The sequence below is a fragment of the Plecotus auritus genome, assembly GCF_963455305.1.
Source record: "Plecotus auritus genome assembly, chromosome: 9".
NCBI classification, from domain to species: domain Eukaryota; kingdom Metazoa; phylum Chordata; class Mammalia; order Chiroptera; family Vespertilionidae; genus Plecotus; species Plecotus auritus.
In genome coordinates this window covers 106,584,220-106,855,300 of record NC_137783.1, presented here as the reverse complement: position 1 = coordinate 106,855,300, position 271,081 = coordinate 106,584,220, and the positions used below count along the sequence as shown (strand labels likewise).

The 271,081-nt window shown below is 45.6% G+C and overlaps 3 protein-coding genes across 3 annotated transcripts; 1 reads left to right on the top strand and 2 right to left on the bottom strand.

Annotated features, from left to right (window-relative positions):
• Window positions 1–33,321: 33,321 nt before the first annotated feature.
• On the bottom strand, window positions 33,322–56,084 carry KCTD21 (potassium channel tetramerization domain containing 21). The gene is made up of 2 exons (XM_080642814.1): window positions 56,040–56,084; window positions 33,322–36,516 (listed from the first exon to the last, which is right to left on the bottom strand). The coding sequence occupies exon 2, from the start codon at window positions 36,484–36,486 to the stop codon at window positions 35,704–35,706; it is 783 nt and encodes a 260-aa protein (XP_080498940.1). The 5' UTR covers window positions 36,487–36,516; window positions 56,040–56,084; the 3' UTR covers window positions 33,322–35,703.
• Window positions 56,085–56,436: 352 nt separating this feature from the next.
• On the top strand, window positions 56,437–88,165 carry USP35 (ubiquitin specific peptidase 35). Its single transcript, XM_080642813.1, has 11 exons — window positions 56,437–56,671; window positions 62,999–63,681; window positions 64,743–64,875; window positions 66,386–66,515; window positions 66,929–67,030; window positions 68,566–68,724; window positions 72,623–72,816; window positions 83,387–83,480; window positions 84,311–84,417; window positions 84,864–86,112; window positions 87,050–88,165. Exons 2-11 carry the CDS (start codon window positions 63,009–63,011, stop codon window positions 87,215–87,217), a joined length of 3,009 nt encoding a protein of 1,002 aa, XP_080498939.1. The 5' UTR covers window positions 56,437–56,671; window positions 62,999–63,008; the 3' UTR covers window positions 87,218–88,165.
• A 1,062-nt stretch (window positions 88,166–89,227) lies between these two features.
• Window positions 89,228–256,861, bottom strand: GAB2 (GRB2 associated binding protein 2). Its single transcript, XM_080643223.1, has 10 exons — window positions 256,649–256,861; window positions 135,941–136,241; window positions 112,983–113,226; window positions 99,831–100,420; window positions 98,550–98,644; window positions 96,672–96,936; window positions 95,322–95,412; window positions 94,913–95,015; window positions 93,652–93,777; window positions 89,228–92,916 (listed from the first exon to the last, which is right to left on the bottom strand). The coding sequence occupies exons 1-10, from the start codon at window positions 256,721–256,723 to the stop codon at window positions 92,773–92,775; spliced, it is 2,034 nt and encodes a 677-aa protein (XP_080499349.1). The 5' UTR covers window positions 256,724–256,861; the 3' UTR covers window positions 89,228–92,772.
• Window positions 256,862–271,081: the final 14,220 nt, after the last annotated feature.

The following is a 271,081-nucleotide window of genomic DNA, read 5'->3' as shown; positions in this document are numbered from 1 at the left end:
AAGTTAATCACACCTGCAAAGTTCCTTTTGTCAAATAAGGTGAAATTCACAGGTTCCAGGTATTAGGACATAGGTATTTTTGAAGGTCATTGTTTAGTTTACCACACACCTCAAACTCAGTTTATCCCAAACTGAACTTGTGATCTCTCAATATTATCCACTAAGAGATTGACACCAATTTCTCAGTTGTTCACCTCTCCTGCCCCACATCTACAAGCTCACTGTGAACTTACTAACTCCGCACCCACTCCCAATCCTCTTCTCCCTTTTCCATTTTTCTGAAGACTCTAGAAATGTTAAACAGTTGGTCTTCCAGCTTCCCTGGCAGCTAGGCGTAGCTTGATGACATAGTTCTATCTAGTAAGACTTAAAGCAGAAGTCTGCTGGGAGGTTTCTGGGAGAGGTTTTCTTGAAGACTGTTGCCATGAATTTTGCCCATTTTCATACTTCCTGCGTTTAACTTTATCATGAGACATGGAGCTGGACTCAGCTATGAGGGAAAAGTGCTTTATGCTGTCCCTGACATCACTGAGCTGCTAAACAAATCCCTCCTACCTCCAGAATTCTTATTTTCTGATTATCTAAGGAAACTTCTTCTTATCTGAGGAAACACACACACACACACACACGCACACACACACCACCCTTATGTGTTTAAGCCACTGTTGGTCACGTCTGTTCTTCCCAGATAAAATATTTCTAACTGCTGTTGCTAAGTCCTGTCTATTTGACCTTGATACCTCTCACATTCATCTACTCTGCTCCACCCATTATTCTCTTCATTCTAGCTTAACTGACCTGCTTTCAGCTTCTGGTAGATGCCATGTTCCCTCCTGTCACTGTACCTTTACACATTTTGTTCCTTCTATTTGGAATGCTCTTTCTCCCTGTTAAAAAACAAAGTTCAACTGAGTAAAATTTAAAGATCTTACGGGCTTTATTCAATGATTTATGTATCGAGCAGCATCCAATGTAGCATCTAATCTCTCAAGAGCTGTACAATATGAAAGACTTTTATGGCAAAGGGGAGCAGGAACAAAGAAGTTATAAAATTATAGGCAAAAAATTGGATTGTTAGCCGAAGCCGGTTTGGCTCAGTGGATAGAGCGTCGGCCTGTGGACTGAGGGGTCCCGGGTTCGATTCCGGTCAAGGGCATGTGCCTTGGTTGCGGGCACATCCCCGGTGGGAGGTGTGCAGGAGGCGGCTGATCGATGTTTCTCTCTCATCGATGTTTCTGGCTCTCTATCCCTCTCCCTTCCTCTCTCTGTAAAATATCAATAAAATATATTTAAATAAATAAATAAATAAATAAATAAATAAATAAATAAAATAAAAATTGGATTGTTATAGCAAGGTTACTTTCCTGTAGGGGATGGCAGGGGTTTATCAGGCAGATTACCTAACTAATGATGATCAGCATCATATAGACCCTGGATATCACCAAAGAGAAAGATGAAAGTAAACTATTCTAAGAGCAAAAGTACTTCTGATTATCACCAGGTATCCTATTTCATTGGAAGAAAATGTAGATGGCATTTTTATGAGCAATAGCATTATTTAATCTTGGAACACAAAGGAAGAAAACCCCCAGCCACCAAAGGCGGAAGTCCAGAATAGTCTCCCAATTCTGATTAAAGCCTTAAAACATTTGTTTTAGCCCAGACTCTCCTGAAAACACAGCCTGAGATATAGGCTTATATGCTACTAGTTTAATTTGATATGACAATTCCAGGAAGTAGGAGTGAAGGAAAAACACAAGGATAGAATATTGAGTTGGTTATCATTAAGGGAAACTGGTTGCTCTAATGCAGTGGTTCTCAACCTTTCTAATGCCGCAACCCTTTAATACAGTTCCTCATGTTGTGGTGACCCCCAGCCATAAAATTATTTTCGTTGCTACTTCATAACTGTAATTTTGCTACTGTTAATGAATCGTAAAGGAAATATCTGTGTTTTCCGATGGTCTTAGGCGACCCACAGGTTGAGAACCGCTGCTGTAGAGCCTAAGACCATCGGAAAACACAGATATTTACATTACAACTCATTAACAGTAGCAAAATTACAGTTATGAAGTAGCAACGAAAATAATTTTATGGCTGGGGGTCACCACAACATGAGGAACTGTATTAAAGGGTCGCGGCATTAGAAAGGTTGAGAACCACTGCTCTAATGTATGAGATCTTCTGAGGAGCTGTATGAAATGAATTTAAGGACTATCTTGCTCAGGGGAAGAAAAGGAGAAATGTTTATTCATCAGCTTCTATCTCCCATTGGTCATGAGTGGACCTAGGGAAGATTTAGGTTTCATGTAAATGAGTGTTAAGTGGACTCCCACAGTCATCCCATGTGGCAGCTCAGAGGCATGTGGCAGGCCTGAGGTCAGACACTGTGAGGTTATGACTGCATGAAGTAGACATTGTGCACAATGGCTGGAATAAGAAATGAGACTAACAGGACTTGAAGTGGGGTACAGAAAGTGTTTGATATAGTTCCCCTTTCCAACCATGGGGCAAAGGTGTAATGGCCACTATAATAGGAAGGTATCTTAAGATCGACAAGCAAAGCAGGCAACTCCATAGAATATAACAGATTTTATTATAGGGAAATTTATTTACAGGGAGATTGGGTTGGAGTAGAATAGACAACCCAGTAATTCTGTGCAGATTATTCTCCACTTCAGATTCCTGACTTCTTTTTTTGTACTATAACTCAGGTACTAATGACAAGACAAAGGGACAAAGAATGAAGTAGCAACCAGAGGCCATTCCTCCTACTGGTCTTATGATACATGATCCTATCTAATAAAAGAGTAATATGCAAATTGACCACCACTCCAACACACAAGATGGCTGCCCCCATGTGGTCAAAGATGGCTGCCCCCATGTGGACACAAGATGGCCACCACAAGATGGCCTGCAGGGGAGGGCAGTTGTGGGAGATCAGGCCAGCAGAGGAGGGCAGTTGGGAGGGACCAGGCCAGCAAAGGAGGGCAGTTGGGGGAGACCAGGCCTGCAGGGGAGGGCAGCTGGGAGGGACCAGGCCTGCAGGGGAGGGCAGCTGGGAAGGACCAGGCCTGTAGGGGAGGGCAGTTGGGGTGACCAGGCCAGTAAAGGAGAGCAGTTGGAAGGGACCAGGCCAACAGGGGAGGGCAGTTGAGGGGAACCAGGCCTGCAGGGGAGAGCAATTAGGGGTGATTGGGCCAGCAGAGGAGGGCAGTTGGGGGGCGGGGACCGGGCCTGCAGGGGAGGGCAGTTGGGGGGGACCAGGCTTGCAGGGGAGGACAGCTGGGGGACCAGGCCTGCAGGGGAGGACAGTTGGGGGCAACCAGGCCTGCAGAGGAGGGCAGTTGGGGGGAACCAAGCCAGCAGGGGAGGACAGTTGGGTGGAACCAGGTCAGCAGGGGAGGGCAGTGGGCTGGCAGAGGAGGGTAGTTGGGGCAGACCAGGCCTGCAAGGTAGGGCATTGTGGGGGACTAGGCCTGCAGGGGAGGGCAGTTAGGGGCAACCAGGCCTGCAGGGGAGAGCAGTTAGTGGCGACCAGGCCGACAGGGGAGGGCAGTTAGGGGTGACTGGGCCAGCAGGGGACGGCATTTGGGGGGGACCAGGCCTGCAGGGTAGAGCAGTTATGGGCAACCAGGCCGACAGGGGAGGGCCGTTAGGGGTGACTGGGCCAGCAGGGGAGGGCAGTTGGGGGCTACCAGGCCTGCAGGTGAGGACAGTTAGTGGCGACCAGGCTGGCAGGGGAGGCAGTTAGGGGTGACCAGGCCAGCAGGGGAGGGCAGTTAGGGGCAATCGGGCGGGCAGGGGAGCAGTTAGGCATCGATCAGGCTGGCAGGTGAGTGGTTAGGGGGTGATCAGGCTGGCAGGCAAAAACGGTTAGAGGCAATCAGGCAGGCAGGCAGGTGAGAGGTTGGGAGCCAGCAGTCCTGGATTGTGAGAGGGATGTCCGACTGCCCGGTGGGATTGGGCCTAAATGGGTGGGATCGGGCCTAAAGGGGCAATCAGAAATCCCTCAAGGGGTCCCAGATTGGAGACAGTGCAGGCTGGGCTGAGGGACACTGCCCCCCCATGCACGAATTTTGTGCACCCGGCCTCTAGTTATTTATAATCAACTAGAGGCCCAGTGCACAAAATTCATACATGGGTGGGGGAGTCCCCTCAGCCTAGCCTGCAACCTCTTCAATCTGGGACCCCTCGGGGGATAACCGGCAGTCGGACATCCCTCTCACAATTCTGGACTGCTGGCTCCTAATTGCTCACCTGCCTGCCTGCCTGGTCGCCCCTAACTGCCCCTGCCACCCCTCCCCCCCCCCCGCCGGCCTGATCACCCCTTACTGCCTCTACGTGCCAGCCTGATCGCCCCTAACTGCTGCCCCTGCTGGCCTGGTCACCCCATGCAGCCTGCTTGTTCAGTTGTTTGGTCATCCCTCACTAACCACCCCCCTGCCGGCCTGGTCAGCCCACGCAGCCTGCTTATTCAGTCATTTGGACATCCTCATTAACCCCCCTACCGGCCTGGTCGTAGGCAGCCATCTTGTGAGGGCATGATGGTCAATTTGCATATTACCTCTTTATTATATAGGATACTATCACCAATTTGATATTTATCTCAGTTGTCATGCCTTTTTTAAAAAAAATGTTTTTATTGACTTTAGAGAGAGAAGAAGGGAAAAGGAGAGAGTGATGGAAACACAGATGAGAGAGAAACACTGATTAGCTTCCTCCTGCACACCCCATACTGGGGATCGAGCCTGCAACCTGTGCATGTGCCCTGACTGGGAATTGAAACTGTGACCTTTTGGTGCATGGGTTGATGCTCAACCACGGAGCCACAATGGCCAGGCAATCATGCCTTTTGTTTTGTTACTAACAAAAATATTTATGGTTACATTTTAAGCAACACAGATAGTTATCAACTAGAAGGCTTTGATGTGCTTGCTAAGGACAGTGTGAGATTGGTCAAAGGTCAGCATGAAACTTAGAAATGAATTGAAATCTGGGACACAGAGATGGGTTGGTTTTGTTCCCATCCACATCTGTACATCACCCTTGCACTCTTCAGGCCCACTTATGCCCTCTAAGTCCCAATTGGTCATAGAGTCCCCCTCAGTGTGGCTGCTGGCTGCAATCTCTGCAAAATTCAATAATTGAAGAAAATTAGTAGAATGTTATGAATCTTGCTGTTGCAGGTGGTTCTAAAGCTGTGATTAATATTCATTATCACTTTCCTTTACAATCTAATTTAGATTTTCCTTACTCTCAGTCAGCACTTTGGATGGTCTGGGTTTCTTTCTTGGTGGGGGTGGGGGAATTATGACCTTTATCCCTGAAACCATTATAGTTGCCTTATCCTTGATAGACCATAGTTACTATGATTGCCTGTTCATCATTACCACTGGGTTTGTTCCTGAGCTGGCACTCAACTGAGTTTTACTAAAACATTTTACCATTTTGGTATGATGGGTATACTAAAACATTTCACCATTCTGGTATTCTGTGTGATGAGGTATATGGTATGATCGATGGGTCCTATAATCAGCACCTCCTATGCTGAAAGTAGGTCTCTTGTTCTAAATGTTGTGTGGGCTCGGGCACCTGGGAAATTCTCAGATTGTGGTTCTGGTTTAGGCACTGAGGACAGAGAAGGTAACGTCATATTCAAGGTAGGCATCATTTCACTGCTCCCTCTAGAATTGAAGGGGTCCTATATAATCAATCTGCCATCAGGAGGCTGACTGGTTTCCTTGAGGATTGGTGTCATGTTGAGAGCTCAGCATCGGAACTCTGCTACTAGCTTCTTAGGCATATAGCCACGGCAATAACTAGGTCAGTTTTGATAAGAAAGCCCATCCTATTGAGCGCATGCATAGCCTCTATCTTTGCCACTATCGCCACTCAACTCATGGACCCATTGGTGCCAGCACTGGGGTAGCAGAGGAGAGAAGCTGACTGACATTCACAGGATGAATCATCCTGTCTCTTGGTGGTTGAACACCTTCTCTGTGGTGGATGCTCTCTTGTAGGCATTACCTTGGAATACAAAAACCTACAAAACCTGCAAAGGTTTATCCACATACCTCTTGCCCAGATTGCCCTAAGTCCAATCTCCCAATATTGTTTCTTTCAACCCTCTGACCGCTCACTTAAAGCTGTTCATTATTACTTGGGACACCATATAGAACTGTATCTCAGGCCACTTTTCTCTCCTCACAAGGTGATCACATCAGGAGTAGCTCTTTCCATTGGGAGGATTTTCCTTAACCACTGTCCTTTACAGCCATCTATTAATCATGAAGTAGCTGTCCATTTTTGGTTTGTATCAACAAATTGGACCAACCCATTTCTGAAGTCGATTTTAGTTTTTTCTTTCTACCAGTTGGTTATAGGGGCTAATCCCCTCTCTCCCTGAAGGCCATAGGCATGAGTTGAGAAAGAGGTGCCAGTGTAACAGAAATAGGTGAGAATCTGACCCTATTGTAATTGTGCTTTCTGGATCTGCTTGGGCCCAATACAAAATGTACCATTTCCATCCTGTGGTGGATTGCTGTTGTGATCCTATGGCTTGGTAGATCTGCTAATACTCAATCATGATGGGTAGTTGTATAGTAACATGGTATATTGGGTTCCTGTAGCTGCTGTAACAAATGACCACAAACTTAAAACAATGGAAATGTGTTGCCTCACAGTTCTGGGGGCCAAAATTTCAAAATCAGTATCACTGGGCTAAAATTAAGGTGTCAGCCCATGGCTACACTCCCTCTGGAGGCTCAAGGAAAAGTCTGTTCTTTGCCTCTTGCAGCTTTTAGTGCCTGCCAGCATTCCTTGGCTTGTGGATACATTACTTGACTTCAATCTTTGCCACCATGATCACCTTACCTTCTCCCCTTCTGTGTGTGTCAAACCTCCCTTTGCTTCCTTCTCATAAGGATTCATGTGATTGCATTTAAGGCCCACTTGAACAACCCAGGATAATCTCCCCATCTCAAGATTCATAACTTAATCACCTCTGCAAAGTCCTTTTAGCCATGTAAAGTAGTTCCAGGGATCAGGACATGGATATCTTTAACATTTTTTAAAAATTGATTTTCAGAGAGAGAGGAAGGGAGAGGGAGATAGAGAAATATCAATGTGAGAGCGCAACATCACATCAATCAGGATCGGCTGCATCCTGCATGCCCCGTACCGAGGATTGAACCCACAACCCGGGCATGTGCCCTGACCGTAAAGTGAACTGGCAAACTTTCGGTGCACGGGACAACACCCAGCCAATGAGCCACACCGGCCAGGGCAGGATATGAATATCTTTTGAGGGCCTACTGTTCATCCTACTACTCGTGCTTAAGGTCAAGCAATTAATTACTCTCTATTGGGACCCTGTAGTATGCCAGGATCTGTTTTTTCAAATGAATTGTTCTCTGCCACATAAGGCATGGTCTTGCTCCAGAACTCTAAGGCTGCAACTCTCCTTGTAGTTTTCTAGGGATGCCACCCAGCATCTTCAGGCCCCTTAGATCTTCTGGGTCTTGTGCTCTAGTGTTAAGGTAACTTGTGAAGATTGAACCTGCTGCAGAACCCCCCTTGCACTGTGCCTCAAATAAAACTGGTAGCCTTCCAAGTCATCAGATAAATGGACCAGAGCAGCATTTGTGGTCTAGCATATGCCGCCTCCAAATTCCACCAAGCATGGTGGCTCTTTCTCAATGATAGGAATGCTAGTGCAAAACTTGTCCTTTACCTTAGATGGGATGTTCTGCATACCCTAGAGCAGCGGTCGCCAACCAGTGATCCGCGGGCCACTGGTGGTCCATGAGTTCCAAAATATTGGTGACCACTGTCCTAGACTGTTGAGCCACTAAAAACTTATCCATCATGGCAAGCCCTGAATCTTCATGGAGTTTATTTCCTACCCAGTAGAACACTTAATGTCTTATTGGGGCATCTAAGGTACTTTCCTTTTCATGCTCACGAGGACCACTAGCGTGATGCCATCTTTCTAGTGGACCAGTGTTAATGTTCTCTGGAATGAGCAGATGATCAAGGGGGTCTATAGACTACTCTGTGACAGACCAAGAGACTTGACATAGACTTGGACCATGATAGTGAATGTGGACTATTATTCTTTCCAGATAAAGAGGAACTTGTTTTAATTATTTACTAATGGGGATTGAGAAGAACATGTTTGTCAGATCAATAGTCACATTTTAAGTGCCAGAGGCTGTGTTACGGGAAAGATACCACATTCAGCATGGCAGCTACAATTAAGGTTACAATTTGGTTAAGTTTATAATTGTCCACCGTCATCTGCTAGGGTCTATCTGTTTTTTGTTTGTTTGTTTTTATGCAGAGGACAGAGAAGTGACTTGAATAGGGGTATAATGGGGATGAACACTGTATCCTTTAAGTCTTTAATGATGGTACTAATCTTTGCAATTCCTTCTTGATGTATTATTGCTTCTAATTTACTCTCTTGGCCTGAAGGGGGCAGTGGGCTCACTGGGTATATCAAAGGCTTCCACTTGGCCCTTTCTACTATAAAGGTTCTTACTTCTCAAGTTAGAAAAACAGAACAAAGATTCTAATATCTGCTGAATATATTTCTACCAATTTCTACCCTCAGAAACTGGATTAACCACAGGGTGGGTCTGTGAATGCATTTCACCATTGTGAAATGCATTTTACCTCATAGAAGCCTTTTTACCATTTAGCGTCCATAATTTCCCACTCTAATCAGAGGATCATAATGGTGTTTTGGGTCCTCTGGTATAATCAATGTCAAATCATATTTTATATCCAACAAACCTAAAAATTCTTCTTTCCCCTGTCCAACTTAGTATTTCATCCCCTAAGTCTAATAACATCAATATCTATTCTTACACATGTTCCCCTTGTTCTTTCCAGTACATCAGCCAGGGCCTTCAGTACCTTCGCTATGTAAGACATCTCTTCCCAGAGCAGGGACTTTTTTTTTTCCCCCAATCCAGGCTGATGCCTGACCCTACCAACAGATGGGTGAAAGGGTTAGATATTGAGGAGGACAAGTGTCATATTATCAAGGACCTGTCTCAGGGCTTTTGTGGCATCCCCAGGCAAGGAGAGACTGCTTTCTCCCAGCAAGAAGAGCTACTTCTGCTGGCACAGAAAATTTAGGAGAATCTGGGACTTCAAGATTCTAAGGTTTCTCTGCCAAAATGTCCCCATCTTAGATATTAGGATTTCATTCTTTTTCTATTAGGACTCTGATATTGGCATAGGAGACTGTTAAGGTTGTGCATTCAGTCTCTTTTGCAGCTCTACCACCATTTCCTTACTGAGAAGGACTCTCAATAAATAAAACAAAGAGCCTCATTAAAATTTTTCTTTATTATTTTCTGATTATATAAATATTACATGCTCATTGTAGAAAATGTGTAAAGTACAGAAAAATATAAAGACGTGGACAAATTATCATCTATAATTTAACTACCCAGAAGTACATGGAGTATTTCCTTCCAATCTCTTTTTTCTTTTTTAAATATATTTTTATTGATTTCAGAGAGGGAGAGGTAGAGAGAGATAAAAATATCACTGATGAGAGAGAATCATTGATTGGTTGCCTTCTGCATGCCTCACACTGAGGATTGAGTCCACAACCTGGGCATGTGTCCTGACCAGGAATCAAACCGTGACCTCTTGGTTCATAGGTCAACAAGCCAACAGGGCAGTAATTGTTATTATTAATTGGCAATCCTATCACTTAGAATTTCTCACTGGCTGACTTTTTCCCTCAGAATCCTCATCTGTTGCTCTGTTACTTAACTTCCTTCTCCTTCTTCACTCTTCTCCCCATCTAAAACCAATTTCTTATTTTATGCTATATCTTTTTAGCTTTCTCCTTCTTTTTTTTTTTTTAAATATATTTTATTGATTTTTTTACAGAGAGGAAGGGAGAGGGATAGAGAGTTAGAAGCATCGATGAGAGAGAAACATCGATCAGCTGCCTCCTGCACACCCCCTACTGGGGACGTGCCCGCAACCAAGGTACATGCCCTTGACCGGAATCGAACCTGGGACCTTTCAGTCTGCAGGCTGACACTCTATCCATTGAGCCAAACCGGTTTCGGCTCCTTCTTTTTTTAAAAAAAAAAAATATTTTTTATTGATTTTTTACAGAGAGGAAAGGAGAGGGAGAGAGAGTTAGAAACATCGATGAGAGAGAAACATCGATTCAGCTGCCTCCTGCACACTCCCTACTGGGGATGTGCCCGCAACGAAGGTACATGCCCTTGACCAGAATCGAACCCTGGACCCTTCAGTCCGCAGCCAATGCTCTATCCACTGAGCCAAACCGGTTAGGGCTAGCTTTCTCCTTCTAAACCATACCTGAGAAGAACAACTTTTCTGGAAAACATGATAATAGAAACATTTACCAAACAGTTACTCTGTGCCAGGCACTGTGCTAAATGTTTTACATGGATTAACTCATTTAATTCTCATAACAATCTTTTGAGATAGTTAGAAATATTATGTCCACTTTATAGATGGGAAACATTGAAGGTATAGAGAGATATAACAAATTACTTAAGATCACACTCTAGGAATTGGCATAGTCAAGATTTGAACACAAGTTTGTGGGATTCCATATCCTATGCTCTAACCATTGGATGATGATATTGCACAGTGGTTACACTTGTACACTGCGGTTTCAGACTGTTTGTGTTCAATTTCTGGATTCATTGCTGTCACATCCTACTGTGAGGCTTACCTAAGTGGCTCCTGAAGGGATTTTGCTGTTCCATTCAAGACAAAAGCAAATGTGGTCCAGTCGTGTTTTTCTTTATTTCTTTTTTTTAATTTAAATTCTTTATTGTTTAAAGTATTACATATGTTTCCTTCCCCCTACCCCTCATTGGCCTCTCCTAAGCCACTCCCACCCCCCAGCACATGTCCTTACCCCCTACTGTCTGTGTCCATTGGTTATGCTTATGTGCATGCATACACATCCTTTGGTTGATCTCTAAACGACGTCTCTCCCTCTCCCTCTCTCCCTCTCCCCCCACTCCGCCTTCTCTCTGAGGTTGGATGGCCTGTTCAATGCTTCTGTGTCTCTGGATCTATTTTTGTTCGTCAGTTTATGTTGTTCATTATATTTCACAAATGAGTGAGATCATGTGATATTTATCTTTCTCCAACTGGCTTATTTCGCTTAGCATAATGCTTTCCAGTTCCATCCATGCTGTTGCAAATGGTAAGAGTTCCTTCTTTTTATAGCAGCATAATATTCCATTGTGTAGATGTACCACAGTTTTTAAATCCACTCATCTGTTGATGGGCACTTAGGCTGTTTCCAAATCTTAGCTATTGTAAATTGTGCTGCTATGAACATAGGGGTGCACATATCCTTTGAGATTGGTGTTTCTGGTTTCTTGGGATATATTCCTAGAAGTGGGATTACTAGGTCAAATGGGAGTTCCATTTTTAATTTTTTGAGGAAACTCCATACTGTTTTCCACATTGGCTGCACCAGTTTGCATTCCCACCAGCAGTGGGTTCCTTTTTTTCAACATCCTTGTCAGCAATTGTTGTTTGTTGATTTGTTGATGATAGCCATTCTGACAGGTGTGAGATGGTACCTCATTGTTGTTTTGATTTGCATCTCTCGGATGATTAGTGACCTTGAGCATGTTTTCATATGTCTCTTGGCCTTCTGTATGTCCTCTTTAGAAAAGTGTCTATTTAGGTCCTTTGTCCATTTTTTGATTGGATTGTTTATCTTCCTTTTGTTAAGTTGTATGAGTTCCCTATAAATTGTAGAGATTAAACCCTTACTGGATATAACATTGGCAAATATGTTCTCCCATGCAGCAGGCTCTCTTGTTTTGTTGATGGTTTCTTTTGCTGTGCAGAAACTTTTTATTTTTATGTAGTCCCATTTGTTTATTTTCTCCTTAGTTTTCATTGTCCTAGGAGCTGAATCAGTAGAGATGTTGCCACAATATATGTCTGATACTTTGCTGCCTATGGATTCTTCTAAGATTTTTATGGTTTCCCATCTTACGTTTAAGTCCTTTATCCATTTTGAGTTTATTTTTGTGTATGGTGAAGGTGGTGGTCTAGTTTCATTTTTTTGCATGTATCTGTCCAATTTTCCCAACACCATTTATTGAAGAGACTATCTTGACTCCATTGTATGTTCTTGCTTCCTTTGTCAAGTATTAATTGAGCATAAAGGTTTGGGTTGATTTCTTGGTTCTCCGTTCTGTTCCATTGGTTTATATGTCTGTTCTTATGCCAGTACCAGGCAGTTTTGAGAACAGTAGCTTGATATCCGGTATTGTGATCCCTCCAACTTTGTTTGTCTTTCTCAGGATTGCTGTGGCTATTCGGGGTCTTTTTTTATTTCATATGAATTTTTGGAGAGTTTGTTCTAGGTCTGTGAAATATGCCATTGGTATTTTAATGGGGATTGCATTGAATCTATAGATTGCTTTGGCTAGTATTGACATTTTAAAGATGTTGATTCTACCAATCCATGAACATCTCATATTCGTCCATTTGTTTTTGTCTTCCTCTATCGCTTTTCTCAATATCCTGTAGTTTTCTGAGTACAGGTCTTTTACCTCCTTAGTTAAGTTTATTCCTTGGTATCTTAATTTTTTTGTTGCAATGGTAAATGAGATTTTTTTTTAGTTTCTCTTTCTGTGAGTTCATTTTTTATCTTTAAATTAATCTTTATTGTTGAGATTATTACAGAAGTCTCTCTTCCCCCCCCCCTCATAGCTCCCCTCCAACCGGTTCCCACCCCACCCCAGGCTCTTGGCACCCTATTGTCTGTGTCCATAGGTAATGCATACATGCATATAAGATCTTTGTCTAATCTCTTCCCGCACCCCCCACACCCTCTTCCCTCTGAGAATCATCATTCTGTTCCATTTCCATGCCCCTCATTCTATTCCATTCACCAGTTTATTCTGTTCATTAGATTTTTTATTCATTTGATTTTTAGATTTAATTGTTGGTAGATACATATTTGTTGCCACTTTGTTGTTCATAATTTTTTTTTTAGAGTTTTGATTCAGTTTTTTTCATTTTTTAAAAAATATATTTTATTGATATTTCACAGAGAGGAAGGGAGAGGGATAGAGAGCTAGAAACATCGATGAGAGAGAAACATCGATCAGCTGCCTCCTGCACACCTCCCACTGGGGATGTGCCCGCAACCAAGGTACATGCCCTTGACCAGAATCGAACCCGGGACCCTTCAGTCCACAGGCCGATGCTCTATCCACTGAGCCAAACCGGTTTCGGCTGTTGTTCATAATTTTTATCTTTACTTTTTTCTTCTTCTTCCTCTTCTTAAAGAATACCCTTTAGCATTTCACATAATACTGGTTTTGTGGTGATGAATTCCTTTAGCTTTTTCTTATCTTTGAAGCTCTTTATCTGACCTTCAATTCTAAATGATAGCTTTTCTGGGTAGAGTAATCTTGGTTGTAGGTTCTTGCTATTCATCACTTTGAATATTTCTTGCTATTTCCTTCTGGCCTGTATAGTTTCTGTTGAGAAATCAGCTGACAGTTGTATGGGCACTCCCTTGTAGGTAACTAACTGCTTTTCTCTTGCTGCTTTTAATATTCTCTCTTTGTCTTTTGCTCTTAGCATTTTAATTATGATGTGTCTTGGAGTGGTCCTCTTTGGATTCCTTTTGTTTGGGGTTCTCTGCGCTTCCTGGACTTGTAAGTCTATTTCTTTCACCAGGTGGGGGAAGTTTTCGGTCATTATTTCTTCAAATAGGTTTTCAATATCTTGCTCTCTCTCTTCTTCTGGCACCCCCATAATTTGGATGTTGGTACGCTTGAAGTTGTCCCAGAGGCTCCTTACACTATCTTCAAATTTTTGGGTTCTTTTTTCTTTTTGCTTTTCCAGTTGAGTGTTTTTTGCTTCTTTGTATTTCATATCTTTGACTGGATTCTTGTGTTCCTCTAGTCTGCTGTTAGGTCTCTGTATAATATTTTTTATTTCAGTCAGTGTATGTTTAATTTCTAGTTGGTCCTTTTTCATATCCTCGAGGGTCTCACTAAATTTATCGGCCTTTTCTAGGAAATTCTTGAAAAACCTTATAACAGTGGTTTTGAACTCTATATCCAGCAATTTGCTTTCCTCCATTTCTTTCATTTGTGATCTGTTTCTTTGTCTCCGCATTTTCGCTGCTTCCCTGAGTTGGTAGAGTAGCTTTGTGTGCTAGGTGTCCTATAGGGCCCAGTGGCTCAGCCTCCCCAGTTACCTGAGATGGACACTCTTGGTGCACCCCTTTGTGGACTGTGTGCACAGCCTTGTTGTAGTTAAGTCTTGATTGTTGTTGGTATCACTGGGAGGAATTGACCTCCAGGCCAATTGGCTGTGAGGATCAGCTGTGTCTATGCTGGGAGAACTTCTGTGCTGGAGACACCCTTATGAGACAAGACTTGCAAAATTGCAAAAGCCTCTGTGCTCAGCTTGGATGGGGCGGAGTCTCAGGGTGGAGCAGACAGCCTTGGCTTCCCGTCAGCCCTGCCCTATGAGGCCCCTGGGTCTCAGTGTCCCTCGGTAATCGCTGCAAGCACCTCTGAGAGAAAGCTGCCCTCGAGTTTTGCCCGCTGCCAGACAGTCCAGTTTCTCCCCGAATGAGTCTGGGTTCCCAGAGTCTTGTCTGAAACTGGAGTTCAGCGCAGTCGGGAGCTTCCGTCTCCCTTCCGCTTGAGAAAGCCAGCCACGCACTCAGCAGTCAGTCCTCTCTGCTCACGCGCGCATCTCCATACCTCAGCCTTTTGCAGCTCCTCTGAGTCTCAACGTGCTTTTCTCTTTCCTTCTACTTGTAGAATTTCCACTCAGCCAGCTTTCCTGTGGTTCTGGATGGTGTCCGTTTTGTCTTTTAGTTGTAGTTTTGAAATTGTTGTGCAAGGCAGCAGTTTAGGTGTTTACCTATGCCACCATCTTGTTTCTCTGATTTGGTGTTTAGTTAAATAACTGGGTACTATAGTCTTAGCCAAGTTAGCCCATAAAACTAACCATCATAGGAATTTACTTAATTTTCTTAAGTCTTTGTTTCCTTAGCAATAAAACTGAGATACTGGTCCTTACTTACCTCATACATGAAAATACATGTAAAGCAGAACTGTGCATAAAGCAAAGCATAGTGCTTGACACAGTAGCAGTTCAGTTTATGGGCATCAGTGAAGAGGTCTTTGCAGCAGTTTTGAAGAGCAGGGTTTGGGTTGGATAAGAGTATTTTTTCCAAGCTGGATACTTTTAAAATCCTATATAATAAAAGGCTAATATGCAAATTGTCCCCTTGACCGGGAGTTCGACCGCGGCCCCTCCCCCTGGCTGGACCCCACCCGTGCACGAATTCGTGCACTGGGCCTCTAGTGAAAGTAATATAAGTACATGTGGGCTGGGGGGAGTCAAACCAGTTCAAACTGGTAGTCAAGTTTGAAAAGCTAGTCTCCCTTCTAGTCCAGAATCTCAGGACTTTTACTCAGAAGTAATTGTCATTGATACTTTCCTACTATCTTTCCAGAATTTTGTTCTATATGTATGTGTACACACACACACACACACACACACACCTTTTTTCTCATATAGCTCACCCCTCCCCTGAATCTTGGTGTTTTAATTTAACAGTACATATTGGAGAATGTTCTATTTCAGCATATACAAATCTACTTCTTTTTATTTTTATTTTTTTTTTATTTTTATTTTTTATTTTTTTTTTTTTAGAACTTCAAAATATATTTTATTTTTTTATTTTTTTTTATTTTTTTTTATTTTATTTATTTATTTATTTTTTAAATAAATCTTTATTCAGATTATTACAATTATTTCTCCTTTTTCCCCCCATAGCTCCCCTCCACCCCTTTCCCACCCCACCTTCTGCCCTTACCTCCCCCCCACTGTCCTCATCCATAGGTGTATGATTTTTGTCCAGTCACTTCCTGAACCCCCCTACCCCTTTCCCCCTGAGAATTATCAGTGCACTCCCTTTCTATGCCCCTGATTCTATTATATTCGCCAGATTATTCTGCTCCTCAGGTTTTTAATTCACTTGATTTTTAGGTTGGCTTGTTGATAGATATGTATTTGTTGTTCATAATTTTTTCTCTTTACTTTTTTCTTCTTCCTCTTCTTTAAGAATACCTTTCAGCATTTCATATAGTACTGGTTTGGTGGTGATGAACTCCTTCAGCTTTTTCTTATCTATGAAGCTCTTTATCTGCCCTTCAATTCTGAATGATAGCTTTGCTGGGTAGAGTAATCTTGGTTGTAGGTTCTTGCTATTCATCACATTGAAAATTTCTTGCCACTCCCGTCTGGCCTGCATAGTTTCTGTTGAGAAGTCAGCTGACAGTCGTATGGGTGCTCCCTTGTAGGTAATTAACTGTTTTTCTCTTGCTGCTTTTAATATCCTCTCTTTGTCTTTTGCTCTTGGCATTTTAATTATGATGTGTCTTGGTGTGGTCCTCTTTGGATTCCTTTTGTTTGGGGTTCTGTGGGCTTCCTGGACTTGTAAGTCTATTTCTTTCACCAGGTGGGGGAAGTTTTCGGTGATTATTTCTTCAAATAGGTTTTCAGTATCTTGCTCTCTCTCTTCTTCTGGCACCCCCATAATTCTGATGTTGGTATGCTTGAAGTTGTCCCAGAGTCTTCTTACATTATCTTCAACTTTTTGGATTTTTTTTTTTGCTTTTTGCTTTTTCGGTTGAGTGATTTTTGCTTCTTTGTATTTCAATTCTTTGACTTGATTCTTGTGTTCCTCTATTCTGTTTCTGGGTCTCTGTATAATATTTTTTATTTCAGTCAGTGTATGTTTAATTTCTAGTTGGTCCTTTTTCATATCTTCGAGGGTCTCGTTATATTTATCGGCCTTTTCTAGGATATTCTTAAAAAGTCTTATAACGGTGGTTTTGAATTCTATATCCAGTCGTTTGTTTTCCTCCATTTCTTTCGTTTGTGATCTGATTCTTTGACCCCGCATTTTCACTGAATCCCCGAGTTGGTAAGGTAGATATTTGTGCTAGGTTTCCAATATGGCCCAGTGGGTCTGCTTCCCCAGTTAACCTGAGGTGGACACTCTTGGTGCACCCCTTTGTGGACTGTGTGTACAGCCTTGTTGTAATTAAGTCTTTATTGTTGTTGGTATCACTGGGAAGAATTGACCTCCGGGCCAGTTGGCTGTAAGGATCAGCTGTGTCTATGCTGGGAGAAGCCCGGTGCTGGAGACAGCCTTATAGGATTAGACTTGCCAAATTGCAATAGCCTCTGTGCTCAGCTTGGATGGGGTGGAGTCTCAGTCTTGGCTTCCTGTCAGCCCCGCCCCTGCGCGCATGTGCGCTTTCAGTCCTCCGCCTTCCCCGGCTCCTGAGTCTCCGCCCGAGAGTCCAGACTCCCCCTACAAGAGCGTGGGTCCCCAGGGGCTCGCCTGGAACCGGGTTTCACTGCAGTCAGAACTGGGGCTCAGTCAGGATCCTCTGACTCCCTTTCACTAGGGAAAGCCTATGGCTACCTCCGCAGCCTTTGTGCGCACTGGCCCGTGTGCGCCTTCAGACTTCTGCCTTTCCCAGCTCGCGGTCCGAGGCTTCCTTCCCCCTTCCGCCAGAGGAAGTCAGCCAAGCTCTCAGCCGCCCTTCCTCTCTGCGCGCACAAAGCCCCTTTGCCGTACCTCCAATTCTCTGTGAGCTTTTCTCCTTCCTTCTAGTTGTAGAATTTTCACTCAGCCTGCTTTCCTGTGGTTCTGGATGGTGTCCGTTCTGTCTTTTAGTTGTAGTTTTGAAATTGTTGTGCGAGGCAGCAGTTTAGGTGTTTGCCTATGCCGCCATCTTGGTTTTTCTCCTCTACTTCTTTTTAAAAATGGCAGCAAAATGTTCCATTGTGTAGTTAAGCAACTATTTATTTATTAAATAAGTCCTCAACTGATGGTCATTTAGATTACTCACAATTTTTGCTATCCTATCTAATAAAGAGGGAATATGCTAATTAACCATCACTCCATCACAAAGATGGCTGCACCCACAGCTGACGCCAAGTTCCCATAAGGAGCCTTAATAAGCAATCAGCAGGGACCTGAGGCTATGCCCTCTCCCACCCGGCAGGGCTTGACAGGGGACCTCAGGCTGCGCCTCCCGCCCGGCAGGGCTTGACAGGGGACCTCAAGGTGCGCTTCCCGTCCTGGTGCTGGGCTAGGGGACTTCAGGCTGCTCCCCTTGCCCTAGCGCCAGGCCAGGGGACCTCAGGCCGCATCCCCCAGCAGGTGGGGCTTGACAGGGGACTTCAGGCCGCGCCCCCCCCCCCCCCCTGGCACCAGGCCGGGGGACCTCAGACCACACCCCCCGCCTGGCAGGGCTTGATGGGAGACCTCAGGCTGCGCCCCCCGCCCCAGCACCGGGCCAGGGGACCTAAGGCTGTGCCCCCCTGCCTGGCTGGGCTTGACAGGGGAACTCAGGCTGCACCCCACACCAGGTGGGGCTTGACAGGGGACGTTAGGCCGCGCCCCCCACTCCAGCACCAGGCCGGGGGACCTCAGACCACACCCCCCGCCCAGCGGGGCTTGATGGGGGACCTCAAGGTGCTGGTGCTGGGCTAGGGGACCTCAGGCTGCTCCCCCCGCCCCAGCACCAGGCCGGAGGACCTCAGGCCGCACCCCCCACTTGATGGGGCTTGACAGGGGACTTCAGGCCGCACCCCCACCCCAGCACCAGGCCAGGGGACCTGAGGCTGTGCCCCCCTCCCGGTGCTGGGCCTGAGGCTGCGCCCCCATGCTTGGTGGGGCTTTACGGGGGAACCTCAGGCCATGCCCCCCACCCAGCGGGTCTTGACAGGGGATCTCAGGCCGTGTCCCCCACCTGGCGGAGCTTGACAGAGGACCTCAAGGCATGCCCCCTGCCCTGGTCTGGGCTGGGGGACCTCAGGCCACCCCCCTCCCATCCTGGCGCCGGGCCAGGGGACCTGAGGCTACACCCCCTGCCCGGCAGGGCTTGACAAGGGTGGGACTGGCCGGGTCTGGATCTAGCCCAATGAGGGGAGGGGAGTGGCCGGGTCTGGGTCTCACGCGATTTTGAGGTGCATGTGGGTGGGCGGGGACTTGACTCTGGGTCCCATGGTGAGCCCCAGACTCTGACAGGAGGAAGGTTTTCATATATATTTTACTAATTTTCTTTCATCTCTGACACTTCTATTATAGAGAAAGGGCAAATAGCAATATTAAATTATTTCCTCTAATTAATCCCCTTTTAATGTGCACGAATTTCATGCACTGGGTCACTAGTTATAAATAATATAAGAGTAGACATTTTTTGCATATATAGCTTTGCGTAAAGTATAAGTATATCCGTGAGATAAATTTTTAGAACTGGGAGTGCTGCATTAAAGGGTTTGCATGTTTGAAATGTCGATAAATAGTACCAACTTGTCCTTGTTTCCCTGCCCCTTATCAACACTGCCACTGGGTTTACACCTGCTTGTTTTCCTTTAAAGTACTAAAATGCACTTTAAAGGAAACAGACATTATAACAATCCCTTCTCTGAGCAAGAGCTTTAGTGTTATTTGGGTTTTATCTTTCTGAAAGCAGAGCTGGGCCTTCTTCTCTCTCTTGGGTTCTCCATTCTAAAGGGCTGGACAGTTGACCTGACCACAGAATACCCCTGGATCACCAGGCAGAAGGTTAGGCCAGACTCTGGGCCTGTGCCCTGCCTGATGATGGAAATGCAAAAAAGCCCAGTTCTATAATAGAACAGAGAGCCATTGTCAGGAAACCACAAATTGTTGACTTGCTCCTGCAAACAATCGATATTCAGAAGCCGAGTCCAGGAATTCTAAAACTGCCCCCTGCATAAAGAGCTGAGTCAGGGGAGGACAGTCTTTTAGAAAATAACTCAGCACCAGAGGCCCTGGCAGTGCTTCCTAGAGTGCCACCAAGAAGGCCCTGTGTGCCCTTCACTACTCCCTTTGATGATCCCAGGCAGACCCTAGGCTGCCAGGGCTGGCGTGGGTCAGGAATTATACCACCCTAGGAGACTCCAGGTAAAGAGCCAGCTATTACAGCTGCCTTTCAGTGGGACAGTGCAGAGCTGTGGTTACTAGTAACAGCTGGGCTCAAATCCTAACTCACTTACCAGTTCTCTCTGACTTTGGGCAAGACACTTCACCTCTCTCAGCCGCAGTTTCCTCATTTATAGGATGGAGATAATAACACTGAATTTCAGAAGGTCATTGTGAAGATTAAATGGAATGAGCATGGTGCCTGGCTCTTTGTAAGGACATAATGAATTACTGTTGTTGTTGTTGTTGTTATTAATAATAACAATAAGAACTGGTGGGAGAAACTAAGGAAAGCTTCCTGGAGTTGGGGCCAATTGAACTAGATCTTAAAGAACTAGGAAGATTTACTACATTGGATTGACTAGAGAGAAACGAGTGACGTACATGTGTAAAGCTCTCTTACAGTTTCCTGGGCCTAATCAGGAGACATGCAGAGAAAGGTGGGGGACAGACAGGGGATAGTTCTTTGGAACATACGTAGTAATCCTGGTTTGAATGGGACCTACAGTGGTATTGGCATCTGGGATCCAAATTGGAGCATGCAGCTGGTCACAGTCGCAGGAGTCTCTGCAGTGGAAATGTTTTTCCTCATTAAAAGCCCCTTTTGAGGAGACTTGACCCCTTGGGGATCTTGAGGATAATATGAAGAAGTAATATATTATACTGGACTCATGATGTTTAATAATATAATAGGAGCAAGCTCTGGTCATCACCCACTGAGCTCAGTGTGGTATATTTTGATCAAACTGTCTATGTCACAAATATCCCATCTTCCATTGCAACATGGCACAACTTTCTCCCAATGCCCAATTCCTGCCACTTCATTGCCACGAAAACCCACATCTCACGAGGAGCATGGAGGCCAGAGTTTGCTAATGCTACCTGTCCACCAGCCCCTTTGTTACTGTGCCTTCTCTCAATCCCTTGGCATCTTATGCCCCTTCCCATGAAGTTCATGAACACTGAAAGTTTCCCCATGAATCCAGGCTGCACCTGACATCATAGGAAGAGTGGAGGTCTTCCTCTGTCAGATGAACATAATGATTACATAAATCCTGATGTAAGCTAGCGAACAGATAAGGACCAATTTGAGCTTTCCAGTTATCCACCTATTTAATACATGGGAAAATGCAGTAACAGGCTATTATTGCCTAATGCCAGATTTGCCTGAGAGCTTGGTTTCCTTAGGCACCACTTCAGTGACATATATCAAAGGGCTTACCCAATTCCTATTGAAAATGCCTCACTTGCAGGACCTGTACCCTAGAGGGGGCAGGAAGCATTCCCCCCCCGCTCAGGGAAGTTGTGCTTATGAAGCAGAGCCTCATCCTACAACTGGGGAAATGGGTCTAGGCCATTTAGACTCTAGGGGCTAGTGTGTACAGAGGAGCTAACACAGCTGGACAGTTTTCTGGACTCAGATAAGGAAGCTGGGGTTCAGGACAAAGTTTTGGCCTCTGGCAGGGACACTGAGCTGACCCAGGGGTAAGGAGAATGCTGGGTCATCAGAGCTCCTTCTAGGCTCACTGGACCCCAGGCTCAGGGCAGCAAGCCAGTTTTAGAAAGGGGCTCTTGTCATAAACCGAATTTTTCCAGGTATAAGATGCCCCCATGTAGAAGACCCCCCCCCACTTTTCCAACCCAAAATTAAGAAATCAATATTTTATTTATTTTTTTTTTTTTATTGTTTAAAGTATTACAAATAGTAGTACATATGTCTCCTTTTTTTTTCTCCCCATTGACTTCCCCCCGGCCTCCCCTACCCCCCAGTATATGCCTTTACCTGCCCCCCCCCAGTGTCTTGTATCCATTGGTTATGCTTATATGCATGCGTACAAGTCCTTCGGTTGATCTCTTACAGCACCCCCCAACCTCCCCTGCCTTCCCGCTGTAGTTTGACAGTCTGTTCAATGCTTCTTTGCCTCTGTATCTATTTTTTCCCCATTTTTTTCCTTTAAAAAATCTTGCCTCTGCAGACTAGAAATAAACATATAATAACAAAAAATGTTTGAGTCCCAATTTCAATGTCCAACAGTTCTGAGTCCCCGTTTCAATGTCAAACAGTTCCTTATGTGTACATGTCAGCAATGATATCTGGATGGTGGGCACATGGTGGCAATGCAGGTCCGATCCTCTCTGGTTTGGTCCTAGGCAACTTGCTGCAATGCACAGCTGCTGACTGCTAGCGTGGCAAGGCATCGTCAGCGTCTTCCATCTCTGGACTGTTTCTCCTCTTGTCTTCGTGGTTGGAGCAGACCTGTCAATTCCTCTCTGTTGCAGGAATCCACATGGTCTTGGAGTTGTTTTCTGAAAATATACAAACATATTCTCGACCAAAAGTTAATAAAGGAATCTTTTCTATATAATTGATTTGGGATCCTTTTGATTTTTGCCCAAACGATTTTCCTTTGTCTTATTTAGACACCTTGTGTGTCTTGCTGTTAGCATTACAAATGAAAATTAATTTTGTAAAGTAAAAATTTTCTAGATGTAATTTACTTATAGGATATTTTTCCTTACATGATATTACCCTACTATCCCCCCCTTTTTTTTATTAATGGAGGCTTTTGTAAATTTTATAATGCAGTCTTGATAAATTTAAATTTTAATTTTTTGCACAAAAATATGACTGCTTTAGGTTCTTTGCATGTTCAAGAATTTTATCATGAGATGAACTACCAATAGAAATTTTAGTTACTACTTTAGGAACAGCTTTTTGTCCAGTACAATTAAATTTTCTTGAATATTCACTTATTTCAATTAGTCTATTTAAATTAATCTGAAAACTTGATTATTTTACTGTCAAATTTAATACTCTACCAACAATCTTAGTTTACCCTGTAAATATTAGTGGAAAGGATTATTTGCATTCTTGAGTAGGCCCTGAGCATTCCTGGTGCTAGGCTGGATTTAGATATAGGGCAGCTGCTGTCGGCCAAGTCTCTGTCTGTTACCTGGGTCCCAATCTGAGCTGGGGCAAGTCACTGTCTGTCACCTGTGTCCCAATCTGAGCTGGGCGTAGGAAGCAAAGCAGCCATGGGGGCAGGAGACCTCCCTCAGACAGGGTGAGGGTTCAGGCCCCTGCAAGGTTGGGGGGGTGAGGATCTGTGCCCCACCTCTGTTGACCCCCAAGTTCTCTCCTGATGGCCCCTCTGGGACTGTGCCTGTCTTAGGTTGTTCCTTCCCTGAGGAATCAATATTTTAAACATAAAAGAGAACACATTTTTATTTAGTAATTACCACAGGTAATGTTTACATACCAGTACTATGATATTATGCAGCATATCACTTGATTCAGCCTCTGCTGCATCTCTGCTCTCTTCTTCATCACTATGAGTTCCAGACATATGAATTTCTTTAACTTCTATTATATCACTGCTGTCTTCTGAGTCACTGTCTCTATATGTGAGATCATCCTCATAAACTGGTGGCATTTTCTGAGCTAACTTTGTCTGTGTTCTTATGGCCAACCCTTCTCTCCTCATGGAATTTAAGCACCATTTTGCCTTTCCTGAAAAATCAACAATGTTCATTTTGCTTACAAACATTCTTGCCTGAGATTGAATAAGCTTGGTTGACACACATAAGTCACTCTGGTACTGTTCCATAATCCAAGTCTTAAGCCTCTGCTCCAAGTTTACCCATTTTACTGGTTTTCCTTTTAAGGCCTTCTTCTTTTTTGGCATCTTAAAGAGTTGTTCTTCCTGTTTTCTTCACTGTCTGATCATACACTCAGTGGGAGGAAGTCCAAATATCTTTCTGCAGCTCTATTTCCATGCTCTTTTGCACAGCTGATTACATTCAGTTAGAATTTTGCAGAGTAAGACAATTGCTTACTGTTATTTATCTTTTTATTTTTTGACATCTTTATGGGCTCAGAACGCTCCAGTCTCTGTTGCATCTGCGCACTTTCCACCTCCACCTCCAATTATAGCATCAGCTGATGTCAGTAACAATAAGGCTAGTGATTGGAGGAAGCCTGTGTGACAAGGTATGGGCAGCTATGCACCTGCATGGCTCCCTCCTTGTCTGACTTTGTGTATAAGATGCCCCTCAGATTTTCAGTCTAACGATTTTAGAAAACAATAGCATCTTATACACAGAAAAATACGGTAACTTTACGTGCTGTAATGAAACAATCCCCCTGCTCTTATATGAATTTCCCTTGCATAGATAAGGTGGAAGTATTTGTTTTGATGAGTTTTGTCTATAAGTGAAAATAAACAGTGGCTTCAATAAGGGAGACATTTACTTTCTCTCTCATAGATGTGTAGAGGTAATCAGTCCAGGGCTGGTACAGCACTCCATGATGTCAGTGACCCAGGTTCCCTCTCTATTGTGGCTCTACCATCCTCAGCATGTGGCCTTTATGTCATGGTCCATGATGGCTGCTCCTGCTACATGTCTGCCATTCCAGCCACCAGAAAGCTGGAAGGGACAAAGAGGGGCACACTCCCTGACTTTAGGGATGTGTCCAGAAGTTATCCATAACACTTCTCACATCTAGTTGGTTAGATTTTAGTGATATGGCTGCACTTAGCTACAAGGGAAGCTGGGAATATGGTCTTTCTTCTGTGTCCAAGTGCCCGGCTAAAATTCATGAGTTTTGTTACAGAAGGAAGTAGGGAAAAATGGATACTGAGGGACAACCAGCAGCTTCTGCTGTAACTAGTTTATCACTTATTTTTCCTAAGGGACTGTAAATTTGAGACCAGAGGGTAAGAGCATGTCCTGTGGGAGGACAAGTTGGTTCTTTGTGGCAATTATGAGAGAATAGTTAAGTACAAGAGAGTAAACCAATGTAAAAGATAAGCCTGAGACAGGCAGGTGAAAGATCAGCTGTCTCTCTGGGTCTTTTTCTGGGGGTTGGGACTGGGAACAGTTTATCAGCGGTCGCCAACCGGTGGTCTGCGGACCACTGGTGGTCCATGAGGTCTGAAAGGTTGGCAACCGCTGGTTTAAGTAAACCTTTGGAGCAGCGGTCGCCAACCGGTGGTCCGTGAGGTCCGAAAGGTTGTTGACTGCTGGTCTACATAGTCTGATTAGGACCTTTCAGTCAGATTGGAAAATGACCCCTGATCCACAATGTGAGGCCTCCTAGGGGGTGTTCCAAGAAGAGGAGTAGACCTGACCTTCTGAAGATGATCTAGCTCATGTTGTTCTCAATGTTTATTTTTATTTGCTATCCCCGAACCCTAGGAAAAGTCTTGTAAACTTCCCGAGTCTGGTCACAGCTGTGCCACGTAGAATTATGAGAAATGTCCACATTTGAGCCCAGGCTCTATCAGGGCAGGCCCTTTTTTTTGTTATGTAGTTGCTGCATGATTATGAAAGGCACATAACTGCATGAATTGCTTTCACTACATTCAAATTCGACTGCTTCTCTCTCTCAATACCACCAGACAGCCCTTCTCTGTGGTGATGCCTTAGCAGGGGTCCTCAAACTACGGCCTGAGGGCCACATGCGGCCCGCCGAGGACATTTATCCGGCCCGCTGGGTGCTGCTGCCTGTCCTGCTTAGCAGCCGACTCGTCCTGGTCCCTCAGTGCGCATAGGAATTTGTTCATAGTTTTTTTTTTTAAACTATAGTCCGGCCCTCCAATGGTCTGAGGGACAGTGAACTGGCCCCCTGTTTAAAAAGTTTGAGGACCCCTGCCTTAGAGGCAGGGTGTGTCTCTGATATAGCATTGTTTCCCCAGTGCCAGATAAACAGGAAATACTTTGTGATTGCATTGAATGAACTTACCACACAAAACCTTTCATAGTTTGGTTCCAGGGTACATTTTAGCCTATTGCCTTAAGCCTAGACTCTAGAGCAGCGGTGGGCAAACTACGGCCCGCAGGCCAGATCCGGCTGTTCTATCCGGTTCTCTTGCTCTCCCTTCCACTCCTTTACTTTGAATTTATATTAGTTCACACAAACACTCCATCCATGCTTTTGTTCCGGCCCTCCGGTCCAGTTTAAGAACCCATTGTGGCCCTCGAGTCAAAAAGTTTGCCCACCCCTGCTCTAGAGTCTAGCTCATCTCTAGCCTTGACTATCTAGGATAATAGCAATATTGATAATTATCATTCTTTGAGTATGTAATAGGTGCCAGGCATTGGTCTAAGTGTTTTATATGCATTAACTCATCTAATCCTTACAGAATCTTATCAGGTGAGTATAATTATCCCCATTTGTCTGATGAGGTAGTTAGGCTGAGAGGAGTAATGTTCCTTGCTGAAGGTCACATAGCTTGCAAGTGGTAGAGCCAGGATTTGAAGCCAGACCATCTTCCCAGACCCTCAACCATTCCCAGCCACCCCCCAGTGCCTGTTTCAGAGGTGGCTTTGCTCTTTCCAGTCCCCTGGGTTCTGGAATCCATTCCCTAATTTCTGGCTCTAGCAAATTCTTCTTGCCCTTTCAAGTACAGCCCGGATGTCATGTCCTTGACCAAACCCGCCTTTCCATCCAGGGAAGGAGGCTGCCCTTTTCTTCTCTTTGATCCTGGTATTAGTTGCTCCCAACCCAGGACTGAGAGCTCTCCTGAAACGGAGCTCTTGGTATTCCCAGACCTCAGCACAGTGCCTATAGGTGGAAGGTCCTTCATTCATGTTTGTTGAATGAGTGATTGGCCCCACTGTTTGACATACATGGAAATGAGTTCAGAGAGTCGAAAGGACCTATCAACAGCACAAAGCCAGTGAGAGAGCCAAGGCCAGACCCAGGAATCCTGACTCTCAGCTCTGCTCTCTTAAACACCAACCACCCTGTCTGTGCATGGCAAGTTTGGAAAAGCCTTCATGCATCTTCAAATCCTTCTTAATTCTGTCTTATGTCTCACCCCAAAGAGGAACTTATTTGAGAGCACTGGTGGGAGAGTGAGTTTTGGCAAGTCTTATGTGGGAGTCATGAGGCAAAGGGAAAAAATAGACAAACAATTCTGGGTTGTATTTTGCTGACGCAGTCCTCAAAAAAAGCAGAACAAAACACTCTAAACTCAGCTGGGCCCTCTGGCCAGCAGGGTACCAAGTCAACTTGGACTGAATTCACTATGGATCCTCCTTCCTTTCGAGAGGAGATGCTTTCCAGTTTGTCTGGATTTTCTTAAAGGCAAAGCAAAAAATACTGAAAACTTTACAGGCCCTAGAAGCTTCCAACTATAAACAAGCTCTAGGCACATCTTCTCTTGCCCTAACTCACTGCCAAACAAGTCCACGGTATCCTAGGACATGATACTGCACTCACCCTCTGGTCAGAAAAGGGTGAAGAGTTGATTACCATTAATCACTGTTGGAAAAAATCAGAGAAATTATTAAGAAAACATTGAAGTTCTTTAATTGACTCTCAACTTCGAGGCTTCTGAACAACAAAGGTAATATCGTAGTGGTGAGACCACAGGCTTTTGAGACAATAGATCAGGGTTGGAATCTTGGTTCTACCACTTAACAGCTGTGTATTTTTTGAGTGAGTTACTAACCTTTTCTGAGCCTCAGTTTTGTCATCTGTAAAATAGGTTATAGTATCTACCACATAGGGTTGTTGTGAGAGAGGACTGAATGAGATAATACAAGTACAGAACTAAGAATAATGTCTGATACATGAGTGCTTAATTGATCTCAGCTGTTATTATTATTTGTCCTGATGTCCTATATGGCTGGAACCCCCCTCCCTCCTTGCCTTGCATGCCTTGGAAGCTTTTAGTTATCCTTTAATACCCATCATAAGGGTTTTCCTTCTTGGTGAGGATATCTTTGTCCCATTTCCTCTCTAAGTGGTCCATGGTTCTCTCAGCATTCCCTCATCTCTCTTACCTTTGCCTTTCTAACAGAGAAGTGATCTTAGTGTGTAAGAAATCATTTATTCACTTGCTTGTCTTTCCCAATGGTAATACCAGCCAAGAGGACAGGCTCAGATCTATGTCCCCACACCTAACAGTGCCTGCCCCACAAGAGGCTTAGAAAATGGCATCTAAATCCTTAGATTCGAAACACTAGTAGCTTAGGAAAAGGGGGGCCTTATAAGATTGGGGGCTGCACAACTCCAAGGAGTAGCAGTCAGGTTGTATTCAATTTTTTATAAGAATAGAGTCCCCTGGAGTTGTTCAACTTGGTGGTTCTGGGCTTCTGTCCAGACAGACTTGGTCTCAAACCTTAGTTCTGACACTTTCTGGCTTCATTCCCTCAGGCCAGTTAATCTATGTGGCCTCAGTGTCTTTACTTGAAAGTGAAGTGTTAAGATAGTGACTTCTCAGATTATTAAGATTAAATGAATGCTTATAGGTAACATTCCTGATGGTGCCTGGCCATTGGTAATTGTTACTTGGCACTGGTTTTTAATGACAGGATTCACACATTCTTTTTATAAGGTTAGGGGATATAGGGACGTGAGATATATGGAGAGCAAGGAGTACAGAGAGCAAAAAGGAGGGAGCCAGGCACTTTCTATGCATTTTCTCACTTACTCCTTAAATCACCATATGAAGTAGGTGATTCAGGTATTTTTATCCCCACTTCATAGAGGAAGTCATTGAGAAAGGCAGAGGTGCTTGCCAAGGTCATGTGGCAGAGCCAGGATTTGGACCTGGTCTACTTGACTCAAAGCCAGTTCTCTTTCCTCTTCACCTTCAATAGTCAGTGACAAGTTCCCTTTTAGCACAACATTCTCCGATTTTATGCCAAAAAATAGCCAATGAATGTCACATTCTGACAGTCCTCTGTCTTAGCAGGGAGTCCCTCTCTCTGCTCAGGAATGATGATTGGAGCTTGTCTAACCTGCCTCCTCTTCCAAGGAGGTGGGAGGCACCATGTTTCTGTGGAAGGAGCCTCATCCTTATGAAAGCTTTCTGATTTCACTGGCGAGTGTCAGTAATGTGACGCGATCTGAGTGACTCCACTCTGCCTGGTTGTTTTAGCCCCAGCAGCACTTAATAGAGCCCAGTGTTTCACAGTGGAAAATACAAAAATCCCAGGACCGTGCCATCCCTGAGTATTATGTTCACAGGGTGAAAGGCCAGGAGAAGACCCCTGAGCCAGTCCTGTGCCTGAAGCCCCCATGACAGCCCCATTAGGGGTTTTTCTGGGCTCTGCTTGTACATCTCCAGGACTAAGAAGCTCATTCTTCCTTCCAGCTCTGGCTAGAAGAGACATCTAGTAAGTAGAGTTGAGCTCTACTTTGCTGCATTTTGCCAAGGAAGCTTTCAGGCCCCGGACAGTGAAGTGATTTGCCTGAGGTCACCTGGAACATCACTGGAAAAGCCTAGATCAGAGGCCGGGCACTTGGAAACCTGCTTCTGTCCTTGGCTTCACAGTGGAATGGAAATAATCCAGAAGAAGGATTCAGACTGAGTTCTCACCTCTTGGCCACTTTTAAATTAAATGACATTTAATTCAATTTCATAAATATTAGCCAAAGGCCTACCCTGTTCCTAACATGCAGTGTGGTCACAGTCAAATAATTTCTTTTCTCTGAACCTCAGTGTCCTTATCTATTAAAAAAAGAAGAAAAGCCCCCCATGTGCTGCGTGTGGTATGGATTAAATGAGGAAAAAGGAAGCAAAAAGTGGTATATACATTGAGAGGTTACTGCTAAAGCTGGCTATCCCATCTTTGTGGTCCACTTCACCTGGAGCAGACTCCCACCTTAGCACTGCCCACCATTTGGAATTTGTTTACCCACCACACTCTCCGAAGGAGGAATGTACAAGGTTCATCTTTGATTACCAAGAGCCCAGCCCTGGGGTTGGTATATGGCAGGTGCTAAACAGAGTATGTGAATAAACAGAACATGTGATAAAATCTGATTCTGAGACGCATGGAGATGACAACCTGATGAGCACTGGAAGACAGAGGAGGGGAGGTCTTAGTGAGAGGGTGCAAAGTGTGAGAAGGGTGTCCACTATGGATGGACATGGTTTGGATCACTGGAAAGGAGAGGGTGGGACACTCCAAGCAGTGTGAATGGCTTGGGCAAAAGGCCAGGAAATGAAAATCCATATGGAGCCCTGGCCAGTGTTTCTCAGTTAGAGCATCGGCTCTCTAGAGGGTCACAGGTTCGATTCCCAGTCAAGGGCACATACCTGGGTTGCAGATTCGATTCCCAGTCAAGGGCACATACCTGGGTTGTAGGTTGCATGTGGGAGAAAACCAATCCATGTGTCTCTCTCACACTAATGTTTCTCTCCCTAGGATGAGGATTTAAAAAAAAAGAGAAAGAAAATCCATACGGATTATGTAGGGACACTATGGAAGTGGGCAAGTAAGAGCAATGAAAGATAACAGAAAATAATGTGTAACACTTTACTATATTCCAGGCACTATTCAAAAAGCTATAGACATATCACTTCATTAAGCCCTTACAACAACCATACAAGGTGGATACTATTATCTCCCCTTTCAAGACAAGGAAACAAAGAGGTTAAATGACTTGCCCAAGGTCACATAGCCATGAAGTGACAAGACTGGGATTTGATTCCCCTGAAGATGTGCTTTTAAAGTAGACTGAAGCCTGTCTTTAAAGAGCTTGAAAGTTTGGACTTTATCTTGTACTACAGGAGAACTTTTGAGCAGGAAATAATTTGAGAAGGGAAGACGTCATGGAGGGTAAAAATGTCTTCACAGGTCCCTCAAACTTATTGAGCGACTTCTGTGTGTACAAAGAGTAAGACAGAGCCTTTGCCCTTGCAAGCATGCAGTTCAGTGGGAGGCGTGGAGGTGGCTGGGGCTGGTTCACTCTGGCTCTCTGGAGCCCATTGTTTGCCTCTTCCCAGATGATCAGTGACATCACATTGGTAGCTTGGAATTGACCATGGAGGGAGTATTCATACCATGGAAATTGACCAATGCTGCAAATTAGGGCTTTCCCCCCACAGAATCGGTTGTTAAATATTTAGCAGCACCACACTGGTAATGAACAACTGCATTATGATACATGACCTTCTCAGGTACAGGGTGGCACAAAGCGGGTTGGGGCTAACTCTGCTTGGTGAGCTAAGGAGGCAAGGCTCATGCAGTGTTGAAAGATGAGTAGATACTTGCTTTGAAGACAAAGTAGTAAAGGGCAGCTCACCAGAGGTGTGGAATGGCCTGGCATATTCTGTAGTTCCATGAAAGGAAAGTGGATGTGAAGGAGCTTGGCAACCTATGAGGTGCTGAATGAAAGGGTGCTATTTAGCAAATCCAATATTGGATTTATAAAGTGAAATAATTGGGGTTGAGGAGGACGTACCCACGTCACAACATATTAACCTTTGTCTTTAGCTGGCAGGATCTTTACCCAACCTCTCAGTAAAAGGAAACCTAGGCTTTGAGGCGAGACCTGGCTTAAAAATAGATTAGAACACTCTAAGGCTCCCAGCTAACTGGGAAATATTGACAAAGGCTTTGCAATGCCCTGTATTTTGGGGTGAGAGGGCCAGGGAAGTTGGCAGGAACTAGGACCAGGAGACAGGGCATTAAGGCTCAGGTGCACCTGGCTAGGCATAAACTTCCTGCCTAGAAGTTAAAGCCAGCCAGTAGCGCTCAGAGTTTGTTTTGTTATCCTTTGTGTCTAGTGGGGTCCTGGGTGCTATGAGCTGCTCAGGGATCCTCTGGCTTCCATAGACCAACTTTCTCCTCAGGGCCTCCTTGGTTCTTGTGGGCAGACTGGGGTGAGCATGTCACCAGCTTTGCTTGGTGCCACACTGTCCTGAAGGTTCTGAAGGAGACTGAGGTCACTGGGCCATCTGGGCAGATAGAGCTGCCAGAGCTAGGATACCACGGGGCCTGGAAACAAGCCTGGGCCCCTCCCTTGGGTGGGCCTGTTATCAAGGTTGTTTTGCTCTGCAGATGGTCACGGGGCCTCATTTCCAGGCCAGCTGTCCCCATCAGCCCTGAGCCCTTTGGGACACAGGCAGACACAGGAGGTCAGCATGAAGAGAACGCAGGTTAGGAAAGGGATGGGCTGGTTCTCTGGCCAGGTGAGCCAAGAAATTGGTCTAAGGCAGACCTTGGCCAAGCCCACTCACAGTAGCCTGCTTTAGGAGTAATTTGTAAAAGCTGAAAGTTTGAGGTGAACAAAGGGGCAGTTACACAAGTGCTATGTTTTAGGCCATGTAGGCATTTACAAATCAGAGTGACCACATCCTGGCCCTTAGGGCTGTGTTGGGCATTGATGTGTGGGCAAGGGTGGGACCATAGCCACCTCTGCATAGGGAGCTCTTACTCAACGATAGAACAGAGGGTCCAAAGGCTTGCCCTTCATAAAAGGGCAAGGGCTTTAGATGATCCTGAGGGTGTGAGGTTACAGGGAGCAGTGCCTGAAATGATGGCCAATGCTCATCTTTGGTGGCAGCCCTCACAAAGTGGTCACAGCAAGGTGCCTTAGGGTTCCCTTGAGCACCCTTTCTGGCTATCTTTGCATGCCTGGGACCACACCTATGGCAGGAACAGAGAGCTGACAAACTCAAGTGTGCCCGGAATTGCCCTTCACTTGGGACAAAGCTCTTAGCTGTGCAAAAGCGTAAATAAACTGAGTCTGGTTGAGATACTGATCACCACTGGGTCTCGCTCAGGGCAGTGAGGGGCTAACAAGCAGCAGCACATCCCTGACTCCCAGTCTACACTCACTCTGCCTCACCAGTCCTCTGAGATGGTGCTGCCTGCACTGCTCAGTGTTCTTTCTCACAGTTTTGCTAAGCAGATGGCCACACTCACCTAAGTGAGGTGCGTGCATAGTGGCTATGCTGTAGCTCTGCATGAAGGCTCAGCCTTCCTCTGTCACCTGTCCTGCCAGCTCCCAGGGCCTCTGCCCATGCTATTTCCGGTGCCCACGTGCCCTCTTTAGCTTATTCTGTCACAATCCAACCCACCCTCAAAGGCCCAGCTGCGCACTCCATTAAAATTAAGCTCTTTCCCCAAGTTCGTGCAGCACATTGTGGGAACTTCTAGGCTTTTTATTTGTGGTCATTTCCATCCTCAGGGCCCATACACCAAATATTCCCGATAAGCTTATTAAAGTGGTGTCCCCTGTACAACAGTCCATCATCATTACCTCCTGAAAGAGCAAATATAGATTGAGTTTCTGTGTGCCTGGCGTAGTTAGGAATTTTCACATGCATCTCATTTAAGTGTAACCCTGGGAGGTGGGTTTGTTATCCAATGAGGAACAAATCAGAGAAGCCAAGTGACTTGTCCAAAGTTATACAGCTAGTGAAGATGTCAGGATTCAAACTCAGGTTAGTCTGACTCTAAAGCCAGGGTTTCTTCCCTTATAAACCGATACAAAATAACAACCATTTATCATTTATATGGTATTCTTACATAATTTCATTTGATCCTCACAACAGCCCTGTGAGGTAGGTAGGGTTATGTATTACTATTATGTGCATTTCACAAATGAAGAAACAGGTGGCTCAGTGAGGTGAGTGACCTGCATAAAGTCACATAGAACACAAGTGGCCTCATAGGTCCTGTACTTTCTCTAAAGTCAAGCTGCTTGAATTAAGAAGCACCGAAAAGATGGAGAAAATTTTTATGGAGAGGAAAAAAGGGCAGTGGTCATTTATGAGATTTCTTCCTTAAACTATTTTGTTGTGGTCATAGCTTCCATTTGAGTACCATTGGCCTGGGGGCCTGGAGCAGCTGTCAGAGACTCTTGGGTCCCACTGTGGAGGGAAAAAGACTGTATTACCTAAGGCAGTGGTCGGCAAACTCTTTAGTCAACAGAGCGGCAAACTGCGGCTCGCGAGCTGCATGTGGCTTGCAAGCCGCAGTTTGCCAACCACTGACCTAAGGGATGTGGCCTTGCCCACGGCCATGTGTACAAGCTCCCTACTCAGAGTGCATATTATGGGAAGACCTTTCTTTGACCCACCTCTCGTGGGCGCCTGTGCCAGCAGGCTTTCCTGGCTTTGTCTGGGGACCCTTACCCAGTGGGGAAGATTCTGGGACCCCCAAGGCCGTACTCACTCTAGAGATGAATCATAATGTGCAGTTTTGAAGCCTGCACTGCTCATCACCCTCTGGGAAGTAGTGGCTTGAGGTGTTTGCCTTGGATCTCACCCCAAGAAATTCCATAACCAGACACAGTACTTCGCTGAAGGGGAAGGCCACCTCCTTCAGAGCAGTGTCTCAGGGATGGGCACTTAGTCCAAGGGCAGTGTTATGGTTCAGACCACTCTTGGGCTCCTCGCTGCACACTGCTTTCCAAAACCCTGGTCTCCTTCCTCTAGCGCACTTTCTCAGGGGCGGCAAATCTTCATCCTCTAATAGAAGATGGCCAGAGGGTATCTGGAGTTGTGGCTATTGAGGAAGGTGGGTGAAATGGGGGTCACAAAGGAGGCAAAGCCATAACAAAATGTGGTAGATTTACAGGGGATGGAAGAGGTCTAACCTTGGTTCCGAAGACAGATCCCAAAGGGGAATCCTAATAATTTCATGAGTGTCTGGTCTCTCAAGGTGACTATTTTGAAAGAGAAAATATATATTTGGATGAGAAGAACCAGAAAGTAGAACCAATACGTGGGAGTGGAAGGGCAGATTTTGGCTCAATATAAGAACATTCTAATAGCCAGTACTAGCCAACCACATCAGGGCCTGCCTTAGGGATGATGAGCTTCCTGTCACTGGAGGTATAGGTGATTACTTGGAGGTACTGGGGAGAGGAACTGATCCCCAAATGTCCTGGGGTATGCTTGGGTGAGGGAGGACTAAGTGACTGTTGAATTATTTTCCAACCCTGAGAGTCCATAATATATTTGTTTAAAATAACTTGTTCCAATGATACCTTAAATTCTTGGGGAAAGGATTACAAAAGTCAGGTGACAGGCCATAGTATGAGGTGCCTTTCATTGCACTGGCTCCAGATTTTCAAGCCTTCACAGGGACAGAAGCCCACTTCTGAAGCCAAAAATTTCCCAGTGCTTAGAGTTGATCCAGTCAAAAGGGATATCCCCATCTTCTGACCCTGCATGGATGCTCACTCCTTTAGGCCAGCGGTCACCAACCTTTTGGACCTCATGGACCACCGGTTGGTGACTGCTGCTCTAGGCCAGTGGTCGGCAAATTGCAGCTCGCGAGCTGAGCCGTGGTTTGCTGCTCTGTTGACTAATGAGTTTGCCGACCACTGCTCTAGACCATGCCACAGCTCAAATCTCTCCCCCAGTGGGCTAATACAGCTTTGAGAACATACTACTTTCCCAACCAGTTAAACATGGTCACACTTGGGCAAATAAGTCCAAGTCCTGGCTGCATTGTCGGGATGGAGGAGCAGGGGTGATGGGGATCTCTGGGTAGTTTATCCTGGGAAACTGAAGGGAGCATCTTATTCTCACCTCATTCCCTTATTCAGATGGGTAAGTGAGGCACTGCTTAGTTGTATAGAGAGAGATGGAGTCCATGTCAGAAATGCTGCTCCTCTTCTAGCCAGAAAGTCCTCCTGTGCCCTCCTTTAGGACACATCAGCAGACTCTTCACTTGTCATAACAGACTGCCCATCTCCAGCTCAAAATGGCAAGAAAACAGGTGGCTCTGTTGAGAGGACACATGGATTCCTACAAGTAGACTGCATCATCGGGGGAATCAAGTCCTGCTATGTGATTAATACAGATTAGTAGAGTGCCCTGGCTCACACCATTGGTGAGACGCTCTGACATGGATCTTCTTGGGAATCCCCCTCCAGTGAGGCTGGTGTCCTTTTACCTGTACCGAATTAACCGAATAATCTTATTGCTCATAAAATCTAGAGCGTGCGGGTGAGAGGAATCGATGCAGAAGCCGTCACTTAGAGCGATTTTCAACACCTCCTCCACAAAGACCTGGAAGCTATTGATCTGCTTGTTGGCTGGCACCACCCAGAGCCTCTTGAGGTTCTGCTTGGTGTACTCCTCCTCTGGTAGGCCCTCCACATTGGCCACCCAGTCCAGAGTCAGATGGTTGGGGTCCTGCAAGTGACTGGTGATGGAGGAGAGATTGCCATTAGAGCAGTAAAAGAGCTTGGAGCCCAGGAGTTTGAGGAAGAGGCAGGAGGTGCTGAAGATGTTGGCATTGAAGACCTCCATGCTGGAGGAGGAGAGGCTGTAGATCTGGGGTGCCTCGCGCACAGTGAAATGTACCGTCTGCACTCGCTGGTTCAGTGTAATGTTGAGCATAGCATTCTTCTCCGCCTTGGAGAGCTCCACCTCCTTCTCCTGCAGTGCCTCAATCAGGGGCTGCACCTGGTAGAAGTCAGCCTCCCTGCGGAGCAGGCCCATCTCCTGGAAGTCCTCAGGCAGGTCCAGGTGGGAGGTCCGCAGGAAGTTGAGGATGTAGCGGAACACTTTGCCATCACGGTCAATGAAGCAGTTGCCCTGGCTGTCCCTCTTGGTGGGCATCTTCCCGCTGAACATGGCACCTAGCATGGAGTCGGGGAAGCTGGTCAAGGTTGCCAGTGAGGTTGTGTAGAGCTTCCCGCCGACATTCAGTGTGATGGGGTCGGACATGGCAGAAGACCAGGGTGCTGGGAAGTAGTCCTAGAGAGGGAGAAAAGTGAGAAATGACCATCAACCAACCATAGCTGGTGTCTTAGTTTGTTGGAGCTGGTACAGCAGAATACCACGGACTGGATGACAGTTCTGGAGGCTGGAAGTCCAAGATCAAGGTGTGGGCAGATTTGGTGTCTTCCTGCTGTGTCCTCATGTTACAGAAGGGGCAAGAGAGCTCTCTGGCATCTCTTTTATATGGCTACTAATCTTGTTCTGTACCCTCATGACCTAATCGCCTCCCAAAGGTCTAACCTCCTTATGCCATCACATTGGAGGTTAGGATTTCAGCATGAATCTTTGGGAACACAAACATTCAGCCCATAACGTCTGGGTAGTCACAGTTCTCAACTCCTTATTATAAATCAAGTCCTTGAGGTCGAAATGAATGAATACTTAATGAACAAATGATTGGGTGATAATTGCCACACTGTCTAGAGCATATTTTTAAAAAGTGAGTTACAAAAAAAGAAAAGGAAAAAATGAAGCCTGGGTCCCACCTTTCAGAGATTGTTTTAATTGTTCAGGAAAGTGCCCTCAGTAATTGTAAATGTTCAGTTAGGACAGAGAACCACTGGTCTAAGGAAAGAGAGGAAATGTCCCTGAAATGAATGCTGTGTTGCCTCTCTTACATTTGCTTACATAATGGTCATATATATTTTGACACAGACAATACCACCATCCATCTTGTGCAGATGAGGAAAACTGTGCCTGGATTCATTCCTCATGCTCAGACAGGTGCAGGGCCATGCCAGGATTTAAACCCAGGTCCCTTTATATGAGAGAGGTGTCAAGGCTTACTAGTCAGAAGACTGGTATACTCTAATTCTAATACTTAACAAATGCTCTGAGACTTATACTCCTAGTACTCCTTCTGCTGTACCAATGTTGCCTTCTTGTTTAATTTTTTTTCCTGTCTCAAAAAATTTACAACAAATGGCTGTGATCAGTGCCATTGCCATCTATCTACCAGGCCCAAATGGTTCACTCGGCCCTTTGGATTCTAAATGACATCCTTTTCTGGACTCCCCTCCTCCTGTAACAAACTGCCTTGCCATGAAGATGCGGTGGCTCCCGGTACCTGCCCTTTCCTCTCATGACGGCACCCCAGCCTCCTCTGAAACTTCCTTGGAGGTCAGTGCAGATGTGGAGTCTGCCACCGAGCACCCTTCCCAAAGGCTCCTTACCTACTTTTTAACAGAGCCTCCTTACCCTACTGATCTCACAGCCTCCAGCATCTCCTTCAACCTGAAGTCTCACATTCTAAACCTTCTCTTTAAGGTTTTAGAAAGCAGGGGTGTGTACCGTCTCTGCTTCCAACATATTTTCCCAAGAGCCAGTCTATGGGACAGATTCAGCAGTCTTTCCCTGATGTGAGCGGCATAGAGGAATTGACTCCAGTACTGACCTTGAGAAGAGCCCAGGCTGGTGGGGGAGACTGAGACAAGAGGCAGTGAGGGTGCAGTGCCAGGGGAGATGTACCAGGCTCTATGGGAGTAGATTGTGAATGAGTCCTTGGCACACTTACTATCCAGATGGGAAAACAGAACTCTGAGGAGGGACTTCTCCAGCATCACTCAGCAGGGGTGGTGGGTAGGCCAGAGTACTTCTCATCACATGTCTGCCTTCTGAGGAGGCTGCACTGAGACCCCCTTATTCCAGGGGCTAGAGCCCACCACTCTGAGGATGGACAAGATGCTTGGCTGCCCCACCCTATTGTCTTGGGGCGGGGGGTGCCCTCGTGATTGCATCCCTGTCTAGTGGGGCACTTTGATACAGCAGAAAGGCATTAACCATCTGGAGTGTCTGAAGAGGAACAAGCTGATGATGAAGTTATAAAATCGTCAGTAGCAGCCTGAAGTAGATGGGCTGTGAGACAGTGGAGAGTCCCAACAGAGATGGGTGGGGTGAGGAAGGGATAGCTGCTATGTGGAGACCTGCAGTGGGGAAGGTACTTGGTCTTGGGGCTGAGTCTGGCCAATTCTCTCCAGAGGGCTCAGGCAGGAGCCCTGGAATAGGCTACCCACTTCCTCATTCCAGAACCGCCTTTTCTTTCTAGGTAGTAATTTGCATATTACTGAAAACTTTCTAGTTTTCAGTCTCTCTTTGATTTAAGGCTCTGTGAAGTGGCTCAGCTGAGAGGCTAGGCTGTCTTTCCTGACAGTTCTGTGGGTCACAGACCACATACCTCTGTGCATTAGTGCTGGGGGTGGAGGAGACAGATAACAGCCACAGACATACCTGGGGACCCTTGGGGGGGGGCACTCAAGCTACTATTTTTCTTGCAAAAGCAATAGTGCTTGTCTTCCCGTCCCCCGCTCTCCCCGGGCCTCCCCAGCTGTGTGGCTCCTAGTGATGTGTCTAGCTGCACAGTCAGTAGGGGCAGAGGCTGGTTGGAAGGGAGGTCTCCTAGGGTGCTCTCTGTGGTATTCTCTCCATACCCATGAGTCACAGAACCCAGTCCTTCAAGCCCCTATTTTCTAGTGGCAGCGCCATGGTGTCCACCATCATAAAAGCTCAGGCCCCATTGTGAAAGGCACAGTGACACAAGGAGCAGGAACTGGCACCTCTGGGGGGCGGGGGGTGAGGAGCTTCATGAGTGTGGCAGAGCGTTTGTGGTCCATGGGGATGAACTAATGTCACTGGGCTACAGCCCAGTGTTTACCCAGCTGCCTGCTGGACATCTCCACTTGAAAATACTACAGGCACCAGAAGCCTAACAGAATCCCTCTTTCCCCAAATCTGCTGTGAACTTTTCTCAGCTACCCAGCTGTCTGAACCTGGGAGGCAGTCCTGACTTCTCATTCCTAAAGTTTTCTTGACTGTCTCCTTGAACCCATCCCTATAGCTACTTCTAGAGCTCAGGCCTTATCCCCTCTCCCCGTATATCCTCACTTGGATCTTTCTGCCCACCTTCCATTTTAGTCTGCAGATTGATCTTCCTGAAACACTACTGCCAGCCCAAATGACTTCACTTTTTCACTCTCACCTCTAACCCTGTCCCTCCCCCTACTCTATGCTCTGTCCGCTAGGCACCACAGCACACACCCTCACACTGTCACCTGCCTTGCTTTTTGCTCTCCTTACAGTCCTTTTCTCCACTTTCTCTGCTGTCAACCTTTAAGGCCCTGCCTATAAGTCACTGCCTCTCTGTAAGGCTGTCCCGAATCTCCAGTAGGTTAATAGCTCTTTCCTTGTGGCTTCAAGTTTCCTTGAACAGCCCGCTCCAGCAATGCCCACCATTCCATCATGTTATGCTCTGCTTTGCACATGGCCCTCCTTCCTGGCTTTTTTAAGATGCAGACCACTGGACACATCCATATGTGACAAAAGGACCTTAACCCATACTTGCACCTTACACAAACAACTCAAAATAGGTAAGGAACCTAGGTGTAAGATCATCTTAAAACTATGAAACTTCTAGGAGAAAAATCTTTGTGACTTTTGGGTTAGGCAAAGATTTCTTGGATAGGACCCAACAGTATAAACCATAAAAAAACTGGCAAATTGGACTTCATCCAAATGAAAATCTCTTCAAGAGACACTGTTAAGAAAGTGAAAATAAGACAAAGACTGGGAAAAAATATTTGCAAAATACTTATCTGATAAAGGATTGTTAGCCAGAATATAAAAAGAACTCTCAAAACTCAATAAGAAGAAAACAGACAACCCAATTTAAAAAATGGGTAAAAAAGCTGAACAAACACTTCAACAAAAAAGGTACATAGATGATAAATACATGAAAAGATGCTCAACATCATTGGTCATTAGGGACATGAAGATTAAAACCACAATTAGATACTACTACATAACTATTAAAATGGCTCAAATAAAAAAATCTGACAATGCCTAATGCTGATGAGTACACAGAGCAACAGAAGCCCTAAGACCGTGGTTGGCAAACTGCGGCTCGCGAGCCACATGCGGCTCTTTGGCCCCTTGAGTGTGGCTCTTCCACAAAATACCATGCCTGGGCGAGTCTATTTTGAAGAAGTGGCGTTAGAAGAAGTTTAAGTTTAAAAAATTTGGCTCTCAAAAGAAATTTCAATCGTTGTACTGTTGATTTTTGGCTCTGTTGACTAATGAGTTTGCCAACCACTGCCCTAAGACATTACTGGTGAGAATGCAAAATGGTATAACTGCTGTGGGAAATAGTTTGGCATAGAGCTCTCATAATCCTACTCCTAGTTATTTATCCCAAAGAAATGAAAACATATGTCCATGTAAAAACCTGTATATGAATGATTATAGCAACTTTATTCATATTTGCCCAACCTGGGGACAACTAAGATGTAAATGGGTAAACAAGTTGTGAGACATCCATACAATGGAGTATGACTCAGCAATATAAAGGAACTAGCTACAACACTTACCACAACATAGAAAAATCTCAAAAGCATTATGCCAAGTGAAAAAAGCCAGCCTCAAAAGGTTACACGGTGTGTGACTCTATTTATATAATATCCTGGAAAAGGCAAAACTATAGAGACAGAAGTCAGATGAGTGATTTCTAGGGGGTGGGTTGGGGAGAAGAGTGGCTACGTAAAGGCAGTTACCAAATTCAAGCAAAGGCGATGGGATTCACATCCAAAGCTCTGTCTCCCCAAAAGTAAGCTTAGTTATTGCTTATGTACACTATTTGGTTAATTACATGTTGATTTCTTCTTTGCAGTTAGCTAAACTTATCCTGTTGGGTTAGGGTCAAGCTCCTCTGGTTACAACTGCATCTGCAAACTACTGTGCTACATTTTGACATTGAGCAAGAATAGCATTTAGTAAGAACTGCCCAGACCTTCATACCCTTGTCCTATTTAACAGCATGAGGGAATATTTTGGAGTGATGGAAACAATCTATTGTCTTGATGTGTGGCCAAATAACTATATAAAGATTTTAAAAATCAATATAACTGTATACCTAAAAAGGGTAAATTTTACTGAATATAAATTATGCCTTAATAAACTTGAAAAAAAATCAAGATTGTGATTGTGTCATGAAATCCATACAGTGGGTTATGTATATGTATATTGTGAAACTTTTGTTTTAGTTGTGTGTGTGTGAACTGGATTGTGACATAAAGTACATCTGCATACTTTGGGTTGTAATAAAAATTGTTTTGAAAACCACTGTCTAGTTCAGCGATTGCCAACTGGTGGTCTGTGGACCACTGGTGGTCCATGAGGTCCGAAAGGTTGGCGACCACTGGTCTACTTTGTGATCTCCTTGAGAGCAATGCCACGTGTTATATTCCCTGTCTAGCACACAGTAGGTGCTGTGTAGCATTATGGTGGGGAGGAGGATGCAGCAGGGAGGTCCTGAGGGGAGAAATGAAAATTTACTGAGGGTTTTACTACATCCAAGGCCTTTACACTTATCTGCCCTTTTAAATATATTTTTATTGATTTCAGAGAGGGAGAGGGAGATAGAAACATCAATGAGAATCACTGATCAGCTGCCTCCTACACACCCCCTACTAGGGATTGAGCCCACAACCTGGGCATGTGCGTGACCTCCTGGATCATATGTTGACGCTCAACCACTGAGCAACACCAGCTGGGCTTATAAGCCCTTTTAATTCTTACAGCAGTCCTACAATGTAAGCATCATTCTCCTTGTTGGCAGGTAAGAAACTGAGACTTAGAAAGACTGGTGACTTGCTCAGGAATACAATTATCTTCCCCCTGTACAGGCCACTAAGAGTGGTAATAGCAACAAAAAGCTATCATAGCTTTAACCAGTTTGAGAGTCCCTGAAGCAGCCTTTTAAAATATTGCTCTACAGCCCTGGCTGGTGTGGCTCAGTTGGTGGGAGTGTTGTCCCATATACCGAAGGGTCATGGGTTCAATTTCCAGTCGGGGCACATGCCTAGGTTGCAGGTTCAATCCCTGGCTCTGGTCGGGGTGCGTGTGAGAGGCAACAGATCAATGTTTCCTCTCTCACATCTCTCTCTCTCTCTCCCGTCCCCTCTCTAAAACTCATTAAAAATGTCCTTGGGTGAGGATTAAAAATAAATAAACAAAAATAAATGCTGCTCTGCAGCTTGCTTGGCAAGACAATAGTCACTTGCTGAATACACACCTCCTGTTTTTACAATGTGAGGGGCCTCACATAACACTTGGTAGCACTTTATTTTTAATAAAAATTATATATAAATGTACAGAGAATGATACTACTGTGCTTAATGCTTTACATGCTTTCCCTCACTTGGTGTCTTCACAAGCATCCTGTGAGACAGATACTATCACTTCCATTTTACAGATGAGGAAACTGAGACTCAGAAAGGTTCAGTCAATGGAGGAACTGGCATCTGAATCCAGGTCAGTGTGAGTCCAACACCTCTGGTCAGTTCTGCATCCTACCACGGGGTCCCATTGTGAGTGAGAATGCACACTCCCTTATTCTGTCTAGGCCAGACTGGGGTAGGGTCCTTTGACAGCTAGTCCACTGCCAACCTGGGGCTCTGCCCACTTACATCTTGAGGACATGGGGACAGGATTCCAGGATGGCCCAGAGCCCCTCCATAGCTGACATAGGGCAAGTCCACTGAGAGTCTAACCCAGGGGTGGGCAAACTTTTTGACTCGAGGGCCACATGGGTTCTTAAACTGGACCGGAGGGCTGGAACAAAAGCATGGATGGAGTGTTTGTGTGAACTAATATAAATTCAAAGTAAAGGAGTGGAGGGGAGAGCAAGAGAACCCTCCGCTCTTTCGGCTCTGCGGGCCGGATAGAACAGCCGAACGGGCCGGATCCGGCCCGCGGGCTGTAGTTTGCCCACGGCTGGAACCCTTCTATTGCAAAGGCATTTCATGATGTGTAATGACAAAGTAGCAAAACACAAAAAGCCAGGTGTTTAAAAGCCAGATTAGAAAAGATGTCTGGAAATGCAAACTGAACCAGGTAAAGAAATCCCACCACTGTGTCTGAATGAATAGTTTTCTTAAGCAGGAGACTTTTCAAATCTGCCTCTCAACTTGAAAAGAACCAAGAAAAAGATCAGCCCCACCCCCTCTCTGAGAAGACCACTGGTATTAAATCAGGAAACCATACTGTGCTGATCATCAGACCATCTGACCTAGCAGGAAAGGCCAGGGGGCCTGGGAACTTGGAGTTGAGGCTGGAATTCTCACCTTCTTGAGAGGTTCTGTGGCCCAAACGAGAGAGGGTTTAAGGCCCAGCCTGGTACCACGTGAGTGCAATTCCAGTCTAGGGCCTAAAAATCACCTGTTTGCAATCTCTAATTGTGACATAGAAAGAGGAGATGTCCGATAAGGAAGGGCAGCCAAGACATTGCTCTAGGGAGGCCTATCATCAAAGAGAATCAGCATTTTCTGAGCACCTAGGTCCCAGGCTATGTGAGACATTTCTCTTATTTCATTAAAACTATGTCCCAGGCCCGGGCCGGGTGGTCAGTGGTTAGAGCGTTGACCTGCCGACAGAAGGGTCTTGGGTCTGTTTCCGGTCAAGGGCACATAACTCGGTTGCAGGCTCCATCTTCTGGTCGGGGTGCATGTGGGAACCAATCAGTCAATGTGTCACTCTCACATCGATGTTTCTGTCTTTCCCCCTTCTTTCCACTCTCTCTAAAAATCAATGAAAAAAATATCCTCAGGTGAGGACTAACGAAAAAAATAAAAATAATAAATAAATAAACAAATAAATAAATATCCACGGTCTCCACAGGCCTCATGAGGGACACAGCTTATGCATAGGGGTACTTATCGTATACCACACCTGTATTAGATGCACTGTACATACGAACTCAAACCCCAAATGAGGAGAGTTTTACCTCTGTTTTACAAATGGGAGCCTGAAGCTCAGAGAAGTAACTTGCCCAGAGGAACAGAGCCTGGATTCAAGCCCAGGTCTGATTGCAAAGTCTGTGCTCTGAATGACAATACACTCCTCTTTGGGCATTCAGTAGCCAAGGCCCTTGAAGTCTGTCACTTGTCCCCTTCCTACCTCTTACCTGGTGGTCTCATTTTGATTCTGACCTACATAAAGACCAGGGCAAAGAGAACATTAAAATACCACTATGATGCTGTGAGGCAGGTACTGTTGTCATCCCATTTTTTCAGATTATAAGACTGAAGCAGAGTAGTGAAGACAACTGCTTAAGATCACACAGCTAGAGGCAGCAGAGCTAGAATTCTAAGTAAAGTCTTTAAGCCTGTGCTCCCTCAAGTAACACAGGCTATGACATTTTATTAAGAAGCCTATTTGAACAGAGATCTGTAATTCTTCTGAGAGTTGTTCTTCTAAAATTACTTATAGCTGCTATGCTATCCTAATCCAAATACCATTAGTATTTTTTTAAAAAAGGTTTAAAAAGGATTAAAATATCAGTTTGGAAAAGTTGATGAGTGATAACCTAAAAGAATATTTGAAAAAGAGTAGTTATCTATACTAATAAAAGGGTAATATGCTAATTAGACCAGACATCTTCCAGACATCTTCTGGATGTCCTTCTGGACAAAGCCACAGTGGCAGGGGCTGAGACAGAGGCAGTTAGGGGCAATCAGGCCAGCAGGGGGAGCACTTAGGGGGCGATTAGGCCAGCAGGGGAGCAGTTAGGGGGTGATCAGGTTGGCAGGGGAGGGCAGTTAGGGGCGATCAGGCCGGCAGGGAGGGCAGTTAGGGGGCGATCAGGTTGGCAGGCAGAGGTGGTTAGGGGCGATCAGGCAGGCAGGCAGGTGAGCGGTTAGGAGCCAGCGGTCCCTGCGGGATCAGGCCTAAACCTGGACATCCCCCAAGGGGTCCTGGATTGGAGAGGGTGCAGGCTGGGCTGAGGGACCCTTCCCCGCCCCTGTGCACAAATTTCATGCACTGGGCCTCTAGTGTTAGTATAATATATTAAATTGGATTATAAACCAATGCAAAAGAGAAGGAATTTTGTAGTACGTGTTGAAAAGACTAGTTAGCAATTAAAAAAAAATCCTTACAACAACTCTGGGACCCTGGCAGGACAGGTCACATTATCTTTATTTCACAAACTCAGACAGGATGAATTCCTGGCTCGGTGTTATGTGCATTCTTGACCTCTGAGTCATGGCCTCAGGAAGGATCTGGGTTTGGACATTGCTCAGAGAACCAGTCCTTTGGCAGCAGCCTGGGGTGTCTTCTCTAATTTGGGTTTTGAGCTAGGGACTGAACCCAGCCACAGAGTTCCTAGCCAATGGCTTATACACTCATGGAGTCCTGAAAATGGCATGAACTCTTTTTGTGCAATTTCCTACAATACTGCTCACTGAGCTTCCATAATGAAATTATTTTCCATGCAATCTACTTTAAAAAAATATTTTTAAAATTTATTTCAGAGAGGAAGGAAGAGGGAGAGAGAGAGGAACATCAATGATGAGGGAGAATCATTGATCGGCTACCTCCTGCATGCCCCCTACTGGGGATCGAGCCTGCAACCTGGGCATGTGCCCTTGACCGGAATCGAACCTGAGACCCTTCAGTCTGCAGGCCGATGCTCTATCCACTGAGCCAAATCGGGTAGGGCTGCAATCTACTCGTTTTACATAGTGAGAACCAGTAGTTGTGACTACTATGAATCTATTAGGGAATGATTTTCCATCCACCGGTCCATCCATCATTTTTTAGCTGTGCTCAAAGAGCCTAGAAATGATACCCCCAGTAATAACGAGTACAAGTGACCCTAGATCTTGGTTTCTAAATGTTATCTCCTACAAAAAAACAATAATTTCAGGACTTTGACAGGAAAAGTTCAAGGTAAGCCTGGAACATCTCTTGCCAGATAGCAAAGAAGCAATCAAAGATTAATGTGGTCATGTCAAAAGAACACAGGAGGAAAACCAAGATGGTGGCATAAGGTAAACACCTGTACGTGCTGCCTCTCACAACCACACCAAAACTACAACTAAAAGACAAAACGACTATCACCCAGAACCACGGGAAAGCTGGCTGAGTAGAAGTTCTACAACTAGAAGGAAAGAAAAAAGCACATTGAGACCGGGTAGGACGTGTAGAGGCACGGAAAAGCAGAGGTACGGATGCGCGTGGATCGGGCTGGCGACTGGGTGCGCTGTTTTTTTCAATTGGGAAGGAGATACAAGCTCCGAATGCTGTGAACTCCAGTTTCCAGCGAGACTCTGGGGACCCAGACTCCTACGGGGAGAAGCTGGACTGTCTGGCATCAGGTCGGAAAGTGAGCATGGCTTTCTTGCAGAGGTGCTCACAGGAATCATTGTTTACTGCGCTGGGGTGCGGGACGCAAAGACACGGAGACACAGAGATGGCTGACTGGCAGCCATCGCTGTTTGCTACACCCTGGTAATTCCCTGAGACCCTGTCCCACCCAATTTACAAACCCACCCAAACTGTGCGCAGCGGCTTTTGCATATGAATGGCCTGCCCTTTCGCAACTTAACCTAACAAACTGCAGCTGGGTCAGACAGTGCCAAAACTTCCAAACCCCAAACAAAGAGGAGAAATCTGCAGATCTCCCTGTAGCTCCTGCTGGGTGGCCTCGGGCAGTAGCTGACTTGCACTTCCTTGGAGATCCAGGAGCCAGCGTACCCAGTGGTCAGTGTCAGACCATACCAGATTTCAACTGCTCACATCCATAAGTGACACACTCAAGAGGCAGACTCAGTGAGCACCAAAGCCCCACTGAAGCAAATCCTGCCCCATAAGGGTGTCTCCAGCACAGCAGTTCTTCCATTATAAACACAGCGGGTCCTCACAGCCAACTGGCCTGGAGGTCAATTCCTCCCAGTCTACCAACAGCAATCAAGGCTTAACTACAACAAGATTGTGCACCTAGCCCACAAAGGGGTGCACCAAGAGTGTTCACCTCAGGTGATTGGGGAGGCTGAGCCACTGGGCCCTATAGGTCACCTACCACACAAAGCCACTCCATCAACACAGGGAAGCAGCCAAAATGCGGAGACAAAGAAACATGTCACGAATGAAAGAAATGGAGAAAAGCAAACTACTGGATATAGAGTTCAAAACCACAGTTACAAGGTTACTCAAGAATCTTCTAGAAACCTCCAAGAAACTTAGTGAGACCTTCAAGGATCTTAATGAGAATGCCAAAAAAATGGAAAAGGACCAGTCAGAAATTAAGCATACACTGTCTGAAATAAAGAATAATATACAGAAATTCAACAGTCAAAGACTAGAGGACCCCAAGAATCAAGTCAAAGATTTGAAATACGAGGAAGCAAAAAACACTCAACCAGAAAAACAAAAAGAAAAAAGTATCCAAAAATATGAAGATAGTGTAAGGAGCCTCTGGGACAATTCAAGCATACCAACATCTGAATTATGGGGGTGCCAGAAGAAGAGAGAGAGCAAGATATTGAAAACCTATTAGAAGAAATAATGACAGAAAACTTTCCCTACCTGGTGAAAGAAATAGACTTACAAGTCCAGGAAGTGCAGAGAACCCCAAACAAGAGGAATCCAAAGAGGACCACAGCAAGACACATCATAATTAAAATTCCAAGGGCAAATGACAAAGAGAGAATATTAAAAGCAGCAAGAGAAAAACAGTTAGTTACCTACAAGGGAGTACCCATACGACTGTCAGCTGATTTCTCAACAGAAACTATGCAGGATAGAAGGGAGTGGAAAGAAATATTCAAAGTGATGAACAGCAAGAACCTACAACCAAGATTATTCTACCCAGCAAAGCTACCATTTAGAATTGAAGGTCAGACAAAGAGCTTCACAGATAAGAAAAAGCTAAAGGAGTTCATCACCACCAAACCAGGATTATATGAAATGCTGAAGGGTATTCTTTAAGAAGAGGAAGAAGAAGAAAAAAGTAAAGATAAAAATTATGAACAACAAAGTGACAACAAATACATATCTATCAACAAGTGAATCTAAAAATCAAGTGAATAAAAAATCTGATGAACAGAATAAACTGGTGAATATAATAGAATCAGGGGCATAGAAAGGGAGTGGACTCACAATTCTCGGGGGGAACAGGGTGTGAGGGGTGAGAGAAGAGACTGGACAAAACTCTTACACCTATGCATGAGGACAGTGGCGGGGGGTAAGGGCATGGGGCAGGGGGGGGGGGAATTGGGTGGAGGGGAGCTATGTGGGGAAAAAAGAGGAACATCTGTAATAATCTGAACAATAAAGATTTTTTTTTAAAAAAAAAAGAACACAGGAGAGGCAGTGACTGCATCTCCCAGGTGGTCCCAGAACTAGTGCACACAGTAGGCAGCTTCAAACCACTTCAAAACACCACTACCCAACCACCTCCACAAGTGACACACTCAAAAGGCAGTCTCAGTGAGCACCAGAGCTCCACTGAAGTAAGGCCTGTTCTATGGGGTGGGCCCCCGCACAGCTGATCGATCCTCCTGGTGGTTGGTGGTCACAGCCAGCCCTTGCAGCTGATTGGCCCGGGGGTAAATCCCTTCCACTGACATGCCAACAGAAATCAAGGCTCAACTATAAGAGGAGGGTGTACACAGATCACATGGGGAGAAGGGGCGCACCTCAAGTTCCCAGTTGGGCGATTGGGAAGGTTGTGCCAATAGACCCTACAGAACACCTGCTCCATCAGGCCATTGTACCAAGCCTGGGAGATGTAGCAGTTGTACCTAATACATAGAAACACACACATGGGCTGCCAAAATGAGGAGACAAAGAAACATGTCCCAAATGAAAGAATGGAACAAAATTCCAAAAAAAGAGAACTAAATGAAATGGAGACAAGCAATCTACTAGTTGCAGAGTTCAAAACACTGATTATGAGAATGCTTAATGAACTAAGGAGAAGAGTAGATGAACTTAGTGAGAACTTCAACAAAGAGAAAGGAAACATAAAAATGGAACTATCTATATATATAAAAGCTTAAGCAACCGAACGACTGGTCAACCAGTTGCTATGATGTACACTGACCACCAGGGGGAAGATGCTCAACGCAGGAGCTGCCCCCTGGTGGTCAGTGCACTCCCACAGCAGGAGCACCGCTCAGCTGACCGACCCGTCCCGGTGGCCCACCAGCCAGGCGGCAGCCACTCACTCCCTCAGTAGTCCTGTAGGTCCAATCTCTGGAGAATGAGCCAGGCACCGATGGACCGGCACCGCTGGCACGATCCTGACAGTGCCACCGGCCTCCTGGAAGTCGGCCTCAGGCACCACAGCCACTTCCCCTCCCTAGATGCTCCACTAGGAAGAAACAACATAAAAGCGTCTGCCAGGTGGCTCCCGACAACTGGCACAAGCGTCAGCGGGATGGATCCAGATCCTGGGCCAACAAGGGTGTCCCATCGCCCACCTGTAAGGCCTATTGTGTCCTACCCCACCCTCAACCCCCCTCAGGCGGGCGCCAGACGCAGGGCTCACAGCTGGCAAGCACTGCTGTGGCGGCGTGAGCCTCTCCCCATCAGGACTGACTGGGCGTGAGCCCGTGGCAGGCACAGTGGGGCCAGGATGAGTGGGAGCAGCAGGCAAGAGCAGTAGGCAGCTTTGGACTGCGGGTTTCGGCCTGATTCCCTCAGGCCACCCTGAGGGACCCCACCCCTGCATGAATTTGTGCACTGGGCCTCTAGTAAAACATAAAAACAGCCGAAACCAGTTTGGCTCAGTGGATAGAGCGTTGGCCTGCGGACTGAGGGGTCCCGGGTTTGATTCCGGTCAGGGGCATGTGCCTTGGTTGCGGGCACATCCCCAGTAGGAGGTGTGCAGGAGGCAGCTGATCGATGTTTTTCTCTCATCGATGTTTCTAGCTCTCTATCCCTCTCCCTTCCTCTCTGTAAAATATCAATAAAATATATTTAAAAACAAACAACCATAAAAACAGAACCAGTTAGAAATGAAGAATACATTAACTGGAATGAAGAATAAATACAGGGATTCAACAGTGGAGTAGATGAAGCAGAGAATCAAATCAGAGATTGGGAAGATAAGGAAGCAGAAAATGCCCAATCAGAACAGCAAAAAGAGAAAAGAATCCACCCAGCTAGTGTTGCTCAGTGGTTGAGTGTTGAGCTATGAACCAGAAGGTTACAATTTGATTCCTGGTCAGGAATGCCCAGGTTGCAGGTTCAATCCCCAGTAGGAGTTGTGCAGGAGGTAGCTAATCAATGATTTTCTTTCATTATTGATGTTTCTATCTCTCTGTCCCTCTACCGTTCTCTCTGAAATCAATAAAAATATATTTCAAAAAAAATAAAGAAAGAAAAAAAATATTGAGCATAGCCTGGCCGGCATGGCTTAGTGGCTGAGCATGGACCTATGAACCAGGAGGTCAGGGTTCAATTCCCAATCAGGGCACATGCCTGGGTTGTGCACTTGATCCCTAGTGGATGTGTGCAGGAGGCAGCCAATCAATGTTTCTCTCTCATCATTGATGTTTCTATCTCTCCCTCTTCCTTCCTCTCTGAAATCAATAAAATATTTTTTAAAAATGAGGATAATGTAAGGAGTCTCTGGGACAACTTCAAGAGTACCAACATTCATGGGGGTGCCAGAAGAAGAAGAGAGAGCAAAGAATTCCAATTCTCGGTGAAAAAAATAATGGAAAACTTCCCTAACTCGGTGAAGGAAATAGACATACAAGTCCAAGAAGTGCAGAGAGTCACAAACAAGATGAACCTAAAGCAGCCCACACCAAGAGACATCATAATTAAAATGCAAAATGGTGCTCTGGCAAGTGTTGTGAAGTGGTTAGAGCGTTGGCATACACATTGGAGGGTCGCAGGTTCGATTCCAGGGCAAGGGCCTGTGCCTGGGTTGTGGGTTCACTCCTTGCCCCTGGTCAGGGTGCATGTGGGAGGCAGCTAGTTAATGTGTTTCTCTCACATTAATGTTTCCCTCTCTCTCTCTCCCCCTCCCTCTCTCCTTACTTCCCTCCCACTCTCTCTAAAAAGCAATTGGAAAAATATCCTCAAGTGAGGATAAAAGGAAAGAAAGAAAGAAAAGGAAGGAAGGAAGGAAGGAAGGAAGGAAGGAAGGAAGGAGAAAGAAAAATGAAAAATAGTTAAAGACAAAGAGTGAACCTTAAAAGCAGCGAGAGAAAAGCAATTAGTTAGCTACATGGGAGCTCCCATAGATCTGTCAGCAGATTTTTCAACAGAAACTTTGAAGGCCAGAAGGGATTGGTAAGAAATAGTCAAAATGATGTAGAGCAAGGACCTACAACCAACATTACTCTACCTAGCAAAGCTATCATTTAGAAATGAAGAGCTTCCCTGACAAGAAAAAGCTAAAGGAGTTCATTACTACCAAGCCAGTATTATATGAAACTAGAGGCCCGATGCACGAAATTCGTGCAAGGGGCTCGGCCCTTGTGGCCCTGGCTGCCTCACAGCCCCGCCCCCCTGCCCACGGGTCCTCCCAGAAGGTCATTCTGGAAGGTCATTCTGCTGTCTGGTCTAATTAGCATATTAGCTCTTTATTATATAGGATGTTAAAGGTTATTTTTTAAGAAAAAAGGATAAAAATATGCACAATAAAATGGTGATAAAAACATATCTACCAACAATTGAACCTAACAAAACAAACAAGCAGAACAGAAACAGACTCCTAGGTAGAGAACATTTTGACAGTTGCCAGATGAGAGAAGGGTTAGGGCAGTGGTTGGCAAACTGCAGCTCGCGAGCCACATGCGGCTCACGAGCCGTGGTTTGCCACTCTGTTGACTAATGAGTTTGCCGACCACTGATCTAGACTCTCGGTTCCAATAATTACAGGCTGTTGTTGTTCCTTGTGATTAAGCCCCTATCCCAGTGGTCGGCAAACTCATTAGTCAACAGAGCGGCAAACCCAGGCTTCCGAGCTGCATGTGGCTCGCAAGCTGCAGTTTGCCCACCACTGGGTTAGGGGATGAGTGAAAAAGGTGAAGGGATTAAGAAGTACAAATTAGTTAATACAGAATAATCATGGGGATGTAAAGTACAGCATAGGGAATATAGTCAATAATAGTCTAATAAGTATGTATGGTGTCAGATGGATGTGAAGTGTATCAGGATGAACACTTAGTAAGTCTAATTATTGGAGTGTGCACCTGAAACTAATATAATAATGTATGTCAACTGTAATTGAAAAAATTTTAAATGATTTTTTAAAAAGAGCACAGGAGATCTTAAAAGTTCTTATCGAAAGAAAAAAAATGTAACTATATGTGTTGATGGATGTTAACGAAATGTATTGTGGTAATATTTCTCAAAATATACATTTATCATCATTATGTTGTACACTTAAAATGAATACAATGTTATGTCAATTATATCTCAAGGAGAAAATTTACACTTATATGGAGAGATCAGGCTGTCATGATGTTAACCAATAATCAAATTTAGCATTCATGGATAGTAGGACCTTGATATAATATACCTCCTGATGTGATGCAATAAGAGTATTGTATACAATATTACCAGAAAAATACAATCATTGATAAAATAATCAAACAAATATAATTAGGTGGAAGAGTTCTATCTAGATCAAATGATATAACTAAATGCAATGCATGAATCTTGACTGCATCAGATTTTTAAAAAGCTATCTAAGATTTTTTGGCAGTTAGAGAAATCTGAATATCAACTGTTTATTAGATAATATTGATTTCTTGCTAATTTTCTTAGGTATGATCATGGTATTGTAGCTATTGTAGAATATTATAATTAGGAGATACATGCTGAATAATTTAGGGTCAAGTGTCAAGATGTCTGTAACTTATAAATAGTTTAGCAAAAAGTGTGTGTGAAAGCAAAATCAGCAGAGTTAGTTGGTACATCTAGATGAAAAGCTATTCTTTAAACTTTACTGTAGGCTTAAGCATTCTAAAAATACCTTTATTTTGAAAGAAGGGGGAGAAAAGAACACTTGCTCACAGGACTATAGATGCAAAGTTTAAGTCGGAGTGCTGGACCTCAATGAATAGATTTGTTATTACTAAGAAGTACTGAAAATCTCCATGTGTTGCTGTGCTTTGGAGGATGAGGAAGCCAACCAGGGCTAAGATAAAATAGCACACAATAGGGACAGGTCACCCTACAGAGACCAACGAACTTCCTGTAGAAACCACAGCACTAGGCCTGTCTGCCTGCCTCTGTTGGGATCCAGGCTGTTCAGGCCTTGTGTCCCCTGCCTCCTGAACCCAGTCTCTGCTACGACAGAAGGAAAGAAACTCCTGTCATGGCTCATGGACAGTGATCACAAATGGGGGCCACTTCTGGGCCTCATGAATGTTGTGGATAGGCAGAAAGAACTGGAGGGGCTTTGGGGTGAGGGGAAAGGAAAGTGCATGGACTTTGACATCACCTGGGCCTGCCCTGGAATCAGGCTCTGCCACTTAATTAGCTGTCTAGGCCAATTCCTGGGTAGATGCATCACCATCATCATAAAAATAGCAGCAGTAATAGTGATGGCTGACATTTATTGAGCAGTTACTACTGTGCTAAGCACTGTATGCATGCTGATCGCAGATGAAGTAGATACAGGTGCACCTCATTTTATTGCACTTCACAGGTGTTTGGGTGTTTTACAAATGGAAGGCAAGACCCTCCAGGTGCAAAAAGATTATAGCTTGCTTTATTGCAATACTCGCTTTATTGCGGTGGTCTGGAACTGAACCTGCAACATCTCCAAGGTATGCCTGCATTATTATTATCCCTGCTTTCATGCCAGGCCCTCTGCTACCTCTGCAATTTGGCAGCTGCTATCCTCTCTGCTGGCTGTGAAGGCAAATCCCATTCATCTGCCAGGCTCCTCAGGAGGAAGTCATTCCTTCCTCCTCTGCATTTCCAGAGAGTATCATTCTCACCCCTTGCCAATGCCCACTTTACTTAAGTAGATGGGTGCTTGCTACCCTGCTGGATCCCCTCTCTCTGTACAGGGAGGGGAAGAAATTTCTTCCAGTTTAGTCAGATCCATTTTCCTCACCCCAGATTGACTGTCATCTACCAATAGCGAGGTTTATCACCCTCTCTGGAGTTTTAAAAACTTTTTATTTTGGAAACACTCTCTTGAATTTTCAATTTGGAATCTAAAGCGTAGATGACCACTAGAAGTAAATGCAAGAACTCCCACTGTGTAGGAGCTGGAGAGAACAGGGTTGGGTAAATTTCATGGATGAAAATGCTCAGAGTGAGTCATGTGTCTCCCGGACACCAGATGAGACTCCCCCACCTTACTCAGCCCACCAGGATAAAGACTGGCTCACAGCCCTGGGGGCTGCCATTCACTTTCTTCCGGGCCTCCCTACACCCAACAGCTGTAGTTTTAGCTCTCTTTGCCCAGCTCTTATCTCCAAGAAGCCCATAGGCTGCTCCATTATCCCCACAATCCACACTGCAGGAGGAAAAGTTATTACCTAAATTCAGGTGACACACATGGACCCAAGGGAGTGAGCTGCCCAGTAGCCCAGAGGATAGGGAAAGGTGGGCTACAGGAGGAGGGCAACCTGACTTACTCATTTGTACAGCAAAATATTCTCTCACTGGTTACAAGCTCCCAACAACAACCACCATCCCCCATCCTGTCCTAGAATTTTCCTTCACCCTCTCAGCACACTCTCAGGCTTCATTTTGTAAGTTTCTTCAGACACAAGCATTCCATTTCAACCACTCTCTTCCTTGTGATAGGTTTTCCTGCTCTTAACAATTATAACTTATAAACAAGGGCTTTTAAGCTCATATTCTCATTTCATCCTCACAATAGCATAGGAGGAGGGGTGCCTTACAGGTTGGCATTCAGAAGGGTTGAGGAAGCTGGTCCTGTCACACAACCTGCAAAAGGCAGGTCGTGAAACTTTTTTTTTCTTCTTCCCTACCACCCACTCCAGACTAAACCTCTGCCGCCCTAGAGGGCAGGAAAAAAAAGCAGGGTCTTTGGATAAGGTGGTTTTGGGCAAGTCACTTCATTTCTCTGAGCCTCATATTCCTCCTGTAAATGGATATGGTGACGCCTTTACAGGGAGTTCAATAAGACCATGTATGTGACGCACCGAGTTCAAGGGTTGGGCTCTTTATTTCTAGTCACAAGGAAAGGAAGGTGTTCCGCATCCACATGTATTTGCTCACTTGGGCACTCACCCCCTTGCCCAAACTATAGCCGACACTGGGCTTTCCAAGGCTGGGAGGCGTCCTTTTCATCTTTGTCTCCGCCCCTTCTTCCCCAATGCTTTTCGGCTCATTTCACCCAATCTAGCACAGGTTTGCTTCATAGGCATTCTCCAGCCCTGGATTCCCCCTTTTCGACTTCACGCGTGTTCACGTCTCACCTAGAGACTCCGCCCCTCCTCGCTCCACCTACCAAAGACTCCGCCCAACAGTCTGGAGCCTCATTACCCCGGCTTTTCCTGCAATCGCCATCCACTCAGGCTCCTTCCATCAGCTCCGCCCACTCTCCTCGATTAGCGCCCCTTCCCCTGCAGCCACGGGAGTTACCATCCCTAGCGCATGAGAATGGCGAGGCTATGGTAGGCTAGATGATTTCTGATGGTAGGACAGGTGCTCGGGTGGACCCGCGCCCCCTCACCGGCTATCCCTGAGCCCCGCGTCCCCAGTCGCGCCGCACCCACCTCCTGCCCTCGCTCTGCAGCCTCCCCTCCGCGGGCGGCCAGCGCAGCTTTGCGAGAGGGGCGGAGGCCTGGAGCCCAGCCCAGGGGCGTGGCAGCCAGGGACCGCGCGCGGCAATCCCGGACTTGTAGTTCTCTTTGGGCTCTTTGTGGTTGGGTGCGCCGAGCGCAAACTATATCTCCCAGGAGGCATTGCAGTGAGCTGTCCACCGCCCCACCCCGCCCCTGCTTGCGCTCAAGCCGGCTGGCCTTAAAGGGGACGCGGCCTGAGTGGCAGTTCGCGGGGTGGCCCACGTTCGGGCTCCGCCCTGTCACCCGCACCTCGCCCCTCCCCCCGCATCGCCTCGCAGCCCCGCAGCCCCGCAGCCCCGCAGCCCCGCAGCCCCGCAGCCCCGCAGCCCCGCAGCCCCGCAGCCCCGCGGCTGCGCATCTGAGTCAGGCTTCCTGGATAGAGGCTTGTGCCGAGGGGTGGGGAGGTGGAAGCAGCATCCCGCTATCTGAGACCTGGCGGAGGGCGTCGTCACTTCGGGGGAAGCAGAGGACCCGCCCTGACCTAGCCTGGCCCAGCCGCGTGCTGCCCCGCCTGAGCGCCGCCCAGGAACCTGACCTGAGGCAGGTCCACTGAGGTCACTGAGGTAAGGGGGCTGGGGCCAGGTGTGCGGGTTGGGGGGAGAGAGTGTCAGCACCCTGACAGTTCGAGAGAGTAGGGCTCCGAGGGGCCGATGTTGGCAGGCAGGAGGTCTGGGTGCATCCTGGCCTCGCTGTGTGACCTTGGGTGAATACCTACCCCTCTCTGGGCCTCAACCTCCTTCATCAATTGTGTGAAAGTGATGCAGCCCCTGCCCCACTCAGGGCTGAGGGCACCAGCGCCCAGTACCATGAAGCTTGCCGGCCTTTCGTGGGTCCACAGCTCCAGCCTGGATTGGGAGCAGGTGCATTGGTATAATTAAAGGGAGGGGTTGGGCCGAGCCGGGACAAACAGGGGGAACGGAGGAGGTGTCAAGAGTCCGCCTCCGGGCTTCTGCTATTCTCAGCATCCCGCCCCGGGGTACCCCTCTATTAGAGCCCAGCGAACAGGAGACCCTGACGTGTCAGCCTGGTTCACTCCCTTCCAGAAAACCTGGGGATGGGGACAGGCCATCAGAGTATGTGAGGGATGGCCCCCAGTGGAGGTGGGTGAGTGTGGTGGGTTCCTGAAAAGGGGATACATGCTCCCCCCCTCTCCCCTCCCCCCACAGACCTCTTCAGTGAAAGAGCATTTGTTTTTTTTTTTTACCAGCAAAACCTCTTTTCACCCTTTTTCCCCAGGAGATAGTTTGGTGGCTCAGACGAGGGTCTCCTGCCTTGGATAGAAGTTGTTTAAAAATACAGAGAGAGATTCTGCTGCTCAGGGAGGAAGGGGATAGGCAGGGTTGAAGGGATTTTTGTGTGTTTTTTTTTGGAGGTGGGGCAGGGAGACATCCAGGTGCCCACCAGGGAGTTAAAGGATGTAAAATGGGTATGAGGGTCATAGAGAAAGGAAATGGGCTACTCAACTCTTAGGTGCTGAGCTGGGGTTTGGAGGGGCTACTGTGCTCTTGGGGTAGGGAGAGGGTGAGACCTTCTTGAAGCTCCCTCCCCTTTCTCATGAGATTCTGTGAGCTTTTGACCTGAGGGTAAACCAGGAATAGATATTTTTTATTTTTCTTTAGCTTTGGTTGTTTGAATCATTTCTAGAATGGTTAGAGCCCCACTTAGACCCATCCAGTGCCTTCTGTAGGGGTGTTCTTGGCTGGTATTTAAGATTTCAGAGTTATAGAAATACAAGACCAGACCTGGACAGATGTGGGGGCAGTGACTGGACCAAGGGTTAGGCCAGTCCCTAGAAGGTGCTTTTCTGGTTATATCTTTAGTTTTAGCTCATCTTGCTGTCACATGTCTCTCATTGGTCACTTGGCACTCTTTCCTCTGTGCCTGGTCCTGTGCTGGGCACTGGGTACAGACAAGGGGGATTGGACCTATTTCCTACCAAAGGAAATTCCAGCCTGGGTGGGGGAGAGAGACACAGAACCCAGTGACACTGCTGAGGGATGAGAGAAGTGAAGAGGGCCTTGGGAAACCAGAGCTCAAAGACTGGAAAGGCAGGGGGGAGTAGGAAAGGCTTCCCAGAGGACGGGGCATGTGACCTGGGCATGGGAGGATAAGTCAGAATTTGCCAGGAGGGAAGAGGGGAAACCCTTTTTCAACAGAGAGGGTATCACCCAAAGGCAGCCAGCAGGAAAAACCCACTGCCCAAATTCCTGTAGACTCACTACTGAACAGCCTTTGCCAAGTTAATTTCCACCCCTGCCCCACATCAGCTGAGTGTCACAGAAAGGGCTTGAATGTCAGGCTCAGGAGTTTGGGCCTTGAAGGCACTGGGAGCCTTGAGAGTTCTGAGCAGGGGCATGACAGCTTACCATCTAATGAGATTAATCCGACCATGTCGGTAGGGTGGATGGAACAGATCAGGAAGGGATGAGGAAGCCTGAGTTGGGGCCCAGGGCATGGGGGCGGGGCAGGATATTATAGACACACAACACACACACACACACACACACACACACACACACACACACAGTGCTTTGGGGATGATGGAGATGAGTCAGGCCCCACCATGTAGGAATAGAGACCCATCAATACTCAAAAGAAATGCATTGGGTCATGGAGAGGGACAGATAAAGGGATCTGGGCTTCTAGGGGAGGGGTTGTGATTTTCCTGTGTGCTTACTGTGTGGCCTGGAGAGGGTTGGCTATTGCTGGGACTCTCAGGCTGTCCTGCCTGCCAGCAGTGAGATGTATAAGCCAAGGGCTTGGGTAGGAGCAGCAGCATTGGCTGGGAAAGGCTAAGGGGCAGGAAGGTGGTCATCTCCCATTTTGGGATTCAGAGGCTGAGAGAGGTGAAAGAGCACCAACCACAGGGGCCACCATGGAGGGTAGTGGCTGGGCTAGATTAGAAGCCTCAACTCTTCTCCTGCAGGACACATACCTTTATTGGAGGACAGATGGAGGGAGGGAATGAGGAGGTTGGTTGGGAGTGTATTGCACTAGTCCAGGCAAGAAGTAGAGAGGAGCTCATCTTGAGTTTGACTGGAGCTCGGGGAGAGACTAGAAACAAAAATTGGCAGTGAGGACTAGTGGATGAAATTCCTTGTAGAATCGGTGATATCTGGAGTGTCTCCTTGTCTCCTTCCCTGACAGTGTGGCCCAGGAGTAGACTCATGACTCATGCCAAGTAATTCAGGTACAGGCATACCTGTTTTATTACACTTTGCTTTATTGCACTTCATAGATGTTGTGTATTTTACAAATTGAAGGCAAGACCCTCCACCAGCAAAAATATTGCAACTTGCTTTATTGCGATACTGGCTTTACTGCAGTGGTCTGGAACAGATGGCCCAGGAGGAGACTCATGACTGCCCCAGCCTTCATCTTTTATACCTTGTCCCAGCCCTGCAGTGGTAGGTGGAATGTTCTCCATTTTCCAGGTGAGAAGGCTGAGGGGCCTGGCCAGGACTCACCCAAGGTCACCTGGTGATTCTGAAGCAGAGAACTTGGGTCTCATGATTTTAATGCAGGCTCTTCTGAGGGAGGTCACGGCTGCCGTTTGCCGCTGTTTGGCGTGGGGCAGCTGTCTCTTGGGTCAGAGCCAGAGTCCACAGGCCATCTCCCGGTCCAGCGCCTAGAGGAGAAATCCAACTTTCCCGAGGCCGTCTGCTTCTTCCTCCCCCAGGGAAGCCGAGTACAGGTTCTCACCTCACCTGCTGAGGCTGTGTTCCTTTCCCTGGGTGATCCTCGTCTTCCCCGTTCATGCCACAGGGATAGCAAGCCTTGTCCTGCCTCCTTTCTGTGGCCTGTGATGGGGTCAGATGAGGTTCATGCCCCCTAGAACCTTTTGCATGAATACATTGAAGACATTAGTGAGTGGGTTTGTTGGTGACCATAGTGGTAGCTAACCTCAGACGGCTTGCATGGCAGTAGGGGAAGGTAGGAAGTCTTGCCTGGAGTGGCTAGGCCATGGACTATACAGAGGCTACAGGGCTGGCCTTGGAGATCAGAGCCCTCACAGAATGGCTCCACTAACTGAACTCTCAGCTGCCAGGCACAAACCACCTTATGCGGTAGGTATCAGAACAATGTGAAATTGCCAACATCTGATCCTTCACTTGCATGTGGTTCAACCTGATATCATTTACCCCCATTTTACAGAAGAGAAAAGAGGCTCATGATGGGATTTGCTCAAGGTCACACAATGAGTTGCAGGACTAGAATAAGATTTGCTCAAGGTCACACTGAAATGCAGAACTCATCATTCCTAGTCTGACTTTCCACTTTTAGAGCCTTCCCTCGCCCCAGAACTCCATTTCTGCCTGCCCCAGCTCCTCTTCCTCCACACGTGATGTCAATATCTGATCGATTGGGGTTTCTCCTTGGCTGCCTGAGTACAGACATACCTTGGAGGTATTGCAGGTTCTGTTCTAGACCACTGCAATAAAGTCAGTATCGCAATAAAGCGAGTTGTAATATTTTTTCTGGTGGAGGGTCTTGCCTTCAATTTGTAAAATACACAACATCTGTGAAGTGCAATGAAGCAAAGTGCAATAAAATGCGTATGCCTGTACCTGAATTACCTGGGTCCTGGGTTGAAAGTATATTACATACTAAATTCACTAGCCTGGAGGGCAGGGGTAGGGGCTTAGGGGGATGGTCTTTAAAGGAGGTTGGTCACAGCCACTGCCTAGGAAATAGAGGCCCAGGGTTGAAGGGAGATCAGTTTTTAAAGATGCCTTCAAAGGCCTTTTGAGATTGTGCCTTGCCTTGGCACTCTTTGCCAACACCTCTGCCTCTACCATCAGACCGGACGCTCCTAAGGGCAATGACTTTGCTTCTGAAGTGAAGGGGACTGACCTTTTCTGAGCACTTCCTTGTGCCTAGCAGCATTGTAAGGCCTTTATATTTGTCTTCACGATAACCCTGCAGGTGTAAACAGGCTCAGAGAGCATAAGTAACCCGAACGGTAAGCAGAATGCATCCCAGAAGACTCTGAGGCAGCCAGGCCAATGTTGGGGAACCACTGATCTGTACCTAGGCTATACCCACAATAATCTCTTCAGAGGCACTCAGACTGCAGTGACTGGCATGGGAGATGCCAGCCACTGAGAATTAAGCCCTAGTCGCTTCCCTGTGGAGTTCATAGTCTGTTGAGAGAGACAGAGATCTAAATACATGGGCCCACTGCATTGTAATACACACAGCAATGGAGGTTTGGTCTTGGCCAAGAGCTAGGACAGAGAAGGGAGTGTCTCCACAGGGCCTGGCACATAGTCAGAATTCCACAATATCTGTGGCTCTGAATGAAAGTTTCTGCACCTCCTCTAGGAAATTTCTGTCTTCCCACCATCTCTCCGTCTGAAGGATAGAATGGTTTTTACTGAGCCCATAAGTTTAGTGAAACACCTACTGTGTGCTGAGCCTTATATCAGCTCCTGCCTAGAGTGGGATTATATAAAGAAGCACAGAAATGGCCCTGCCTTCTCGGAGCTGAAAGTTGGATGTTATGAGAGCAAACTGTACCCATGTGAACCAGTTCGAAAATCAGGAGTGAAAGTGGGGCAGTGGGATGAAGGCGTCCAGGAAATAGCCCATGAGGAGGGGAAAGGCAGAGGGAAGGCTATTATGGCTCAGAAATAAGGTAGCAGTAACTCATGCTGTATTCCACATTTGCTCACTCAACAAATGCCCCCTGTGTGCCAGGCACTGGGCTAGGTGCTGGGGATACCATGGTGAACAAACCCTGCCATGCTTCCTGCCCTCCGGAATCTACAGGCATACCTTCAAGATGTTATGGGTTTGTTTTCAGACCATTGCAATAAAGCAAGGCATAATCTTTTTGCTAGTGGAGAGTCTTGCCTTCAATTTATAAAAAACGTAAGTGCAATAAAGTGAAGCAGCCTCCATCTGTGAAGTGCAGTGAAGCGAAGCATACTCCTCCACTATAGCACATAGTATAGCGGAGGAGGCGGACTCCATTCAAGTAAGCAACATAAGTGCTATAGAGGAGGATGGTGTGCTCTGAAATGAGCAGTGGGAAGGCCAGGTCAGGCCTCCTCAAGGAAGTGAGTTTGAGCTGAGGCCTGCAGGGTGAGTCAAGCAAGGAGGGGAGGGTAGAGCACAGTGACCCAAGGGAGGAGCTAGTGTGGACTGAGGCTAGGGAGGCAGGCAGGATCCTGAGTGTGCAGTCCTGGAGTACAGAGATTAGACTTTGTTTCACTGGAGGGATTTGGACCCATACACCCCAGCACTATAGTATGTGATCCCAGCTATAATGGAGGAAGAGGCCACAGGTGGAATGGAGGGTGAGCGATGAATTCATGCCTGGAGGTCCAGGGCTATTCTCATTGAGGACAGGGTATTTGCGGTGGGCTGTGAAGGAAAACAGAAATTTGCTTGGTTGTGTGAGTGTGTGGTGGTAGTGGAGATCTTGGGAAATAGGATGTTTGAGGCAAAATGCACAGCAAACACAGAAGTGGAATCTTTCAAAGGTGCAGATCATTTGAGAAAAAGCAAGAAGTTGATTGGGGACCGAGTAAAGTGTGCAGGGGATCTCGGGAAGCCTTGTTGGCTCTCCTCCCCGGAGGTATAATGTGTGCTCCCGCGCACCATCTCATCTCTTCCCACAGGACATGACTGGCCAAGAAACGGCGGCCTCTAGATCTAGCTCCTACTTGTCCCAAATAGTGGATGAGGTCGCCAGGGAGGCATGGGAGAGAAGGGCAAAGGGGTGGGAAGAAGGGGAGGGCTCAGGTGTTACCTTTGTTAGATAAAAGATGGTTATCAGCAATAACTACAACTCACTGGGGCTTATTATATGCCAGGATTGTGCTTTACTTCATCAAGACACCTTCCAGTCCGACAGAGTGTGACCTGCTCCCTGTCTCCCGCAGCGCGGCAGCCATGGACAAGATCCTTGAGGCCGTGGTGATGTCCTCGTACCCGGCCAGCGTGAAACAAGGGCTTGTGCGGCGCGTGTTGGAAGCGGCTCGGCAGCCCCTGGACCGAGAGCAGTGCCTGGCGCTGTTGGCACTGGGCGCGCGCCTCTACGTGGATGGCGCCGACGAGCTGCCGCGCCGCGTGGGCTGCCAGCTGCTGCACGTCGCCGGCCGCCACCACCCCGAGGTGTTCGCAGAGTTCTTCAGCGCACGCCGTGTGCTGCGCCTGCTGCAGGGTGGCGCCGGCCCCCCGGGCCCCCGCGCGCTCGCTTGCGTGCAGCTCGGCCTGCAGCTGCTGCCCAAGGGGCCCGCGGCCGAAGAGGTGTTCGCGCTGCTCCGGCGCGAGGTGTTGCGCACGGTGTGCGAGCGCCCGGGGCCCGCGGCCTGCGCTCAGGTGGCCCGGCTGCTGGCGCGGCACCCGCACTGCCTGCCCGAAGGCCCGCACCGCCTGCTCTTCTGCCAGCAGCTGGTACGCTGCCTCGGCCGCTTCCGCTGCCCGGCCGAGGGCGAGGAGGGCGCCGTGGAGTTCCTGGAGCAGGCTCAGCAGGTGAGCGGGCTCCTGGCGCAGCTGTGGCGCGCGCAGCCCGCAGCCATCCTGCCTTGCCTCAAGGAGCTATTCGCAGTCATCTCTGGCACAGGTGGGTGTGCGCTTAGGCTGGGGTTGGGGCAGGAGGGAGCTCGTGTGTGCCAAGGTCCCGAGTGTGTGCCCATTCGTGCACATTCTTCTGCTTGGGGTGTTCATGTGCGGTGCGGTATGTGTGTGCCATGGGCGGATGCACAGGTGGGAGAGCGATGTTCCCGTATTTAGTTAGCAGGCCTATGCGGAGCACCTGCTGGGAGGCCTGTCCTGTGGTGGGTGCTGGCGCGCGGGGAGCAGACTGCCTGGTGTGGGAAAAGATCGAACCCAGGTTAATCTGGCCAGAAGGAGGACCTAGGGGCCGAGCGAGACAATAGGAAGAAGGACATGATGACCTTTGGGCTAGGTGGGTTTCCTGGAAGGGGTGACTTTTGAGCCAGATCTGGGAGAGGTGGGCAGCACCCGGCAGCAGGGGCAAGGTACTCTGACAGGCAGAGGGACGGTCTGGAGATGCAATAGAACCTGTAGGTGTCAACTCTGAAATGTAAAATCTTGGCCATCCATTGAGAACTGGAACATGGATTATAGTGTAAATGACTGAAATAAGATCTGTGCCTTCCCTAATTATAGGGCTGTTTAGGGAAAAGGAAGGTAATCGACGTGGCAGAAGGAAGAACCAAGGCTGGGTGTGTAAGAATCTGGGTCCTTGTACAGTTGGACAGCAAACTTTGATAACTAAATGTTCTTCCGACCTCTTGGCCTGGTCTGTGTGGTTCCAGATGGAATGTCCTCCCTCTCCCCACGTCCATTTATGCCTCCTACTTGCTCTTGCCAACTCCAGTGTGACCCCTTCTTAAAGACCTGGCATGTACGCTTGCAGGTGAGGCCAGTGCTTTTCTGTGTTCCCAGCAAGGGCTGGTCCGAAGCAGTGCCAGGGACGGTTTGAGGAGTGAATGAGTTAAGATTGAATCAGAGGCTGTGATGCTGAGGAGGTGAGGAGGTGGCTTGGATGTCCTCTTTGCAGAGGCCCAGCCTAGTTCCTTGGCAGCATGAGAGCAAGGGGTGATGGGGAGGTGAGTGGCACGCCCGCCTTGCTAAGCCCAGCCCTGCCCCCTGTTCCAGAGGAGGAGCCACCGTCCTGTGCCCTGGCCAGTGTGGTCCAGCACCTCCCATTGGAGCTCATGGATGGTGTCATCCGGAACCTCAGCAATGATGACAGTGTGACGGACTCTCAGATGCTGACTGCCGTCAGCAGGTGGGCTGAGGGCCCAGGGTTGGTCAGGTCTCCCTCCCAGAAACCCCTTCTTCTGGGTGGGGTTGCTGGGCTAGATTTAGTGTTTAAGGGCCCACACCCTCATGGCTTATTCATTCATCCATCTTTTCTTGAGCTCTGCTTTGTGTCTGGCCCAGGGCTGGATGTGGGAGACACAGAGGGCCCTGCCTTAGTGATGCTCCCAGGCTGTGGACTAGCTGTGAGGCCCTGGACAGGTCAGTGAACTTTCTGAGCCTCAGTTTCCCCTTCTGTGATAGCAGATGTGGGTGATGGTATAAGAAATTGTCAGGCTTCCATGGGGTCATATTAGAAGGTGAAAGGACTTTTATAAAATGTTTTATGAGTTTGGCAAGTATGATAAAGGGAGTTGGGTGCTTTTCAGCTCACAGAGCTCTTGCACATCCCTCACCTCATTTGAACATCTTCACACCTTGATCTAGCCACACCTGCTCGTCCAGTGGGCCCAGAAAATGCCGCCTATCCTCCTGCCTGCAGGCCTTTGGCTCTGCAGATCCCATTCACCTGGCATGTGTCCCTCTGCCATTCTTTCCATACTCGTGTACAGGTCCACTGTCTCCGCTGGGTCTCCCTGGACTCCTTGTCTTTAGTGGGTAAAAAGTGTGAGTGGTAGAGGTAGGCTGCCCAAGTTCAAATCCTGGCTCTACCACTTCTTGCCTGTGTGACTGGGCAAGTTACTCAGTTTCTCTGTGCTCTGGATTCCTCATCTATAAAACATAGAATAACTGAACCCATCCTATAGGATTGTTTGAGGATTAAATTAGGTAAAATCAGGTAATGCATATAAAGTGCCTAGAAACTGTTATTACCGTAGTTACTGTTACTTTGTCTTCACGTTGTTCTACCTCTCTGTAGTACATGCTACTGATTATAAAGATAGTAATAGTGACATTTTCCTGGGAACCTACGAGGTTGCAGCTTTATGCTCAGTGTGCACAGATACTGTGTTATGGGAGTCAGATGGGTTGACACATGTAAGGCAGATAGAGCAGTGCCTGATGCAGAGTGAATACTACATAAGTGTTTGCTGTTATCTCTTTTAATCCATACAACCCTGTTGTTGGTAGGCATTGTCCCCATTTTACAGAGGATGAAACTGAGGCTGAGAGAGTAAGTGACTTGCTCCAGTTCACAAGCCATGGTTTGCTGGAGCTAGAGCTTCTGGCCCTGGGGCCAATGCCCTTCCTGCCATTGGGCTCCAGGGTCCAGGCAGAGGCAGCCCATCGTGTATGGGGGTGAGGTTTGGGGTGCTGAGAGGGCCAGGCTCCCCTCCAGCTGGGCTGAGAGCCCCAGTCTCTGCCAGCTGCCTGTCCTGGGCTCGTTTGCTTGTTCATCCCACATAGCCCAGGGCTGCCCTGTGTAGGGTGAGCGAGTCATTGTGGGGCCTCAAGACATTATGGCAAGTTCCCCGGCGGCCACCACCCAGGCACTTGGGCCTCCCTGGTCCCTGTGTCACTGTCATTCCCCTCACCAGGATGATCGACTGGGTGTCCTGGCCCTTGGGGAAGAACATTGACAAGTGGATCATTGCACTGCTGAAGGGCCTGGCTGCTGTTAAGAAGTTCAGCATCTTGATTGAGGTTTCACTCACCAAAATTGAGAAGGTTGGTGGGCCCCTGTCCTGGCCCCTGCTCATGTCCCTTCCTGCTAGTGTCTTGGCAAGGGCCTTGCCGGTCTGAGAGGCAGAGCACTGGGGCTCCCACCCAAGCCCTCTGTGACCTGGGACAATTCATTGCCCCTCTCTGAGCCTCAGGTTCCCCATCCTTTCCTCTGACGGCTCACTCAAGCATGCATATGTTACTTTTGGTGTGTCTGTCCATCCATCCACCAGATAGCTAGCTACCTTGCTGTCTAGTTCACCATCTGTCTGTCCACCCAGTGAGTGCCTCCCTCTTCTTGCTCTGGCATGGGTCTGCTGCTTCAACTTTGGGGTCTCTGATCCCCCTCAGGCCTGTGGCTGCACTTGGTCTGGGGCGGCCCAGGCCTGGGGGACTCCTGACAAGGGACTCTCTTCCAGGTTTTCTCCAAGCTTCTGTACCCCATTGTCCGGGGAGCCGCCTTGTCCATCCTCAAGTACATGCTCCTGACCTTCCAGCACTCCCACGAGGCCTTCCACCTGGTAAGGGCCATGCCGCTGCATCCTGCATTGGTCTGGCCAGAGGCCAGACAACTGTCTCTCCTGGGGGTCAAGGGGTCAGCGCTTGAAGGCCCAGCCTTTGAAGCCCTGGGTATTAGTACTGGAGGGGACTTGAGACCCCAATTTACAGATAGGGAACTGAGACCAGAGGATTTTTATGGCCTCCCCATGAGCCCCTAGGAGAGGGACAAGCCTAGAATGGTCACAGCTGATGTTCCCTGGGTAACAGCTGTGTGCCAGTCACAGTGCTAAAGGCAGTACATATGGGTGCTCACTTAACTCCTGGAACAGCCCCAAGAAAGAGGTTCTGTCATTTTCTCCATTCTTCAGCTGAGGAAACGGAAGGTTACGGAGGTTAAGTCCCTTCCCAGACACAGCTAGTGAGCAGTGCAGGGCAGATCCTAGCCCAGTTGGTCTGACTCCTGACCCAGTGCCCTTTCTGTACCCTGTTGCCTGTCAGCACCCAGGTGGCCTGGCCTCCAGCTCAGGACCCTTTCTGCTGGCTTCCGGGCCCTTCCTTGGGAAGGACAGCCTGTGGCCCGGAGGCGGCCTTCCCCTGCCTCCTCCTGTGGATCTGCAGCTGGGGCTGTAGATTCCGATGGTCCCCATTTGCTGCAATGGGAGAAGCAGAACCAGGGTTGGGTGCATGGGGTTGAGTCCCAGCTCTGCTCTTTGCCAGATGTGGCCTCAGGTCAGGCACTTACCTCTCACAGCCTGAACCGAGGTGACCCCCAGGATGGTGGGAGAGGGTTAGATGAGGTGACATTTGACAAGAGCCTGCCACATTCTAGGGACTTGACAGATGTTGCTTTCTTTCCATCCCTTTCCTGGGCTCCCCTGCTCCCAGTTCGCGGCCTGACTCTGTCCATCTCTAGGACATTCTGGTGTAGCACCTCCATGGGCTTGAAAGTTAACACTGTAGCACAGAAGGGAGACATGGGCTTGGGATTCAGACAGACCTGATCCAGACATCAGCTTCTTCCGTAACCCCCGGTGAAGTCCCCGGCAATTGTATAACCTCTCTGACTTCAACTTATTCATCTAGAAAGTGGGGACAGTAATCACTGTCACATAAAATCACTGTGAGGACGAAGTGCTTGACAAGTGTGTTTGGTGAAAGAATGATGGTGTTTGTCCCGAGGTGGCTGCTTAGGCTCTGTCAGGCTGCCCACACGCTGTCCACATGGCAGCCCCAGCACCACTCCCGGGTGGGCAGAGAAGCCATGGTCACTCAGGCCTTCAGGGAGGTCAGTTGGCTGAGGCTTAACAGCCAGGTCTTGGGCTCAGGCTTCCTCTCAACTATGATGAGGGGATTATTGATCCCATTTTATGGCTGAAGAGACTGAGGCAGGGTATCCACCGATCTTGGAAGGGGGCGGGGGTCACCTGTGTGCAGAGCTCTGAGCCCCATGTGTGGTAAGGGGGATAGTGGCCAGGTGGGTGTGATCAGCAGTGAGCAGCATCCTGTCTCAGGTGGGTAAATTGGTGCTGAGCCTGACCCCCCTCTGCTCTCACAGCTTCTCCCTCACATCCCCCCCATGGTGACCTCTCTGCTCAAGGAGGACTCCAACTCGGGGACCAGCTGCCTGGAGCAGCTGGCAGAGCTGGTCCACTGCATGGTGTTCCGGTTCCCGGGCTTCCCGGACCTATATGAGCCCGTCATGGAGGCCATCAAGGTGAGTCACAATCCCCCACTGCTCCCGCACTCCACTTTGACAAGAGTGTCACTTTGTGCCTTGCTCAGGGCCATACTGCAGGTTGGTGACAGCCCCCATCAATTGGTTCCTGGCTGTCTCCCATCACCTCCCCCGGCCCATTTGTGCTTCAGGCACATTGAGCCCCCAGATGGGTCATTTTCTCTCAGGATTGCTCTGAGCCTATTCATATGCCCTTCTCTCTAACTGTAAACCCTTACTTGTTCTTCCTGAATAGCTCCTACATATCCTTTAAGGCTTTGCTTAAGTATTCACCTCTCAGGAAGCCCTCCCTGATAACTCTCAATACCTCAATACCTTCCTGAGGTTGGCCCCACCGGGTCGGGTGAGGGTCTCTCTGGGCCCCCACAGCCCTGGACATCGCTCGGTCACACATTGTCACTGTCTGTCTCTCGCACCAGACCATGAGCACTCCAGAGCACGTATTGTTTACAATTGTTCACATGATTTTATTGATACCCTACTCTGTACCCCACACAAACTGGGAACGGGGGACACAGCCATGAGTCAGTGCCATTGAGAAACTTTTAGCCTGGGGGGTCGTGTGACAAACTTCTATAAAAGTAGCTCTGATCTAAGCAGCTTATGAAAACCTCTGAGGGTCAGCCAGGAGCAGGGAGAAGCCAGAGGGTGGAAAGGCCTCCAGTCAGAGGAAGAGCTGGGCTGACGTCAGAGGCGGGGACTCACTCCAGGCAGCCCAACACAAGCTCAGAGTCTCTCTAAAATCTATTTTACTTTAAAGATTCAAGTATGTATTTTATAATTACACTAGAGGCCCAGTGCACAAAATTCGTGCATGGAGGGGGGAGGTTCCCTCAGCCCAGCCTGCACCGTCTCCAATTGGAGACCCTTCGGGGGATTTACAACTGGCAGTCAGACATCCCTCTCGCAATATGGGATCGCTGGCTCCTAACTGCTCACCTGCCTGCCTGCCTGATCACCCCTAACTGCCTCTGCCTGCCAGCCTGATCACCCCTAACTGCCCTCCCCTGCTGGCCTGGTTGCCTCCAACTGCCCTTCCCTGCTGGCCTGATCTCGCCCCCAACGGTCCTCCCCTGCCAGCCTGATCTGCCCCCAGCTGCCCTCCTCTGCTAGCCAATTTGGTTCTGATTGGTCGGTTTCTATGCTAGTCAGTGTCAAAAGCTCCACCTCTTAGGCAGCCATTGGCTCCCCACAGCACCCACATTTGGTTCTGATTGGTCAGTTTCAATGCCAGTCACTGTCAGAAGCTCCGCCTCCTAGGCAGCCATTGGCTCCCCACAGCACCCACATTTGGTTGTGATTGGTCAGTGTCTATGCCAGTCAGCATCAGAAGCTCCGCCTCCTAGGCAGCCATTGGTTCTTCACAGCACCCACATTTGGTTCTGATTGGTTGGTTCCTATGCCAGTCAGCATCTCTGGGCCTATCAACAGGGCCTGATTAGAAAGGTGGGGCTGATCAGCAGCCCGGGTGGAGGCCTGGAAAGAAATGGAGACACGGCTGCTTGCCAGACTGGGAGAGAAAGAGAGAGCCAGACTGGGAGAGAAAGAGAGAGGCAAGTGCTGATCAAAAGCTGCCACAGAGGCATCGGATCAGTCCCTCCTTCTCTCTTCAGGCCTCTCTCTGCCCCCAACTGCCCTCCCCTGCTGGCCTGATCTTGCCCCAACGGCCCTCCCCTGCCAGTCTGATCTAAGCAGCTTATGAAAACCTCTGAGGGTCAGCCAGGAGCAGGGAGAAGCCAGAGGGTGTTCCCTGGGTAACAGCTGTGTGCCAGTCACAGTGCTAAAGGCAGTACATATGTGCACTCACTTATGTGGCAACCCAGCGCTGACTGCAGGACTGACTTCCGGTTGGTCGAGCCTTGGTTGTTACTGGTTGTTAGGACCCAGGGTTTTTATATATTAGGGTTTGTTTTGACACAAACACGGGTTTTCCTTGAATATTAGAGAATGTAGCTCCAGGAAGATGTGCTACTTTTATATGATGATGATGGCTTTGAATAGCCCCTGGTACAAGCCAGTTGGTACCAACCAAATCTGCAGGATATTATTGTTTATAAGATTCTTTCACATGTGTTCTATGAGTACACCCTTCTTTCTATCTAGGCTCCTTTATAAATAAATTCTGGAAAGTTCTCTGACACAGACAGTTGTATCAGGTCATGGCAGTTTCTCCGGGAGATGTGGTCCTTGCTAAGGGAGCTGTCATATGTAAATTTCTGGGAACATTAGGAGCTTGAGAGTTACCAGTATTTGGAAGTTCTTGTTTTATTTTCCTCGAGGACAAAGTTACCATCTTTGGGGAAATGGCATTGGATGTTTTGTTTTCTTGTGTGACTGTTTTTGCATCTTCTGTGTGCACGTGTGAGCATGCATGGGGTTCTGACTACCTGCTTTTTTGTTCCTATTTATTTGTGTTGTGTGTGGAGTGGGGATTGGAAAGGGAATAACAGGAAGAAAAAAGAATGGACTAAAAAGAGACCAAACTGGGCCCATATCTTCTTATTTCACCTCTAGCAGCTCCTGCCTTTTAAAAATCATCTGTGAGGTGACTGACTAATCTGATAAATGACCCGATAAGTGATCCTGACAAATGACTGAGCAGGAGTGTTGAACCAGTGCTTGAGCCCGACCTGCTGCAGTGGCCACAGGATGCACGCTCCAGAGCCACGTGCTTTCGGTGCTAAGCTGGTTTGGAGCTCTGGGGCCTTGTATCTAGGGACTGTGCTCAGGGTCTGGAAATAAGAGCAGGCCTAGAGGAACTATAATGAATGCTGCTTATATCTCCTAAGTAACTCTACATTTTGCTTAGGTGTTTTTCTTTAAAATATATCATTATTAGAACCAGTGCTTGGTAGCATTCTTTTAGATGCAGCTGTTTAATATGAAAAAGGGTAATGAGTGGGAATGCTTGCTAATATCTTGCCTGTGACCAAGGACCCATCTCAGACCCCCGGGATCCTCCCGCCGTCCTGACTGTAGGATCAAGATCCAGGGGGGTGACTTAATCTAGAAAAGAGGACTCTGCAAACCTAAAAGTGGATGGTGAGGCAGGAGCATCACTGTGTGTGAGCACTGTGTGAGTCTAGAGTGCCAGACGCACACCAGGTAGGAGTAACCTCACTTGACAGGTGAGGAAACTGACTGAGAGAGGCTCACTGCCACGGCCAGACAGCTAGTGAGGACCAGAGGCAGGACAAGGATTGAGATTTTGACACGGTGGGATCTGGCCTGTGGGCCCGTGTTGTCATTGCTCAGAGTCTGTCATACCCTGGGCTCTTCTAAGAACGTACAGATTTTTCACTTCTTGTATATCCCTGGAAAATTCTTTTTTTGTTTTGTTTTTTTTGTTAATCCTCACTTGAGGATCTTTTTTTCATAGATTTTTAGAGAGAGTGGAAGGGAGGGGGAGAGACAGAGAGAAACATCAATGTGAGAGAGATACATTGATTGGTTGACTCCTGCATGTGCCCTGACTGGTGCCGGGATCAAGCCTGCAACCGAGGTACATGCCCTTGACTGAAATCGAACCCAAGACCCTTCAGTCTGCAGGTCGACACCGTAACCACTGAGCCAAACCACTTAGGGCTTCCTGAAAAATTCTTTATCTGAGTCGTTTTCTCATCTATTAAATGGGGATTTTACCACCTTCTTAAGGCAGCTGTGACATGAAAGATCATGTAGAAAGCCCCCATGTCAAGGTGAGACCCTAGAATAAGTTTGAAAGCAGGAGGCTGTTCATACATATCTCTAGAACATATATGGGCCGGTGTGCTTGGGTGGGTGTGGGGTAGGCTGTAGTCCAAGGCTTCCCAGGGAAGGTGATATTTTTAGAGCTGACCCTGGTGCCCACTCTCCTGCCGCCTTATTCTCTCCTCAGGACCTCCATGTTCCCAACGAGGACCGCATCAAGCAGCTGCTGGGGCAGGATGCCTGGACCTCGCAGAAGAGCGAGCTGGCTGGCTTCTACCCTCGGCTCATGGCCAAGTCAGACACCGGCAAGATTGGTTTAATCAATCTGGGCAACACGTGCTACGTGAACAGCATCCTTCAGGCCTTGTTCATGGCTTCTGAGTAGGTGCTGCTTTTGAATTCCCTCTCTGTTCCTGCTTCTCTCATTTGTTCTCCTGGGCGTGTGAGGATGAGGATGAGGATAAGGATGGGGGTTGGAGGAGGTGAGTCCTGTTTTGTATTTTTGTCATAATTGGCTGAGGACTGTGGATACATGGAGGACAGGTGAGGGGCCCAGAGGTCTCCAGGCCACTGCCAAAGCCTTAGGTCGAGACTGGGTGGGAACTGGCGGTGGGGCTCCAGGGATGGGGCTGCAGTGGGAAGAGGTTCTGCTCTGGGTTGGTGGGCACCCCTGACTTTTCTCCTAGATTCCACGGGTAGATTGTGTCTTCCAGAATAGAACTCCCCCTACCCTGGTATTAGACGCCCTCTCCACCGCTCTTTACTCAAACAAAACCTTTATTACCAGTGGCTACCTATCCAACTTATGGCTTACTTAAAATTACTCAGAGTTTCAGCCACAGAAATAGATCTCTTTGTCCCCCCTCCAATTTCCTTTTTTTGTTGTGTGTGTTAAAATGCACATAACATTAAATTTACCATCGTAGACTTTTTTAAATTCAGTGGTATAGAGGCATTCACATTGTTGTGCAACCATCACCACCATTCATCCCCATAACTGTTCATTTTGTAAATCTGAAACTCCATACCTATTAAACAATTACTTTCCATATTTCCATTTTCCCCTCCCCCAGCCACCATTATATTTTCTGTCACTGATTTTGTCTCTATTCTAAGTATCTCATATAAGTGGAATCATACAGTATTTGTCTTTTTGTGATTGGGTTATTTCGCTTAGCAGATGTCTTCAAGGTACTTCCATATTGCAGCATATTGTAGAATTTCTTTCCTTTTAAAGGATGAATAATATTCTGTTGTATGTATAAGCCACATTTCGGTAATCTGATCATTGGTCAATGCACACTAGAGTTGCTTCCATGGCTTAGCTGTTGTGAATATGATGCTATGAACCTGGGTGTACAAATATTTCTTTGAGACCCTGATTTTAATTCTTTTGATTATATACCCAGAAGTGGAATTGCTGGGTCATAAAGTAAGCATATTTTTAAGTTTTTGAGGAACCTCTATACTGTTTTCCACTGTGGCCACACCATTTTACCTTCCCACCAGCAGTGCACAGGGTTCCAGTTTCTCCACATCCTTGCCATCACTTGTTTTCTGTTTGTTTGTTTATTTTTGATAATAGCCATCATATGGTGAGGTGGTATCGTCATAGTTTTGATTTGCATTTCCCTAATGATTAATTCTGTTGAACATCTTTTCATTTATTTACAGGCCATTTGTATATTTTCTTTAGAGAAATGTCTATTTAAGTCCATTGCCCATTTTTGAGTTGGGTTGTTTATTTTTTTTGTTGAGATTTGGAGTTCTTTGTATATTGTGGATATTAATCCCTTACCAGTTACATGATTTGAAAAGTTGCCTTTTTACTCTGTGGAGAGTGGTTTATTTTTGCTATTGAAAGAAGTTGCTTTTATTTATTATTGTTTATTAAGATACTAGAGGCCTGGTGCATGACATTCATGTACTGGGGCGGGGGGGGGGGGCGGTGGGTGTCCCTCAGCTTGGCCTGCGCCCTCTTGCAGTCCGGGACCCCTTTCAGGATATCTGCCTGCTGCTTAGTCAGACATTCCTCTTGCAGTCCAGGGCTCTCACAGTCCGGGACCCCTTGCTCCTTACTGCCCGCCTGCAACAGAGGCGGGAGAGGCTCCTGCCACTGCCGCTGTGCTCACTAGCCATGAGCCCAGCTTCTGGCTGAGCTGCACTCCCCCTGTGGGAGCAAACTGACCACCAGGGGGCAGCTCCTGCATTGAGCGTCTGCCCCCTGGTGGTCAGTGCGCGTCATAGCAACCTGTCATTTCGCCATTCGGTCAATTTGCATATTAGCCTTTTATTATATAGGATAATTGATATTAATATATTAATTTCAGATGTACAACATGATTGGATATATGAATATTTTACTAAATGATCACAATAAGCCTAGTTAACATCCATCACCACACGTAGTTACAAATTTTTTTCTTGTGATGAAAACTTTTAAGATTTACTCTTAGCAGCTTTCAAATATACAATGCAGTATCATTAACTGTAGTCACCATGCTCTGTGTTACATCCCCAGGACTTATTTATTTTATAATTGGAAGTTTGTACCTTTGGGCCCCCTTCACCTAATCTTCCCACTCACCACTATTCACCTCTGCAACCAACAATTTGTTCTCTGAATCTATGAGTGTGTGTGTGTGTGTGTGTTTGTTTTGAGATTCCACATATAAATTTGATCATACAGTATTTGTCTTTTTCTGTCTGATTTATTTCACTTAACATAATGCCCTCCAGGTTCATTCAGTTGTCACAAATGACAGAATTTTCTTTTTTTTCATGGCTGAATAATATTCCATTACATAGGTTGTCCCCCCCAAAAAAATGTATACACACATTTTGAATAATTATAAAGGCAGTGTTTATTAAAATACATTTCATTTTCAAAATTAAGCTATCAGCTGTTAAAGTGTGCATACATTTTTTGGGACACCCTGTGTGTGTTTGTGTATATATCTCACGTTTTTCTTTATCCATTCATCTCTCAGTGGACACTTAGGTTGTTTCTATATCTTGGCTATTATAAATACTGCTACAATGAACTTGGAGTGTATCTATTTTTTCAAGTTAGTGTTTTTGTTTTCTTTGGATAAAAACTTTGAAGTGGAATTGCTGGAACATATAGTAGTTCTGTTTTTAATTTCTTGAGGAACATACATACTGTTTTCCATAGTGGCTGCACTAGTTACATTCCCACCAACAGTGCACAGAGGTTCCCTTTTATCCACATCCTCACCAATATATTTCTTGTCTTTTTGATAATAGCCATTCTAGTAAGTATGAGGTGATATCTCATTGTGGTTTTGATTTGCATTTCCATGATGATATGGAGCACCTGTACATGTCCCTGTTGGCCATATATATGTCTTTGGAAAAATGTCTGTTCAGATCCCCTGCCTATTTTTTTAATCAATTACTTTTTTGCTCTGGAGTTGTATGGGATCTCTATATATTTTGGCTATTAACTAACCCCTTATCAGATATATTATTTTGCAAATGTTTTCTCTCATTCATAGGTTGCATTTTTCATTTCATTGATGTGCAGAAACATTTTAGTTTAATGTAGCTCCAATTGTTTGTTTTGCTTTCGTTGCCTTTGCTTTTGGTGTCAGATCCAAAAACACCATCGCCAGCACCCTCCCGGGCAGCCAGAGGGATGTCTGACTGCCAGCTTAGGCCCAATCCCCCAGGGAGCTGGCCTAAGCCAGCAGGTGGACATCCCCGGACTGGGAGAGGGCACAGGCCAGGCTGAGGGACTCCCCCCGCCCTCCGCCCCTGAGTGCACAAATTTGGTGCTCTGGGCCTCTAGTCTGCTAATAATGACACTTTTACTTCTTCCTTTCCAATTTAGATGCATTTATTTCTCTTCCTTGTCTGATTGGTGTGACAAGGACTTAAAAGTGGTGAAAGTGGACATCCTTTTCTTGTTCCTGATTTTAAAATGCTTTTAGTTTTTCCCTGTTGAGTTTTTCCCCTGTTGATGTTAGCTGTGAGTTTGTCGTATATGGCTGTTATTATGTTGAGGTATGCTTCCTCTATTCCCACTTTGCCATGAGTTTTTATCATAAACGTGTGCTAGATTTTGTGAAATGCTTTTTCTGTACCTATTAATAGGATCATATGGTTTTTATCCTTCATTTTGTTTGTGGTATATCACATTAATTGATTTGTGGATATTGAACCAACCTTTCATTCCAGGAATAAATCCCACTTGATCATGGTGTATAATCTTTTTAATGTATTGCTTTATATATTTATGTGCTTCTACACTGGGTTCTTAAATGTTTACAAGGGTTATATCTTCTGGTTGGATTGATCCGTTTATGATTTTGAAATGTTCTTTATTTTTCATTATAGCCTTTATTTTAAAGTCTATTTTGTCTGATATTAGTATGGCTACCCATTTTTTTTTTCTTTCCATTTGCATGAATTATTTTTCTGTCCCTTTACTTTCAGGATGTGTGTGTCTTTTGATCTGAAGTGGGTCTCTTATAGGCAGCATATTGTATTTTTATCCATTCAGCCATCCTATGTCTTTTGATTGGCACGTTTAGTTCATTACATTTAAAGTAATATTGGTAGGTATGTAGTTATTGCCATTTTATTATTTATACTTCTGATCTATTTTTTTTCTTTAAAAAAAGTCCCTTTAATATTTCTTGTAATATTTGTTTGGTGGTGATGAACTCCTTTAATTTTTTTCTTGTCTGGGAAGCTCTTTATTTATCCTTCAGTTTTAAATGATAGCCTTGTTGGATAGAGGAATCTTGTTTGTGGATCCTTGCTTTTCATCACTCTGAATATTTTGTGCCATTCCCTTTTGGCCTGCAAAGTTTCTGTTGAGAAATCAGCTAATAATCTTATGGGAGCTTCCTTGTAGATAACTAACTGCTTTTCTCTCACTATTTTTAAGATTCTCTCTTTGTCTTTAACCCTTGGCATTTTAATTATTATGTGTCTTGGTGGGGCCTCTTTGGGTTCATCCTGTTTGGGACACTATACTTCCTGGACTTGTGTTCAGGTTTTCTTTGTTCTCTCTTTTGCTGGTGCCCCTATTTTGTGAATGTTGTTACATTTGATAAGTTCCGTTAAACCATTCTCATTTATTAAAAAACTAGTGGCCCAGTGCATGAAATTCATGCACATTAAAAGGGGATTAATTAGAGGAAATATTTTAATATTGCTATTTGCCCTTTCTCTATAATAGAAGTGTCAGAGATGAAAGAAAATTAGTAAAATGTATATGAAAATCTTCCTCCTGTCAGAGTCTGGGGTGCGCCATGGGTCCGAGTTAAGTCCTCGCCCACCCATGTGCACCTCAAAATCGTGCGAGACCCAGACCCAGCCAGCCCCCTCCCATTGGGCTAGATCCAGACCCGGCCAGTCCCACCCTTGTCAAGCCCTGCTGTGTGGGGGCCGCAGGCTCAGGTCCCCCAGCCTGGTGCCAGGAAGGGGGCACAGCCTCAGGTACCCCATCAAGCCCCACTGGGTGGGGGGCGTGGCCTGAGGTCCCCTGGCCTGGTGCCGGGGCGGGGGTGCGGCCTGAGGTTCCCCGTCAAGCCCCGCTGGGTGGGGGGTATGGCCTGAAGTCCCCGTCAAGCCCTGCTGGTTGGCCTGGTGCCAGGGTGGGGGGCATGGCCTGAGGTCCCCTGTCAAGCCCCACAGGGGCATGGGGGGGGGCGCAGCCTCAGGTCCCTGCTGATTGCTCGTTAAGGCTTGTTATGGGAACTCGGCCTCCGCTGTGGGCACCGCCATTTTGTGGTGGTATGATGGTCAATTTGCATATTCCCTCTTTATTATATAGGATTATTTTTTCTTTTTGTTGTTCTGATTGGGTGTTTTCTACTCCCTTGTCTTTCAAATTGCTGATTCTATTCTCTGCTTCAACTTATCTGTTGATTCCCCCTAATGTATTTTTCATTTCAGTTATTGTATTCTTCCTGATTCTTTTTAACGTCTTCTATCTTCATTTTTGTTTCCTATCTCTTTGTTAAGGTTCTCAAAGAGTTCATCTACTCTTCCTGTAAGTTCATTGAGCATCTTATAACCAGTGTTTGAATTATGCATTTGGTAGATTGCTTGTCTCCATTTTGTTCAGCTCTTTTTCTGGAGTTTTATCCTATTCTTTTTTGGGGACATGTTTCTTTGTCTCCTCCTTTTGTCTCACTCCCTGTGCTTGTCTATGTATTAGGTAGATCTGCTATATCTTCTGGTCTTAGCAGAGTGGCCTTATGTAGTTGGTGTCCTGTGGGACCCTGTGGCTCAGTCTCCCTGGTCACCTGTGCCAGGAGCTCCAGGGGTGCCCTTGTATGGGCTGTGTCCTTCTGTTGTAGTTGAGTCTTGATTGCTGTTGGGCAGTCAGTGGGAGGGATTTACCCTTAGGATGATTGGCTGTGAGGACTACAGAGGCTAAGCTGTTGTGCAGGGGCTTACCGCATCAAGTGGGATTCACTTTAGTAGGGCTCTGGTGTCTGCTGAGTCCGCCCTTTGGGGATGTGCTGTCTGTGGAGCTTGTTGGGTGGGGCTCTGCTGTGGTCTGCAGCTGGCCACCAGGTGTGTTGGTTTTGGGGCTTCTTGGGAGGGGCTCTGGTACAGGCCAAATTCAGCCACTGCTTGTGCCTGGTCCGGAGATACCTGGTGGGAGATACCTGGTGGGAGCTACGGAGGGATTTGCAGATGGTTGCTGCCTGTGCTGGGCTTGCAGGTGCCTCAGAGCAGCCAAGTTGTGAACTTAGGCCAGCTGCCACTACTGCTGGCTTTGGGGCCACTTAGCAAGAGGTATGTTAGGGGTCTGTGGACCTTTGAGATATTTTAGGAAAGTCTGCAGCACAAGTGGAGACAGGCTATTTGTGTGGAGAAGCGGTTGGAAGAGGTTTGGATGGAGTGTTCTAGTTGGGTGAGGCAGGGACTCAGGGAATCACCAGGGCAGGGCAAATGGCATTAGCTCAGTTAATGGAGATCTCAGATTTGATGCCCGCTTGTGCCTGCCAGCAGTGCATGGGGGCTCAACAAAGGAACAGTGGAATCTGCTGACACTTTTTAAATCTATACTAATAAAAGCCTAGGTGGTGTCTCACCCTCGCATCATCACAAGATGGCTGTCCCCATGTCATCACAAGATGGCTGCCCCCATGTCATCACAAGATGGCCACCACAAGATGGCCAACAGGGGAAGGCAGTTGTGGGCAATCAGGCCAGCAGGGGAGGGCAGTTGGGGGTGACCAGGTCGGCAGGGGAGGGCAGTTGGGGGCGATCGGGCCAGCAGGGGAGCAGTTAGGCGTCAATCAGGCTGGCAGGGGAGCAGTTAGGGGCAATCAGCAGGCAGGCAGGTGAGCGGTTGGGAGCCAGCAGTCCCAGATTGTGAGAGGGATGTCTGACTGCTGGTGTAGGCCCGATCCCTGTGGGACATCCCCTGAGGGGTCCCAGATTGGAGAAGGTGCAGGGCTGAGGAACACCCCTCCAATGCATGAATTTCATGTACTGGGCCTCTAGTATCCTATATAATAAAGAGAGAATATGCAAATTGACCATCACACCATAACAAAGATGGATGCGCCCACAGTGGAGGCAGGGATTCCATAACACAAGATAGCTGCGCCCACAGCAGAGGTGGGGATCCCATAACACAAGATGACTGCGCCCACAGCGGAGGCGGAGTTCCCATAACGAGCCTTAATGAGCAATCAGCAGGGACCTGAGGCTGTGTGATGCTGGGCCAGGACAGGGGACCTGAGGCTGCACTGCACCCCTGCCTGGTGGGGCTTGACAGGGGACCTCAGGCTGTGCCCCCCGCCCTGGTGCCAGGCTGGGGGAACTCAGGCCATGCCCCCTGCCTGGCAGGGCTTGATGGGGGACCTCAGGCCGCACCCTCCACCCCAGCGCCAGGCCAGGGGACCTCAGGCCATGCCCCCAGCCCCGGCACCAGGCCAAGGGACCTGAGGCTGCGCCCCCCACCCAGCAGGGCTTGACAGGGGACCTCAGGCTGTGCCCCCCACCCAGCGGGGCTTGACGGGGGACCTCAGGGTGCACCCACCCACTCGGTGGGGCCTAATGGGGGACCTCAAGGTGCACCCCCCGCCCTGGCACCAGGCCAGGTGACCTGAGGCTGCACCTCCCCACCTGGCAGGGCTTGATGGGGGTGAGTCTGGCCAGGTCTAGATCTAGCCCAATGGGGGTGGAGCTGGCCAGGTCTGGGTCTCGCGCGATATCAAGGCACATGTGGGTGGGCAGGGACTTGACTCTGGTTCCCATGGCGCGCCCCAGACTCTGACAGGAGGAAGATTTTCATATGCATTTTACTAATTTTCTTTCATCTCTGACACTTCTATTATAGAGAAAGGGCAAATAGCAATATTAAAATATTTCCTCTAATTAATTCCCTTTTAATGTGCATGAATTTTGTGCACCGGGCCACTAGTATATATATACATATATTTATTGATTTCAGAAAGGAAAGGAGAGTGAGAGTGAAATAGAAACATCCATGATGAGAGAGAATCATCAATTGGCTGCCTTCCGCATGCCCCACACTGGGGATTGAGCCCACAACCAGGGCATGTGCCCTTGACTGGAATTGAACCCAGGACCCTTCAGTCCACAGGCCGACTGACACTCCATCCACTGAGCCAAACCAGTCAGGGCTCTGCTGGCATTTCTGGCTCCAGTGAGCTGCCTGCCCCGTGCCTCTCCAGCCCTTGCCCTGAAGCTAGTCAGTTCAGCTCCTCCCCATATGTTCCTGGTGCTTTTCTAGCTGTTGCCCCAGCACTGGAGCTCAGAGCGAGTGAATCTGTAAGTTTGTGAGCAGGCCTTTTAAAAAGTTGCCTGGGACTCCAGTCACCCTATCCCTGCTGGTTTTCACAGCCAGAAGTTATGGGGACTTCTCTTCCTGGCACGGGAACCCTGGGCTGGAATCCTGGTGTTGTTCTAGAACCCCTTGCTCCTCAGGGGGGCCCTACACAGCTGAGAGATCTCTCCTGTTTCTTAAACCCCCACATGTGGGTGAGGGACCAGCCCATTCTGCATCTCCACCCCTTCCATCTGTCTCAACGTGGCTGCTGCTTTCTGTCCTTAGCTGTAGGAGTTCTGTTCAGCTAGTCTTTGGGCGGTTCTCAATAGAATGTTTAATTTTTGAGAAACTGCTGAACTGACATTCAAAGGGGCTGCACCATCTTGCATTCCAGGGGCAGTAAATGGGTTCCTGTTGCCCCGCCTCCTTCCCAGGGTTGGTTGTCAGTGTTCTGGGTTTTGGGCACTCTAATAGGTGTGTCTTGTTGTTTTTGTTTGCATTTCCCTGATGACATATGATGGTGGAGTAACATGTATTTACTTGCCATCTGTATATCTACTTTGGTCAGATGTCTGTGAAGATGTTTAGCCCATTTTTTTAATCAGTATTTTTTTTCTTACTGTTGAATGTTAGGAGTTCTTTGTGCATTTTGGATAACAGTCCTTTATCAGATGTGTCTTTTGCAAGTGTATTCTCCCAGTCTCTGGCCTGTCTTCTGATTCTCTTGATACTGCCTTTTACAGAGCAGAAGTTTTAAATTTGAATGAAATCCAGCTTAGCAATTATTTCTGTTATGTATCATATCTATTGTATCTAAAAAGGCATTGGCATACCCAAGGTCATCTAGGTTTTCACCGAGGATTTTGGTAATTTTGTTTCATATTTAGCTCTGTGATCCACTTAGAGTTTATTTTTGTGATGGGTGTAAGGTGTTTGTGTCTAGATTCATGCTTTTGCATGTGGATGTCCAGGTGTTCCAGTACCATTTGTTGACGAGACTGACTTTGCTCCATTCTATTGCCTTTGCTCCTTTGTCAGTGGTCGGTGAGTCAATTTCTGGGCTCTCCATTCTGTTCCGTTGACTTACTAAAATATTCTTTTGCCAACACCACACTTGGACCTCGTTAATAAAACTCACAGTGTACCGGTAAGTCAGCTTTGCTTCGGGCTCTATGGTATGACCTCAAGTCGGTTTGTTCTGAATGTTTGGGTCCAGTAGGAGGAGGTTGGATCTCTAGGACTTGCTAACGGGCTGCTGCTGTGCTCTCGAACTGCCTGCCCAACTAGTTTTATTATTCTTTTTTAAATTCCCAGCCTCTGCAGACCATTACTTTTGCAAAATATAAAAAAATGGCTTATCAGAAAAATGGTCCTTATGGTCACAGCAAAGTAAATCACACATTTCTGAGTGCTCAGCTTCCGAACTGACCTTGTGGCAGGTGCTAAGTGGAGCCCACTTTGGGTTGCTCTGCTCTGCACAGTGGGCTCAAATGGGAGAGATGCCTGGTCTGTCTGCCCAGAGCTGCTTGTGAGGACAGGAGCAAGGCTGGGCCGGGGCCTCCCACTGGTCTAGGGAATAGAGTTGTTAGGCGGCTCTCCTCCCTGGCCCTCATAGGATCAGACCCGTCACCTGGAGCAGTGTGCCCTTGCAGAGTCCTCTTCTCTCAGCATGCTGACCCTGCCCCCATCACTTAACGGCAGGAGTGGTCTGAGGGGCAGTAGTAGGGGCCCTAGGAAGGGGCTTTGAGAGCAGACTTGGAGGGCTGAGGCTGGAGCAAGGTCTGCTGCTCTCGGTGTGAACACCATTTCCCAGGCAAGCAGGACAAGGGTGTGAGTGGCTGGTGAGGATACTGGCATGGACCCTGGAGCGTGCTGCAGAGCCTGGGACCACAGGATGGAGGACATTCGAATCTCCGAATCTTGGCGTCATGGGCTTTCAGAAGGGACATCAGGGGTCACCTCATTGTCCAACCCGAGTTGTTCACCTGCTCCTCCTCCCCTGCCCCTGGCCCAGACTTGGGTTGCAAGTGTCTCTTCTGCCTTTAAGCTGGGGGCGGGGGGGGGGGGGGAGGGGAGCAGGGGGCGGGGCAGGATCTGGGTGGCCTGCGGGATGGGGAGGAGAAGCCCCTCGGCTTACCCGGGTGCTCTTGCTTTGTTCGGAAGCTTCAGACACTGTGTGCTCCGTTTGACTGAGAACAACTCACAGCCCTTGATGACCAAGCTGCAGTGGCTCTTCGCCTTCCTGGAGCACAGCCAGGTGAGGGCAGGGGAGCTGGGGCGTGGTGGAGAGGAGGCTGCGTCTGACACCCCTCCCTTCCCCAAGACCTGCCTGCATCTGGCTATGAGCCCCCACTTCCTGGTGTAGGAGCCCCGGTCCAGGCTGGCCTCTGATGCTGATCAGCACCCTCACCTGGCAGGAGCGGAGGTGCCTCCTTCAGGCCTGCTCTGTGCTGGGTGCCCAGCAGCGCATTCTCCCGTCCGCGCTTCCGCCCAATGCTCAGGGGTTGTTTGTTCATCTGCTGCCCTGTTTGAGCACTCACATTGCCAGGGACCCTGAGGACCATATTTATCTTGTCCACTGTCTCTTGCCGTCATGGACCAGGCGTTATGCAAGGCCTGTGTGGGGGTAGGGAGATGAGCAAGCAACAGTCCCTCCCTCTGGGAGCTCATGGTAGGGGTGGGGGTGGGGCTGGGGGTGGGAGTGGGCTGGGGAGATGAACCTGCAGACAGCAGGGGCAGTACTTGGACAGAGGGCTCATGGAGCAGGTGCATCTTAGACTGGGACTCCAGCTAAGCTTTTGACAGGTGTGTTGGGCAGGGGAAATGGCAGTGAAAAAGGGCCTGGAGAGTAAGTCTGAGGAGTCCCAGGGAAGAGCAGATGCCTCGAGGATTGCTCATATCTGTGAAGCTGACGCCCTGCTCCAGGCTGTGTGGACTTAGTGGGAGGGAAAGGGTTGGGGATGGACTAGGAGGGGAGGCCTTCAGTAAGGAGCCCGGGAAGTGGGGGGAACAGAGTCCCCAGCATGCTGTGGAGCAGGTTGGTGAGCCTGCTGCTCCTGACCCTGCCTTTCCTTACCTTGGTCCTAGCGGCCTGCCATTTCCCCAGAGAACTTCCTCTCTGCATCCTGGACACCCTGGTTCAGCCCTGGCGCCCAGCAGGACTGCTCAGAGTATTTGAAGTACCTGCTGGATCGGTAAGGGGGGCTGGGCCTGGGGGAGCCCGCCCCTCCATGCTGCATTGCACTTCGGAAGGGTCTGAGAAGTGTGCTTGGGGACTGGGGCTGTGTGAGGGGAGCTTGGGAGATGCTGACCTGAACCGTGACCTGGGAGTGTTGTGCATGTATGCCACTGTGCTGTGCTCACCTGGGTGTGCACGTGTGTGTTCATCACAGGTCTTGGGGGTGTGTGCACATACACATGTAGCAGGTTTGTGTGCCTGTATGCAGTAAATATATAGCGTGCGTGCCTGGCTTGTGAGTGCACGGATGCCATTTGGCACATGTATATATATTCCCTGTGCAGACTCCTGCCTGTGCATATGTCTGAATGTGTGGCCAGCTGAGTAGGGTAGACGGCATAAATCGGGCCAGGGCAGTGGAAATGGACCGTGTGTGTATGGTGACTCTGCTCCCTGCTCCAGGCTGCATGAAGAAGAGAAGACGGGGACCAGGATCTGCCAGAAGCTCAAGCAGTCCAGCTCGCTGTCCCCACCGGAGGAGCCCCCTGGCCTAAGCTCCACCTCGGTGGAGAAGATGTTCGGGGGCAAGATCGTGACTCGGATATGCTGTCTCCGCTGCCTCAATGTCTCCTCCAGGGAGGAGGCCTTCACGGACCTCTCTCTGGCTTTTCCCCCACCCGAGCGCGGTCACCGACACCACCTGGGCTCAGTGGTGCTGCCTGCGGAGGGCGTGGGAGCCCCCGAGTCTCCCCCACCATCCCCAGCTCAGGTCCAAGGCAGGGCGGGTCCTCAGAGGCAGAGGAAACACTGCATCACAGGGGCTGTCCCCCCAACCGTCCTGGACATGGGAGGCCTGGGATCCCAGGGACCTGGGGAGCAGAGCCAGGAGGAGAAGGTGGAGAAAGAGGAGGAAGCAGAGCAGGAGAAAGGAACGAAGGAGGAGGTGCAAAAGGAGGAGGAGGGAGGAAGGACTAAAGAGAAGGAGGAGGAGGAGGAGAAAGAGGTAGGAGAGGAGAAGAAGGTGGAGAAGCTGGAGAACGACAGCGCCAGCCCGGGCCCAGGGACCCACAGGGCCGCCCCCTCCGGGGAGGGCTCCCGCTCTGTCGTGGACCTGGTCAACTACTTCCTGTCCCCGGAGAGGCTGAAGGAGGAGAACCGCTACTACTGTGAGTCGTGCGCCTCGCTGCAGGAGGCTGAGAAGGTGGTGGAGCTGAGCCAGGGCCCGCGCTACCTCATCCTGACTCTGCTGCGCTTCTCCTTCGACCTGCGCACCATGCGGCGCCGTAAGATCCTGGAAGATGTGGCCGTGCCCCTGCTGCTCCGCCTGCCGCTGGCCGGGGGCCGGGCCCAGGCCTACGACCTGTGCAGCGTCGTGGTGCACTCCGGAGTGTCCTCGGAGAGTGGTCACTACTACTGCTACGCCCGCGAGGGCGCCGCCCAGCCGGCCCCTTCCCTGGGAGCAGCCGACAGGCCCGAGCCTGAGCACCAGTGGTATTTGTTCAACGACACCCGGGTGTCCTTCTCCTCCTTCGAGTCTGTCAGCAACGTCACCTCCTTCTTCCCCAAGGACACGGCCTATGTGCTCTTTTACCAGCAGCGGCCTGGGGAGGGCCCCGAGGCGGAACCAGGCTCCCCCAGAGTCCGGACAGAACCCGCCCTCCACAAGGACCTGATGGAAGCCATTTCCAGGGACAACATCCTGTTCCTGCAGGTGAGCAGGGCCCGACCCGAGCTCTGAGCTCCTGGTGGAGGGCTTCCCACCACCACCCGGCCCAGGGTTACCGCTCATCTGAGCCTCTCCCTTCCTCCATTTGTCCTCCATCCACCACTTAGTTCTGGGACAGACAGGGGACCAGACAGATACAACCCCTCACTTCAGGGGGACAGACACTGAATATCACCAGGCATTTATTCAGGTTTGTAAGTGCTGATGGAGCAGTGTGGGCTCTGTGAGCGGACAGAGTGCCTCTGGGCACCCAGGGGCCTCCCTACCCAGCGAGCCGCCTCTGTCTACTCTTTGATGTCAAGGCTGGTGTCAAATACTTGGCAACGGAACACCAGGGCTCTGACAATGAGAGGGGGGTGGCCACTAACAACTGCAGTGGCCACCTGGGGCCTCCGGACAGTAGCACCTGGAGTCTGAGTGTCTGTGGGGAAGGTGGCACCCGGGGTGGGACACCGGGCCGCTTGTACATTTCCACCATGCTGCCCAGTGAGGCCGGCCTCCGTTCGGCAGGAGGCGGAGCTCAGACACAGGAGAGTCCGTGCCCAGTGCCTGAGGCAGTGAGCTGGACAATGGTGCCAGGAAGCCCGCGGAGGGGTCCCTGTGTGTGTGACGTGACCCCTGAAGTCCCTGGGCCTCCTGCCTCCTGGTGCCGCATCAGGCCCTTAGCGGCTGTCAGTCTAGTTAGTCTGAATGAGTTCCTTCCCCCCAAGGGCTGGGTTTTGTTGGGAGCAGGAAGAATGAGTTGGAAGCCTAGGTATAGACGGAAGGGTGGGTCCCTCCTCCTGTCTGCCCACAGAGCTGACGGCCTCTAGGGCAGAAGCGTGGCTCCTCTGTGCCTGGGGGGACATGGGCAGGGAGTGAAGGAGGACTTGCTTCTGAGCCTGAATTTTAAGCTTCCTTCCCCCTTTCCTCTGTGTTCCAGGAGCAGGAGAAGGAGGCACGAAGCAGGGCGGCCTACATCTCTGCACTCCCCGGGTCCCCGTGCTGGGGGAGGGGCTTTGACGAAGACAAGGATGAGGATGAAGGCTCTCCTGGGGGCTGCAGCCCTGCAGGTGGCAGTGGTGGTGACTTCCACAGACTGGTCTTCTAATGGGAGCCTCCCCTGTTCCTGCCTGTGGGGACGCCAGCCTCAGGGGAGGCCTTGGCCCCTTTCTTCTGGGAGGCCCAGGGCCGAGGGCCTCTGTCAGGGGGACCTGTGGAGGCAGGTCCAGTCCTAAAGGCAGGCCTTCTGAGGGCTGGAAAGGTGGAGAGTGAGCTGCTGGGACATGGGTCCTCAGCCCGAGGGACACAGGGAATGAGATGGAGAGGAGACCCAAGCCCCTTAAACTTGGCCTCGGGCCCCGACACTGGGCTCGACCCCATTCGGATTTTACCGAGTGTCCTGGCCAACTTAAGCACCTTAGATGGACACTCTGGCCTTGTCCCCTGCAGACCCCCGACAGGGCTGAACCTCACAGCGCCAGTGTTTGCCTTCAAGTAGCCTTGACCTTCTGGCTCTTTGTAGACGGGCCTGTTCACCAGTATAGAGGGCAGAGCAGGCCCTGGCACCGAGCGGGGCTGTGTCCCACCGCAGCCTGCCCGGCTCTCTGAGAGGCTCACCGGTAACGTGTGGGTGCCTGTGCGGTCTGCGCTTTCCCGAGCGAGGGGAGGTGGGAAGCAGCCTGGCTAAGGATCAGAAACTGTCTGCCCCTGACCACGCAGCCATGTCGCGTGAGGACAGCCCCCACAGTGGGAAGCCCTCCCCCTCCCTAGCCTGCCTCAGTGCCTGAGATGCCACTGTGGGCATCCCCTCTGGGTGAGACGGAGAATCCTCATGTACTACAATCTTGTCTGTTTCTCACGGAGCCACTGCCTGTGCAGGAAAGCTGGCTGGCTCAGCTCCTGCTCAGCGGCGGATAGAGAGAGCCCCGGCCTGGGGGCTGGCGGGAGGGATTGGCGGGGAGGAGATACTGACCTCATGTGCCCTGACACGGCTGTACCCCTTCTCCATGGAGAGCAGAGACGCAGGGTCTCAAACAGGAATAAAGTAGGTTCTCTGAAGCCTTTGAAGATGTTGTCCTTCCCACCCAGTGGCTGTGGTGTGCGCGTGTCTAGGCAGTAAGGAGGGTACCCCTGCTCGCTGGCTTGTCGAGCATCCCACGTGGAGTGGAAGCACCTGCAGGGAAGTGCTCTGTGAATAGGTGAGGACGGAGGCAGAGGCGGGCGCTGCAGAGGGAAGGAAGAATGCCCCGTATCCTGAGGAGCGGGGAGCCCTTTGCCTTTGGAGGGGTGGTGGGTGCACAGGCCAGGCGCTGCCTGATGCGGTGTTGACAGGGGCCTCTCGGGTGGGCTGCAGCCCAGTATCTGGGGATTTTCCGACCCCAGGACCTCTGGCCTGTCCATCAGTAGCTCGTGCTGATACCACATTCCTTCTCCCTTCCCTCTGAGAACTGAGGGGCGGTAGTCTCCCCTGGCTGGATGAAGGCCCAGGCCAGGAAGAAAGCTGGGAGGCAGGCCTTCCCCAGGTGCCATCCCACCCGTGGGGCTGGGGAGGCACACAGAGCCCTCACGTGGAGGCCCCTTTCCCACAACCCTACCTGTCCCCTTCGGGAGAACAAACAGCGTGGGAAGGTGGTGGCCAGTGGTGTGGCCAGGGCTTGGTTTCAAGGGCCCCCTGCTTGTGCTGTAGGTGGAGGAGTTGAGTTTGGGCCCAAGTGTCATAGACCCTCAAATGTCAGCTGCAGGGCCCAGCAAAAATGGGCCGAGAGTCTGTTGGCGCCAAGTCACACACATTCGTTTTTCAGTCCCAGGGCAGGGTGCCTTCTAAGAAAGATGAATTGGCAGAGGTTACTGCAGTTCCCATTTTTCACACCAGGAGGACGGATTCTGAGGTAAGGAGGGTTCATTCTTGTTTCTCGCCAAGAAAAGTGCCCGAGTTTCTCGCTAAGTAGCAGTTACTTTCTGTTAAAATGAAAGTGGAGCCGACTGGCCCAGAGCCTTTCTAGGACCCCGAGAAACCATTTTCTCATTGAGCATGTGTTCATGCTGACACACGACACACAGTCTGGCCTGGTCTGCCCCCAGCCCCTCCGACAGGCAGACACGGCAGCCCACGCTGGTTGCTTCTATCGGACTTTATTGTTGTCCTGCTCCAACACCACAGTAAAAAGCGACCTGCACGCGTCAGGCCTGTACCATGTGTCACCACAGCAAAAACGACCCACACAAACCTGTGCCCGCCCACCCCACACCTACTCACAGGATAAATATGTTACAATTTTTTTTTGTTTAAAAAAAAAAACAGAATAAATTAATAACTTAAGTGATTAGGCACCAACAGTGATTTGAAAAATTAAATGTCAATTTTAAATGGTAACAGGGAAAGAACCCAAGACTGAGCTTCTCCTAGCCTATCTCTGTTCCTGACAAACAATAACAATTCTCTGTGAAGGATTCTAAATTTCAAGACATGTAACCAACACACACACACCACCAAATAGCACATGACGGCCTGACTCTCCAGTGGGACCCCCCTCACAGGCGGCCAACCTGGCCCCAAAGAGCTTGGGGTCCCAGAATGATGGCCTGTAGGCGGGGCTTTAAGCTCCTGTGGTCAGCTCACTCCCCCACACTCTGCAGAGGAAGGCCCAGAGAGAGGAAGGACACGCTGCACTCTGCTTCCAGAGCTCGTCAAAGGGTGCGGGAGGGTGGGGGTGAGGGGCCTGGCCACGTGGGGGCCGAGGCCTTAACCCCGTGGCAGGTAAGGGGGCAAAGGACAAACTGGGGTTGAGCCTGTGCTCCAATCACTGCAGAATGGCTGTGCTTCTGTCCTACGAACGGGGCATGTTTGTGTGGTTTCAGATGTAGAGGTTACCAAACGCAATCCAGGGAGGAGACGGGGTTAACTGGCTAATGTTTGAGTGTTGCCCATCCCTAGTGATCCAGACCCTCGAGAGAGGTCACAGGGAAGGGAGTTCTCCCTTAAAACAGCTGAGCATCAGCCGTGTCAGGGGCCTGAGACTTAATCTAACCACCCATTTCATAGACAGGCAAACTCAGGTCCAAAGGAGCGACATCTCCCTATAGCACTCTCTCCCTCCTTTCTCAGTGGTCCTGCTTTGCTTTCTGTAACCTGGCAGAGGTGGAGCTGGAGGTGGGTGAGGGCACTCCAGGCAGGAGTCCTGTGGTAAAGGTGCTGAGACAGCAATCCCAGTCCTGCCAGGCCACCAGGAGAGGGGAGCTTTGACCCAAGAGGCCAAAGGACCAGTTTTTAAACTGAGCTGACGGGTATGTGCTAAACACCTGGTAGGGTGGGGCTTGTGAGCCAGTGTCCTCTTCTCTTGCACTTCCTCCCATCTCTACCCTAAGAGTTTGGGAGCTACAGGAACCAAGAACTGAAGGGAGGGCTCCTTACAGATTAGATTTGAACACAGTCTCTGAAGATGCCAGCCAGTCCACATCATGGCACATGCAGGAATACGGACATTAGGGCACCCACACCTGGGCCTACCTGTAGCCTGCTGGGCACAGGGGTGGTACCATTAAAAGCTCCCTTCCTAGGGATGCAGTCAGGGATGGATAGAGGGAATGGCACACCTGCTCATGGTAGGCCATTGCCACCATTGCCCTTTCCCCTGTGGGAACACGGAGCCAGGGACCCAGAACAAGGTCTTCTGTTCCCAAAGCACAAGGCTCGCCAAGCCTCTTCTCCACTTAAAAATCTGACCCATCTTCTTCTGAGCCCATCTCAGGCACCTCCTTTCCCTAGAAGCCACCTCGTCTGATCTCAGCCCCTTCCCACGCCTGCCCTGGCACCCACCTCCCGGAGCAGCCTCACCTTGCTCATGCTCCGGCCACTTCCGGAGGGTTGTGCTTCATCCTAGGAAGGGGGCAGCAGCATGTCCAGTCTCTCGTGGCCATTACCAATGCCTTGTGTCCTTCTCAAGTGCAGGGACAGTCTGATTAGTTCCTGTGTCCTCAGTGCCTGTCCCAGAGCCTGGGCGCAGCCGCCATTAATACATGTGCTGGGTGATAATACTGGGAGGAGGGGCGACTGTGGAGAAAATAATCTCTCCAGGATGGGACTTCTTAGGGAGTGGTCAGGCCCTAGGGCTGGTGAGGGGTGTGTACACACACTCACAGAAACTAAAAGGTGAGCGGTCGCCGCCTGCATTCAATATAGTGGGAAGTCATTTTTGTTAGGATGGTCTACTTCCCAGGGGAGGATCAACATCTCATCTTCCCAGTTACCTCTGACACTAGAAAATTTGGCCAAGAACTTTCAACATAAGATTCAGATCCCCCTGGCCCCGGCTCAGGAGAAAGTGGCTGAGGTGAAACCCCCCCTCCTGTCCCTGCAGCCAGGTTTGAGTCCAACGTGGCACCTGGGCTGTGAGGGTTCAACATAGTGTGAGATGAGCTGAGAAACACTCAGCGGGCACCAGGCCCTGGTCCAAATCCACGTCATCCTCCAGGCTCTGCCCTGCCCTCTCCTTTGCACTGCTTTCCCCATCGTCCATCACTGCTGGCAACTGATACCACGCACACCACTCCCCTCACACAACATCTCTCCTTCACTTTCTGCTCCATCCTGCATCCCCACAGCACGGCCTCAGGCATTCCACTGCGCCCTTTGGGCGTATTTGCTATGCTGTCCCCACAAAGGCCTTCACTCCTGCCTCTCATCCATCCGTCACCTGCGCCCCCTGCACTGCTCATCTTGCAGAAACTTGCTGCCTGTCCCCCCTATTGTGTCCATGCACTGCCTTCTTCCCAGCCCACTGCTGTCCCAGGGTCGCCCCTCAGCCCCTGCATCACCTCCAGTGCCCCCCAGGCTCCCTCCCTCACCCCATACCACCCAGCCCCGTACAAGCCTTCTCTCACATGGGACCCTCAGGTGGCAGGAACTTGGGGAGGTCCTGGGGAAGCTCCCAGGGCCGGCCCGAGGACCAACCTGTGTCCTTGTCTTGCCATCTCCTGGGCTATGAGCCCTTTCCTTGTTGCCCATCATCCTCAGATTTCCCTTCCTTTTGTCCTCATCCTTCTGCCCTCCCACCTGCAACAGGTGCACTGCCACTTGGCTGAAAGTCGGGGGATCTAAGTCCTTTGTGCCCAGAGACCACCTCTAACCTTCCTTCTCAACTCCTCCACCTTTTGGTGGCCTTGCCTCTCCCCTGCTGAGACAAAGGGATAAAGTCCATGTCCACTTTGGTCTGCTGGTCCTTGTCGTCCTGGTCAGTGAGATGATGGGCTTTTCCGGGACTGAAGGAGGTAGCCCAGGGGTGGCGGCAAGGGGCCTGGGAGTGAGCGTGAGGTGTGGAGTCCAGCTCAGAGCCCCGGCTCTTCCCTCCATACACCTGATAGGTGCTCGGGTCTAAAGGGCAGGAAGCGGCTGAAGGATGCTTTTTGGCAAGCGCCCTAGCTAAGGTGAATAGAGGCATGGCCATCACCGGTAAAAACCAGAGGTGGGCCCGGGGGCCAAGGCAGTGCCTCTGTCAGGCCCTAGCCTCCCAGGAAAGGCTCAGGGTCCCTGACGTCAGTGCTTTGCAGTCAAGGGTGGCCAAGTAGAGGGGAGGGTGGGTGGGGAGGGCAACAGGAGAGGAGAGAGGGGAGATGGGGAGGAGCCAGCTTCAGTGCCCGGGCCCCTCTCCAGGCCTGGCAACCCGGTCACAGCTTGGCACCCTTGGAAGGCTCTGAGGACTGCCGCACGTCTGTCCACTCCTGCATGGTGCTCTGCAGGGCCTGGGTCTTCTCCTTGTCCACTTGGACGTAGTCCACCTTCTCGTCGGAGGTGACAGACGATGTGGACGGCTGAGGGCAGATGGGGGAGTAGACGTGCTGTGAGTGCCAATGAGGGGGGCTGGCGGGGAGCCCCCACGACGCTGTCCCTGGAGAGGAGGTGGGCCTTGCCGGCCGCTCTGACTGGCCGTAGGAGTCTTGTCTTTTTCTGAAAGAGGCCTTTAGAGCCTCCACTCCACACGGCATCATCCCTCCAGCCCCATGGGGGACCCAGGCCCACAGTTCTGTCCCCACCCACCTTGTGACCACTCCTCCGGGGGGGGGGGGCACGTGCTAGGTGCCAACCAGCACCAGCCACAGGCCTCTGTGTATCCCTGCGGGGGACCTGCGCTGAGGCCAGTGCCCGCCCTGCCTCTAGACTGGGCAGCTCCGTGTACTTCCTGCGGAGGTGGCCTGCGCCCAGAGTCCCCTCCGGTCACAGCGTCAAGAGCCGGGCCCTGGGAGCCACCAGGCAGTGAGCTCTCCTCAGAGAGCTTGGGACCAGGACACAGGAGTCCTGGGCCTGTCGCTCATCCACTCTGTGACCTCCAGCGGAGTGTCTCAGGGTGCTTTCGTGTGCCCATCCGCACAGGGGATGGCCTGGCTGACCAGGTGCCTGGACCCAGGTACCTGTGTGCTGAGGGTGGGGCTGTGAGCCCTGTAAGGCCCGGCTGAAAGCACAGTGAAGCAGCAAGAGGGGAGTGCTGCGGTTCGGGGCGTAGGCACCCCCACCAAAGCCCCGGCCCCACCCCGGCCCACCCCAGGCACCTTGCGGTGGGGGCTTGGGGAGCTTGGCTGGAAGTCCAGGGCCAGGTAATCGACACTGCCGGTGCTCTTCTTAGGGGCTGGGCTGTTGGTGCCGCTGAGAATGGGCGAGGCAGACACTGGGTTTTGCTGTCACAAGGAGGAAAGCCCTGTTAGTAAGTTTGGGAACTGGACTAACCCACCACTGGAAAGCTCGCCTCTGGGAGTAGGAGCTGCTGAGCAGGGGCGGGAACCAAGTCTGTGCTGGCTCCCAAACCCGTACGCCTCCCGCTGTGCCGTCCTTCCCTTCAGGCCACCCCCCTACCCCCCCCCCCCCACCCCCGCAGGCTCCCCCGCAGCCCCAGCCCTCGCCTGCTGACCCCGAGACGGGAGCCTGTTCCCTTTGTGCACTGGACGCTGCAAAGTCTTCTTTTGCAGCAAATCTGCTTCTCCGAAACCCCCACCCATGGCCTATAGCGGGGTGGCCACAGGGACACTGCGCTCCCCCAGCTCCTCAGAGATCTGGACAAGTGGCCCCGCCCCCTCAGCAGCCCCTCAGTGACATGCACGAGGGTCCTGTCTCTGTCCAGGCCCCAGGTGAACCTGCCCAGGATTTTCGCAAAGCCCCATTCTAGTGAGAAGGGCGATAGTCCTCTGCCTCTTCTGGCTGCCCTCTGGTTGGCTGGTTCATGTGCAGCAACCACCCTGTGCCGGGCAGCCATCCGCTCTTCCACGCCACCTCAGGAAGGCCCCGTGCCGCGCTGCCTGTGTCTATGCCTCCAGAGTCCTTGCACGTGCGCCTCCCCTCGGCACACACTGCTCATGGCCCTGAGCACTCAGCGTAAGGAGTGAAGGGCAGATCTTTTACTTCTAAAAGGTTTTTAACAGGACAGAAGAAGGAGCTAACTTGGAAGGGTGCTCCTGCCACCAGTGCTTATTCTGAAACACCTGTCTAATCACTTGGCCTGCTAACCCTTTTGGGCTCCCTCCTGCCCACAGGAAAAGTCCAGTCCCCCCAAGATGGCATTCGGGGCCCTCCATCTCGGTGCCTTTCCCAGCCTGTCATGCAGGTGCACTCTCCACACCACCTGTGTCGTCACAACAGAGGCAGGCCTTCTCTGCCCCATGACTGCGGTCTCTTTGAGGGTAGAGACCCCGTCTTCATCGCCTCATGTGGCTCAAGAAAGATTTGCAGAAGCAAACAAAATATCAAGTGATGTGGGATCCCTGGGGGGAGTGAGTGGAGTGGGGAGTGGGGTCTGAGCGTTGGGCCCAGGGGACTCACCATAGAGACGTAGTTCTCCTCACTGTCTCCTGAGTCCGTGCTGGTGATGCTCTGGGTGGAGGTGGGGCGGCAGTACTGGGAGGAGCTGGAGTTGAAGGTGTGGCTGTGGTGGGGGAAGGCAAAGGGTAAACCGGGAAGTTTCCAGCCTCCACAGGGCCCCCAACCCTCACACACCCCAACCTCTCCCTCAGAGCTCCACATGTCACTCTCAGGTGAGGAGCTGATTCAGGGTGGATACAACTGTTCCCCCTTCAGATAAGGAACCGAGCCCCCAGAGACATCGGCAGGGCTGAGCTACTGACAGCATTATCATCAGGCTGCAGCCTTCCTGACTCCCAGCCTGGCCACTGGTCCCCTCACCAACCCGGATGGCTCTGGGCCACGCTCCCACTTCCAAAAAGACACTCACATGGCCCTCGACCAAGACTTGGTGACAGGGGATTTGAAGGGGAGCTCATCGATGACCGTGTTGCTCCGCAGGTCGAGTGGCGTTGGCTTTACTGGAGCAGGAGGGAAAGTCGTGTTATCAGCCGTGAATAATAATGTCACACTTCCATGTGGCACAGTATGAGTATGAGAGCCCTCAGATTCATCCTGGTCTCACAGAGGGACAAGGCTGAGCGGTGATGTGCTCTTTGCCCATGTTGATAGGCCTCGAAGTCTGTCTTCAGATGCCAAAGTACAGATTCTTTGCATTGTGTCTACAGGAATCATATTTTCTGAATCTAAATGAGGACAGAGGGTCTGACAACAGGCTGCTCTTCCCAGATCTGTGACCATATAGGGAAATGAGGGAGGACATTTATATGGGAGAATGCCACCAGGACCACCTCTGAACCTAAAGCGGAGGGAGATGAAGGCCCCAGCCTTGCAGGCTTCCATTCAAATGCTAAGACCTGAATTCCCTGGTGACCAGACCCACTGGGCTCATCTCCACCAGAGGTGACTCCTTTCTCTCTAGTCCCTGCCACGGACCAAGGCCAGCACCTGAGGTGGGAGCAGCCTGGAGCCGGAACTCCAGCACATCCTCCTGGTCCAGAGGCCGGAAACAGAGAGCCAACTTCACTGAGCACCTGCTGTGGACCAGAGTCAACCTCCCGGATGCTTCCTTCTGAACAAACCCGGAGGCAGGAATTACTGTTCCCATTTCACAGATAAGAAAACTGAAGCTCAGAGAACTTAAAGGATTTGCCCAAAGACACACTCAGGAAGTCTTAGATGAGGATTCCAACTCCCATTTACCAGGTTTGAATGCTCACACCTTTCTATTACGTCAGAGTGGACCCTTTAATAGACTGCTTTGCTTGTTCCACTCTACCCAGATCTAAACTGACCCAAGTTACCCTTGCACAGCGTTTTATGCATTAGGAGGCACTTTTAGATATAGTAGCTTTGCCCCTCAATTCCTTCGTGAGGTATTATTATATTCTTTTCACAAATAAAGAAACAAGGCTCAGACACAGAATGATTTATCTCTACTCACACGTCAGCAAGTGGCGGAGCAGAAACCTGAATGTGGCCTGTCCTGGGTCCTCACCCACTCTGGACACCAGGCTTCTCCCTCAACCAGTCGCTAAGGGGCCAGACCACTGGGATGCATTTGCAGGGTTAGTGTATGTGTGTGAGACTTTGGGGTGGTATAGGCTCCAGGGGTGACCCCTTCCTTGCAAATAAAGTGCAAGACCCACTTCATTGCTAAATGAATGCAAACAGCCCCTGGCCATTGTCCAGAGATGGGACCAGGAGAGAGCAGACTTACCTTTGCGGTCAGGTTTGAGGTTGCGGTTGACAGGGGGTGGCTGGATCTCACTCCCCCGGCTGGGGCCTCGATGCATAGGAAGGGCTGTCGCAGGGTAGCCGAGCGGGTCAAAGAGATGGGGTCCTGGGCTCATGGGGATGTAGACACTCGGGGAGTTGTCACCTGCTCGCTCCAAGGCCAGCAGGGTAGAGGAGCCGGGATTCATGGGCACGTAGTTGTCTTCAGAATTGGTGCTGTCTGACCGGCCTATGAGTGTTTTCCCCGGCTAGGAAGGAGAGCAAAAGAAACACAGCATCACTGGCAAGAAGAAACCAGCGGGGAGAGGACCTGTGCACCAGGGAGAAAAGGCATGACTAGTGAGGTGTGTGGTGGAGCTATAAGGCAGACCCTGGGAAACCAAAGAAGAAAGAGTGGGCAATAGGACGTTCCTCTGTGGGGGCCTTCTAGCTTCCAGGCTCCCTTGTAATTTTTGATAAATGTTTAGCATGAAATCTCCTTGGTGGCTGGGCCCATGAGGCTTTCTGTCTGCCCCAGGCAGCGGGCAGCACAGGCCATGGCTGCATAGTTAGTTCAGGACCTGCCTCCACCTCAGTGTGCACTCAGCATTGGGAAGTCATTGTGTCAGGCCCTGCGCTGGGCCAGGTGCATATTAGAGGCCTGGGCCCTGGCAGGTGAGGGCTGGGCCAGCTGCGCTACCCAGGCCAGCTCTCAGGGTGACCACGGTGCAGGCAGAGCTGCCAGAGTGTGCAATGCAGCAACCCTGACCACAGCCTTCCTTCCAAAAGGGTTAAAGAGAAAAAGTCGGGGCAGGGGCAACTCATTGTGCTTAGGAGACATCTTGCAGAAAGAACGCAGCCTGGAGCTCCGCATAGCCTAGATAACCACTGGACATCAGGCACTGGGAGCCACCAAGGACGGGACCCGCCAGTCAAGCTCTGTGCGCCCACAGAAACTGCTTGTGGACAGCAGAAGCTAAAAAATGCCTGCCTCCCCCTCAGTCTGCGCCAACTCCTTTTTTCGCACTCAGCCCGCCTGCACCCAGGTGCTTGGAATAAAAGTTCTTTATGATACATTATGGCCTCATGTCATAGGTGTGCACCCCCAGCCCTCTCAGAACCGTTCACCTTCAAGTCTTGTCCTGTGCGTCCAGACGTATAACTAAGCTGCCTCTGCTTTGGTTACCTCATTTCTAGTCTTTTCCATGAACCTGAAGCCAGGCCCAGTCTGCTCAGCTGGGGCCTGACACCTTGTAGAACTGTGGTCAGCTGCTGCAGAGGCCGGCCTGGGATCCTGCCGCTGAGCCTGACTGGGCCACTCCTGCCCGCAGTCTCTCCCATAGCCCCTCCTCCCGGGAGACCTGGTGGGTGAGGATACAGCCTGAGATCCGCCATCCCAGAGCCTGGGCCCTCTGCATGTAGACCCTCCTGCTTACCCACAGGGTTGGCGAGCCTTGTCCAGTGTACCTAAATACACACATTTCCTCCCCAGCAGCATACCTGTATCTTACTGTCTGAATATCAATCCAGGGTGCCCTGATTGGGTGGCTCAGTTGGTTGGAGCATCGTCTCATACACCCGAAGGTTGTGGGTTCAATACCCGGTCAGGGCACATACCTAGGTTGTGGGTTCCATCCCCGATCAGGGCACGTACGGGAGGCAACCGATCGATGTTTCTCTCATGTGGATGTTTCTCTTCCTCTCCCTCGCCCTTCCTTTCTCTAAAATGAATAAACATATCCTCAGGTGAGGACAAAAACAAACAAATAAACTCAAAACTCAACCCAGGGCTCTGAACTGAGACAAGAACTAGGCAGGGTCTTAAGAGGGAGATGCTGTCACTCTTCGGGTGACCTTACCCCATCTGGCTGGGGCCACTCACCAGGAAAGAACTGACTCCATCACTCATGGACTCTGCAGACCGGCCTGCACTCTCTCCGCCTCGCTGAGGGGGGTCATAGGACTCGCAGGAAGAAGCTGCGGCAGAGGAAGGAAGACCAGATGCACACAGTTTCCTGACACTCCCCCAGACCCTCCCCTAGACCCTCACCTGTTGCTGAGACTCCAGAAGCCACTCCTCCCTGCCCTGTGATCAGGCATTACCCTGTCACATCTCCCTGCAGCTCAGAAGTTCCTCCCAGGCTCCCAGCTCCAGTGCCGGCATCTACGTGGAGCCCCCCTGCCCCCGCCCCCCACTTCACCCTCATTTATGCACCTTTTCTCTAACCACAGCCCTTACCGCCCAGGCCGCTTACCGGCCACCACTGACTCCTGACTGATGAACACACGTTGATTTTACTTCCCCAACTGTGTGTGAGCTCTCTGAAGGGCAGGAGCATGTTCTCTATGTTTCTGCCATCTCTGTCCCAAAGCGGGGGTGTGTGTGTGTGTGTGTGTGTGTGACTGATCAAACAGGTGATGCACTGCAAGACTGCAGAGTGCTGAGCAGGAATCAGGGCCCAGGTCCAAGGCCCATCTCTGCCCCTGAACAAGTGTCTCAACTACCTCAGGCTTCACGTGGAATGGAGATGAGGCTTTGTCTCACCAAATTCTCAGGGCACTACTGGCTTCAACAATAGAGCAGATATAAAACAGGCTTTGCAAGTTACAAAGCAAATGCAAAGGAAAGGCACAAAAATGTTAGACTTTTTCACTGAACAGAGGAGATTATGTGCAGGGCTGGAATACTCTATGTGGAAAACGAGTGACAGTCGAAGATAGAAGTTCAGACTTTACACAGAGATTCAAGGGGGGCTTAGAAACTGTTCTGAAGATCTAAATTTTGTCTTAATAGTCTGCTAGCCCACATAGTTTAGCTCCAGTTTGGACTGGACCTCTAAGTTGATTTTTGCAATCTTTGGCTTGGTTTATAAATGAATAAAATACTATGGGGTTTAGATTTCTAAAACCCATAATACGCTGTAATGTGGTTAAACAAGAATGTTCTATCTCCCTTGGTAGAAGATCAGTGTGTTTGAGGCAGGGTCTGCTACACTCTCGCCAGTGTGGGTGTCCGCTAACAGCCTCCAGTGCTGGATGGATGATGTCAGTGACCGGGCTGGTCCTCACGTCTCCTGGGCATGCATGGCCACAGACCAGCAAACTGCTGAGAAGCCCCGTGCTATCTCCCCTCCCCCTGGGCCTCAGCTGGGCTTGCACTGACCTCGGTGAAGCCGGCTGTTGTCCATGGCGGGGAGGGTGTTGCGCCTGGGGATGGTGGCGGCAGAGATGGATCGGCTGTTCTCACCGATGGGGGGTCTCTGCTGAGCGCTGCCCCAGCGGGGTGTTTCTGCCTGGCTTGGCTTGGGGGGTCTGGGTGGGGGAGCTATGGCCGAGTCTCCAGGAGCACCCACTGCCATAGCATTGTGGTTCTTGTCCAGGGTGAAGGTCCTAGGAATCTGGTAAGCTGAGTGGGGGGTGGCCGGCACCTCCATATTGTCCACCAGAAGGTCCCCGAACTCCCGGCACAGGGTGTTGCTGGGCGTCTTGAAGACGTACACATCCTCATTATCCGTCTCGGAGCCTGTGAGGCTGCCCTTGGTGTGGCCATGGGCGGCCAGGCTCCGGGGCAGGTCATAGGCACTGTCTCTGAATTCTGTGTTGTGCCGGCTCGGCTTGGGGAGGCTATAGAAGCCGTGGACTTGACTGCTGACCCCGTTGACACAGTGTCCGTTGCCCTGGGCAAGTTTCTGTACAGCTGTGTCACTCCTCATGAGGAACGAGGCCCTGGTGCCCTGAGAGAAGCTGGCACTCCTAAGAGAGAAAGAAGGGACAGGGCAGGCGGTTAGAGGAGGCCAGGGCTGCCCACCCAGGGAGGTCAAACCCTGTGCAGCTCCTTGGTGTGGGAGAAACATAGGCTGTGGAGGCCGGCCGGCCTGAGGCTTGCCTAAATTTACTAGCTGTGTGACCTTGGGCAAGGCACTTTCTCTCTCAGAGCTTCAATTTATGCATCTGCAAAAATGGTGATTAAAAACCTACTTTGAAGGTTATTCAGAAAGTAGGCTAGTATAGAGATGTTCCATCAATGTCAGCCTTTATTCCTCCCGCTACCCCCAAATGGCTGTGAGTAGCAGGGGTTGGTCTTACCAAGACCCCCACATCAACAAGCCAGTTATACTGCTAACTTGATCACTGTTTTAAGGCAGAATATACACATTTGAATACAAAGACTGAGAGACAGTAAAAAGAACCCAAAAGTTGTCAGAAAACAGCTAACGAAGTCATTTTCTCCAAGTTTCAGTCTTTCCATTGTAAAAGAAGTTATCCTACAGGTGCTGGTGTAAGTTATAAGGAATCATTCAGATGTTAGCTATAGATTTATTTTCCGCTGTGTATTATGGTTTATTGACAGGCATTTGTAAGGAAGCCAAAATATCTATTGGAAAATAGTTTCCTATTTGGGAACTATATTCAGGATAGGAAGAGTTGTGTTTGTTCCTTTTTTTTTTAAATTTAGGATTTTGGGCAATAAGGTGAAACCAAGCAGTTGAAAGACCTAGTAGAGGGATTTGTGTTAGGCCCCAGAGAGGCCCCTGATACAGTCTGTGAGCTTCACTAAGGTCCTCCCCATGGTGTGACTCCCCAAGGAGTGACTCCCCAAGGTGTGACTCCCCAAGGTGTGACTCCCCAAGATGTGACTCCCCAAGGAGTGACTCCCCATGGTGTGACTCCCCAAGGAGTGACTCCACAAGGTGTGACCTCCACAAGGTGTGACCTCCACAAGGTGTGACCTCCACCAGGTGTGACCTCCACCAGGTGTGACTCCCCAAGGAGTGACTCCCCATGGTGTGACTCCCCAAGGAGTGACTCCCCATGGTGTGACTCCCCAAGGAGTGACTCCACAAGGTGTGACTCCCCAAGGAGTGACTCCCCAAGGTGTGACCTCCCCAAGGTGTGACCTCCACCAGGTGTGACCTCCACAAGGTGTGACCTCCACCAGGTGTGACCTCCACAAGGTGTGACCTCCACAAGGTATGACCTTGAGGGTCTCAAAGGGCCCATTAGGCCCTGAAGCAGCATAAGCCTTTGGTTTATAAGCGTGGTTTTCAAGCTGGACTTTGTGTTCTGTGTAGGTACCTTGGAAAAGTGGAGGGTGAGGTTCTAAGAACATAGGGATCCAGGTCTGGTTTTCTCTCTCTCTTATATTATGATTTTTCATTGAATTTCAGTTGGGGAAAAAAAAAGTAATCACTATTCTAGAACAATCCTTTGTAGTAGTGAATCTGTCTGTTGGACTTGACCACTGTTGGGGGTTATAAGCTGCTAAGAATCGGATAAAAAGCTCTTGGAATTTCTCACTGGAGTAAGGCAGATATTGTATAGATACAATTTGCAGGCTAAATCTGGGGGGCGAGGGTGTCATAACCCTCTGAGGCCCATCCACAGAGCTCTTGCCATATACAAGCTCTTCCAGCTCATGAGGAGCTTGTTACTTACAAATGTGGCCACCAGATGGCGGTAGAGAACAGGGCCCAGAGGCCTAGAACGAGGAAGGGAAACAGGTGTCTAGGCCAGGCTCTCTCATGTAAACTTGCATCCATTTCAGTCACCCAACCTTCAGCAGCCCCCCTCTGCTGGCCTCTGTTCTTTTTCCCTTTCTACTCCAACCAGACACATAACCAAGCTGCCAGCCCTGGCCTAGTTCACTGGCCACTTAGCCTTGAGGTGATGCAGTGCTAGGGGCGGCCCAGTGGCAGGCAGAAGGGGTTCACATGATTCGCGTTTGTCTGTGGTGACTTTCATTTTGATGTTTGGAATGTCCAACTCCCTGTTGGATGCTACTATCTGTATTACTTCATGTAACAAACATGCACTGATGTCCTACTTTCCATCTGGGCTGGCCAGGCATAATGGATACAGGGATGCCTCCTGCCCTGGGTGAGGAGGTCAGGGGTGGAGGAGGGGACACACAGGCAAATCATCATGATCACGTGGGTCAGTAAATGCTGTGGACAGATGTATACTAACTCTCCCTGGGGGGCAGGTGGTACCCAATGCCAGGGGACGCTGCTCCAAAGATGTTCCCTTTGAGCGAGTCTGGCAATTGGCCAGGCAAAAGGCAAGAGAAGGGAAAAGGTGTTCCAGTCAGAGGCACAGAAGTAGAACACAACCTGGCAAGTTCAAGGGACTGCAGGCTGCTCTGGCTGGAGCCAGTGTGCCAGGAGGCGTGATGGGAATTGGCCCCCATCACCCCTGGGAGGATTTTAAGGTGGAGGTGGGACTGTGGAGGGGACAGCATGACAGGTGTCCTGCAGTAGCCTTACACATACTCAAGAACGAATTCATCGTTTTTCTCCTGACCCTCCTGTCTTGGAAATGGAACCAGTCATTCAAGCCTGTTACCCACATTATGAGTTTTCACTCAATAACTCCACAGGTCCTACTGAATCCACCCAATTCAGGCCACTTGATTTTTCTAGCAAAAGGGCTAGAAAAAGCCTCCCTACCATCTGCCCAGGGCTTCTCATTCCACTGACATTTACTTTCCTCACTGCCCAGTGTAATCATTTTCAAAACTGTCTCACATTCTGACTACAAAGCATTTCTCCAATCTCTTCCCACAGGTCCCCCCTTCCCACTCCAAGCTCCACTCGAGCCAGACTGTCCAGCGTTCCCAGGCTGCCCCATGCAGCCGTGCCTCTGGGCTGTTGTGCTGCTGGCTGTCTGAAGGGTTCTTACTTCCAGCTGACCAGCTCCTACCCCTTTCTTCCTCAAACTCAGCCCAAAAGGCTCCTCACCAGCCTCTACCTTGGAGCACAGTCAGTCACCTGCTTAGCTCTGTTCTTGAGCAGGTAGCCATTGTTATCTGTGTTACCCACCACTGTCACTTGTCTCCTCCACCAGACTATGATTTCCTCGAGGAAAGAAATTCTCTTATTCATTTCCCCCCCTCAGCAACTGATTAGTGCTTGTCACATGGTAAATAAGGAATAAATGTTTATTGAATGAACAGCAATGAATGGAGACCAATGAATAAAGAAGTGTTGGTGCTGCCATCCCCTTCCCTGAGCTCAGCCTAAAGCCTCTGCATCCGCAGATCCAACCCCACCTCCCCTTCCAGCATCACTGGAGGTGTCCCAGTGCCCAAGCCCAGCATCCTCCTCTCTAACTCAGAACTATGACTCCTCTGTAAACATGTCCCGGTCTAAGCTCCAACCCTGGGCTTGCGTTGTTCACCTTTCAATGGAATGCTTCCTGGATGCACAAGAAGCCCTTCTGGTCCACAGAGGTTACAGACCCTCCATTCCTCCTGTGCACGCCACCACCATTCCACAGCTCCCACAGCACTCCACGCTTCCGTCAGCCCATGCATGCTGCCTTGTGCTAGAGCTGCTGGGTCTGCATCCCTCCACTTCCTCAGACCCTGTGCCCTGGAAGGCAGAGGACCAGCCCTGTGCTCGGGCACAGTGCCTGGCATGTGGTCGATAATACCGGTACATGCTGAGGGGCACCCATTGTTCCCTCAGGAATCAGGTGCAGGAGCTGAACAAGGGAACAAACTTGCCCAAAGTTCCATAAACAGGTGGGAGTAGAACTGGTCCTATTCAAAGCCCCCCTGATTTGGGCAAGAATCGAGAGGGGAATTCTGAGCACTCAGCAATTCGGGTCTTTACTACATCCTCGTAAACCTTTATGGAGGCCCATGTCACCGTGATGTGCCGAGTTGCTTTCCTGGGAAGAACACCTGGAAGCAGGGCATGTGGAGACAGGCTTCTCTCCCAGGGCTGTGGCTGAGAGCCCTCAGAAACTGGGCCAGACACATCACACGGCACGTAGCTTTTAAACCTAACAGTTCTGAGAGACGGGAACCAGCCTTACATACCAGATGGGGGAATGGTAATTGGTGGAGTTGGTGCGGGAAGATATTGGGACACAAGTGTACCGGGGAGCTCCATGGGGGCAGAGAGGAGTTGGAGGGAAGACACTCCTGAAAGCCTGCCTCCCAGTCCTGCTGCTGGGGGCTCCTGAGGCTGTGGGTGGGTGGGGCGAGCACACCAATTCTACATGTGCTTTGGTCTTGTATCAACCCCAAACCTCTTCCTTGGCTTTTAGGAACAGTTTCCCAGCCGCTTCATTTTGCACTTGGCCTTTTGCACTTTCACTATAATTGTATGTACCACACTACACCACGATTTCACTCTTTTCCACCTTATTAGACTACATGTACTTTAGCGATGAAGGTCCTGGTTTGATTTTTAATGGGTATGTTCCAATTTAAGAAAACCTAATATATGAATGCTTGTAGGTAGATTAACCACAATCTAGAGCTCTGTAGTTGTCATTGACAATATATTTTTTTAATTAATTTTTTTTCAGTTACAGTTGACATTCAATATTATATTAGTTTCAGGTGTATAGCATAGTAGACATTTATGTAACTTATGAAATGATCCCCCGATAAATCTAGTACCCACCATACATAGTTATTATTGTACTAGAGGCCTGGTGCTCGAAATTCGTGCACGGGGGACGGGGGATGTGTCCCTCAGCCCAGCCTGCATCCTCTCCAATGTGGGACCCCTTGGGGGATGTCCGACTGCTGGACATCCCTCTCACAATCCGGGACCACTGGCTCCTAACAGCTCACCTGCCTGATCGCCCCCAATTGCCCTCCCCTGCTGGCCTGATCGCCCCCAACTGCCCTCCCCTGCCACGACCCGCCTTCTCCACCAGGCCTTGTCTCCGCTGTGCGCACAGCCATCTAGTGATGGCTATCTTGTGATGACGTTAGGATGTGATGCGTGAGAGCGTGATGCCACCTAGGCTATTATTAGTATAGATTCCTGACTATATTCCCTATGCTACACTTTACACCACCGTGACTATTTTGAAACTACCAACTTGTACCTCTTAATCCCTTCACCTTTTCACTCAGCCATCCAACCCCCTCCCTCCTGGCAATCATCAGGTTTTTCTCTGTGTCTCTGGGTCTGTTTAGATTTTCTGTGTGTGTTTATTTGTTTTGTAGGTTGCACATGTAAGTGAAATCATATAGTATTTGTCTTTATCTGTCTGACTTATTTCACTTAGCATAATACCCTCTAGGAGGTTCATCCATGTTGTCACAAATGGTAAGATTTCATTCTTTTTTATGGCTGAGTAATATTCCATTGTATATATGTACCACCACATCTTGTTTATTCAGCTGTCTATCAACGGACACTTAGGTTGCTTCCATATGTTGGCTATTGTAAGTAATGCTGCAGTGAACATAGGAGTGCATATATCTTTTTGAATTAGTGCTTTAGATCAGCGGTCGCGCCAACGGGTGGTCCGTGGACCACTGGTGGTCCATGAGGTCTGAAAGGTTGGCGACCACTGCTTTAGATTTCTTTGGATAAAAACCCAGGAGTGGGGTTGCTGAGTCATATAGAGTTCCATTTTTAATTCTTTTAGGAACCTCCATACTGTTTTCCACAGTGTCTACACCAGTCTGCACTGCCACCAACAGTGCACAAGGGTTCCCTTTTCTCCACATCCTGGCCAACACTTGTTGTTTGTTGATTTTTCAATGGTAGCCATTCTGACAGGTGTGAGATGATATCTCACTGTGGTTTTAACCTGCATTTCTCTGATGACTGATGTCACTAGCAATCTTAAGAAGTCATTTGGACCATCCTCCTGCATCTGACCCATCCCAAATGGATCCCTCCTGTGAGGTTTAACAGCATCCTTGAAATAAGAAGACAGAGACTGGCTCAAATCTGGAATGAGGCCCGAAGGCTGACAAACAAAAATAAATCCAATGGAACTCATGTATCTTCACAGACAAAAAGGGCTCTGCTGGTCTTGACAGTTCAGTTCAAAGTTCCTTCCACTGGCAATGGTTACTATGCTGAGGAGTTACTTATCTTAGCTCAGTAGAAGAGCTGGGTTTTGAAAACTAAATCATTTTAACCAGAATACATATTACTCAGTACTTGAAGGAAGAATCGGGGCTGGTAGTGTAGTAAAAGTAATGATGAGTAAGTCGTGGCTTTATCTCTAATGTGCTTCATCTATTGTAACTGTATAGCAGGTTCCCCCTTAAATGTAGAAAGGAATAGACAGAAGACTGGTATCATTAGCCTCGTAAGTACAAATTGACCGTAGTAATCCAACCAGGCATTTATATCTATGCTTGACAGCAATGAATGAGCTGGTTCTGTCTTCCAAGTCCCTACTCAAAAGGAACCCTGTAAGGTTATTTTGGAGATCAAACGAGGTAACAAATGTGAAAGTGCTTTGTCAACTGTAAAGTATTATTCCTTTTTTGCATACCACCTAGTGTGCAGTGTGAATGTCAGAGGCAGTGCAGGATGAAAGCCCACCCACATTCTTGCCAGCACTTGGCATTGCTTGTCTTTTTTATTTTAGCCATTCCACTGGAGATGCAGCAAACCTTATTGAGGTTTTAATTTGCATTTTCTTGGTGATTCAGCATTTTTTCATGTATTTATTGCCCATTCCGGTATCTTTTTTTGTGACAGGCCTGTTCGAATCTTTTGCCCACTTAAAAAAATTGGGTTGTCTTCTATTGAGTTGTAATCGTTTTTTAAAATATATTCTAGAAATAAATCCTTTGTCAGACATATGTGCTTTGAATATTTTCTCACATTTTATTAGTTGCTATTTTGTTTTCTTATGGGGTTCTTTTGAAGAGCAAATATTTGGATTTTGATTAAAACTACTTTATCATACAAGGAACAGACTGACAGACGTCAGAGAGGAGGGGGGCAGAAGGGACTGGATGAAAGAAGGTGAAGGGATTAGCCAGAGAACATATATGCATAAGCCATATACATAGACAACAGTGAGGTGATAGCCAGAAGGAAGGGGGAATAAGGGCTGAGTGGAGGTGGGCCAAGGAGGAAAAATGGGGACATGTAATAGTGCAACAATAAAAAATAAAGTAAAAAACTTTATCTCCCGAATAAAAAAAGACCCTGAATAGCTACAGCAATCCTGAGAAAGAAGAACAAAGTAGGTGGGATCTCAATACCAGACATCAAGCTGTATTACAAAGCCACTGTTCTCAAAACTGCCTGGTATTGGCACAAGAACAGACATATAGATCAATGGAATAGAATAGACCCAAATCGACCCAAATCACTATGCTCAATTAATATTTGACAAAGGAGGCATGAACATACAATGGAGTCAAGACAGTTTCTTCAATAAATGATGTTGGGAAAATTGGACAGATACATGCAAAAAAAATGAAACTAGACCACCAACTTACACCATACACAAAAATAAACTCAAAATGGATCAAGAACTTAAACATACGATGGGAAACCATAAAAATACTAGAGGAATCCATAGGCAGAAAAATCTCTGACATGTGCCAAAGCAATTTCTTCACTGATACTGCTCCTAGGGCAATGGAAGCTAAAGAGAAAATAAAGAAATGGGACTACATCAAAATAAAAAGCTTTTGCACAGCAAAGGAAACCATCAACAAAACAACAAGAAAGACCACTGCATGGGAGAACATATTTGCCAATGATATCAACGATAAAGGTTTAATCTCCAACATTTACAGGGAACGCATGCAGCTTAACTAAAAGAAGATAAACAACCCAATCAAAAAAATGGGCAACTGATCTAAATAGACACTTTTCGAAAGAAGACAGAAGGAAGGCCAAGAGACATATGAAAACCTGCTCAAAGTCACTAATCATCAGAGAGATGCAAATCAAAACAACAATGCGGTACCATCTCACACCTGTCAGAATGGCTATTATCAACAAGTCAACAAATGACAAGTGCTGGCGAGGATGTGGAGAAAAAGGAACCCTCGTGCACTGCTGGTGGGAATGCAGACTGGTGCAGCCACTGTGGAGAACAGTATGGAGTTTCCTCAAAAAACTAAAAATGGAACTCCCATTTGACCCAGTGATCCCACTTCTAGGAATATATCCCAAGAAACCAGAAACACGAATCAGAAAGGATATATGCACCCCTATGTTCATAGCAGCACAATTCACCATAGCTAAGATTTGGAAACAGCCTAAGTGCCCATCAGCAGATGAGTGGATTAAAAAACTGTGGTACATCTACACAATGGAATACTACGCTGTGGTAAAGAAGAAGGAGTTCTTACCATTTGCAACAACATGGATGGAGATGGAGAGCATTATGCTAAGTGAAATAAGCCAGGCAGAGAAAGATAATTATCACATGATCTCACTCATTTGTGGAATATAATGAACAACATAAACTGATGAACAAAAATAGATCCAGAGACAGAGAAACATCAATCAGAACGTCAAACCTCAGGGAAGGTAGGGGACAGTGGGGGTAAGGGGGAGAGATCAACCAAAGGACTTATATGCATGCATATAAGCCTAATCAATGGACACAGACAACAGGGGGTGGGGTGGGGGCATGAATGGGAGGTGGGGGGTAATGGGGGAATAAGGACACATACGTAATACCTTAATCAATAAAGAAATTAAAAAAAACCACTTTATCTCCCTGACCGGTGTGGCTCAGTGGTAGAGCACTGGCCTGCACACCATGGGGTCTCGGGTTCAATTCCTCATCAAGGGTACATACCTGGGTTGCAGGTTTGTTTCTGGCCCTGGTTCCCTGGCCCAGGTCAGGGTGTGTGCAGGAGGTGGCCAATACATGTCTGTCTGTCTGTCTGTCTCTCTCTCACACACACATCCTCCCTCCCTTCCACTCTCTAAAAATCATTGGAGGAAAACTATCCTCGGGTGAGGATTAACAACAATAACAATCTCCCCCCAAATACAACTTTATCAAATTTCTCTATTATGATTCCTGCTTTTTGTATCCTATATAAAATTCTTTGATTACCCCAAAATCATAGAGATGTTTCTTCTACAAGGTTCACAGTATTAGACTTCACTTTTAGGTCTCTGATAGATTTGAGTTAACTTTTGAGTAGTGTGATATGAAGTAAGGGTTATTTTAATTTTTTTGGTAAAAATATTTTTTTATTGATTTCAGAGAAAATGGGAAAGGGAGAGAGAGATAGACACATCAATGATGAAAGAGAATCATTGATTGGTTGCCTCCTACACGCCTCCTACTGGGGATCGAGCCTGCAACCCCAGCATGTGCCCTGACGGGGAATCGAACTGTGTTCTCCTGGTTCATAGGTTGACACAACCACTGAGCCACGCTGGCTGGGTGAGACATGTTACCTTTTGGTGATTCTCTGTATGCTGAGAAATTTTGGACTAAATCCTGAACGTTGCGATCTTAGGTTGCATAGGCTCTGGGTTCTGGTATAATCCTCTGGAGAATGTTGATGATTTTGTTTTTGCAGGCAATCAACTTGGTTAGGTTCAGACTACAAATTTTGACTCTTCTGTGTGGTAGTGCAAATCTCAGATTTGTTTACTAAGCCTCTGCTATGCTGGTTTGGGAATGTCCCACACTTAGAACTGGAACTAAGTTCTTTTTCAGAGTTTCTATCTCTCTCCTAAATTTAACAATCTCTTCACTCATTATCAGTCCCCCTCCATATATTAAAGCAATAAATATCATCATTGAAAGTCTTTGTATTCTAGCTCCAAAATTTGGGTTTACTTTGGTTTGTTTCTATAAACTGAGTTCTCTCAACTATGGGTCAACTTTTACCATTTTTTCATGTGTCTAACAATTTCTCATTGTATACTAAATATTTTGGGTGATAGGAATTTCCTTCATAGAAAAAGCCATGAAAGTTGGACCCACTCAGTGTGAGTCCCTTCTTTCAAGAGTCAAATCTTTCCCAGTCTCTGCCTGCTTTTTGATTGCTCTTAAGTGCCTTCAAACAGTTTTTGTGTGTTTTGTCCAGAGTTTATAATTGTTACAGTATGTTTAGTATCATGCAAGCTATTCCACTACTACCAGAAACTATATAGTCTTTCTGGACTGAAGAACGCTTCCTTTCCACCCCCCATTGGAATTCTGCAAAAAAAATGTTTAAACTAATTTTTTCCAAAAATCTCCCTGGGTTTCTGCTCATCACGCTCTTGCTCTAACACCCACACATGTGAAAACAAAGACACAGAGAACAGCACAGTGGTCAGGGCCCCACAGTAAAGGCGCTTCCCCAGCTGCAGATATGTTCTATCACCTTTACTGTGTTTGCTCTACAATACAGATTTGCCCAAATACTTCCTATGTGCCCACTGGTGCCCTGGATCTTCAAACAACAGTAACATATTAATATCCATAATATGAGGCAGAGAGTTCCAAGCGCTGTGAGGGATATCATTAAAACCTGCTACGGTAATTCAGAGGAGAGATGAATTTCCAGAGGTTTTGCAGGGAGTGGGCCCCAAGTGCTAATTCAAGCAGAGACATTTATGTATTTGTTCTCTTGCTGTAGCAGTATCATGGGACTGGAGGTCGTGGTAGCTGCTAATATTGTATAAGGTCAAAGCAGGGGTGAGGAACCATTTTTTTCTGCCAAGGACCATTTGGATAATTATAATATCATTTGAGGGCCATACAAAATTATCAACTTAAAAATAAGCTTGCTATATTTGGTCAAACATTTAATTAACTTACCCCTAATGCCTTGGCAAGACCAGACCAAACGATTTCTTAGGACTCTTACGGCCCACGGGATGGGTGTTCCCACCCATGACTTAAAGTGTGAACATCAGAAAATCTAAATAGCATCATATGAAGTTTAACAGAAAGGCAGGATTTCAGGACCCACTGCAGGCCTCCTCAGTCAGAACCAGCATTTCTACAAGATCCTTGGGTATTTCATATGCGCATTAAGTCTGAGAGGCATTAAAATAAAGCACTTTGTCCTTCACTGGAACTATGATTGTAAGACCTCTTGCACATTGTTTACTCCCGGGCAATCATCCGTGTAGTAGGAAGGGATGAGGCACAGGAGAACAACAGGTGACATGGACTGAGCATCCACTACTGTTTTGTCATTTTATGCTCATTAGAAAGCCTTTGCACTGGTTATTTCCATTCAGCAGACAAGGAAATGGAAGGTCAAGAAGGTTAACCAAATGGCTCAAGATCACAAGGACAGTGGCAGAGCTGAAATTTGAAGCCATATCTGTAAATTTGCTTTTCATCGCAGCCACTGCCTGCATCTGAGCTGCGGTTCAGGAGGAAACAACAGCCGTCATGGTTCTGCCACGAACGAATTCAGTGATCTTGGTTAATTCATTCTACCTTTTTAGAACACAGCTCTTCAGGGCTAAGTTGATGGAGGCTCAACTCATGAAAGTTCACAGACAAATGAATCAAATGGGTACTTGAGGCTTTGCTAAGTCTGAGTTTTGGGAGCTTCTGCCGAGTGATGACAAATGACTCAGAAAACCAGAACCAAGGTAGAACAGTGTGGAGAAAGTATTACAGGGCCAGACATGAGAAGACCTGGGTTCTAGTCCCACCTCTGTCATTTACTAGTTGTAAGCTTCCGGGTCTTCATTTATGAAAGGAAGATAAATGATCATAATGGCTCTCTCAGTGTGTTTGACTGGTTCGAGTGAGGTTATGCATGAAAATATTCTGTAAAGTGAAATATTAAAACAGCCAGTCCTCTAATTGCCTTAATTTTCATAACACAAATTAAATAGCTATAAATAAATTAATTAAGGAACATGATTTATAATCTGCTGGCCGTGGTAGTGATTGGGAAATAGCCCTGACTAAGCTCTGTGCTTTTGTTTGTCCTAACAGTAGAAATAAAAGGTAACAAACATATGTATGCACAGGCTCTGCACCTGTGAGAGAGCTGGTGGTGGTAGAAAAACAAGACCATTATTCTAGAGCAAGGAGTCCCTGCTGTAGAATTGGCTGTGATGATGAAGTTTCATATCCCTATTACCTAGTATGGTAGCCACTAGCCACATGGGGTGACTGAGCACTTGTAATGTTGCTAGTGCAAAAGAGGAACTGAATTTAAAATTTTATTGTTTTCATTAATTCAAATTTAATTAGCCACAGGTGGACAGTGGCGACCATATAGAACAGTGCAGCTCTACAGAAAAAGTGAGATGTGCATTTGTTTAATAATGTGAAGGCTTTGTGGCTATCTTCTTAAGGCCAACAAGTAAACTAACTTGTCTTTTTCATTTCTGAAACTCTAGCCCTAAAATACTTTTTCGCCCAAATTAAATAAAAAGTTTTTATAGCATAATTTTTAACAATGGGATCCAATTATCACTGTACAGCAACAGAGACGATACCAATGAAATGTGACCGTGGCCTAAGCGAAAAAATGTTTTGTCCTATAAGTAGGTATTTTATCATCTGAAAAGATATAACACTGTAGTCCCTTGTCTTTAAAACGAAAGCACGGAGATGGAAAAGTGCTGGGCCCAGTGGCCACATCTCCTACCTGGCGTTCTCCACTCTCCGGCTTATGCACTGGTGCAGGTAGAGATACTCTTGGGGTGCGCTGGTGGACAAGGTGGGCTGCATGTGGTTGGGCACGGGGGGCTCGAAGGTGAACAAGGTCGGCTGGCTGGAGTGGGATGGGGCTGAGGATTTTCGTTCTCGGAGAAGGTGCTGATTGGAGCTGCTGAGCTCGCCTGGAGAGGAGCGGGCGCCGTGACTGGCTGAGGAAATGTTTCTCAGGGAATCTGTGACAAGGAGAAAGGACTCTGTGAATGAAAAAGGAAAGGTGTCCTTATTCCAGAGTGGGCTGTCAGAGCAAGAACTATCCAGCGCGGAGGGATGGTCCAGCGGCCGCGCTCTCTCCCTCCCAGAGAGGAGGCTGGGCGCTGGCCACATGGTGGAGAAGGAGATGCCCTGATCTGTCCCACTTCCAGGAGGCGTGGCCCCCGTGGCCCAGGGGCGCGACTCTGGAGCAAGGCCAGCCCCTGGGCAGGGGGTACCACTGCCTTCCTTCTCTTTGGTGGCTCTGCTGTCATCACCCCCTCAGAGCTAAGGTTGCTTTGTGAAATGACGCTTTGCTTCTTGAAGACTCATCCACTGAGACCCTGGGCTGTGCCTTACTGTGTTAATGATAAAGGCACACATGTATTTGGAGCTGTCCCTGGAGACGGGCCCCGGTGCCTCCTGCCTGCCTTCCAAGTCCTCTGAGGAGGGCAGTGTCTCCCGTTCCCACCTCTTGCACCTACCACTCTGTCCATTGGTCTTTTTTCTCTTACCTCTTAAGCTCTCGCCTGCGGTGCTAGAAAGGAAGCAAGGTATTAAAGACAGTTACTAGCTTAGAGCTACACCTCAAGCCAAGGGCATGATTTATCTGACTGGCTCTGTAAGCCTAGTTCAGATTCTTAGCATAACATATAAGGCCGTTCACAGTCTGACCTATTTCCTGCTTTTCTCCTCCCTTATGCAAGACAGGTGGAAGCTTCATCGGTCCCTGAACACCCCGTCCCCTTTCATGCTTCTCTGTTTCTGCTGATGCGTCCCTTCCACCAGGATTTCACTCCCACTCTCTGGCACTCACATGCCGACGCCAGACCCGGCATGGATATCACATTCTCTCTGAAACCTTCCTGGACTTGGCCATTGTACTGGGAGCCAAGAGCACTTGGCCCACGCCTCGTTATGTCCACTGTCACTGTGCTTCCGTGCCTCGCCCACGGGTTTCTAAGAACAGTGATTGATGTCTTTACAGTCTCTGCATTTACCTAATAAAGGCAGGCACGTAGAAAGTTCTGTCTGTGTTTGCAGAAGAGGCAAACATATTCACTCAGCATATAATAGTTCCCTAACAGTGAAACGTCTTGTGCAAAAGAAATAAAGGTTTAAAGATCTAATTTCTGGTGACGTGACAGCTAATAGGGGATAGTAGTGTAGGGGTGGTGATAGTGGCTTTCTAGGGTCCATTCAAATCATTTCAGAGGGGGCATAGTTCTGCTTCCACTCCCTGTTATCGGACCTACCTCAGTCTGCACCCTCTGCAAGGCCCTAGGCAGGCTCACGAACTCCTACAGCTCTACAGGTAAAACCCTCCAGTGGTCCCTGACGCTGGGCAGGACAGCCTCTGCCCGTGCACAGCAGAAAAAGCCATGGGCCCTGGGGAGAAACCTTCAAAGTGAAATCCCATACAGGCCTCGTAGTGAACTGGACATGTGTTCACAGACTCAATGGCTTCAGTACACCATTCAATTTGCAGGATGAACTCTCTAATGGCCAAGGGGAGAGGGCTCGGGCCAGGGCACGAGGAGCAATGGCGCCAGGATGAACACAAGCAGCTGCCTGCCGGGACACAGGGAAGGTGCAGAGACCTCTGGTGCAATCCTACAGTCGCCGTGGTCTTTTTGGGCTCCTCTTCCTCCTGTCCCCCTCTTCAATGAACCTCCTCTTCTTCAGGATTCTTCCAGACCCTGCCATAGCTTCACTCACATTCAGGAGAACCCTTGGGGTATCCTGTCCCCTCTCACAGCTTCAGTTATCTCCTCTGTGAGGACAATCCTGATCTCTAGCCCAGATCTCTCTCCTGGGCTCCCTGTCACATATTCCTCCCTCTGCAGGGCACCTCCACTCAGATGTCCCACAAGCAGGTCAAGCTCAACAATCTAAACTGAACTCCAAACCTTGCCCCGTGTCCGCCCTCTCAATGAAGTACATCAACGTCGCCACCCAATCAGTTCTCCCAGCCAGAACCCTAGCCCTGACCTGTGAGTCCTCCCTGTTCCTCAACATGGCATCATCTCAGTCTCTGTCCTTAAACCCTTCAGGGGACTCAGGGAATCTGTGTGACTTCCAAAGCTGACTCTCTCAAATCAAGATGACTTCCAAAGCTCGCTCTCTTTTCAAAACCACTTTCCTGTTTACCTCTTCAACCTTGTTTCTCACCTGTGCTTCCTTGTATTTCAAAGAGAATTTCAGGAAAACAGCAACCCTCTGTCATCACTCTGTATATTAGGCTGTAAGCCCAGGAAGGGCCGAGAGTCTGTGCCTTTACCACACCTCATCTCCAGTACCCACTACGCCATAATGTGTGTGGATGAACTAAACAAAGTACATGGGATAGGAAGTCATACTCCCTCAGTCACATTCATGGACTCCTCACTGTCCAGGTTCCCCAGCAGGACAAGCAAGGCCATTTTGTCACAACCTACTTATCCTGCCTTGTCATCCCATACATCCTTCATTGAATGCATGGCTGTTCATCTGTGTAAGGAAGGAGCAACTTGTCCTCCCCTCCAGGGCCCTCTGCCTCCAGCTCAGGCTGCAGAAGTAAATCTGTGACCCAGTCTGTTTACCTGCAGACCCAGAGAAGTCCCTTCAGCTCTCTGAGTCTTGATTTCCTTATTTACATGGACATAGGGTGTTTATAAGGATGGAATGCATTCAGGGTCTAGAGTCGACTATTCTGCATGTTGTAAGTACTCAAAACATGTTCTAGTCACTTCTTTATCCCTGGTGCCTAGGAGATATATATATATCAACAGATATATATATATATATATATATATATATATATATATATATATATATATATATATATATATCTGTTGATTAAATAAAAGAATTTTCCTTGGAACAAAAATCCAAATATGCTTGTTTCTTGTGGTCAAGATCAGAGATTTTTAAGTCTGTTAATAAGTTGAAGCGGGAGTTAGGATGAGCTGGGCCCACAGACACCTGGAATTCCATCCCACCTGTGTGAAGCCGTGTTTCTGAAACTATCAGCTCTGTAATGGTTTGAAGCCCCAGCAAGGATCCTTCAAAGCTGTTTTGGGACTATCTTTGCCAAAATTCCACTTCTGGTTGCAACTTTAAAATATCTCTACCTGAATTCATGTAATTATTGCTTGGTGCCTGTACTGGGTTGAATAATGTCCACCCCAAACTCTGGTCTAGCTGGAATCTTAGAAAGTGACCTCATTTGAAAATAGGGTCTTTAAGATGTAACTAGTTAAGATGAGGTCATACTGGATTAGGGTGGGCCCTGACCCAATGTTTGATGTCTTTGCAGGTAGAGAAAACAGAGATACAGAGACACACAGAGTGGACGCCATGTAATGACGGAGGCAGAGACTGGACAAACAAATGCAATATGTCCACACAACGAAATATGGTTCAGCTGCAGGAATGAATGGAATACTGATACCTGCTGCAACATGGACGTATCTTCAAAACATGATGCTAAGTCAAAGAAACCAGTGATGAGACTATGGTTGTGGGGTTCCATTTACGTGAAATGTCTCGAATTGGCAAATCCATAAAGATAGAAAGTAGGCTAGTGGTTGCCTGCGGGGTGGGAATGGATAGTGATTGCTATGAGTATATGTTTCTTCTTGGGGTGATGAACATTTTCTAAAATTAGATGTGGTGATGGTTGCACAACCTTGTGAATATATTACACCACTGAACTGTGTACTTTAAGTGGGAATTTTGTGGGAAACAGATCTCAGTAAATTTATAAACACAGACACACGGTTTGACAGCTCCTCAAAAGGTTAAACACAACCCTAACCGGTTTGGCTCAGTGGGTAGAGCGTCGGCCTGCGGACTGAAGGGTCCCAGGTTCGATTCCGGTCAAGGGCATGTACCTGGGTTGCGGGCACATCCCCAGTAGGGGGCGTGCAAGAGGCAGCTGATCGATGTCTCTCTCTCATCGATGTTTCTAACTCTCTATCCCTCTCTCTTCCTCTCTGTAAAAAAATCAATAAAATATATATTAAAAAAAAAAGGTTAAACACAGAGTTACCATATGACCCAGCAATTCCACTCATAGGGATATACCCAGGAGAATGAACACATATGTCCACACAAAAACTTGTACACGAAAGTTCCCAACAGTGTTATTCGTAACTAGAAGCCTGGTGCACGAAAATTCGTGCACTTGGCGGGGGGAAGGGGGTGTCCCTCATCCCGGCCTGAGCCCTCTCACAGTCCAGGACCCCTCGGGGGATATCCACCTGCTGGCTTCGGCCCGATCCCCTGGGGAGCAGTTCGACATCTCTCTGGCAGCCCGGGAGCCCTCGGGGGATGTCCCACTGTTGGCTCCTAAGCCTCAGTCAGACATCCTTAGCGCTGCCAAGGAGGCAGGAGAGGCTCCCGCCACTGCCCCTGTACTCGCAGCCATCAGCCTGGCTTGTGGCTGAGCAGAGCTCCCCCTGTGGAGCACACTGACCATCAGGGGGCAGCTCCTGCATTGAGCATATGCCTCCTGGTGGTCAGTGCACGTCATAGAGACCAGTCGTTCCAGGTTGTTCCACTGTTAGGGTCAATTTGCATATTACCCTTTTATGATATAGGACTAGAGGCCCGATGCACGAAGATTCGTGCAAAAATAGGCCTTCCTTCCCCTGGCTGCCGACACCGCCTTTGCTCTGGCCGGAGCCACCTTTCCACCTTCCCATGCTGCCCAGAGGCCTGGAGCAGCTGGGGTGGTGCGGAATGCCTGCGTCGTCGCCATGGTGATGACGCAAGCATCCTGCCCCGCCCCCGGCCGCTTGGCACCTGAGTATGCAAATTAACCCATCTTTGTTGGGTTAATTTGCATACTCACTCCTGATTGGCTGGTGGGCGTCGTGAAGGTATGGTCAATTAGCATGTTACTCTTTTATTAGTATAGATAACAGCCAGAAGTAGAAACAACCCAAATGCCTACAGACTGATCAATAAATAAACAAAATGTGGCATATTTGTAAAATGGAATGTTATTTACCAGTAAAAAGAACAAAGTCTGAATACATGTTATAACATGTATAAACCTTGCAAACATTATGCTAAGTAAAAAGAAGCTAGATTTCATTTATATAAAATGTCCAGAATTGATAAATATAGAGTCAGAAAACCAGATGAATGATTGCCTAGGGCTGGGGTAAGGATGGGGAGTGGGAAGTGATTGCTAATGAGTGTGAGATTTCTTTTTGGGGTGGTAATAATGTTCCAAAATTAGATGGTGGTCGTGGCTGCACAACCCTGTGAATATACTAAAACACACTGACTTGTATACTTTAAGTGGGTGACACATGGTATGTGAATTTAGAAAACACACACATACAAAGACATGAGCCCTTTGCCAAGTATGAAGTGTTAAGTATATGCAAGAGCTCAACAATAGTCTAATTAAAGACATCCAACCCTTAGTGCTTATTTCCTTTTTGAAGAGGAAACTGAACACTCATTAAACACCAAGTCCTTACTAAAGTGTGGACGAAAGGGGCCACATGCTAACCTGACAAGCTCAGGGGTGGCCTGCATGGCAGTCTTGCAAACTCAGAGATCTAAAGTAACCAGGAAGGATGATCTGCAATTAAATTTTAACTAAAAGCAGTTACGGTGGGCAGTTACATCCTAGGCCGAGACTTCACTGACAAGGTCCACCTTTACCTTAACTGAGCCTATCTGTCTTTTTGCATCTATAACAACATACCCTTTGAAATGTCTGGGTAACTTGTAACTTCCCTTTTTGCTGGACCCCTTGGGGCACAATCTAATGTGCTGGGCGCCAGGACAGATACCACAAATTCCTTCATTATCATGTTAATTGTTCTTGCACCCACCTAAGTATGTGTCTATCATTTTACTTTTTATCTAATCCCAGGGGCTTCACCCCCCTTACCCCCCCCCCCCCCAATTTGCTTTCTGCCGCCTCTCTAGTCTATCACCAATGGATTTCATGTAACCCACCTACATCCCTTTCCTTTGATTGCAATGTATAAATACAGATGTAACCCACCATTCTCTGGAGCATTATCTCAATTCATTGAGGTTCTCCTTCCTGGCATATGTCGACAGTTTGGCTCAAATAAACTCACAAAAATTATTTATAGCTTTCAATGGTTTTTTACGTTAACAAAAGTATACTAAGAGCATTCTTCCTTTCCTACCTTCAGTTCCCTATTCCTGCTCAGGGCTTCCCCACATAATCATAGCAAGTCAATGGGAATTTCAGCAAAACAGAATAGCAAGTTCGCAAGGTTTGGGATGAAAAGACCCAAGCAGTCTGAAATCCCACCTCTCAGTGACTGGACCTCCTGCAAGTAGCAGGAGTCAGGAGACCCAGGATCCGGTCCAGCTCTGCCACCCGGCAGCTGGGAGACTGGACGGCCTCTCCCAGCGTTGGTTCCACACTATCAAGTGGGGAGGATACACCCTGACCTGCCTGCCTGTCTCCCTAGGCTGCAAAAGATGAATGAGATAAGGGTGTGCAAACAAATCCGTCCATTTGCATAAACCGCTCAGAGGATTTGTGGGTACCTCCTTCCAGAGGGAAGGAAGGAATGGTAAAGATAGAGGAAAACATTAAACGCAGCAGTGAGTGGCTGGTTTTGTTACCTGGCTGGAATGACTGAGGTCATTAGGAAGGTCAGTTATAGAGCAAGAAGCAAATGGACGTTTCCAGACTTCTGGCCTGGGCTTCTATCTCCAAGTCTAGACTAAAGATAATGCCAGAAAATGCCTGAGTCAATTTGTTTTCTTTTAAACGGGGTTTTGTTTTTCCTCTTCTTCCTGGCTTCTTTTTAGGGCCCTACCAAATCACTCCCCTTCCTTTCCACAATCACCCCTGGGAAGCCTGCCCAGCATACAAACACTCCTCCCACCTTCTTGCAAAACTCTAGAACAGGAAAGCTCTGAAGGATTTCAGCAGAGGAGCCCAGCCTGGCCGGCCAGCCACGGGCTAGTGATAACAGGAGCAGGAAAGGGGCGGGTGTCGGGACTTTCTGGAAAAGATGACTGGCCAAATAATGACTGTTCCCTTATCTCAATGCCCTTTTTATCTTTCTCCTCTCCCTCAAAATCCCCACCCCAAGCCTCAGTGGGTCTCAGAACCCATAGCGTGGTGGATAAAAACACAGGCTGGAGCCAGGATGGATTGAAAGCCTGGCTCTGCTGACTCCTGGCTCTGTGGCCTTGGACAGGTTACAGAAACCTCCATGACTCTCGCTTGTTCAATGGAGAGAATACGTATTTTGCAGGGCTGCTGCAAGGACTGGAGACCATTTATGGAAAGCATCAAGCACAGGACCCTACCCTTCTTACTGCGCCTGTTTCTGGAGTACCCATGGAACTGGTTGAGACCTTGAAATCGGCCAAGAGGAATGGGGTTTCTTTCTAAGCTAGAGTGGACGCTTGGGAAGCAACTGGTGTCACTGTTTTAGTCGCAGCTATACTCTGTAGATGTTATACAAAGAACAAGTAAGACCAAAAAGGACAACACTGACCATAATAATCACAGCTGCCATTTACTAAGCACCCACTATGTACCTGTAGTCTACCCCATGAGCTAGATATTACTTCTATTTATTTATTTTTGGGAAAAAGAAAATAAAAAAGGGCTACTGAAGCTCAGAATAGTTATAATGAGCTCTGGGACCACACTGCTAGGAAATGGCAGAGCCTGGATCTGACGCAGATCTCACTATCTTCAAAGCCAGTTCTTTTCACGCGTGCGGAGAAAGAGCTCCCACAAGATCCCTGTGAGGGATGGTACTGGCCTTCTGGGAGGCAGAGTCAGTGAACAGAATGAGGTCTAGGCACAGCTCTGTTGCCAGGGGCTGAGTGACCCTGGGTATGCCACGTCACCTTCACGGGCTTCTCCTTTCTCTGTTTATACAAGGAAGAACTTGCATTAGATCATGGATACACCTCCAAGTCCTCTTTGGGAAACTTCAGAGAGGTGCTCCACGTAAGACCTAGTGAGTCATGTTTACACAGAGATTTAGATTAAGATCCACTGACTTGGAGTTTAGCAATCTCTGGTTAAGTTCAAAGCAGAGGTAGAAAGGTTAGGGTCAACTGAAATATCAAGGGCAAAGCGAGCTCTGAAAGCCAAACCAAAGAACAAATTCCTCCAAAAATCTTTCTCTGTATCATCAAAAATTTAAATTGGAAACCATCCAAGTTCTCGCTGGCCCTTCATATCCTCCGACCACGGCCGACTGCAAAGGAACGAAGTGTAACAGAAAGAGCCCTGATGTGGATTCAGAAACCTGGAGGCCCAGGATCTGAAACTCTTACCACAGGGCCTTGGGAAAGCCTGGCCATCTCTGTGCATCTCCTTTCCATACCGTCACACGACAAAGAGAAGGCCCATCTCACAGGGGTCTTTCGAGGAGCCGATGAGATGAAATAAAAGCGAACAGTCACTATGAGATGCTTAATAAATGGTTGTTGGCTTGACCTGGTTTATTTTGAGAAGTGGAATGGTTTAAAATTCTAAGGGTTCTTAATGGGGAGATGATTGATGAAATGATATTTAAAACAGTAGAGGTAGAGGATTCTGTGGGGTGAGTGGTCCCTGTAGAAAGCTTCATTGAAAAATAAAGATCAGATGGGTGGAGAATTCTCAAAACAAAGCCTGCTGACAGGTGCTGAGGGGAAGACTGGATCAACAGCTCCAGGACATTTTAACTCACAGTCACAAGCCTGAAATTATGTAAGAAGGAAAAATGGCCCTGAATCCCCTGGCACACATCAGCATGACAGGAGTTATTCATACATTTAAGGCCAAACACAAAATGGCTTCACTTTACACAATAAGTCACAAAACATGGCAACTGAAAGAGACCCCAGAGTTCAACTGCTCATTCATCATTGCTGCCCTCCCCAGTACCCAAACCTCTCATTTACAGTTGGAGAAACTGGCCCCAACATGTGAGGCTACTTATCCAAGGCCACAGTGCAGTGGGTCAGACATGAACCCTGGAATTCGAATGCAGATCTCCTCATCTGGGAATCCTTCTACTTTACCGAGAGAAACATGCATCGATGTCAATGCAGATGTATTCTCCATAACGCATGGGGTGGGGGTGTGGGGACCTGGTGGTGTGCAATCCAGTCAGGAGATCTGAACACCAGGACACTGGCTGGCAGGACTGTCATTTCGTGACGAGTTTACAATATTACTCACATTTGCATGGTAAATAAACATTTGCTGGATCAAATTACTAAAGACTAGTATAAATAATTCCCCAAGTTCAAAAATATTGTAAGTCTCTTAGCGTTTATAAAAAACTATAAAGCAGAAGAGGAAAGGGGAGGCGGAGACAGGCAGTAACAGGAGACCCCAGGAGATCTTGCGGGGACTGGGATACCCCACCCCCTTCCGAGGAAGGATCTGAGAAAGAACACCATCTCAGGGCTTCCAGTCAGGTCAGAGCATCCTGACCTTGACGCAGACCATCTCTCAGTATACTTGAGCAGAAATCGATTCTGTGAAGGGCACAGGGGAGAGAGAGTGAGCAGCTGTAGCTTAGAGGCACATCACAGTCCCTGGTCACACATCCTTGCATAACCTCTTTTGCGCTGGGGCATCTCATTTTAGAGCTGGGAAACTAAGGCCCCTGAGCCAATGCCACGAGTTTCATAGGGTCTCTAGGTAGAACAGAGTGTGTCTTCCTCTAAACCAGTGGTCGGGTAAAACAGAGCCAAATATCAACAGTACAACGATGGAAATTTCTTTTGAGAGCCAAATTTTTTAAACTTAAACTTCTAATGCCACTTCTTCAAAATAGACTCGCCCAGGCCGTGGTATTTTGTGGAAGAGCCACACTCAAGGGGCCAAAGAGCCGCATGTGGCTCTCGAGCCGCAGTTTGCTGACCACTGCTCTAAACCTTTCCTAGTACTTTGCTTTGCTGTTTATTTTATGCTGGGAATTCACATGTAAAACTAGACTGTGAGCTGTTAGAAGCCAGGATCTCGACCATCTCTGTTCTCTGATGGGGTTTACTCAATGCTCTGTGTCCAAGTAAACTTCCAGACTCAAATAAGAAGGTGTTGAATGAACATACCCTGGCAGTAAAGTGTGTCAGAATCTTCTCTCTTCAGGATGGAAGAGTGAACGAATAGCTCCAGGATCCAAATGTAAAGGAACCGTTGTCACTTGTGAAGTTTCCTGGGCTATGTGTGTTTCTGGTGTTGGACAGCCTGTTATATTTGGCCACGCAGGGTCCTGCTCATTTCAGAGAGGGTTACAAGCTTTGTTCCCACCTTCCCTGCCACACCTACGGCACATCTCACCTGCTCACTCTCGTCATTTACTTAGGGTCATGAGCACTGATTGTGGGACCTATGAACCAGGAGGTCATGGTTCGATTCCCGGTCAAGGCACATGCCCAGGTTGTGGGCTCAATCCCCAGTGTGGGGCATGCAGGAGGCAGCTGATCAATGACTCTCTCTCATCATTGATGATTCTATCTCTCTCTCCCAATCCCTTCCGCTCTGAAACCAATAAAAATATATATTTAAAATAAAGGGTGGGTCTTGTCCTTGCTCGATGAGCTTATGTTGCAGTTGGAAAGAGCACATTTACATTCAGGGCAGCACTGCTCCCTTCCCCCAAGGAGCCTGGGGACCCATTAGTCTTCCCCTAGGAATCAGTCCATCCAGTCGGCACCATGAGCTCACATGTAAATGATGCATTTGACCCTTGTGACCTTTCCATAAAAATACCACTGTATCTTTAAGCTAGCCAACTTTAATAAGAGGTAAGTGTCTCCCTCCTTTTACAGTGCCTTTCACTAAGAGGTAACTGACAATCGGTGTGAAACACTAGTGTCAGATATGACAGGGGCAGGAGCTAAGAAGGAATCCTTAGCAGCGGCAGTGGCTGCTCTGGGGGGCTGGCGAGGCTGGGATTCGGAGCTCCAGCCGCATTCCCTGAAGCAGAGCGTTGGCTGCCGGAGAGGCAGTGTGGTGCGGAAAGGAACATCAATTTAGAAATCTGAATCTCTGCTTATTAGCTGTGGAACCTAGGCGTGGCATCTGAATCTAAGAGTCCTGATTTGTAAACTCTGTAGAACAGCGACCTGTAGGGTTGTGCTAGGGAGTAAAGAAGTGCGTGGGCCCTGCAGGCCAGTGCTCCACGCGCGCATGGTCTCCCTCAGCACCCACTGGGGGAGGTTGCTGGTTTAAGAGAACATCTTAAAGTCTGTGTTCACAACCCTTCCAGGTTTGACCAGGGCCAGGACAGGTCCCAGAAGGTGCACGTGGACTCAACAGGCCTTTGTGTCGTGATAGGGGACTGGAAGGGCCAGGAGCCTGGCAGGACCCAACTTTCTAATTTTCTTTGGTGTCAATTAATACGAAAATGTCTGCTGGATTCTGACAGAGAGTGGACTGAATCTGCAGATCAATCTGGGGAGAACTCACATGTTGACGATACTGAATGTTCCACTTCCGACAGGATATCTCTCTCCACTTGCTGGGTCTTCTTTAATTTCTCCCAGCAATGTTTGTTATTTATGTAGAGCAACTGTGCATGCTTGTCTTTTTGTTGTTAAATTGATTCCAAAGTATTTCATTTTTTGATGCCATTGTAAAAGAAAATTTAAAAAATTGTTCTCCAATTATAGGTTGCTCTCAACAACTTTGACATTTAGAATAGCCTGGAAGTTGTCAAGGCAGTGATCTTTGCAAATTTGAAATAAATGAACTTACTCAGCATTGCAGAGGTCTTAGGAAATGCCCAAACCAGGATTCAAACTCAAGCTTCTTATGCACAAAGTCGAGGGCTCATTCTATTATGCAGTTCTGTTAGGTAGATGAGAAGCATATACCTCTAAGTTACAAGAGCTAAACACATATCCAGTGGGATTAGAAAAGAAAACCACTTAAGTATGACTAATACAGAAACCAAGACCCAGATCGGTCTTTCCTGATCACCCCACCTACGCGGTTTTCTAGTCACTCCTTATCCCATTACCTCCTCTTATTTTCATCAAAGCACTATTGCTAGCATGTAAACATTTTGTTTTTGATCCATCCCTTCCCACTAAATTATAAGCTCCTTTAAGAGTGTGGACCTTACATGCCCCATTCATCACTGATATCTCAGTGTAGTGGCCATAAAAATATGCCTGTCAGGTTTCCTGATGTGGACAGCATGATGGACCGACAGCCCCGGCTGCTGGCCCTCTGCATCCCCTTGACTCCCCACGGCTGTTCTCACGCAGTGACAATGATGGAAGACTAACATAGGCCTGTTCCCGTGGGACACGGGACTCCTTTACTGGGAGCCCTGGGGCTTGAGAACTTCCCCTGACCTGGCTGAAACGGTCTTACCAGGCACTGCAGTCTAACCCTGCTCCCTTCCTTCTCTCCTCCACAGGTGTCAGACCTGTGTCCCATGAAGGCTTTCCCCCTCCCATTATCTCTCCAGATGTTTCACCCAATACATCTCTAGCACGTCTCAACTCATCTTGACAGCTGCTTCTCAGACAGCCGAACTAATATAGTCCTAAAACAGTACTTGATGAACAAATGGTTGGCCCAGGTTCATACTGCAGGCAAACCACAGACCCAGAATCAGAACCCAGGTCCCTGCTCCCTCAGTCCAAAGCCTTTTCATCACCAATCATGTGAGAAACACGTTCTTGGCACCTTTGGCCAGAGGGCCACTGCTCTGATGAATCTGAGGGGAAAATGCCTCCCCCAGTGGCCAAGCCCCACAGCTGCCCTCCCAGCTCTGTGCTAAGTATGCGGATTCTAGTGGGTGTGAAAACATCTATCCTAGGTTCAGAGAGAACTGAAGCTAGGTCAACAGAGAACTCTGGCTTAGGCTGAAGTGAAAGGCAGCAAGACCTCGGTGTGATGCCCTCCTAAAGGAACGTAGGGAGAGCAGCCACACTGGCAAAGCCTGAGAAGGTAATCAGAGCAGAGCAGAGCAGAGCGGGCAGTGAGGCTTCCCCAGGTCTTGGCCACGAACTGAAGCTCCCGTGGAGGTACTGTGACAGCTTGAGGCAAGGAACCACGTCTAGAATTTCAGGGTGAGGCTTCATAGTTAAAAGCATGGATTCTGGAGCCAGACTGTCTGTGTTTGAATCCCAGCTCTTTTACTTAGTAGTTGTATGAACTAAGGAAAGCTATTGAACCTCTTTGCGCTTTAGTTTTCTCATCTGTAAAATGGGAATAATAATAGGTATCTACTGTGCCCTGGCTGGCTAGCTCAGTTGGTTAGAACATCCTTCCAATACCCCAAGGTTGTGGGTTTGATCCCTGGTGAAGGCACATACAAGAATTAACCAATGAATGCATCAATAAATGGAACAATAAATCTAAATTTCTCTATCTCCCCCTTCCCCTCTCTCTCTAAAATCAATCATTTTTTTTTAAAAGATGTAACCAATGAATGATTAAATAAGTGGAACAAATCAATATCTCTCTCTCTCTAAAAATCAATTAATAAAAAAAATTGGTATCTACCTCACAGGATTATTTGAGATCTGAGAAATACTTAGAACATTGCCTCATACATAGTTAGCTCTATGTATGTATTAATTTTTATGATCCGTAACACATTTAAAAAGACATCTTTGTCTTTGAGCACCTCAACAAATTATGAGTAATGCATCTCAAATCAGGAAAGTCAGTCATGTTTATTTGATAAAATATTAATCACACACAGTAAAAACGTTTTTGAGTTTGGGCAAAATAGAGATAAGAGTTATTTAAGATGTTTAGTTTGGGGGAGACAAGATTAGCACAGTACACACTTCACAAGACTGCTGTGAAGGTCATAGAGGATGCAGTGACAACTTATCAGCCACACATTCAAAGATACTTAATGTGTTCTTATCACATACCAAACACTACATTATATACTTCAAGTGAATTCTCATGTAATCTTCACAACAATGTTGTGAGGAATGTCTTGTTCCTATTTTACTGATGCAGAAATTGAAGATCAGAAAAGTAAACTAACTTACCCAAGACCCTGTTTAGATTGAACTCATCAATGTTGTGCATTCATGTATTTATGGATTTCCAAGACCCGTGCTCTTTGTACTAAATTAACTGTTTAAACCAGTATATATATAAAAGCACTTCATAAATCGTAAGGCCTTTTTATACAAGTGCAAGATGATATCACCAAGCAACATCACCTGGAACGTTAGCCAAAAGTAAAAAAAAAAACAGGTTTCAAGTCTACCCTTGCCACTCAGCTGTACGATCTTGAGCAAATTAGCTCTCCTTTCTTGCCTTCCAAGGAGCTTGGAACTAAACCTTCTCCAAGGGTCCTTCAAGATCTAACATTCTAGAATTTTCTCATGCTATGAAAGCTACTCCCTTCTCTGTCTGGACTATTTGGCTAATAGGTTTTGTCAGCCACTAAGAGTTTTGTTCACTGATTCATCCACAAAGGGGTGAGAAGGTGGGGAACAGCGAACATTAGATGACAGATTTGTAAAGTAAAGCTTAGGCTACTGTTATACCCTGTCTCTCCTGCCTAGTTAGTACATCATCTGTTTTGAGTTTGTTTGTTTTTTTTCCTTTTTTTGGTTTGTTTTGCATTGTACTTTATACCATTATTTCAATATACAGAATTTTAGACCCTATGTCCTGTGAATAATGTTAGAGTATTTTTGAAGTTTCTTTTTCCCACTGCCTCAACAGTGACTATCTGAAACCAACAATATTGGCGGGGGGGGGGGGGGGGGGGCGCGGGGGGATGATTGTGAAATTTTTAAACTGTATTTTGAATAACTATTTCCAAAGTTACAACCAAATACAGCAGCTACATCATTCATTTGAATATTCACTGGGCAGCTACTATGTGTCTGCATGAATGTGGGGGTGACAGAATGGTGAGAGAGTCCTGTTCTTGCCCTGAGTCTCTCACACATGCCCCACTCCTCAATCACGTGCTGCATCCAGTTCCCCAAGCCTCTGGGAAATTGAAGAGCAGCCCATGGAGAAAGCAAGAGAAACCTGAATTTTGAGATGTTGGATGTATTAGTAATCTGCTTGTGGTAATCATTTCACAATGTATAAATCTATCAAACCAGCATGATGTGCACTTTAAATTTGTCAAGTATACCTTGATAAAGCTGGAGGAAAAAATCTATATCGATATATATATATATATATATATATATATATATATATATATATATTCCCATTTATGTTAAAAAAAAAAAAAGACAGAGAGAAACCTGAATTAACTAAGAAAATCCTGTATTGATCAGTTTTATCCCAAGTTGATCAAAACTTCAATGTCCATCACTAGCCAGATGGGGCTTGATATTAAATTCAGAAATTAAAAAAAATACATTTTTTCTTTTTCATATGACAGATCCATCTTGGCCCAGACCAGGCGTGGTCAGTGAAAGGCAGGTGAACCTCGGTGAGAGCGCAGAGCCTGGGCTGAGACACAGGCGGCTGGTGGCCCTGAGAAGAGCGCCGTGGCAGCCTGGTGGGGAGAGGCCGGGGGTGGGGGGCATGGCCTGAGAACGTGGCGAGATTGGAGTTCGTGGAGAGCGGTCCATGCCTCACGCTCTCCTGGGGCGCTTGTCCCTAGAACTGGACCTGGCAGACACAGGCACTGGTGTGCTGAAGGAGGGAGCCCAGAAACAGGCTGGGCATCACCAGACCTGTGAGCAGGAGAGTCTGTGAGGAGGGGGCATGCTGAGGGAAAGCAGAAGCAGATGTTCTCCAGAAATTCAGGCCGACAGGAGTCTGTCCCTGGGCAGTGGGCTCCAGCCACTGGCTCGAGGGGTTGTGTAAGACTGTGGTCTCTGAGAAACAGGATCGGGTCCAGTCCGACGTGGGATCTGAGACCACAGGTAGGTTAACAGGGACATAACTCAAGAACAGGCAAACCCGGGGCTGACGCTAGCTCACAATCAAGGTGAGGGGCAGACTGAGCAAAAGGGACACAGTCTCTAAGAGCCCTGACTTTACCTGGGACGCAGGGTGGGCCTCGACCTGAAGGGGGAGGTGGAGGGCCTCTGGCTGTGAGCACAGAAGCAGCGGCTTGGGACCCGGTGCTCCTGACTCCAACATAACCAGCAGGTCATGGGTCCCCAGACTTCCCAATTTTAGGGATGTGTTAGAACACTGCCTCTTTGTTTATTTGTTTGTGCACTTTAAAAAGATGACACGGGGCTAACAATTTTCATTATGCCCGAAATGGAGAGCCTGTTACTTACTGTGACTCATTTCACACCCAGGAACACTTCGACATGCGCAGTTATACAAAGGGAAACTGAATAAAGGGAAGTTTTACAATCTGACTACATTTAGCTTTATGGAAACTGACTACTTCTTCCTCGTGTTTTTCCTTTTTGTGGTGGACTGAGGGAGACTTTCGTAGCTGAGCGCTTGTCTGCGGGGCCCTGTTTTGAAATAGCTGCCGCAGAATAATATTTTCACACTGTGTTCCAGCCTTCCCAGACTACCGTGGGAGAGGGGGTGGTGGTGGTGGGTGGCAGGTTCTGGGGGTCCAGCTTGCTCCCCTGCAATGTTCACAGCAGCTCCCTCTCACCTGCTGCACACATTGTGTTCCGTGTGAGATTGGGTTAATGAGCAATGCCAAAAAAAAAATTCTGAAAATCACTGTTTTGGTCCCCAAGCCCCTCATTTACTACTGAAGAAATGGGATCAGTAACAAAGCTGAAATTGAAAATCAGAACTTTGACTCAAGATTCAAATCCTAGAGAGAGAGAGGACCATGCCTACTGATTTTTGTAGTGTTCAGAGTCTTACGCAGGGCCCTACGTGACTGGGTTTGTAATGACAGTCAAGATCATCAGAGGTTGCCCAGCCAGCGTGACTCTGTGATTGAATGTCAACCTATAACCCAGAGGTCATAGTTCAATTCCCAGTCAGGGCATATGCCCGGGTTGTAGGCTCGATCCCCAGTGAGGATCGTGCAGGAGGCAGCCGATCAATGATTCTCTCTCATCACTGATGTTTCTCTCTCTCTCTCCCTCTCCTTTCCTCTCTGAAATCAGTAAAAACATATTAAAAAAAAAAAAAAAAAAGATTGTCAGAGGTCCAAAGTGACCTTACCACTGAATTCAAAGTCCTCATTTTATTTCTAGCCAAAAATAAGCATCTGGGCTTTGGAATCTGGTCTGGGACCAACTCGACAATGATTTCTACTGTCGTTCACTAGAGCTCATCTGAATCAGTCAGAAAACAAAAGGGTGGGGGCATCTCAGAGATGCTGGGAGCTCTCCAAGCTGCTGGTGTTGAGAAGCTGGGAGGAAATGCTTGCCTCGCCAGCAGTCTGTGGGTTTGGCAGGTGACACCAGACTCATCTATGCTGGCCGGCTGGGTGGTGAGGGGGCGTGTTTGGTAGCGAAGGGAGAGCAGAAAGAAGGATCCAGGCTTAGGACAGAGAGAAGAGGGCCAGGCTCCTCCCTGCTCCTTGTCCTCCTCCAGAGGGCCTGGGCCTTCTGCAGGTCAGGGCTGTGCCTGGCCCAGGACAAGGCAGGAGTGTCCAGGGGACTATATGGAGTTCATGTTCCATGAGGAAGGCCTGATATTTCAGGGTTATTTAGGATAACATTTGTTTTTTTTCTAAAAAGCCATGAGGAGTTCAGATCTGGCTGGAAACTGGTCTGCATGTTTATTTTCCTCATTGTCTCAGTGGAAAAAAGGGTGGGTGATTCAGACAGCAGCCTCCGCCTCTGGGCTGGGGCCCGGGTCTGTCTCCACTCTGTTCTTTGCTCCTCCAGGGACCTGTGTCAGCCTGGGGAGAAGCTGCATATTACCTCCCACATTTCGCTCTGAACTTCCAACAAGGGTCCCCTGAGGAGGTGAGAGAGCTAAGATCAGTTTTAAAGAAGCACATGGTAAGGGAGGAAACAAGAAAGGGAAAGGCCCCCCAGGGATGAGAAAAGAGAAAGGGCAATGTCTTCAAGGAAGGCCTCCTCCCCCACCCCCACCCCCCGCCCTCCTCACGTCCAGTCTCTCCCCTGGCTCTCCCACTCACTGCACCAGGGGCCAGGCCAAGGTCACCAGAAGGCATATGAGGGCACGGCCTGGCTCCATCCCAGCCCTCCCTGCAGTCAAAAGTCCAGCTGGAATAAGGGGTCCTGACCTTTAAGCACCAAGCACCCTTTCTGGAGGGGAAGGAGCTGTGTGAAGACCTCCGATAACATTCTTCCACGGAGGTTCAAGATTTCCCCCAAAGCATTCCTATGGATATTGCCTGATCCCAGATGGGGCGCAGGAGCTAAAAGAACTCTGTTGTGAGTTACTCAGGAGACTCGGGGAATTCTAGAAGTTTAAATATTTACAAAATATTTAAGGGAGGGGAGGGAGGACAGCCTCACCAAGAACTTTAGGAGAGAAAAGGTGGGGAAGACATAAAAACAGCCTGTTGAACTCTGAAAATTCTTTGTGCCATAGAGTTTGACACGTGACTGCTGTGAAACTCCTGCCAGGGAGCTGGAGAAGAAGGGGAAAAAGGCAAATAAGAGACTGGACATGGAGGGGCTCTGGCCTTCTTTCAAAACCTGCAAGAGCTCCAGCCGGGGCTCTGGTGCCTAACGTCCCCGTGCTCTGGTTCCCGGTTTGAGGCTGCTCTAAGCTGGGTCCTGCTCTCCTGCTCATGTGGCCTTCAGAGATTAATGCTACTTTACAGACAGCACTCGACTGCCCTCACGGTCAGTTCTCAGTGATTTAGAAACGTCCTGCTCCTCCTTGCTGGCTATTCTGTGACGGACAAGCAGCCATGGTAAACAGGTGTGGGCAAAGGGGGTTAGGGCACATGGGGAAGTCAGAGCACAGCCCCAGGACGGAGCGAAAGGGCCTGGGCTCTAGGCCTGGTGACAATGCGTTGTGGTACCGTCACTTCGGGCCTTTAAACCTTGGCTTCATCACTTGTGCAACAGGAATAATGCTAGCAGCTCCGACTATCTTAACATGTTACGCGCCATGTCAGTCACTGGTGACTGAGACTATACTTTCCATTTGGACCTCGTCAGTCTCCAGCCGCCAGCATATCGGTGAAATCGGATACCGTGGGCTAAACAGATAGGAAGACAAAAGAGGTGTGGCGCTTAACATGTTAATTTGTTTCTTTATCCTCAAAGGAGACTGCCTAAGTGTTCTGTAGACTGTCACAACAAATACCAGATACTTCAATCACGTCCCATTCCTCTTGACCTCCCGAAGCAAAATATCATCATCATCAACACAACCACTACATGGGGAGCAGTGCCACCAGCTGCCACGGCTCCCCTGTGCGCCTGTACACCTTCCCATCTTCCCCCAACGACGCTGGGAGGGAACATCATCCCCGCTGCGCAGGTGACAAAGCCCCAGACACATAGAGGTACTTATTTAACACAAGAGGCCGGCACACGAAATTTGTATGCGGGTACGGTCCCTAGGCCTGGTCTGCAATCAGGGCCATCTTCCCCAGCTGCCAGCAGCTGGCCCCGCCCCCCACCGCCACCCACCCCCGGTTCCCCATTCGTCATTGGGTGATCGGTGCCTGATGGCCAGGGGAAGGGACCAAGAGTTCGGCTGTTCCTGCCTGCTCGCCGGCCCCACCCCTGCAGCAGTGGCCATCAGGCGATCTGAGCCTGCCGGCCGGGGAAAGGAACCAAGAGGTGGTCAGTGTACCTCATAGCGACTGGTCCAGCGTTTGCTCTGGTTGTTCTGCTGTTAGGGTCAATTTGCATATTACCCTTTTATTATATAGGATTGTGGAGCAAATAAATGGCAGGGCTGGGACGCCAGGGCAGCCGGCCTGCCTTTCAGGGTCCATGTGAAAGAGGCTGTGCAGGCCCTGGAAGAGGGAGGGGCTGAGAGGGAAGAAGTCCTCAGCAGGGAGGATTCAAAGGGGTGCCGGCTTTCCCAGCAGCAGATAACTCCTGAGCCCATGAATAATTCATCAGAGCGCTGTGCTGAGAGCTGGTTCTTTTTGTGTGTGGTACATCTGGTCAGGGACAGCTGCCCATGGCTGGGCCACAAATGTGCGGACTGGACCCGCCTGCTCAGAAGCACAGCTCAGAGCAGCTTTCTGCTCTGTTCTTGGGGGCTGAGGGCTATTCTGATTCCCAGAGAAAGGCAGGTTCTTATATGTGCTTATGCATGTGCACGCACACATGACAAAGCAACAAACAAATCTCCACACGTGTGATATGAAATCGAGACGTTTATCCTTGGACTTGCTTTCCCTCTGTGAGCCTCATCCCTGGTTCCCTTCTGGGAAGGGCTCTCTCTTATCAGGAGGTTGTGTTCTCCATCCTTATGTCGACAGTCAGACTCAGTGTTACTCCTGGTCTGGTCTTGTTCCTAGACAGGTTTCATTCCAGGCATTTCTGGCTGGAATATGTGAGGAACTGGAGGGTGGCAGCAGACAGCAGAAGCTGAGAGTGGCAAGAAAGATTATAAAAAAGACTCCATCTGCCACAAAACCTCTTCCAGCTGAAAGTGAAAAACAGAAGTTGTTTTCTTTTCTTTTTTTTTTTTTTTTTTTTTTATGGGTCCTATTGCAACTCTTAAACAAAGAAAAAGAAAAGGGAATATTAGCTTGAAGGAGGAGCTTGAAGGAGGGTCCCTACAGGAAGAAGTCTGTACAGGCCCAAGCAGCAGGCAGGGCTATTGCATGGCACAGCTGCTGGGGGGTATCTCTGCACAGAACCCCATGGGGTATCTCTGTGGATAGCCCTGTGGGAGATGTGAAACTTGAGGTGCACAGGCAGTAGGGCTATGGTCTGTCCTGAACCCATGGAGAAGCAGAAGCACTGGACAGATGATTTATCTCTGTTCTGCAAAAGGAATCCGAGGCTTCAAGTGACTCACATAATCAAAGAGCTGTGATTTAAACTCAGACACCCTCGCCCCAGCCCACACACTCACCAATAGAGCCTGGTGACTGCATGGAAGCCTAGAATGACAGAATTCTTGGAATATCCCAGCCCTGCAATGTGAGCAATACGGGCTGGTGAGGAAGGAACCTAAGCCAGCTACACTACTGGTGGAAGGGGTCAGGGAGTGCTTCCATCAAAGTGTCCAAAGAGGCAAAAATACCTGGGCTTTGTTCTGCCAGATGGTCATATTTCAGGAGGTTGGGGAGAAAGAGACAACATCTATAATAAAAGCATAATATGCTAATTAGACCGGATGTCATTCCGGAGTCCTTCTGGATGACCTTCCGGGTGAAGCTGGGGCTGTGAGGGAAGCCTGGATCCCGGGTGCCAGAGGGAAGCCAGTGCTGGCAGCGGGGGAAGGAAGGCATACTCTTGCACGATTTCGTGCATCGGACCTCTAGTATTATAATGGAAAGTCAGATCTGGGTTAGGTTAGAATCTTGGCTCAGTCATTTCTAGCTGTGTGGCCTTAGGTCAAAATCATTGCTACTTGGAATGAAGTTTTTAAAAGACAGAGATTCTTAGTTAGCTGATTTGCCATGGGTTCTCAGCATCAATGACTTTTATATGCTTCTCTATAAATATATATTTTTTTGATTTCAGAGAAGAAGGGAGAGGGAGAAAGAGATAGAAACATTAATGATGAGAGAGAATCATTGATTGGCTGCCTCTTGCACGCCCTCCCCCCGCCCCATCCCCCCGGGGATCGAGCCCTCAACCAGGGCATGTGCCCTGACTGGGAATGGAACCATGACCTTCTGGTTCATAGATCATTGCTCAACCACTGAACCATACCAGTTGGGCAATATGCTTCTCTTTAATTGATGTGCAACCAGGTTAAGAACTACTGATTTAGGCACTCCACCTGGCTCAGAAAAAACAAAACAAAAACCCTGCTCAATCATCCTATAGTTGGGGATGAGTCCAAACGAATGTCAAAGAGAATGTCTGCAATTTAAAACTCATTTCGAAAAGCTGAGCTATTCCTTGTGAAGGTTAACAAAACACGAATGTAAATAAACATTCCCCTTCTCTCCTGTCCCCTCCCAAGTGCATAGAAATAAACACTGGATTATACATCAATAATAATCCCCCCAATCTCCCTTCTCTCCCCCCTCTCCCCCCCAAAAAATTGGGAAGCGTAACTATGCAGGATGGTGTCAAATAGATGGGCTAGACCCGTGGTCGGCAAACTGCGGCTCGCGAGCCACATGCGGCTCTTTGGCCCCTTGAGTATGGCTCTTCCACAAAATACCACGGCCTGCGCGAGTCTATTTTGAAGTGGCGTTAGAAGAGGTTTAAAAAATTTGGCTCTCAAAAGAAATTCCAATCATTGTACTGTTGATATTTGGCTCTGGTGACTAATGAGTTTGCCGACCACTGGGCTAGACAGACAGAGGTGGAACAGGAAAAGGATCAAGGCGAGAGCTGCCCTATGGGATGGCAGTTAGGTAACAGGGCACTGAGTGCTAGAGAGCGAGGGAAGGGGAGAAAGGCGCAGGGCTGAGAAATGGGGTGGCGCTGAAGTACCTGAAGACATTACCTTTAGCACAAAGTGTCTTTAGCTTCATCACAACCCCAACAGATCTCAGTTTCCCATTTGAGTGTCATCAGGGCCAGGGGTCCCTCTAATATTTGGCAACTCCTTCACAATCTTACCCTTTGCCTATTACTCCTCTGTTGAAGAGGAGCTTTAAGCTCCAGCCTGCTCTCCTTATTCAAGGAATCTGAAGGCCCTGTCACAGCCCCAACCACCAAGCCTCCGTCGGGGCGCACCTTGCCCTTTGGAGCAGGTCTGTGCTTTCCTACCTGCGCTCTCCTCAGCCTGACTGAAGCCGCAGATCTGACAGATGCTCTGGACCCATTTATTCATGTCCTCCTCGGTCTCAGCCACCAGGTAAAAGGTGCGCTCGCTGGTCTTGATGTCAAACACAAAGCTATCCTGCAGCTCCTTCTTATTGAAGGTCAGGCCTGCATCCACCTGCTCACAGAAGTTGAGGTTGATGATCCGCAGGGGCTTCTTGGAGTGGTCATTCTTGTAGTATTCCAGGACGTCGGGGTCACCGCTCATCCGGCCACTCCGCAGGATAAACCAGCGTTTCTTCCAGGCCTGAAGGGGAAGGAGTAAGACGAGGGGGGAAAGGTCATCAGTTGTTTCAAAGCTTTTCACAGGTCCCCATATTATTGTGAGGTTAAGAGTGGGCACTGGTGCACCTGCAGGCTGAACATGGGCTCTCTCTCTCTCCCTTTCTGCCCCAGAAATGGGGGATGGTTTTGGAATGCATTTCACTATGGAAACAGTTTTATCACCATGAAGTGAATTGTGGCATTCCCACTTTTTAGATCAGGAAGTTAGATGTGGACTAAAACACTTTAGAGCAATTATTCCATTAGGCTCGAATACAGACTCAAACTCACAGTACTTTAACTCACGGGGTGGAGCTTGGGAAACCATAACATCTCAGTTTATGGATGGGGACCCCCACTAAGACATGGTGAGCCGAAGCAACAACACCACACCCAGCAAAGAGCAGAAAGCAAGTTTCCTAACTTTCCGTACATTGTACATTGTGTTTTTCACCAAATCACGATGCCTTGAAAAAAATCACAGAGAAACCCTTCTAAAACTTCTCTGAAGCACATAATTTTAGGATTTTTCTGCTGTTTCCTTCACTGCTATATCCCCAGTACTTACAAATCAGAACATCTCATTTTGTGTGTAGAACCTCCAATGCCTTTTCATCTCACTCAGAGTAAGAGCCACCTCACTGTAGCCAAGGGGGTCCCTCATCCCACATCTCTCACCTCATCTCCTGCCATTTTCTGCCCATTCGGCTCTGGCCAGTCTGGCCTTAAACAGGGGCCACATACTCCAACCTCAGGTTCTTTGTTCTGCTTGCTCCCATTGCCTGTAATAATCCTCCCTCAGATATTCCCATTGCTTATTCTTTCTTTCAAGTCTCTATTCAAATGTCACGTTATCGAAGAGGCCATTTCTGACCACCCAACCCTCACACTCTCTTTACTCTGCTGTACTGGTCTCCTAGCACTTACACCGCCTCAAATACCATATTTATGTTGAGTGTCTGCACCCACCTCCCAGAATGTAAACTCCATGAGGGCAAGTGTTGGTTCTATTTTATCCCATGCCACATCCTCAGTGTTTAGAATAGTGCCTGGCACATAACTGGTTATCGATAAATATGAATGAATGAATCATTTTCTTACATGAATTCCTCACTGCACTAGTAGGTCATGGGGACAGAACTGATGCCTAACAAGCCTTAGACAGAAATGAGGGTTAGGGTCTAGCCCAGGGGTGGGCAAACTTTTTGACTCGAGGGCCACAATGGGTTCTTAAACTGGACCGGAGGGCCGGAACAAAAGCATGGATGGAGTGTTTGTGTGAACTAATATAAATTCAAAGTAAACATCATTACATAAAAGGGTATGGTCTTTTTTTTTTATTTCAATAGTTTTATTCATTTCAAACATTTTAACAAGAAGAATGTAAACACTAATTATTATAATTTGAAACTTCAAAAAATGGAGGAATCATAGCACAATAACATACCGTATATTGAAGATGGCAAAGGCAAAATAAAATTGCCTAACAAAGGAAAGGTACAAAAGCCTTTCAAATTAAACTTAAATATAATAAAATAATTTAAAACTAAAACAAATAGAAAAGAACAAAATGTGTAAACAGTAAATTAAACATTTTCTTTAGTGCAACTTCCAAATTATGCCCGGGACGTAGATGTAGATGGCAATGTAGACTGGGTTGAAAGGTTTTTGGTCTTTAAAACATCAACTTCAGTGGGAACAGTGTTGTTGGTCTCCTTTTTAGCTAATGCTCTGATACTGTGCTCTCCAGGGGCGTGTCTCCCTACATCACCACGATAACGTGTTTACGCATTCCCAGGGTGATGTCGGGGGACGCGTCCCCGGGCATTACAAGGAGCCTCCTTCTACTGAATGGGCGGATATAAATCCGCCCACTCAGAAGAAGGAGCTGCGGCCCTGTTTCCCAACGTTGCCATGTTAACACTGCTGCTGGTGAAGGAGCGGAGGGGAGAGCAAGAGAACCCTCCGCTCTTTGGGCTCCGCGGGCCGGATAGAACAGCCGAACGGGCCGGATCCAGCCCGTGGGCTGTAGTTTGCCCACAGCTGGTCTAGCCAGACAGGGCAGAGGTAAGAAAATAAACATAAATACTATTTATTTACAATCATGTGAAGTCTTGCCCAGGCCACTGCTTACAGAACTCCATGTGTGCTGTGTGTACACATGCCGCAGGGCACACATACACATGTACATGTGTGGGTCAGGTGCATTTAAAAAGATATAGTTAATAGTTTAGCTTGTGTTTGGTTGATGTGTGCCCTTCAGGGCTAGTCTCTGCAGAAAGAGCTGTCTCCGAATCTCTGGAGTGCAGGTGTCAGCATAACCACACACAGACGCCCCCGTCAACAAGAAAAAGGTGTTTGCTCCAGATAGCATCGAAGCCTGTCAGGTTCAGCTTCCTAGGAAGCAGTGTAGGCTGACAAATGGCTGCCTATGAAATACTGATAAATGTATGACAGAGCAGGCAAGGCTGTCTGGTCCAGTCCCAAATCCCCATCGCTCTTCTGCCACAATACCTCTTCAAGTCCATGCTGTTTTTTTTTAAACCAAACAATTCAGAACAAAGCAACTTCAAAGCGTCTAGCTCCACTGACAACTTCCCTGATCCCCTCAGGTGAAATGAAGCTTTACTTCCTCTGAACCTTAATAACACTTAAAAAAAAAAATCCTCACCCAAAGCTATATTTTCATTGATTTTTTTAGAGAGAGGAAGGGGGGTGGGGAGAGAGGAGAAACACTGATGTGAGAAACATCAATCAGCTGCCTCCTGTACACACCCAACCAGCAAATCTAATCCACAACCTAGGTATGTTCCCTGACCGGGAATTGAACCCACAACCTTTTGGTGTATGGGATGATGCTCCAACCAATTGAGCCACATGGCCAGGGCAATAACACTTTTCATGTACTTCTCATGGCATGTCATTTTTTACAACCTATTACAGGTATTTTTGTATTTGTTGTTTCTTTGCAAGTAGACCATGAACAACATCTCCTATTCCTGAACCTTTCTAATCTCTCTGGCCTCATTTATGTCTGTTTCCTTCCTTCCTTCCTTCCTTCCTTCCTTCCTTCCTTCCTTCCTTCCTTCCTTCCTTCCTTCCAGCTAGCCATCCAACAAATATTTACTTAGTGCTTACCATGCAATAGGCATTATTCCAGATGCTGAGGATATAGCATGAATTCCAGGTCTTACAGGAATTCTTATTATATATTATTCTCCAAATGTGCCACATAGAATTAAATATGATATAAAAATAACTATATACCATGACCAAATGGGGTTTATTCCAAGGATGTAAAACTGATTCAATATTCAAAAATCAATCAGTATAATCCATCATATTAATAAGGTTAAAGGAGAAAAACCATATGGTTGTATCAATCAATGAAGAAAAGCATTTGACAGAATTCAACACCCATTCATGATAAAAACTCTCAAAAAAAAAAAAAAATACGGACACAGGCAAAATCCTGACTGAATCTCCAGAGAATTATGCTGAGTGAACAAAGTCAATCCTGAAGGGTTACACAATTCCATTTATATAACATCCTTGACAAAATTTAGGGATGGACAGCAGATTAATGGTTGTCAGTGGTTAAAAAGGGGGCTCGATTCCAGACAGGGCACATACTCAGGTTTTGGGGCTGTGATCTCTGCAAATGGTTTAACCTCCAGGATATGTTTTTATTGATTTTAGAGGAGAATGAAGAAAACATATCTTCATGACTTTGGGGTAGGTAAAGATTTCCTGAATACATAAAAGGCACTAATACAAGAGAACAAGGAACCAAACATACTAGATTAAACGTAACCTCTGGTTATCAAAAGGCACCATTAAGAGCAGGAAAAACCAAGCCAAGACAGTGAGAAGAGATACTTGCAATGCACATAACTGATGAAGGACTTGAAGGACTCATGTTCATAACATATTAAAAAACGCCTACAAATTGGTAAGGAAAAGGCAGACCACTCAACAGAAAAAGCAGCAAAAGATTTCGTTAGGCACCACACAAAAGAAGACATGCAAATGGCAATAAGCATATAAAAGATCTTATCTCCATTAGCCATCAGGGAAGTACAAATTAACACCACCACACAACCACAGAATGGTTACAATGAAAAAGACTGACAATAATAAGTACTGGGAAAGATGTGGAGACACTGAAAAACTCATACTCTGTTAGTAGATGTGTAAGTTGGTATAATCATTTTGAAAAACTAAGGCAGTATCTACTAAAGCTGAACATTCATGCCAGCCCCCCACAATTCTACTCCTGGGTACATACCCCAAATAACTGTGTACAAACATTCACCAAAATACACGTCCAAGTACATTCGTCACCACACTGGTCATAATAGCCCATATCATGCCTGCCTGTCTACACTCTCTATTTCAAGTGCTTGCTACTTATAGTCTGGACTACTGTCATGGCTTCCTAACCAGTTTCCCTAATTTAATACATGTAAATGCTTCCAGTTTAATCAAAGCAAGAAAGCTCTGATCCTGTTACTCCTCCCAACTATTAAAAAATGTAATGGCTCCCCATCATCCACACAGCAAACTCCAAATTCTATGGTTTAGGTGTTTTTTTTAATTAAAAATTATTTCCAATGGGGTAAAACAGAGATAACATAAAATTTACCCATTAAGTGTGTAGTTCTGTGGTATTAAGTATATTCACATTCATATTGTTGTACAACCATCAACACCATTCTTTTCCAACTGAAATTCTGTATCCATTAAACACTAACTCCCCCCCACCCCTTCACTCCCATGCCAGCCCCTGAAATCCACCATTCTACTTCCTTTTTTTTTTTTTTAAATATATTTTATTGATTTTTTACAGAGAGGAAGGGAGAAGGATAGAGAGTTAGAAACATCAATGAGAAACATCGATCAGCTGCCTCTTGCACACCCCCTACTGGGGTTGTGCCCGCAACCAAGGTACATGCCTTTGACCGGAATTCAACCCGTCAGGGACCCTTAAATCCGCAGGCCGACGCTCTATCCACTGAGCCAAACCGGTCAGGGCCACCATTCTACTTTCTGTCTGTATGATCTTGTCCACTCATATAGGTGAAATAATACAATATTTGTTCTTTTGTGACTGGCTTATTTCATTAGCATGATGTCTACAACGTTACTCCATGTGGTAGTATGTGTCAAATTTCATCCCATTTTGATTATCCCTCATTACCTGCTGATGGACTCTTGGGTTCTTTGGCTCAGTTTTAAGGCTTTCACAATCCAGTTCAAACCCACCTTTCCATCTCATCTCTACTCACACATATACAGTATATATTCAAACCAAGTTGCTGCTATTTAAACCAAGTAGAATTTTCACTATTTCTAAAACATGCCTGGGCTTTTCCACCTCCACACACTCAATTTCCCTCCCAATCTTCCTTCCTTTCTAAATTCTCTAAAGTTTTGCTTATACTTGAATGCTATCCTGCCATGTTGAGACAGGCCAGTGAGATAGGACAAGTAGAATAGGGAAACTGAGGCAGCTGAACAAACTGGCAGAGCAGTTTACAGTAGATACAGAAGTTCACCTCCCTAGAGACAATGTCTAGGCCTCAGCTGTATTTCGGCTCTAGAGGCAGAAAAGCAGCAAAAGGTGGGTGATACCAGGACCAGCTGCAATGACTAATGACCCCCTGCCCTGGCGCTGACCAATCAGTGGAGACCACCACCCTGAAGGAGCACACCTAGAAAACTGATTAATATTCTGCGGAAACCCTCTCTTGAGACCTCCCCTAAGATTCCTGCCTGCAAGAGGAGAGATACAAGCCTCAAGACAAAGGACCCAGTGCTCTGTCCCCCTCTGGGGAGCAGCCCCGGGCCATTAAGTACATTCATATTGTTATACAACCATCTGTGTCTTCTTTCCCTACTTCTTCCCCCACAGGCGTGCATCTCCTAAACTCTAAAGGGCCCCACAAGAGACTTGCATCCAGGGGAGCAATGGGCAGTGGCAGCTCATCACAGGCTAACCCTGTTCCCAAGGCCCTTTTCTCTGACTTCCCAGAGAGCTGAAGCAGCCCAGCCTAATTCCTGGTACAACCCATCCAAGCAGAAGAAACACTATTAATTCAGATCAACAAAAATTCAGACCTGGGTGAACAAGTGCAGAGAAATAAGGAGAGCAGAATGACGTAGATGATGTAGAGTGTGGTGAGAAAAGTTTAAGACAAGAGTGGTAAGACTGAATTTCTATAAACTTGGACAAATTTCTTAACTTCTCTAATATATAAAATATCTACAAAAGGGGGGCAATGCAAAACTAATAATATTGCTTTGAGAATTAAGTGAAACTAATAAACGTTGAAGCGTCCAGGACCAAACTTTGCGTGACAGATGCCAAGGACATAGCTATTGAATCTAAAGCTGCCTGAGGACATTCTGAGGTCATGTAACTGGCAGAAGAGTCACTGTTATAAAAGATGCTCAGATTTCCAATTCAGTGTTCTTTCTACTGTATCATCACTGCGGAGGGTTTAGTGTGTCCTTTTTCTTGCCCCGAACCACATATCAGCATGCCTCCGAGTTCTGCCTCATTGGTCAAAGGCATCACTATTCTTTCAGGCTCTCAGATCAACATCATCTACTCCCCTTCAGCTCTTCCTGCTACTTCCCTGCCGGTGCCCAATCAATGAGCTCCTTCTATAGTACTCAGTAAAACAAGCACAAATTCTGCTAAATGCTTATAAAGAAAAGAGGCAAGACCCAAACATTCCTTTCAAGTAATTTATTGATGATGTTGCTCATATCCCTAAAACAAAAGGCAGCCTTTCAGAAATACCATAAAAAGAGACACAATATGCTATCAGACCAATGACAGGGAATCAGTGGGTAGTGGTGAGGGGAGAGGGAGAGAGAGAAAGAGAAATACGAATGAATATGAATAATGAAGAAGGTAGGGTTTGCTATATGGTTTTGGGAAAGAAGGAGAAAAGAACCTTTTGTTTATAGCATACAGTATGACCAAGGCCTAGGTATGGAAAAACATAAGACCCATTCAAAAACCTCATAGACATAGACAACAGTATGGCGGTTAACAGAGGGGAAGGGGGCGGGGAGGGAGGCAGAAGAGGTAAAAGGGGTCAAGTATATGGTAACAGAAGGAGACTTGACTTTGGGTGGTGAACACACAATGCAATACACAGATGATATATTATAGGGCTGTACACTTGAAACCTATATAATTTTGTTAATCTATGTCACTCCAATAAAATTAATTTAAAAAATGAGTTCAGAGAATGTGGAAAAGAAGAGTCTGGTGTTCCTGGGAAGCCTTGGATGCCATCCTAAGAACTTTTATCTTTCCGTTATTGGCAGTGGGGAGCCACTGAAGAGTACAGATCAGCAGAGAAATGGTAACGATAGCTGTGCTCTGAACTGACAGAATGAGGAAGACCAACCAGGGAAAGGAAAAATCAGAGGCAGGAAAACTATGTAAGAAACTGTTGCAATAGTCTATAACAGTGAGAGAAGATGGCAAGGAGATAGGGAAAGACAGTGCAAGTCGCTTTACTCAACAATGGGGCTTAAAGAAGTAAGTATATGATGGCATGGGGGTCCTACTCTCAAAGTGAAGAGAGAATGCCTCCACCTTCTCTGATGAAATAGAAGTGACTATTTTCCTTTTGTACCCAAACCTAGTAAAAAAAACAAACCATTTCACAAGCACCCAGACCACAGACATGCACCCTGGGTACATAAGGCCCGGAAGTTGCATCATTTCTAGCTGTTGAACAGAGAGTGATGTCCCCCATAAACCTGTCTCTGTTATTTGGATTAGATTACAAGGTCTCCAAGGTGATGTAGAATGAGGCCATGGCTTCTTCCTATAGCTCTTGGCACCTAGAAAATGCAGGTGTGCCCCAATTTGACTTTACACTGGAGTGTCGATCACACGGGGTGTGGTGTTCAGTCCTGGGCGTGATGAAGCACTTGGGACCAGGACTGAGTGAGCTTCTGCCTGGAGTCATGTTGTAGTGTTCTGAGGTTTAAGGGGTCGACACAAGGAAGAGCAATGGTCTTTCTCTTGAGTGATTCCACATACTAACGCGGAACTAGTACCCGCAGGGGCATGCTACAGGCAAGCAGGTTTTGACTCAGTATAAGAAAATGTTTCCAAAAGAGCGGTCTAAAGTTGGTGCCTTGGAAACGGAAGAACTACTCATCACTGGAGATACTGAAGAGGAGGTAGCCTAGGCTAGGGGTCAGCAAAGTTTCTTGGTAAAGGTCAAAGAGGAAATATTTTAGGCTTTGTAGGCCAGATGCCACAACTGGCCTACTATATGGTGGCATGGAGAAGCCACAGACAATTTGAAAGCAAACAATAGTGGCTGTGTTCCAATGAAACTATTCAGAGAAAGAGGTGGCCCCTGGTCTAGGCTAGGAGTTGGCGGGGAGGGAAGACTGAAGAGGGCACTCAAACAGTGGATCAGTAGACAGACAAGGGGCTACGGTCTCTCCCAATCCTAACAGACTTATATATTTTTAATAAAGAAAATCGGATACGATAATACTTCATCTAATCTGTTATCTCAGATTATTGGAACAGGGGATGCGTTTTACTGAATAACCAAGTAATAACTAGAAATTCTTCTAGTTTCAGCCTTGACCGTTGAAAACAATTCTAAAACTCCAGAATCTTCTGCCCTGCCTTAAGTATTAGACCAACGATAACAGAACTTTGATGACTAAGGGCTTCTCAGAGCCACAAATAATCTTTTCAGATACCAAATCTCACATGCCTTGTGGCTAAAGTTGTAGAAGGGTCAAGACATTTCTTGGAAGAGGGTTTTGTGTAACTCCTAGAAATGGGCGTGTCCTTTTAACTTCCTTCTTTCTGATGAGGGTAAAGTTAAAAACTGCCAACAAACCCAGGAGGATTCTGTCAAGTGAGGATTATTGTTAGTTAATCAGACTCTAAGTGAGCTCCCTCAATGATATCAATAAACTGAACTGATTAGTCAGGGATATTAAAAACATAACACTTGCATCTTCAAAAGCTGTTTGCTTTATATAAAAAGAATTCACCAATAAAACACGCATACTCAATTATACATCTTTTGCTTAGTGAAACTCCCCGGTGGTGACGAGGTTTGAGTTCCAGCTCAAGCAATACAAAGACACAGAATTTGATCTGACTTGTGAGTGCACGATGTACACAACTACACCCCAATGCACTGCAGCATGAAGTACTCTAGGCCAGTCTTCTGTCCCATAACAGTTAAGAGGAACCAATAAGAGAGTCCAGTGGGTCAGGTAACAGGCACACATTTCTGGAGGAACATTTCCCGAGTGAGTGATTTACTGGCTGACCTCTGGCCTAGGCTAGGGGTGGGGAGCAGATGGAAGAGGGGGCTCAAGCAGTGCATCTGTAGACAGACAAGGGGCTACAGTCTCTCCCAACCCTGACAGCCTTATGTGTTTTTAACTAAGAAAATAGGATACCGTAATACTTCATTTAATCAGATTACTGGAACAGAAGTAGGGTTTTACTGAATAACCAAATATTAATTAGAATCTCCCTTGCTGCCCTTCCTCTGGGAATCCTTCAGCTAATCTGGACCCCACAGACTTTATACTCCGAGGCAGGCAAGAGAATGGCACTTGCTGAGCTCCCGCCACTAACACATTTAATCCTCAAACCAATGCTGCAAGGCAAACACGATCCCTTTACAGATGAGGAAAATCAAGTTCATCGCGGTTACACAATTTGCAGAGATCACGGCCCCAGAACTTCCGGTCCAGTGGGTCAGGGCTAGGGTTCAGAGAGAACCTGAGGGGAAGCTAATGCAGATTAACTACTGACTACACTTTGAGAAACACTGCCCACAGAGTTTATAAAAGGTCAAGTTCACCATTAGTTGGTGATGGCAATAGAGGGATTAGAATCTAGGCCTCAGTTCCTAGTCCAAAATTATTTTCACTTCTCAAATCGAAATCCCCCTAGGAGAGAGGGCAGCATAACTATATGCTCATCTGAGTAATAAAGTTTCTCTGTGATTCTGGAGAACCATATTTGTGCCTAGGGCACAGAATGAACTTTATTTTGCCACAAAGATTGCTAACATTCTGGTCAGGGGCTTTTTTATTTCCAGAATTTAGCACAGTGCTCGACACCACGTTATCTACTATGTAAGTCAATGAAAGGTATACCAAAGGAACAAGAGGAAAGAATATCTAGTTGCTCTTCTTTTGGTAAAAACAAACAAAACCTCTCAGTCAGATGACCTGCTAACGTAACATTTCCAGGATTCGGCCCCATCTCCATCCTGAGTGAGATGGTACACAGACACCTTTTATGCGACACTGAATCAACTCTAGGCTTTGGGGAAGTGGGGGGTGCGGTTATAGGAGCCTAGATTAAGCAATTAATGCATTTCATCCAGTGACTGGTTGCCGGCGCGGTCATTAAGATTCAACTCAAAGTGGACCCTTTCTCTCACTGGACAGGAGACGGTGGTGATGGGAGCCAGAACTTGCAGAGCCCACCCTTTGGAGTCTGGAACAGCCAACCCAGAGAGAGCAGAGTTAAAAAAGATAAAATGTGAGTCCTAAAACAAGCTGACCCGGAAGCCAGGTTTTCCCCTTGTTGACTTAGGTACCGTGGTCGGCAAACTGCAGCTCGAGAGCCACATGCGGCTCTTTGGTCCCTTGAGTGTGGCTCTTCCACAAAATATCATGGCCTGGGCGAGTCTATTTTGAAGAAGTGGCGTTAGAAGAAGTTTAAGTTTAAAAAAATGTGGCTCTCAAAAGAAATTTCAATCGTTGACCTGTTGATATTTGGCTCTGTTGACTAATGAGTCTGTCAACCACTGGCCTGGGAGACTCACACTCTTTTCCCACTTAAGGCAATTTAGGCCACTATCTAATCAACAGAGGTTTTAGTGTGTGTCCTGTACTGAGACCCAGAACCAGTTCATGACCTACCCCAGGAATAACACAAGGGTCCTTTCCATGTGCTCCTGTCACATCCGTTATTCAATCCACATTCTGTTTCCTTCACTTTCGATTTCTTTTCCATTAGTATGTACAACCCTCCTTTGAATTATTCATTCAACACTTATCAAAACTATGCAAGGCAGGCCCCTTAGGGCCTCACGTCCTGGGGAAAGGAGTCAGGTAGTGTACACAGATAGCTCGGTGCACAGAGGTCACTGCTCCAACAGTGGCCTGAACAGAGACCACCTGCCTGCGAGGAGCCAGGAAAAGTTGCGTGGCACAGGTGACACCTGGACTGGGTTTTAAAGGATGAGAGGAGCTTTGCTGGTGGAAGAAAAAACGCCGGAAGGGAAAATTTTCGGGAAAAGAGAATAATATGAGCACAGCTGACTCTCACTGTCTACAAAAGTTATGGTTATAATGTCCCCACAAACAATGCATTGGGGAACATGGGAGTCACTTTTCCTAGGAGAACCAGAGGGTTAGGGTCCTGCAAGCCTCTGGCCACAATATTTATTGTCAACCAATCAACACATAATCGTGTTTTATGCTTGTTTCTGTGTGAAGACACCTTATACTATTGATTCATTAACACTGAAATCGGGGCCAGCAGCACATAACTCAAGTTCGAATGAGGCTTCTCTAACTAACACCTGTGTCTTCTCACATTTAGAACACCAGACAGAACTGCAATGTTTTAAACAGCAAAACCACCATGGAAAGTACAACAGTGTGAAGAGTATGACATTAAACAGACAGGTGAAGGACACTAGTTTACAGTGCGAGAGCTGAAAGGAGAAGGCAGAGCGTGCTTTGTTCTGCACCAGCTGGGAACGTGTGTGCGGGGGCTGCTCCAGTCTTCACTGCTCTGCACGTATGTTGGCTGGTCTGGGACTGACCAGAAAAGCACTGTGAATACCGAGTTGGGGGTTATAAAATAAATTTTAGCAAGTAGGTGAATTTTCAAAAAATGGAATCTGTGAATAGGAGTATCAACTCTATAAGATAAAGCTTGGTGTGTTCAAATAATAAAGGTGAGTTTGGTGAAGCTGAAGAGAGGATGAAAACTGTGGAAAGGAGCCATTTTAAGAAGGGCTTCACAACCTGGGTTTTATGCATTTTATCTAGATCAATGGTTCTTAATATTCAAAAATATTATTGATTTTTAGAGAGAGAGGAAGGGAAAGGGAGAAAGAGAAACACAGAAGTGAGAGGAGAACATCCATCGGCTGCCTCCTGCACGCTCCCTACCAGGAATTGAGTTCCCTACCAGGAATTGAGTTTGCAACCCGGGCATGTGCCCTGACGGGGAATTGAATCAGCAACCTTTTGGTACATGGGTTGATGCCCAACCAACTGAGCCATACTGGCCAGGGCTTAATATCAATTATTAATGCAAAATTTAAAATTATAGAATTCTCCCATACAACAAGAATGTATATTTTAGTATTAACTAATAAATAAAAGTTACTATAAATTAACTGGATTATTGTATTATTCACAATATTTACATTTTTTAAAGTATGATTATATACAAACCAGTATATATGTGTGTGTGTGTTTCAAGGACACAGCCTACCATGTGGGAATCACTGTCATGCAGCCCAGGCAGAGGGAACAGCATGTGCAAAGGCCCCGAGAAAGAAAGAAACCTTGGTTCATGGGAAGATGTGACAGGAAGGCAACGGGTGGAACATAGTGAGGAATGTGGAAAGTAGCATGAGGGAAAGGCAGGGACAGATTATAATGGAACCTAGAAGGCCATTTTATGAAGTTTAGATTCTATCTGAAATAGTACAAGATCCCTCAATAACAGCATAATTAAATTAATTGATATGTCAGCAATTGAAGAAACAAACTTGAGAACAACACAGTATGATCCTATTTATATTAAAAACCCTGTATATTTATGGACGCATTTATAGTTGACCCTTGAACAACACAGGTTTGAACTGTGCAGGTCCACTTATATGCAGATTTTTTTCAATAAATATACAGCTGGCCTTCCATATCCCTGGATTTCACATCCATGGATTTAACCAACCAAAAGAGTATTTTCAATTCATGATTGGGAATCTACAGATGTGGAGGGTCGACTATAGGCACTGTCTATGCCATCTGATATCAGAAACTTGAGCATCCTTGGATTCTGGTATCCATGGGAGTCCTGGAATCCCTTACAAATACCAAGGGATGACTGAAATTTTGGGGAAGTCAAAAGTTATACGCAGATGTTCCACTGTATGAGGAGGGGGTGGGGTAGGGAAATCGGTGGCCCTAACCCCAAGTTGTTCAAAGTCAACTGTATATGCATACCACCACATATATACATATATATAGTATACATGTATGTACTGGTATACACACCTGTGTGCATGTGCACACACTCACACACACGTTTTACAAATGCTTAGAAAAGCATTCCAAACTACTGCCGATGGCTCCCTGTGAAGGGGAATGGGTATACAGAGAAATGAAATATGGAGACTTTTTTTTCACACTTTAATCTATTAGTTCTGTATTTTTAAATAAATAGAGCATGAGACCACTGAATGGTTTTACATTTTTTCATGTTAACAGATCATTGTTAAAAATCATTCTGGCTTGTGGCAAATGAAGAGCATGAATAGGGAGCCCAGACAGACAGCTGCTCACAAGGTAATGGCGATTAGGACCAGGAGAGTGGCAAAGGACATATATATGCAAGATGCATCTCAAAGACTGTGATCACGGACCTTGGTGATGGACTGAATAGGGGGAATATGGGCGAAGGAAGAAGAAAGACTCCCAAGGTTTCCCGCTCGAGCAAGCGGGTGGGCTGTGTTATGACTTACGGTGGGAAGAGAACCACAGCCACATCTCTCTGACAAGCTTATCACGGTGCCCTCTACCCATTCTTTGCCTTGACTGCGTCGAAAACTAAGAGGTAAAATAAATGCAACGTGTGAGAAGGAGAGGGTCACATCTGGGAGACCCTCTGATGACACTGACTGTATTCTGTGAGATTGATTCCCAAAGAGCAGGTCAGTCTTTCTGCAGAGGACTCAGGGAATCAATTAGTGGAATTACGTCTCCCATTGACAAAAATAAAACAAAAATGAGCTGTTGCCAACCCTTTGCATGAAACAAAGGTCATTCCATTGAGCGACCTCTCTTTCATGTCCTGGAATGATCTGACCTCAGTTGTATTTAAAACACTGAATTAAGCAAAGGTTACCAGAGAAAAACCAGGGCAAAGTTGGGGGAAGGGTACAGAAATAATGCCCATGAATATAGTGAAACTGTTTCCTCTAACACAGTGATGGTCAACCTTTCTCATTTCATGGCACACATAAACTAATTGCTAACATTATGCAGCACACCAATAAATATAGTTTTAGCCAATCTGACTAAAAAAATAGGTATAATTGATTCATTCACATCATATGGCTACCGTTGTGTTGGCTATGGTCATTTTTTTATTTGACAATCTCAGGGAAACAAGGTCAGTGCCACTAAGTGGTCAGGTATTGCATGTTTTAAAAATTCTGTGGCACACTGGTTGAAGATCGCTGCTCCAGGACAAAGGAGGCCTCTCTCATCAGCTGCCCAGCCCCCAAGTAATGGGAGAAGAGAAGACTCACGGGCTTTGGCTTCCCTAAAAGACCTGATTTCAGACTTTCTTAAACACACTCCTGATTGTGTGACTTTGTTGCTTCGACAGAGGTAACTAAAACTCTAGTGTGCATCAGAACCACAGAGACACCTGTTCTAACGCAGCTATTCCCAGGCCTCAGGGAACCTCAAAAGAGATTCAGACTCAGTAGGTCTAGAGTGGGGTTCAGCAATACAAACCCCAAGTGACTCTACTACAGACCATCCAAGAAAAGCATGTTGGGCAACACTGCACTCCCCTATTGAGGATAGTTGATAAAGTGTGATTACAATTTAGTGAGCTGCACTGGAGGAATACGTGGATCATAAAGATCTGGGCTGTGCATCCAGCTCTATCCTAGTCAGTTAGCTGGGCATGTGAACCCGGAAGGGGGTGAGAGGGAGAACACTTTTCTGCTCTGGGCTACGGTTTCCTCACTGATCAAGCACAAGTACTGAATTCATGAATTTCCAAATTCCCTTCAAATTCTGACATTTTAAGACACAGGAAAAGACAAAGGGCTGGAAATGCCAGGTATAGCGTATACTGTATACCTGCTCCTCTGTATAAGACTGACTCTCCCCAAAGCACTCAGATTGTGAATATACATGAACAAGAGCACAAAATCTAGTGCTTTCTAGAATTTGCTGGTCATGAGCTTCATCTGTAAAAAAGCTACATCTAAGGCATGGGGCCCTTTCGGAACCTGGCTTCTCTTCCCTAATCACACCACTGAATAAAAATGTAGGGAAGTGATTCAAAGGATGGAAGGAGAAACAGAACCTAATTGTGGAGATTAACTAAGATGCTCAAATAATGACCTCCCTGCATCCTGGGAGCCCAAATTTACATCAATCCAGCTGCCTGAACTATGTACATCTGAAAGGCATTCCCATATAGAGACAATTCCATCACCTGTATATGACCCATTTAAAAGGGTTTTGTTTAACTTCTAAGAAGTCAGTACACAGCATTAGAAGAATTATTTTTGCACTAATGCCTCCACTTCCCCCCTTGTTTTTTTGAGTCAACATTATGGAGGTATAATTTATATACAATTAAATCCACCCATTTAAGATTTTTAGGTTGATGGATTTTGACAAATATATATACCACATAACACCACCACAATCAAGATAGAACACTTCCAACAACCCAAAATGTTGTACCCTTTCCAGGTTGATCTTCACTCCCCACCGCCCCCATCCCGCTTCCCCAGGCAACCACTGGTCTGCTTTCTATCACTATAAATTAGATCTGTCTGTTCTGTCACAGAAATGGAGTCATACAGTACATTATATGTTCGTTTCTGGCTGGCTTCTTTGGCATAACAAAGTTTTACGATTCATCCATATTATTGCAAGGATCAGCGGTTTTTTAAAATTGCTGATAGGATACCATTTTATGGATGTAACATAATTTGGTTACCTAGTCACTTAGAGATGGACAATTAGGGTGTTTCCAGTTTGGAGCTATTATGAAAAAAGCAGCCATGAATATTCTGTACATGTCTTTTTGTGAAAATGTTTTCATTTGTCCTAGGTATATACCTTAGAAGTGGAATGGTCACATGGTAAATGTATGCTTAATTTTATAAAACACTGTCAAACCGTTTTCCAAAGCGGTTGTCCATTTTTGCATCCACTGCAGCAATGCACGAGAATCCAGTGTCCAAAAACATTTAGCCATCATAGTCAATCTAATGGGTGTGTAGTGGTATTGTTAGCAAACACAAAGGCTTCGTGCTTGAGATGTTCCATTCAAGAACAAGCTGTGTCCTGGCTGCTATGGCTCAGTTGGTTGGAGCCCTGTCCTGTGCACTGAAGGGTCATGGATTTGGTTCCCGGTCAGGGCACATACCCAGGTTGCGGGTTCCATCCCCGGCTGGGGCGCATATGGGAGGAAACTGATGGATGTTTCTCACATCGATTTTTCTCTCCCTTTTTCTCCATCTCCCTTCCTCTCTCTGGAATCAATGGAAAAAAAAACACACACAAAACACCCCAAAACAAGATGTGTTTGTCATTAGGTAGTTTTGTTTACCTGCATCAAGATCAAGTAAAGGAAACAGGATTCACCTCCAAAGCTGTTTCCTGGCAGGGAGGCTTACCCATTACTTACATAGGGTGTCCCTATAAATGTATCCACACACAGAATAATTATGAAGGCAGTGTTTATTAAAATACATTGCACTTTCAAAATTGAACTATCAGCTTTTAAAGTGCTTATACATTTTTTGGGGGACACCCTGTATAGGTTATTTGGCTAATTACATATTAATTTCTTCTTTGCAGTTGACTCCACTTATCCAGTTTTTTACATCTTGCCTGGGAAAAATACTGTGCTACATTTAAACATTCAGCAAGAATAGCATTTAGTCAGAACGGCCCAGACCTTGAGACAGTATCTAACAGTATTTCACTGTATTTTAAAATTGCATTTCCCTGATGACTAACAATGTTGAGCAACTTTCCATGTGCTTATTGGTCATTTATTTTCTTTTGTGATGTGTCTATTAAAATCTTTTGACCATTTTTAACTGAGGGTGTTTTGTTTTGTTTTTGTCTCTTTCATTATTGAGTAGTAAGAGTTCTTTACATATATTCTGGGTACAGCCCTTTGTCAGATTTAAGTATCGAGAATGTTTTCTCCTAGTCTGTGGCATGATCTTTCATTTTTACAATGATGTCTTTTAAAGACCAAATGTCTTTAAATTTGATGAAGTCCAATTTATAATTTTTTAAATAGTTCAGGCTTTTTGTGTGTCTTATATTTCTTTTCTAAGAAATTCCTGTCTATTCTAACATCAAAACAATTTTCTGTTTTGTTTTCTTCTACAAGTTTTACAAGTGGAGTTTTTATGTTTAGGTCTATGATCCATTTTGGTGCAGAATGTGAGGTAAGGATCATGGTCCATGTTTTCCATATCTGGCTGTTCCAGCAATGTTTGTTGAAAATATTCTTCCCTTTTCAAATTACCTTGGGTGTTTATTGAAAAATCAATGACCAAATATATGTAGCTCTATTTCTGGACTTTCTGTTATGTTCAATTGATCTCTTAATATATACTTAGGCCAATATCATATTGTCTTCATTCCCACAGTTTTACAATAAGTCTTGAAATCAGATACTGTGAGTCCTTCAACTTTGTTTTTCTTTTTTCAAAACTGTTTTAGCTATTCTAGTTCCTTTGCATTTTCATAAAAATTTTAGAATCAGCTTGTCAATTTCTACCAAAAAGGAAGTGCTGGGATTTTGACTGGGATTGCATTAAATCTATAAATCAATTTGGAGACAAATGACATGGTATAATTTCTTCTTTAAATGTTTGCTAGTGTTCACCAGAGAAGCCTTCAGGCCTGGAGTTTTCTTTGTGGGGGGTTTTGAATGAGAATTTAGTTTATATACTAAATATAGGACTATTTGAGTTTTTACTTCCTTCTGTGTCAGCTTTCATAATATGTCTTTCACAGGATTTGTCCAGTGTATATAAGTTATCAAATTTATTCAGGTAATGCTGTTGTCCTATTACCCTTTTAATAAAATTGAGATATAAATTACATCATAATATCCATCTTTTAGACTGTACAATTCAATAGTTTTTAGTATATTCACAAGGTTGTGGAACCATCACTATTATCTAATTCCTGAATGTTTTTATCACCCAAAAAGAAATCCTGTACCCATTACCAATCATTATCCACTCCTCCTTCTTTCCAGACCCTGGCAACTACTAATCTTTAATTATCTTTCAATGTCTGTAGGATCTGTAGTGATGGGCTGATCTATTTTTGGTGAGCTCTTTTTCCACAGGGATCCAGTTCTAATGCAGGAACCAGAGTTGCAGTCACATTATAATCTGGGACTCTGGAGAGATGGAAGAAGAGAGAATTTTCCTGAAGTCTGGAAAATCATCATTGCCTAGTAGCACCTTTCAAACAGTGGACATGTGCCTACTTACTGAAAGTTTTTGATTACTTCAGCCTGAAGGAAAGTTGAAGTTCTTGGGCCAGTCATCTGGGGTCATAAGCTACTTATAGCCTGATATTTAGAAAACTTAAAAAAAAAGTGATATGGTATGACAACGTTTGGGAAGCACTGGCCTAGATTACCAAGTCCAAACTAATCAGGATTGCATTCAAGGACTTTCCCTCATTTTGCCCCAAACTGTTTCCTGTAATTGTCTTCTACACCCTTCCTTCTCTCCAGTCTTATTCTTATTTCCATAAATATGCTAGACTTTAGGCAGCATAAAGTGCTTTCACTCAAGAATCCCTGGAATTGTCTACCTTTGAGATGCCCCCTGTCAAATACCACTAACCCTTCTAGATTCTACTAAAATGCACTTGGGGAACACTCTGGAAAGGCAGGGACCAGGCCAATCCTCCCCTTCACTAAGCAATAGCTGAACTGAATGCTGGCTAAGGACCCAGTACTGACAGGCTCACAGAATACAAATCTCTTTTTTATATTTTTGAAATTGTTTTATGAGGAGGGCAAGAAAGGGATTATCATCATTTTGTAGATCAAGGAACATTCAATGACCTACTAAATTCATACATGGAAGTTGCATACAGAGCTGGAACAAGACCCCAAGTCTTTTTAGCATGCCATGTGTTAGTTATCCTAGTGTTTTAAAAGAAGATAGGACCCAAAGCTTTTACTCTAAACTAAGCCTATATATATATTTTTAATTTTGGAAAACATTTTTTTTCAGCCCTATTGAGGTACACATGTCATATAAAAGTGTAAAATATTTAAAGTGTATATCGTGGTGATTTGATATACATATATATCCTATCTCTTAAACTGCAAAAATTTCCTAGCAGTGGTCTATACCAACTTGCATTAACTTTAGGATGTAAGACTGATACCAGGCTGGAGATCAGGGGCGAAGATATGAGTGAATCCTGAAAGTCTAGATTGGGAAATGCATTCCACAGAGAAGGGGAGGTGGCCCACTAGGGCTCTGGATGCCTGGAAGCCTTCTCTGTAGCTTTATAATCTAGTGTTAGCTCCTCCTTAGCTGAGTCAGCATTGTCTCTGTGTGTGGAGGTAGGTGCTGACACTTCAGGGAACCAAAGCACCAGGACCTTTTCATCTTAGAAGTAAAAGCCACCTAATCCTTTTATTTCTAGGCACCCTGCCTACCTGTGTCTGCATGAACAGAGCAGCTGAATAAATAGAGGTTGAAACTCAGTATTTAGATGATTTTTCTATTTTGAGGCACCCTGACTCTCTGACCCTAGATACTTCCCCAAGGTCTCTGTTTCTTCCAAGACTTCAGAGCAAAAGTTTGTAGATCATAGTTGAGGAGCTATGCCTTCCTTGAGGAAAAGTCAAATATCTCCCAGGTTCAACACAGGCGACTTTCTAAATAAAGCTCCATGACTGAAGCAACCATTTCTGACCTTAACTCTTCTCTGAGCAAAAAATATTACATTGCATCACTGAAAAATACAATCAAATTCAACAGTTTAACATCTAGAATGCATGGCCTTCTATGAAAGCCCTTGTAACCATCTACTATACTTAGAAATGTGGCATTTTATTTTGTTAGAATCTTCCACTTCACTATATTTCAAACTGAAATGAGCTTTTCATACACAAGAATGTAACATGATCTTTTAATCTAAATAAATCAATTTCAACCAAATCCAAGCCTATCTGCTTTCTAAAACTATCAATGTAGAGTCAAATTAGAACAGAAACTTTCTCTGAAAGGAGTATAAGTAGAGATTTCATTCGTAAGTAGTCTTGGTTTATTGCTCCAAGTTTCATCATGAATGTTATCTATGTTACTTCAGATGCACCCATGTGTTGTAAGCTTCCTGAAGGCAGAGACAGAAAAGATGCACAGTACGGTGGAAAATAAGCAGGATTTCAAATCTGAAGACGTGGGTTCAAACTCCAGGAATCACTTAAGCTGCGTGACCCTAATGAGTCACCTAACTTCTGTGAGTCTGAATTTCTTCATCTGTAAAATGGAACAAATTCCACCTACCTCACATGATTATAAACAGGAACAAAGAAGGCCATATATATATATATATATATATATATATATATATATATGTGTGTGTGTGTGTGTGTGTAGTGTGTGTATATATATGTGTGTGTGTGTGTGTGTGTGTGTATATATACATACATATATATATATATAAAATTTCCCCCAAAAAATGTATACACAAACTTTGAAATTATAAAGGCAGTGTTTATTAAAATACATTTCATTTTCAAAATTGAGCTATCAGCTGTTACAGTGTGTATACATTTTTGGGGACAACCCTTCCACATCCCTCTTCCTCTCCACATCCCCCTCCCACTCCTCCACAGGCCAGCCCGGCTCAGAGCATGCAGTGTACACTAGGGGGCATTCGTTTGGGTCAGGGCATTTTATATAATGATGTGTCTTGTGACACAGACATGGAAAAAAGAATTGGTTCCAAGCCTAGAATTCAGAGGGAGGTTGGTATTCTTAGTCATTTGCAGCAGGGCATGAAGCTGATTTCTGTCAATAGATCTAGTACTGAACAGCATTATTTATTAGGTAAAACTGTGTCAATAGAACTCTCCTGTGTCTCTTTTCTTGTGTCTTCCACCCCATTTTCAGGGTCTTAGGTGTCTGACTTCCACATGACCTGGGCCAGCTGAGCTGCCAGTAGGTACCTCTCTCAGGACCCCCATCCCCTGTCTGACTGCCACCTCTGCTCAGTCCATGCCTCAGGCTTTCTAGGTGTCTAGCTACTATGGTAAATTGCTTTGAAGACGTTGGTAGAAAGGATTAGTGAGTAAACAAATGTACTGAGGTAATAAAAAGACAATATAATAAGGAGTACCGAGTCATTAACACCCAGGGCATGGCACAAAGCAGTAGTTCAATGAAGATTTGTTGAATAAATTATTACATGCTTGGTGTAACACATTTACTATCCTAGCCATGTGCTCGGAGCCTAGTTCAAATGCTTCCTTCTTTGTTAAACTGTCCTCATATCAAATATAAACTCTCCCACTTCTATACTCCAATAGAATTTATAGGAAAGCATATTTTTTTTTTATTTAGGGAAAGAAAAAAACCAACATTTCACTTCTGAGTCTCATAACAGCCATGTCAGGATTATCACCTTCACTTTATAGTTGAAGAAACTGAAGTTTAGATGATAGGAAAGATCCCATATTCATGCAGTTCATAAGTAGCAAAGCTGACCCCAGTACTTGCTTTCAGCTATTAAATTATTTCTGCCATGATACCTAATACAGGTGATGCGTATTTTATTTAGCTGTGATCATGTTTTAACTTCACTACTAGAATAGAAGCTCTTTTAATCTAAGGACTGGCTCATATTGCTGCTTATGCCTCCTAGAGATGTTCGAAAGTAAAACACCTACTTTTTTATAGGGTTTTTAAAATATATTTTTTATTGATTTCAGAGAGGAAGGGAGGGAGAGATAGAAACATCAATGAGAGAATCATTGATTGACTGCCTCCTGCATGCCCCCTACTGGGGATTGAGCCTGCAACCAGGGCATGTGCCCTTGACTAGAATCGAACCCAGGACCCTTCAGTCCTCAGGCCGACACTCTATCCACTGAGCCAAACCAGCTAGGGCTATAGGGTTTTTTGATGCTGCAATCCGAGGGGTGACCAATGGCAGAATTTCATACAAAGTCAGTGAAGAGATAAAAAGGTTTAGGGGAAGACAAACCAAAGGTGTGCCCCTGGGTAGAGTCCCTATCAGCATTGACTGGAGAACAGTGATGGTCGGACAAGTTCTGGGCCGAGGTCCTCCTCAGATAATGGAGACTCATCACTATTAATATCTGGATTTCTATTAATACTCTCTTTTCACTGTGCGCCAATTTAAATCTTCTCTCTTTACTTGCAGAAATAATAGGAATGTTGCCCCTGTTAATTCTAGGGGAGAGAGGGCTGTGTTGGGAGTTTCAGGTGGGGCAATTCTTTGTTATGCAGGATTGTCCCGTGCATTGTTTGAGATTAATATGTCTATCCCCTGCCCTCTGATGCCTGTAGTGCTCCCAAATCATTGTGACAACTTAACGCCCCCCCCCCCCCCAACACACACACATACACACACACACACATTTCCAAACCCAGGAGGGCGGCAGTATTGCCACTGGTTGAAAGCCAATGTAACCTGTCGCTCTGCCACCTTGTTTCCATATCTATGTCACAAGGCACATCCTATCTGATAAAAGAGTAATATGCAAATTGACCACACCTCCACTACACCCATAAGCCACGCCCACAAGCCCATCAGGAGCAAATATGCAAATAAACCCAACCAAGATGGCTACCGCCACAGAGAGAGCAGGAGGGAGGCTTGGGTTTCCCTGGCAATAGAGGAAGCCAAGCTTTCCGCCTGCCCTTGCTGGCCCAGGCCTCCACTCAATGCTACAAAGTTTCAATGATAGAAGATAAATAAATCCCAACAAAAATGGTGGCAGCCACGGAGCTGGAGAGAGCAGGAGGCTAGGGTTGCCCCTGGCGATGGAGGAAGCCAAGCTTCTGCAGCCCTGGCCTGCCTTGGCCTCTGCTTAAAGCTACAAAGTTTCAATTATAGAAGATATATAAATCCCAAGAGAAATGGCTGCTGCCTCAGAGCAAGCAGAAGGCTTGGCTCTGCTCCAGGCTACAAAGTTTTAATTGTAGAAGATAAAATAAATCCCAGATACCAGGGCCTCCACTTGGGTCTCCGGGGGGCGTGGCCGGCCTGCAAACCACCACAGGCTCCTGGTCCAGGCCACCCCATGCCCCAAGGGAACCCCCACCCTGATCCGGGACACCTTTCAGGGCAAACCAGCTGGCCCCCACCCATGCACCAGGCCTCTATCCTATCTAATAAAAGAATAATATGCAAATTGACCATCACTCCAACACACAAGATGGCTGCCCCCCTGTGGTCAAAAATGACTATCCCATGTGGATACAAGATGGCCACCAGAAGATGGCCAGCAGGGGAGGGCAGTTGGGAGGGACCAGGCCTGCAAGGGAGGGCAGTTGTGGGCGATCAGGCCAGCAGGGGAGGGCAGTTGGGAGGGACCAGGCCTGCAAGGGGGGCAGTTGGGGGCGATCAAGCCTGCAGGGAAGGGCAGTTGGGGGGGACCCAGGCCTGCAGGGGAGGGCAGTTAGGGGTGACCAGGCCTGCAGGGGAGGGCAGTTAGGGTCAAAGAGGCTGGCAGGGGAGCAGTTAGGCATCAATCAGGCTGGCAGGGGAGTGGTTAGGGGGTGATCAGGCTGGCAGGCATAAGTGGTTAGGGGCAATCAGGAAGGCAAGCAGGTGAGCAGTTGGGAGCCAGCAGTCCTGGATTGTGAGAGGGATGTCCGACTGCCCGTTTAGGCCCGATCCTACTGGAATCGGGCTTAAACAGGCAATCGGATATCTCTCAAGGGGTCCCAGATTGGAGAGGGTGCAGGCTGGGTTGAGGGACACCCCCCGCCCCCCGTGCACGAATTTCGTGCACTGGGCCTCTAGTCATTATATAAGACTAGTGGCCCGGTGCACAAATTCATGCACATTGAAAGGAAATTAATTAGAAGAAATAATTTAGTATCTCTATTCGCCCATTTTCTATAATACAAGTGTCAATCAAATTCATGAGCAACAATGACAGATCAAAACACACGCGTGCAATAGGTGCCAGCAAGAGCTTTATATGTATCGTGCATGCGCGAGTCAACTTAGCCTTTTATATTCATAGTATAAACTTGCTTAATTAGACCTGCTTTCGGATGTAGCTAAACTTTTTCCAGCCCAGTGAAGCACCCCAACTTCTCTTTCAGGTAATTGTCAGAAACAGAGCAGTAAATATCAACATGAAGCACATTATTATTGTAGATCATGTAGGGAGAACAAAGGGTAAAATATTTAACTGCAGCAGTATTTGACTATATTCTACGCAGTGAGAAAACCTGAAGTCATTTTCAAGGTCCACTATTTCTTACTTCTTTTTGGTTGGGTCAAGTTTCTAAGCTTTCTAAATCTCCATTTTCCAGCTAATGAAAAGAAAATAGGATTCCACCGAGTCTCCTATCTACCTACTCCAGGACTTCTGTGAGGATCAAATGAGATGAGGCACGGGAAAACACTTCACAGACATTTGGTTAAAGTGTAAAATGTTTGCACCTGGCTATAAAGCAAGTCATGTTCCTGGGCTGAAGAAACTGCAAGGAGGCCAGTTGCTAGGGAGAGGAAGCTGGGTGTTGCTACATGATGTCATTACCTGGTGTCCACAGCCACTGTTTCTGGGCTGGGCTGGGCTGTGGGATGCATTTTGTGCCATGCGGTCTTGGCAGCGTCGGCTGCAGTTTGGTGGAGTGTAGCTCTGGGTTGGTTGTGGGGCCTGTGTCCCACTTGGGGGAAGCTGAGTGTTGCTTTGTCGGCACAAGGTCCGCGGTGCCATTTTTCTGCAAATGGCCAGTGCGCGTCACAGCAGCTACTGCGTTGAGCGTCTGCCCCCTGGTGGTCAGTGCGCATCATAGCGAGTTGGATGGTTGGATACTTAGCATATTAGCCTTTCATATATACACTAAGTGGCCAGATTATTATGCATTCAGAGATTATAATAATCTGGCCACTCAGTGTATATATATAGAGGCCCAGTGCATGACATTTGTGCACTGGGGTGAGGGGGTCCCTCAGCCCGGCCTGTGCCCTCCGCCTGCCCGCTTAGGCCTGCTCCCCTAAGCCGGCAGGTGTACATCCCCTGAGGGGTCCTTAGCACTGCTGCGGAGGCCAGAGAGGCTCCCCGCTCCACTGCTGCACTCGCCAGCCGTGAGCCCAGCTTCTGGCTGAGTAGCGCTCCCCCAGTGGGAGCGCATTGCCACCAGGGGGCAGCTCCTGCATTCAGCGTTTGCCCCCTGGTGGTCAGTGCGCGTCATAGCAACCGGTTGTTCCGCCGTTCAGTAGATTTGCATATTACCCTTTTATTATATCGGATGCCCTGAACCAAATGAATGCCCCCTAGTGTTCACTGCATGCTCTGAGCCAGGCTGGTCTGTGGAGAGGAAGAGGCATGTGGAAAGGAAGAAGGATGTAGAAGGGGAGGGAGATGGAGAGGAGGAGGAAGAGAAGAAGGAGGAGGAGGAAACACCATAGATTATTTCCCTGTAAGTTTTCAAAAAGAAAGTATGAGGAAAGCAAGAGGGAGATAATTTTGAAGTTTCTCCATGCTGCATGGTGTTTACTATAAGAATAACTAAATACATTTACTCCCTGCCAGGCATTGAACTAATAAGCATTTGGCATATATTAACTCTTCCCACCCTATGAGTAGTCACTATTATTATCCCATTTTAAAGATGAAGAAACTGGGGCACGAAGCAGCTAAGTAACTTCATGTAGGTATAAAGCTATGAAGTGGCAAAGCAAGGACTTCTGACTCTGTCTCCTGGGTGCTTCTGGATAACCAAGGCTTCCTCTCTTAAACCCCAGCCTGCCTTACACCTCTCAGCTAGGAGCTTCTGCAACGTTCCCAGTCTGAAGTATTAAGACGCTCAATGAGGGTGGTAAAAGCAGGAATTGAAAATAAGTCATTGTGTAATAAATTATTTTTTGTGGAATCTTAGAATTAGAGAATCTCTGAGTGGTGATCTGTCAGGAAACCTAGGCTCAGGGCTCAGCCTGCTATTGATTATGTGATCCCAGGAGAGTTCCACGACCTCGCTAAGACTCATGACACGAGTACCACCTGCTCTATCTCATAAAGTTGGCGTGTGAGACTCAGAGGAGTACAAGCTTTAGTGTATTGGCTTCGGGACCAGCCTGAAGATTTTCTTTTTTAGTTTGGATCAACGCAGCTGCAAATGAAGTGTTACAATAAAGCAGATAGTCGAGGACTCTGGATCAGAGTCCTAGATGGCTGGGAATATTAATAGCTCTACACTCCTGCTTTACATGTGAGTCCTATTAGAGTGCCTCATGTGATTCCTGTCTGACTCAGGCTCAGTGAATGCTTCCTGTACTTCCCTTCCCTGGCTTTGTGATTCTGCGGGTGAGTTATGGCACCTGAGACTCACTGGCTAAGGGGTAATCCCCTTAGGAACAGAACAAGAACTCTCTGGTATTCCCTGATCCCGAGATCATTGTGGATCCTGAGCGAGGCTCACAGCCTCCCAATGATTCAGGCTCCCCACCACCCAAAGAGGCTGATTCATTTGTTCAGGGTACACCATGGAGTCCTGCCAAATGCAAATAGATGGTCTGTGGGGCACCGTGCCAATGATGCTGGGAGCAGGCTCATTACTGCCACAGCCACTGCGACAAATAACAACAAAAGCCCCGAGGTGCAAATTACCACACATAATAAACTTAATTCAAGAAAAACCGAAGAGACCCTTAGTTGCATTTTAATTTACACAGCACTGTTTATCACACAAGAGCCCTGGGGCCTCTACAAACTAAGACATCAGTACAGATTAGTTTCTACTACGCCTCAATGATCTGACCAACTGAAATCCACCTACCACGTGAAGTGTGAAGAGAACACAGGGAAGACTGCAGAGAGGGTAATTGAAAAGAACTCACGGTCCGGAAAACATGTGAGCATCCTGTGTTTTATTCCTAACGGGATTTATGCCTTAGCCTCTGGACTTAGAAGCATCAAGTCCTATGTAAAAGCACAAAGCCAGGAGCGGAAGTACAGGAAGCATTCGTGGAGGGCCTGAGTCAGACAGGAATCACATGTGGTGCTTTACATAGGACTTATATGTAAAGCAGAAGTGGCTATTAATACTCCCAACCACCCGAGGCAAAACCACTGGGATGGGACTTGCAAGCCTCTTCTCCAGAGTAATCTGCAGAGTTACAACAAGGACAGAACATCAGATGTAGAGACAAATAATAGTCCAGTGTGCCAGGACTGTGCTGAATTATTTACTCAGCTACACTGTCTGCTTTTCAAGACTCACAATGACCTAGAAGTAGATACTATTATCTTCACTTTGTAGATGAACAAACTGAGTTATTTAAGTGGCTGAGCATCTTGCCGGAAGTCAGTTACCTCCATCTTCTACCTATGTGAGACCTGAGTCAAATCCCCCAACTTAGTGGGTTCTAGAATCCTAAGAGTGGAGATAAAACTAGTCCTCCCTGCTATTCATGAATGTTACAAGGACTACATGTCATACAGAATAACATGTAAAGTACATGTAAAAGTATCCTGTCTTCTCCCAGCTACACTGCAATCCTGGTGGGCAGAGACCATGTCACATGATCTTTTTCAATCCCTACAAGTAAGACTTTATTGCATATGCTGAATGATTGTGCTTTTGTAATCATTATAAATATATATGAATATGAATATAATAATAATGATTAGGTGTTCATCATTACAGGTGAAGGGAAATGTTTAGTCATCTTTTCAGCATATTTACCGAGCACCCATCTATGTGACTCTTTTCCTTTCCCTTCCTCTCTCTCTTAAAACATTTTTTAAAAAATGGTCAAAATGGTAAACTTTATGTTATGTGTGTTTTACTACAATTTTAAAAAAGAAATGTTCCCCAAGGCAATGAACCTAGTTCTCTTCCTTCCCCACTTCAATCCTTTATTTCAAGGTTCTTTTCAAGTTACCTAAGGAGTTCAGCCCCAGCTGTGCAACCCAAGGTGAATTCCTTCCCTCACTGGATTTTGATTTTGTTAACCATATTTTAAAAAGGAAAAAAAAAAAAAAGGATTAAACTACATTCCATTCCCTTTCAGCTCTAAAAATAAGAACACATTTAAGGATAAATACATAAGAATAGGCTAGCCCAGTGGTTGGCAAACCCATTAGTCAACAGAGCCAAATATCAACAGTACAACGATTGAAATTTCTTTTGAGAGCCAAATTTTTTAAACTTAAACTTCTTCTAACGCCACTTCTTCAAAATAGACTCACCCAGGCCGTGGTATTTTGTGGAAGAGCCACACTCAAGAGGCCAAAGAGCCGCATGAGGCTCTTGAGCCGCAGTTTGCCGACCATGGGGCTAGCAGAAAGGAAACATTTTTGAGCATTTATTGTGTGTAATACATTGTGGCAGGGGCTGGGGATTCACAAATATAAATATACAAAAGGAAGGTGATCATTCCTGATTTGAGGGAAATAAACAGAAATCACAACTTGTGTGTAGGTTACAGGAGGGAGTGATTAACTGCTTGGGGCAATCCAGGAAAAAACCTGCCAAAGAGGTGATAATTGAGGGGGTCCTGCTTTTTGAGGGGGGTGTGAGGGATTAGGAGTTAATCAGGTAGAACAGAGGCAGAAGGATCGACAGGTGCTGAGCACCATGTGGAGGATGAACACCTGGTCAGGCCCAGGTCAGAGGAGAGGCCGTGGCCTGTCTGGAAAAGCAGTTCCGGAATTCAGTGCTAAATGCCCAAAGAGCTGGAGGAAGGAGCTTGGGTTTGATCTGTGACAGTTGACACAGGAGAGAGGATCCAACGTGCATGGCAGAAACATCACTTTGGCAACAGTGCAGGAGAGGCCAGATGAAGGGGGACAGGAAGCTATTGCCAGGGCCCAGACAAAACAGGATGAGGCCTGAAGAAGGCAGTGGCTGTGGGGAAGGAGAGGAAAGGAGGCTCTGTTTGCCTCATGTAGTTCCGCAGATAAAGCAGGAATGGTGCATTAACTCCAGAGGCTGGCTTTTACACACTGGGACCGCTAAACGATTTCTGACTAATTCTGACTGTCCCCAGGTCCAGGGCAATCAGTCAAAGGGAGGAAACTGGCATAAAGGTTAATCTGTTTCAGCTGCTAGGCTCCCCCCCACCTCTTCTTGCCAGAAATAATGGCAGGCAGCGCTGGAAAAAGGAGCATCTGGCGGCAGCGAAGACCCATCCCTTCCCCGGCTGGGGCTGTTGGCTCATCCTTGGGAGCCACAACAATGGAGAATGGAGAATCGTTCTTTTCATCCTTCTCACAGCATTATCCCTGCGACCTCATCCCCTAACAATGGCGTGGTTATGTTTTCCCTCCAGCGCGGCCCCTCCCCACCGAGCACGAGCACAAGGCAGATGCTGTGCCCAGAGGTCGCGGAGGTGGACAGCCCCACTGCCCCGACCAAGCCTTAGAGGGGCAGGATGCTCCTGCACGAGAGGCATGAAGAAGCAAATGAAAAAGACCAAATGTTAGTAACAGGAATGGGGAAGACCATTCCCCTCCTTTATTAATCTAGAAAAACATTTTTTCATTGACATTTCCCAGGGGTGCTACAAGTGTGACTACACAGGCACCCTTGTCCATAGCTCAAAGTTATTTGTTGGTATGATGCCTTTGGAAGACAACCTGGCAGCATTTGAGAGCCTTAAAAATGTTCACCCTTTTTTATCCAATAATTCTCATTTCTAGCAACCGACTAAAGGAATGATTCGGAGGAAAGAAAACGATACACACATGAAGATCCCTATTATAGCACTAGAAGGAAAAGAAAGCGGTGAAGTTCCAGTGCTTCAGGTTTTTTCTTCCTGTCTTGCCCTCCAGGCCTTGGGAAGTTGATCTCCGTGGCTCTGGACTGCTCCAGGTGAAATGACAGACCCTGGACCCTCACCTGTGTACACAGATCTGCTGGAAGAAAATATACTGTATGACCAACCACACTTACCAATGAGTGACACTGGAGGTCTATCCATTTTACACGATAGCAGATTATTATTTTTAAAAATTAAATTAATGAACTCATATACCCATTCAGTATTCTACCATGTATCAGGCACTATGTTAGGGGTGTAAACAACACAGACAAGGCTTTGATCTCAGAGCAAAGATGTCAACAAGGAATAAACAATTACAATACAGGATGATCAATATTAGCATACAGGGAAATATGATGTGCTAGGGGAATGAATTATCCTTATTGAAAGGGTCAGAAAAAGCCAGTGGAAAGAAGTTAAGGAATTTGGACTGCATCCTAAGGACAACAGAAAACACTAGAATTTTTTTAAAGGGGAGTGGTATGGCTGGACTGTGTTCTGGAAAGATCACTCTGGCTGCCATGTGAAAAGCTGGAGACGAGCAAGCCTAGGACCAGGCACATCCCAGTGAGAAATGATTGTGGCTTAGGCTGCAGTGAGGCAATGGAAAGAAAAGGTAATGCAAAAGGGATATTTAACAGGTAGAACCAACTTCTTAGTGATTTCTCAGTGACAGAGAAGAATGACTTCTAAGCATCTGGCTTGAGCAAACTGTGACATCTACTGGTTTCCTAGAGCAGATGATTCTAAGCTCAATTTTTTTTTTTAATCCTCACCTGAGGATATTTTCCCTATTTATTTATTTATTTATTTATTTATTTATTTATTTATTTATTATTTTAGAGAGAGAATGGAAGGGAGAGACAGGGAGAGGGAGGAAGGAAAAAAGAGAGAGGGAGAGGGAGAGAAAAACATCGATGACCAAAGGGTTGGTCTCTACCCACAGGTGTGCCTCTAATCTCTGACAGCACAGACCACCACCAGAGAATTGGACAGAGGATAAATATACAGAAAAAACATTAGGACTGGGTAGGAATAAATGTTTATATCCCATTCAGACAAGTATAGTACAGCAAAGGAGAGACAGAGGAAAGGGAATGTATAATGGTTAGAAAAACAGAGGGCTGGAGGGAAAGCAATGACCAGCCTTTGTGAGGCTGGGAAAGATAAGGACACACTAACGTAATAGCCTCCCACATTGGTGAGGGGCGGGGCACATTCCAGAGGTCCGATGATGTGGCAGGTGATTTAGCTGTAGTCTCTTTTTACTGACTATAATCCTATGAGGTAGGAATCCTTAGTCCCAGTTTACAGATAGTGTAGCTGTGGTTTAGGGAAGTAGAATAAGTGTGACAAAGTCTTATGACCCTCAGGTATTTCCAAAGAATTATGCCTCTTGATAAACTTTCCTGAGAAGGATGGTCACTTTCATTTATGGCTGTGGCCCGTTAACTCAGTCATTAATTTCACAGTGATGTGTTGGAGTTAGTTTCTATCAGCTCATAAAAGAAGATTATTACATTTTCAGGAGTTTTGCAATCCAAATGACCTCATCCTAGTGGTTTGAAATCACCTATGATTGCAGAATTTACATCATGGAAACTGGCAAAGGCTGCAAATCAGGGCATCATCTTTCTTCTCCTCTTCCTCTTCCCCTCCTCCTCCTCCTCTTCCTCCTCCTCCTCCTCCTCTCCACCTCCCTCCTCCTCCTCCTCCTCCTCCCCACCTCTCCTCTCCCTTTCTCCTCCTCTCCCCTCCTCCTCCTTCTCTCTCATCTCCCTCCCTCTCTCTCTTTCTTCTGAGAACCTGTTAAACGTTTACCAGCACACTGCCGCTTGAGAACCTTAGAGCTATGAAAGGGAGTGTCTTTAATTTCATCCCCAAGTGCCACCCAAGTCCCACCTATTGGTTCTAGTTGCTTGGAAGACGGCGCTGAGAAGGATTCTGAAGCCTCATTTATCATTATTTATCATAAAAACCTACTCAAAATGTGAAGTGATGTCTGTCCTGGGAAGGGAGAGAGAATGGCTGCAGCCACGCCATGTACCTGCTGTCCCTGGCCCAGTCTAACGCTCTGATTTTAGAGATGAAGAAAGAAACCCAGAGAGAGTAGGTGATTTTCCTGAAGCCACAGAGTGAATCAGTGGCAGAGCTGAGGCTAGAAGTTGAATAATCTGACTTCCGGTCCAGTGACCCTCCCAGGACAACACCAAGACCAGGGAACTGAGAGCCTCTTGACTTAGCCAGCATCTTTATTTATAACTAGAGGCCCGGTGCACAAAATTTGTGTATGGGGGGGTCCCCTCAGCCCAGCCTGCACCCTCTCCAATCCGGGATCCCTTGGGGGATGTCTGACTGCCGGTTTAGGCCCGATCCCTAAACCGGCAGTCGGACATCCCTCTCACAATCCCGGACTGCTGGCTCCTAACTGCTCACCTGCCTCTGCCTGCCTGGTCTCCCCTTACTGCACCCCCTGCCAGCCTGGTTGCCCCCAACTGCCCCCCTCTGCCGGCCTGGTAGCCCCTAACTGCTCCCCTGCCGGCCTGGTCGCCCCCAACTGCCCCCCCTGCCAGCCTAATTGACCCCCAACTGTCCCCCCTGCTGGCCTGGTCACCCCACGCAGCCTGCTTGTTCAGTCGTTTGGTTGTCCCTCACTAAGCCCCCTGCCAGCCTGGTCGTAGGCAGCCATCTTGTGAGGGCATAAGGGTCAATTTGCGTATTACCTCTTTATTATATAGGATATCAAGCAACAAACATGGCAGTGACAATGATCACTGGGCAGGAATGCTGCAGAGCGCACACAGACATACAGTGAGGCAGGCACTGGACTGACCTGGTTCTTTCCTCCCTGAAAATGTATAATGCGAGGTTTCCAAGAACTCTATCTATGCTCATATGTGCCTTCTTCCTGACTACAGAAACTACTACCAACCCAAAGTATGCAATTTCTAAGAACCTTAGGTGACTTAGCAACACCCTGACAACCACCACACTGTCAGTAGTTAAGAGATACAGAGATTATCTTGCAGGGTGATTTGACCAGAAAGCATGAAATGAATGATACCATGAAATAAAATCCACAGTAGCCTATTCCTAGGAACTTTAGTGGTAAATTACCCCAAACCATTTTTTGTTCCTTTTTTTTTCTGAGCATTAAACCATTTCTTTGTTCCTTTTTTCTAAGCACTGTATTTTTGAAGAAGTAATGTGGCTCAAGAATTAAGATGTGTAAAATGGTAAACAATGAAAAGTCTCCTTCTGCCCTAACCCCAGCCATCCTTTTCTGCTGTGTAGAGAAAATCATTGTTATGAGTTTCTTGTGTTTCAATTGAGAGATATTTTATGTGTACAAAAGTAAATATATATACTATTTTCCTCTTTTTTATACAGATAGTCTATGATCTAGTATCAATGCAGATAGTGTAACTGAGGCTCACTTTTTTCCTTAAATTATACCTTGGAGCTTATTCCATATCAGTATCTAAAGAACTGCTTCATTACTTTTTTACAGCAGATGCTTCCAACCTTGTGAGATAGTCAGAACAGGTGTTATGTTCAGATAAATGTCTTATTTAAAATCATCACAAGTTGTGCCAGGGGAGAGCTAGCAAACATAAACACTATTCAAGTGAGAAAATTACTTGGGCTCACATTGATAAATGTTAGGGGATTTTGTTTTTGTATTTATTTGTTTTTTCTTATAAAATGAAATGAGATATAATGGCTACAGGTCAATAAGATATGAGTAGTAAGCTCTATTGAGTCAAATTTGTGCTAATTTTTTTTTCTGTGGGTTCAAAAAGAGGTTATATGTAGAGCAAATAACAAATCATGGTCATGAAATATGTTTTTTTCTAATCCTCACCCGAGAACATGCTTAGAGAGAAGAATGGAAAGAGAGAAGGAGGTAGGGAGGGAGGAAAAGAAGGAAGTGGGGAGGGAGGAAAGGAGAGAGGGAGGCCAACTGAGTCACTCCGGCCAGGTGGTCATGAAAGCATTTTGAAGGGCTTTCCTATAGGAAAAGAAATTGTTACTTTAAGTTAACTTCTCTCTTATCTTATTCCAAAAAAGATTCCAGTTATGTATTTATTGTTATTTGTCTGTGAAGGTGCTTACATTCTGCTATGAGCTTCTGGACACTAACAATGTGCTCTTCTTTGTGTTCTTGGTCATAGATAAAGACACAGACAGAGATTAGGGTATCAGTGACTTTTGCAGGATAGAAGAAATGATATTATAGAGAATGTTTAAATCACCTGAGAACTCAGTTTTCAGTTTGCTACCCTCAAACATGTCCAAAGAATATACAGTTCTGACCCAGTGGGATGAAGACTAAGAAGAGTTGGATAGAGATGAATGTGGACAGAGACCACTTCTATCTCTTTAACCAGAGCAGGTAAGCCTCATTTGTGCCTATGATAAAGACCACTGCTGCTTAGCCCAGATATATCATGTCTATTATTCAATACAATTCTACAAATATGTACTGAGTATCTGTGCTGGGTACACAGTGGAAACTCAATAAATCTATACCCGGGTCAATTTTTAATCTCCATATTATGTTATCATCACTTCTGAACATGTCTAATTCTCCTAATAGACTGTAAACAACTTACATAAGGACCCTATATCTCATTGTGGGACTCACTGGGGAAGGGAAGTGGAGAGGGAAGGGGAATGATGGGGGAGGTAAGTAATCAAGGGATGTTTCATATGAAAGTAATAATATATGAAATGAATCTTAAAGGATGAAAAATATTCCCAGAATCAAGTTCTGGGAACAAGATATAAAAGATGGGAGAAAGAGAAAGTATTCTGAATGTAAAGGGGAAGACATCATCATCAAAAGCACTGAGGTAGCAATCTTTGTGAAGTGTTCAGGAAACAATATGCAACTGAGTGTTTCTAGAGTGTAGAGAGCCCAAGGAAAAGACGACAATGAAAAAGTAGGGTGACATATGATTTCACTCATATGTGGGATGTAAAACAGAAAGCAACAAATGAACAAACAAATAAAAAACTCAAACACAGAAAACAGTATGGTGGTTACCAGAGGGGAAGGAGGTGGAAGAGGGTAAAGGGGGTCAAATATATGGTGATGGAAGGAGACTTGACTTGGGGTGGTGAACACGCAATGCACCACACAGATGATGTATTATAGAACTGTACACTTGAAACTTATATAATCTTACTAAATGATATCACCCCAATAAAATAAAATTTAAAAACTAAAAAGAAAGAAAAAAAAGAACAAGTAGATTAAGTCCCAATCACAGAGGTTCTTAAATGATCTACTAGTGGTTTGAGCTTTGCTTTGAAAAAGAATCCTGAGGCCCAAAATTTGAGTAGAAAGAATATGATATAAAGAAAACAACAGGATTTAAGAGCAAGAGAGAGCTGGGTATACTAGTATATCCTAAACTCATAATCACCAGTAGTGTGACTTTCGAGAAATAACTTAATCTTTTCAAGCTTCAGTATTTCCCTTGTAAGTATACAGATACCTCACTAGATTGAAATTAAGAAGAAATGGATGTTAGAGAGTTTTATAGACTGGCAAATGCAACATAAATATTAATTATTGTTATAATCATAAGCTGCACTTCAGGAAAAAGTTTTACAGTCTTACTGAGGATTTGTTGGCGGTGACAGGAAAGCCAGGAAGTGAAGAAGACAGAAGTGGGGGTGGTGGGGTGATCATTTGCTAGTGCAGTGACGACATAAGCCCTATCAACCCTCACCTACAGACCCAGGACCTGACCCTGAACCCTTCCTTAGGTAAGACTCCCAGGAATGGATACAGGCCAACACTTAGGCATTCATGACTCCGACTTATTTGACAAAATAAATCCTGGGTCAATAATCTCAAAGGAACAACAAAAATGATTTCCCATTATGGGTATTTACTGGTAGCATTGTATCTGCAGTCTTCCCCAACAGCAATCCATTAAGCCAAAGGAAGCTTTAAAAAAGATATTGAGTGTAAGATGTTAATAATAGGGGAAACTGGATGTTGGGTATATGGGAAATCCCTGCACTGTCTTTTCATTTTCTCTGTAAATCGAAAGCTGTGTGAAGAAATACAAGTTTTATTTTTTAAAGTACATTACAGGTCAGAGTGGATTTATTCATAATAGTCCCAAACTGGAAACAATCCAGGTATCCATCCACAGGAGAATAGATAAACCACCTGTGCATTCATGCAATGGCATTACTACTCAGCAGTAAAAAGGAATGGCTATAAACACAATCAACAACATGGGTGGATCTCAAAGGTACAACGCTGGATGAAAGACCTTACACGAAAGAGAAAATACTACCAGATTTCATTTGTATGAAATTCTAAAACATACCAAAATAATTTTTGGTGCGGAAAAACCAGAATGGTGGTTGCTTCTTGAGGGTGGGGTGGGAATTGTCTAGGAAGGGCATGAGGAAACTTTGTGAGATGCTGGTGATTAATTTATACTTACAGATACTTGAGTTACAGAGGTATCTTAAAGAAAGCTCACTTAAGATTTGGGTGTTTCATTCCATGTACATTTTACCTAAAAAATACCAAACAAATACTGGACTCTAGTGAATGAGTTCACGATGTGAATGCTGAAGTATTTAGGGAGAAATATACTGACATCTGCAATTTACTTGAAATGCTTTAAAAAATAAGATGGATAATGGATGGACAATGGGATGGATAGATAGATAGGCATGTGATACAGCAAGTATCAAACTATTAGTGGCAAAATCTAGATGGTGGATATATGGATATAGACTGTAAAATTCTTTCAATTTTGCTGTATATTTGAAATTTTTCATTAAAAATGTTGAGGAAAAAAAGATTGTGGAGTCTTGTGTCCAGGTTGGGTGAATAGGAGAAATATATAATCTCTTTCAGTTTATAAGGCTAGGCTCATAACTTTACATGAATACAGACAGCCTTTTCATATTTATCGTCATTTCATCTCCTCTTCTGGGCTCCTGAGACTAACTGTATGTTAGCATTTATAATATCATTTTGTAACTGTTTTCATCCCTGTATCACTCTTTAGACTACTGAGAACTCCTTGAAGGCAGGGCCCTGTCTTTCTTTTCTGACTTTGTGTTCCCTCTGCCTAGCACAGTACCTGACACAGACAGAGGGCATTCCTTCAAACACGTGTTAGTGCACCCTATGGGGACTCAGACTCTTTCAAGGCCATGGAGAGATATGGAAGATTCCCATAGAGACATGTGATCCAAAACACGTTCTATGGCAGTGATTCTGCACTTGGAAGGTAACAACTGGATGCAGAGGAACCTGTTGGCACTTCCTCACCCAGTTTTTAACCTGTCATATTGCAACCTGAATACTTTCTAGATGAAGCTGGCATGATATATACGGCAGGGTGCTCATTCAAATGCCACCTACTCCCCTCTAGTAGAAAACTTTAAAAAAATCTCCTTTACAAGAGTTGCTTGCCGTTAATCTGCCAAGTTTTTGCATTCATACAAGACTGGCAGGTTGGAAGTGAGGCGAAGACCATTTTCCTGCTCTCTTGGCTGTTCCTTGTTTCTTCTGACAAGCAAGAGTGTAGCCGCAAAAGGGTTTTTATGCAGCTGAGGCATTTTGCAGCTTCCTGGTGCCACGGGGCAGGGGCAGCAGTAGCTTCTCAGGTCTGACCTCCCAATCACTATATCACAGCTACAGAGTGGAGTGGGTGTAGACTGATCATTGCAGCAGTATTCTGAGGATGTGGGAAGTGTCACTTGTGGAGAACATCTAGCTTTAGTTCTTCCTAGATGCATTTGATAAGCATCTAATTCCTTATATTAAATTCCTTTCTGCTAAAAGCCTATGGAATGGTTTCCATTTCTAACACCTGGGTATAAAAATAAAAAAGTAAGTGCCCTGACCTGTGTTGCTAAATGGCTAGAGCACCAGCCAGTGCACTAAAGGGTCATGGGTTCGATTTCTGGAGTGTGTCTCTCTCACATCAATGTCTCTCTCTCTCTCTCTCTCTCTCTCTCTCTCTCTCTTTCTCTCTCTCCCTCCCTTTCACACTCTCTAAAAATCAATGGAAACAATATCCTCTGGTGAGGATTAACAACAACAACAAATCAAGAAATAAGCTTGCATGACTAGGGACAGGCCTTTGTGGATGGGAAAGGGGTTGCATTTTGGAGTTTCTCACAATGAGTACCTATTCATTTAATTGTTGAACCCTACTTTGCACCAAGCACTGGGCTAGAAGCTGGCCTCAAGAGACAGTGGTTTGCTCTCAGCAGAACCACACTGACATGTGAGAGAAGAGCTGACAGTGATGGACACCTGATATAAGGAAGGAGTGGTCAGGGTGAGAGTCCAGGTGAGAGGGCAGCTTTAGAGGTGAGAGAAAATGCTTAGTCTCAGATCTCACACCAAACAGTAACTAAAAGTTTAGCATTTCATGCACTGCATACTCACCTAAATTATCTCACTTAATACCCCTTTCTGTCTCCCCTTTTATTTGGGTTAATATGAGTGCTTCTTATGTGGCAGGCACTTTATATATTTTTCCTCATTTAAGCTTTGGAACACGCTACGAAGTAGAAACTGTCATTAGCTCTGTAACTTGCCTGCGGTCTCACAGTTACTAAAGAGCAGGGCCAGCACTCAAAGTCCTATCTTTTGATACAAACCCTACATTCCAAGCCAGAATTTCAGTTCTTCGAAAGATATGTTTAAAAACGAACACTGTGCAAACGTGAGAAACTGTTATCCTTATCATGGAAAGCCTCTCTCTCCAAGTTTGACGTCTTCAAGGTTAGGAAACAGTGCCCATGCTGCTCGGCCCTCGGAAGGGATGATGGAGGTCCCAGCTCGCTCACACCAGCCCACAGGCACAGTGGACGAGGTGGATGGGAGCAGAGGCAGAGAAGGAGACCCAGTTGCTGCCACCACAGCTTCCTCACTGAGGCGGCTCTTTATCTCCTACACCATTGTTTACAGCTCAGAGGACACCATCCGGCCCTAATAAATGGAAGTGTCCACTGGGAAGGGGCGAAACACACACATGCCCCCCTCCACATACAAAAGGACATTTGTGCCAGGCTGCCTAAGAGGCTGACATACACCAAGGACTTGCCCCTCCTCCCTTCACCCCTAGAAATAGACAAGAAAGGCAGCTTTCTGGTATTCCACAAAGCGGGAGCCGTGCAGGGAAGAGAACACACACTCTCTAAATCTGCTGACTTGATTCATCCCCTAACTGACACAATGCGGAGAGGAAGACTTCAGGAAATGGGCAGATTATGTCCAAGAAAAGATTTCCTGCAAGCAGTTAACGGGAAACTTACATGAAAAGCGAGGACTAAAAATACTCAGGCTATTGGAAGCTGGTGGGGAGGCCCCTAGTTCTTCAAGAACTGTCTGAGGAAGCCGGCTACTGGGCTTCCAACCCTCCCCACCCACCAACCCAATGCGCTCAATTCAGCACTGGCTTTATTCCCCAGAAAAAGCTAGCTCATCAGGCACCTGGTGTGATTTAAATTTCAATTTAACCTCAATCAAGTCCTCACTGTGTTCTAGGCTATTTGTGCAAGTCATTATAGCACAGAAGGTATGAGTCTCGTGTCTTATACACATGGCTTGCTTCAAATGATGGGAGAAGTGGATAGGGGGTACAAGTTATATCCCATATTTAAGTGAATTCTGATTATCAAGTAATAAACCTCACGATTTAATAGTTAGGAAGATTTAAAGGGTTAGGAAACCTGCATAGAGGTGGCAATGAAATACAGGAAATTTATTTGCACTTGAAAGCATTTGGAGTGACAAATCAAAGCTTGGCTTGAACAGCAGGGAAACTAAAATACAACATTAGGACACCAAAAAGTATCTATTAGGCGGTGTTATTTGTTTGATTTTAGAAAAGAATCTTTCTGTAGGTGCTTAGAGGCAGAAGCCAGCCCATGCTGTACCCTCACACCCTATGGCCAGAAATTTGAAGAACATGAGAGTTTGTTTTCAGAGCCTTCTCCTTTCCCTTCTCTTATACTTCCAGAAGCCTAATTTTGCCAACATTTAATGAGCTCCAATATCAGCGTTCCTCCTCCTTCTGGCACTGAACAACAACGGATCAAGAGCCCTCACATAGCAGAGACCTATCCTACAAATAACAGGAGGAGGCAGTGCTGGGCAGCCTGGGACCCTGGGACCTTCTGAAGGGCTCATCCCCCTGCCGACCCATCAGTACCTCCTCCTAGTCCACAGTTTACAGTCCTCACACTCAGAAATTTTGGGCCCTGATTACAAAGGAAAATCTTATCACCAATCATCCTTCACACACACACGGACACATACCATAAGTCGTTCCTCAATGTTTAGAACGAACAATTTGAGGCCAAAGATCTTTGTGTGTCATATTTTTATACCCAATGCGAGCCAGATGTGAAGGTACACTGGGATGGTCCTATGTGATTAGACTCTAGGGAGTCTGGGATGGGAGACCAGCAAGTTTTGTGGGTGTGTGTTTTTTAAGACTTCTTTTGTTGTAAAATCCCATGGATGTGTTTGTGGTTGCTGTTCACACCTTCACTGATTTCTTGGCAGCATTTGAGGCAGGCGGGCACTCCTTCTTTTCCTAAATGCTGCTCCCAAATCCTTTGGATTTTCTGACACTGTAACTTCCTGCAACTCTGTGCTCCTTGTCAGTCTTCATGAGGATCCTTTTAAGAGCTACAATCCTCAGGATTTCATCCTTAGCTTCCTCTCTTCTTACTCTCTATAGTCCTGAGGGGTTTAGATTTCTCTCAGTGCACGGAGCACTCCTAGACTTGCATCTCTGGATTGTTCTTTAAGAACCACTGGGCAGCCATGAGTAGAGTTGGTACCTTCATCTCCATTTGGCTCTTCTTCTTAGTGTTTAGATCAGAAGGAAGGGGGAGGGGAGGTGTAATTAACTGGCTTCCAGATCTCCCAAGCCATGGTGAACTGCTTTATAATGTAAATATTTAATAATTAAGATTTTGTGTTTTGCTTTGTCTATGAATGTCTACACATAAAGTCTATTTTAGAACTTGGAAATACAGGTACCACATTTGCTATATCTAAACAACAATCATCATCCAACAGTGAAAACTGGAATTAAAAGAGTGGGAAAACTAAGGGGCCAAGGGTATAAGAAACACGATGTTAGGAAATTCCTGGGTCTTGTGCAGTTAGAAACAAAACAAACAAAAACTGGGTTAGTCATTTCAAAAGGGATATAAGTTATATAAAATATCTTAGCAAAATTACTCTCATCTCTATTTCTAAAGTCGCAGAGACATGGTAAAGAGAAGAGACCTACTGGATTCAACCACTCAGAAATCTGGCTGTGATTACTCTGACATCTACATTCTACAATGGACTTCTGAAAACTCCAGCATTAGCAGAGAATGATGTTGAAAGAACCTTGGACTGGGAAATAGCATTCTCCAACTGGTTTTGCTACTAAAGACTCCTTGGTAAATGGCCATCTAATATCTTCAAGTTCCAAAATCCCTACAGATTCTTAGCATTTGGTCTCAGCAAACTATCAGATACTTGTTTACACCTCATTGTAGATATCAGTCAATGGGGTTGATGTCCTTACCCAATACTATTGGCCTCTTAAGTAAATCCTCCAAAAAGACATAAGGAGAATGGCACAGTATCCAAAAGTCACCAATGATGCTACAATGCAAGGGTTTCCTTTTGACTGAAGTCTTAATAGATGTCAGTGAGGGGGCAGGAGTTTTTGCTCTACTAGAAATGACGGCAAAATTCCTCATAGCTAAGTTCGAGTTAAGCTTGTTTAAGAAGAGTCTGGGGAGTAATAAAAAAGGAATGATATACTTCACCCCTTGACATCCTACTCTCTTAGGAGGAAAAGAGCCATAAGGGGAAAGTTTGAAAAAAAGATGAAGCTTTAAGCAAAAGAAAACAAAATTCTTTCCCCATAAAAAAAAAGCATAATTGTAATCACTCCCCATCCCTAAACTACCTCAAATTCAGCTAATGATGAGAAACAGAAAATGTTCTGTCAATAAATGAATAACACTGAGTTCTCTACATTCCAGAGGGCATTTCTACGGAGACGCTGAGATTAAGGAGCTCCAAACTTAGCTAAGAAGCCATGAGTATTTTAAAAACATAAAGTAGCAAGTAAATATTGTAAGTCATAAGTGATATCACTTTAGAGCAGTGAGCTTTGGTTCTGGGTGGTCTAGGAAGGTTTTGTAAGCAATAGACCTGAGTTGGGCCAGGTCAATGTGAAGGCTTAAACTACGCTCTCCTTCCTGGTTGGCCTTTCTTTGTTGGATCGATCACCAAAGAACTTCTAAACATGCACCAACAACAATAATCACCAACAAAGTCCCTACGCATGTAAGTAAAAGTACCTCGTAAAGTATAAAATGTTAGTATCATATCACTTGAATTTTCAGGAGAGCTCAAGGTGCTTTGTCACCATCATCATCATTAACTGAATGTTGTGCCAATTTGCCTCATTATAGAGTCTAGAAAACCACAACATTTACTTCCCTAGCCTTCCTTCAAATTGGAAGTATCCAACTGTGTGTCACAGTTCTGCACAATAAGACATAACCAGAAATCTGCTGGGGAATCTTGGGAAAGCATTTGATTTTCTTTTACCGTGAGGTTGAAAGCCAATATGTGATGGATGGCTGAACGGGAAGACATAAAGATTAAGCATCCTTGACTGTAACACTGAGTCTCTAAACCAAAGGCAGCAAGTGCTTATCCTAGACTTCTTGTTATGTAATGTATTTAAACCAGTGTCAGTCAGCTTAATAAATGAAAATATTCCTGATATAGATACTTAGCATGTGCTTAGCCACAGTTATAAAGCAGGTAGATAACAGAAACAATTCAAGCCACGTCCAATGCCTTCTTAATCACTATCCTAATAAGGGTGCACTCAGTGCTACGAAAACTTGTCTCTTAATGACCAGTCCTGTGGTTGTTTTGGCTGTAGGGACTAGACATCCGATGATGATCACAGCCATTTTCATCATAAAACTTTATAGTTTGAGTACATCTTAATAACATGTTCCAAAAAACAATGACACCAATTTCACGGGCTCTCAGTCTAGGGACAAAGAGATTCAACATATTGATATATCAGTTATCTTTTCCTGATTCACTTCTTGACAAGTCTATGACCCTTTTCTTTCATTTTAAATTTCTTTCACATTTGAAACTCAGAGAAAAATTAACATTTGCCTACAGAAACACCCCACCCCTTTTTGTGTGCACCCATTTGGACTTTTAAGATGGTGCTTTGAATGAGTTATGCTCTTGTTTTCTATACAATAGACAAGTATAATTTCAACGAACTAAGCAGCTGATAACACTTAAAAATAAGCAGTACACTGTTTCTGGAGGGTCAAGTTATCCCCTTAAAATAGAGCAAATTGGAAGATCATTCAGAAATATTTCAAAGCCTAAAACAACACTGAGCTAATGGTGACAGTGACCGGCTGTTGGCAGCTGCTGGGGTTTGCATAGCTTTTCTCTCCAGTGAAATATACTCCTTCTCTGTGGTTATGACTGGCCATTACATAGGAGGATTAATGGGGCTCCTTTTGGCTGTCAGGGAAAGCTTAAGATATATTCTTTATGTGGATCCCTAAGAGCACACATCCTCTCTGCAAAGCTGATAGGTCACCTCCCTCAACCAATTAGCTAATTGTCTGAAATCATTCCTCGTAGATCAAGAAACACTGTCTTGTGAATGAACTCTGTTCATGCAGAAAGCAAGAGCCTTTTGTTTCCTTTTGAAGACCCTATTCAACTTTAAGGCCCCTTCCATCTAAAAATTCTAAATTCTACAAATATGAACAATCAGCTCCCATGAATGAATCTTTCCGGCTTCACAGTGAATCAGTGCTTTTTTTGACTATGGGATTTTTTTTTTTTTAAGTGAGAATTGTTTTTAAATGTAACTTCCTGACTGTACCAGGTGTGAAATGGTAAATAAAAGAACAGCAGTTGTGTTGGCTATCTTGGTTTTTTCCCTTTAAAGCTTGCCAGACTGATGTCATTCTGGATATGTCCTATTCTGCTGACCAAGCTAGGTCTTCCTAGAAAAATCTATAGACCGAATGCCCAATTCTGATAAAAACATAGCACTGAATTCTAAAAGTACAGAACTATCTAGAAGATTGGATACCTGGCTCTCATTGAATACAGAAGAGTAAGTGGCCCCTTTTTATAGTTAATACTAGGAACTAGAGTCAACCTTCATATTTGGCCTACTGGAATGAGGTAGGCTGAGAATCAATCATCTTGCATTGAATAGCAAAACACCCTTACTTATACCATTTGCATACCGTCTCTCACTGACCCTGATGTTCCTGCTTCCTAATATAGTGCTATTTTTGTTCAGATTTCTATACTTTCCTGTGCCATTCCCCCTGCTACTTAGGTCTCTCTCTTCAAAAGTCTAAAATTCCACAAATAGAGCATTTACAACAGGGAAAACAGAAATCTCTCGCATCTGGGAATCCTGGAAAGCTTCACTGTCGATGACATAGAAGCTAAATAAGGATGGGCAGATTTTAACAAATGGAGATGGGGCAGGATTAAAAGGAAACTCCCCAGGAAAGGTATACAGGAAAGAGTACTTACCATGTGACAGCTACCGTGCTAAGTACTTTAGCACAAATTCTCATCTTATAAAAAACCACGCTGGGAAGGGCACGTATTATTATTCTCAAAAAACCTTTAACCACCCTAGGAAATTTGTCCAAGGGTACAGACAAGAGGTGAATCTAGGTCTCAAACTCAGATCTAGCTCCAGGTCATCTCTGTCTCCACCACACTGATGAGTAATGAGTGGCACCAAGGCAGGAAAGGGCAGGCTCATTTAGGGAGTGGGAACTGAGCCAATACAGTAGGTAAGCAAGTGGCAGATTCTGAGTATCTTGCTCTTCGGGAGTCACCATTTAAAGAAAAGGACCCCAGAAGACAGAGTCCAATTGTGCTGCTGAAATAACCAGAATGAAATTGTTGACCATTTTGACAAGATGAATTAGAACAGGCAGTAAGTCATATCTTTTTAAGAAACCATCCACATCATGGAGCTGATGGCTCTAGTTCAGGACCATGATGGTTGCTGCATCCATCATCTCCATCTGGCAACGTGATTAAATTGAACCTAAACAATACCTGAGTCTTGATCCCAGTGTTATCTAGCCAAGCATACACAAAAGGCAATGATTACTTGAGGGGACTACATGGGCACCTCCTGTCACACCTAATTTAGTACAGTGTGCTCTATGATTTCTCCAAATATATCTCATGATCTTTTCCCATCCTTATAAGGGCAATATGCAAATTGACCCTAATGGCAGAACTACCGGGAACGACTGGTTGCTATGACGTACACTGACTACCAGGGGGCAGATGCTCAACACAGGAGCCGCCCCCTGGTGGTCAGTGTGCTCCCACAGGGGGAGCGCTGCTCAGCCACAAGCTGGACTGACAGCTGCAAGCACAGTGGCAGGTGGCAGGAGCCTCTCCCACCTCCTCGGCAGTGCTAAGAATGTCCAACTGCTGGCTTAGGCCCGCTCCTCAGGGGGAGCGGGCCTAAGCTGGCAGGTGGACATCCCCTGAGGGCTCCCAGGCTGCCAGAGGGATGTCTGACTGCCAGCTTAGGCCTGATCCCCTGGGGAGTGGGCCTAAGCTGGCAGGTGGACATCCCCTGAAGGGTCCCAGACTGCAAGAGGGCACAGGCTGGGCTGAGGGACCTCCCCGCTGAGTGCAAGAATTTTTGTGCACCAGGCCTCTAGTTTACCAACATTATCCCCTTTCCTATGACCCTATTCACAGGCTCTAATATAAGGCCTAGAACATAGCAGTTGCTTAATAAAAGTTCACTGAAGAAATGACATATAACAGTCATTCAATAAATGTTTGAGTAAGTAAAATAAATGAACAAGATGCTGGTGTTGGAAGACGTGTATGAGAGACGTTAAGTCACAGACTCAAGGTTAGGGACTGCAGTACAATGTAAAGTCAGATGTTAAATATATAAGCCACAGAGAGAAACCAAGATGGCAGCATAGGTAAATACCTGAAATTGCTGCCTCGCACAAGCACTTCAAAACTACAACTAAAAGACAAAACTGACATCCAGAACCACAGGAAGGCTGGCTGAGTGGAAATTCTACAACTAGAAGGGAAGAGAAAAGCACACTGAGACTTAGAGGAGGCAGAAGTAAAGTGCGGAGGTACGGAGGCGCGCGCGCGTGGAAAGGGCTGGCAACTGAGGACGTGGTTGTCTTTTTCAATTGAGAGGGAGACACAAGCTCCCGACTGCTCTAAACTCCAGTTCTGGGCAAGACTCTGGGGACCCAGTCTCATACGGGGGGAAATTGGACTGTCTGGCATCGGGCTGGGAACACGAGGGCGGCTTTTTCTCAGAGGTGCTTGCAGCGATTACCGTGGGACACTGAGACCCGGGGGCCTCTTAGGGCAGGGCTGATGGGAAGCCATAGCTGTTTGCTCTGCCCTGTTGATTCCCTGAGACCCCGCCCCACCCAATTTATAACCCCACCCAAGCTGTGCTCAGAGGCTTTTGCATATGAATGGCCTGGCCCTCTGCAATCTAAAATTACCTAAGAAACTGCAGCTGGGTCAGAGAGCCCCAGAACTTCCAACACTCCACAGCAGCTTGCATTGCTTCACAGCTGAGCCTCATCTGGGCACCTCCAAACCCCAAACAAAGAAGAGGAATATGCAGATCTCTCTATAGCTCCTGCTGGGTGGCCACAAGCAGAGCTAAATTTGCACCTCCTTGGAGATCCAAGAGCCAGTGTACCCAGTGGTCAGAGTGGGACCATCCAGATTACAACTCCTCAGATCCATAAGGGACACACTCAGGGAGAAGACTCAGTGAGCACAAAAGCCCCACTGAAACAAGTCCTGCCCCATAAGGGTGTCTCCAGCACAGAAGTTCTCCCATCATAGACAAAACTGATCCTCACAGCCAATTGGCCTGGCGGTCAATTCCTCCCAGGGATACCAACAACAATCAAGGCTTAACTACAACAAGACTGTGCACACAGCCCACAAAGGGGTGCACCAATAGTGTCCACCTCAGGTAATTGGGGAGGCTGAGCCACTGGGCTCTATAGGACACCTAGCACACAAAGCCACTCTGTCAACTCAGGGAAGCAGCCAAAATGCGGAGACAAAGAAACAGGTCACAAACGAAAGAAATGGAGGAAAGCAAACTACTGAATATAGAGTTCAAAACCACGGTTATAAGGTTTTTCAAGAATTTTCTAGAAACCGCCGATAAATTTAGTGAGTCCCTTGAGGATATGAAAAAGGACCAACTAGAAATTAAGCATACACTGACTGAAATAAAGAATAATATACAGAGATCCAACAGCAGACTAGAGGATCACAAGAATCAAGTCAAAGATTTGAAATACAAAGAAGCAAAAAAACACCCAACTGGAAAAGAAAAAGAATCCAAAAATATGAAGATAGTGTAAGAAGACTCTGGGACAACTTCAAGTGTACTAACATCCAAATTATGGGGGTGCCAGAAGAAGGGAGAGAGCAAGATATTGAAAACCTATTTGAAGAAATGATGACAGAAAACTTCCCCTACCTGGTGAAAGAAATAGACTTACAAGTCCAGGAAGCGCACAGAACCCCAAACAAAAGGAATCCAAAGAGGACCACACCAAGACACATCATAATTAAAATGCCAAGAGCAAAAGACAAAGAGAGAATATTAAAAGCAGCAAGAGAAAAACAGTTACCTACAAGGGAGTACCCATACGATTGTCAGCTGATTTCTCAACAGAAACTATGCAGACCAGAAGGGAGTGTCAAGAAATATTCAAAGTGATGAATAGCAAGAACTTACAACCAAGATTACTCTACCCAGCAAAGCTATCATTTAGAATTGAAGGTCAGACAAAGAGCTTCACAGACAAGAAAAAGCTAAAGGAGTTCATCACCACCAAACCAGGATTATATGAAATGCTGAAGGGTATTCTTTAAGAAGAGGAAGAAGAAAAAGGTAAAGATAAAAATTATGAACAACAAAGTGACAACAAATACATATCTATCAACAAGTGGATCTAAAAATCAAGTGAATAAAAATTCTGATGAACAGAATAAACTGGTGACTATAATAGAATCAGGGGCATAGAAAGGGAGTGGACTGACAGTTCTCTGGGGGAAGGGGGTGTAAGGGGTGCGGGAAGAGACTGGACAAAAATCGTACACCTATGGATGAAGACAGTGGAAGGCGGGGGGGGGGAGGTAAGGGCAGAGGTGGGGTGGGATCCAGGCGGAGGGGAGCTATGGGGGGAAAAAAGAGGAACAACTATAATAATCTGAACAATAAAGATTTATTTAAAAAACTAACAAACAAACAAAAAAAACCACAACCCAACCAAACAAACAAAAATAAATATATAAGCCACAGTGGCTAGAGGGACTGGGAGTGCCCTGAAAGCCAGGCATAGGAATTTGGCTTCATTTTATAGGCAACAAAAAAGAGAATCCTGAATGTTGCTGAGGATGAAAAAAATCTTGGGTGTAGTACTTGGGAAGGAGGGAGGTGGGTGACCAGAATGGGATTGTCAGAGAACAGAGGGCAGTGAACTCCGGGAAGGAAAGGCCAGAAAGATGGATCAAAAGCAGAATCCTTGTTTTACAAAATTCCTCACCTTTTCATGATGACACCAAAGATCTAATCCCCTCCCTTTCCTCTCTCTATCGGCAGCCTATCCTTTGTCTAAGTTATTCTTCTCTTCGGGAATCTTCTTTCTTTGGCCACGTCTCAATATTTCTGATGCAAGTTATCATTTGGTGGGATAAGTGTAATGTGTCACAGGCTTAGAACTGTTTAAAAATGCCTCAGAATTTCCGATCTCTGTGGGAGAGAAGGGCCAGTGTAAATATATTATGTTCTTGTCCCTATGGACAAACTTCGCCTACTCAGTTCTGGCCAGAGCCCAAACTGAGTAAAATGATTTCTCCCTGCCTTCCCTTTTGAAGCACAGCAGAAATAAATACAGAAAGTACCTTACTTGGTGGCACATGAAAATAAGTATACTCAGAGAAACAAAAATGTTTGTTTTCCTTACCTTCTGCCGATACGTTAGTGAAAATTATCAACTTTCTGTCTAGGACTCACTCCTGTGCCTTTGCTCAAGGTCATCCTCACACCTCATACACCCTCCACCCTACTTCCCAACTATGTTGAAATTATACTCCTCCTTCAAGGCCTACCTTAAATGCCACCTCCTTTGATCTTTTAAGTGGAATGCAAAATCTTTTCCATCTAAACCCCTTTAATGTCGCGTCTCTGCCTCATTACAAGTCACAAAGAGACAGTTTCTTATGAGTGTGTCTTATTTCCCGCTCTAGTCTCTTCATTAGAAATCTGTTTTGAGGCCAGGGTCTATATCATTTGGACACCCCCCATAGTTCCTTCTGTAGCACATGTACTCAGTATAAGTAGGAGGCTCTCAAACACTTGCCAAAATGAATTAATGGAAATATTGCCTTCAGCGTGTTATTATGCACATTACTTTAGGACATGATTATCGCTACTTTACAAATAAGAAAATGAAGGCACATAAAAGTTAAGTGATTCAGAAAAGAGGACATGCTTCCCACAGAAGTGTAGATAAAAGGCCCACATAAGAGGATTCAGATTGAATCTGGCTCCTTTCGGATAACTGCTCCCATCTTCCATCGAACAATCCACAGAGAACATAAATTGGCATCCTTTTTGGAATACATCTGTCGACATGTATATCAAGAGCCATAAAGAAAGGCATATAATATGAACCAGAAATCCATCTTAAGAAAACATCTAGAGATACAGACATCTCTATACATCTTTATACATAAAGATGACCATCGTACTGTTATTCAAAATAGGGATAAAAATCAGTCAATTTTTCTGTTTCCCAATTGACAGAATAAAAATACCATTACTTCTCTGCTCTCCTAAATCCCAAAGATGTGACAAAGCAGGACAAAATGCTTAGTGTGGGGAGAGGGAAAAAAGGAACAGACCAGAAATTTAAACACTTTTCAAAAGATAGAAAGTAGATGAGATTATACTGGTCAATGCACTATATTGTAGTTGTACTACAACGTAGATGCATCTACAGACAACCCAAATTAAGGGAGCCAGGTGAAAGAACCCGGGACCAGCTGCAGGCAGGAGCTAATGCTGCTCCTTGAGAAGGCCCATGAAGGGGCCATGTTGGGGACGAGAAAAGACTGTCCAATAGAAATCTAATGTGAGTCACATATATAATTTAAAAATTTCTGTTTAAATTTAAAAAGTAAAATGAAACAAGTGAAATTAATTTTAATAATATATCCAAAATATTATCATTTCAACATAAAACCAATATAAAAATACTGTTTTTCTCTTTGAAAATCTGGTGTGTATTTCACATTTACTGCACATCGCAATTTAGATGAGACAGATTTCAAGCGCTTGACAGCTCACATGTGGCTAGAGGCTATTGTGATTGACAGCACAGAATTAGAGGATAAGTAGAGCAAGGTCAGGAAGAGGAGCAGAAATCAAGGTGATTAATTTAAGGACTGTCTAAAAAAACAGCTGGGCTAAAAAACCTTTTAGATATGCAAGGACCTAGTTTAACTTCTATGTATTCTTTTTAAAAAAGTTACCACGTATGTTTCACAGCAAAATTAAAAATCATTTTAAGAACGAAGACAACGCTTTTAAGAAAGAGGACAACATGGGGTACAAGAAAGGGGTTTAACTCAGGATTTCAATGAAAGGGTAGCAGGACTATCAATTAGAGCTCTTTGGACTTAAGAGAAGAATGTGTCATGATGAAAGTCATTTCCCTACAATGAACGTTATGACTAAGAAGCTAAATGAAGTCAGTCATAAGGTAAAAGCAGATGCTTCTTTCCTAATTCAGGGGAAAAAGGCAATTACAAACTCCAAGGGAAACAAAAAGCAAAGACAAGGTATAAATATGAAGCAAAGAAAATGTGGCAAATGATAGAATATAGAAACAACTTCTTATTTGATCCTGATGTTTGAAATATTTTCCTTAAATGTCACAGGCTTAGTATCATAGATCTTTATTTTCTTCACCAACTCTGCTATGCATATTTATACAACAAAGAACAATTATTCGTTATTTATTCTTAGAATCAATCCATAGGTAAAACTTAAGACTTACTTATTTTACAGATCTGAATGTAAATGTTCTTCAGCCATACAACACATACCTTAAGATAGATGATACTAAATTTCTGACCTTATTTGTCGGAGAGTCAAAATAGTCTGTGTACAGTTGGAGAGGGGAAACAGAATTTTAGGCCTAAGTGGTAACCTGCATAAAACAAGCCTGACGGAGGGGTTTTAATGACTCATGGAAGCCCATTTTCTTATCTAGGAAAACTAAGGCTCCAATGTTCTGGTGGTATAAAGTGTTTCTTTAAAAAAATATATATTGCCGAAACCGGTTTGGCTCAGTGGATAGAGCATCGGCCTGCGGATTGAAGGGTCCCGGGTTCAATTCCGGTCAAGGGCATGTACCTTGGTTGCAGGCACATCCCCAGTAGGGGGTGTGCAGGAGGCAGCTGATCGATGTTTCTCTCTCATCGATGTTTCTGGCTCTCTATCCCTCTCCCTTCCTCTCTGTAAAAAATCAATAAAATATTAAAAAAAAAAGAACACAATTTCTGATTAAAAAAAAATAAAATAAATAAAATAAAATAATATATATTTTATTAATTTTTTTTACAGAGAGGAAGGGAGAAGGATAGAGAGTTAGAAACATTGATGAGAGAGAAACATCAATCAGCTGCCTCCTGCCCACCTCCTACTGGGGATGTGCCCGCAACCAAGGTACATGCCCTTGACCAGAATTGAACCTGGGACCTTTCAGTCCGCAGGCTGATGCTCTATCCACTGAGCCAAACTGGTTAGGGCATAAAGTGTTGAGTGAGTCATATTCGCAGACATTAAATTATCCTCAAAGTTTATAATAAGCATTTTTAAATTTGTAATGTTAAGTAAAATAAACTGCATCCAAAATTGCAGAGACAGTATGAAGCCTGGGAAACCGAAATAAAATTTGGACTACATTTATGTACTAACAGAGATTCAGGTTAGAGGGAGGAATCACTAGACTGCTGAGGCAACTCTGAAGAGGGCTGGGAACCTGGCTGAGGAGAGAAAAGTGGAGCAAGGAATAGCTAAGTCTAAGTGCTAGGCACAAGTCCTACCGCTCATCTGTCTCTGTAATCAATCCCCTTTCTCCAACACACAGTTTGTACTCATTAAATATTCACAGATTTAGATTCTCAAGGCTACTTGAATGATTTAGGATGGCCAAGGAACCATCAAACTGGGCAGAGTAGTCAAGGGAGGCATCTTGGAAGAGCTAAGCCCTGAACTGTATCTCAAAGGGTATACAGGTTTGAACATGGTGACTGGGGAGACCACAGAATCCTTAGTGGCCAAAGGGGAAGCAGAGGGCAGCCCCCTCCCCAACTGAAATGCAAAGGAGGCTCTTGTGCAAAGAGGAAAAGGGGGCCAGCTGTAAGGCATGGCAACCAGAAGGTACTCAGAGACACTGATGTGTCCTCATCTCACCCAGACAGAGATCTGCGTTTTTCAGGGCTGTACTTCAGAAGATGGAGGTACAATCCTCTTAAGTTGATGGGTTTCCCTCTCTTTGCCATCAACCTATACTTGGCCTTCTCTGTATTAGACAGATAGGTTGTCTTTTTTTTTCCCTCCAACCCTTCCCCAACACACACTTCTGCCTATAAGATACGCTTCTCACTAGCAAACCATCATCACAGTAGAGTTTGCTTCCGGAGACCAAAGACAATCTACTTGGCAGTGGCAAGGAAAACAACAGGCAGAATGACTCCGATGTTTCACCTTCCATGGCGGGACTTTGAGTTAGACTGCCCAGCTCAGCCAAAGAGAAAGCAGCATTTCTCTTTTTTAGGGGTACCTTAAATAGGGCTCTGAACTAAAAAAAAACAAAACACCTTTTATAAAACTCAAACTCCTCCTCTTCACACTTTTTATGAGTATCCCATGTCCTTACTCCTCAGAAAAAGAACAAAAGATTAAGAGGAAGAGATAACAAAAGTGCACATATATGCCAGGCACTGAATGGTATAGACATTCTATGACAAACCCTTAGGTACATGTCATTCCCATTTTACAAAAAGGAAAAGGAAGTTGAACCTCATGGAGAGTGAATGATTTGCTGGTTATGTAAATGTTGGATCTGGGATTCAAACCTACAAACTTCTTATTCCAAAGCCTCATGCTCTTCCCCCTACACCACACTGCCTCACAAAAAGAAAGGAAGAAAGGGAGTAAATTTACCAAAGCTACACTGTTAAAAAGCAAGAACAGAGAGGTATAGCTGTTATCTTCACATTCCCTCCCTCATTTTTTTTTTTAAAGAAATAAAATAATCCTGGCTAAGTAAGACTCAGACTCTTTGAAGACGGCAAAAGTGAATGGCCTTAAATAGATCTTTCTTTTAAAGGCGGGGAGGCACTCTGAGTAACAGAGGGCAGGGGACTTCTCTCCCCTTGTTCTGTCATGGTTCAAAGGGCGTTTTAGGGAAAAGACTATTTACCTAGTGTGACCACAGTCTAAGAGAACCCAGAAGGGGTAGTGAGGAAGAGAGAGGGAGAGAAGGGAGGCTGACTCACTATTTGTGTTCCAAAAATAAAAACTCAAACCAAACACAGTGGAACTCAGCCATCCAGCCGGGTGCTCTAAGGATTAACTGTCTATATGGACAGGCACTTAACTTCATATTCCTGATGGACCAGCTGTAAAACGAAAAAGAATTCAGAATTAGGCTCCTTGTCAAGAGAGCACCGAAAGAGTTGTATTTATAGCTTCTGAGATGCAGACCTAAGCAAGCGGGCCGATGTGCAACCCCTGCTCTGGTTCTCAACATCCATGTGGTTCATACCCTAAGGCAGGGTGGGTTTGATACATGAATGCCCTCAGAATGGCAGCAGCATCTCATATTTTTATATCTTCTTCACAGGTTACAGCTGGACACTGTTTATATGGATTCCAGCTCAAAGGTGAAGACACAGTGCCAGCATAATATGGTAGGGAGAACACGGGCTTTGGCACTGGGAAAGCAAGGGCTTGAATCTTGGTTGGATGGTTTGAGCAAGTTGCTTAATCTTTTGGAGATCTGTTCTCCTCGTTATTAAAATGGCAATAATTACATGTCTTGGGACATTTATTTACATAATAGACACTCAAATAATTTCCATACTAACCCTTACTTCATGCCATATACAAAAATTAACTTGAAATGGATGACAGATCTCAGTATAAAAGGTAAAACTAAAAGCTCACAGAATATATGAGACCCTGAGGTAGGTATACAAAATGCACAAACCATAAAAGAATAATAGAAAAATTAGACTTGCTCTGGTAGGTGTGGCTTGGTGGTTAGAATGTCGGCCCACTCACTGAAAGGTCTCGGGTTCAATTCCCAGTCAGGGGCATGTACCTGGGTTCAGGTTTGATCCCCATCAGTCAGGCTGTGTACAGGAGGCAATCAATCATGTGTCTCTCACCTCTCTACCTCTCTCTCTCTCTTTCTTTCTCTCTCTCTCCCCTTACCTCCCTCCCTCCCACTTTCTCTAAAATAATCAAAGGAAAACATATCCTCAGGTATGTTTAACAGCAAAAAAAAAAAAGAAAGAAAGAAAATGTAGACTTCATAGAAATTCAAAGTGTTTACTCCTCAAACAGCCCCATTAAGAAAATTAAAACACAAGCCAGACTGGGAGAAAGTATTCACATGTTTTCACAAACTGAAAGAAAAATTTCACATATTTCTATCTTACAAAGACATGGTATCCAGACCTTATAAAGAACTCTTACAATTCAATAACAGGAAGATAAACTATATACTTTCTAAGATGCACAGAGACCACACAAAAGATATACAAAAAGCCATGAGAAGATGTTCAACATCATTAGACATCAAGGAAACACAAATTAAAACCACAATGAAATACTATTACCTGTAAACCCATTAGAATGACTAAAACTGAAAAGACTGATTATACGAACTAAGTGTTGGTGAGGATGTGGAGCAACTGAAAACTGCATACACTATTGGTGGGAATAGAAAAGGGATAAAGGGTACAGCCAGTTTGGAAAATAGTTTGGCAGTTTCTTAAAAAGTTTAACAAACAACTACCATATGGCCCAGCCACTCAACTGGGAGAAATGAAAACATATGCCATACAGAGACGTGCAAATCAATGTTCAAATCAACTTATTTAAAATAGTCAGAAACGGAAAACAACTCAAATGTCCATCAGTAGCTGGTATATCCATACAATGGACTACTACTCAATGATAAAAAGAACATATGCAACATGGACACATTTAAAAATCAGTATGTTCTGGGGGAAGGTCAATGGGGGAAAAAAAAGAGACATATGTACTACTATTTGTAATACTTTAAACAATAAAATAAAAAAAATAAAAATCAGTATGTTGAGTGAAAAAAATAAAAATGTACATACTGTAGGATTCTATTCATATAAAATGCAAATTAATTTATAGTAACAATAGATGAGTGGTTGCCTGGGGCTGAGGGCAAAGGAGAAGGGACAGACCACAAAGGGACCAGAGGAATCTTTTGGGGCTGACAGAAATGTTCTGTATGTTTCAAACTCACTGAATTGGAAAAGATGCAGTTTATCGTGTGTAAAATTTTTTTCCTTGTCAATTTTAAGGAAAATGAATTCACTCTGCTATTCCTACTTCAAGTAGAATCAAAGTAGAAAGCTACTACTCCTCGTCTCAGGGAAAAGAGAAAGTGCATTGAAGTTGCTCAGGAAAAGGGAGGTATTGCAAAAACCTTTTAATTTACTGAGTATCTGTCAGGTGTTTGGCACTGTGCCTGGTCCTTTATACACGTTATCTTATTTAATTCTAACAAATTTGATGAGGTAGGCACTATTATCTCTATCACAGATGAGAAAATAGCCTTGGAAAGTTTGAGGAGCTCATCCAGAGCCACTCAGATGGGAAATGGTTGACTTGGATTCTATGATGGATCTGGAATTAGACCAGGTAAGCTTGACTTCACAGACAATGCCATTACTTCCTACAGGGCTGGGGGCATCCTCAGAAAGGCAAAGCCCAAGAGCCTACGGACAGGAAGTGTTCCTAGAGGTCGCCTTTCTCAGGACTGGGAAACCCTCTCACGTAGAAGAGTTCTAGCCTTTCCCCAGGGAGCCTGGAGGGTGGGAGGTGGGTGGGCCGCTGCCTGGGAGGCTGGGAGAACCCTCTCCCTCGGCTCCAGCATCTGCTGGTATTTTGTTAACTCTTGGCTCCTCTACACGCACCCACCCACTGCTTTCCCAGAGAAAAAAACGCCAAAATATCTTGGCTGCACAGGCGAATGGGTCACAGATGACAGAGGTAAAAAAACAAAACAGAACCAAGAAGTTCTGTAATACGCTTCTTTTTAAAAGCAAAAACAAATCGCACATTTCTCTGTTCTGGGTTTTCCTTGTTCTCTTTTGAGTTGTCCGTCTTGTGAAACATTCTGTTGTCCACATTTTCATTCATCGCAGTGGAAAAATAAGGCGAATGGGTCACTCTGAAAGTCTGCATAATTTATCGTCTTTCTGTTGCAGACCAGCTGTAGCCCATCTCCCCCAGAGCCAGGCCAACAGATCAAGGAGAAGGTGGCTGGCGCTGCAGAACATGGGCCGCAGGGAGGAACCCGGGGAGCCTCGGATCTGGAGGGGTAGTCAGGATCAGGCCTGCTCTGTGGACTGAGAGTGAAGCCACCCGGGTCTGGAGTTAACTTGGTCTAATGGTCTGTGCGACCTTGGCAAGTCACTCTCCCTCTCCCAGCCTCAGAAGACTGGACTGACCATGTTTTTCAACTTTTAACAAAGGCCCTCCATTTATAACCAAAAATACTCTCCCCCCAAACCCTCAAGGGGCTCATGCACGTCCTCTGAGAACGGCTCTGCGGTCTGCTCATTCCCCAGGAGCCAAGCTTTACATTCTGAAATCTGTCGGCTAAAAGCAGGCAGCTTTCCATTGCTTTAGTATACATTCTAATACCAGACACAAACTTTTGGAAAGCACATACAGACACCCCGGAATTCTGTCAGGGATTAAGCGCCCTGATGCACGTGGCAGTGACTGGGGTTGTTCCTCATTTCCACTCCAGATTCAGCTGGAACCTCGGTTTCACTCTGCTGCGTCCCTCCTCACGCGAGGTAAGATTCGCCACAGGGACATGTGCTTTTGTGATCATTTAACTAGAGCCTCCGCCCCCAAACTATGCTCTCTCTGCCAAGTTGTTTCTGGTAAGCATCTTTGGAAAATAGAAATTCCCTACACAAGAAATTCTGGACAAGGGTGTGAGGGGAAGACACACAACCCCCCAGGGGAACCGAAACATTCATTCCCCCTTGTGTCCACCTCTGTCCTGAGAGGATGGGGGAGGGAGGTTGTGGAAGAGGCTTTTAGAGGAAACAGACTTGCAGGATTTGGGCTGCAAACAATTGGGTACTGTATCCAGCTGTTAACGGAGGCAACTGTGAGCTCAAAACCACAGAACAAGAGGGTCAGAGTTCTGGCTCCTAAACAGGAAAGTACTGCACTTCTGTTTCCTATGCGGCAGCCTAGGACCTGTGTTCTGGCTTCCAGCCCTGGAGCTCAATGCCAGTGTTAGAAGGCACCTTCGACATCATTTAGTCAGGACTCCCACCCGTTTTATTGAGAAGGAACCCTTTGTTTCTGCATATAAAATTTTGTCCATAATATACAAAAAGCACATACAAGCAGAACTGATCTGAGGGCAGAGGACACAAGCGGAGAGCTCTGCCCGCTCAGCCGCCATCGTCCCTTTCATCAGGCATCTCTGGATTCCCAGGGCTGCAAGGAACACTATTAGGTCTACTGAGTCGTGGTGACTTGTGTGGGATTTATAGGTCTATTGATTTGTGGAGTTTACAGATAAAAGCAGATGACCAGGCCCTTAATTCGATTCGATTCGGACGGGGGTGGGCGTGCTCAGCTTTTTTTCTGACATCATCTCCTTCAATGATCTCATTACTCCCAGGGCTTCACTTACCGTTGCTGCATGGAAGACACAAATGCACATTTTTAGACATGATCTCTCTACTTAGTGAAGCAGAGGCTCTGAAGCATACTGATGGGAGGAGATAAGCAGGGATCCAGGCAGGGAGATAGGAAGTCTGGCAGCAGAATCTAAGTATTTGGGCTCAAAATTCAGGACCGGGGTTCTAGTTCTAAGAGGACTAGTGAGAGAAAAGGAATAATGTGAATCCCTAAAGAAAGTACAGCTCAGGGACTTGGCCACAAGAACCAGGCAAGAGCCCTTTTTAAAAATTGGGGCCAAAGCCAGAGGGGGACTAACTTTCAGGGTGGTGAGATGCTGACTCCAGAAACCTGAATCAGATTCCTAAATTCCACCCCACCTCACCCCCATTATGGGCAGAACTGCTTCACAGACCTGCCATAGGCATGAGAGGACAAAGCCAAGTACATCTTCATAGCTGAGCTTGTCCAGGCCCTCCTTGTCCAGCAAGTTGAAAGCATGTGGTGATCTAAAAAGATGCAGGCCAGATGTTCCTAACACTTTTTAGGTTACTTACTGAGATAGACAAAGATCCCTATCAACCTAGTGGCCATTTCTCCCCTAACTCCTATTAGGGAACTAATATTTGGTTCAGAGAACTGACAGAGACCCCTTGGTCCCAGGGAAGGCTTACCCCCTCACCCCTCACTCCAGCCCCAGGGTTGAATCACAATTAGTCTAAAGCTATTAATTATGCAAATCCCATTCCCCTTGGTCAGGACTGGTTTAGGGGTGGGCAGGTGAGGATTCTGACCAGAAATTCAAAAGGGGTTTCCTGGGGAATTCAAGTGCCTGGTTTACTTAGTGGGGTCCCTGAGCCACTGGAAGAACCCTGAAACTTCCTGCCTCTTCCGTTGCCCAATGAACATCACTGTCCTTGTGATTTAAGTAACTAGTAGTCAGATTTTCCTTCAACTGCAGCTAAGTGGTCTCCTGACTGATCTGCTGACCCACTTGAGACTCAGATGAAAACTGCAGACCCTATATCCTGGGGCCTTTACTATATGGATATGTACAGCGTTCCACCTTCAATTTTAGGAGGGTCACAGGTTTCAGGTCAAGGATCCTTACGCTGGACTGATGGTTCGTTCTCAAGGTATGCTTCTGGACCAGCAGCAGCAGCAGCATCACCAGGAACTTGCAATGAGTGTAATTTCTCCAGTGCGTCCCAGACCTACTGAGTCAGAAACTCCTACGATGGAGTTTCATAGTTTACGTTTTGCCAAGTGCTCTGGGCGATCCGATTCATGCTAAAGTGTGAGGACCAACACTCTGAGCCCAGCATTACTCCATCTCTGCGATAGCAGAAATGTTCATATCTGCACTATTCAGTATGGTAGCCACTAGCCATATGTATCCACTGAGCACTTGTAATGTGGCTGGTGCAACTGAGAAACTGAATTTTTAATTGTATTTAGTTTTCATTTATTTAAGTTTAAATAGCTGCCCATGATTAGTGGCTACTGTACTGGACATTGAGGCTCTAGATCAGGGGTGGGCAAACTTTTTGACTCGAGGGCCACAATGGGTTCTTAAACTGGACCGGAGGGCCGGAACAAAAGCATGGATGGAGTGTTTGTGTGAACTAATATAAATTCAAAGTAAAGGAGCGGAGGGGAGAGCAAGAGAACCCTCCGCTCTTTCGGCTCCGCGGGCCGGATAGAACAGCCGAACGGGCCGGATCCGGCCCGCGGGCCGTAGTTTGCCCACGGCTGCTAGATAAACATAAAGGATTTAATATTATCAAATGGCTCTTAGTACCAAGTAAAAAAATAAGCCAGTGGTTTCCAAACTTCAATATGCACCAGAACTACTAGAGGGAAAAAAAAAAAAAAAGAAAGAAAGAAAGAAAGAGAGAGAGAAAGAAAGAAAGAAAAATGGCCAGATGGTTTGGTGAAACAGATTGTAGCCCCTATCTTTAGAATTTCTGACTCAGTAGGTCTGGCTTGGGGCCTGAGAATCTGCACTTCTAATAGGTTCCTATGTGGCGCTGATGCTATTGATCCAGGGGGAGCACTCTGAGAACACTGAAGAAACAAAACTTGCTTGTGTGCCTTCCCACAACCTGTGTCAAAGCCACTTTTCTACAATCCTGACCAATGCTTTCCTTTGTGTTCAGCAAATTAACAAACAGGTCAAGTCCCCTGGCCTCAGGAGCTGTCATCTAATTCCACAGTACACCCTTGGATCCAGCAGGTGACATTACAAAAAGAATGTTCTTCTTTATCCCCACAAAGAAGAACACCTTCGGAAGGGTCTACCGCCTTCCAGAGACCATGATTGCCTCCTCATAATCATCAGGTGGCAGGCTGTATGTTTTGGAAGAGGTTAAGTGATTTGCCAAAGGCACTAGGTCCTATTCCTTATTTTTCTGTATTTAAAGTATATCTCATAAATTATTTAGGTTTAAGTATATTTGTAGAAGAATACACACACACACACACACACAAACAGAAATGTTAAAAACTAAAATTTTCAAGAATCAAAAAAGACTTTGGCCTAAAATGGTGGTATGAAAGGCAAGAGAACTTTGCCTTCTCAAATAACACACATAGGAAGCCACCTATGCTAAAGACCTTGCATGACCAGCAATACAGCTTTGAAGCATTAATGGGAAGGCAAAAATCAAGGACAAACACACAGGGGACTTTTCTGAAGGTCAAAAAAGCAACAATAAATACCATACCCAGAAAAGCTTTTAAATCTGACCTTTTCCTCGGCTGAAGCCATTCGCCTTCCAGCATCTTCAATCTAACAGACTGAAGTGGGCTGAAATGGCTCTTAGGAGAGAGCTGGGCCTGGTCTTTTCCTTAATGCTCCTCTCCACCACTACTCAGGCGGCAGCAGCATTACTGGTAATTACATCATTACACCATAATGATGTACACCTGCGGTGCAAGTGAAACAGCCCAGGCTCCCCAGTTGAGGAGAGGAGAAAAGGGCTCCCACTTCACTGTTCAATTCCCATTAACCCTTCCGGTTCTGGCTTATTCTCAAAGGCAAACCACCCTTAGGACATTTCACAATCTTAAAACTCAGAACATGGAGGTGGAGCTTAGTTGAAGACCAGGAGCAAAGTCAATGCATTAGTACAATGGAAGTCCTCCACTACAATAAGAATTAGGAGACCTGGGTATAGCTCTGGTTTTGCTATGAACACCTTATAGGACCTTGGAGAAATCATCTGCATCTTTTAGGTTTCAGTTTTCTCATCTATAAAAAACAGCAAAGCTTGCAGGTGAAGGTTCCCAAAATGTCCCTGTAGAAAATTTGAGATTGGATTTATGATCACAAGTTTCCCAAACTCTAACATATCTAAAAAGATTCCATGAATAGGGGAGATATGAGTGGAGTAAAATATGGAAGGCCAATTCTGTTTGGTCTTCCAAGCTGTTAATTAGATGAGGATTTTTGCCTAGACTCTGATCCACGCATCAGTGTCCAATCATCAATATCCATAGCAATTTTTCAAAAAGACCAAGCTCAGAAATCATTACTGGATCACAGTAAGTCACCCCAAAGAGAGAAGGAACACGGAAGTAGAAGGTACACTGGGACAGAAGTGAGGCAACTTAAGTTCTGGCTGTCAGACTCCTTCTGTGACCCTGAGCTAGTCACTTGACCTTGGTCAACTCATTTTTAAGACATGAGGTGGAGGGGAGAGGAGTTAGATTTAGATCCTTTCAGCTCAAGCAGTCTACAATTTTGATATCTCCGCACAAGTTTCAAATGCTACTACTGAATACTGGGGCATGCGGGGGTGGGTGGAGGTTGGCACAAAAAATGTGCTAAGAGTGCCAAATCCTGCAAGACAGAGATGAATTTTCTTAGATAGTCTAAAGGTTTTCTCATAGGGCCTATGACAGCGGTAAAGAAATAAATATCTAACAGACCTCAAGGAAAGACTTAAAACATATAAAACTGTATATTAATTAAGGCATACTCAGAATCTCCCCTTTCCAGTGCCCCAAAGGAAAAATGTAAACATGTGTTCTCTGCACTTGTCTTCTGGTCTTCATACAGGAGGAAGGTGTGAGACCTTGGTTTCCTGCAGTAGGGTGGTTTAGATACTCTGAATGACCATGCCAAAGAAAACGATTAAAAATCGAAGTACATTAAACCTAAAAATTAATTTTTAAAATTAATGCTGAACTGTCAAGAAAGTAAGGAATCTGCAAAGAACAAAAGTTAAATAAAACAAAAATCAGGTGGAAACAAACCAAATGTCCATCAATAATGAAAGGATAAACAAAATGTGATTTATACATACAATGAAATGTTACTCAGCCTTAAAAAGGAAATTCTGACACATGCTACAACATGGATGAACTTTGAAAACATTCTACTAAGTGATAAGCCAGACATAAACAGTAATTCTCTATGATTCCACTTATTATGAAGTACCTAGAGTTGTCAAAATCGTAGAGACCAAAAGTAGAATGGTGGTTGCCAGGGTCTGGAGTAGGGGGCAATGAGAGTTATAAATAGGTACAGAATTTCAGTTTGGGAAGATGAAAAAGCTCTGCAGGTGGATGGTGGTGATGGTTACACAACAATGTGAGCAAACATTAGTGACCATCGCAATGCTGATTGGGGTTTGGGCAACAGAAGATAAAGCCTAGGGCCTATCCTAGATGACCAGTCTTTCATGAAACACCTTTATGAACTTGGGATACCAATGGACTATACCCTCAGTGAAATGATGAATTATAAATAAATCTTCAGTGGTTAAAGGGGCCACAAAGAAAATGTCCTGTCTTAACTGAAACTAATACAAAGTAATACTGAATATAAACTGTACTTGAAAAAGAAAAAAAAAAAGAAAATGTCCTATCTTAATCAGTTGAAAAGAAGAAACGTCTAGCCTAAGAATCTATAACCAAAAGCTGGCTTTAATGCAGGTTTTTGACCAAATCTGTGCAGCCTCAAGAGAAGATCTAACAGTTGTCCAGTTAGTAATGCTTTTAGGCTATGGCACAAGCAACTCTTCATCTTTTCTGTGGAATAAAATTTTAACCCAGGACTCAAATAACTTCCACAGATAAAGTTCTAAGGAGCATTTGATCTTAAAGCAAAAACAAAACAAAACACACACAGAAATAAGCCACACGAGTGACAACCAGAAAAAACAGACAACAAATTCAGATCTGCTAAGATGTCAGAAAGTAGAATTAGAGACAGACTATAAAATTCTCTATCATTATTATTCTTTAAGATTTAAAAGCAAGGTTTACTCTGAGGGAAGGTAGGGGAGGGTGGGGGTAAGGGGGAGAGATCAACTAAAGGACTTGTATGCATGCATATGAGCCTAACCAATGGACACAGACAACAGGGGGGTGAGGGCATGAGGGGGGGGATGGGGGGGTAATGGGGGAAGAAGGACACATATGTAACACCTTAATCAATAAAGAAATTAAAAAAAATAAAAGCAAGGTTTCAAAAAATTAACAAGGATCAAGAGAGTATAAAACACGAACCAAGTGTATTTGAAAACAAACAAAACAGAACTTTCAGAAATGAAAATTTTAATATATTTCTTTATTGATTTTAGAGAGGAAGGGAGAAGGAGAGAGAGATAGAAACATCAATGATGAGAGAGAATCATTGATCGGCTGCCTCCTGCACGACCCCCACTGGGGATTGAGCCCGCAACCCAGGCACGTGCCCTTGGCCGGAATCGAACCCGGGACCCTTTGGTCCGCAGACTGACGCTCTATCCACTGAGCCTAGCCGGCTAGGGCAGAAATGAAAATTTTAATTGAAATTGAAAAGTCAATGGTCAGGCTAAACAGCATATTAGATACAGTTAAAGACATAATCAGTGAACTAGAAGAGGGATCCAAAGAAATTCTGTAGAACATGGCCAAAAAATTCACATATGAAAAGTAAGAGTTTAAGAAAAGTGATTGACAAATTAAGAGGGTCTAACACATATCTAATCTTTTAACTGAAGTTTAAAAATGAGATTAGCCCAGCCACTGTGGCTCAGTGGTTGAGCATCGACCTATGAACCAAGAGGTCACGGTTGGATTCCTGATCAGGGCACATGCCCGGGTTCTGGGCTCAATCCCCAGTTTGGGGTGTGCAGGAGGCAGCCAATCAGTGATTCTCTCATTGATGATTCTCTCTCTCCCTCTCCCTTTCTCTCTGAAATCAATAAAAAAAAATATTTTTTTAAAAAAAGAGTGGTTTCTCTTAAAAAAAAAAAAAAAAAGAGAGAGAGAGAGAGAGATTAGAGTCCTGGCTGGTTTGGCTCAGTTGGATGAGCGTCATCCCAGGCATCAAAAGGTGACTAGTTCAATTCCTGGTCAGGGCACATGCCAGGTTTCAGGGTGATCCCTGGTAGAGTGTGTGTGGAAGGCAACCAATCAATGTCTCTCTCTCTCTCACATATATATTTTTCTCTCTCCTCCACCTCTCTCTAAAATAAATAAAAACATACATAAATACTTTTTTCATTTTTTTATAAAGGTATTATATATGTACATATCTTACCATTGTAAATATATATTTTTTAAAATATATATATTTTATTGATTTTTTTACAGAGAGGAAGGGAGAGGGATAGAGAATTAGAAACATTGATGAGAGAGAAACATCGATCAGCTGCCTCCTGCACACCTCCCACTGGGGATGTGCCCGCAACCAAGGAACATGCCCTTGACCAGAATCAAACTTGGGACCTTTCAGTTTGCAGGCCGATGCTCTATCCACTGAGCCAAACCGGTTAGGGCTAAAAACATATTTTTAAAAAAGAATGAAATTAGAGAGGTTGGAGAAAGTCATTATTCAAACAATTAATGGCCAAGAATTTTTCATTACCTGTTAGAACACCATACCTCAGCTCCTGGAAGCTCAACAAATGTCAAGCAAGATAAATAGAAATAACATGAAACATTTTGATAAAGCTTAAGAACACCAAAGACAGGCCTGTAGACTGAAGGGTCCCACATTCGATTCCAGTCAAGGGCATGTACCTCAAATGTAGATTCTATCCCTCGCCCCAGTTGGGGCACGACATCAATGTTTCTCTCTCTCTGTCTCTCCTCCTCCCTCCACTCTCTCTAAAAATCAATGGAAAAATATCCTCAGGTGAGGATTAACCAAAAAACAAACAAACAAAAAAAACACCAAAGACAAAAAAAAAAAATAATAAGATATTAAAAGAGAAGCAGAAAGATCACCTACAAAAAATAGCAATTAGACTATCATGTAATGTAGACTTCTCAACAGCAATAATAAAATCTAGAAGACCACAGAATAATATTTTCAGTGTGCTAACAAAAACAACTGTCAAAACTATGAGAAGACAAGCCACAGACTGGAAGAAAATATTTCCAAAACACACATCTGATGAAGGACTGTTATCCAAAATATACAAAGAACTCTTCAAGCTCAACAATAAGAAAATAAACAACCCGACTAAAAAATGGGCCAAACCTTAACAGATACCTCACCAAAAAAATTATACAGATGGCAATAAGCATATGAAATGATGACCCACATCATATGTTCTCAGGGAAATGAAAATTAAAACAAGATACCATTACATACCCACTACAGTGGCCAAAATCCAGGATACTGACACCACCAAATGCTAGTGAGGAGGTGATGCCAATAGGAATGCTCACTCATTGTTGGTGGTAATGTAAAATGGTACAACTATTTTGAAAACAGTTTGGTGGTTCCTTACAAAACTAAAAACACACTCTTTGTATATGATTCAGCAATTGTACTCCTTGGTATTTACCTAAAGGAGTTGAAAATGTAAATCCCCATAGAAACTTGCACATAGATATTTATAGAAGCTTATTTACTGGTATAATGGCTCAAACTTGAAAGCAACCAAGATATCCTTCCGTAGGTGAATAAACTGTGCTACATTCTCAACATTAAAAAGAAACAATTTTGTGATGGAATAGATGTGTTAGTTAATGCTACTATGACAATCACATAGCAAATAAATATATAAATCACAATATGTATATACTTTAAACTTACACAGTATGGTATATCAAATATAACTCAATTAAAAAATGCACTACCAAGCCACAAAAAGACATGGAGAAATGTTAAATGCATATTAGTAAGTGAGAGAAGCCAATCTGAAAAGGCTACATACTGTGTAATTCCAACTATATGACATCTTGGGAAAGGCAAAACTATGGAGATAGTAAAAAGATCAATGGTTGCCACAGGTTGGGGAGTGGGGAAAAGGTATGAATTGGCAGAGCACAGAGAACTTTTAGGTCAGTGAAAATACTCTGTATGATACCACAATGATAGATACATGTTACTGTACATTGCTCAAACCCATAGAATGTAAAAACACCAAGAATAAACTATAACATAAACTGTAGACTTTGGATGACTCTGACAAGTCAATGTAGGTTCATTGGTTTTAAAAAATGTACCACTCTGGTGGGGGATGTTAATAAAGGGGGAGGCTATGCACGTGTGGGGGGAGGGATTATATGAGAAATCTCTGCACTTTCCCTCAATTTTGCTGTGAACCAAAAACTGTTCTAAAATAAAAGAATCTTAAACATATTAACTGTCAATGCAGAAGTTTATAGCTAATGAGACGCTTTCAACAATAAAAGCGAAATAAAGCTTTTCAGACAACAACGGACATTGCCACAGCCAGAACCTCACTAAAGGCAATGTTAAAGGGTGAACTTTAGGAAGAAGAAAAATGATCCCAGATGGAAGGTCTAAAATAACTGAAACAATGATAAGCAGAGATATTGATAAATATGTGGGAAATCTGAGCACTGACAATGGAATTCAAGAATACCACTTCATTTGTGTGGTTAAAAATAAACAAGATAAAATGAAAATGCTACACAACGAAAAGCATAAGTTGGGAGGAATAATCAGAGTTTAAGCATTCTGCGATTCTTACATAGTAATTGGGAAGGAAGATGTAGTGTGTTGAATGGTGGCTCCCCAAAAACATAGGTCCACATTCTAATCCCTGGAACTGGTGAATATTATCATTTATGGCAAAAGATGTGATTAAGTTAAGTACCTTGAGAGGAGGTACTTATCTTGGATAACCCAGGTGGGACTGAAATTCAATCACATATAACCTTTTGAAGGACAGAGGGAGGACAGACTCAGGAGAGGAGGAGACAGTGTGGCCATGAGGCAGAGATTGGAATAGCCCAGCGACAGGCCATGGAACAACATGGAGCCAGCAGAAGCCGAGAGAGGCAAGGACAAGATTTTCCCCCACAGTCTTCAGAGGGAGCAAGGCCCCATGACACCTTGACATTGCACTTCTGGCCTACAGAACTCTGAGAGAATAGTAAATTTCTGTTGTTTTAAGCCAACAAACTTGTATTAATTTTATACAGTAACCATAGGAAACTAACACAGTAGGTAAAGATATTACTTTAGGCCAAATTAAAATATATGTGCTAATAAAGAGCTCAATCCTCCCTATGTGGATTTTAAAAGTTAACATGAACTCAGTAAAAAGCAGCATTTTTTTTTAAATAGAAAAAGGTAATTGTAAGGTTTATACAGAAAAACGAGAATAGCAATAAGGGGAGACTTAGGTAACCATCTATACTAAAAAAAGGGTAAAATGCTAATTAGACCGGATGTCTTCTGGACATCCATCCAGACGTCCTTCTAGACAAAGCCATGGTGGCAGGGGCTGAGGCAGAGGCAGTTAGGGGCGATTAGGCTAGCAGGGGAGGGCAATTAGGAGCGACCAAGCCGGCAAGCAGAGAGGTTAGGGGCAATCAGGCAGGCAGGCAGAGGTGGTTAGGGGTGATCAGGCAGGAGGCAGGTGATCAGTTAGGAGCCAGTGGTCCCAGATTGCGAGAGGGATCGGACCTAAACTGGCAGTCGGATATCCCCCGAGGGGTCCTGGATTGGAGAGGGTGCAGGCCCGGCTGAGGGACCCCCCAACCCCCGTGCACGAATTTCGTGCACTGGGCCTCTAGTATAATATAAACATACTATAAAGCTTCATTAATGAAAATAGAGTGTGTTGCCAAATATATAGACAGACCAATCATCAAAATTTAATATATTAAGTCCACAAATGGGTATTCATGCATAAAATGTTTAGGTTATGATAGAGGTGGCTTCTCAAATCATGGAGAAAAGATCTGAGATGGCATTTGACGTTTAAATGACATTGTCACAAAGTTGAATCTGTCTCTCTAAGCATATATTAGGATCAATTCTAAAGGAATTAGATATTTACATATAATATAAAATGAAACTGTAAAAGCAATAGAATAAAATTTTACATTTCTTTTATAATCTCTGAGTGGGGAAGTCTTTCTATTACATGATGTTTAAGAACCATAGAAAGAAAAGATCATTATAGTAACTACACAAAAAACTACAAGTTCTGCATGGTAATACACAAAAAAGCACATAAACATGAAAACATGTAAACACACACACACACACACACACACACACACATCCTACCTATCTACCAGCAAAATAAGAGAACAATAAACTGGGTTAGAATCATAAATATTATGTTCAAGTTTGCAATTCCTATTATAAAAGGTTAATCTCCTACACAAAGAGCACCTACAAATCAGTAAGACCAACACACCCGCAATAAACAAAACATATGAACAGATAGTTCACAGAAAAATACAAATAATTTTAAACCTGTGAAAAGATGATCAATGCTGATTTATAAAAGGAATGCAAGTGAAAACTATGCTGAGATACTATTTTCCACCCCTTAGACTGGAAAATCCAGAAGTTTGATAACTATGTTGGCAAGACTGTGGAAAAACAGGTACTCTCATGCTGGTGGAAGTAAATAGTTATAAACTCTGTGGAAGGTAATGTGGCAAAGTTACATATATTAAAACTATAATCATATATGTACTTTAACCCAAAAATTCCTTTCTAGAAAGTTATCCTAAAGACAAACTAATACATGTGCACAATGACATATATACATTTTGCAGTTCTATTTAAAAGAGTAAGATTGAAAACAGTGTAAATGTCCATCAATAAAGACATTTAGTTATGGTTCCATCACTTGATGGAATACCATATGTTATTGTTAAAAAAAAAGACTGGGGAATGAAAGTCTTCATGTATCAATATGCAAAGAGTATCAAGATATACTATTAAGTGGAAAAAAGCTAAATATAAAGTGCTTTATGCTACCATTTGTATGAAATAAACAGACTGACTATACATTTGCATCTATATTTATAATCTATACTAGAGGCCCGGTGCACAAAATTCGTGCACTGGGCGGGGGGGTGTCCCTCAGCCCAGCCTGTACCCTCTCCAATGTCGGACATCCCTCTCACAATCCAGGACTGCTGGCTCCCAACTGCTCGCCTGCCTGCCTTCCTGATTGCCCCTAACCGCTTCTGCCTGCCAGCCTGATCACCCCCTAACCACTCCCCTGCCAGCCTGATTGATGCATAACTGCTCCCCCGCCAGCCTGTTTCCCCCTAACTGCCCTCCCCTGCAGGCCTGGTCACCCCTAACTGCCATCCCCTGCAGGCCTGGTTCCTCCCAACTGCCCTCCCCTGCTGGCCATCTTGTGGCGGCCATCTTGTGTCCACATGGGGGCAGGATCTTTGACCACATGGGGGCAGCCATCTTGTGTGTTGGAGTGATGGTCAATCTGCATATTACTCTTTTATTAGATAGGATAGAGGCCTGGTGCATGGGTGGGGGCCAGCTGGTTTGCCCTGAAGGGTGTCCCGGATCAGGGTGGGGGTTCCCTTGGGGTGTGGGGCGGCCTGGGCGAGGGGCCTGTGGTGGTTTGCAGGCCGGCCACGCCCCCTGGCGATCCAAGTGGAGGCCCTGGTATCTGGGGTTTATTTATCTTCTACAATTGAAACTTTGTAGCCTGAAGCAGAGCCAAGCCTTCTGCTTGCTCCATGGCGGCAGCCATTTCTGTTGGGATTTATGTATCTTCTATAATTGAAACTTTGTAGCCTTAAGTGAGGCCTGGGCCAGCCAGGGTGTGCGGAAAGCTTGGCTTCCTCCATCACCGGGGGCAACCCTAGCCTCCTGCTCTTTCCAGCTCCGTGGTTGCCACCATTTCTGTTTGGGTTTATGTATCTTCTATCACTGAAACTTTGTAGCCTTGAGTGGAGGCCTAGGCCGGCAAGGGCAGGCGGAAAGCTTGGCTTCCTCCATTGCCAGGGAAACCCAAACCTCCCTCCTGCTCTCTGTGGCTGTAGCCATCTTGGTTGGGTTTATTTGCATATTTGCTCTGATTGGCTGGTGGGCGTGGCTGGTGGGTGTGGCGGAGTGATGGTTAATTTGCATATTACTCTTTTATTAGATAGGATTTGAATTTATAGACATAGATGCATTGGGGGATTGAAATTGAACAGATGGGGGCAGAGGACAGAAAGGAGACTCTTCATAGTATATTTTTTCAACTATATGACATTGAAACCAGGTGAATACCTTATTTATTACATTAAAATTTTAAATATATATATATATATGTATATATATAGAATAGCTTGGATAATTTCTAACAAAGTATAACTTCCAAATATAAAAAGAAAATGAGGCAATAAAAAATAAAATACTCAATCCAAAAGATAAAAACACACAGAAGGCACAATACTGGACAGTTGAAATAAATCTAAATTATTTCCATAATCACAATAAATGTGACTCAATTAAACTCACTAATCAAAAGACAAATACTTCCTCAGTGTATTAAGCACAATAAACGTGAATTATCTAAACTCCTCAATTAAAAGACAAAAACTGTCAGACTCACTGGGTGGGTGTAGCTCAGTAGTTGAGCATCAACCTATGAACCAAGAGTCATGGGTGGGTTCCTGGTCAGGGCACATGCCTGGGTTGTGGACTCCATCCCCAGTAGGGGGCGTGCAGGAGGCAGCCGATCAATGATTCTCTCTCATCATTGATGTTTCTATCTCTCCCTCTCCTTTCCTCTCTGAAATCAATAAAAATATATTTAAAAAAAACGACTGTCAGACTAAACAGAAACACAATCCAGATGCAGACTGTTTTTAAAAGATACAACTAAAATATAATAGCACAGGTAGTTTTAAAAAACTATACAAGGCATATATACGACTCAAAAGAAAGCTGCTGTAGTTATATCAATATCAAGCAAAGAGCTATTAAGGTAAAAAAGAGTCACTTTACAAAGACATGAGATTCAAAGGTGCAGGAAGATATATCATTCTAAAATATAGCCTCAAAGTATATAAAACAAGAACTGTGATCACTGCCGGTAGAAACTGACAACTCCATTATCATAATGGAGATTTTAAACAACCTCTTAGTACCTGATATAAAGGGTATGGCTCTTCCTCAAATTAACCTGCTTTGGAACTGCTAATTACCAAATCAGAAACAAGGTTCTTCACTTATGTCCTGAGAAAATAAGCCAGGATGGAGAGCCATGCTTCCTGCTGTCTGGGTTTGGTGACCAACATTCAAACACAGAAATGGGAATTTACACATTATCCACAGAGCAACAACAGAGCTAGACACTAACACTAATGGCTTTGTCGGGAACTCTATGTGCTTATGCTTCAATTTCTTAATCCATAAGCTCCTCAAGAAAAAATATTGCTCTTTTACACTTATTTGTACCTATTCCAGCACCTACTGTATATAACAGATGCTCAGTAAGTGTTTTATTGAATCATCTATTACACACTCCTTTTAAAATACTTATTCATTCCAACATGTATGAAACACCTACCATGTACTAGGCACTATGTTAAGTACTGGGGATACACAGATGACTAAAGCAGTGTCTGTTCTCCAGGAGAAGAGAAAAAAATATTTTTTTAAAAAAGCTATAAACAGATATTTGAGTGAGAGGTAGGTATAAGAGCTCAGAGAAGGTACTTGGAGATCTGAAAGTTCTCAACCATTTAGCATGTATTTATAAATACCCGCTGTATTCCAGAATCAGGGCCATTTAAGTTAGTCTTACCAAGCAGATATGAGGGTCAAGTCAGGCAAGGAATATCCAGGGCAATGAGAAAGAAGAAGAATATGAAGTTCAGGAGAAAACGTGATTTGCTTAAAGACAAACAGCTTAGGTAAAGACTAGAATGGACCTTCCTAGTGTCTCTTCCATATTGCTTCTTGACATTCCTTCCCTCCAGGACCCCAATTTATTTCAATATAGATCCCTGTCTCAATCAATGGCTATTGACCACAATCCAGCAAGACATTCTTTTAAAATTGCAGCACGGTACCCATAAATTTAAAAGTTTCATGAGATACCCTTACTGGATACAATGCATGCTACTCTATTCTATTTCATATTTAAAGATGCTTCTTGCAATTCACTACCATTTACTTCATTGTTCTCTAATAGCTCTCAACTCCATTTGTAAAATGTTTATTGCTTGTAATGGTTTATAATGCGCTTCTCTCTGTGAGAATAAACAGAAATCTCATTTAAAATGGCGTTGGGAGGCTAGAAGAGAACTCTCATGCATGGTCACTCGACACACACTACTGACCCCAACAGAAAGAAAAGTATCTTGCATCTGACAGGAAGTGATACTACATCATCTCAGCAGGAGAAAGAAGAGATTCCTTCGTATCCAGTAACATCTCAGCCTATGAGACTGCCATAATTCAGCCAATGAAAAGTCCCTATACTCCAAACTTTCAGTTTCCTCCAATAGACTCTTTGTTTACAACAGCCACAAAAGAGTGGCCCTCTCCTTTGTTTCTCTGGACTTGCATGTGGTTCACCATTAAATCACATGCCCTGAATTGTAATTCTTTGTTATTCTAGAATAAACCCATTTTGCTGGGGAAATATCTGGCTATTTGTTTAAAGTCAACATTATTTGCTGCCTCATATGGGGACCAAGAGAAGACTCCCCCCCCCCCCCCCCCCCCACCGACAACCCAGAAGCTGGTGAGGAAATAGGTGCAGTACCCACGGAGCCCACTGAACTCGCTGCTCCTCGCCCACCCTGGAGTTTGCGAGTAAGTTTTTCTCCTGGATCTGAGCTTCCACTGCCTTTGCATTTTGAAGCTCTCTGGGCTCTATTCAGAATCTAGTTATAAGCTTCGTCTTTTTCTGGTGAAGGCCTTGTTTTGCTCACGAGTACTTGATTGGCACTTCAGCCTGACCCTTCTCAAATTAGGCTCTTCCAACGGAACTGTGCTGGCCTTAGGACTGACTCGATTTGGAATTGAAACTATGCCCCTTCAGGCTCTCTGACCAATTTTATGTTTAAAAATCATCTTTCCTCCTAATGCTCATTTCTAACTAAATGAAGTGATGTGACCAAAAGTAACTCAGAATACCAAAGGCCATTACGTGTAACTTTTGAACACCCCAAACTTACTTGTCTTAAAACCAAACTGGACAACCATAGCTCTGAAATTGTCAAAAGTGAATGGAATGCCTATTTAGATGGGTATTTTAAGGCTTCCAAACATTACCAGGAGTCTAAAATTGCCTCTCTGAAAAATAAAAAGTTAAGATTAACTGAAGTAAGTAAACAAATGTTTAAAGACAAAAAGGCTCTTGGTGCCTCACGCTCTTTTCCCAGCCCCTTTGTCTCTTCCTCTGGCACCACTTTCCCCTTCTTCTGAACCTCTCCCCACTTCCTTCTCTGAACCTATCAGACTTGTCCCTTTAAAACTAAGCCTTCTGAGGATCAAAAGGCTAAACTCATTTCTAATAGCTTCTGGACTATAACTGAACTGTAAACCATTGTCAAAGATTTTCCCAAAGTAACTGAGGATCCCTACAGATTTGCTGAAGAACTGAATATAGTCATTCAAACTCATCAACCTGGTTTCTCTGACTTCTACCAGCTAGTTCATGTGCTTGTTGGTGAAGGCCAGGCTCACCATTGGATGAAAGCTGCTGACTGGGAAAATCCTAAAAGGTCTCTAAAATTACAAGTGGGAGACTTACTGCTGACCTGTTATATGATCAGGCTTGTGCAGTCACTAAGCAACTTCAAGGGTCAATTTCTAGTGCTTTCCCAAAGCCTGTTGATTGGAACAAAATTCAGGATTTCTCATAGAAGTGTGATGAACCTGTTTATGACTATCATAATCAACTTAAGATTGTTTCAAAGGAAACTCTGAAGTCTTCCTTCCAATGTTCATTCCTCTGGGGTAGCTCTTAATTTACAGTTATTAAAGGGCTGAACCATGACCTTTTTCTTTTAGTTAAAAAGAACAGGATGGAATGGGAGACCAAGTCCACTCCTGATTTTGTCAATGTGGCAAATTAGCTTGCTCACACCTAGATGATTCACCTGAAAGAAAAACCACAAAAATTCTATTTTTTTTTTACTCTGGCCAATGAGGTCCCTATTTTACCATAGAACCAGCCAAGTTAAAGGGGGCTCGGCTCGCCCCTCCTCGGCTCCTATCACACTCATGAGAAAGAATTCAGATGAGTGACAGAAAGCAGTGTTGAAGCAAAACAAGAGAATTTATTAAGGAAGCAAAGCAAGTGAATTTATTAAGAATACACTTGGCCTAAAGCACAAGAGGGCAACCCAGATAGTGTGAGTGCACTGCCTGGTGGGGGTTTAAGGGTTTTATACTTTTTTCCTCCTATAGGTTCCAAGGTTCCCCTTTTAAACTGTTTCGGCTTTTCCCAGAATTTATGAGAACATCTGGCGATTTTATCTTGGCCAGTCCCGAGATGGCTGATGTCTCTGTTCAGTGGGTGAGATAAACTCTCCTTTGTTCCCCCTTTCTCTCCTCCTGACCTAGAAGCTATTTATCCTGCCACATTCCCCCCCACCCCCCCTCAAGTGATACCATCCATACGCTTTCAGGGTTTTGGTTATTTGTTTCCAGGCTTCATCTGGAGGGTTTAGCTGGCACAAGTGGCATTAATTGGGTCTTTGTTCTCTATTTTCCCAGGCCAGAGTGATTTAAACTATGTATTCTCTGGTTAGGGAGGAGAGGTATAAACCATTTGCTCTCAAGTGTCCTTGGTTGGGAAAGATAAGGTCTAGCAATTCAAAGGCTGGCTGCAAGCTTCCCAAACTGTTGGACCTTGTTAAATTTTCTTGTCTCAGGTCCTCATTCCACTTGCCCAGGAATTTCCTAGCTTCTTACTATCTTGCCACATATGTAAAATAAAAAACCTCCTAGTTTCTGTTATTATTGCAAAGAACCAGGATACTGGAAAAGAAATGGTCACAAGCTTATGCATGTTAGGTGCCTTCAGCCTTCTAACCAGCCCTTCCAATGTCCTCCTAATTCCAATGACGGGGCTTTGAGGAACTACTGGTGCTCTTCCCAATTCTCCCTCTCCATCGCCTTAGAGAAACCCCTCTAAAGATTGGGAATGAATACCTCTCTGTCCTCATGGATACTGGAGCCACACTCTCAGTGCTCAACCCCACTACAGAGCTCTCCTTCCTCGGAGTACTAAAACAGTTCAAATAGTGGGGATCTCTAATAAACTTCAACAGGTTCCTGTCTGAACCTATCCTCTTTTGTTTAGGCCCTTTGAGAGAGAGTCATCCCTTGCTCCACCCCTACTCATTTATTAGTCCGAGATTTCTTAGAAAAGGGTCATGCTGGAATTTCTTTCTCCCAAAAGGGGAAAATAATTCTAGAATTTGACAGGAGCCATAAAAATAGCCAATCAGGTGAATGGAATGACCCATCGACACTTGCTCCATTTCTGATGGTACTATGGCTGAATCTGGGAGCCGTGATCATTTGTCCTATTGGATAAGCTACCATCCTGTTTATGGGCAAAATCTTCAACTGCTATTGGCAGAATCCACATCGCATAAGCTATCATATTCAAATGGGTCCCTCTAAACCCTTTCCCAGAATCAATCAATACCACATAAGTAAAGACATCCTTCAAAAGATAAAGCCTGTAATAGAATATTACAAGACTCAGACTCGTTATCCCTTGCACTAATTCCCTCTTATACTCCTGTTTTACTATGAGAAAACCCACAAATTAAGGGTGAAGGCTGGTTTGTCCAGGACCTCCAAGCAATACACAGTACTGCTATCCCTTGATACCTAGCTGTTCCTAACCCTCATACGCAACTAACATCCACCTCAGTTGAAAGCAAATTCTTTACTATAATTGAATGATGCCGTGCATTCTTCAGCATTCCAGTTGATGGAACTAGGCAATACACTTTTGCCTTCACTTGGGAAGGAAAATAATTCACTGGAAGGTAATGCCTCAGGGTTTTACTGACAGTCCTTATTTGAAAGCTGAAGGCCGATATGGGGGATACAAAGTTCCCTAGGGCTTCTACTTTGTTGCAATATGTGGATGACTTGCTTCTTTGCTCTTCCTCCCAAGTCTCCTCACAGGAAGACAGCATCCACTGGCTGGAGCTTTTAGCCTTTAAGGGACATAAGGTCGCAAGGAAAAATTGCAGTTTGCCCAAACCCAAGTTCTATATTTAGGGCATCTCATATCAGAACAAGGGCTGCACCTAGATCCAGACAGACCTTATGGTTTCCTAAGTTTCCCCAAACCCAAAACTGCGAGGTTTCCCCCTGCTAGTTGGTTATTGCTGAAATTGGATCCTAAATCTCTCCCTTATGGACAAACCTCTGTATGTTTCACTAAAGAATAACAATCACCCCTCCCCCGACCCAATTTTATGGGAACAGCAGGATGATATAGCCTTTAAAGTCTTAAAAGAGAGTTCAATGAACCTACCTGCTCTTGGGCATCCCAATTACCAGATTCCCCTTTCCTTTTTGTATATGAAAAGGAAGAGAATGTTCTTGGGGTACACACCCCAAAACAGGGGCCACCATTGACCAGTCACCATTGACCATAGGGCATTATAGCCAGCCACTGGACCCCATATCACAGTGATATCCTCTTGCCTTAGAGCCATTTACTGCCACTACCCTTTTGGTGAAGGCCACTGAGGAGAATGTTGTGAGGTCCCCTTTCATCATCTTTGTACCCCATGCAGAAGCCCTCCTCAATTCTCATCACACTTAACATTTTTCAGTCAGCTGCTCTACCTCCCCCTTTTTTTTAATGGAAATTGAATTTACTGCTTAACCGATGCACATGTAGGGCTCACTAAAAATAGATCTCTGCTTTTATGTTATTTTTCTTTTTTAAATTTGCATTGAATTTATTGAGATGATATTGGTTAATAATATTATATATATTTCAGGTGTACAATTTTACACTACATCATCTGTATATATTGTGTTGTGTGTTCACCACCCCAACTCAAATCTCCTTCCATCACTATTTACATCCCCTTTACCCTCTTCTATCTCCCCTGCCCCGCTTCCCTTCTGGTAATCACCATATTGTTGTCTGTATCTATGAGTTTTGTGGGGTTTTTTTGCTTAATCCTATCACCTTTTTCACTCCGCCCCCTAACCCTCCTCCTCTCTGACATTGTCAGTCTGTTCTCTGTATCCATGAGTCTGTCTCTACTTTGTTAATGTTGTTCATTAGATTGCACATATAAATGAAATCATATGGTACTTGTCTTAGATCTCTGACTGGCTTATTTTACTTAGCATAATACTCTCCAGGTCCATCCATGCTGTCACAAAAGGTAAGACTTCCTTCTTTTTTGCTATCAAGCAGTATTCCATTGTGTAAATTGTACCACAACTTTTTTAAAAAAATACATTTTTATTGATTTCAGGGAGGAAAAGACAGGGAGAGATAGAAACATCAATGATGATGAGAGAGAATCATTGAGCGGCTGCCTCCTGCATGCCCCCTACTGGGGATCAAGCCTGCAACCTGGGCATGTGCCCTTGACCAGAATCGAACCTGAGACCCTTCAGTCCACAGGCTGATGCTCTATCCATTGAGCCAAACCAGCTAGGGCTACCACAACTTTTTTATGAATTCATCTACTGACAGCACTCAGGCTGCTTTTAAATCTTGGCTATCTACACTAATAAAAGGGTAATATGCAAATTGGTCAGGACGCCCTCACAGTAACAACCGAACAGCAGGCTGCGTGGGGCGACAAGGCCAGCAGGGGGGTGAGGGACGACCGAATGACTGAACAGCAGGCTGCGTGGGGCGACTAGGCTGGCGGGGGGCAGAGGTGAGAGGCAACCAGGCCAGCAGGGGGGGCAGTGAGGGGTAACCAGGCCAGCAGAGGGGGGCAGTGAGGAGTGTCCAGGCCGGCAGTGGGGGGGGGGGGGCAGTTCGTGGCAACCAGGCCGGCAGGGGGGGCAGTGAGGGGCAACCAAGCTGGCAGAGGAGGCAGTGGGGGGCGACCAGGCCAGTGGGGGGGGGGGCAGTGAGGGGCGACCAGGCTGGCAGTGGGGCGAACAGTTGGGGGCGGTCAGGCCGACAGGCAGAGGTGTTTAGGGGTGATCAGGCTGGCGGTTAGGGGTGATCAGGCTGGCAGTTAGGGGTGATCAGGCAGGCAGGCAGGTGAGCAGTTAGGAGCCAGCAGTCCCGGATTGTGAGAGGGTGCAGGCTGGGCTGAGGGGACCCTCCCCTGTGCATGAATTTTGTGTACCAGGCCTCTAGTTATAAATAATACTGCAATGAACATAAGGGTGCATATATTGTTTTGAATTAGTGTTTCAGTGGAATCGCTGGGTCATAAGGCAGTTCCATATTTAATTTTTTGAGGAATCTCCATACTGCTTTCACAGTGGCTGCACCAGCCTATATTCCCACCAACAGTGTACAAGAGTTCCCTTTTCTGCACCTCACCAATATTTGTCATTTGTGGATTTATTGATGACAGCCATTCTGACAGGTGTGGGTGATATCTCATTGTGGTTTTAATTTGCATTTCTCTGATGATTAGTGATCTTGAGCATCTTTTCATGTGTTTATTGGCCATCTGTATGTCCCCTTTGAAATCCTTTTGTTAACGGCTCCTCACATAACTCTTTCACGTCGGAATAACTTTAACCCTGTTACTCTTCTCCATTCAGTTACAGAGGAAGCCCCTATGCCTCACAGCTGCTTAACACTGAAAGGTCGCCTCCTGACCCTCATCGTCATCTGCAGGAAACTCCTCTGAGTGATGCAGACTTCCCATGGTTTGCTGATAGTACTTAGTTAAAAGGTGATGGTAATGGCAAACATTGTGCAGGGTATGTACTATCACGACCCTTTGGTGTAACTGAAGCGGAACCTTTGCCTTCAGCTGCTATGGCCCAACAAGCCAAGTGATAAGTGCTCACACAGGCCTGCACCCTGGCCAAGGGCAAAACTGCCAACATTTCTACTGATAGCAGACATGCCTTCTGAGCAGCTCATGATTTTGGAATGTGTGTAAGCAGAGTGACTTCCTTACTTCCAGCAGAAATAAAATGTAAAGTGGCCTGTATGCCAAGGAATTACTAGATGGCTTTTACGTGCTGCTTTAGCTTTTGTTAAGATCCCAGGGCATTCTAAAGCTGACTCTCTGAAAGCTAAAGGAAACCACCTTGCTGACATTCTCCCAACCAACCCTCTACCCTGATCCAAAGAGACATTTCCCCCAAATAATAACTTAGAAAAACTGGCCAGAGAAGCCCAACAATTGGCTTCAGAAAAGGAAAAACAAGATTGGAAATCCAATAATTGTTGGTCTGATAAAAAGAGAAAGCTCTGGTTTGGGCCAAATAACAACCCAGTCCTACGTCCCTATAATTTCCACTCCTAACTATTATACATGCATTAAACTATGGGTCCACTGAAAACTGATAGCACTCATGAATCAGTACTGGTGGGGAAATATTCATAAGGCTGACAAAGCACCTCCCTCACTTGTCCGAGGACACATAGTGTGGCCCTAAAGTTGGCAGAAGTGGCTAACTTTTCCAAAAAAAGCACAAGGCTATTATCGAAATTTGGGGGGAAACTTTCCCCAAACTATACATATTGACTACATATCTACTGAATCTACTGAGACAGATACAGAGTGAGGTTTGGATATTGTGAATGTTGGGGAAAGCTTCCCAGGTGACACTGAATTGATGATCCGCAGTCCCTTCCACTCTGACAAAGCAAGCATTTGTTCAGGAAAGGAAGCTTAGCAAAGGAGTGGACACAGACAAGAGAAATGAAATCTCAGATAAGTAAAGGGACTTACCAGGGGCCAACTAGCCACTGGTAGTGCAAGGATTAGACTCCAACTAATTTAAAACAATATCTCTATTAATTTCAGAGAGGAAGGGAGATGGAGAGAGAGCAACATCAATGATGAGAGAGAATCATTGATTGGCTGCCTCTTGCATACCCAGGTATCGAGCTCACAACCCGGGCATGTGCCCTGACCGGGAATTCAACTGTGACCTCCCAGTTCATAGGTCGACGCTCCAACACTGAGCCATGGCAGCCCGGCCCCAACTCATTTGATTCCCAATCCATTTGAGAAAGCTGCCACCAGGAAAATAAAGTCTATCAGTGCTCCTTCTCCTTTCGCATTGACCTTTTCCTTATCAGAAATTCCCCAGGGGCCTTGGCTCACTAAGTGCTAATTAGATTTCCTCCACCTGCTCTGGGATTCAGAGGGCAGTGCTAATACAGTGCCCTCCTCAGCTAACAAAGCCACTGGCATTTCTGGTATGCAGGGGCTGGCCTGTTCTTCAGTCAACAGCAATTAAAGGGCTCCTATCCAAAGCCCTAAGGAGGAAGATGGAGAAGGGAGGGGTACTCCTGGATCCAAAAAGTAAAGTATAGCCACTGACTGGAATTGATTGTAACTGAAGAGCTGGGTGGAAACAGGGAAAAATCTGGGAGGTAGGAATGGAATCTGGGTGAGGCAAGCAAACTAGTGATGACTCATCATCCTTCTCACTCCCCTAAGGAATGCTATTGTCACCCAGAGTGAGGGGATAGTCTAGCCTGGGATGTCAAAGAGTCCTCATCCAAAAATAAATGATCAAGAAGCATTTCCCTTTCTCTTCTTGCTTCACATCCAAATTCTCAGCCAAGAATGACAAGTCCTCCACAGTTTCATCCCTCCTTATCTAGGCATCATAATTTAGTACGTATTCAGCCACTAACTGGCAAAATGCAGTCATTAACTGCTGTGAAACTACACCAGTCGATGTTTCCCTGGCTTTGATTGTCTCATTTGCAGCTCTCAGTGTTGATTTCAAGATAAAAGGAGACAACGAGTATAAAAATGTTTTATAAACTATAAAGTGGTGTAAAAGCTGTAATACAACTAATAATACAAACTCAAGTTCAAACATTTACTGAGTTCCTAGAACAGTGCTCATACAGAGTTGGTGTATGAATGTTATAACATAAATGCTTGCGGTTAGATACACAAAAACAAACCAAACAGAATTCTTAACTATGTGGAAATCACAGACTGGTGTGGAAGATAAGGTCTCAAATATATATGAGTTTAATACTTAATATAAGAGTATGCACAATATGAGGAATGGGGAGTAATTTATCCTGCTACTAAGGAATAGGGGTGATGCTGTTAAAACCTTCTGTGGTCTTGATGGTAAATAGGATATAATTGGGTGTGAGGGTCTGCAGAAAAAAAGATGCACAAGAAACTCAAGTGGGCGATTTCATGATTCCTCACTACAACATATTCATTAACATCTGCCTTCCTTTATTCACAAAGTTTTTTTTTTTTCATGAGAAATTAAAAATTCTGCAAACCATCCAAGGAATATTTAAGCATCTCTTTCTTTGTGCAAGGTGTTATTAAAGATACCAAACACTGCAAAGCAGGTCTCTCACCCAGTGAGTTTACCATCCATCAAGGGAGGAAAGTCATAAAGGACATTATAATGCTAGGCCCTATATAAGGCCTCAAGGGCAAAGGGGCACATCATCCCACTTTCTGGAAGAGTTTGAAGTTGAAAAACTCTGACTCATTTCTCCCCATGAATTTAGATCCAAAGTCACAAATTCATCCTTTCCATCAACAATATTCTTTAATCTACCATGTGCCTGACAACACTCTGGTTATGAGAAAGGAAACAACGCAATGAACAAAACAGAAAAACGATGCTTTCAAAGGGCATATATACTAGAGGTGTAAAGGGTCAAGCAGGTCCATATATGTGTGATTCCTGGGCAGGGAGGGGCGGGAGTACGGAGAACTGGAAAGCACACACTCTGGCTGAAGTGGGCAGCCGCCACGCAGTTCCAACTAATTGCTGCTTAGCAGAGATTTGGGCCCAGTGTCCCCAGAACTGGAAGCTGGAAATTTTATGTAAAATGTCTCAGCTCTTAATAATCTACAACTAAGAAAAAAAAGTTGTTTAATAGTATGCAGGCAAAGCAAAACACTCTGTGGATGGAATTCAGGCTAAAGATACCGGTTTATGACCTGTCTTAGAACATGTATCATGATTTTTCATTGAGAGAGACAGTCGCTACACATAAGTGTTACAAATGAAGTGCCACTGGCTTAGGAAGGAGAAACCAGTTCCAGCTAAGCAGGTCTGGACAAGCATCAAGGAGGTGGAGGCATTTAGCTTGAATTCTGAAGTTTCACCTCTTTCAGAAACTATCCCAGGAAGTTTATAGTTCTTAATTCTCTCATTAGTTTTCCATTTCTCACAGCGCTTACTGGCAACACTGATGTGCTTAGGTACTTCCTTGCTAAGAATGGCAAGACCTTTCTCCAAGCAGAAAGTCCATAAATAATAACACAATGAAAACAGTTGCCTTGCTGGTTTGTCCAGTTAGTCAACAGATTAACACTGCTCATCAATATGATTAATTCCAATCTACTCTATAATAGGCTTACTAAGCTGGATATTCAGAAAAGTTCTGTCACCTCCAATTCTCAGGGTCTTTATCCATATTATTTGAGGCCAAATAAATTACCTTACAAATATATGGGGGGGGGGGGGCGGAATGAACCCAATCCGTCCTTTATTTCTCATCACTTCTTTCCAAGGCAATTTGACAATGTCAAGATTCAAAATGCACATATGCTTTGATCTAGAAATTGTACTAGAAAATGGTTTTAAAGCTAAATCATGTTTGTCCAGAAGTCATCTATATCTATAAAAGCCAAGCAACCAGAACAATGGAACAACCAGTCAATATGACGCACACGGAGGTTGTCAACCGGCCTGATGGGGTTCTGATCAGCCCCCTCCCCACAACCTCCCACAGCCCTTCCCCCCAGCTGGCCTGGCCCTGATTGGCCCCCATTGGGGTGGGCAGGCCAGACCCCACCCGTGCACGAATTTGTGCACTGGGCTTCTAGTTAAAATATGATACTGGTGCCTGGCTGGTGTGGTTTAGGGATTGAGCATCGACCTATGAAACAGGAGGTCACAGTTTGACTCCCAGTCAGGGCACATGCCCAGGTTGTAGGCTCCACCACAGTAGGGGGCGTGCAGGAAGCAGCCAATCAATGATTCTCTCTCATCATTGATGTTCCCATCTCTCTCTTTCTTCCTTCCTCTCTGAAATCAACAACATTTTTTAAAAATATCATTCTGGTGATTAAAAGGCACACTACAATATAAAATAAATGTACACAAATTGCTATTCAGGTCATCACAGTACAAGCACATACTTCAATAAAAACTGGAATAAGCATACTATAAAAAGCAAGAATTTCCCCCTGGCCTGTGTGCTAAGTTGGTTGGGCATCGTCCCATGTACCAAAAGGTTGCTCAGTTGATTCCAGGTCAGGGCACCTGCCTGGAGTTGCAGACTCCATCCTGGGTAGGGGGTGAGACAGCCGATCAATGTTCAGCTTTCACATCGATGTTTCTCTCTCTCCCTCTCCCTTCCTTTCTCTCTAAAAAATCAATTAATTTTTTTAAAGCAAGAATTTCTATTTGTATAAAGTTAAGAGAAGAAATAATGAAGTTGGTATTTCAATGAATCCAATTATCTACCTATATAAGTAACCATACAGCATGATAACAAATAGAAAGAAAGAAGAAAAAATAAATTGTTAAGTTTTAATCTTCAACATCAGACCCTGGAAAATCATCTTCAAAGTTAGATCAAACATCCCAACACCAGAAAATTCATCATCCCTGCAGGTCTCCAGCCAATTCTCTTAATCACTGGCACTCATAGCAATAGAAACTTCGGTCACCCCTGACTTTAAAATAGGGTTCTGTTGCTCATTAACTGGGTTGCTTTGTAGTGTAAAGTTGACCCTTGAACAATGCAGGGGTTTGACTATAGAGTCAAAAATCCACATGTAACTGTTGATACTATAGTCAGCCCTTCACATCCACAGATTCAACCAATAATCAAAATACTACTTTTGATTGTTGGGAATACAAAAATACTATCTTTTATCCACAGTTAGTTGAAGCCTTGGATTCAAAACCCATGAATAAAAAGGGCTGACTGTATTGAAAAAAATCGGCATATAAATGGACTTGCGTAGTTAAGACCCGTGTTGTTCAAGGGTCAATGTATATGAATGCAATGATAAAAAACACAAAACACAGCCCTAACTGGTTTGGCTTAGTGGATAGAGCGTCGGCCTGCGGACTGAAAGGTCCCAGGTTCGATTCCGGTCAAGGGCATGTACCTTGGTTGCAGGCACATCCCCAGTAGGAGGTGTGCAGGAGGCAACTGATCGATGTTTCTAACTTTCTATCCCTCTCGCTTCCTCTCTGTAAAAAAGCAATAAAATATATTTAAAAAAACACAAAAACAAAAAACAAACAAACACAAAACACAAAAACGCATTGATAAATTAGTGCCTCTACCACTTTTGAGCCATGACATAGTGTAGCAAAATTTAAATCTAAAATGGAATGGAATAATCCGAAATGTACCTCTGGCAGGCTGTATGGCCCATGGCTTCTTTGAGTTGCTAAACCTCTGGGATGTGAAACTTGCACAGCTGTCACATTTGTGTTCCCATTTTCCTCCACTAGAGGAAAAATTCAGGGCAGATCACCTGCTGTTACATACCTTCTCTCCTGCCCAGACTTTCATTTGCCAAATAGGTACATTTTATCTGGATAAAGGGTGGGGGGTGTGGGGAGAAACATGTCCTGTATGTCAGCAACTTATGAAAATAACAAAGGCAATTATTCTCACACAACATGATAGAGTTGTGAAAACTTGAGGTTTGTAGGAGCTGCATGGATGTTATTTGCCTAATGATTATTCTCAGATATGGAATTTGGGGGTGAATTTTTGCTTTCTTCATTTTTTCAGCATTTTAAAATTTATAACAAACATGGTGCATTTTAAGAAAAGTGAGGACCATTTCTTTAAAAAACAAATGCAGTTGCTCTGTGTATATGCTAACATGGAACTATCTCCCTGGTTTACTTTATCTCACAGGGTGTGGCACACATTGATCATAAGGATTTAGAACAGTGGCTGGCACGGAGCATTCGGGTATTACCCTTGTTACACTCACTGTTAAGTGAGATACAACAAGGTACAAGACAAGGTAAACTGGACAAGGGTATGGGTGGGGAAAGATATTTATCTTTCACTGACTATTACCCTGCCCAGGTTCCCTAAATAACAAAGCCAGGGGCAAAACGTCTATGCTTTTTATCAGGTGTTGAAGTCTCAGAGCAGAGTGGGGGGAAATTAGTGAGGCAGGGTGGGAAGGAAAGCAAACACAAGGTTGTGCATTAACAAACGGACTACAGCTTAACATGAAAGCACAGCCACTGACCCTATCATTCAGAATGTTTCACACAGACAGTGCCTAAGAACAGTGTATTCGAGGAATGGTGGGGGAGGGTGTTGGGGGGCAAAATGGGGGACAGCAAGTAATTTATCCACTAGCTCCTCCCCTTCCCATACCCCCTCCTCCAACCCTTTCCCCACACCCAGGCTGTTACCCAGCCCCTCCCGGACAGTCACTGAGGAATAGCACACCCTGCATTTCATCTGGAAGTGGTAGGAGGAGCCAGAGCCCTCTTGGCTCTGTTCCCATGGAGCTCAGGCATTGACCTGCTGCTCTCTCCATGGTGGGCACAACTGAGAGGAAACAGAATCCAGTCCAGCAGGAGGCTGAGGTGGGCAGGCAGCGCTAGGAAGTAAGGCAAAAGCAGCAGCAGCTGGGTCTCGCCATTGAGCAAGCTGTTTAGGGCCTGGGAGAAGGTAGAACCAAGGGAACCTGGGTAGACATATTAATTGAGTCCCATATACTAGGTGTACCAGTTACTAATGCAGATTTTTTCAATAGATGGAGTTACACATATATTGATATATATGCAATTTGATATGTATGCTATTTTGTTGTATTGACAGCAAGCTTCAAAACTTCATATGTCAAATGTGCTGAAGGTGTTAACATCATAGGTATTTTTACGCTTAAAAATGTCGAATTTCATGCCAAAAAAAGAGCATTTGCGGGAAGTTTTAATTCATTACTTTATTTTGAAGAAAAGTGCTGCTGAAAGTTATTGTATACTTCTGGAAGATTATGGTGAACATGCTCCATCTCAAGATACTTGTGAACGCTGGTTTAAATGCTTTAAAAGTGATGATTTCGATGTGAAAGACAAAGAACGTCCAGGTCAACCGAAAAAGTTTGAAGACCAACAATTATAAGCATTATTGGATGAAGATGCGTGTCAAACTCAAAAACAACTTGCAGACAGATTAAACGTTGCTCAGCAAACAAATTCTGATCATTTACAAGGAATGGGAAAGATTTTAAAGGAAGGAAAATGGGTGCCACATCAACTGAACGAAAGACAAATGGAAAACTGAAAAGTCATCAGTAAAATGTTGCTTCAGTGGCACGAAAGAAAGTCTTTTTTGCATCGAATTGTGACTGGCGATGAAAAGTGGATTTATATTGAGAACCCCAAATGCACAAAATCATGGGTTGATCCAGGTCAACCATCAACATCGACTGCAAGGCCAAATTGCTTCGGAAAGAAGACAATGCTCTGCATTTGGTGGGATCAGGAAGGTGTGGTGTATTTTGAGCTTCTAAAACCAGGTGAAACTGTTAATACTGATTGCTACCGACAACAATCAATTTGAACCATGCTTTGATCATGAAACGACCAGAATGGGCTAGGAGACACAGCAAAGTAATTTTGCTTCATGATAACGCACCATCACACACTCCAAAACCAGTTAAAGGCATGTTAAAAGATCTTGCCTGGGAAGTATTAACCCACCCGCCATATTCACCAGACCTTGCTCCTTCAGATTACCACTTGTTCCCATTGATGGCACACTCACTTTCCGAGCAGCACTTCAGAACGTACGAAGAAGTGGAAAATTGGGTCTCTGAATGGTTTGCCTCAAAACAAGAAAAGTTTTATTGGAACGGTATCCACAAATTACCTGAAAGATAGGGGAAATGTGTAGCTATCGATGGACATTACTTTGAATAAAGCACTTTTGATGTGTCTCTTGAAATTATCGTGTTTTCTTTGACTACAAAATCCGCCATTATTAACCGGTACACCTGGTAGCACATTATGCATATAGTATTTTTTAAAACAGGAGAAACTGCATTTTAGGCTACACCTAGGTTGCTCAGTTGATTAATGGTTAATGGCCTAAGGGAAAGGGCATGACCTTGCAGCCAGCCAGTTCTGAGTTCGAGAATTCTATTCTCCTTGGACTTGTTGGGAAACTTTGGGTGGGTTGCTCTCGTTGTAATCACGGAGATTACATGGACATTGCATGGTCACTGTGTAGATTAAGTGAGCTCAGGTGGCTAAGAGAGGTGCTGGGCTCTGGCAGACATGGCTCTGCCTCCCATAAGGAAGGCTGATTCTTTTCCTTCCCTCATTCAATCCCTCCCCCACGCCCCTGCAGGAGACCTCAGTTTACACTACCAAGAGCATTCTGCTTAGCATGACTTGTATTCCTTTTTTTTTTTTTAAATATATTTTATTGATTTTTTACACAGAGGAAGGGAGAGGGAATAGAGAGTTAGAAACATCAATGAGAGAGAAACATCGATCAGCTGCCTCCTGCACACCCCCTTCTGGGGATGTGCCTGCAACCAAGGTATGTGCCCTTGGCCGGAATCGAACCTGGGACCTTTCAGTCCGAAGGCTGACGCTCTATCCACTGAGCCAAACCGGTTGGGGCATGATTTGTATTTCTGATCACCTGCTACCCTGAAGCTCCTTGAGGAAAGGGTTATTATTTGATTCTCTGGGGTTCCCTTTTTGGTGTCCCGTTCATGTTTGAAGCCGAGCACATGTTTGCTGAATGAAACAGAACTCCAAACACCAACTCTAATGGGAAATAGCTTTTCATATGACTATTAGTAAAGTCACTTGAAGGACCCATGAAGACTTCCTAAACACAGCTTGACATTGGCTCTGGCTAGAAAGGTAGGAAAAAAATATCAAAGGCTTTGAAAGTGGACAGATTTGCATTCCAATCTCAGTTCCATCGCTCACTACAAGAGTGACATGTGGGCAAGTGACACACAAACCCTCTAAAACGTTAGTTCCCTTAAACATAAAATGGGGATCCTAGCCCAGCTAGTGTTGCTCAGTGGTTGAGCATCAACCTATGAACCAGGAGGTCACGGTTTGGTTCCCGGTCAGGACACATACCTGGGGTTGCAGACTCGATCCCCAGAGGGGGGTGTACAGGAAGCAGCCGATCAATGACTCTCTCTCATCATTGATGTTTCTATCTCTCTCTCTCCCTTCCTCTCTGTATAAAAAAAAATAAATAAATAAACAAAAATGGGGATCCTCTATATTTCATAGGGTTATTGTAGGGACTGAAGTTACATAATAAAAACTATGATTGGCATGGTGCTAATCTATGCTGCAGGGCACTCTTGTGCCCCCTATGCTCTGACCCTGATCAAGGCTGCTCATTCCCTCCGCTCCTGAGATTGGAAAGGTCTCATCCTTTCCCTAACCTCTAAGGGTACTTTTCTGCAAGAGGGAGACCCCGTGGATCCAGGTGATGGAGCCACATGACTGACAGTTTCCTTCTACTGGTACAGATATTTCTCTTACTCCTTTGCCGGACACAAACCGCCAGGGCCGATCCCAGGGGAGGACACTCAAGCCCTGCGAGCAGTGACCTTTGACTGTTTTCTTCTTTTCTGAAAACTTACAGCCGGAGGGGGAAAACTGCCTATGTTCCTTTCCAGGAGAAAGAAACTTCTTTGAAACACTACTGGATCTTCCAGATTTCCCTCATTGTTGGCATTGTTGTAGAAGGTCACGAAGACAGGAGAGATGGAGATGATAGCAGCGGCTCACTCCGTGTTTGGAGCCTTTCGGCACAAGCTGACTTCTGGAGCACCACTGTTGTGTCTACATCCCAGGTAGCAGCAGAGCGAGAAGAGCGCTTTCCCAGCGAATCAAGGATGAAAGTCACCAGCAGCAAAGAACAGGCAGCCTAGGCCCCTGACTCCATGGATCCAAATCTCTGAACTCCTTTTATGTTAGAAAACAACCCTGGCATATTTAATCCACTAGAGCTAATTTCTATTACGAGCCACCAGACACAATTCCTAACTTACTGAATGGTTGTCCAACATATACGCATAGGAGAATCACTAGTTATGGGTGATCTGGGCAACTCTTTAGCAAATTCTCAAGTTGTAAAGGAATGGCTGTGTGTGTGTGTGTGTGTGTGTGTGTGTGTGTGTGTGTGTGTGTGTGTGTGTGTGGTGGTGGTGGTAGGATCAAAAAAAGAAAAGAGATTTCTGGTATGAGTGAAAAGTATCTGCTTTTTTCTCCCTTTTCTTTTCATTCAACACACTTTTACTGAATGTCAGCTCTGTGCCAGCCTTTGTACAAAATACCATCCTTTGTAGGCTTACAAAGTGCTTTCACGTGAGCCTCTCTTTCAGCTCCATCCCGCTGCCTTTGCTCTGGACCTGCAGGGAGCCCACAGGAGGTGCTGAGAGACTCAGAGCTTCCAGGACCCCTGGGACAGATGAGGACTATAGCTGCAGCCACAAAGGCATTAAGTAAGAGAGACAAGTCCTAGTTGGCAATATGGTTAAAAAGAACAGCATTTCAAGTAAATTTGACGGGCCCCATACGGTTCAATGGTGAGTACTTCAAGCTTGTGTTATTCCCTAGGCCCACTCTACCTCTCATAAAGTTTTCTTCCAGGAAAAACTCTTAAAAAATGTAAGAATTTCTCATTCATCTGTTCTTGCCCTAAAAGAAAAACTATTGCCTGACAAGTGTGGCTCAGTTGGTTAAGCATCGTCCCCTGAACCAGGAGGTCACGGTTCGACACTCAGGGCACATGCCCGGGTTGTGGGCTCAAACCTAGTAGGGGGCATGGAGGGGGCAGCCGATGGATGTTTTTCTCTCATTGATGTTTCTCTCTCTCTCTCTCTCTCTCTCTCTCTCTCTCTCTCTCTCCCTTCCTCTCTCTGAAAGCAATAAAAACATTTTTTAAAACTATTAAGCAAGGAAAGGTACAAAAAGCCAGCTAAAGTGGAAGATATGATGTGTGTAACCTGAATAAAGCCTAGCAATTTAGGGCCTTAGTTCTGGGCAGAATGGCACTTACAGACATTCCAGCAGTCAAAGGTTAAAAAAAAAAAAAAAGGTAATTCCAGCCTTTACTTAAATTTCTCGATGGCTATCAAAAGGAATCAAAGTTATAACCCACACTTCTTGTCTTCTCCTCACCAATTACTACAGTTGTTCAAGTATCTCTCAGAGACCAACCTACCCAGCTCCTGACCTTCAAAGTCTACTTTGAAATTTGCACTCTCCTCTTCCCCAGTTACCTTTCAGTTCTTTGGTGTGGCACTTCCTGATTTTATACTGTCACTCCATTCAGCCTGTTAAACTAAACAAAGCAGATGCTGGGAGAAGACCTAGAAAGCAAGAAGGCCAGGAAGAACACACAGAGGAAACAGTAAGTGCTGATGTCAGTGATTTTTCTCTGTTACATAAACTACATATAAAGAGCCAGGTCTAAAGCTGCTGGGTGTGGTCATGACTCCCTCGAATCAAATAAAGGAGCTCAAGTCATGAAACAAAGCAGGTCAAAGGTTTAAAAGTAGAACTCAAAGCCTTTTAATATATTGAAGGGTCCCAAGAAATGAAAACTTTCAAAAACATAAACAGATCCCTAGATCATAAAGTAGTTTATTAATACATGCAAACTGCTTAGAATAGGATTGACACTCAATTCGTGTAGCTATTATTATTTTTCCTGACCATCTCAGCTCTTTGGTGTTAGGTTATCTGTACATACTCCCATAGCAGAACTTACAGACCAGCAAGCACTGAAGAGCTTAATAACATGAAGGTGTAGCTGGCTCCCAATGGGATTCTGGTCCCGGCCACTCCTTGTGTCGCCCTTCTGCCACATCACCTTCACGACATTAGTAACCCGGCACTCCAGACTCATCTGTTCCCCACGGTGTGACAGAGCTCATGGAGATAGTTTATTTAAACTCGTGTGTTTAAAAGATCAGTGCAGAGATATGGTAAGGAGACCTATGGGGGAAATGTTAGTCGTAGGTGTGTGAACAGGGCCAGATGGGCTGGGAGACCGTTTCTCCTTAGAACTGTGCTCCCTGGAACATAAGTAGTTTATTTCTGCCTTAGATTATATAGTAAGATGGGTTTACTCCTTTGAGAGCTAAGTGCAGACATCCCAGACATGAACCCAAGTAGCAAAACAGATTCTTTAAGCAAGAGTCTGCTGTTTCAGTATTAACCAGAAGAGTCTATTCATGACGAGTAACAAATTATAATAAAGAGAGCTAACTTTGATATAGTACTTGCTGTGTACTAACCGTTCTAAGCACTTTCTATATCAGTGGTTGGCAAACTGCGGCTCGCGAGCCACATGCGGCTCTTTGGCCCCTTGAGTGTGGCTCTTCCACAAAATACCACGTGCGGGCGCGCATGTACAGTGCGATTGAAACTTCGTGGCCCATGCGCAGAAGTCGGTTTTCGGCTCTCAAAAGAAATTTTTCAATCTTTGTACTGTTGATATTTGGCTCTGTTGACTAATAAGTTTGCCAACCACTGTTCTATATTAACTCATTTACTCCTCACAGAAGTCTTAATAGGAATTAAGACACTGCAAGGAAGGGGAAAGGGGGAAATGAATTCATGGGGAAGCAATCAACAAGTGCTTACTACATACAACTAGAATAAACAGTTTTTAAGATTACCTAGATTTCTGAACCATCTGATCAGCAATTCCTTCTGTTCATATCACTTTCTATTGTGCGCTCACACTTCTTCAGTCTGATTGAAGGCTGTCCTCCAGCACTTCTGTGATTTTCCACAGGGAAGCCAGTCAGTTTATCACTGACTCTCAGCCCTTAGGAGTACCAAACTGAAATGCTGATTTGCAAGATTATGAAGAGGTCTCAAGGCTCTCTCCAGAAGCTGAGCACGAAAGCCCTGGTTAAAAGCATGTCCCACTTGACTCAATTACAATGTCCTTGGCTGTGTCCTTGCCTTGGCTTCCTCCTTAGTAAGCTAAACTCAAAATATTGAGAAATTAAGGAAGGTTGGGCTTTCCTTTAGAAAGGGGTTCTATCACCCAATTAACCAACAAAACGGATTTCCCACCTTAGCCCGTTTGGCTCAGTGCATAGAGCCTCAGACTGTGGAGTGAAGGGTCCCGGTTCATTCTGGTCAAGGGCACGTACCTTGGTTACAAGCTTGATACCCAGCCTTGGGCAGGCACAAGTAGGAGGCAACCAGTTGATGTGCCTCTTTCACATTGGTATTTCTCTCTCCCTCTCTTTCACTTTCCCTAAAAATCAATGGAAAAATATCCTTGGATGAGGATTAGCAAACACACACACACACACACACACACACACAAAAAAAAAAAACACACACACATCCAAAAAACTCCTATTTCCCACAAGTTGGACTGACAATGAGCAAATAGATGCTTATTTGTTTTTACAGAAATTTCTGTTAGAATGTAATGAGAAAATGATACAGGTCTCTGGCTCTAGATTCAGGAGACTGGCTTTCTAGAGCCAATGCTCAAACTCATGCTAAGCTCTTAAACAAATAACTTGGGTTTTTGGTTGAACAGGTGCTCACTGTTTACCTCCATGGGGAGAGATGTCCCACCTCTCATCATGACTGCCATCCTGACAAGACCAATCTTCCTCTGAGCCTCATTTCCAGACTTATCAAAACAACGGTACCATAATCTACCTCATTAGACTGACAAGATGATTAAATAAAGTTTAGCTATGACTGAAATGTATTACCTGAACATGTATTACTTGAATATTTGAAAAGAATATGAATTCTACAGTTGTGGAATACAGTACTCATTTGGGTGTTTCCAGTTTGGGGCAATCCTATATAATAAAAGCCCAGCGACTGAATGGTAGAATGACCAGAACGACTGGTTGACCAGTCGTTATGATGTGCACTGACCACCAGGGGGGCAGACATTCAACACAGGAGCTGCCCCTGGTGGTCAGTGCACTCCCACAGCAGGAACAGCTGCTCAGAGGGTGGGTCCATAGCTGCTCGGCTGATCAGGATGAGCGGTGCTTCCACAGCAGGCTGATCCCCACAGGCCACAACCCCCACCAGGGCACGAATCCTGTGCACCGGGCCTCTAGTTATGAACAAAGCTGCTAGACACATTCGTACACAGAAGCAGCCTTTCCTCTTCTCTCTCTCAAGTTGACTGATACAGCTACAGTTGAGTCTTGTATTTTTATCCAGTGTGACAATCTCTGCCATTTAATTAGTGCTTAGTTTGTTTATATTCAATATATTTATTGATAGAGTTGGGTTTAAGTAGACTTTATTTCTGTTTGTTTCTCCTTTCTGTCTCCTTTTAGTTAATCAAGTTCTTTTCTCTCCCTCTCACTTCCTCTCCCCTTTCTCTTCTTGATTTCTTTGGTGCTTCTTCTGGGGATTATAATATGTATCCTGAATTCATCGCAGTATATCTCAAATGAATATTACTTTAAATTGTAATGCAAGAACCTTCAAATTCCATTTATACCCCATTCCATCCTTTTTGTTATATTTATTTTTTGCTGTCATACATTTCACTTCTGTATAGATTATAAACCCAACAATACACTGTTATTTAAAAAGTCAACTTATTTTTTAAAAACTGACTAGCATAGCCCAGCTGATGTGGCTCAGTGGTTGAACATCTACCCATACACCAAGAGGTCACTGGTTTGATTCCTGGTCAGGGCACATGCCCAGGTTTTGGGCTAGATCCCCAGTAGGGGGAGTGCTGGAGGCAGCTTACTGATGTTTCTATTTCTCCCTCTTCCTTCTTCTCTTTCTAAAAAAATCAATTAAAAATATTTTTAAAAAGCCTAATGGAAAGAAAAGTAATGTTTTAGATTTAGCCATATATTTATCATATCCTATGCCCATTCTTTTTCCTTCGCTATATAATTAATTTTCCATCTGGTTTCAATTTCCTACAGCCTGAATTATTTCTTTATCATTGGATAAGGAATCTAGGATAACAGTGTTCTTCTTTCAGGACTGTAGAGATGTCATTACATTTTCTTCTGGCTTCCACTGTTTCTGATAAAAGTTGGCTGTCCTTCTGGTAATGACTATGTATCTGTTTCCCCCCATGAGCTGCTTTTAAGATTTTTAAAACGTTGTATTTTTAGCCTTTTCACCATGATGTGCCTAGGTGTGTTTTTCTTTGTGTTTATCTTGCTTGGAATTCACTGAGCTTCTAGGATCTGTGGGTTTCTGCTTGTGGTCAAGTTCAGCAAAATTTCAGTTAATGTTCCTTCAAATATTTTTTGTCCTAATCTCTCCACCCTTCCCTCTTCCTCCTCCTGATTCTGGACCTCCAATTATATATATGATAGATGTCTTGATACTATCCCACAAGTTGCTGAGCTTCTATTCATTTTCTTTTAAATCTTTTTTACTGTGCTTTGGTTTGAATAATGTCTCAATCCTACTCCTCTCTCTCTTTTTTACTTCAGTGATCTGTTAATCCCACCAATTATTATTTTTTATTTCATATATTTTTAGTTCCAGAATTTCCATTTGTACCGCCCTAATTTCCAAATCTCTACTGAAATTCTTCATCTGTTCACCTATTATATTCATTTTTTGCTTTATACAGTAAATATTTACCATAGTTTCTTTAAAGTTCTTGTCTACTAATTACAATTCCTGGGTTATTTGTAGTTATCCAAAATACTTATTTTTCTCTTGAATATGGATATGTTTTTCAACTTCTTCAAGTTGTATAATCTTTTATTGTGGATGATACATTGAGGAGATTCTGGATTCTTTTATCTTTCTCTGAAGAGTTATTTTTGTTCTAGCAGGCTTTTTTTTATGCTTTGTTGGAACAGGTCTATTTTGGTATTGCTCTTAGTCCTAGGGCAGTGGTCGGCAAACTCATTAGTCAACAGAGCCAAATATCAACAGTACAACGACTGAAATTTCTTCTGAGAGCCAAATTTTTTAAACTTAAACTTCTTCTAACGCCACTTCTTCAAAATAGACTCGCCCAGGCCGTGGTATTTTGTGGAAGAGTCACACTCAAGGGGCCAAAGAGCCGCATGTGGCTCGCGAGCCACAGTTTGCCGACCACTGTCCTAGGGTGATTCCCTTTTTCTGGGGATATAACCCTTCATTCTAAGTTGAAGCCCTTATGGTAAGAGTCAAATACTCTCTAGTTTTTGCCTACTCTGGTCACTCTTCAAACAATTGTTTTTATATACTTTGTTTAGAATTTATATATATACCAGTATATAGAATTTACATACATATATATATATATATACACATCTATATATAGATATAGATATAGATATAGATATAGATATAGATATAGATATAGATAGATAGATATAGATATATATAGATATGTATATATATGTATGTATTTTCCTGCAGGAGATTTAGTCTGATATCATGACAAGAAATTGGAACTTCTCCCACCTCAACTTTTAAGGATGAAAAACTCCAAAATCATACAAGATAAATCATCTTCAATCCAGACAAACATAAAAACAGAATGAAGAAAAAGTGTTTGAGGCATTCAAACCATATTTTACTTAATCACCTAATACTTAATTCCTTTATAATGCTTATTTCACTCTTACCTCACGCAGCTAATGTGAAATTCCTCACAATGGCCTGAGTTTTCTATTCCCCAATTACCTCTCTGACTTCATCTTCTACCACCACCACCCGCCCCTCCCTTCCTGGGCCTCTCCAAGTGCTTTTATTTATGTATTTATGTATGTATGTATGTATGTATGTATGTATGTATGTATGGATTGATTGATTGATTGACTCAGCGCTTTTGCCCCTGCAGTTCTTCCTATAATTCCCTGTTCCAGACAACTGCTTGATTCCTTCCCTCACCTCTTTTCAGTTTTTTGCTCAAATGTCAGTTTCTCGGTCAGAGGCCTTCTCTATCTTTCTTGAAACGGTATCTCACACAGACATACTTCCTACTTACCTTCTGTGCTTTATTTTCTCCACAGCATCTTTTGCTTTCTTATTGCCAGTCTTTCCCCCACTGGACTATAAACTCCATGAAGGAAGGGGTTTCTGTTTTCATTCTCTGGTATTGTCTTAGGTCCAGAGCAGTAACTCATACTTGGCAGGAGATCAGTAACAGAGTTTGAATGAACCTTGTTCATTGCTTGTGCTTCTGCCTGTCCTCGACCCTGTCCTTGCCTTCACTGCACTCCGCCTACAACCCCGATGATGACTGCACCCTGTCAGGCACCTTGTCTCTCATGTAGTTACACATTCAGTGTCTAAGGTGTGGCTTCCTATACAGTAGGTGGTTTTTAACAAATAAGTAAATAAGGTACAGGCTTCTTCAAAGGCAGGGACCTTATTTTACCCTGATGCATCACCAGTGTACCCATCAAGGCTGCAAGCACAGTGCGGCATAACCGTCTGCTGAATTAATGTAATGTGATCAGAGGGAAGACAGTACTTAACGACCAAGCGACAACCAGATATGTTTTATGATGGTTCAGTCTTCATTAGTGGCATTTATTATAGATGTTTTGCTAAGACAGACTTCATTCCCTGTTTATATGTCTCATACAGCAAAAGAAACTGGTGAATGTGGGTATCTACAGAACTGACAGTGTAAAGCACTGATGGCAACTAATTTGGGGAGTGGAAAAATACGTTGGAATCAAAAGACTAGACAACAATGAAGATGAAAGTGAAGGGAGTGAGCAGAATTAAAGCACAGGATCTTGAATTTGAAGGAGAGGAGAGATATTTTACTTTAGACTTCAAGTAAGGAATTTGTATTAAAGATTTCAAGGAAAAATCATTAAAAATAATAGAAATAAGATGTGTAAATAAATTCCAAATCGTGGGAGGAAGAAAAGGAGAAATGAAGGAAACCAGATGAAACCAACGGAAGGGAGGGGAACAGAAGGCATGACATAAGATGCAGAAATATACCCACATATGCCAGTAATCACAATAGGTAACTACAGTGGTTTGGGGAAAACTCTAGAAAAACTGGTCAAGGAAGGTCTCGCTGAGGTAATGACATTTTATTATAACAGCAATCACTTCATCAGAGCTCTACTACATGCCAAGCCCTAGCCCAAGTGCTTTATATATAGTTTCAATTGAATCCTCACAATCACTTCATAAAAAATATATTATTACCCTGTTTTACAGTTGAGAAAATTGTGATGCAGAGAAGTAACCTGCCCAAGTTCACAGAGCCAGTTAAGTGAATTTGAATCCAGAGTCCATGCCCTTGACTACCTTGCTGTGCTCCTGGAAGATACTAGTTAATGCCGTGGCGGGGGGGAGGAGGGGGAGAGGGAGTGGAGAGGGTGGTGCGGGAAGAGGGGAGGAGATATTCCAGGCAGAGGGAAAAGCAAGAGCGAAGGCCCTGGAGTTGGGAAGGACTTGGTTCTTTTGAAGAAGAGAAAAGAGGCCAGGGTGGCTGAACAGTGACGAACAATGGGGCAGTGTAGCAGGAGATTGGATGTGAGAGGCCGTACAGGCCTTATCAAGTAGTTTCTTTATTTACCATATGTCAGAAACTGAGCTAAATGCCTTATATTGGCCTTACATTGTATCATTTCTTAACACAACAGTTCTTCTCTGATCATTCCTAGTCAATTAGGGGTACCTCCTCTGTGCCCTCACGGCACTTCGCTTATGTCTATCTTGCAGCACTGTTCTCAGTGGATCTCAGCTAGCTATGGATTGATTGGTCGACTTCCTTAAGGCTGAGGACTGTATCATTTACATCCTCAGTGAGAGGCATCCTACAGGCACTTGGTGAAAGCCTCCACTTTCTTAGTTTCTTCTGCTGGGGCCACTACAAAGCTTTGGAACTACAAATGGGAAGACTCGAGTGATGCTTTTTTTTCTAACACAATTAATAACAAGGATACTTATATTTTTATACCTAATGGACCTTCCAAGAACAGCAACTGTGCAAGTTTATGTGTATTGCACAGTCCCCTACACAAAGCTAAGTCACTATGCATGGGGATCAACTCACTCCTACCTTTCCACAGTCTTTTGTAACCATGAGAGACTTAGCCAGGATAAAGCCTATTTTTCTAACAGTTCAAAGCACTGGAAAATACTGTACCTCCAACTTTTAAAAGTCCCTGTAGATTTGGGAGCAGAACACATTTATATGTATCTACTAATAACAAGGAATTCTAATAAGATCAATGTTTTGAGATCAAAACTACTGGCTGTGATTCTTCTACTCATAGCGAAAGTTTCATGCCTCTCAGATTCTCTCGACTAATGTTTCTCAAAAAGTACATTTAATATACTAGTAACTGTAGTCTGACTTTAGCAATAGCCATCCAGAAAAGGCAAGAAATCATGGAGAGAATACTATCATTTCCACGGGAAGTAGGAATATGATACAGAACTCATTCAAACACTGAAGCACAAGCAATATCACGGACAGAAGAAAATAAATCTCTTTTCCTCTCACCAGAAGGGCTCTGAGGCTCCTACTACTCCTTTTTGACATGGTTCCTACCTGATCCCTTAGTCATCTTTCTAGATGTGCTAGCACTGGTCAAGATTTTAAGATATACATTTTCTGAAATATGTATTCCTAAAGTCTGAGGTCCAGCTTTCTCTCTCTTTACTGATAGCAAACCAAATTGACACCACATTCTCAAGCTCTCGTCAAGTTCATGTTACCAAGATATTTCCCACTGGGTCAGAGACCACAGTTACAATGGTCTCTCAGCAAATTGAGAAAGCAAAGTTGTCAACATGGCCAGGAAAGGATGTGTTAAATAAACTTACTTGCTACACAACCAAACTCCAAAACTGTGGCAGAGGGAATTAAAATGGAATGAGGAACTTTACATACAGTCTGCCAGCTGCCCCATGTAGAAGGAGGCTCAGTGAGCTTAGATAACTCGTCCAAAGTCGCATTTTTATTAAAGAGTAGAGCCAGGATTCAAATTCAGATTTGTCTGACAAAAACATGTTTATTCTATAAAGAGAGGCCAGCTGGCACTTGGGTTCAAAATCTATTTCTGTTTTTAATAGGGAAGTCTTAGTAATTTCCTAAAGTCCCTGATCCTCTCAGTTCCTTATCGAAGAAATAGAGAAAATAAAAGTGCCTATTTTTTAGGGATGTGGTGGAGATTAAATGAGATAATATATAAGAAGTGCTCAGAACAGTTTCCCATATACATGAATAGACAAATCAATTTATCTATTAATAGGCAAGTCCATATATATATGTATGTATGTATGTATGTGTGTGTATATATATATATATATATATATATATATATATATATATATTAGAGGCCCGGTGCACGAAATTCATGCATGGGGGAGTGGGGGTGTCAGTCAGCCCAGCCTGTACCCTCTCCAATCTGGGACCCCTTGAGGGATGTCCGACCGCCCATATAGGCCCGATCCCACTGGGATCGGGCCTAAATGGGCGGTCGGACATCCCTCTCACAATCCAGGACTGCTGGCTCCTAACTGCCCTCCCATGGAGGCCTGGTCCCCCCCAACTGCCCTCCACTGCTGGCCCGGTCATGCCTAACTGTCCTCCCTGCTGGCCTGATTGCCCACAACTGCCCTCCCCTGCAGGCCTGGTCCCCCACAACTGCCCTCCCCTGCAGGCCTGGGTCCCCCAGAACTGCTCTCCACTGCAGGCCTGGTCCCCCCCAACTGCCCTCTCCTGCAGGCCTGGTCCCCCCCAACTGCTCTCTCCTGCAGGCCTGCCCCCCCCCCCAACTGCCTTCCCCTGCTGACCTAGTCTCTCCCAACTGCCCTCCTCTGCCAGCCTGGTCACCCCTAACTGCCCTCCCTGCTTGTCTGATTGCCCACAACTGCCCTCCCCTGCAGGCCTGCCCCCCCCACCTGCCCTCACCTACAGGCCTGGTCCCCCGCAACTGCCCTCCCCTGCAGGCCTGGGTCCCCCCCAACTGCCCTCCCTTGCTGGCCTGGTCTCCCCCAACAGCCCTTCTCTGCTGGCCTGGTCACCCCTAACTTCCCACAATTGCCCTCCCCTGCAAGCCATCTTGTGGCAGCCATCATGTGTCCACATGGGGGCAGCCATCTTTGACCACATGGGGGTGGCCATCTTGTGTGTTGGTGTGATGGTCTATTTGCATATTACTATTAGATAGGAGATATATATACATACACACATACACATACACACACACACACACACACACACACACACACACACACACACTAAAGGCCTGGTGCATGAAATACTGCATGGAGGAGGGGGGGTCCCTCAGCCCGGCCTGCACCCTCTCACAATCAGGGACCACACTGGGGATGTCTGACTGCCAGTTTAGGCCCTATCCCGCCTAAACCAGCAGTTGGACATCCCTCTCACAATCCAGGACTGCTGGCTCCTAACCACTTGCCTGCCTACATGCCTGATTGCCCCTAACCATTCGCTTGCCTGCCTGATCACCCCTAACTACTCGCCTGCCTGTCTGATCGCCCCTAACCACTCTGCCTGCCTGCCTGATCGCCCCTAACCACCTCTGCCTCGGCCCCCGCCCCGGCAGCTTTGTCTGGAAGGTCATTCGGCTGTCTGGTCTAATTAGCATATTATGCCTTTATTATATATACATATATATATATTTCAATATACAGGCATACCTCAGAGATATTGCAGGTTTGGCTTCAGACCACCGCAATAAAACAAATATCAAAATAAAATCACACACACAAAAATTCACACCAGTTTTTTGGTTTCCCTGTGCATACAGAAGTTATGCTTATGCTATACTTAGTCTATCAAGTGTGCAATAGCATTGCCCAAATAAACAATGTCCATGACTTAATTAAAAATACTTTATTGCTAAAAACTATCATCTGAGCTTCTTAGAAAACTGGTGCCAATAGACTTGTTTGACATGAGGTTACCAAAAAGCTTGAATTTGTAAAAAACACAATATCTGTGAAGAGCAATGAAGTGAAGCACAATAAAATGGGATATGGCTACATACGATAGATAGATAGATAGATAGATAGATAGATAGATAGATAGATATGTATGTATGCAAGTGTGTGTATATATATACACAATATATTCTCAGAAAAGAATTTTAAAAAATACATTTTCAGTGATTTCAGAGATGAAGGGAGAGGAAGAGAGAGAGAGAAACATCAATGATAAGAGAGAATCATTGATCAGCTGCCTCCTGCACACCCCCCACTGGGGATTGAGCTTGCAACCCAGGCATGTGCCCTGACAGGGAATCGAACCATGACCTCCTGGTTCATAGGTCGTCGCTCAACCACTGAGCCACCCTGGCTGGGCAAGAATTTTTCTTATCTTCACTCAAATGCTCTCTACCAACCTGTGCCCTCAGAGCTATGGATATCCTTAGAAACAGAGCTACATAGTAAGTAACACAATGATCCTACTCCCACAAGTAGTTCTGCTTACGGGAGAGGGAGAGGGAGAGGGAGAGGGAGAGGGGGAGGGGGAGGGAGAGGGGGAGGGGGAGGGGGAGGGGGAGGGGGAGGGGGAGGGGGAGGGGGAGGGGGAGGGGGAGGGGGAGGGGGAGAGGGAAGGAAAGAAAAAAAAGTTAACTCTTCCCTCGCCTTAAACCAGCGATTTTCACCTTTTTCATCTCATGGCACACATAAACTAATCACCACTATTAGCAGTTTAGCATGTTTCCTTTTTATAATACCCTTATCCCTCACAATGCCTCGCAGGGGTTCTTGCACACAGCAAGCATTTTAGGCATTTGTTGCACAATAGCTTTGTATAAGGATGAAGTCATACTGTTTTGTTCTCTTCAGGATGATGTAGATCCTTCGTATCCACCAGCACACAAGTTCACTGGATCAGGGTCAGGCAGCCTGAGAGGTCCCATTTACATCAACACCGTGGACACACTAAGTGCAGTGCAAGGGAGTACAGCACAGCTGGGGGCTCAGAACTCACCAACCACAAACTAGTTACTGGGAAACTCGGATATTGACGTTCATGCAAATGAGGAGGCACTTTGCACCTGTCCCCTGGTTTATAGAGTTCGAAATAAATGAAAATTGGGCTTGGCAAGGCCATTACTTCAACAGCAAACTGTAAGTAAGTGATTTCTAATTTGGTCAAGTCCAGCTTAAACAGAAGTCTTGACTTGCTCCAAGACAATAGAATACGTACAATTAGTTTAGGTCATTTTACTTCAGCCTCCATGTAATGAAGAATAATTGTTACAGTATTTTTGAAATGCTTCCTAACTGGTATCCTCTTGTTGACAGAGCAGCTTCTCTTCACATACTCCGTACAGAAAGTGCCTCCTTATTTGCAACTAAGCTGAAAGGGGGATGTGCTATAGGAGAAGCCCTTGCTGTGGAAGGGGAAGTAAGAGAGAAGCCTGCTCCTTCCAGCTCTGCGGGGAAGAGAAAGGGTAGACGAGATGAACAAAGACACGGTCCTCATTCACATGCACACCCTCTTTGTCATCAAGCTGGTTCAACTTAGTGAACAATGGATCTTCAGAAATACTGTGTCTCACTTCCCCAGACACAAGAGGAGGGTGGTGTGGGAGCAGGTGCTGGGATGCAGTAGCAGGAGGTGGCCAGAAAAGATGAATTTGGGGCAGCGCTGCTCACTCCCTAAAACCTGAGCATGATGAGCAGGGTATCTAGAAGTTGCTAAGAGACTGGTGACTAGCAGAGGTCTGTGGTTGAAGCAAAGCTTCTCAGTGCACAGGGACTTTGGGACAAATGTCTGGCATCACAACCTCCATAGTGGGTTTCACATGTCACTCCCAAAGGGCGGACAGAATGATTTACATCTCAACAGACAATGCCAGGACACACTCCAGCTAGACCCCGAAGCGGAGGGCGCCACACCGAGATCCTCTTCTCGAACCCACACAGACTTAGCGAGCATCTCCTTAAGCAGTCAGCAACAGAGCTTATGCATCAACTACTAGCCAGACACTCTTCTAGGCTGAGGAGGGACTGGAGATAAATGGGGCTGTCAGAATCCCAGACCAAACAAGATCTGAGGGTGGAAAAAGGGAAGTGGGAGTAACTCTGAAAGACGAAGTATTTACTCAAAGATCTCTGATTAGGAAGTTGAACTTTGAACAGATTCAAAGGAGACTGTTTATACTGAAAAAATTAAAATATTATTATGGCAGTTTTTTTAAAAACAGCCAAAAATTCTCTGATGCTCCATCGACTAAGAGGCTGTGCCCTTTCCTTGAACCTGAGTGGGTCTGTGATTCCTTCGACCACTGGAGTACAGCAAAAGTAACACGGTTTGGCGTCTAAGGCAAGACCGTTAAAAAGGTCCGTGAAGTTTCCATCTTGGCCACTAAGGCATTCACTCTTGGGGCCTCTGAACCACCACACAAGAAGTCCGATTACTTAAGAGGCTACCATGCTGGGAGGATGCCCAGGCTGCATGCCGAGGCCACGTGCAGGTGCCCCCTTCTATCCGCCCCCACCAGTGGAACCTTGGCGTCATCCCTGCCTGATGAGTATATGAGTGAAGACACTTTCAGATGCTTCCTAGTGGCTGAGGCACCCCTTGCCATTTAAGCCTTCCCAGCCAAGGCCCCAGACATTGGGGAACAGAAACAAGTCCCTGCTGTGCCCACAGAACCCGTGAGCAAAACAAAATGGTTGTCTTTTGCCACTTAGTTTGGGGCATGCTTTATCATGTCCAAAAATTTATCATCAGGCAAGAGTGACTGGAACAGATGGGAACTGTCAGAAAAGAAGCAGATCAGTTATAGAAGAAGAAAAAAAAGCTACATTTTCTTGGATTGTTTAAGCCTAGTGTGAGGGAAACTGTTATCCTATCACATGGGGACTAAATAAATGGTAACACTCTTTGGATAGTTAAGAATGTGTATTTTATCTGCAGTTGCTATAATAAAAAATGCCTCAGTTACTTGGAAGAATCTGGGCAGTCCATAAAGAATCTGAGCAAGACACTCTCTCGTCTAGATTTTTGGTCGGGGACTAGCATCCCCATGATGCCATCCAGAGTCGTCCACGGATCCATTTCTGCCTCTTTCCCTTGGTGCATGGTACATAGAAGGTATTCAGTAACTTCGCAGAATGACTGACAGGTTCAGAGGGTTCAGGGGAGAGAGTTGATATTCCAGACAAAGCAAAGGGACTGTGGTAAGGTAATAAAGATGGGTTCCCGGGGAGAATACAGGGGGCCACGTGAACTTCATCCTTCATCCTTTCCCTCAACATTTATGTGCCCATATCTTTAGGCCTTCAGTTGTTTTCGTTATTTGAAATATTCTTTCCCCATCTGCTTAATGAGCTCCTACTTATTCTTCAAGGCCTACCCCCCTGTCATTTTCTCCAGGGCTTTCTCTGACACTGCCCACTCCAAGTGGAATTAATCACTCCATTCCACTCCTGCAACCCTTTCCACAACCTCTCGCATAGCAGGATACTCTGCATTATATTTCACTAGAGGCCCGGTGCACTAATTCGTGCACAGGTGGGGTCCCTCGGGATGGCCTGCGGGGTTTGGCCCCAGCTCATGCCCCCAGGCTTGCAGCCCCGCCTGGCACCCTGCTGTGGCCTGGCGCTGCCCCCTCACCTGCTCCACCATCCTGCCTGTGGGGGTGATTGGGTCAGGGCTGGGCCTCCCACCTGGCTCCCTCAGCGCCTGGGAGCTGGGCGGCGGCCCCACCCCCCGCTACTGATTGCTATCTTCAGGGCAATCGGCAGGGCAATCGGGACCCCACTCACACCCGCCTTGGCCTGGTGCCACCCGCTAACCTGCTCCACCTTCCCGCCAAGGTCCTGCTCTCATCAGGGCCCATTGGGGCCAGCAGCATCTCCAATGCTGCCAGCACCATGTAGCTGATGCCCGCCATGTTCCACGCTGCTCCCTGGTGGTCAGCACATGTCATAGTGAGTGGTGGAACTCCTGGTCAAACAATTTGCATATTAGGCATTTATTATATAGGAGGATTAGTAAGTTCAGATGTCTATTTTCCTTGATAAACTGTGAGCTACCAAAGAGCAAGGATGATTTTTATTCATCACCTTATGTCCTGCTTGAGTATCTTTGTGCCAAACACTAGGTCAAAAAAGAAAACTGCTGGCTCTGAGGAGCCCACATAAATAAGGGGAGAGATCTAAGAACACAGTCACATTGCGATGTCATGAGAGCTGCACAGAGGTTATGGCAGGATGACGTGGGAAGACAAGTCTTCAGAAGGAAATCAGGAAGCGGCACGAAGAAGCTGACATTTGAGGTGGGCCTTGAAACCGAGTTAAAATCAGAAGGCTGCCTGGGGGGAATCTATGGCATCTGAGCTGAAAGGTCTCAGAAGAGAACCGCTAAACAAGAGGAACATCTGGTCAGGTCTGGCCTATCTTTTCTCTCCCCACTGTTGGAGATTTCCCTGCTCAAGTTATTCCAAGTTCTCTTTTTATATTGCCCAAAGCCACACAATCTTCCCAATGGTATCAATTATTTATATAAAAAAGCACCTGTCATTTGAACAAGCAACTCCTTTAAAAACAGGAGTCAATACTACATGAAAATGTATTTAAATCAGTAGCAATCATTGAAATCCAAATTCAAACAAGGAACTACTTTGGACCTGTTAAATTGTCAGGTATTTTTAAAAAATTATAGTACCTAGCCCTGGCTGGTTTGGCTCAGTGAATAGAGTGTCAGCCTGCGGACTAGGCGGGGGGGGGGGGGGGGGGGGGCGGGTTCCAGGTTTGATTCCAGTGTGGGGCACATGGCCGGGTTGTGGGCTCAATCCCCAGTGTGGAACATGCAGGAGGCAGCCAATCAATGGCTCTCTCTCACCAATGATGTTTCTATCTCTCTCTCTCCTTCTCCCTTCCTCTCTGAAATCAATAAAAAATATATATTAAAAAAATTATAGTACCTGGTATCAAAGAAGAATCAGGGAAACCCTAACTAGTCTTTCTGAGAGACAATTTGGTGTGATGTATCAAAAGCCTTGCAAATAACTGCATCCTTTGAGAACTAAAAGTTCTATTTATAGGAATTTGTCCTAAGGATAAAAAGTCTTTGCTATAAAGATCACAGAGTTACCTAAAATAGTGGGAAATAGTAAACCACATAAATGTCCGAAAACATAAGAGTCAAATAAATTTGGCACTATAATAATTGTAACAGTTGCCATTTATAGAGTGCTTACAATGTTTCTGATATTATCATATTTAATACCATAGTAGTTTACAAAGTAGTAGTTGTAAAGGACTAATAGTTGAGTAGGACTTTTCCAGTTGCACCAGGATTGAGAGTAGGTAAGTTCCCCATAAGGTAAAGAGAGCAGTCAACAACTGGGGCTGGGCTAATTCAAGAACCTATTAAGAAGATACACTTGTGAGACCTAACCCACCTGTCACTGGTGGCCCTGCACTTCCCCTCCCCCTTCACAGCCCACAAAAGAAGAGTAGAGATGGGGAGGGGAATCTGTGTATCCTTGGGGCGTAGTGGCTAGTGCTATATTTTAGGATGGTACTCTCCCTACCCCTATGGTGGGCTCCTCTAAGAGATTAGGGGTGCCACAAATAAAGGGCTGGGACAAGAATTTTTAAACATCATAATGCCTGGTGAAAATGTGCTCAGGCAGGTGACTTACAGATCTGCTCTGTACCACTGTGGACAACGGGAATGGACATGGAGGGAGGAGGGGCAGCAATGTTGCTACCCGACTTCTTGGCATGGATACGAGTCCCTTGTGTCAAGCAGTTTCATGGAATTGTTGGCCTTAAGCCCTCTTATCAGGTCCCCACCCATGAGGGCTGTCCACTGGGCAAGTAGACCCCCGCCGTGCAGGACCCAGAGAGGGAGTGGCTTGCCTGAAAGAGAGGGCAAGAACCTCATACAGTTTCCTCTCCAGGTCTGGAGACTGTGCAGTGGGAAAGCCCGTCCTCCCAAGAACTCACAAGTGTGGGTGAGGGGTGCACACACAGGCAGTGCTGGTCCAACCGCCAGTAAATGTCACCCAGGAACCCAACAGCCACCGTGGAAGAGGCACTTATCCCTGATGCTCTCCACCTGGACCCCAGAACAACAGGAGCCTAGAAGAGAGCAGGGAAGTGGTCCAGAGGGACTGTCTGTCCTCCCACCTCCACACGCTCCGAATAAAGCAAATCTACCTTTCTCCACCTCACGTTCCCAGAGCCGTACGTCTGGCCAGCAACAGGAGTAGGGGAAGCTTTCCATGAGCTAGGTTGAAATTTTAAAATGGTGGACTCTGAATAACCCAGAGTGACCAGAGGTTTTGGACTCTGCCCAAAGTATTGAGGGACTTATCCTCTAGAGGAGGAAGGAGACTTTGACAAACCACACTGGGACGCTCTGACCTGAGAAAGAGAAGAGCACTCGTGCTTGCACCCCTCTGCGTTAAAACTGTTCCGGCAACTGGTTAAAGTGACCATTAGCTCCATCTCACAGGATGAAATTAAACTTGCTCAATTCCACACCCTACGTGGGACGCATCATGGGGATGCCTCCCAGAGCTAACCTCAGAGCCCACGCCTTTTACAGTGAAACCAGAATTTCTCAGCATAGGATCCAAAGACATATCCCTAGGGATCTCCAGACCTACTTCAAAAAACTTTGTCAACATTAAGTTTTCATCTCCAGGGTTAGAGTGATCTTAAAATACACAAGCCTGGTCTCAATGATCTGAATGATCATCTTACAAGTGAAGTGCTCCTTGCTTATCAGCATTTGCATTTATAATCTCATTGATATCAAGTATGAAGCTCTTCAATATCCTACACTATTTTTTTAATGAGAAAGGACAGAGGGACAGCATAAATAAATAAAATAGTCATACCAGTTAACAGCCAAGTGGCTTGCTATACAAACCAAAGTTTTACTGTACTTCAAACATAGACAAGAATGGGACCCAGAACAGACAGGCCCCATAGAAAAAAGGCGATATTCACATTGTAAGCAGCAATTTAGTTTCATCAAAATATCCACTGTTGTTAATGTGAGTTATATTGGTTCCAAAGTTGTATATTTAATTTGCAAATCTGTTTTAATTTTATAATTGTAGAAGAGCTGTAAGTATACATTTATACCTCATAGTTTTTGTTTATAAACATTTTGGTTACATAATAATAAAGATAACTCAACATCAAAAACTTGTACAAATGTTTGTTTAAAGTGTCCTTACATGACATATACTTGAGAAACTCTGTCTTATGTCATTCTGCTTAAGCAGCCACTGAAAGTCATATCTTTGAAGACTATTTGTGACACAAGGAAATATTTTCAATACATCAACATAAAGCATACAAATGGTGGTAGCATTACTCTGATTTTGTAAAATATACGAAGCACATATAAACATAGAAAAAAGAGACTAGGAAATACACTAAGATGTTAATATTTATGCCATGGTAAGAGTATAACGGGTACTCTTTATTAATATTGCTATTTGTTTTTCTAACAATCTGCTTACACTAACTTTATTGTAAGAGTGAAATTTAAGTATTACTAAAAAAATTCAATTTTAATAGCCTATCTCATGAAAGGTCCCAAAATCTGTTGCTAAAAAAGAAAATTAAAAAATTGCACTTTCAGTCCAATTCTATCTCAAGCTCCTACTTCTCCAGAGAAACGTAAACAATCCTAAAGTAGTATCTGTTCAAAACTTAACAGCGTACGAAGTCCAAGTCAACCAAGAACATATTATGCCTCAGGTACCAGGCCATGAGGATGAGCAAAGGACATGGACTCTCTAGAAGCTGCCAGTCTGGGGGAAGCAGAGCGTAAACAACGTAAACAACGTAAACAACGGTCAGTGGTATGAAGGCATAATGACAAGTGGGTGTGAAAAAGGGGTTCCATAACGCATTCTGAGGGGGAGGGCGGGGCAGTAACAGGCTGCTGCAATAGGAGTCCTGATAGTATATGAGGAAATGGGTGCAGAAAGGTGAAATGGAAGATTACCCAGAAGTAAAACATAAACACAGGTCTCGTGACACAACTCACTGACTGCACCAGCCCAGTCTCTCCTGGACTCCTGCAGCACCGGTCTTTGCCACTGGCACAGCCCGCCATTATAACCCAAACTGCTTCCCAAACATGTTTGTAAACTCAGAGGGGAACACCATGCACACCGTAGACTTTTACTATTTGGTAATGACAGTATCTTCAGATAGACTTCTAATGGGCATTAAACTCAACACACGGTAACCTCTGTTGGGACCCAATAAAGTATATATACATCTAGCCTAGACTCATTTTTTCTCCTCTAGAAAATTCTATCAAAAGGTCAAAAGAAGATCAAAGCAACAGACTCATTCCTATATTCCTTACAAGAAAATCCTATATAATAAAAACGTAATATGTAATTGGTCGTTACACCGTGAAGCGTAACGACCAACCACGTAACCACCAGATCACGGAACAGCAGGAGGATGGGGCAGCGAACTCTAAGCGGAAGGCGGAGAGCTACAGGAGGGGACAGGGCAGCAAGCTATGGGGGGGGGGGGGCGGGAGCAGAGGAGAGGGGGATGGGGGGAACTACAGTGGGCAGAGAGCTACTGGAGGGCAGCAGCGAGCTACTGGCACATGGAATTGTGCACAGGGCTACTAGTCTGTATATAAAAGGCTCTTGCTAGCCTGGGGAACTCCACTGGCACGTTCTTCCAAAGCAGGCTATGTATACTGATTGCCTGACCAAGTAAACTGCAGGGATAGGTAACCACACCTAATTGCTGTGGCTCATCAGCAGGTGTGAAACTCTGAGATGTCCCACCTGTTTAACAGAACAAGCCTGTACTGTACATAACACTGAATAACTGGAAGTAGCATAAATGTCTAGCCAGGGCAAATGTGTACCTAAGGTGTGATATATTCACTGACATGGCATTTGTAAGACTTATGTGTATGTCTAGGATTTGCTTTAAAATATTCCAGCAAAGGAACAGTGGAAGGGATACATGAAACGAATGCAGTGAAATCTTGAAAATGATTTGAAACTGTGTGAATTGGTGTGCATCAGGCTATTTTCTCTACTTTTTGTGTGTAATTGAAATTTTTCATAATTAAAAACTGGAAAAAATGTTATGTAGAAATAAATTTAAAATATTCACAATGATGCTTTGTGGGGGGGGGGGAAGCTGAATACAAAGTGATGGTTTATGGTAATTATAACCATGTGAAAAAATAAGTGTTACCAATCCAATAAGCACCCCTAATGTCCATGTGGGTTTCTAGATACCATTTTTACTAAAAGTAAGTAAGTCTTTGAGGAAATAGCTAATTCTAGGTCTGGATCAGGAAAGACAGACCTGGAACATCTTGTCATACCAGATAATAAAGAAACTATCCAATACTAGTAAGGTCATGTCAGAAGAACTCAGAAGACAACTCAACAGGCTCCCACTGGCCACAGACAGCACAACCCGAGCATCCATAAGGATAACAACTAGAACAGATTCAAACCCATCAAATGTGTATAACTGTGAGCTCATAAGGACACTAAAAATACCCAAGTGACCACTTTGAAGGATAATAAGGAACCCACTATTTTGATGAATGGTAGGCAAGTAAAAATAAGAAAGTATAAAGCTGGGGGTGGGGGTAGGGTAAAGAGTCCTTCTCTTTGAAAATGCCTTGCTTATAGCTGGTGCCTGACAAGTGGCACCCAGCCTGCAACAAGTCCTAAGAGATGCCTACACCATCATGTAAAGTGTTCGTAATCTAGCAAAGGGAGACAGACACAGGCCTATTGCCACACTAGACGTGAAAAAAGTGCTCTTGGGAGGGGCCTGGAGGTTGGGAGACATCAGCTTACAAGGGTTACCACTCGGCCGTGGCTGAGTGTCGTCCTGTGCACCAAAAGGTCACCAGTTCAATTCCAGGTCAATGAAAATGTATTTTTTTAAAATATATTTTATTAATTTTTTTACAGAGAGGAAGGGAGGACAGAGAGTTAGAAACATCGATGAGAGAGAAACATCGATCAACTGCCTTGTGCACGCCCCCCCACTGGGGATGTGCCCACAACCAAGGCACATGCTCTTGACCGGAATCAAACCAGGGACCCTTCAGTCCACAGGCCAACGCTCTATCCATTGAGCCAAACTGGCAATATATATATATATATTTTATTTTATTTATTTTATTTTATTTTATTTTATTTTATTTTTTAAGGGAAGGGGTTGCCACTTACTGGGAAGTTTCTATACTTTAAACCATTCTCAAACATGGGCTCTAGAATGTCACACATTGATTTTTACATCCCCTGGTCAAAGTTATAGCTCCAGGCAAATCTCCACGTGGTGTCATTCCCCTTCCCTGAGATGTTCCTTTAAGGAAAATCTAACTCCCTAGACCTCGATGTGATATCAAGCTCTGGAATTCCACTTACATTCTGACCTTGCAAACTTCAGGTCTGCCCCAAATGTGAAAGGGATGTGAAGACACCCAGGTTCTAAGTCCCTATGAAAGAGTTAACACACATCAATAAACATCACCCCCTCCTGCCACATCCCCCAATATTAAACACCTACTCTGGGCTAAACACTGTGCTAAGATCTTTTTCACTTGTTATATCCTAGTAAATTCTCAAACTCAGCGAGGTAAGAGGTACTGCTCCAGTTTTAGAGACAAGAAGTACATGGGCTCAAAGAATCAAGTCACTTGTTTAAGGACTCCAAGGTCCTTGAAGCACTAAGACTTCTGAAGATAAAAAAAAAAAAAAATGTCCACACACCAACTGACATTTCACATTAAAGGAGTGGCTATCTCAGAGGCAAAGCCTTATGAGTCAGAGCGATGCTCTTCATTAAGAAATGTCATTCCTACCATCCAAGGCCTTTTATGGACTCTCCTCCTCAGCTCTCCATTTACTTTCCCAACCTCTGTTTGATTTCTACCATAGACTCCTCCACTCTGGATGGATTTTCACTGTCCCCAAAATCCCACATGTACCACCCCTTTCCCACTTGAATTGCCTTGTTCCTTTCTAGGTCCTAATCTTTTGGGTCCAACTCTCAACCCCAACTCCTCCTCCCCTGTTCCCATGCCCAGGGCCCTCGCCTTCATGAAGCTCGCTGCCTGGATCATATTGCTCCATATAAGGGCATTGCTCCTTCACATGTACACTTCTGTCTCCCTAGCTTGCAAATTCCTCGTAGGCAGGGCTGAGTAGTGATGCATTCCCTTGGGAAGGAAAAGAGTGCAAAAGAAATGCTTGTCAACGTTAATGTGGATGCAGGCAATAGCCTCCTCAGGAACCTCTATTTCTCAGCATATCTCATAAACTGGAGGTTACCACATTCCATTATTCCCTTCTAGCTAGAGAGAGAAAGCCATGCCAGTCGTTTCATTAAGCAAAGCAGCAGGCATGTGCTCCTGCTTTGTACAATTTCACTGCCTCTGGTCCTCAGATATCCCTGAGAGAACATTCCATTATCATTAAGGCTGTGAACATTCCATCCTCTTTTCCCTTGGATTATACAAGTATTAGCAAAGCCAAGTACTAACCCTTAGCAAATAAAGAGTTTGACATTTGAAAAATTGTGTTGAAATACATATAACACAAAATTTACCATCTTAACCATTTTTTAAGTACACAGTTCAGTAGTATTAAGTACAGTATTCACATTTTTGTGCTACCATCACTAACATCTGTCTCAAGAACTCTTTTCACCTTGTATCCATTAAATAATAACTCCCCATTCTCCTCTTCCCCCTATCTCCCCGCCATCAAGCCCTGGAGACCACCATTCTACTTTCTGTCTATGAATTTGACTCCTCTAGGTACCTCATATAAGTGGAATCCTTTTGTCGGCTTATTTACCTAGCTAAATGTAATTAAGACTCATCCATGTTGTAGCATGTCCATCCATCAAAATTTCCTTCCTTTTAAAGGTTGAATAATGTTCCATTGTATGTATATACCACATTTTGTTTATTCATTCATCTGTTGAGAAATTCTGATCCAATGCTTGTGACAAGAAGCTCAGGAGACTGGCCCTGGGTCAGAGCAGTTTCTTTGATGTTGTGAACACATTCAAAGAACCAATCCGTGATTAAGACCACAGAACAAAAAGGAATTTCCACCTGGTTATCTGACCCAGGAACTGGAACCAGATAGAACATTTATTTAAATACTCAAATAGTTTGTTAGAATAAGGCCCTGGCTGCCTAGGATGGTCTAGAAACAAAACTTGAATTCACTGTACTTTCTAAAGACCTCCCTCTCCCCTGTTCTTCCTCTCCCTCAGCTTTATTGAGTTAATGAAATGTAGCATTGTGTAAGTTTAAGGTGTACATGTTGACTTGACACATTTATACACTGCAGTATGATTACCACCATACAGCTCCCTCACATCAGATAAATACCATTTCTTTTTATGTGGTGAGAACTTTAAGAGCGACTCTTTTAGCAATTTTCAAGCATACAATATAGTACTGTTAACTATTTCACAATGCTGTGTACTGGATCTCTGAACTTATTCATCTTCTAACTGGAAGCTTGTACCCTTTAACCAACAATTGCTTAATTCCCCACCCCAGCCTCTGGTAACCACCATTTTACTCTCTACTTCCATAAGTTTGGCTCTTTTAGATTTCATCTACAAGTGATATCATACAATATTTCTCTGATTTCTTTCACTTATCATAATGCCCTCAAGGTCCTTCCATGTGTTGCAAATGGCAGGATCTCCTTCATTCTCGTGGCTGAATAATATTCCATTGTGCGTTATATATATTAATATATATTTTTTAATACACACACATTTTCTTTCTCCATTCATCCAGTGTATCTCAATGGACAATATAATCCATTGTATGCCAATACAGCCCACCAACATAATCTTGGCTATTGTGAATAATGTTACAATGAACACTGGGGTGCACATAAGTCTTGGATATCCTGTTTTCATTTCTTTTGGATATATACCCAGAAGGGGACTTGCTGGATCATATAATTCTATTTTTAATTTTTTTGAGGAACCTCTATACTGTTAAGTGAATTAAAAGACAAACTACAGACTGAAAGAAAATATTTACAAACCACATATTTGACAAGGACTGACACCTTGTGCATATAAAGAGTTCTCAAAACTCAACAGCAAAGAAACATAAACAATCCATATAAAATGGACAAAAGACTTAGAAATATTTGAAAGAGGATGTACAAAAATCATATGAAAAGATGTTCAATATCATTATCCAAAAGGAAAATGTAAGTTAAAACCAATGGGTAAACAGTTAAACAAATGAATTGTGGTACATCCGTACCCTGGAATACCACTCAGCAATAAAAAAGAAATACAACTTGGATGAGTGTCCAGATTATGCTCAATGAAAAAGAGCCAATCCCTAAAGGTTACATACTGTATGAATCCATTTAGGTAACTCTCTGAAGTGACAAAATGACAAAAGTGGAGAACAGATTAGTGGTTGGCCTGGGTTAAGGACACGGTGGGAGTGGGATGGTGGCTACAAATGGCAGCAGGAAGGATCATGAAGATATCGAAATGTCTTGTATCTTGACTGTATCACTGCCAATATCCTAATGTGAAATTATACTATAGTTGTTGAAGATGTTACCACAAGGAGAAACTGGAAAAGAGTACACAGGATCTCTCTTTACTATTTTTTAAAAATAGATAGGCATCTACAATGATCTCAAAATAAAAAGTTTAATTTTTTAAAAAACTCAGGCTTTGAGACACAGCTAGATGAAGTTGGAAAAGTCATTTCCCTTTTCTCAGGGCTAAAAGGATTAAATTAAGAGTTCAATGGCCTAAGTATGGTGCCTGGCACAGGTTAAGTACTAAGCAGACAACTATTAAAATGATAATCCTGAGTGATGGCAGTGGGGGTGGAGAAGGATGTAGAAAAAGATCTTGAATAATATTACTAATGGGTTTTGGTGAAAGATTATGGATGTGGAACAGTGGGTGACCGGAGTCAAGGATGATTCCCAAGTTTCCCACTTGACAGTGGCACCATTTACTGAGAGGCCACGGGGTAAAGAAGAGAGGAACAGAGAACAGTTTACTTTGGGTGTGGTGAGTCTGTTGACTGGGAGGCATGCATGTAAAGACTCCAATTAACAACTGCATATGCCAACCTGGCATTCAGAACACAGCTCGAAGATGGAACTTCAACTTGATAATGGCCAGCATGCAAATGATAACCGAAGCCAGCAGAACGGATGACTGAGGAAGAGAAGAGAGCCTAGACCAGAGCCACTGTGCCTATAAAGTAGCTTCACCCTTTAAGTGCTGGGCAAAGAGGGTCAATCTAACAAAGGAGACTGAGAGTGGCCAGAAAAGGAGGAAAACCTGGCATATATGGTATTGCTGAAGATCAGAGGAAGGTGTTTGAAGAAAGAGTGAGTGGTCTACTATGACTAAGCAGTGAAGAGATAAACTAAAATGAGGAGTGAAAAATAAACCTCTGATTTAGTGACCTGCTGAGAATCACTCTGGTGAAATGACAAGGTAGGTTTCAGACTGGAGATAACTGAGAAGAAGGTGGAACAAAGGGAGACATAATATAAACAGCCATTATCAAGTTTAGCTCTAAAGAAAAAAAAAAAAGCACAGTGAGAAGGAAAGGGGTGTGATATTGAAGGAGAATTTTGTTAAAAGCAAGTATGTGTTGCCTGGACTCAGTGGTTGAGCATCCACTCATGAACCAAGAGGTCACTGGTTTGATTCCCAGTCAGGGCACATGCCCGGGTTTTGGGCTCAACGCCCCCCCAGTAGGGGGTGTGTAGGAGGTAGCTGGATCCATGTTTCTAACTCTCTGTCCCTCTCCCTTATTCTCTCTCTCTAAAAAAATAAATAAGTAAAAAGAAGAAAAAAAGCAAGCGTGTGTAAATATTAATGAAAAGGAATAGGTAGAGGGGAAGGAGTTGAAGATTCATGACAGAAAGGGTATGAATTATCTAAATAGGTAGGAGAGGATCTGACCCAGAGCGCATGTAGCAGGATAGCTCAGTCAGAAGGGGCACCTCATCTACTCCAAGAAGAGGAAGGAAGGAAAGGAACCGTGAAGACATACATGCATTTGGAAAGTTGGTCACAGTATGTGCAGACAGCTGCTCCCTGGTCGCTTCAATTTTCTTTGTGAAAGAGAAAGCAAGGTCATCTGATAAGACTGAAAGGTTGGCTTAATTTTTATTCCTAGCATGAAATCCAGTGCCTTGGACACAGATACTTAATAAATACATGTATTTAATCAATAAAAGCAAACAATTTCCTCAATTCAGTTGCTCATTAGAATCAATACTCAACTTTCTCCAAACTAGCCACTAGGGGGCATTACTGCTGCCAATCTGAACCTACATCTTTTAACACCATGAAATAGAAAATTACAGAGCAGTGTATGTCATAATATGTATTTTTTTACAGTGTAAAAATGTTATATTTATAGTTAGCCAGCTGGGCTCAGTTTAGATGATCCCAATTTTGTTGGCAACATCCACAGCATCATAGGTGCCAGCGGAGCATCAGGCCTGAGGAGGGTGTTGACCTTGGCCACGTCAATGTCATAGGACTTCTTCACAGCCTGTTTGATCTGTTGCTTGTTGGCCTTGACATCCACTGTGAACACAAGTGTATTGTTGTCTTCTGTCTTCTTCATGGCTGACTCAGTAGTCGGGGGGGAACCTGATGATGGCGTAGTGGTCAAGCTTGTTTCTCCCTGGGGCAATCTTCCAAGAATATCTGGGCTGCCTTCAGAGCCCCAGTGAACTGGGCATAGGAAGGTGGGTGATGTGCGGATCTTCTTTGTGTGTGTGTTTGGGGGCGGGGGGGGGGGGCTGTGGACACTTTTCAGCACTGCTTTCTTTGTCCTCAAAGCCTTTGCTTTGGGTTGGCTTTGGGAAGGGCATGCGCGCGCGCGCGCGCACAAACACACACACACACACACACATACACACACACACACACATACACACACACACACACTGCAGCAGAATGGAAGGGCTAGTCTTTCTACCAGCCTTCCACTGCAATCAAATCTGATGCCCAGAGGTAATACTCACCATTTTGCAGAGGTCACTTTTTGTAATTGCTCCAAGGCACATAGAAAATACTGAATAGACGTTTTACACTTTCTTATGATTAGTAAGTTATAAAAGATGAAGAAAATCCCTAAAGCTAATCCTTGGTAACAAGGATTTGTTGGATTAAATTTAAATAGCTGTGATCTATTTTATAAGCTGCTTTTTCCATTATTTCAGAGGCTTGATACATTCGTACAATGAAGAGTTATCAATCTATAACTATTGATAACTATGGCTATTATATATACACTAGAATAATATTTTGGTGTATGTGGATAGCAATGGGGCTGGAACATACTTCTTTCCTAGTTTGGTTCTAACAAATGTGGGCCTCTAAACAGAGGGAACTGGCAGAATTCAAATTTAAAACAGGGTGCAAAATTTTCAATACCCCAAAAGAAAAGATGTAAAAGCAGACAGTTTGTTCCTCAAGAGTTCAGGATTATACAGATCAGTTCAGTTTTAACTAAGGGATCTGGACTTTCCAGTGTAGGGGAGACTTCCAGTCATACCAATGGAACACATCACACTGTAGCCTAAGGAAAGCTGTTAATTTCATTAGATGCCTATAGGCTGCAGCTGTGGGGAAGATGGGCCGGAGGCTGAAGTCATTGTATGAATGCAGGTAGTCAAGTATGCAGAGGCATACCTCAGAGATAATGTAGGTTTGGTTGCAGATCACCACAATAAAGCAAGTATCTCAATAAAGTGAGTTTCACAATAAAGTCAGACATAATCTTTTTGCTGGTGGAGGATCTTGCCATTTGTAAAAAAAACGCAATACCTGTGTGGTGCAACAAAGTGAAGTGCAATAAAACGAGGTATGCCTGTACATCAAATGAGTAGAAAAGGTGCTTAACCCCAAAGCCTCCAACTTGGTTTTTTGAACTAAAGTTCTTTTTGGGGGGAACAAGCATACTCAATAAGTGGGTCATAAGTAGAGTCTGGGTGACAGAGTTGAAGCAGTCACAGTCAAATAAGGATACAGTATCAAATTGTTTGCAAACAGTTTCAAAAACAAAGTTTCAAGGTTCTGGAGGTTAGTGTTCTAATCTGACAACTACTGGATACTCTATTCCATTAGCTGGTATGGTATTCCACTTTCATTGCTAGTTTTCAGAAGCTCTATGGGGCCAAAGATTTTTGTTTTTTATATTTATGAAAACATTAACAGCCAAGTGCTCTTCCTTAACCTAATATAAAAACCTTGTCTAATGAACTGATACTACTTTGAAGAACAGAAAAGTTTCTTTCTTAGTAATTATAGTTCTTTGGCTACATGGACATCCCTGAAAATGAGCTTTAAAACTGAGATGAACACTTCCTTGCCACATCCCTACTGTATTTTAAATATACTAGTATGTCCTCTTTCAAAAGTCCTGTGCTAAATCTTTAGAATTTTCCCCCAGCAAATGATCTACCTAAGAGCCTGATTTCATTTACATACACAGTTGCACTCACCAACAACAACACTTCCTTAAAAACACACACACAGAATGTCACTTCCTCAATCCAGAGGCCAGAAGTCCTCTGGTTCTGATCTGGGGAGCCAAGACAGGAAACTCTGGTGAGCTTCTGCCTCCTGCCGCCGCCGCCCCCGCCCCCCCCCCCCCAAGTACTGGTGCAGCTGACAGGGGGCAGGGTCTATTCAGAGCTCCCTTGATGCACTGCAGCTGGAAGGCAACAGCTCACTTCCACGCTGCGGGAGTGATCCGAGTCCCGCACTGGGAGTCAATGTAACAAGGGCATTTCATAGGAAGTGAACAGGGAAAGGATGAAGACCTTGACACCTTTTAGCAACCTTACTTCTAGTTCCAAACTCTTCCGCATAGCCCAGGGCTGATTTCTGCCAAATCTCAGTAATTGGCACCAGCTTGTACATTGACCCCACCAGGCAAGTCATCTTCTAGTTTGGGGGTGGGTGAGAGCCAGACCTTCTCACCACTCAACCCCAGACTGGACCACTTTCCCCCTGAGGTTGCCAGTTTCTCATCTAGAAGGGAGAAGTCCCAGCAATGTCAGTAAACACTGTCGGTTAGCACCACCTGGCAACTGAGAAGCACGATCTCTCCCGATCCCGGGACTGCACAACAGAAAACCCGGGTCATTAGAGCAAACCAAACTGCAGTGTCACCGCCGAGGGCTGGGGTGGGGGGATGTATGAGAGACATACAGAATAAAGGGACAGAAGGGGACAAATGAGCCACTTAATACACGGGCTGCACATGCCGCTGACGCTGCCCGTGAGGTAGAGGCTTTGGACTGGAAGGAGCAGGCGGCCACCGGAGGCGCGGGCAGAGAAAGGGAAGGGGAAAGGGGTGTGCGGTGCCTCGCCCTCGGTGGGGCCGCCAGCCCGGCCCCGGAGCCTAGGCCCCCCTTTCCCGCCCACTCCCCCCAATCCTGCAGGCGGAAGCCGCTCAGGGTTCCTAGCGTTCCCCAGCCCCGGGAGCCAACTCCGTCGCTGTCCGAAGACCATCGATACAAACTTCAATACGGTGTGTAGTTTACGGGAAGGCTGGCTGCCGAGGAGGCGCCGCCGCCGCGCCCGGCCGAGAACGCACCGCAGCCTCCACCTGCCGGCCCGCCCGGCCGCCCCGCCCCGCCCCTCGGCGGCGCACCTGTGACAGGTGTGCAGGCACCCCCCCGACACACCCGAGTCGCGGGGCGCGCCAGCCGCCCCTCGCCCCCAGGAGGCCGGGAGCCCGCCCTCTCCAACCGCGCGGTGCGTCCCGGACCCCCAGCCCCTCGGCAGGCCGCGCCGCGCCCCCTGCCCGCGCCCTCCGGGCCGCGCCCGTTCCCCGCCCGTACTCACATAGCGCCTCAACTTCTTCTCGGGGGGCGATTTCCTCAGCCAGCCGGTGCACACCACGTCGCCGCCGCCGCTCATGCTGCCGGCGCCTGGAGCCCGCCGTGGGGTCGGATGGACAAGGGCGCGGGCGCGAGTCACTGGGGCGGGCGGCGGACGGTGCGCAGCTCGTGGGGTGGGGAGGGGCCGAGGCGGCCGCGGCAGCGGGGCGAGGACAAGGCGGCGGACAAGCTGCCGCGCGCGCGCGCGCGCACTCGCTCCCTGCGCGCACTTGCGCTCGGCCAAGGAGGGGGCGCCACAGCAGGAAGGCGGCGCGCGCTCGCCACGCCCACAGCCCGCCGCGCCCCCCGGCCGCCGCCTTCAAAGACACAAACACCGCCGGGCGTCGCTGGACCCCAGAGGCCGAGGTTCCCGAGGGCGCGGAAGCTTGCCGCCGGCCGCGCCCCCCTCCCCGTTTTGCTTTATTCCCGAAACCTCCAGCCCCTCGCGGGGGTGGCGGCCGCGCCCCTGGGGGGAGCGGGGGTGGGGTTAAGGGAAGGGGCTGCGCGCCCTTGGTCGCCAGTCGGTTTTGCACCGAGGGTCGTCAGGAAGGGACCCCAGGGCTGCTGAGTTTCCCATTCCCAGAGTTTCAGGGTTCAGTGGGTCAGGTTCTGCTGAAATTAGTGATCCGCTTCCCAGCAAGAGTTGATTTAACCCGCACCCCTCGGCGGGAGAAGGAAAGAAGAAAACAGACTACTAGGTGCTGGGCGCCTTTGTAGTCCGCGTTTACACAATTGTTTTGACGGGTCTACAAATTGGGCGGGCAGTGTTATTCCCGTTTTACAAACATCTTAAAATCCCAAAGACAGTGCAATGCAGGGCCAGGTTTCTAATTGTGGGGGTGGGGGTGGAGGTGGACCTGCCCATCTCTTTTTAAAGTGGGGGGAGTGCTTTAATGTGTGCAGATCAACTTGGGGCCCTCTTACTACCAGGAAATAAAGTCCAGCTGGCTCTTTCACTGCCTCTGGGAAATACAATTCAGTAAAAGGAAATTCATATGATTTGCAGAATCAAGGAAGCAAAAGTGAGTCAATGTATGTCATAGTAAATTGGGAGGCAAGGTGTTGTAAGGTAAGATATTGGGGTCACAGTTCCTCAGCGTCCCAGCTCATCCACACACTAGGAGACCTTGCTGGCATTCATATGAAAAGTGCGGCAGAGTAGTCCCTCTGACTGCCTAGGTGGGTTTATCTGAGATGAACGGTGTGGAAGCACACGCTAGACTAGACAACCCCAATTCCAGGCGGAGGGTGGAGGAAAAAAGTCCTTTGGTAGGGGCACTTTTGCACTCACGGAGCACCTTTAGAAACAATATTAAAAGGTAGGTCCTCCCCTCCCCTTTGAGAAGGGGAGAGTAACCCACTGCATCCATAAGGAACTGTGCTGCCAGCAGGTGAGTGGGAGAAACAGCGTCTCGCACTCCCCATACAACTTTGGGCTGAGGCGATTTTGTTCATTTCCCTGTCTTTTTGCAGCAAAGCTAGTTGTTTCAAGCCGTGGGACACCCTTCTGGTTGTACAGATCTTGGTTGGGTTGGGACAAGTTCACTTTCAATCAGCTTGTAAAAGCGAATCATTTACTATATATGTAGCCTTTCTACACACTCTTTTAGATCCGCTCCCCCGGATCCGGCATTTCACTGACTTTCTTCACTCTTCAGTGTGCTGCTGGGCTGAATTGAAGCCAGAGCAATGAGGCGGTGGCTGGTACCAGAGCTCCCCTAGCCTTCCAATTTAGGGGTCTGTAAGCCACATACAAGGGCCACCACCAAAACTATGGCTGTTTGAACCTCTGGCTTGAACTACTTTAAAAATCTGTGCGACAAATATTAAAATACTCGTCTGCTGAATCCATCAGGAGGCGGTGACTCTCAAACACACTAAAGCAACTTCTGACTTCATTCACATCTGAGTCATGGTGCCAGGTCCCAAGGGTTGCAGACTGAGAAATCCGCATGGTTTGTCTGCAGCCACCCTAACTTTCTTAGGAGGAGGCTGCCAGCACCCAGCTTAGGCTGCTCGGAGGAGGCAGGGCTGCTGTTGTGGCCCCAGGCTGCACGCTGGGGTGGCTCCAGTCTTCTGAGCCTGAGGTGCGTGCCAGGTCGGAAAACAGCGCTGGACAGAACGTTCCTGTCTGGGCCTTTACTAAGTCCTCTCCACTCCCTGCTGTTTTTTTTTGTTTTGTTTTTTTTTTGTGTGTGTGTGTGTTTTTTTTCCAATGCTCCCTGCCTTTGGCCCAGGGAAAATGGAAAACAAATTGAGTGATTTATGAAGCTAAGCGCCATCTATCGGAATCGGTTGGGATAACTCCCCAACCCCCCACCTGCGAGGACATGCACCACTAGTCTATAATTTAGGCAATTTTGATTAAAGACCACGGTTATTTCCTGGAGGAATTAATGACCGGCTGCAAGGAGGGCTTTGGGTCATTAATTCTATACCATTAAATTCTCAGGAAATGGCCATCTTATGGGGAGGGTTTCTCTGGAGGGAGCATTGCAGACATTAGAAAATGAACACCTGGGAGGGCAGCATGGGACCGCGTTTTGCGCCCCCCTCCCCCCTCCCAAGCCTGGGTTGTAAAGGGTGCACTGTGGCTTTGGGTTTCATCAGCGCCAGCCTGCATCCGTGCCTGTCTGGGGGTTGAGGGTTTGTGGCCAGCGGCAGGTGCATGGCTGGTGGAACGCTCCCAGGAACGGGTTGGAAGGGCTGGAAGGAGAGCTGTGCTCAACGGCACACCAGGCTGGTGTGATTAATACCACCCACGCCAGGCTTGACGTCAGGGGCTGGGCTGGGGGTGGGGGTGGATGTTTGTGTCCTTCTGCCTTTTCTCCCCTTCAATCTAGTTGACAGGTTAGATTCAGCGCCGAGTGCTGCTTGCCAAGGTCAGCGTGGCCAGCTGAGCCGCCTCGGCTTGGTGGCTTCAACATGTCTCCCAGGCATATTGAGGTCTGGGCTTCTTTAACCCCTTTCTGCTTTGAGCCCACTCGGTCCCCTCCACCAAATTACTCCGACCCACTCACATCAGCGCTTGGCCTCTGGATGGGACGGAGATCTGGAAGTGGGCTTGGGAATTGGTTGAAGACCTCATTGGGCCCCCCCCACCCCCGCCCCGTCTGTGGCCGCTAACAGTTTGTTACTTGACATTACATCCAGTGGGAAACATTTTGGAAACAAACTTTCTGAAAGAGAAAAGGGTGAGCCAGTCCAGCTTCCCAATTTTCCTTTGCAAAGAACCAGAACCTGTGCTAATTGCTTTGGGGCTAGTTAGGCCCTGGGAACATTTCTCCTGACACCGGTGGGGTGATAACATCAATGTGCACAGACAGATCATGGTGCAGACTTAGCTATCATGGTCTCCAAGAACAGACTGCCAAGGTCCCTGGGAAAGTGCCTTAAGTGCTTCAAAACCATACTCTGCAGGATGACCACTTCCTCCAGAGAGATCCACTTAGATCGTGAACCCGTCTCCTAAAACTCCCCACCCCCACTTCCCAGCATAGTTGTTCATTCTTTTCGTAGACTCACATCACACCCTTACAAACGGGGCCGTCACACTGTACTGCGAATATTTGTTTCCCTAGAGCCTGCCAGCATGCTGCCAGACACACACAGATGCCCATTCAATGTCTGTTGGGAGAAGGAAGGAACCAATCCTTAAAGGATAACCAGTGGAAGCTGTGGACCCTGGAGCATCCAGAACTTTCTGACCCATTCTCTCTCCCCCACCCCCAACAGTATCTGTGAAGGTCCTTATGAACAGCTGGAGTGTTAGACTCCCAGGGACTAGTCTGGTGGGGAGGGCAGAAGTAGGTGAGGGTAATCCTATGCAGTTTCACTTTAAATACAGGTCAAAACCCTTGGATAGTTTAAAAAACAATAACTCTGTAGACCTTTGACTTCTACCCCCAGGCTCTACAGAGCTACTGGTAACTACGTTAACCCTTGGTCTCCAAACCCTGACACTGTTGTCCAGACGTCGCTGGGACTACGATTTAAACTGGTTATGGTTTATCTGATGCCTGGTTTCACTGTGATGGTCCTAGAGGAGCTCTAGCAGGGAACCCTTTGTACCCACACACATACTAGCAAAGCTGGAGAAATCTGGTCCCCTGACTCAAAGTGGGTTTCATCCAACGGCTGACCAATAGCGACTGTTTCTGCCCGAATGCAAGCATAGTGGCTGTGCACGCGCACTAGTCTCTGTGTTGCTGGGCACCCAAGGGCCACAGGAGATCATCTCATCTAACTCCCTGATTCTACCAGAATTACCCAAGATGTCTGACTCATACAGCCAGTGATGCCCGGACACGTGTTTAAAGATGGGCTCTCTCGCGGTGGTAGCCTTGATTTGCAGTATGTGATAATTTTTTTGTGGTGGAAATACCATCCTCTCTCCACCCCTTGCCTGACTGAAGTCAGGCTATCAACTTCATATCTTTGAATGCAGTTAAGAGATACACAGTTATTTAGTATTTCCAACATAAAGATAAAATAGACATAACACCAAGAGCAGAGATAAGAGCAACATGTACTAAAATAATTAGTAACTGATGAGTTTTGGTGTATTCCCCCTTGTTTTTAATATAATTTAAAGTCAGCATGTTAAAGTGCACAATTCAGTTTTTTTCTTAGTGTATTTACCAAATTGTGCAACCATGATGGCTATCTAATTTCAGAACATCGTCATTACCTCAAAAAGAAGCTCCAGCCGAAACCCATTTGGCTTAGTGGATAGAGCGTCGGCCTGCGGACTGAAGGGTCCCGGGTTCGGTTCCGGTCGGGGGCATGTGCCTTGGTTGCGGGCACGTCCCCGGTGGGAGGTGTGCAGGAGGCAGCTGATCGATGTTTCTCTCTCATCGATGTTTCTGGCTCTCTGTCCCTCTCCCTTCCTCTCTGTAAAATATCAATAAAATATGTATTTAAAAAAAAAAAAAAAGCTCCATATTTATTAGCAGTCACTCCTCATCTCCCCAACCCTAACCTTTGACAACCACTAATCTACTGTCTCTATGGATTTGCCAATTTTGCACATTTCATAGAATCATACAATATGTGGCCTCTTGAGTTTGCCTTCTTTCACTTTGTATAATGTATTCAATGTTCATCCATGTAGCATATGTTTTATTTTTTTAAATTGATTTCAGAGAGGAAAGGAGAGGGAGAAAGAGAAAACATCAATAATGAGAATCATTGATTAGCTGCCTCCTACACACCTCACACTGGGTATGGAGCCTGCAACCCAAGGATGTGTCCTGACTGGGAATCTAACCTTGACCTCCTGGTTCATAGGTCGACGCTCAACCACGGAGCCACACCGGCTGGGCCATGTGTCAGTTTTTCATTATGTTCTATGGCTGAATAATATTTCAATGTATGGATGAAAATTATCCATTCATCAGATGGATATTTCAGTTGTTTCCACTTTGTGGGTATTATGAAGAGCATTCATGTACACATTTTTGTGTGAACCTACATTTTCAATACTCTTGGATATATACTTAGGGGTCAAATGGCTGGATCATACTGTGACTCCGTGAACTGTTCCCCACAGTGGTTACTACATCATTTACATTCCTACCAGCAATGCACAAAGGCTCCAAACTGTCCACATCTTCTCCAATACTTTACATTTCAATGTTATTTTTTAAACAAGCAGCTTGCAAAATTTTTCACAACTGACCAATCTACTCTCTCAGGCTGGTCTGAGCCAGCCCTAGCACCCCACTGCGTAACCGCCTACCCCAGACAACCCATCATCTTCCCTATAGTCAGTTCCACTTCTTTCTGCTGACAAGAATAATGCTCAACAGATTCGAGCTTCCTTCTTCTTCCATCCTTCCTACAGAAACCAACACGAAAGGTCTCCGGTTTTCGTCTCTTTGGGGATTAAGAGGATTTTTGATTTTGGAGAATCACAGGTTTTCAGCTCCCACCAAGCACTCTCAGCAGAACACAATGGTTCCCTCCTACGTTTGTGTTGAGAAACAAAAGTTAAAACTAAAATGTGTCTTCCTGACACCCAGATGTACCTTCTGGATGAGCTCTCAAGCAGTTGCTTCAACAGGGCAAACAGCTGTGGTCTGTTTCAACATAATTTGATGTAATCAGGGTTAATTTTGATGATGCAGTAACTCTGAAGACTGTTTTTTAACTGGATTACTGTTGGGTCAACAATCATGTGGCATTACATCTAGTGGCTGAAACGAAAGCCAGAATTAAAACAGATCCCCCCTACCCCACTTCTAAATGACAGCCCCACTGGGATTAGAAGTTATGAGGCACATTTAACACAATTAACTAAAAAAGGAAAGTAGTTGCAGTCAAATTACATGCAAGCTTCTTCAAGGTTCAGAGCACCACTCAGAAAAGAGCAGGAAACTTATTTGTTGTTTTCTTTTCCTAGAGTGGTTCGAAATAGGTTGGCAGCAATCATTATAACTTAATATTTTCCTAACAGTCGAGGAAAAGCCCTAAAATTCCCCTCTGAATTTTTCCTAAACCAAATGATGGTTTAGTAGTCCACAGTTGCCTCTACTTTCCATGTATGTTTTTGAAATGCTTAGGTTAAGTGAGGGCTAAATTCAGGGTGTGTCATGCCAGGGTTGAATGAATGTGTTATACACATTTGCAACTGTTTCTGATGAGCAAAGCCTTTTCTTTTACTTTGATAGTTCTGGCCATCATTGTTTATGGCCAACCCAACAACCGGGCCTGGGCTGTGCCAGGGACACACTCTTTAGTCTCTTCCAGTTCTCTGTTTTGGCTCATGTGAAACACAGTGAAGGCCCATGACAAAAGCCATTCTTCTACAGTTCTGGAAAGCAGAATCTTCAAAAATAGATGTCTTGGGAAGCTGCCAAATGTGTTGGTTTTTCAAAACCTAATTCAGTTTTGTAGTTCCAAAAAGGTCTGATATGTGTCCAATCCCCTCTGTAAATAAGCCTCCATTCATGTTTGTGTGTGTACTACTAGTATGTGTGTGTGTGTGTGTGTCTTAGGGACCAAGAAACTTGAAGAGCAAAAAAGTCACCTAACTTACTGCATCGTACTTATCAGAATTCCTCACCTAAATAATTTCCTGATTAACATACTATGGGATAATATGTGGATGCAACTAAAAGGTAATATGACTTAAAAAAACTAATGAGAGTTCCTTCCATACTTCAGATAGTGTATTAATATCTTTTTTAGTTGCAAAAGCAGATATTTTTAAATTGCTTAAGCCCAAATTGGGAACTTATTGCTAAGAAAATGAGGTATATCCGATAGAACCCAAGAAAAAGTTGAATAATCTGGCCTCAGGAAGGGTATCAACCAAGGAATAAATATGGCAAAAACTAGGCAGCCAGTTGGTGTATGTCTCTCTCTCTCTCTCTCTCTCTCTCTCTCTCTCACTCTCATGGGCCATATGGTTTTTCATGTCTGAGCATTTTGCCTTCCTTTCTCTCTGCAGACTGCTTTCTCTGTCTCTTCAGGTACATAGTTGCCCTGCAGTTACTATGTTTACATGTTCTCGGTTCAAAGAAGTAATCTCTAGTGTTCCTAATCCCAGTTTTCCAAGAGAAAATGAGACTGGTCCAATTTGGGTTGGTGTCCATCAGCAAGAGAAGCCCACGTCCCTATGTGTCTGCTGAGGATGAACTGGTAGGACACAGGTGGGGGAATTCTTGGAAGAGGGGTGGTTTTTATAACTAAGCAGACACTTTGGAAGGTGTTTTAACAGACATGAAAACCAGCCTTGTTTCTTTCAGCACATACCTACATCTATCACTTGAAAACTGGAAACACTTAGAAAGGCATATATTTCTATTCAAATACAAAACATACTTATATTCACATACATGTCACTTAGGAAAGATTATTTATGTACTTTTTATTCAATTGTCAATAAGGAATGTCTAAAAACCTACTCTCCTAAATTCAGTATAGAAATAGAAATATGAATAAACCTAGGGTTTAAAAAAGCTCAGAGCCTTTCTAGGGAGAGGAATAGGTAGGCAAATGTCTCAGTAGTGTGTGACAATGAATGCTCTAATAGAGGTATTTCAAAGGATTGTGGGAGCAGAGAAATTAGCAACCAACTGTGGGGGGGATGGAAACTGAAAGGGCTTAGGTTTCACTTGTTTTGGGGAGGCACAGAGTATGCATCAATTAAAATGTGCTGAATTAGATGATGTAAGCAGTAGCTACTTCAATTTAGAATCAAGAAACTTATTTAGAGTAGGGTGGAGAAGATCACGAACTGTGAAAATCTGAGCAACTTTAATCTGGGACTTGCTTCTGAATTTGTCAAATACATTCACTCAACAAATACTGAGCACCTGCTGTGTGCAAGACCCATGTCCAGGTGCTGGTTACATAGTGATGAGCAGTAAGGCGAGGCTCTGGAGCAGGCAATGAGGTCACTGTACTTAAGAAGCAATGCTGGGAGAGATGCCCTGGAAACTGACCTTCCACCACGCACCAGGAACACAAATTACTAGCTCAACTCATAATTACTCCTGATACCTGGCTTTTTGTTCTATGCTAGGCAATGGCTCCAGTCTTGGATTTATGCTGAAAGCTAGTTTAAAAATTTGTGAAACATTTCAGACACATAAAGAAGGAAAAGCCAGTTTGGGAATTACTTTTAAGAAATGTTTCATTTTGTCTGATGGACATGCCCCCCTCCACAACCCCTTTTTTGACACCTCAGTGATACCTAATCCTTCCCAGAGCTATTTAATAAGTACCTACTATGTGCCATACTCTCCAAGGAATTCTCCTTTGTTCTCAGGAAGCTCACGTCTGGCAGAGAAGACAAATGTTGGTTGCCAAGGACCAGAATTTGCATGTGGTTTTGAGGGAGCAGAATGAAAGGAGGAAGTCTGGAAGTCACCATTCAACCCTCGGTATTTTGAAGCACAAGCAATATAAAACTAACACTAGTAATGTACACACGTGAACATGGAGAAATCCTCGCTGTGTTCTGGAGTGTCACCACTCTTAGTATAAAGCCTCCTAGCCTCAGACAGTGTGATTAGTTGTAATATTTTGATGCTGGGTAACTAAGAGGCGACAGGTGTGCAGCCCGAGCAAGCCACCGAGCCCATTCACAGGCATGTGGAAGCAAGCAGTGCTGAGTCAGGGTTCAGGGGATACTCTGACTCCATGGGCAAGACAGGAATCCATGGAGAGCTGCTAACCCACTGGGGAAAAGTTGACTAAGAGCTAAATGATAGTGAAACATCAAGACACAAAAGGCTCCACATGGTATTTTTGTGGTTGTTGATCAATGAGTGGCCTCCTCCTTCTAATGAGAAACAGTAACCATTTCCAAGAGCCTTCCCCAGCACGTTAGAAAACTACCGTAGATATAAGTTGGTTTGTTTGTTTTTGTTTCAATAAAATTGACATATCTGTTGGGGGGTGGGGTGCAGAAAGGAAGGGGAAGCATCTGGATGTTGACATATTATTAGGCATAGGAGGAATCCGAGTGGGAGAGGAACCGTTCTCAGAGAAAAAACCAGGGGGGAGGTGGTGGGAGAGAAAGGGCGTGAGGGAAAGAGATACAGAGGGGCTGTGCTGCACCTCCCAGGCACCAGCTCTCTGCAGGCTGGCTTTCCCACCCTGGAATGAGGCATACACACCCGCTCTAAGGTGCAGGCAGAACAATCAAAACAGAGTGCCTTCTTCAATGAGATCTGTGTAATTATCACTTATCTTTAACTGCAAAATATTCAAACCTCACTGAACGTTTCTCACAGTGTGGATTAAACCGTCTACAATGGAATCATTAGAATCAGTCAGGGTAACTATTTAAGAAACACAGATTGGGCTGTTCCATCCCAGATGTACTGAGTCAGACTTTCCAGGGTGGGATGAGGGTAATCTGAATTCATCCGGTGATTCTTATATACAATAAACTTTGCAAAGGCTATATGAAATGGGAGTCCCTGAGACAAGGAGGCATGTCTTATTTCTCTCTGCATCCAGATTCCAGCACCAGACACGGCTCAGTTATATATTTTAAATTGATTTCAGAGAGGAAGGGAGAGGGAGGGAGGAGGGGGAGGGAGGGAAGGAGGGGGAGAGGGAGGGAGGGGAGGGAGGGAAGGAGGGGGAGAGGGAGGGAGGGAAGGAAGGGGAGAGGGAGGGAGATGGAGGGAGGGGGAGAGGGAGGGAGATGGAGGGAGGGGGAGAGGGAGGGAGATGGAGGGAGGGGGAGAGGGAGGGAGAGGGAGGGAAAGGGAGAGAAGAGAGATATGTCAATGATGAAAGAGAATCACTGATCGGCCGCCTCCCACACGCCCAACACCGGGACCAAGCCCGAAAACCCAGGCATGTGCCCTGACAGGGAATCAAACCGTGACCTCCCAGTTCATAGATTGATGCTTAACCATGAGCCATGTAGGCCGGGCAACCAGAGATTCTTAAAGAAAAAGTGACTCAATTATACTGCCTGAAAACAGCTGGTTTCACGTGTCCCCACATTCTTCTGGCCCACAGCTTTTATACTGCACTAATTTAAACTACAATTTAAAAATTTCAACACAATTTCTCTTATAATTTTTAATGGCTGTAAAATATTTCATTCGATGTGTTCATGAATATTTTTTTGAGTTTTGAAAAGGTTTCCCTTAGAAGACCTTACATTTGTGTAGTGCTTTCCAGTGTATGAAACCCTTTCACAGACCTCATTGTTTTTCACAACGCTTTATACGTTATTACCCTTGCTTTGCAGACACATATACAAACTCAGAGATAAAATAACTTGCTCAGGGTTCCAGAGCTCAGAAGCAGCGTGTCAGACTTAGAGCAGAGTTCTCCCTCTCTGCCCAATACCCTTTCCAGGACACCAAACATCCAGCACATTTTTCTGGCAGGAATCTGACCCAACAGTTTCCTGATGCAAAAACCTGTAAGGGAGAATGTGGAAGATGGAAATTACATTTAAAGAGATCATTGTCCTGCTGTCCAGGAACCAGTTTCGCCTTTGGGGGCACTGCAATGGAAACGTGGCTATTAGTAGAAATCCTCAGTGAAAGAACTCACTGTTCTCCAATGCAAGTCCACGTCTGCAATTCCCACATGAAGGGGAGCAGGACTGCCCTGACCGTTCTGAAGCTGTAATGAAGGTTCGTCAGTAGTATTACAAATAGAGGAAGAGGAACAACTACTACAGACTGAAAGACACAGGAAGACGGCACTGGAGACTTTAGAGCTTTTCTACGTGGAGACTTGTATCACAGGGTACTTGGGCAGCAGCTGAGTAGAGTGGAGGGAAGCATTCCTCTACCCATTTAAAGGATATACTGCCTGATGAATAACCTAGTGGGGTGCAGCCCCTCATGCAAGGATAGACTGTTCAACTGAGCAATTTTAGAGATTCTATTCTGGAGCAGAGGAATATCTTGAAATATCACATTTGAGGCACAATGAGCTACAATGAAACCAGGTCCACCATTTATTGTGACTACATTAAAACATTTTGTAAACTGTAAAGCAATGTCCAAGTGACAGTCATATTATTAATAACAATTATTAACAGCAAAGATGTAGCAGAAAATTACTGGATAAAAATTATTGCTGTTGCCGAAACCGGTTTGGCTCAATGGATAGAGCGTCGGCCTGCAGACTGAAAGGTCCTGGGTTCGATTCCGGTCAAGGGCATGTACCTTGGTTGCGGGCACATCCCCAGTGGGAGGTGTGCAGGAGGCAGCTGATCGATGTTTCTCTCTCATCGATGTTTCTAGCTCTCTATCCCTCTCCCTTCCTCTCTGTGAAATATCAATAAAATATATTAAAAAAAATTATTGCTGTGTTTCCAGTTTGTTACACGTGCATGCTATAGAGAGGCAGCTTGTGTTACTACTGTCAGGCCACTATCAGAGTTCTCCAAGAATAAAGCTATCTCTTCAGGTCAGAGTTCCTATTCACTGAAGGGACAGTGGGAAAAACTAGGAACTGGGGAAAATACAGAGGAGGGTAGTTTAAGCATCAGAGGCAGGGGAAGGGATAGGATCCCTTAGAGCTTTTTCAAACCCAGGATCCCAGGAAAACAGCAAACCAGAAGTTCTTGTTGAGCCAGTGTGCAGAGGTTATGAGTCAGGTCCCAATTGTAAATGGCACAGGTTCTGCAAAATGCAGTTCTAGCTGTATAAGGATTTGTAGTATGAAAAAAACCTCTGCTGGATGGGCCCACCACGTTTCTGTTCTCAAGAGTATCATCTTGAAATATCAAAGGTCAATCATTTTGGGGAGGATATTAATAATTCCCATCTATACTTCTATGTATATTCTAGGATAACTCTAAGAGGAAGGTAGGGAAAGTATGAATATAAACTCATTAAAAAACTGAGGCATAGTGAGCTTAAGTACATTGCTAAGTCTGGAACCCTTTACTCCATTTTCAATGTTTCTCTTTACTAGAATGTATTTGAGCTCAATCATCATATTTCATCACATTCTTTTTTGTTGTTGTTAATCCTTACCCAGGGATATATTTTTCCTTTGATTTTTAGAGAGAGTGGGAGGGAGGGGGGAGAGACACACAGAGAGAGAATCATGGATGTGAGAGAGACACATCGAATGGTTGCCTCCCGCATGTGCCTTAACTGGGGCTGGGGATTGAGCCTGCAACTGAGGTACATGTCCTTGACCAGAATGGAACCCAGGAACCTTCAGTCCACAGGCTGACACTCTAACCCAGCCGTGGGCAAACGATGGCCCGCGGGCCAGATCCGGCCCGTTCGGCTGTTCTATCCGGCCCGCGGAGCTGAAAGAGCGGAGGGTTCTCTTGTTCTCCCCTCCGCTCCTTTACTTTGAATTTATATTAGTTCACACAAACACTCCACCCATGCTTTTGTTCCGGCCCTCCGGTCCAGTTTAAGAACCCATTGTGGCCCTCGAGTCAAAAATTTGCCTACCCCTGCTCTAACCACAGAGCCAAACTGGCCAGGGCCATATTTCTTCACATTCTTAAGTCTCCTTTCTGTACAGAATAAGGAAACCAGAGGCCAGAGTGTTTGCTTTGCAAAATGTCCAGTAAACTCCAGGCTTAATGAGCAAGGTCCCTGGATTACTGTAAAAAGTTCTGTGGTTTCAGGTTCTCTGGAGGCTGAGAGCAGTGAATTTTATTTGTAGTCTTTACTCTCCCTCAATGTGAGGAATTCCAAATAACCAATCTTCATAATAAACAAACTAATCTTTCATTAAACCAGATCAATTTGAGACACAATAAGCTACAAAGAAACCAGGTCCACCATATTTTGTGAATACATTAAAACATTTTGTAAACTGTAAGGCAATGTCCAAATGACAGCCATCCTATCTAATAAAAGAGTAATATGCAAATTGACTGCACCTCCCCATACACCCACCAGCCCCGCCCACCAGCCAATCAGGAGGGAATATGCAAATAAACCCAACCAAGATGGCTGCAGCCACAGAGAGTAGGAGGGAGGCTTGGGTTTCCCTGGCAATAGAGGAAGCCAAGTTTTCCGCCTGCCCTTGCCAGCCCAGGCCTCCACTCAATGCAACAAAGTTTCAATGATAGAAGATACATAAATCCCAACAGAAATGACAGCAGCCACGGAGCTGGAGAGAGCAGGAGGCTAGGGTTGCCTGCGGTGATGGAGAAAGCCAAGCTTCTGCAGCCCTGGCCTGCTTTGGCCTCCGCTTAAGGCTACAAAGTTTCAATTATAGAAGATACATAAATCCCAACAGAAATGGCTGCCGCCACAGAGCGAGAAGGCTTGGCTCCACTCCAGGCTACAAAGTTTCAATTGTAGAAGATAAATAAATCCCAGATCCCAGGGCCTCTGCTTGGGTCGCCGGGGGGGAGGGGGTGTGTGTGGCTGGCCTGCAAACCACCAGAGGCCCCTTGCCCAGGCCACCCCACACCCCAAGGGAACCCTCACCCTGATCCGGGACACCCTTCAGGGCAAACCAGCAGCCCCCACCCATGCACCAGACCACTATCCTATCTAACAAAATAGTAATATGCAGATTGACCATCACTCCAACACACAAGATGGCTGCCCCCATGTGGTCAAAGACCCTGCCCCCATGTGGACACAAGATGACCACCACAAGATGGCCAGCAGGGGAGGGCAGTTGGGAGGGACCAGGCCTGTAAGGGGGGCAGTTGGGGGCGATCAAGCCTGCTGATGAGGGCAGTTAGGGGTGACCCGGCTGGCAGAGGAGGGAAGTTGGGGGTGACTGGGTCTGCAGGGAAGGGCAGTTGGGGGGGACCCAGGCCTGCAGGGGAGAGCAGTTGGGGGGTACCAGGCCTGCAGGGGAGGGCAGTTAGGGGTGACCAGGCCTGCAGGGGAAGGCAGTTTGGGGCAAACAGGCTGGCAGGGGAGCAGTTAGGCAACAATCAGGCTGGCAGGGGAGTGGTTAGGGGGTGATCAGG

Excerpts from the sequence above, each read along its gene's own strand:
- KCTD21 (XM_080642814.1), bottom strand. The coding sequence starts at position 36,486 with ATGTCCGACCCCATCACACTGAATGTCGGCGGGAAGCTCTACACAACC.
- USP35 (XM_080642813.1), top strand. The coding sequence starts at position 63,009 with ATGGACAAGATCCTTGAGGCCGTGGTGATGTCCTCGTACCCGGCCAGC. Across the intron at positions 67,031-68,565 it reads CCCACGAGGCCTTCCACCTG|CTTCTCCCTCACATCCCCCC; the intron begins GTAAGGGCCATG and ends CTGCTCTCACAG. Across the intron at positions 86,113-87,049 it reads ACAACATCCTGTTCCTGCAG|GAGCAGGAGAAGGAGGCACG; the intron begins GTGAGCAGGGCC and ends TCTGTGTTCCAG.
- GAB2 (XM_080643223.1), bottom strand. The coding sequence starts at position 256,723 with ATGAGCGGCGGCGGCGACGTGGTGTGCACCGGCTGGCTGAGGAAATCG. Across the intron at positions 136,242-256,648 it reads AGAAGAAGTTGAGGCGCTAT|GCCTGGAAGAAACGCTGGTT; the intron begins GTGAGTACGGGC and ends CTTCCCCTTCAG. Across the intron at positions 95,016-95,321 it reads AAGTCTTGGTCGAGGGCCAT|CCACACCTTCAACTCCAGCT; the intron begins GTGAGTGTCTTT and ends CCCCCACCACAG.